This window comes from Vipera ursinii (genome assembly GCF_947247035.1).
Source record: "Vipera ursinii genome assembly, chromosome: 1".
In the NCBI taxonomy this organism is placed as follows: Eukaryota; Metazoa; Chordata; class Lepidosauria; order Squamata; family Viperidae; genus Vipera; species Vipera ursinii.
In genome coordinates, this window is record NC_139512.1 from 88760278 (window position 1) to 89048635 (window position 288358).

The following is a 288358-nucleotide window of genomic DNA, read 5'->3' on the forward strand; positions in this document are numbered from 1 at the left end:
CGGGCTACAAAACAAGCAACAGCCCCATCAATGCCCGTTATGCCGAAACTCACTCCCTCATTCCTAGCGCTCAGCTGCGAGCAGCGGCCATCTTCTCTGGAGGAATCTAATATGTTGGACAATTTCTCCCATAATCCTGTTGGTGCTAAGAGTAATGGGAGATGTAGTCCAATACCTTGTTGGTGAAAGGTTGGCTTGTAGGATCTTTACTATTTATTGTCATTTCTCTGCATAAGCTTGGACATCAGGATCCTGCCTATTAGGTCTCTTCCCCTCTGGATTTAACTTTTATTAGAATCAGGCCAAATCAAGGCTTTTGGCTTTTGCAGGAGGCATTCCTTCCCATAAAAGAGGAATTCCTTCCCATAAAATGATTTTCTTTTTCTGCCTGTAAATAAATTCTGATTCAAATTCAGAAGCAGCTAGGATGGGGAAAATGAATCAATCTTGACCTATGGCTTTGTTTAAATAAAATGTTTCTTATAGTCACCAGATTTGTGGCACTGCCTCTTCCTTCTTCTTTTCTTTGACAAAAGGTGGAAGAGGGTCTTGAGCAGGTACACTAACTTCTTCAGACTCCTGCAAGTGCTGGAGGAGGCTAAGAGACCACAGGAAGCAGAGGGGAAAAACAAAAAAGGCCGCTGCATTGTTTCATTCTTAGAAAGGAGACAGTGATTGGGCCATATTGCTTCACTATGCTAATAAAGCTAAGTGCATATCCTTGAAGCTTTGCCTATAAGTTTCAATTAGTCAAATGTGTTAGGCATATGGTTATAGCCTACCTGGTTGGGTTGGAAATATATAAACCATGATGTTATAACCTTAAGGTGCTAATTGGCCAATGGGTGTGTAAGTTTTTCCAACGGCCATAAGAGGGAACTAGGAACATGGCTTCTCTCTCTCTCTTTGCTCTCATTGTTTTTGCTTTTTGGCTTACTACTGTGTTAAACCTTAGGAACTGTGTACTTGACCTTCAGACTGGTAAGAAATCATTGTATTTTGGGTATTCCCTGGACTGTTGCTGTTGCTTATCTGTTGTTATTCGTGTATGACCTGGACTGTTTATTCGGATTGTGTTTTTGATTTTACACCTAATAGTAAAGTATTTTTCTGTTTATCACAACTCAGTGTATCTGTGTGGTTACTGTGTGACTCTTACTATTCTCAGTATGCTTTTGCCTGTGTAGGTTCCTGATAACTCAAGAAGCACTTTGCTAACAAAATGTCTCTACATAATCAGGTTATTCAGCTTCATGAAGACACATATTTTGGCTCAACAATCCCACAACACTCTCGTTTAGGAAATACGTGCAATCAGAAGTCTGTGTTTAAAGGAAATCACAGGCTTTGTTAATAAAAGCTTTCTTTTCATGTAATTGCTGTGAATTGTACTGTACAAAATACATTTCTGTGTAATTGCAAATGGAAAAGTGTAATTAATATCAGGTGATATTCACTACTTGCTGTGTCACTTTGCAAAGAAAGTGAAGGCCTTTTCATGTTCTGCTTTTATTTATATAATATTAATCAGTAGATTTAGTATGACTTCACAAGTCACTACAGGAGTTGCAATAGGAATTTTCATTGAGGAGGTGGCTGGGAAGGGGCCACATATTTTGAATTTAGCCACATTTTTAATATTTACATGCATTTTTAACAGCTTCAAATTCAACAGAGTGGCCATAAAATGTATTTGAACATTCATTGTCCTGGCTACTTTTAATTTTTATGTACGAGTGATTATGAATATGCCTGCTGAGATCAGCTTCCTATAACCTTTGTCATCAGTTTGAGTTCCTTTATCAGCGTGACATGAATCCAAGACCGTTTCCAAATAAATCATGAGCCTGTAACCTGTTGTTTTTATCTTTATGGAATATTGCTGGGGAGTAGCAACTAAATATTAATGTATCCTAGAAACTAATGTTCCATAGTCAATGAAGCTGAAGCTGGGGAAAGGTTTGTTATTTCAAGAAGACAACGATGCAAACATTACTTCCAAATTAATCATGAAATACAGGAAAGAAAGATAAATGTTTTGAAATGATCTCCATAATCCTCAGACCTGAATATTATTGAAAATTGTGAGGAGAGCTGAAACTTGCCGTGCAAAGACAACGAACCATAAGATTTCTATCAGGAAGAATGGAGAAAAATCCCCATAAGAGGAACACAAAGGCTCTACTCTAATAGCAAATGTTGGCAAGCTGCTCTTCTGCCAATACCTGTGTTACAAAGTACTAACTGGGAGGCTCTGGAATCATATCCATGTTCTTAACATTCCTGTATTGTGTATCCTGTATTCTTTTGAATCTGTGAACAACTGCACATAACTATTAAGTCTGCATTCAAATTTTCAAAAAACTGCCACACTGTAACTTTGCACCATGCAAAGTTTACAGCAGTTTCCACTCGAGCAGCCATTCATTAAAACCTACAATTAGAGGGAAGATACCTAAAATTCTGCCTACAACTATAGATAGAAAAAAATACTAAAAATGTGTACTAGTCTTGATATCTAAAGTTTCTTTCTGGTAGTATGCTTTTGAACAGTACATTTGGGTAATGCAAGCAAGAAGATAATATTCTTGCCATTTGTGTGTGTGTGTGTGTGTTTGTGTGTGTGTGTGTGTAGGTTTTTCATATAGAAATCTGGTTAGCCATTAAGAGAAACAGCATACTAAAAGGCAGGGCTGGTGTAATGGTCTTTCTATAGTAGCTACTACCCATTCAGAGACATCATGTTCAGTGTATAGCCTTGATTCTCAATTTGGCTGATAAGGATGAAAGTTAAAATGAAGACAAGAATAATATTGCCTCTAAGTGCATAAGGGAGAAGCGGAATAAAGCATAATAAATAGATATCAAGAAATGGTGTGGTATCCCTACCCCATCAAGCAAGCCTATGACCCAAAAGAGTTTAACATACAAGAGCATTATATCAAGAGTAGTCAGAAGGCATGTAGATACTCAATTGCATGCAAACATTTTTTTGGAGATAGGGAAAATAGCATGATGCAACCTGCTCTCAAGCTTGATTCAGTATTTTAATAAGGAATTGTTGGAAAGGTGACTGATCTCAGAAAGCAAGATCTGACCCAATTAATCAGATAGGAACTGGCTAGGAAATACTAAGGCTGTAGACTAGAAGGGGTCAACAATGTATCCTGTAAGACTGAAATGTCAAATTATTTTCATACTGTTGCCAGGATCTTTGTATGGATGTCTATGAAATCATGAGGAATTAAGCTTGACTTGAAAGACTTTTTGCTTAATATCAAAGACCTTCCAGTGCATGGTTATTCCAATGAAACAAATATGTCTTTTAATACAAGTTTCCCTCGGCAATGCAATATGTAGATATGAGGAAGAAATCAGAATTATTTCATTGTTTACTGCTCTTGCGCTCATTGGCTGGATATCCACAAGTTCCATAAAAAATTGAAACATTATTTTCTATCTGTAAATAAATTATTAGTGTCAAATTAAAAAGGCATAGTATATCAACAGATAAGTAATTTCACAAACATCAGGGCCAAGTCTATTCAGACTGGTATGTATTTTGCTTCTGTTCTGAGCACCATTGCCCTCTAGTGAACTAAAATCAGAAGCGCAAGTAGCTACCTTCAAAGTTCACTTTGAAATTCACCATTAACTTTGACAGATAGTGATTAGGTTAGTTGCCCTTGCTTTGACATATTTTTTGGCAAACCTGCACTTGTAATGTGCATTTTCTCTAAAATATGCAACATCTGCACTATTCCAATACAACTTTTGAAGAACAAGAAGTGCTGCAAAACTGAAGAACAACAGTGTTCTGATCTGCATTTTTACCCAGGAAATAGAAGTCAGGTTGGTTCTCTTGTAAAGACAGACTGAGCTAAATCACAAGAAATCCTGCCATGATGTTTATTTGGGAATTGTCAGCTGATTATGCATCCTCAGCACAAATACTAATCTCTAAGATGACTGCTTGTTTTCTTTTTTTCTTTTCTTTTCTTTTTTTTTTTTGTACTTTGGGACGGTTTTTGGATTCCATGTTGCCAGGGTGAGTCCCTGCAGTTTTCCTAGTAAGGTTTCAGAAGTGGTTTGCCACTGCCTTCTTCTTTCTAGGACTGAGAGAGTGATTGGCCCCAGGTCACTCAGCTGACTTTAACCCTGAGGTAGGACTAGAACTCACAGTCTCCTGGTTTCTAGCCTAATATTTTAACCATGACACCAAGATGACTGACTGTCCTTATATTCCCTTAAAACCATGCTTTAGCTTCACCAGCATGCACTGAGCAATATGGAGAACCAAAGTGAAAAGGTAAGATGTATTGCCATTTGTGTAGTTTTCTTGTCTTGTTATTTTTTCTTTTCTTTTCTTTTCTTTCTTCTCTTTCTTTCTTTCTTTTCTTTTTGCATACAATCAAGATCACGTGAAGTGTTAATACCACTTTTATAATGCCTTGGTAAGGCCACACTTGGAATACTGCATCCAGTTTTGGTCACCACGATGTAAAAAAGATGTTGAGACTCTAGAAAGAGTACAGAGAAGAGCAATAAAGATGATCAGGGGACTGGAGGCTAAAACATATAAGGAACGGTTGCTGGAATTGGGTATGTCTAGTTTAATGAAGAGAAGGACGAGGGGGGACATAATAGTAGTGTTCTAATATCTCAGGGGCTGCCACAAAGAAAGAGGGAGTCAAGCTATTCTCCAAAGCACCTGAAGGCAGGACAAGAAGCAATGGATGGAAACTAACCAAAGAGAGAAGCAATCTAGAACCAAGGAGAAACTTCCTGACTGTTAAAACAATTAACCAGTGGAACAACCTGCCTCCGGAAGCTGTGAACTCTCCAACACTGGAAGTTTTTAAGAAGAGACTGGACAGCCATTTGTCTGAAATGGTATAGGGTTTCCGGCCTGAGCAGGGGGTTGGACTAGATTACCTCCAAGGTCCCTTACGACTATTATTATTATTATTATTATTATTATTATTATTATTATTATTATTATTATTATTCCCATGGTTTCCTCCTTGAGTCCCAAAATACTGGGCCCAGTGCTTATGCGTGAAAGGGTGGCTGGTGTTATTGTTGTTCTTATTAATGTTACCATAACACTACATTTTACCAGCTCAGGCATCTCATCAGTCGTTAATCTTTATGAAATTCCCATTTTATTTTCCTTTAGGTAGAAATTTCAAAGATACGTGAAAGGATTGCATCATATGGGGGAAATTGCTGGATATACAGTGGAGAAAATATGGAGACAGGAATGCCCATGTTAGGAGTATTACTTTTATTAAAAAATAAAAATGTTGAAGCTTACTTTAAGGATATTTTTATTACTCCTTATTTAGGAAATTTTATGTTAATAGAAAAGTATGAGTTACTTAAGCTGGCCTTGAACTAAGAGCTTGTAATGTGCTTTGCCCCTGTTCACCGCCCTGAGTCCTCTGGGAGAAGGGCGGTATACAAATATAAATAAATAAATAAATAAATAAATAAATAAATAAATAAATAAATAAATAAATAAATAAATAAAGGAGAGAGTGAATGACATAAGTCATTTGACTGCACAGGTCAGACTCCGAAGAAACAGAAGACTGAACAGAGAGAAAAAGTGATGGAAGCCCAAATAGGAATCATACAAGGTATGAGATCTCCAAAGTATGTAAGTATTTTAGAAAAGGAAAGGATATAAAGGTGTAGAATTCCTCTGTTGTTATTTCTATATCTATTGTCTCTAATGGTCTATACCAGGGGTAGGCAACCTTGGCTCTTTTATGACTTGTGGACTTCAACTCCCAGAATTCCTGAGCCAGCTGTGCTGGCTCAGGAATTCTGGAAGTTGAAGTCCATGAGTCATAAAAAAGCCAAGATTGCCTACCCTATACGCTGATAGGTGCAAAGAGAAAAAAAATGTGAATTTTACTAAATTGTACTAAGAATTGATGATATAGGCAGCCATGTAATTCAAATGAATAAATTGGTTAAACCAGTGCAGAAAGTGACCTATTTCAAATACAAACTTTCAAGGCTTTGAAAAAACAGTTTCCATTTCTTTTTCTGGGCTTCCAGACATGTCATGACACTTTAGTGGCACTGGCTTCCTTTTATGGGGTGCAACAACTTCACTGCTGATGATAACTGAATTTTTAGGGTCATGGAAGATTTGGTACCTCCAATATTTAAGTGGTTGTCACAAAGGATCAACTATTCTCCAAAGCACCTGAGGGCAGGACAAGAAGTCATGGACGGAAGATTATCAAAGAGAGATCTAACCTAGAATTAAGGAGAAATTTCCTGTCTATTAACCAGCGGAATGTCTTGCCTCCAGAAGTTGTGGGTGCTCCATCACTGGAGGTGTTTAAAAAGATTGGACAACCATTTGTCTGGAATCATGCAGGGTCTCCTGTTAAAGCAGTGTGTTGGACTAGAAGACCTTCAATGTCCAACTCTGTTGTTCTGGTATAACTTGTCAAAATGACCAGTTTCTGGAAATAGCCACTGGCTTGCTATCAGTTTTTTATACTAATTAATTAGCAGACGAAAGAGAAGCATACTAGCACAATAAGATACAATGCCCCAGGAAAAAGAACAGGCATAGAAAATGTGGCATTTGCGGCTTCCAGTTTGCACGCGTGGCCCTTGCGGATGTGCAGGAAGAGCTCTCTCCCTGCCATCCAATCTTTCTTCCTTGGAGCACCCTGAAAAGGGTTGAAAGTTGCCCTGGAGGGGTGACCACCACAAGGAGGCCCTCCCTGTGATCGCGGAAGGGCAGCAGCCCTCCACTTGAATCCGGAGCAGCTCCTTTGGCCCAAAGAAGAAGAGATCGGCCATTAAGATGGCCAATCATTAAGCCGTTACCTGCCGAAAGCCCACAGCACCATCTAGCACAACGAAGCACTCTGTAGGACCTGGGTGAGACCTTACCTTTCTTATTCTCCTAACTACTTTCCTGTGGGACTTTTCCAAAAATTTCCTCCCCCTATTTTGAAAGACTGGCAACTGCATACTTGGGGAATAAACTTTAAAGCCTTAAAGCCTTAAAAGAAATCAAATGGCTAAGGTAAAAAATTAAGCAACCTTATTTATACCTATTAAAAAGCTTTTATTTTTGTGGGGATCTACCACCCTATTTTCTGCTTAAGCTGTGAATTAAGGGGAGAGAAAAAATGGAGTAATTGAATAAAAGCTTCATATTAATCTGGAAAAAGATTTTACATCTTATTCTATATGCTATTGATGACATCTTGTGGCGAAACTTAGTATAGCAAGTAAACCTTTTTTTATTGTGAGAGCAGACTGAATAACAGAGCTGTCCTTGACATTATCTTCAAAGATAAGAATTGGGAACACCTGGCACTGAAAACAATCTTTAGGAATCCTGGAGGTGGACAATCATTGACTCTTATTAAAACAGCCTCCATGAAAGACTTATCTGTAAACATCAACGAAATGGAGGAATATATTCCACCACTTAACTACAAACTGATATTGGACATAATCTTGGCAATAACTGAGCAAATCAAAGCCAAACTGCAAGATAAATCTGACAGCTTAAAGCTACCAAATCAAACTTTGACCTTAAATGATGAATTGACAATCCAAAAACAAACAGAAGAAATGGAAACCAACATTAAAATAGCAGACTCTAAAGAACAACAAATACAATTTACAAAGAACCTTGAAGCCCAAACCTTGACCTCAACTATAAAACCTACAACTCAAAAAACAATAGTACCCGAAGAAAGCAACATCAAGAGGGAAGGTACTAAAGGCCTTCAAATATAGTACATTGAGGACCCAGCCAATGAAATGATAACCATAACACCAGTTACTACTTCTTACTTAAAACAGATGGAATCAGAAGAAGAAAAAGACCAGACTGAACTAATGACAATTATATTGCACCAAACATCAAAAATTGAGCTATTAAAGCAACACTTCAATGATTACAAAGGGGACACTTTCTTGGCAAAACTGATATTTGGATGGTCTCCCTGGATTCAAACAATGTGTGTAGGAAGAAAGGGAGACACATCTGAGAATCTAAAGGCATCAATATGGAAGCCTGATTGGCACAAAAAGAAGGAGAGAGTTAGACCTAAAAAATTAGACTGGTCTCTTGCTTGGGATTTGTAATTATAGAGCTTAAAAAATTTCTTTTAATGGGCTAGGGGGAATCTTTAAAAAATATAAACTGATTTTAGATTTAGGTTTTAGATTATTAAGGGAAAACAAAATTAAGCTATTACAACATAACTCTGAACTATATTATAGAATCTGGAATGATATAATAAAAGACATTATTTTAATAATTGATGAACTATTAGGATGACATATAGAATATATTTGTTGTAATGATACAGATATAAATTGATTTTATATTTAACTTTTAGGTGTCTAAGGGAAAGGAAAGTTGGCTATTAGAATTGACTTATAGAATTTGGAAGGAGATAACAAAAGATTTTTTTTTAATAATTGGTGAACTATTAAGATGACAAATAGAATTTACTTGTAAAAAATAAGAATGTATTGAAATGAACAATGTAAGTTCTGTAGACATGATAATTACTTTTTAATGGAAATGTGGGTTACCCAAAAATTTAGTTTTCTTTTATATATCATAGGCTATGCTAGAATATTCTATTGCAATTAGAAAATTTGAATACAGGACATGGATATGCATAAGTGAAAATATACTGAAAATTCTTTTAATTTATTATGTTACAATTAGAAATGTATTAATTTGATTAATTTGTTTATGTTAACTAAGGGAATCGGAGAGGAAATGTTTGTTGTCACAACTTGAGTTATTTACAAATAATTTATTTGCTATTGTTTACTTTTGATTACCCAACCACTGTATTGCTTCACCTGAATGTAAAATTAAAAAATTAATAAAACTTGTACAAAAAAGGAGAGAAAATGTGGCATTTGCAATCTTTCCATCTCATGCCTATTTTTAGAACAATAAAAGTTAAGCCCAATCCCTGTAATCTGTTAACTTCTATTTACTCATTGTCAAGAGACTTAAACCTTCCCCAATGTGCAGAATTAAAGGTAATGGTAGCCTTAAGCCCATCTTTAGAAGGTTGAGAGCTGAGCTGAGCTGAGTTTCTAGATGACAAGACCAGCACAGAAGCATAATAGTCCATTAGCACAAGAGACACAAAAGTTAGCGCTTTATAGCTGGTAACATTCAAGAAGCAGAGAGCGGAGAAAGTAAATGAAGCCCAAAGCCATGTTAGCCTCAAAAGAGCTGCATGAGGCACAAAATTTAAGTAAGTCTTAAACTGGCCATTTGTGTCCTATGAAGGAAGCCCTACTTTCAACTCCTTCTCCCTTTCAAATTCAGGACCAAAAGGGCAATGTTGCATATTGTACATAACAACTCCGAAGCAGAGGAAAAGCCATGGACTCTGCACAGCAGTTTGAAAAGCCACAAAGCACTTTGAAGCCATTTGCTTTGATTCATTGCTTCAAAGCAGGTCCTCACTTCAATTTTGCAAGACTGCTTCACCACAGTGATTTTGTGGAAGTTTTCACTGAATGGAAGCAATGCTTTGAAGTTTTGTATGGTCCTTGTTTTCTTTTATCAGTCTATATTTGTATTTTATTTACTGTTATTTGCTTTGATTTTTGAGTTACAACTTTACTTGTAAACAGTATAATGTATTGGTCAGTGATTACTATAAAAGCTACTATTTCTTAAATACATTTAACTTAATGGTTGTTAATGGAGGAATTAGAATCAACACTCTTGATGAAGCCAATGCTTATAACCACATTTATAGACTGTGTGATGGAAAGGAAAGGAATATGGAAGCGTGTATAATTTTCTTCAGCATGGTATTTTCAGATGCAGAACTTATAAAATGCTTATACACTAAAGAATTGTCACATCAAACACCAAAACTAAACCTGATCATTCAATTTCCCCCAAAGACTGGGAAGGATGAAATTATTAAACAACATCTGGCAGAAGCTCACAACATTATACTCGTTTTTAGTTCTTCATTAAAGGGATATACATTTCAAGGAGAATTGCAAAAAAGGCAAAGGCAATCTAGCCATGGGCAAATTAAAAGAGGAAGTTTCAGTATAATTGAATGATCTCTTTGTTGCTGCTGCGGTTACCAGAGCAGCCCAGAGCCATAGGTTCATGGAAACAGTCAAAACTTCAATGTTGGAGGGTTGAGCAGCTGGGGAAAAGTAATGAGAAAGAAAAAAAGGAAGAAGCAGATCAGAGGACAGAAATACAATGCGGAAGGATTTAGATGAAGCCCTTAGAGAAAGGTAGCAGAAGGGGGAAAAAAGAGACAAGGGATCAAGTAGTTGGAAAAGAGAAGAAGCAAAAAGGAATAGGATGGAAGTAGAAAATAGATGGTAAGGCCAGCACTGCATGGAGAAGGTGAAACCCTGTAGGGCAGGGGTCCTCAACCTTGGCAACTTTAAGACTTGTGGACTTCTGTAGGGGAAGGAATTTATGAACCATGCCTAACCATTATTCTCTTATGCAACATTTATTTCCCCTGGAGAATTTAGACATTCTCCCAGAATTGGTTTCATCTGCTTCCCCCTGCTTCCCCCCCCCCTTTTTTTACATATGGCATGCTTTATCTGCATTATCCAGACAAAGGAATATTGCCCTAAGTATTCAGCAACTTTATACAATTTGTTATCAAATGATTACCAGATCACCCACATTTGCTTATGTTTTTCAGATATATTTTTTTAAAGAGGATTGCAGGCTAGAAGCTTGTCATGCTGGTGTCAAATCTGAGTTAAGGTGTCCTAGCACCATGCTTTACACAGTAGCTAGTCCTGAATATGAGTAGATGATCCTCCAGGGAATCTCCCAAGCAGGCTTCCTCCAACCTATATTTAAATCACTCTAACCAAACCTCATCCCAAACCTTCCACCATTTGGGGGTTCAAAAGAACTGCTCCCCCTCCCAACCCAGATCCAGGAAGAAAAATATCTAATTATGAGCAGACAAGAACAGCTTTGCTTTAAACAGCAGCTTTTTAACCAACTGCTTGCAAGTCCTGACTCAGAAATAGGTGTCTCTCACATACAGAGACAGACCAGCCACAAGAGCTTCTTGAAGGAGCTGTGCAGTTCAAAAGCATTGCACACAATCAAATGGTTCAAAACCTCCCATAGCCAGCTTGAAAAATGTGGTCCAACCATTTCTTATTCTTCCCTTTCAAGCTCTCTATTGGTTTATTTGCTTGTTTATTTGTATCCTGCCTTCATCACTTTTACAAATAAGGCACCAAGTATATTCAACGTACCTTCCTCGTCTTATTTTCCCACAACAACAACCCTATGAGGTGAGTTGGGCCGAGAGAGAGTGACTGACCAAGGTCACCCAACTGGCTTTCCTGGACCAGAATTCATGATCTCCTGCTTTCTAGCCTGGTACTTTAACCACTAGGCTAGATAGAAAAGAATATTTGTAGCTCAGGGTTGGACTGTGGAATCAGTGGCGCTCTTTGAGCTTGGTTGTTACCTTGCAGTAATCATGCATTAATCATGCATTATCACTGATGATATTACCTAGTTTGGTAATGAAAGGAAATGTCTATGGAGAGTCTCATTCATCCAGGCCATGATTGTCCCAAAGGTGCTTTTTTAAGAGGCAACTGGACTTTCTTGTTTTTCTTTGAAGACATTTCACTTCTCATCCAAGAACCTTCTTCAGTTCTGACTGGATGGTGGGCAATGGCAGGATTTATACTCCTTGCAGACAGCTGGTCATTTGCATTCTTTTAGAGAGTCATTGAATCTCCTGGAGGCTTATCTGTCTCATCAGGGTCACCTGAGTAGTGCAAATGGGTGTGGAGCCTTCTTGGAACTGTTGAAATGACTGCGTTGTAGACTGGAGATAGATGATGTAATATCCCTCCTCCTGTTGAGAGAGAGGTGTTCAATTTTGACACAGATGGCCTCTTCGATACCTCTTTCAAACCTGAGCCATGTGCAGATCTGTACATTGGGGAAACAAAACAACCACTTCATAAATGCATGGCACAATATAAGAGAACAAACCCATCAGGACAAGAGTCAGCAGTCCATCTGCATTTAAAAGACAAAGGCCACTCTTTCAAAGACAGCAAAGTCCATGTTTTGAACAGAGAGGAACTCTGGTTTGAAAGAGGGTTCAAAGAGGCCATCTATGTCAAAACTGAACAGCCCTCAATACAGGGGAAGGCATCTGACATCATCTATCTCCAGTCTGCAATTCTTTGGATTAAAGTAGAACCTTCCAAACCCTGCATTGTTTAAACTCAATTTCTGTACTAACATACTAATTTTAAAGACTAAGTGCTCTTGTCACTCTTTTCTGTTTTTACAGAATGACCGTGACAATAATTATGTGGTGCAAAGTCTGTGGTAATTTTGGAAGAATGCCATTTTTCTTTGCCCATATGACCCTTTGAAGGTTAACTTCCACAACTTTCTGAAAGAAGCAATTCTCAAAGGAAGGAGAGCTAAGGTACTGTCCCACCAGCTTGTTTTTTCTGTCATAAGTTGATGTTTAGAAAGCATCTTGTGATGGCAAAATGGTGCCATGAAATGCACTTAGATGGTGGGCTTCAAATAATAGACTTTCTACTTGTCACTGACTAGAAGCTACTTCTCTTGACATATTTCAAGGAAAGTGAACAATAAAATAAAATAATCCCTTTGAGAAAGTCTCTAAAAAGAACTAAGTTGTCCATGAGTTCACATGTTGAAAGGCAGCTAACTTTTCTCCTCCTCCTCCTCCTCCTCCTCCTCCTCCTCCTCCTCCTCCTCCTCCTCCTCCTTCTTCATTCCATCTTTTTGTTATATTGAACTTTGTTGTGTGTATCAACCTTGAGAAATCAGGATTCAGGGATCTTCATTTATTCAACATCAGCCATTAAAAACTGAACAAATAATGAGCGAAAAGGGAATAAATATACAAACTTGCAAAGCACAAATTTGGCATCATGTTGTTGTTGTTTTTTACACATAAATAGGCTTTGGCCACCCTAATGAGAAGGAAGGACTCACTGGAGAAGAGCCTAATGCTGGGAAAGGTTGAAGGCAAGAAAAGAAGGGGAACGACAGAGAATGAGGTAGCTGGATGGAGTCACTGAAGCAGTAGGCGTGAGCCTAAATGGACTCCAGAAGATGGTAGAGGACAGGAAGGCCTGGAGGAACGTTGTCCATGGGGTCGTGATGGGTCAGACACAACTTCGCAACTAACAATAACAAGCCTTTGATACTTTAGATGCAGGTTGCGGTTAGCCTCAGGAAAAAAATGACAACTATTCAAAACAGGCTGGAAAATTGGCATATTGTATAATGTTAAATAGGATGAAAATGGGAGTTTTCTAAAAAAAATGCTATTGCTATTTTCACACTTAAGACAGTTGCAGCATCCCCCTGATCAGGGGATCAAAATTCAGGTGCTTGGCAACTGACTCATATTTATGACGGTTGCAGTGCCACGGGTTCACGTGATCAGCTTTTGCAATCTTCTGACAAGCAAAGTCAATGGGGAAGCCAGATTCACTTAGCAACCATGTGACTAACTTAAGAACAGCAGTGATTCACCTAACAATTATGGCAAAAATGTCGTAAAACATGGAAAAACCCACTTGGATATTTACATATATATATATCTGCCTTACACTTGACAATTCTTCTCTTGCTCTACTCTTCAGCAACCAGAATGCTCCAAAGCATTATGTTGATGGAAGGAGACCAAATGCAGAATAGATGTCATACTTCCTTAAAAAGCAGCTCAGTTGAGAACACAGGGCCAAACTCAGAAATACAGAGCAACAATAATCTGATGTCCAAATCTCAAAATTATTTTTTAAAAAGAAAAGAAATAATGTAAATATTGAGCAAGTGCATTTTAAACTGAATTCAGAAAGTTTGGGCTGTATTCTAAAAAGACGAATTTCATAACTTCTTTTATTTCTAGCTTGCAGAATCTTTATCAGCCAAGACAGAATATTTTTTCAACGTGCAACTGAAATCTCTAATTCCCATTCTACATACAAAAACCAGCTGTCACCCAACTCTTTTGGCCTACCCTGCATGACTCTGGATTCCATTTCAGGGACAGTATAGGCCTGTGGGATAGTAGGAGTGATTGAATATTGATGTGTAGACTGCCCTCAATTTCTTTTTGTCATAACTTCTGAACTTCTCTGTTATTTTTGCAACATGTCAGATCTAAAGTGTATAGGTCATCTGCTTGCAAACCATCCAACAAGTACTGCCTTTTGTTGATTGTTTCCAAAGAGAAGAACTCAGCAAAACACTCATATGCCAAGTAGCCAGATTGTACACAATATAAATACAGGCTGTGTGTGCATCCGGACAACTTCTGTCAAGCATATAATGGAGATCCACTAGCTTCCAATGTTTTTTTTTTATTTGTGGACATAGAGAAAAAGAAGGGAAATGAAAAGAATACTGGCATCTTCCATTGTTATGCTCTGCCAATAGTTCCTTGAGTCTTCCATTAATAACCAAGGGCACCTGAGGCAACTTGATAGATTAGTCTGTCTCATATTTCACTTGATAATCCTCTCTCCATGTTAAATTTCAGATGGTATCCTGAGCTAGCAGTTGAAAACCAGCAGCACATTCCTGCACAAAGTAGCCCTAAGTGATATATTTTCTGGGTGGCAGCCACTTGTTTGACATGACACACAAACAAACACACACACACACACACACACGATGTATGCTTTTGGGAAACTCATATAATTTTTTAAATCTGGGTTATTCCAAATCAGACAGAGAACTATAAATTTCATAGGTGTCTCTGTTACTGTGCTCATTATGAATCCTATAAGAATTTGCTTAGTAGAGACATAATTTAATGTATACACAGACATGTCAAACTCGTGATGTCGTGTGATGTTATGCAACATATCGGGATGGTTTTGCCATTGCCAGCAATGGGGTGGGATTTTGGATGATGCATCCGGCCTGGGGGCTGGCAGTTTGACACCCTTGTAATTTACACTGAGTGAGAAACTCACTAAAATTTGTTTAGATTCCCACCATATTAACCAGGCATTGGAAGTCTGCAAATACTACAGTTGCTCTAGAAACAGCTTCAGGGTCTTGGGTCAGACCCACTGTAATAACTTCTGTCTTGTTTACTGGTCAAGGTGATTCATCATCTGGTTTAACCAATCTCTCTCAGTAGCCATTTGCTTTTGACACTGGGACAAGACATTTGCTTAATGATTACCAGAGTTGCTAGAGAATCTATAGCCATTATGCTAATCCTCGGTTCCCATATGATAGTTTACCTTCTATAATGATATAATCACAGTAGGAATAAGCAATTACGTTCTCATGCTTTACATCAGCATTCAACAGTAAATCACTGATCTTCAGATGTTTAAACCTTAACTCACTCTTTGATAAGTTCGGAGGAAGATTCCTACATGTGACTTGAGAATATTTGGTTTTATATATTTATCAAATTTAGCTACCGCCCATCTCACTCTCAGATTAAATTAGAAACTTTAGTAAATCAAGGATGTAGCCAGACTCTACTATAACAATTGATTGCTTAATTCAGGAAAAAAAAACCCATCAGAGATATGTACAATTCTCTCTTCTAGAATTTAAATTCTAAGTTCCTTCCTCCAACCCTCCTGAATTAATAAATATTTGGTGGTCACATCCCTATCACTTTGCTATATCCCATTTTACTTGATCTCATTTACCTTCTGCTTTACCGTAGTTCTCTGAGTGACCTTTAAGAAGCTATTAACTGGAATAAAAGCATATATGTTGTCTGGCAGTGGTAGGCATATTCCCCACTTAGAACATATGAACATAGATTTGAATCTGCTAGTTTCCTATTCTGCTTTAGGGAAATAGTAAAAGAGGTGGGGGAGTATCAGGAATAATGAGAGTGAACATACTATCCTGCCCTGCCACCACTGCTTTATCAACCTCTGCATACTGAAAGGGAACCTCTGCAATGAAACCTCTTTTTCGCTAAACGAAATGATTAGATAGAGATGAGATGGAATTCAGTTGTTATATATTATTATCATGGTACAAAATTAATTTTCATTAAATACCCAAGAGGGGGTGCGTGGAGAGGACATATAATTAAAAGGAAGCTGAATATGATATGCAAGAGGCAAAATGCACAAATCTTTTTCTTTTTCGGTTCGTTTATAAAAGAAAATGAGTAAGTTTTCCCTAAGTAAGATGTTTTCTACAAATGTGGCTGTGGATTTGAATTTTCACCCCTTTTCATATTTTATTAATGATCTGCTTCCCTTTAAAATTCAGGATTTATTGCAGCCATCAGCTTTTCTTGCATTTTGGTTTTCAACATGGACCTCTCAGCACCAGCTCAGAGGATTTGCTGTAATTTTAGAAAGAGTTAAAAGTTAAAATAGCAGTGAGTCTAGATGGACAGGAATGGGCAACCTTCAACATAATCTTTGGGGAAAACAGAATCTCTTCCAACTATGATTATTAATAAGTGTCATTACAACTTCCTGCTCTTTTGTAAAAAATAGTGCAGTTTTTATCCAGAAATAATTTTTACAGTAATCTGTGCTTTTTAAAAAATGGTGCAATTTGGGAAACAAATAAAAAGTTGTACTGTAATTTGGGGGGTGGGGCGCAGGGGGTGGCACAGTCCCACCCAGTTTCCATTGTAACCATTATCCCTTTCAAATAAGTTAAAGACTGCTTCAAGCTGCCAAAATGTTGCCCACTCCTGGTTTAGGGTAAAAAGTTAAAATACTACAAGAATTCAGATTCCCCCCAAAAAAGTAATTTGCATCGTTGTAATCACAATAGTAAGTGCCCTTTGGAGGAGAAACGTGTTATAGTTTTGCTGAAAGCATGAGATACTTTTGTATCACTATTAAGAATTTTCAAGGGATTTTAATTTGGGGAATTAACATATTTATTTGTGAAAGTATCAGGGGGCCGGTATGTTTTTTCTAATTCAAGTCTGATTGTAATAGAGCCAGTTTTCAAGTCTCAGTTATTCCTCTCTTTGACTGTACAGCCTATCTCCTTGCCCCTGAGCAATGCTTGCATGCAGACTTGAGCAAACTTACATTGGTGAGATATTGCCCCTGTGTGACAATCACAAAGAGTCAGAAGCACAAAGACATTCTGTTTTTTGACAAGTGCTGCTTTCAATTTGCCTCGGAAAGATCCACAGTTTTGAAAACTGTTTTAATATGAGTTAAGTAGGGCCATGCAAAATTATTAGTATATTATCCATTACAAGTATCTCACCTTTTCCCAAGGTCTTGCCTCACTTAGAGTAGCTGGATAGAGGAGTACACTATCCTAGGAGAATTACAGGCGATTAAGTAGCTGGCAGACTTTGGCAGACTTCACGAAGTTCAACTCTTTAGCTATAAGAATTGCTTTAATGTAATTCATAGTCATGCATGAATTAAGACAGACTTATTATTTTTTAAAACATGAGAAATCTAAAGGCATCTAAACAGTGTTTATGATTGTTATTTATTCTTTTCAATATCAGGGAATTTTGAGAAAGGAAAGATTAGCTAGAAAATTGATGCTTCAGTGTTTCAGATACTTCAAGTAACATTTTGGAATAGAAATGAACTGTGATGCCCTTGGGACTAAAAAAAAAAAGCAAGCTGAAATTACTTAATGGGTGGAGTGGATCTCTAGTGGATCAGCTTGTGTATACTAGATACCTATAAGAACAGTCTGTATAATTGCAATTATAATACAACTTGTAATGGTATGATATAAAGATATCCCAAATATTCATACAGTATATGACATTTTGTGTACTGGATAGTGAATGTAAGCCAAGTCACAGCTCAGAAACCATCATCTCTGTCTCTCGTGTCTTTCCTGTGGCTTGATAGGACAGTTAGTTTGTTATGTGATACAGAAAAGACTGAATATGTGTTCAGGCATTCTTTCTGTTGGGCATTCACAACCAAGAACTAGAGATATCTGCACGGTGTCCTTAAGTGCTTCTCTCCTGTGCTGATGTCAGCTGGACATCATATGCCATCATAAGACAATTCTATCCAGATTGGGGTCATTTTGGCAGTGACTTTCCCAATGGGCTGTCTGGGTTGCCAGCTTCTGCAGCTCCCACTGGACAACCCCCTTGCTATTGTGCCCTTTCAACTTTTTATAATAAATGCTTTCCTTTCTATCTCTGGGTCTTCCTTGAGTCTTGAATGATTGTGTACAAAATTTTATTTATATGCAAAACTAAAACATCAAAATGCCTACAGGCACAACCAGCTAAAAAAAATATTAAAAACTTATTTGCATTTTTTTCAAATGTGTATCAATATTGTCTGTTGCCCATATTATTATGAGAATTTTTTTAGTAGTTTAATACTTAAATGAGTTACCTGAAATATAGAACATCACCTGGTCAAACCTCCTAATTTTTTTTATCATTATTTCTCTTTCCACAAACTACCCCTCCTCCTCCTCCTCTTCCTCTTCCTATTCTCTCACACACTTTCTCACTCTCTCGTATGGATTATATGGAACACATTTCATATTTACTTCTGTCCTTTAAGTTAGAGGTATTTCACTCCCAAACTGCCCAAATAGTAAGCTATTTGGGAGTTCGGTAAAAAAAAAAAAGATACAGTTCTAACATTTTAGCAGTGCACTTGTGTACTTATTAAAAGGGGGGGGGAAGACCAGTTGAGATAAGGGGAGCGCAGAGACAGAAAAGTAGTTTAAAACAAAAGCAAAAAAATGTTTTTCTGTTAGTTTCAAAGTAGTCTCCTTTTGCATTTTAGGCAAATGACTTGAACATTCAGCGGCTAATTAATAAAATGAAAAAAGTAAGGTTCTACATTTAGGCAAGAAAAATCAAATGCACAGGTAGTAACTGTGAGAGGAATCTTGAAGCCCTAGTGGACAATCACTTAAATATGAGCCAGCAGTGTGCTGCAGCTGCCAAAAAGGCCAACACAGTTCTAGGCTGCAATAACAGAGGGACAGAATCAAGATCATGTGAAGTGTTAATACCACTTTATAATGCTTTGGTAAGGTCATACTTGGAATACCGCATCCAGTTTTGGTCACCACAATGTAAAAAAGAAGTTGAGATTATAGAAAGAGTGCAGAGAAGAGCAAGAAAGATGATTAGGGGGTTGGAGGCTAAATCATATAAAACAATGGTTGCTGGAACTTGGTACATCTAATTTAAGGAAAAGAAGAGCTAGGGGTGACATGATAGCAATGTAGTGCAAATGGGTGAGGAACACAGTCCTTTCAGCAGTTCCAAGAAGGCTCCACACCCATTTGCACCACTCAGATTTTTTTTATTTTTTATTTTTTATTCCATTTATATCCCGCCCTTCTCCGAAGACTCAGGGCGGCTTACAAGCTTAGCAGTAGTCTTCATTCTATGTATATGCCTGCTTATTAGGGCTTTCACACACACACCCCAAGCGGCATTTTTACAAAGTCAGCTTAATTGCCCCCAACAATCTGGGTCCTCATTTTACCTACCTCGGAAGGATGGAAGGCTGAGTCAACCTTGAGCCTGGTGGGACTCGAACCTGCACTCATTGCAGGCAGCTGGTGTTACTTAAGGAGGCATCAGCCCACTGCTCCACCAAGGCTTGATAACCTTGACGACACAGATAAACCTCCAAATGGCCTCAACAACTGTCTAAAAGAATGCAAATTACCAGCTGTCTGCAAGATGTATAAATCCTGCCATTCCCCACCATCCAGTCAGAGCTGAAGAAGCTTCTTGGATGAGAAGCGAAACATCTTCAAAGAAAAACAAGAAAGTCCAGTTGCCTCTTGAAAAAACAGCTTTGGGATAAAGCACATCAGGCAAAATGGACAATAATGCTTGAGTTGGTAGAAACTGGAAAGTACTACTTTTAATGCTAAGCTTGTAAGCCGCCCTGAATGTTCGGAGAAGGGCAGGATATAAATGTAATAAAAATAAAAAATAAAATAAAAAAATAATGGAGAACGGGAAACACAAAGAGAGGTCACATTCTGTTCTCCAGTAGTGGCTGGTGGTCCACACTCATCACAGGACAACCTGGCAGTGTAGATATATCTCTAATATTGAAAAGTGTTTTTTTTTTATTGTTGTTACTGTCTCCAGGTTGGTATCCAATGCCATTCATCCGGCAAAACATCTGAAATGGAGGAAAAAGCAAACATTGAATTATTTCATGAATTGATTTAGATGGCATGTTCTTGGGATCCATTGTACTTTTCTCTCTTTCTGTTTTAATACTTCATCTAATCATTAGATAATTTTAGAATGTTCATTCTTCCAAATAAAATGTCTGGGACTGAAAAGTATATAAGTGTCATGGCTGAGTGCTTATCATTTTACTATAAATCAGGGAACCTGGATCTGATAAAGCAGAAGTCTCCACACAGCAACTATATGAGTCTAATAAATGGTGTAGTTGTTTTAAAAAATCACAAACAGATATTTCACTAATTCTCCTGTGCAAGCTGAAATATATCTTTCAAGCTGCATTCTAACCACTGCTCTATCCTAACAGTCAGACATTTTGTCAAGCTGCCTACTCTCTTTCTCTCTCTCTCTCTCTCACTTATATACTTTTCAGTCCCAGACATTTTATTTGGAAGAATGAACATTCTAAAATTATCTAATGATTAGATGAAGTATTAAAACAGAAAGAGAGAAAAGTACAATGGATCCCAAGAGCATGCCATCTAAATCAATTCATGAAATAATTCAATGTTTGCTTTTTCCTCCATTTCAGATGTTTTGCCAGATGAATGGCATTGGATACCAACCTGGAGACAGTAACAACAATTAAAAAAACACTTTTCAATATTAGAGATATATCTACACTGCCAGGTTGTCCTGTGATGAGTGTGGACCACCAGCCACTACTGGAGAACAGAATGTGACCTCTCTTTGTGTTTCCCATTCTCTCTCTCTCTCTCTCTCTCTCTGTGTGTGTGTGTGTGTGTGTGTGTGTGTAAAAAAATCAGAAGCTAACATTTACAGCAAGGTGGATACTGGGCACAGTGGAAGAGTGACTCAGAGGAGACAATTGGGTTGAATAAAATACATTGATGAAGTTAAGTGCTGTGGTGGCATAGTGGTTAGAATGCAGTATTGCAGACTAATTCTGCTAACTGCCAGCAGTTTGATTTTCCCGACTCAATGTTGACTCAGTCTTCCATCCTGCTGAAGTCAATAAAATGAGGGCCCAGATTGTTGGGGGCCATATGCTGACTCTGTAAACCACCTAGAGAGGGCTGTAAAGCACTATGGGGCAGTTTATAAGTCTACGTGCTATTGCTGTTTCTAATAGTATCACTTCCATAATAGAGATCACTTCATAAGCTTTCAAATAAATGTGGCTACCGAACACTGAATTTGTGCTTCTTGAAGCACCTCTAGACTATGGTGCCAAAAAGTGAAGTGCAACAGAGGTTTTTAAGGGGTCAGTTTAGAAGTGTAAGGCTTCTGTGGGAAAAAAAAGACGCCTCTTAAAACTCTCACACCACCAGCTCCATAAAAAATTTACCATTGGCAATAGGATGGGAAGGTAAATTATGGCCCAGAACTACAGTATAATAATTTGTGTGCCCTGCCCTATTTTAAGATTGTTACAGCAATAAGAAATAAAACATATTCCCAAGGAAATACTTCAAATTCTTACTGGAAAAAGAGAAGACAATAATCTGAACCCCTTTGAGGTATCTTAAGTGTTCTGGACTTGTTACAAATGCTGCCACATAAAACATTAAAATGCTTCCCCTTAAAAGAACTATCTCAGTCTTAATTAAGAATGGCATACCATTTGAGTGGAAGCTTGCTAAGCAAAAAAACTGATGCCTTCTCCTCATTCTTGGCCAGGAATCTTGATCTCATAGCTTGCACCTAATGCATGAACAATGTTCCTTGGCAAATATCCATTGGCACAAATGGCAAAGTGCTTTCATGGAATTCTCTTTGATTCTTGCCTTCAGAACAGAAAAATAGAGATGAAATGACAGCTGGTATTACAATGTCCACATTGTATCTTCTGCAGGAATATCTTTTGTGAGTCACTGCTACCAATCTGTTATGGCAACCTTTTAACAGCTGTTAGGAATTGTGAATTCAGAGGGGATGATACATGCCCCATGGAGAAGGGCAATTCTTATTCACCAACAAGACAGGTTACACTGCTATCGGTGCAGATCAAGGCATCTGTACCATTTTATTTTATAAATTAGAATAAAATGAAATTATACCACTTACCAAGCTGCACTTCTTCTAATTCAAGACAAAGTTAAAATAAAAAATACAAAACTGGAAAAAAAATTCAAGAAGACAAAACAGAAAAAAACACACAAAACAATCAAAGCATTTAAAAAGTGCATAAAAACACATTTGTACACATATTATCCCCTCTAGTTTGATGCTGAATAATATATTACTACTGTTGAAAGAAAAAATCTTCAACAGGGTCCAGTCCAAGCTGGAAATAAACAAAATGGAGACTGCTTTAGAAAGAAGGTTGTAGTTTACTGAAGAGCCTAGAGCCAGACAGAAGCATGGCTCTGGGAAAGCTGACTACATGTTGCTGGGAGTGGTGGGTGTTTATACCTTCTTGAATTTTTGTTTGGAGTTGTTCCTGTGGCATGAACTTTGAACTGAGTCCGAGTGTGCCTTTCTGGTATTCTGATGGTGGTGGGGTAATCCTATTATGTCCCTGGGGCTGTGGGTGATGACTATGTCCTGTGTTGGATTTTTTTGGTGTGAGGGATTGTTGATTCTAGGGATCTTTGTTTTTCTAATCCCATCAGCTCCAATCTTCCTGGTCCCAATCTTTCTGACAAGATTATCACATCTGCATTTCTGCAGACGTGGTTTCTGTTTGGGGGCAGAGAGACTCGTGCGGGGGGTGGTTTCTGCCTTTAAGATCCTTTAGAGAAATAAAATATTTTGCCTTTTAAATATTCCCAAAATATTTCTTTCTCTGGGGGGGGGTTGTCCTCCCACACTACAATATTAGTTCCCACCCTTCGCTCAAGCCCCGTTTCTTACCTTGTAAAAAAGAAAGCAAGACAATGGCATGACAATGACAAATTGGAGAAGGGAAGAAAAGAATGGTTCTTAGAGAATCACCATTTTTGGTCATGGATAGGATTGCCCTGCTTCAGACCAAGTGAATAATCTGAGGGGTTTTATGGACTCACAAGTCCTGCTTGAAAACCAAGTGACAGTTGTGGCCAGGGGAGCCTTTGTGCAATTTAGAATTATGCCCTAGTTACACTTATTCCTAAAACATTGTGCTACCAGTCACCTGTGCCCTAATCACCTCCCATTTGGACGATTGTAATGCACTCTCTATGCCAGACATGTCAAACACAAGGCCCGGGGGCCAGATCCGGCCCGCGAAGTGCTTTCATGCGGCCCGCGAAGCCATCCTGGAAACAGGGAGGGAATGGCCCCCACTGCCTTGGCCCTGGCCCAGAGACCCTCCTTCTGCCAGAGACCCCCAGATCTGTCCCACTCCTGCCCAGGCCCCCATAGGCACCCTTGATGCGAACGATGTAGAGCTGGCCACGCCCACCCAGTAGGCCATATGCACTCTAGCCACGCCCACCCAGTAGGCCACGCCCACACTGGCCATATCCACCCGGCCCCCTGAGGGCAACCGCAATGCTGATGCGGCCCTCAAAGAAATTGAGTTTGACACCCCTGCTCTATGCAGTGGCCCATGTAGCTCTGTGCAGATAGAGGCTTGTGCCTGTCATCTCTTTTGTGGGACCTTCGCTGGTTATTGATTTGCTTCCAGGTGCAATTCAAGGTGCTGATTATCCCTTTCAATGCCCTACATACCCTTCTCTGAGATAAGATTGGGCACTGGATACTTCCTTTCTCACCACTCCGTGTGTATCCCTCTCAAACCTGAGTACTTGGTGGAAGAGGATTACCATCCCAAATAGAAGAAGAGTGCTGATCTTCAGTCAAGGTAATTATTTATATTTTACGTTTACATTTATATTCCAATCTTCCTCTAGGATTTTAACGTCATGTAGATGGAACCTTGCTGTTTTAAGGTACCCTCCTGACCAAATCACATTTCTAGATAGGCAAACTGAGTCTGGACAGACATCCAAATGATAAGACCTGGATGTTGGCATCAAGGCATAGAGACAGTCCCCCAATTCCCTCTTCTCTTGGACAGAAAAAGATTATTTTAAAATTACAAGCAAAAACTGCTGAAACAAATGAGAAACAAGTGGAATTTAGCATCTACCCATAGCCTCAGCATTAACTGTTGTTTTTCAAGGGGAAAGGGAAGTCCAGTTGCATTTTGGAATTCACCTTTGGGAATATAAGTTCAATTGGTTTAAGATTTTGACGTACAAACTTTTTCATAAAAAGTTATTTATTCCTTTTCAAAGGAAAGATCAATAGACATGCATTTATTTCCTTTCTTTTTTTCCCCAAATGGATTCAATAGACACTCATTGTATAGTAGTGATATTTTTACTATATATATCTTTGGAAGAAATAGGAAAAAACAGTCCCCATTGCTTGCAGGAAGATTTAATTCTTGTCACATTTTTTCTTAAGATTCTAAAGAGACATACAAAGCTTATTGCCAAGGTTTAGATAATGATTATATACAGTATAAGAATTAACAACAGTAGAAAACTCTATACCTTTCTAAAAATAAGTACAAATTCAGGTCAATGATTTATCCACTGGAGCCTGAAGAATTTAAAGGCAACAATTAAGAAATCTAAGCAAAAGCTGACAATCCAACTGAAATGTTGTCGGGGATGGCCTCTGCTGCTATTACTTAGTCTCATAAGATAGCTTCATTAGATTGATTTTGCTCTGTTAAAGTGCCTTTTAATTTATATCTCATACACCAGGGAGTCCCAATCTGTTATAATCTGTTTGGTTTGATGGACATATTTGAAATTTCCAGAACATGCTCAAGGTGCTCTTCTGGGGTAGCTTGCCCATTTACAAAAAGGCGGCTACGTGGAATCAGCCATAACATCTAGACCATTCAGCCCACAGTAGTCTCCTTCCTACTTCTGCTTATCTTTATTCTTTTACTAGCTAGATCAGAGAGGGAGAACTATGGCTCCTTTATGACTTGTGGACTTCAATTCCCAGAATTCTCGCTGATTCAGGATTTCTGGGAGTTGAAGTCCACAGATCATAAAAGGACCATAGTTCCACACCCCTGGACTAGATGGTTCCATACAACGCAATGAGTTGGATTTACTATCATTTTTATGTTCTAAAAGTATTTCTGAAAGAAATGGATAGAAACTAATCAAGGAGAGGAACAATCTAAAACTAAGGACAAATTTCCTGACAGTTAGAACAATTAATCAGTGGAACAACCTGCCTCCAGAAATTGTGAATGCTCCAACACTGGAAGTTTTTAAGAAGAGACTGGACAACCATTTGTCTGAAAAGGTATAGGGTTTCCTGCCTGAGCAGGCAGTTGGTCTAGAAGACCTCCAAGGTCCCTTCCAACTATTCTATTCTATTCTATTCTATTCTATTCTATTCTATTCTATTCTATTCTATTCTATTCTATTCTATTCTATTCTATTCTATTCTATTCTATTCTATTCTATTCAAAATGCATAGCGGTATTTTGGGCAATGAAGGTAATGCTAGAGATTATCACTTCCAGTTTCTGAATGTGCCAGAGAAGGGAGGTAGAACAATATGAAACAGGCACTTCACTTTTCAGAGCAGTTTCATGTAAATGCCTTCTTCAAGACTTAAAACCTCTCTACAAATTATACATTCTCTCATTTGGGTTGTTGTTGTTTTTCTGCACGCATGCGAACATTCACTATTCTAGCTACTAATCTCAACATTTCTAAGTGGGTATGTATGTGCCCTGTGACTTGATTCAGATTGTTTTGAGTCATGACTTGACTCAAATTAGTTTAAGAGAAATGTAGGAGATAGTTTACATTACATTTGGCCCAGTGGTGGGATTCAAATATGTGAGCAACCGGTTGTCTATGTGGATGCCACTTCTGGAAGTCCATTCTGGGCCTGGGCATTAAAAAATTAGCTACCGGTTCTGCCCAAGTGCTACAAACTGGCTGAATCCCACCACTGACTTGGCCCAACATAGATGGCCTAGCACGGATGGCCCTATTTTTTTAAAAAAGGAGGCTGGCTAACTAATAATTAATACTTCGAAGCTATTATTACCTGTATCCATTCAGACTACTCCATTTAGATTACTGAAGCCAAACTATGTGAGGATTATTTATATATTATTTATTTATTTTATTTATTTAATTAAATTTCTATACCGCCCTATTCCCGAAGGACTCAGGGCGGTTTACAGGGCAGCATAAAATACAATATAAAAGATAATATAAATTAAAATAAATTAAATTAATTAAGCCCAACAATTAAAACAATGTTTAAAAAGCTAAAACCCCTTCAGTCCAGGCCAGATAGATCGAAAAGCCAGGTTTTCAGGTCCCGGCGAAATGAACGCAGATCGGGGGCAGTCCGGAGTAAATCATTCCAAAGGGCGCCCACAGAGAACGCTCTTCCCCTGGGAATAACCCACCAGCATTCCTTAACCGGCGGTATCCTGAGAAAGCCCTCCCTGTGGGAGCGCATGGGATGAAGGGAGCTTGATGCTGGCAGCAGGTGTTCCCTCAGATAACCCGGACCCAAGCCATTAAGGGCTTTATAGGTCATCACCAGCACCTTGAATATATAAACCTATGGACACGCATGATAGAGATTAATATTATAACTTGATGAACATTTCATGGGAACTTAATAAGACTTTTTCATCAGCTTCAATTGGATTCCTTGCTGAGAAAGATTTATCAGTTTATTTGTTGATGGCCTCTAGCGAGCAGCAAAAAGTTCTATTTAAAAAGGCATTTCATATGCCAGTTTTTTTGTTTGCTGTTTGGAACCTGTAATTTAATTATGTTTTGATCTAGTTTGCATAATTTCTTTAAAAAATGTCCTTCTTGCATTTTATAGACATTGCTTATGTTTTTCCCTACATCACCACCATTAATAGAGACTTTTTTATTATGAAAATAGCATAAGAATGAAAGAAAAAAATATCAGATTTTTTTGGAAATATTTGTAAAACTGGTCTATCACTACCATTGGGACTAGTATAAGCAAAAGTATATTTTATTTTTGATATTAGGAATTGACTCAAACAGATACACGATCCAGTTGCTATCATTTCTATGTAGGTATGCATTTTGGTGACCTTTTAATAAATAAGCAAAGCTTATACCTCTGACCAAATTGATAAAAGTACATTTGACGATACTGAGAAAATGGAACATGACCAGACATAGACTGGCATCAATAACTAGCCTTCCAAGTATTTCACAACTGAAGATTTGCAAGTGGCAAATCTTCAATTTTGAAGTACTTGGAAGGCTAGCTATTGATGACAGTCCATGTCTGGTCATATTCCATTTTCCCAGTATCATCAAACCAATACAATCCTAAAACTAGTGGATGGCTTTTGTTGACTCTGCTAAGAATTGATCCAACAAGTCATAATATTTCTTCCAAGATTTGCCATTTGCAAATCTTGGAATAAGTATTGTGACTTGTTGGATCAAATCTCAGCAGAGTCAATGAAAGCCATTCACTAATTTCAGGATTGTATTACAATTTCCTTTGGAATTGAGAAAATCATTCTATGTCCCAGCCATTGAAGCAGAGCCAAATCATTGCACTCTTGCTTTTTTAACTGTCTGTTCTCAAATTCAGGAAAGAAACTGTAGCCAATACAAAATTCTATGCTGAAAATCATATGTAAAAAGACTTGCTTCTCCTATAGGTAAAGGTAAAGGTTCCCCCGCACATGCGTACTAGTCGTTTCCGACTCTAGGGGCCGGTGCTCATCTCCGTTTCAAAGCCGAAGAGCCAGCGCTTGTCCGAGGACGTCTCCGTGGTCATGTGGCCAGCATGACTAGCACGGAACGCTGTTACCTTCCCACCGCAGTGGTCCCTATTTTTCTACTTGCATTTTTACGTGCTTTCGAACTGCTAGGTGGGCAGAAGCTGGGACGAGTAACAGGCGCTCACTCTGCTACGCGGCACTCGGGATTTGATCCACCAAACTGCCGACCTTCTGATCGACAAGCTCAGTGTCCTAACCCACTGAGCCACCGCGTCTCCTATAATACATTGTAATTAGATAGTGGGGAAAAACAGGCCCAACTGAAAATCGCTGTCCCTCATATGGGTATGTGTACATATATGTGTATATGTGTACTGTATACACATACAAACATGCACATACCCCATTGATAAGAAATAGCATTTGGCTTCTGCCTTGGGATTTTAACCATGAAAGAAAAGAGTTAAAGTATAAAACAATGCTTATAGGAAGATAATATGGCTGGGTTAATGGTGGTCTACAAGTCAGCACATTGTTGAGAGTACTGCTTACTAGCTAGATCTTGAACAATCATAATAAAGAAAAGTCTTTGATCCTCCTTGATGTTCCTATCCTTTTGCCAGAATCCTCCTAAGTGCAGAAAATGGAGTAAAAAAGTGGAGAGTCCTTTTTTTCCCAAGAAATACTACAAGACTCTTGCATACTTGTACACTTACAATTCCACAGATGCTGCTGGGAGAAGGACACTTAAAATGATCCTGCATTGATCACAGAACTGGCTATGAATTATTTAGTTTAAAGACCTGAAATTCAGCCTAGTCTGGATCAATATTTCTTCACTTTCTCTGCCTGCTTTGGGGCTTTTAGAGCCCAGAGTTCGGAAAAGTTCAGATATGAACTTTGGGAACTCTGTATAAACCCCCTCCTCAAAAAAAAAGATTTGTTCCCAAAGAAGAGTCCAAGATGAATTGCTGGTTTCTCTGACTGACAAAGGCATTCCGGTGCCAAAGGAGATCTGTCTCATGGATGAAGAAAGCCTGGTCAGATAGGGATCATGGAGGTCTTGACAGCACACTGACAGCTCCATTAGAGCATGTAATCTGTAGTTGCTAAAGCAGCAACTGCCGTCACAAGAATGTAAGAGCCATGCTGGAGGACCAAAGTATTTTGTTCCTATAGTGACCAGGAAAACAGCAATAACAATAGCACTTAAGAGTTATATACAACTTCACAGTGCTTTACAGCCCTGTCTAAGCAGTTTACAAAGCCAGCATATTGCCCCCAACAATCTGGGTCCTCATTTTACCGACCTCGGAGGGATGGAAGGCTGAGTCAACCTTGAGCTGGTGAGACTCAAAGTGCTGAACTGCTGGCAGCTGGCAGTCAGCAGAAGTAGCTGCAGTACTGCATTCTAACCACTGCGCCACCTCGGCTCGCTGTGGAAAGCCCAAAAAAGAGATATGATGGCAGCAATGCCTTCCCAGTCATATTTCCAAACCACTGTAATTAATAAGCATACATGAAGTAATACATACAATTTTAGTTTTACATAAATATTTGTATCCAACCCTTCTGTTATATTTGGACCATTCAGAGCTATTATGTATCCTTAAATTACTTTTCCCAGTTTAAAACCATTCAGATTACTACCCAGGTCTGCATAAAAATTACACCTGGTTTGACAAAGTAGATGGAAACAATTTTTTGTCACATTCTAGTAATTCTACCACTCACAGGCTTCACTGCAGAGAATGTTGGAAGATCCAGAGCACACTAATGGAATAAACTATTCACATGGCACATAGTTAAACTTTAGGATTTATTAGCATCAAAAGTACAACTTCGACAGCTTTTAAAAGATATTAGATATATTGTTAAAAAAGCCTGATACAAGATCTTTGTTATTTCATAGTGTATCTCTTACATATCCTATATATGGCACCTTAAATTACAGTTTTTTCTTCTCTGCTTTTTCAAAGGATAATAACCAGCTTACGAACTACTTTCAGCACAGAGTCATACTGATTTTGCTATCTGTTCACTAATATGAGAAGGAAATAGACAAGTTAATTCCCCACAAAAAAAGATAGATGCACTCTTTTTACACCAAAGAAGCAGACACACAGCAAAGTTGCTCCCTATCTTCTCTATATGTTATTTATTTATTTTTATATAATACTTTATTAGTTTTCTAATGTTACAATTAATCATTTAAAAAACAATGTGGTGACTGGGTTAATCAATAATTCAATAACATACATAAATCTTTAGTACAAATCTCGAGTTACAACATCAGATATTTCCTCTCTCTTTCCCTTAATATCTACTATCTCATATTAGACTAGTATAGTTCTTACTGTTATCCACTAAGTAAAACCATCTTTGTTACATTTATCAATAATTTTAGCTTATACATATCTTAATTGTGTTTGCATTCAATCCTTATACACAATCAATGTCCTGTTATTACTTTTTCCCCAAGCTTTAATTTTCCATACAATATTTATAATTTACATTTAAAAAATCATTAGCTGTAAAAGAAATGATAACTGTAGAAAGCAAACTATAGCAATGAGATCTGCCAGCAATGTAAGGGATGAAGCTGTACCAGATACTCATCTCTCCTGTTTAATATATGAGGTCACTGGTAGAGGTCATCCGATGGCATGGATGAGGCATCATCAATATGTTGTTGTTGTCAAGGTCTTGTCCCCATGTGTGCAGGTTGTGAGGTCTGGATGTGGAGAAACAAACTCAGATTCCATCCTGGCAAGACTGAGTAGCTGGGCTACCTAATCACAGTGATTTTTCATCTTATCCTGGATGGAGTAGCATTTCCCCATTTGGAACTGGTGTGAATTTTGGTTTTCCGGGACTTGCAGCTCTGATGAAAGAACAAGTGGCAGCTACAACCAAGACAGCCTCATCTTGTACACCAGTTGTGAGGAGGAGCAGAATTAGACTTGGAAGATTCTGTTATTATAGGTAAAGGTAAAGGTTCCCCCGCACATGCATGCTAGTCGTTTCCAACTCTAGGGGCCAGTGCTCATCTCCGTTTCAAAGCCGAAGAGCTTGTCCGAGGACGTCTCCATGGTCATGTGGTCGGCATGACTAGACGCCAAAGGCGCATGGAACACTGTTACCTTCCCACCGGAGTGGTCCCTATTTTTCTACTTGCATTTTTTACGTGCTTTCGAACTGCTAGGTTGGCAGAAGCTGGGACAAGTAACAGGCGTTCACTCTGCTATGCGGCACTCGGGATTCGACCCACCAAACTGCCGACCTTCTGATCAACAAGCTCAGCATCCTAACCCACTGAGCCAACCCGTCCCCATTTCTGTTATTATAGTCTATCTCAATTAATTGTGTTTCTGCTCTGTAGGATGTATTTCCTGATCTGATCTGCCTTAATCTTTCAAATAGGACTGTGCCTCTCCTCCACTGTCTTATATATCCAGGGATTTAGGAGACGGTCAGCCTGAGTCTCTTCTAAATACTGTCTACCTTCTCAGGATTGAAAGGATGCTCCTGTTCTCTTCATTTTTGCAACACTTTTTTTTAAATATTCGCTTTGAGTCTGCCTTCCTGGTTCTCTATACCAGCTGAAGGCACCAGTTATACACAGTTTTCTCTATACTGAGAAAACATTGGAGAAAATGTGCAGCAATAGTTATAGAAAAACATGATTTAAGCCTGCGGAAAAAAGGAAAGTATTAAAAAGAAACTCAAACTGGTTCCATCCTAACTCCCTGGGGTATAAGAGAAAAGAAGGAGAAAATATGCAGCCTAGTTTTTAAGATTCTGTAACCATCAATAAAGCACATTTTCTTGCGGAGTCTGTTGCTATGGAGTCAGGCAGCCTTATGTAAATTTGATAGATTAAATAAATAAATAGATAACCACCATGAACAACAAACTCGGGTCAATGGCATTGATATTATCAGCTTAATTAATGAATATTTTGGATGAATATTTTCGATCAATCTGTGATAAATGAACCAAGATATTATTCTAACTTCCTATAAATATTTCAGGTATATTAGTGCTACTGGGATGACCTGACTAATTATGAAAATATAAATAAAAACAATCTCCCCATCTAGCTACCTACACCAGAGTAAATGGCTGGCTAGAACTCTTATCCTCTTTGTCGTTGTTTCAATGTGTCTTCAACCTGCTCTAGACATAGCAAGATTTGGTTCCAAAAATATTGTCCACACCAGGTTGGGAAACGACCTGGAAACCAACGGGGGACAAATGGTGTTAGATCAGAACCTGATGCATCAGGGTAAATCCAGGATAGTGTTGCACGTGAAACCAAAGTACTGTTTGCTATAATGCAGAACTCATAGAAATCAACGAGAGTTTGAGATGACTTATTTATACATTTGCAGTTTACTGACTACTGATTCTATTTTACAGAAATTTGTAAAACAATGTGGACCAGTAAATATGGAGAGGAGGAGGATTTTAATACCTTCCAGTCTTATTTTTCCTCTAACCTTCAGCTTGGCTCACAAACTGATCCGTTTTTCTTTATAATGTTATTTTATCAGACTGCTGATTTTTTTTTCTCTTCCTAGGCTACCTTCTTCACTCTTGGCTCGTGCTCCTTCCAAAATGTTCATAAGTTGTATTTATTTCATTATTTTTTTCTTATCTTTGTTTCATCTGCCCTGACCTGGCTGGCTTCTCTCTTTCTTTCCAACCTGCTGCAACATAGCTAATTTCTTGATGTTTTCAATCCTGCAGGGAAATATGAAAAGGGAGAACAAGATGACTGAAAGGCTGCTATATTTACAAAGGAATCAATCAATCAATCAGAATAAAGCTGGAAGGGACCTTGGAGGTCTTCTAGTCCAACCCCTGCTCAAGCAGGAGACCCTATACCATTTCAGACAAGTGGCTGTCCAGTCTCTTCCTTAAAAATCTCCAGTGATGGAGCGCCACAACCTGTGACAGCAAGCTATTCCACTAGTTAATGGTCCTCACTGCTAGGAAGTTTCTCCTTAATTCCAGATTGCTCCTCTCCTTGATTACTTTCCATCTGTTGTTTCTTGTCCTGCCTTTTGGAAAAGAAGTTGACCCCATTCCTTTTTATGGCAATCCACATCTTCATTTTCATATTATTATTATTTTCTTCATCACTGTTGCAGAATAGATTTGAGGCTTCACCCCACACACACACACACACCAACCTTCCAAGGTTCCCTTTCTTAATTTGTCCAAACAGAGGGTATTTTGTTTTTAAGAAGTTTTTCAAGAAGTCCAAAAGTCTTTTAAAGAGCCAGCTCCAGGACAGAAGACAGGCTGACAAAAATAAAATAATAATGAGGAACAGCCTAATTATTAGGTGATTGTTCCTCATTATCATTCCTCAAAGATTAAGAACCAAACTAACTAAACCAAGCCAAAATAAGTAATATTCCTTCAGTTTGACTGACCATCAGAAGACCAGACCAATCTGGAAAAAAGAATATCTAATAAGAGTAATTCCAATAACCAATAGCTCTGGTGGACATGTCCCTATTTTCATCAAAATAAGATCTTTATAGGTAAAAATATGTTTACGTTTTCTTGAAAGTGTATCTATGTTAGGAGGCTGATCTATCTCTGAGTTTAGCACATATATTACTGTTGGCAGGCAGAAACTGAATTATAATTTTGTACTGGAGACAAGTAGGGGGAAGTATTTTTGGAGAGTCAGGAAGCATGTCTTAGTTACAGAATTCATTCAGGAATTGTGAAGGGTGAGGGGGAACTTTCTTGTTGGTTAATTCATAGGATTTTACTAATCCACTTCCCTTAGAAGTCCTTCAGGGGAAAACACAAGGGAACATAGAGCTAGTAATGGACAGAAGAGAGAGCAAGAGAACAAAAGAGAACAAGATACTGCAGACAATATCTCCTGATAATCTTCTGGATGCTTGGTCCAGATCCTCAGGGTGTTTACTCAGAAGACTGTATCTCAGGAGAGGAATTGGGCAAACTGTTCCATCACTCCGCAATTGCTTCTTCACTTGAAGGTCACATTACACTGTTACAAAACTAAATTGCCAGGTGCCTATCTCTCTGAAAGTATCTATAGTTTGAAATAAGCAAATAAAAAGCTTCAGAACTTGGCATGTTGAAGAACTTCTTTTTTATATATATATATATATATATAACCAAGAAAGCACCTGGTGATTGATAGGAAAGCAGAAATCAGACTGACAAAACATGGAAGACATGGGTTGAGAAACAAGATAAAAGATGCAAGTTATATTTTATTTATTTTTTTTATTTTAATTCCACTTATATCCCGCCCTTCTCCGAAGACTCAGGGCGGCTTACAAGCTTAGCAGTAGCCTTCATTCTATGTATATGCCTGCTTATTAGGGCTTTCACACACCCCCCAAGCGGCATTATTACAAAGTCAGCTTAATTGCCCCCAACAATCTGGGTCCTCATTTTACCTACCTCAGAAGGATGGAAGGCTGAGTCATAATTTAATCAAAGTAGTTTTGTATAGGCTTTACATTCTGTTTCTTTCCCTGCCCCCTCCAGCCCCATTTCAGATTTAAAACAATGAGGATAAAAGCAGCCTGGTATTGTGACGTATAGTCCAAGTGATTGAAATTCCATTCCATGCTCCTCTTGAGTTTCTCTTGTCAAACTAGGCATAGGCTTTTAAAGGGCAAATCCCCGATCTAGTTCTTAGTATTTTTGCTTCAGTTTTACAGCTGCAAATACAGGTTTTCTTTCACATAAGTGAGAGGTGAATGTTAAAGGCTGCTTTCAGATATGGTGAGAAGTAAACATAGGGAGTTCATTAAGCAGTCAATATTTAACCCTGCAGCAGACAACTTGGGAATGGGAGAAGTTCAGATCAGTTTAAGTAATCCAAAGGAGCTCGAAGTGACAGATGAAAGCCATTTTCTATTTTATCATGTTACTGTTCCCTTTAGCTAATGATCATTTATTAGGGTATTATACCCCACTGCAGTCTGATTACTGTTAGTGGCTTACAAAGTACACAGTGTAATGAGAGCTTAAACATCATGGTACAACAAAAACAAATAGTAATAATAACATCATAAAACCTCCAAGGAAGGTATAAGAACAACGTAAAAGAACAATTAAAACAAACAAGCAAATAAAAGATATGACAAGACTTAAGTTAAAGGAATGCCCTCCTTTTCCACAGTTTGCTAAAGACCAGATGAAAAAAAAATGCAAGTATGATGTCCACAGCAAAGCACAGAAAAGCAGCTGTTTCTAGTTTTGTTCTCTATCAGTCCCCCCATCTCCAAGTATGAAAGGATGCAAGCTATAATATCTATAGGGTTGGGACAGACGGAATCTAGGTAGTAAGCCATGAAGAGATTGATAGGTCAACCTATGCCCCTTAAATTAAATTAAGACACCAATCAGCAACTAGTGCAGAGCCTGCAGAATGAGTGTATAGATCTCAGTGCCAGAAGCTGTTATTTTTTATTTTTTTTAATTTATTTTAATTCCATTTATATCCCGCCCTTCTCCGAAGACTCAGGGCGGCTTACAAGCTTAGCAATAGCCTTCATTCTATGTATATGCCTGCTTATTAGGGCTTTCACACACACACCCCAAGCGGCATTATTACAAAGTCAGCTTAATTGCCCCCAACAATCTGGGTCCTCATTTTACCTACCTTGGAAGGATGGAAGGCTGAGTCAACCTTGAGCCTGGTGGGACTCGAACCTGCACTAATTGCAGGCAGCTGGTGTTACTTAAGGAGGCATTAGCCCACTGCTCCACCAAGGCTCTTAAGTATGTGGGCCATTGCATTGCTCTTGTCTTTAAGGGTATTGCTCTGCTGAAGGAAAAATCTTCATCAGGGTCCAGTCCAAGCTGGAAATAAACAACATGGAGACTGCTTTAGAAAGAAGGATGTAGTTTATTGAAGGGGAGAGCCAGACAGAAAGACGGTTCTGGGAAAACTGGCCACATGGAGCAAAGTGGTGGGCTTTTATACCTTCTGGGGCTCTTGAGGTTGTTTCCTGTTCCTGTTTGAGGCTTTGTACTTCCTGTGTCATGTACTTTGACCTGAGTCTGAGTGTGCCCCTTTCACATTGGTGGGTTAATCCTATTATGTCCTGTCTTAGAATCTGGGTGGGGGTATGTAGCATTTAAGGTTCTTTGTCTTCCTAATTTCTTCAGTTTCTAGCTGGAAGGCTCCAACCTTTCTTAAAGGAATATTGAATTTACATTTCTAAAAGCTGGCCTCTGCCTAGGGGCTGGGGCTGGTTTCTGGAGGCTGGTTTCTGTCTTTTTAAAGATCTTCTCCATTATTCATTTGGGGAAATAAATTCTGCCTTTTTAATATTTCTCAAAATATTTCTTTCTCTGGATTCTTCCCACAGCCCGATAAAGTGCATTGCAGTGGTCCAATCAGGGCATGAGTAATTGTAATTAAGTCTTCCTACACCAGATGATTTTGCTATAGGCACAGCAATGAAAGCTGGGCAAAGGCACCTCAAGCCAAAGCTCCACCTGTTGTTCCAATAGGAGCCATGAATCCAAAAGACAGATGCTTTTTCATAGGTAATGCCTAGCTATTTGAAGATAGCACTGGCCTCTACATAAAATGGGATATACAAACAAAAACTCATCTCATTGTTTGATTAATCATCCTTTAAGTAAAGATAGTTGGAGGAACTGCATTATATTCAGAGCCAGAAACATATTTTATTTATCGGGTGCTCCCATGAGACTCAAACAGTAGTTGATTCATGACGGGAGCTCATGCACTAATGTATAATTGCTACCTTATCATTATATCTGAGGACATAATCACAAACATCTCATTACCTTTAAAAAAGGATTCTATATTTATTCGCACAGTTTGTCATAATTTCTAATGATTGTTTTGCAGTGAACATTTTGCAATCACACACAGTTGAAGGAATCAATAATAGCAATAGCACTTAGATTTATATACCACTTCACAATGCTTTCCAGCCCTTTCTAACCAGTTTACAGAGCTAGAATATTGCCCTCAACAATCTGGGTCCTCGTTTTTACCGACCTCGGAAAAATGGAAGGCTGAGTCAACCTTGAGCCAGTGAGAATTGAACTGCTGAGAGCCGGCAGTCAGCAGAAGTAGCCTGCAGTACTGCATTCTAACCGCTGCGCCACCAGGGCTCAAGTTTACTACTAGTTACAATTTATTTTATTTTATTTACTATTAGAGGAGAGTCTTTCACCCTGTTTCAGCTGAGGCTACATCAAACTCCATTCAGAAATATTGAAAGAAATGGCATAATTTGGAAAATGACACATTTCTTGAATCTTGACATGTATACCCAGATTTAATTATAGACAATTATTCCAGCTTAAAAATAGCTGCTTAATTGATATAGCCAAACTAAAACAAAAATATCATTCACAACATAGAGAGCTCGAGTAACCGCTTATTTCTGAATGAAATACTATATAAGTTAGCTTGTGCCAACAATGTCTTGCATTGGACAAACAGACTAGTCCCTACCCAAAAGGAGTAATCTGATATAAAAAATTAATGAAGAATGTTTCAGCTTCTCAGAATTCTCTCTTGCTAGCATTTTTGAACAAAAGAGCTTCATAGAAAGCGGTTTGATAGAAGAGGGTATTTGTAGCTCAGACATTTCATTACCCAACTAGGTAACACCATCAGTGCTTTGAGAATGGACTCAGTATTAATGAAGTAAGTACTAAGCAGATATTATATTTTATATTTTATTTCTATTTCATTTAATGTATAACTACCCATTTTAACCATGTATATCTAATATATTTTTGTTATTTTGTTTCTTTTTATAATTACTGTATCTTCTTTTTGTGTGTGCATATTAAAGCAAAACTAAAAAAAGTGGATTCCAAGAGAGAGAGAGTAAAATAAGGTGGATGTATACGGACATAATTCAGCTAATATGAGATGAGCCCAAGTCTACAAAAGCTTATGCAGTATAAATTTTATTGTCTCTGTTGCCACAGAATAACATTAAAACTTTAAGAAATATTTCTGAATATAATGTTATGGTTTAAATTCAGTAAACATAACAAATGGACTGAAAGATTTTTTTTCCCCCTAAAAGTTCACTAAATAATCTTACGTTAGCAATTGTCTACCTCATTCTGTTCTGGTGCTGACAATACATTATATAACAGAATAACAGAGTTGGAAGGGACTCGGAGGTCTTCCAGTCCAACCCTCTGCTCAGGCAGGAAACCCTATACCATTTCAGACAAATGGCTGTCCAGTCTTTTATTAAAAACCTCCAGTGTTGGAGCATTCACAGCTTCTGGAGGCAGGTTGTTCCACTGGATAACTGTTCTAACTGTCGGGAAATTTCTCCTTAGTTCTAGGTTGCTTCTCTCTTTGGTTAGTTTCCATCCGTTGCTTCTTGTCCTGCTTTCAGGCGCTTTGGAGAATAGCTTGACTCCTTCTTCTTTGTGGCAGCCCCTGAGATTTTGAAACACTGCTAACATGCTTCCTCTAGTCCTTCTTTTCACTAGATTAGACAAACCCAACCACTCTTTGCATGTTTTAGCCTCCAGGCCCCTACTCTTAATTAATACTCTTAATTGAAACTCTTATTAATGTGATGTAGCATAGTGGTGAGATCTCTTACGTACACATAGCAGAGGGATTTGCTCTCTGCTAATTAGTACACAGTAAGAATGTAGTATGAGAGTACAGTTGCGGGCTGGGGAAAAAAGAATGGTCCTCTTTTTTTATATTTCTCCTTAACTAAAATTGACTTACCTTAATTACACAATTGTCTCCTCCAGTTTAAGTGCTATGTTACATTTAACAAAATGAAATTCAGTGGTGAAAAAAGTAAGGTTCTACATTTAAGCAAGAAAAACCAAATACACAGGTATAGTATAGGTCAGGGGTAGTTGAAGTCCATGAGTCATAAAAGAGCCGAGGTTGCCTACCCCTGGTATAGGTGGTACCTTGCTCAATGGCAGTAACTGTGAGAGGGATCTCGGGGTTGGACTAGAAGACCTCCAAGGTCCCTTCAATTCTATTAGTAGTAGTAGTAGTAGTAGTATATCACATATTTAATGGATACCATAAAGATTATTGAAATGATGCTATAAAGTAATTCATAAAAACAAGGAACCAAGTTAGGGAGGACAGTTTGCCTCAGAGGCCAAGGCTCTTCTTACAAGTGAATCATCAAAACCTTCCCAAAAAAATGGCTTCTGTAATGCTTTCATTACTCCATAATGTTTCATGGATTATTATCTAGTTCAGAGGTCCCCAACCTTTTGGACACCAGGGACCAGTTCTGTGGAGAGAGGTTTTTCTGCGGATTAGAGGGTGCATGATTTTGTGTGCTGCCCACATGCTGTGGATGGGGCTTTGCTTGTTTGTGTGGCCCGGTTGCTGGCATGCCACGGCCCAGTACTGGTCCATGGACCAGGGGTTGGGGACCCCTGATCTAGTTTATCAGATGCAAATATCTAATAAAGTGGATGTACTCAGCACAGTTTCATACACCCTAATAAGCTACTTTAAGGTTTATTGGGTTATAAGACTCTTGACTGATTTTATTTCAACAGATTAAAATCACAACCCCTTTGAAAAATGGAAACAGCAATGACTTGTTATGGCCTTTAGGGGTTTACTCTGAGTTGTTGTTCCATCTGGTCATGTTACTGATGAACTATGATCACAGCATATTATGCACCTTCTGCCAGATGGGAAGCAAGCTGTGGAAATCTATTCTTGATACTGCCTGTGGGGCAGCATGTTGTTCACACCAGCTATATGCGATGTCTATTTCCTCTGAGAAATGGCTAATAAAGGCTAGCTAAGTAGGCGAGGGGTTGTTATGCAGATAAAAGCACAAAAGGATAATGGATTTCCCCAATAGAGAATTTGATGGTAGCAAGCATAGGTTTCTAATGTCTTAACTATGGACAGACAATAATTAACTAAAATCAAAGGAAATGATGGCAACAAGTGGAAATAGCAAAGGGAGAAGGGAAAAAAGGCATTCAGCTGATCAATAGTGTTATACTGATTATTTTCTATCAATGTTTGTTGAAGGGTGACCTTACAAAAGCTGGAGTTAATTTCTTTACAATATCAGTCATGGATAAGGAAACATAAGGAAAAATTCAGAAATTCCATTGTATAAACTAGCCCTACCGCCAAATAATTTTCATTGAATTTAATATTCCAATAATTTTTATTAGTTTATCAAAATATAAAATACAAAGAGAGATTTAAAAAGTAATAGAAAACTAGAAAAAGGGGGAGGGAAAAGAAAAAAAGATAGTGTGAGAAAAGAAAAAGGCACCAATTCTCTTTAGCACAGTAGAAGATAACAATACAGTCACAACTTTTTGCTTTTACACAACAGTATGTACAAACCATTTTTATAACAATAAAGGTAAAGGTAAAGGTTCCCCCGCACATGCGTGCTAGTCGTTTCCGACTCTAGGGGCCGGTGCTCATCTCCGTTTCAAAGCCGAAGAGCCAGCGCTTGTCCGAGGATGTTTCCGTGGTCATGTGGCCAGCATGACTAGACGCCAAAGGTGCACAGAATGCTGTTACCTTCCCACCGTAGTGGTCCCTATTTTTCTACTTGCATTTTTATGTTCTTTCGAACTGCTAGGTTGGCAGAAGCTGGGATGAGTAACAGGTGCTCACTCTGTTATGCGGCACTCGGGATTCGGCCCGCCAAACTGCCGACCTGATCGACAAGCTCAGCGTCCTAACGCACTGAGCCACCGCGTCCCTTTTATAACAATAAATCTACCTAATTAACAAAAACAAAATCAAGTTTTCATTTTCTTTTTCATTGCAAGCACAAAATCTGGAAACAGTTTCAAAATAGAAGCTAGCTTAAATGTATTGTCATCTTTGGATAAAAGGGTCAGTTTGACCATCTCTGCTTCTCATTACTCTCAGGAATAATATATACCTCTATTGACTCATTAATTTTTATTGTCATTGAATTTAATATTACCCATGTATTCATATACCCGTAGATTTGCAGACTCAGTGTCAGGCCCCATATACAATTAATTATATAAATTACATTAAATGTTTTATTTGATTTGATTGCCATTTTCTTTTAAATATTTTTTCTCATTTGTCACCTTTGAACATTCATAAGTACTGTAATATTCTGAAAAAAATATTAATTACTAAAACATTGTGTTTGGTGTATGGGTCTCCACCCCTCCATTTCTCTCTCTCTCTCTCTCTCTCTCTCTCTCTCTCTCTCTCACACACACACACACACAGCCAATTAAATGGATATTATTTGATTAATCCCAATTGATCTCTACAAGTGTCTCATTAAATAAATGTATTCCAGGCCAACAAAGCAGCTGTTATATCCATGCCCCTCCTTTACTGGATTACACTAAACAAATTCTTGCCTAAATTCTGCAGATGACAATAAATACTAGCCATCTCTCAGTGAGGTATCTTTTAAGCAAATTTCATTAGAAATGAAAATCGTATTGATTAGTATAACTATCCAAAGGCAATATTCAAAATTTCATATTTTCAATCCCTAAATCAAAGGGATATTTGGAATGGCCTTTTTTAAAAAATAAATTCTGCAGCTTCATATTAGAGCAAGTGTGTGCATGCACGTATAAGCACATGTATGAATGTGTACATGATACACAGAACCATGCATGTGAACAATGCCTGAGTGAAGGTGTAATTTCCTATTATTCTTAAGACTTTCCTATGATTTTTTTCTTATTTGGAAAGAGTAAAGCAATATGTAGAACCCTATAATTCAGAGTGAAATGACCATTACTAAATGGGAGGTCAAAATACATTCAGCTGTTTCTGCAGCTTTAAAATCACAGCTTTTGTTAACACTGGCTTCCGCATTGCTGAGAACTCAGGCAATCCAGTGACTGATAAATCTAATAGAATAAAACAGCAGACTGCCTTGGCAGATGTCCAATTGATGGCAACCAGTATCAGCATTAATATGATCATATATTGGGGAAGAAAGTAGCATAACAATCTCCCCCTAGAAAGGAAAATTATTTTAAGAACAACCAGCACTAGAGCATTTCTCTCTGTTCTAAGGTAAGGTCTCAAGGTCTCTAACACTTGGCAAGGGGATATGAACATATGCTCTTGTGTTGAGTCTATTGGCAGGGAAGCTATGGATGTCAAACATCAAGATCACAGGTTGCTCCTATAAAATTCTCTGTGCAAGGCAACTCTCCTGTACCAGGAAAAAGTATGATTTTTTTTTCAAAAGAAGGGATGAAATGGTTGGCTCTAATTGATATAAGAATCCATTACATGCCTCTTTAGAATGCAAGATATAGCTTTGTTTGTTTATTTGTTTGTTTAAAATTTTCATCCCTACTTTATAAGTAACTCAAGGCAAGGGATGTACATTATACCCCTTACTCCTCCCATTTTCTGCATAACAGTGGGTGAACTGAGGAGAGAGAGAGAGAGAGAGAGAGAGAGAGAGAGAGAGAGAGAGAGAGAGAGAGAGAGAGAGAGAGAGAGAGAGAGACTGGCTCAAAGTCACCCAAGTGGGTTTTGTGCCTAAAGTAGGTCTACAATTCACAGTCTCCTGGTTTCTAGGCCACCACCTTAACCACTGTTAAACTGGCTCTCATTTAATCATTTATTTGCAGAATACATTGATACAATAACCCATGGCATCTGTAAATCTCAATATAAAATTATTTGTAACTTACCAAGACTAAAAATACTATGTCAGAAACAAATTTAAAAAGTCCTTTTCATTTAGATGATGGACTTCCTCAACAGATGGAGCTTAAAAGGCATATAAGAAAACAGAACCATATATAGACAGGAAAACATTTTACAAAACTAGGAAAAATGTAATGGTAAAAATGCTCTCAAGTTTCTCCTAAAATATTTTGCCTGGGTGTGCAAATCTTTACAGCACTGATTCAAATTAGAGAAACATAATAATGGAGCACCCCTCTGAGGGAGGCAGTTAAGAAATATGAAAATAAATAGATAGAAATTAAATAAGTAAATAAATATTTTATATCAATGCATTGAACTGAATTAAACAGGCCAATAAAAGAGATTCTGTGCTTTCAAAGATGTTTTTCCCAAACCTGAACTGGACTATTGAATTGGCCCATTCAATGTTCCAATTAACTATTTTAATCAAATTGATTGGGCCTTCAATTCAATTCAATCAACCAAATTCCATCTATATCCCTCAAGCTGAAACACATAAAGCTCTTCCCAGCCTTCCCCAAGGAATATCACCATTTTATCCATGCATTTCTTGTCGTGCATCATCCAACAGGAAACATTCACTGCTAAACATCTCTTGCTCAACAATCAAAATCCAAACACCTAACCAAAAGTATTCTTTTTTAAAAATCTCCTTTCCTTCTGAACTCTTTTATGGTATCATAATTTAGTCCAGATAAATTGTTGCTAGCATCAACGGGTCTTCGTATTCCTGCACTATTGTTCTCAGCACGAATCTCCACATCTAAGTCTTTATTTCATTCAGTTTCTCCAGGAATGACATTTAACTATATGGATAGGTAATGCTAAAACAAAAATATGAATGCAATAAAACAAAATAAAGTATAAAAATAGGTAAAGCAAATAAGAAAGAAGATACATTAAATACAACAATATACATATGTGTAACAATGGAGCCAACTCAGTCTTAAGCAACATTGAAACTTATTTTGGAAATATAATTTAGCAACTCAATGAATTCTGATAGCTTGATTCGTAAAAGTAAAATATTCAACTAATAAGTTATCAAGGATCATGACCAAAAACCCATGTACAAATGTTCCTTCAAATTTGTTGGAGATGTTGTTCATTTCCAACACAAAGATGGACCACTAAATTTCTATTCCAAACTTTGTCCATATTTATTTTAATATTTTTTTAAAACATGTTTTTGTAATAATTTTATTATTTTTTTCTGATACAAAAGGTGAACATAAAGTAAAATTAAGGGGGGAATAAAAGAAAAAAAAAGAAAAAAATGCAACCATGAAAAGTATGCAAAGAAGCAATTGCCAATCTAATTTACAGCAGTTATAAGCAATCAAATCCTCACATCTCCCTCTTTAACATTGCATCATATTTTCCTTTTTTAAAAAATATATGTCAATTTGCTGGTTTAGCCACTAACAAATCTTTCAAAACAATAGGACTATTGAGCCAGCCCATACATGTACTCCAAACAAGTTGTTGTGAAATTCTTATCTTTGGCCTATTTCTTCAACTTATCAAGATCAATTTTAAAATTTCTTTCTAGGGAATTAGTTGTTCCTCCCAATTCTATATCCACTTAGGAATCCTCCACTTCTTCATCAATTCATTAATAAAATTGTTGAAGAGTACAGTTTCCAGGACTGAGGTTTACGATTCCATTCAATGCCATCACGTCAACTTACTCAATCCCTATTAAATAAATCTGCTAATCTTAAAATTCAGAAAAGATGTTTTTTATAGCATAAAGAAAGTGCTGCTGGCAAAGGGAAGTTAATCTTTATTTTCTCAGAGTGTTCTATGATCCATTTTTAAATTTAATTTATTAAATGTATATGCTGCTAGATTCCTAGTCATGCTGGGCTATTGTTGTTATATGTTGTTATTGTTATTGTTATTATTAATTCTGTTAGCTAGAGGACTGGAGCAATGCAAAAGCAATCCTATGAGCAGTGATCATATTTGTATGTTGCTCATATGATGTAATATTAAACTGCCATACCACTGACTAATAACCATACAATCAACTAGCAAAGTCACAAATAGGATGCAAATTTGCACTGTATGTTCAATAAGCACTTTTTATAAAAACAAAATTGTCATTTATTATATTGCTGATCGTTTCCTCTGAGTGCCACATTTTGTAGCATCAAAAGAATAGAAAAACCCTTATTTGACTACACTGCCTAACTGAGTCTTCCAGATGCTTTTATTGCCTTCATAATCAATCATTATAATCTGCTATTTTGTGAAGCCTGTGCTTTTAATAATCTCATCTGCCATTTACAGAACCTTCTGTTCATTCATTTCCTCTAACTTGAAACAGGTTAAACAATCTAAATCTCAGCTTCTTGCATATCAAAATTATTTCTGCGTTAACTTTCTCCTGAATGAGTTATTTGAATATTACTAAGAGGGCTATATACCCCATTAAAGAGTGAAAACTTCATTAAACTCAATAGGATTTATTTCTGAATAGACATTTTCTGTTTTTACACATAAGTAAGAGATCATATGGGGATATGACCTCATATAGATCATAATGTTTCATTTATTAGAAATTAATCACATGTATAAAGGTAAAGGTAAAGGTACCCCGCACATGTGTGCTAGTCATTGCCAACTCTAGGGACCGGTGCTCATCTCCGTTTCAAAGCCAAAGAGCCAGCGCTTGTCCGAGGACGTCTCCGTGGTCATGTGGCTGGCATGACTAGATGCCAAAGGCGCACAGAATGCTGTTACCTTCCCACCGTAGTGGTCCCTATTTTTCTACTTGCATTTTTATGTGCTTTCGAACTGCTAGATTGGCAGAAGCTGGGACAAGTAACAGGCACTCACTCTGTTATGCGGCACTCGGGATTCGACCCGCCAAACTGCCGATCTTCTGATTGACAAGCTCAGCGTCCTAACCCACTGAGCCACCGTGTCCCTTTATCACATGTATAACCTCATACAAATGGCTAGCTAGTGTGTACAATGCAACATCTAAAACAAGGACTCACAAACAAGGTAATGGCTAGTTCTAAGATTTTTTTTTAACAAATCAATTCCCATCCCATTTCTGAATAAGTACAATCTGGTTTTGGTGAAACATAATAACTTATATTAATTTCCCCAATCTCACCAATATAAAGACAGCATCAATTATTAAGACATCTAATAGTTCCAGATTGTATTATATGTATCTAAACAAACAGATCAACAAACAACATTCAGTAATTTTAATATCTGTGGGTTTCAATTTCAAGAATTCTGAGTTGAAGTCATATATCTTGGTTACTGAGACTGAGAAACACTGAGATAGATAGATAGATAGATAGATAGATAGATAGATAGATAGATAGATAGATAGATAGATAGATAGATAGATAGGCAGGCAGGCAGGCAGGCAGGCAGGCAGGCAGGCAGAGCTGTAGTGGTGTAGTGGTTAAAATGCAGTATTGCAGGCTACCTCTGCTGACTAGCGGCTGCCAGCAGTTCGGCAGTTCAAGTCTCACCGACTCAAGGTTGACTCAGCCTTCCATCCTTCCGAGGTCAGTAAAATAAGGGCCCAGATTGTTGGAAACAATATGCTGCTGTAAAGTACTGTGAAGTGGTGTATATAAGTCTAAGTGTGATAGATAGATAGATAGATAGATAGATAGATAGATAGATAGATAGATAGATAGATAGATAGATAGATAGATAGATGTTCCTATTTTAAAGATAACAAAAGAAAATTGACAAATTTTTAGCATGCAACATCTCTACCTATTCATCTTATATGTAATTAATTTAAACATTTAAAATTGCATTTATGTTCAGGACAGGAGTTCAGAGTGGGAGTTCCAGGGTTGGAGGCTACAATGGGAAATCAAAAGTACTTCTAGGAAGGAAGGGTTGGCCAATCAGTTTTAACAAACATTTATATGCAGTTAGTGGGAGTTGCAAAATTTGGGGGGGGGGTGTTTCTGGATATTTAAGCTTCACTAATGGAACAATGTAATCTGTCCCACTCTATACTTTCCAATTAAAATGTTCACAGGTGTTTTTTTTTAAGCTGTTGTTAGTAAGAAAACCCTTGTCTTGAATCCTGCTTCCTTTTTTTATAACTAAGGCAAAATTTCACCCGTTTCTTCTATTAAATACGGAATGGAGGGAAAATATTATGCTCCTTAGATAAGACCCATAGAACAAAGACTACAATGTAAGCAGTTTCTGCGTGGCATTTTATGCAGCATGCATAGATTGTTCAGTGTAGTAATTTCCATTTTTCTGGGATCACAGGGAATCAGTGGCCTTGATTAGGTATTTTGTCAAACAGCTTGTGATAAGGTGACTGGCTTGGAAGGGAATTTGACTAGTTCTGCATCTGTGCTTTCTGAGAGAAACAGCTAATCAGCTCAGCAGATAAATTTTTGCAGGCCACCTAGGAAGAAATGTCATGCTGGCATGCAGCATTTGCTTAGATGACTTGGAACATTTCCTAACTTTAATTCACTTTAATCTTTTCTTCTGTTTGATTTGGAAGAGCATTCAACCTAAACCCATGTAATTTCTGACTTTATTACTGCATGGGAAAAAAATGATAAACTTAATCATTGCTTATAAAAGAGTCGAATCTTAAATGTCAGATGACCTTTTATTAACAGTTTGTCAGTGGTTGTTGTGGAAATCCCATCTTCTCTTCTTCTCCCCTTTATGATAAAATTCTACACAGAGTTAGCTCTTGGCACTGTGTTATTTAAATGAGACATTAATATAATGGAAAGTATTTGCTTGTATCAGCAGGACTATGATCATAAACCTTATAGAGTAATCTGTTGCCATTAATAACTCTTCGTGTGCCTCATAGCCAGCAGCACAGACAGAGACCAGAAATCCTCTAGACTATAAGCTTATGGTGAACTACCTGCACAGATGTTTTGCCAAGTGTCAGGGCACTGATCAGGTGCCAGGCAATTGGTTCTTTTGAATCTGGACAAAATAGGCACTCCAGTGAATAAAGGGATTTTAAACTTTATTATCAAGTAAGTGGATTTAAAAGCATAACATAAAAAGCATGCATATCAAGCAAGATGATACCCAGATTTCTTACAAGCTGTCAGGAGCTCCACAGCAGAGATACCCCAAGGACAGCTAATTTCTACAATAGCCAGTGCTCGGTTCCTTGCAGAAGCTCCCAACAAAATACTGGAACTGAGGGGTCCTTGGTGTTCTCTCAGCCTGGTAGTTTCATTTACCCAAACTAGGTAACATCATCAGTGCTAGTCTTCATTATCTAGTTTAGGTAATGAAACATCTGCAAGAAAACAACCAAGCTCAGAGAACACCAAGAACCCTTCATTTCAACCCTTACCTATAAACATCCCCCTTTATTAGAACACGAACTCCAAGGTTTTTATCAAAACATGGCACCATGACTTCACGCTCCTGCTATAGTCAGGATACGATTAAAAAACAAGCAGGTGAGCTCAGAATGCCCTCTAAACTTCTACACTTTCCTTAATATGAAGAAGAAACCAAAGTATGTTATTAAACTCCTTGAAATAACAATGATCTTCTACACTGGCACCACAACAGGTGAACAGCTTTTAAAAGAAGAAGAACTTTGTTTGGAACAGGTAGTTACAACCCCCCCTCTTCAATCTCAAAATATGAGAATTTAGTTTGCATTTTCTGAAGCAACGCAACTGCTTCTTAAAACCTCCATCATATGTTGATTGGGCTTTTTACTCAAAGCTGACATGTAAGGGAAATATCTGATGTTTTTTTTCTTCTTTTTTCTATCATGGGTATGTAATTCATCAAGAATGTCTCCACGGACAATGCAGCATTGATACAGTGATTAAGAAGATGAAAGACATTGTTCTTTTCCCCCCCCTGTTCCTAGCAATAAATTGTCAGGTCCACCATGCTGGTGTCCTGCCATTTTGTTAAAGGTGGGGTGAGGGTGGAGAAAGGTTACTGGCATTCTTCACATGCTTTCGCTTTTGCTGTATCTGCTTGGGAATTAGGGAAGGGGATTGTCTTCAGAGACAAAGCAGACTCCTTCCCAGCTGGTTCCAGCCTGGTTCCAAGGCCGTTGTGCCTTGAGGGTGACCTGTTATCTACCCAGCACCTCAGCACTCTCAAAACAACCTTGCGGCAACACATTGGCTACCAGTGGACTGGTTAGAGGGAGCTGGGTTTGGGGAAACAAAAAAATTGCTTTGTGCTTCACACAGGACTTTCAGATTCTGTCTGACTTTTCTGCATCCATTTTCTCTCAGTAAAAGTTCTTTTGATTAACCTCAATGGAGTCAAGAGTTTTGTTTTCTGGGGGACCAGCTGGGACAGGTCCTTACAGAATTATTATGGAGAGGGAAATACAAAATATATTATTACATTACATTACATTAATACAGTATGTCAACTTGTATCTTACCTCCATTATTGGGGAACTCTAGCTAGCTTACACCATAAGGTTAAAACATCAGATAAATAAAACAAAATCAGAGGAGTGCATGATGCATATTAAGGAGGAAAACAACACAAATTCCCCCCTAAACTATTTTCACCATACCACAGGACCTAACAAAAGAACTACTCTTTTATGACTTTGTGAAAGCTCAGCAGAGTTGAAACCATACAACTCTCAAGGGGCACACTGTTCACAAGCAGCTATCAAGAAAGCACATCTAAATCACCTAGGATGACAGTGTTTTACAGCTGCAACCAGGAGTTTATTAATTCTTTCATATCTTATGGGTCAGACCAAAATAACAGTCTATCTGAAAAGTAACCAGGAGGTGACCCATGAGGGCTTTTATAGGTAGCAACCAACACCTCCAGAAGTCCCTCAGTAGCCAATGTAGCACACAGTGCAATGGTATTACATATATGAGATGCAATGCAACCATAACTATTGTATAGCTACATATTGGACCAATTGTACATTCTGAGTGGTCTTCAAGTGTCAATCAATCATCTAAACAGGAGTTAATTTACTAGAGTACAAAAGGGCGCCTTGACTCAGAAAACATATAAAATTGGCATGCAAGATAGATGGTGAATCAAGACTCTGCTGGCTGTGACTGCCTTCTGCTTCTTGAGCAGTAGCCAAAAATAAAAAAAAATCCAATGACTCTGGATAACTCCCAACAATCAAACAAATTACAATACAATCAATAAAAGATAAGGTGTAGTAGCACAAGGATTCTCCCTTGCCAAAATAACAACAGAACGGAACATCAGAATCTGGGAGAGGGATCTTTTTCCAGAGGGCAGGTGTGGCAACAATGATGTAATATAATGTGTTGTATAACAAGCCACTCTCAAAGGAAACCAAAAAGTAGTATAGCAAAGCATAATCATGATACATCCATTCTTGGAGAAGCCACATGAGCTGACTATTGGTTCCTAAGTTTGGTTACTTATCTTTAAAATCTTTTTGTTATTGTTAGCTGAAAAGCTGACCCATCATGACTCCATGGACAATGTTCCTCCAGGCCTTCCTGTCCTCTACCATCTTCTGGAGTCCATTTAGGCTCACGCCTACTGCTTCAGTGACTCCATCCAGCCACCTCATTCTCTGTCGTCCCCTTCTTCTCTTGCCCTCAATCTTTCCCAGCATTAGGCTCTTCTCCAGTGAGTCCTTCCTTCCCATTAGGTGGCCAAAGTATTTGAGTTTCAACTTCAGGATCTGGCCTTGTAAAGAGCAGTCAGGGTTGATCTCCTCTAGGACTGACTGATTTGATCGCCTTGCAGTCCAAGTTTAAAATGTTAAAATGGCTGGAAAGCAAATAGTCCTGTCCAGAAGCCTTTTTCCTTGGACCTGCCAATCTGTGATTTTGGTTGTCATTATATTTTCTTTTATAATGCAGTTTTTATGATGTTTAACTGTTTTTAGAACTGAATTGTACCATATTTGTATATTTGCTTTGATTCCTATAATATTAAACGGTTAAACAACAAATATTGTTCTGACTGTGCAAGTTTGGCTACAGAGTTCTTCAGTATTTAGCATTGTAGTATACCAATAAAGCTAAAACAACATATTTTTTTAAAAAAATTGTCCATCCCTGAAATAAGGATTAAACACTTTAAATTCTAAATGTAGATATTTTTAGAAAGAGTTCAGGAACCGTCTGCTACTATACACTGGGAGAACCTGCAAAACACTCCCCACTATGACTTAAATTCTATCAGGAAAGGATAGAAACAAGAGCAGGTGAAGCAGGAGTAATAGTTTATGCAGGCACTTAAATATAAACCACATTTATATGGCCATGCAATTATTATCAAAGATATGATTCACAATCTATTATTGAATAAAATTTATGATTCATGTTATAGCAGAAAAAGTAATGAGAACGGATAGGAGTGAAAAAGATTTATTTATTTATTTATTGTATCAGCTGAACTGTTTTAAAGATTCACACAATGCACTCCACAATTTGTCTATGCTGGGATGCTGAATTTAGCCCATTAAGTGTTTTCCGGTGGGACCGGTCTGTCAGGGCAACCTGGTCTACCCCATATATGGGACGGAGCATACTGCTTCCGCTTTCGCCTTTCAGCCCCAATCTAGGAGCCTTCACAGGCAGCCGCTTCTGCGACAGACTATTTGTGTGTTAAATTTAAATTTACCGACAAAGAATTAAAGGGAGACCAGTATAGCTATTTCAATTTAGCCGGTTCATTTACCAAGCATTCAAAATAATCTGTGAGTGCCCCCTGCTGGCCTTGCTATAATATTTTCCCAAACAGCGTGTTATCTAAGGAAGTAGTCAGACTTTGCTTTTAAAACTTGTCGATTGTAAGAAATATTAAACACTATCAATTTTTTTAGTTTGTTGTAGTAAAATATATGATTACATTGGAATAAACATGATTGCATAATTGATGCCAGCACATGGGTCGCACAACGTTAGCACTGAGTGAACATGATTTTTCACTTAGCATTTTCAGTTCATGTGTCTGAACTTGAAAACCCAAAATGGCACAGAATCAAATTACCAGAACTTTGAGCCTTATAATTTTATTGAGTGTTGAGCTCTATGATAGATCCCCCTCCCAATAACTGACAGAAAGGCTGTTTCAGCAGCAGTGCTTCCAATATTCTCCCCTGTTAATATAAATCCACCCCAGCTACGTAAGTAGCAGGGTGCTACTTTTGTGATAATTTATTATTGAATTTAGGCCTTTCCTGGTTATTCTAATACCCAAAGTGCCTGACAACCATTTTTTTTAAAAAAAAATTACAAAATATAAAAAGTAGCATTAACACAACTGAAAAGAAATACTTTAAGTCATTAGAATAATTAACAGTCAAAAGCCCTGGAAAAGAAAAGGGATTTTTCCATCTCTCTAAATAGTTGAAAAATGCAGGTCTATGGATTTTCTTAGGGAGAAGGGAGATGCACAGTTGGAAGGCCTTTCCCACATATCCAATAACCAGTTTCTGGCACCAAATATGTTCTTTAGAGGGCCTTCTCCATTTAACTGAAGTAACTGACCAGGTTCGTAGTGGCAGAGATTATCCCATGATCATCAGTCCCAAAGATATATAGATGACTTTAACTGTGCCAGGTAGGTACCCATTAGTTAGTATTGACATTTTAGTATAGGCTTCATATGATCCCCATACTTTGGCTTAGCTGCAGGTGGTTCTGAAGCTAAATAGATTTGAGCACGGCTAGCCATAGGATGGCAACTATCAAGAATCCCATAGTTTTGGCTAGTATGGGAAGATCATTAGATGTTTGATAGAGAATTTTTAATGCTGTTTGTGGTGATCATCCTTTACATTATTTTATTTATTAAACTAATGTATATTGCTGCCCATCTTCCAAAAGGATCTCTGGGCGGCAAAGAAAATAAAAACATAGGACCATTTTTCACACTTAGGACTGTAGCAGCATCCCCTTGGTCACATGACCAAAATTCAGGTGCTTGGCAACTGGTTTATATTTATGATGGTTGGAGTGTACCAGGGTCATGTGATCAACTTTTGTGACCCTCTGACAAGCAAAATCAAAGGGGGAAGCCAGATTCACTTAACAACCATGTTACTATCTGAACACCTGCAATGATTCACTTAACAACTGTGACAAGCAAGGTTGTAAACTGGGACAAAATGTCTCTCTTAACATCCTGAGACAAATGTCTGACTTAGGAACCTAAATGTTGGGCTCAATGGTTGTAAATTGAGGACTACTTGTAAAAATATTCCGTATATATTGTACTTGCCCTGGTCCTTTATTTTCCTAGGGCAGGGGTCGGCAACCTGAAAAAGGAAAAGAGCCACTGGGAACCGGTTCCATCACACACACAAAAAAGTGGGAGCCGCGTGCGTGTGTCCATGCACGCGCATGCGCAAAAAACGCTTTGTGCATGCGCAAAACTTTTTTCTTGCGCATGCGCGGACGCACGCAGTTGCCATTTTTTTAATGTATGATGGAACCGGTTTCGCGACGGTGACGGCCCGTTTGCAGAGCTGCCGCCTTCGGCAGCCTGCAAACGTGCCGGTAGCTTTCCCAGAGCAGTGCTGCTGCCCGTTTGCGTGGAGGTGCGCGTGCACCTCTCCAAAGGTTTGGAGAGGTGCGCGCGCACCTCCGCCCATTCGGAGAGGTGCGCGCGCACCTCCGCTCATTCGGAGAGGTGCACGCGCACCTCTCGGAACGGGCAGCGGCGCTGCTTGTTGGGAAAGCTGCCGCGGTCCGTTTGCAGAACTGCCACCTTCGGCAGCCTGCAAAGGTATCGTGGCAGCTTTCCCAGAGCGGCGCTGCTGCCTGTTCGCGCGGAGGTGCGCGCGCACCTCTCCAAACGGGCGGTGCCACTCTCCATTTGGAGAGGTGCGTGCGCACCACTGCCCGTTCAAAGAGGTGCACACGCACCGGGCGGCTGGGAGCTGCAGGAGACAGCTCAAAGAGCCGCATGCGGCTCCGGAGCCACGGGTTGCCGACCCGTGTCCTAGGGTGATGAAAGGACATCAGCCATAAAATAGATTATGAATACAATGCATCTCAGAATCTGAAGGTGGTCTAAAAGATTTCCATCATATTTTCTTCTAAAGAAATCAGCTATCAGTACTATGATATCTTAATAAAATTCAAAACTTTGGATTTTGGTTATTTTCACCTAGAAAAACAAAAGCACAAAAAAAGAATTAGTGTATAATGTTTTGGTATTCTACATGCATGTATTAGCTAAGATCTATGTGACAGAAAAACAGGCAATTTGAATAGGAATAACCAAAAAAAGTATATAAAAGCAGATAATTTATTCTAGACCTATCTTTTGCGGACACATATACACATCAGCATAGTGATTCTTCCTAATGCTATTATGGATCAGAATAACTTGTATGAATTATTGAGCTGTGGCTGTTTATGTAAATCTATTCTGTCAATTCATATGGGTTGGAACAAGGGCAGCGGAATAGTACTGCTTCATCTTTAATACAGTGCCGCATTACAGGATGATGATGATTATATCTTCTCAAAAAGCCAAGACTGATAAAAAGGTAAAGGGTATGTATTACAAACTGTTGCTGTAGGCATATTTAATAGACTAGCATAAACCAGTCTTTTTTTATATCCCCAAAGCTATCCAGCATTGTATATTTTATCCCCAAAGCTATCCAGCAGTAGCCAGAAAAATCAAAGATTTTATTATAGGGAAAAATTAGCATGTTTCCTCCTCCTCCTCCTCCTCCTCCTCCTCCTCATCATCATCATCATCACCATCATCATCATCATCTTGGCTATTTTATTTATTACCCTTTACTAAAACTGAACCATTATTCAAATGTAAAATAGCTTGGTCTCATATCTCGGCACTAAAATAACAATAGGAAGGTTTCCAGACATTTACAAATAATGTTAATTTGATTTTTAGACTTCATTCTTGGATTTCTTGTTTCTATTGGATTTCTCAATACCTTATAGAACATAGAAACCTTTCATGATAGAAGGATACTGCAATGCAAAGGGAGATATCTGATGATGATAATCTGTGTCTCTGTTCTAAAAGCCCAACAATAAAAAATATGATAATTATTATAAATGAAAATAGTCCTGGCTAGCTGGCTTGTAGATTACTGGGAGAAAATTGCTGGTTCTTATAGGTGAGTGATAAAGCAGAGGAGAGTCTCCCTGGAGTTTTCTTAGGTGCGAGGAGATTGCAGGTGTTATGTACTGGGCTTATGGTGATACACCACGTGCATTGCTGGAGCAGCCAACGGCTCTCCAGCAACCCAGACTGGCTGTCTCCGGTCCTGCAATTGGCTAGCCCCAGGCGGCAAGAGTGGGTTCAAACCCACTGGCTGCCGCCTAGGGGCTAGACTATATATTGTGGCTGGCTGCAGCCCAGGTTTCAGTACAGTTCCAGCAAGAATAAAGTATGAGTTATCCTGTACTCAGCCTCGTGTCGTCATTCCTGCACCCAAGAACCCACGACTTAACAGCAGGAGCCAGCACCAATGGAATAATTCCATGCTATGTGTCCACCCCTAAGAGACCAAGCAAAGAAAGAAAGTAAAGAAACTATATATGTAATATTATAAAAGTAGCACTCCATATAATAGGCTATACCAGAAGACTGTCCGGAGATCAACAAAGACTGGGTAGAAATAACACTTGGAAAGAACATATGCTAGAGATTGTCTAAATGACTAGAGTCACGAGACAAAAAAGCACAAAATTATATTTTGGGATGTATACTATAAGCATACAGTAGTGTGTGTGTGCGCGCGGGCGTGCGCACATGCGCATGCATGCATGTATGTATGATTCTCATGCAGGATTGGCTTCAACTCTTTCCCTTCCTAATCTAAATTTCTCACAATCTCAAAATCTGAGATATACTCTGTACATTCATGCAATCTAAGAAAAAAAATTGTAAACCACACTTGATGTTAGTGTAGACTTAACCATCTTTTCTAGCCCAAAATATTATCACATACTGTTTCATTGTGGTACAGAAAAACAACAAAATAAAACCAAAAATTCTGATATAAAACAATGATTTTATTTGCTAGGAACGAAGTTGTTTCTTCAAAATTAAAGGGGTATCACATTGTTGGTTTCTGTGCTAATATAAAAGAGCCAGTTTGGCATAGTGGATAAGGTGTTAGAGTAGAAACGATAAGACTGTGAGTTGTAGACCTCCCTTAGGCATGCAAGCTAGTTGGATAATTTGTGACAATCATTCTCTCTCAGACCAACCCACCTCATAGGAGTTGTTGCTTGGGGACAAATATGAAGAGGGAACATTACGTATCCTGCATTGTGTTCTACAAAATATAGACAGCATATAAATCTTTTAAAGAATAATATGTGCAGTTGCTGATACCAGACATGTTTTGCTTAATAATTTGCCAAGCTGCCTATAAATGGAATATATTGCCCATTGTTCATTTCCAATTTATTTTTAGTGCATGTTCTCATTTTTTTAAAAAAAAAACCTAGCTTGGCCATTTCCTTTTATAACTACCTTTTGCTTTTGTCAAATTTGTATGCTTAGCATACCTTCCTTCCAGAAAAGTGAAATTCTATGGGTTTCTATAAATGTCAGAACACAGGTTGAGTAAATTGAGTTCTTACATTGAAAATGATTGTCCTTGAAGGATATGGCTCAGGTGTCTACTGCAAGCTCAGTGAATGGTGACAAATTGAAGGAAGACATCTTTCACAGCAGATTAGATTCATTAACCTGCAACACCCTTTCAGACTCTTCCTTCCCTCATCACTTCTAAAACTTCATATCATTCAGACATCACTAAGGTGATATACATTCATACCAATTTTGTAACCCCAGAGCCCTCTGTCATGAAAGCCACATTGTTTTGGTCACTCATATTCAGTCAGTAGGAAAATCTCTTATGTCTTTTATTTTCTCACTAGGAACTGAACAACCGTTGCTCACCTATTATTACTATTAATATATTTTAATTCTGAATGCTACTTTTCAGTCAAAAGGGTTTGTAGAAGACAGTTACTATGAAAGTGAACTACTGTTATCTTAATCATGGAAAAATACACAATTCTTCGTAGGATAGACAATTTCAGTTCATTTTAAATTTTCCACTTTAGAGGAAAATCCTCAAGTGTTGATATATTGAAATATCTGAAGGGCAACAAGCAGGGTTGGCTTATTTGGTTTACCTCAGTTTGGCCTAAGGTCTTCTTTTGGAGATGTATTGCCATTTATACTGAACCTAGATTTCTTGACAGCATTTAATACTAGTCTTCTAAGACTGGCTGGCCAACGTGCTCACTGGACTGCTGTGCTAGAGATTGATTTAAGAGACAGGTCAAAAAGCAAGCCAATATTAAAGCCAAAGACAGGAACATAACAAACTAGGAAATGAAACAAAAAATATGGGAAGTCAAGCAGTAAATCAATGTTCCCCAGTCTAAATGTGAAAGTTGTATTTGTGCATCCCTTCATCCTAGACAGTTCTAGCAAACTAATCTCTTATAGCTGACTCTAATGTTAACAGACTTCAAGTGAGGTACAGTAAAGTCAGAAACAAAAGTATAAAACCCAAGCAAATTAAAACTAATATCATTAATGGACAGTATCCATTTAATTAAGACTGCATTAAAAGGAATCAATTTAGTCATGGAAAATAGTGGAAGCACTCTATAAAATGATCATGTCATTAAAAGCAGAATAAATGAAGAAAATAAAGCAAATGTAACATCAGGAACTAATGAAAGCATAATCCATGGGGAAAAGTAGATTAATCCAGAATGCGGGATGAGGGGAATATGTTAAATTCAAATTCTTGTTAGTCCCATTCATGATATAAGCATATTTAACTTTATAAATATTTCAGCAGCAAGTAAAATTTCCTAAGTATCATTTTTTTGGTGGCTCAACCTTCTTAGACAGTTTTTGGATTGCAAAGAAAAACTAGAAAACAATTTTTAAAAAGTTCTAAAGAGGAAACAATTTGGGAAGAGTTTGGTCTAGTGGTTAAGGCACCAGGCTAGAAACCAGGAGACAGTGAGTTCTAGTCTCACCTAAGCTATGAAAGCCAGCCCAACTCACCTCACCGTGTTGTTGTTAAGGGAAAATAGGAGAAAAGTGTGTTGGATAAGCTCGCTGCCTTGAATTATTTGTAAAAATAATAAAGGCAGGAAATAAATAAACGAATAAATTTTCTAAGTATCTAAGGAAAGTCCAAGTGTAGAATAGAGTGATGCAAATGATGTTTGCATACCTGTTACAAGGAAATTAACAAGGAGCATTCAGCATCTGAACACTTATAGTAAAAACAGCATGCTTTATGAAATTATTGTGGTCAGGACATCTGAAGCTCTTATTACATACAGGTAATCCTCAACATATGACAACATTTAAGGGGCAGAATTTCCATTGCTAAGCAGGACACTTGTTAGAGTTACAGGCAATAATGCAACCTTTTCTTGCCATGGATATCGAGCAAATCACTGCAATTTGTTAAGTGACTCGTGCAGTTGTTAAACAAATCTCCTTTTGACTTTGCTGCCCTGGGAAAGTTGCCAGTGGTAATCATGTGACCCTGGGATGCTGCAACCATTGTAAATATGTTCCACAAATCCTTCCCTGGAACTATTTCCACCTAAGCATGGATCATACATTCTGGCTCTTTGCAGAGCTTATTCTTATCAAGGATAAAGATTAGAACACTCAGATTTTAGCAGTGTTGCTGAAATTCAAACTATTAGATCATACATAATTTAGGTAAGTAATAATAGCAATGCATCTCTCAGAACTCAACTTTAATCAGCCAGAGCAAAAGATCAATATTCTTTAGAAAATTCTGAATTGCCCTAAGAAAAAGTTATTTTAAGTATAGGAAGTTTATACAGTATGAGGGGAGATTTTTAGGAATAGTAGAATAGAGCTGGAAGGGACCTTGGAGGTCTTCTAGTCCAGGGCTTTTCAACCTGTGGTACACGTACCACTAGTGGTACTTTGCCACATGGCAGGTGGTACGTGATTGCTAGTCAAGTGTAGCAGGAGAGGGGAATGAGCCTAAGCGAGCGAAGACTGAGGGAGAGGGAGAGGGAGAGGCAGCTGTAGCTAAAGGACTGTCTGGGCTCGGCAGAAGCCCCAGGAGCCAACTGGGCTCCAGCTGATTGGCTCCAGCTGACTGGCGCTTCCAGAAGCAGCTCGGACCTGGAGGTGAACTGAAGAAAAAGGGGGGAAGAGAGGAGAGGCTATAAAAGAACATGGTTTGGGTGGGGAAAGGGGGAAAAAGGACAACAGGAAAGGTTTAATCCCTTTAAACAGATGTAATTAGTTTTACCTCCTTTAATTGAGTCTGTCTGTGGCTTTTAGAAAGTTTTCTTTGAAGGTAAACTGGCATAATTTAAATCTAAAGCTTTCCGGAGCCTTTCTGTTGGGGATTACAACATTGTGACAGGTGACAGGCATGAGGCAGCTTAAAGAGAAAAAAAAACAGAGTTTGTGTTTCTTTATCTTCTTGCTTTGCACTTGATTACTGTGTCTTTAAGGGTACAGGGAAGGGATTGGGGGTGCATTCTTACTACACCGTGGAAGAGCTGAGAAGGGCCAACCAGCTAGCTCAGGAGTCTACAAATTTAGAAACTTTAAGACCTGTGGACTTCAACTCCCAGAATTCCTCAACCAGCCATGAGGGCTGAGGAATTCTGGGAGTTGAAATCCACAAGTCTTAAAAGTGCCAAGTTTGAAGACCCCTGAACTAGCTGGTAGCGGTGCATATTAATAAACATGGATAAATTCATCATATATTTGTCAGTGCAAAGGGAAAGTGATTCAGCAAAGGAACAGCCACCAAAGAAATTAAAACTGGTACTTTTTTCCTACAGTTTGTAATAGTTTATTAGATTATAGAATAAAATACAAAACCAAATAGTAGGACACAGTGGGGAGGAAAAAAGGGGGGGGAAAGTGAGGGGGAGAAGGGAAAAAGAACAGACTTCCTCTGTTGCAGTAGAAGGAAGCATTAACGTTGAACCTCAACTATTTACTTTTCCATAATATTATAAACTAGCCATTTCTATAACAACAAATGAATCTAATCAGTAAAACCCAAAAATCCCCCCTTTTTTAGTCATCAGGTTTTTGACACTTCGCTAAGCACTGGTGGTACTCAAATATTGTCATGTCCTAAAAGTGGTACAATCTGTGAAAAGGTTGAAAAGCCCTGTTCTAGTCCAGCCCACTGCTCAAGCAGGAGAACCTATACCATTTCAAACAAGTTACTTTCTAGTCTCTTCTTTAAAAAGTGATGGAGCGCCCACAATTACTGAAGGCAAGTTGTTCCACTGGTTAATTGTCCTCACTGTTAGGAAGTTTCTCCTTAATTCCAGGTTGCTTCTCTCTCTGGTCAGTTTCCAACCATTGTTTCTTGTCCTGCCCTCTGATGCTTTGGTGAATAGTTTGATGCCCTCTTCTCTGTGGCAGCCCTTCATATCCTGGACTACTGCTACCATGTCCCCCCCCCCCCCTGTTTCTTCTTTCCTTTAGACTAGCCAAAACCAAGTCCTGCAGTCGTTCTTCATATGTTTTAATTTCTTTGATCATTTTAGTTGCTTTTCTCTGAACTTTTTCCAACGTCTCAACATCTTTTTTGTAATACAGTGACCAAAATTGGTTGCAGTATTCCAGATGTGGTCTTACTAGGGTTTAATAAAGCAGTACTAATACTTTGCATGATCTTGAATCTTTGTCTGTGTTCATAAAACCCAGGATTGTATTAGCTTTTTGGCGGCTGTTGCACACTGCTGGTTCATAGTTAATTGATCATCCACTAGGAGTCCAAGGTCTCTCTCACAGTTACTGTTCTTGAGCCAGGTCTTGCCTAATCTGTACTTATACCTTTGATTTTTCCAGTACTACTACTACTACTACTACTACTACTACTACTAATAATAATAATAATAATAATAGCAGCAGCAGCAACCACAGAAATAACAACAATAACAATAGAATTGGAAGGGACCTTGGAGGTCTTCTAGTCCAACCTCCTACTCAGGCAGGAAACCCTATACCATTTCAGACAGATGATCATCCAGTCTCTTCTTAAAAACTTCCAGTGTTGGAGAATTCACAACTTCTGGAGGCAGGTTGTTCCACTGGTTAATTGTTCTAACTGTCAGGAAATTTCTCCTTAGTTCTAGGTTGCTTCTTGCCTTGATTAGTTTCTATCCATTGATTCTTGTCCTGCCTTCAGGTGCTTTGGAGAATAGCTTGACTCCCCTGAGATATTGGAACACTGCTATCATGTCACCTGCAGTCCTTCTCTTCATTGAACTAGACATACCTAATTCCAGCAGCCATTCTTATATGTTTTAGCCTCTGTACTCTTTCTAGAGTCTCAACATCTATTTTACATCGTGGTGGCCAAAACTGGATGCAGTATTTCAAGTGTGGCCTTACCAAGGCATTATAAAATGGTATTAACACTTCACATGATCTTGATTCTATCCCTCTGTTAATGTAGCCTAGCACTGAGTTGGCTTTTTAGGCAGCTGCAGCACACTACTGGCTCATATTTAAATGATTGTCTACTAGGACTCCAAGATCCCTCTCACAGTTGCTACTATTGAGCAAGATACCACCTATACTATAGCTGTGCATTTGGTTTTTCTTGCCTAAATGTAGAACCATACTTTTTTCACCATTGAATTTTATTTTGTTAGTTAGCACCCAATGCTCAAGTTTATCAAGATCCTCCTATATCTTAAGCTTGTCTTCTGGAGTGTTGGCTATTCCTGCCAGCTTGGTGTCATCTGCAAATCTGATGAGTTCCCTATCTATCCCCTCATCTAAATCATTGATGAAGATGTTGAAGAGCACTCGGCCTAGAACAGAGCCCTGGGGCACCCCACTACACCCCACCGCATGTAGATGTGGTTCTATTGAGGACCACATGCTCAGTATGGCCAGTCAGCCAGCTGCGAATCCATCTGGTGGTGATGCTGTCTAACTCACATTTTTCTGTCTTATCAAGTAGTAGGTTGTAATAAAAGCACAAGGAAAAGTGTTGTTTGCAGAAAAAATGTGTAATTTCTTGCTGCTCTGGATGCAATAAATCATTCTTTCAATAAACCTGAATACAGGTGCTACTCCTTGATTTGAAAAAGGTGTATGATACCTATATAAATGAGTAAAAGATTTCTTCAATACAGCTGCCCAATTGAAAAGGCACAGGCTGCTGAAGATAGGTTTATGAACACACAAGTTTGATTTGATATATAGGAAGAAGTGGTCTTCTCACCTGGTTGTTCATCAAATATATTTCAAGGCTATCTATCTCTTACATTGCCCGAAGCATTATCCTACATACTAAAAAGAAATGATAGTTCCCAATTTGCTTGTTGCCTATTCAGTAATCTCAACCTGAGTTATCATGGCAAGAAAGTGTAACATAATTCAAGCCATGTACAATAAATTTGCTACAACATTTATTTTTTATCATATGTCAAAGAAATTAGGTATCTAATCTCATCCATAGAAATAAAACATATCCCTATAAATCTCTATGGAAAAACCGGTTGTAATCTCAACCGGTTACGAAAGAGAAGACAACATTGTTTTGCTAATATCACCATAAATATATTGATCACTGTACAGCTCCCAGCATTTTCTAGAGTAACACCAAGAAATCACTAAGAAAGAGCCTTGAGCTTCAAGATTTGATTTGTTGTAACAGACATGTCAAACTCGCGATGTCACGTGACATCGCGCAACATATCGGAACTTTTCCCCCATTGCTGGCAATGGGATGGTTTCGTAGTGATGCGTCCGGCCTGCAGGCCGGCAGTTTGACACCCCAGTAACAAGACTGAGTGAATTATTGCTGCTAGGCCCATCAGGGAACCTATGGCGAGCATTGCTTATCATTCTTATCATACCTGCTAGCCTTTTGCATGTTCCCTTATGAGGTTTGGTAGAAGATGCTGCAAATTCACCGCTGAAAAATCATTATTTTCTCTTTTATAAAGTCACTATCCCTTAAAAGATAAGTTTTTAAAATGAATACCGTAGGCCTTATCTTTTCAGTTTGCCCTTTATTTTATTTAATCTCTTGTATCAGAAGCTGTAGAAGATGACTGAAGGCCTATGGAGCTCAGAACACCAATTCCCAGATGAGTAAAAAGGAAGGAAGGAAGAACAAATGAATGAAAGAAAGAAGGGAGGGAGGAAGGAAGGAAGGAAGGAAGGAAGGGGAAAAGGAAAAGAAAAGGAAAAGGAAAAAAAGGAATGCCGCCGAACAAACAATCTGTTCTCTTTGGATCTACTGTACCTAATCCTCTTTTAAACCATTGTAAATTGGTGGCTGGTAGTACCACATCATCATGTACCAAATTTCTTCCATATGAATTTGATATTCTAAAAATTCTGAATTCAGTAATTTAATTAGCAAACATAGAATAGCAAACTATTGATTTAAATATTTAACATGTATAACTAGCAAGATTGTGATGGAATGACTCTACTTGTTCACTACGAACTGACGCCAATTTGATGGCACATAATCAATCAATCAATATGACTGAAACAAATATTTAATTGTGATACTTGAATCCCATATTTTATTTCAATCTATTCTGAACCTTAATAAAAAGTGAACAAGAAAAACTCAATTATTTCAGTTGCAGAATATTCATTTAATGAATATCCATCCTAACCACTTGGTTTCCTCTCTTAAATGAAAGAAACTGGAAGATATATGTCGTCGTAGCTTTTGCTTTTATGGCATCTGTTATTTATTTATCAAATTTATACACTGCCTGTCTCACTAAGTGATTCTGAGTGATTTACAAGTAAAAAACTATTTTAAAAATTTACAAAAAAATTAGACAGTGTTGTTGTCACCTCAAGCCACCCGCAGTCTCTGGGTTTCATCCCATACTTGAATCTGCCAGCTGACAAATCTCCACACTCCTATAGAAGAGGAGAGGGAGGGGAAATCGCATTTCAGAGAGCAAAACTCTCCTTAGAGCAGGGGCCATACTAGAGAAGGCCCTATTCCTAGACCAACCAGTTGAAATTCTTTACTGAACAGCATCCATAACATGTTCTTCCTCTCTGCCTGTATGAGATGAATTGAAGTAATGGGGACAAGAAGGTTTCTTGGGTAGTCTGGACCCATGCCATGAAGAACTTTAAAATTCATAACCAACATGTTAAATAGGACCCAGAAGCAAACCATCACTGGGTGCAGGTCACACACAGAGATGTTACATACACAGCTCTAAAGGGGTCTGGGGCTGCCTGTCCCACTGCTTTCTGTACCAACTGCAACTTTCAGATACTTTTCACAGTAGTCCAATATAGAGTGTATTGCAGTATTCCTTACGGGAGATGATCAGGGCATGAGTGACTGAGAGAAGGGCTCCTCAAGTCAGGAAAGGGCACAAGTGGCACACAACATGAAACTGAGCAAAAGCCCTCCTATCTAAGGCTGTCACCTGCTCCTCAGTTGGAAGCTGGGAGTCTAGGAGGACTGGACTGTAGTATTGTTTTTAAAAGCAAGAACTAAAACAGTAAAAAAGAGTCACCTTGTAGCAAGTTGGGAGGCTAATAAATTTAATGAAAAATAATAAATATCAAATGTCCAGTTAGTTAGTTTTGAGATTCTCCAAATGCTCTGATCTGACTTTTATTTCAAGATTTTGCCAATATCTAAATTGTAACTGTGTTGAATAATAGATTTCGACTGCAATCAAATATAAAATACAGAATTCAACAGAATAATTAAACTCAACAGAAATTCCATTGAAGTAAATGATTACAAGCAGCCCTCAGGCTTCTCTTTTAAAAATCACTTTATCTTGTTGAAACAAGCGTTAATAAAACTGACTTTTGCTTCTCTATATGGTCTAGCACAGGGGTGTCAAACTCAATTTCATTGAGGGCCGCATCAGCATTGTGGTTGCCCTCAGGGGGCTGGGTGGGTATGGCCAGGGTGGGCGTGGCCTACTGGGTGGGCGTGGCTAGAGTGCGTATGACCTACTGGGTGATTATGGCCAGCTATACATCATTCGCATCAAGGGTGCCTATGGGGCCCTGGGCAGGAGTGGGACAGATCTGAGGGTCTCTGGCAGAAGGAGGGTCTCTGGGCCAGAGCCAAGGCAGTGGGGGCTGTTCCCTCACTGTTTCCAGGATGGCTTCATGTGCCACATGAAAACACTTCGCGGGCCAGATCCGGCCCCCAGGCCTTGTGTTTGACATGTCTGGTCTAGCTCATTATAAAATCAATAGATTCTGCTTTGTAATTGTAGATATGCATACCATTTAAAGTATCATTTTCAATGAAGGACTGTCTATAGTCAACATAGAAGTTGCCAGAATCCTACTCTGGAATCTTTTGGTAGGTTGGGAGAGGGGGAGAATTAGTACCTTTGGCTAGCCAAAGATAAGTCAGTTGACACCCTAAAAAGAACAAATATTACAGGGAGATGAATACAACTTTCTGAGTATAGCTGTTGTGACTCAGGGCCAGCCTGTGGGTCCGACAGCCGGCTCCGATGTATCGGAGGACTCAGATGTGGGGGAGGAGGGAAACGAACCGGCTGATGATGATTTGGAGGCTTTGCAGAGTCCTCAGCCGGGGACCTCTTCTCAGCTGCGTGAGCCCGAGAGTGCGGAGGAAGATGACCCACAGCTGGCCCTGTTCAAGGACGCCCGATGCAGGAGGCAGTCGAGCAGGAACAAACAAAGAAAGGCTGTGAGACTCCTCGGGAGGAGGCACAGGGAGACCACGCCCTGAGCTCTCTATAAAAGGAGTGTTTGTGGAGGGGCTGGTTGCTGAAAGCAACTTTTTCGCTTGAGAAGACAAGCTCTAGTGTTTTTGTTAACTGTGTAATTAAATCTTGGCAGTAGCCTTTTAGCCTTGGACGCTCTCCAGACTCTTCTTTTTGAATAGGGGGTGCGAGAAGAGGGCTGGTTCAGAACAATAGCAGAATCTAGATAAAAGCTAGGAAACTAAATCCCACATCTATATGTACACTAGCTTAGTCTTCCCACACAAACACATTTTTTTTCTTTAAGGCAATTGCTATTTAATTGCAATCCTTTATTTGAAAATGAGAATCCTGTCCCATATAGCTGTGCACTATGAGTTACAAAGATTGGGAAATATGTGTCTTAATAATGAATTCTGTAATATCTGATCTATCCATATACTATAGGGTTAGGGTTACGTCACGATGAACTCGGAGAGTAAAATGGACATTGCCAAAAAACTGGGAGTTCTTGAGTATGGTTAGGAGGGCACTGACTTTTCTAGCCTGCCCTATCTATGTTTCCTGGTAAAATACATGGGAAAATCCCATTGGAAGAAAATTCAACTTAGGGTTAGGGTTAGGTCACCATGAACTCAGAGAGCAAAATGGATATCACCAACAAATTCAGAATACTAGGTTATGGTTAGGAGGGAACTTACTTTTCTAGGCTGCCGTATCTATGTTTCCTGGTATTATATATGGGAAAATCCCATTGGAGGAAAATTCCACTTAGGATTAGTTTAGCTCACCAACTCATAGAGCAAAATGGACATCACCAACAAATTTGGAGTGCTTCGGTATGGTTAGGAGGGCACTGTCCTATGCTGTCCTATCTATGTTTCCTGGTAGGCTACATGGGAAAATCGCATTGGCAGAAAATTCCACAGGGCAGTGATGGCAAAACTTTTAGAGATCGAGTGCCTAAACTGCAAACCAAAACCCACTTATGTATCGTTGGGTGCCGGGTGCGCAAGGCCCATTGGGTGGGTATGGCTTCAGTGGTAACAGCAGACTGGGTGGGACTAAAAAGTTCAATCTATCAATTCCAACTTTGCGAGATCTTTTTTTCCCCCGCGAGAAGTTGAAATTGATTGATTGAACCTTCTTCTCTTTTTTTGCACATGACGGTGGAGGCCTAAAGCGAAAAGGTTTTATAAAACCTAACTGAAGGCCTAAGACTTAAGTGATGGCACACATGCCCACAGAGAGGGCCCTGCGTGCCACCTGTGCATAGGTTTGCCACCACGGCTATATACTGTATACTAAACCAGAATAATGAACAATAACAAAATATCATTGCACTCTAGCCAGAAGAGGGCACTGTGCATTTTAAAGCAAAGTCTACTCTTAGAAAATATTTAATGTTGAAATGTTTTCAATAAAAATTATTACAGACCCTTGTTTTATCTGATGTTAGTGCAGTATTTTTCATGCATTTCATCCATTTATCCTTCCATTTCTAGCATAGAATTGCAGTTGTATGCTGCAAAACACAAGACAAAAGCTTTAAGAGGAACACCCAGTAAAAAATGTAGCATTTTTGTATTTGTTATTCTAGTTACTAAAACAGCTACTTAGTTACTTTGTTGAGTAACAAATTCTGTTATCAATTGTATCTTGGCTCCATGTAACTATGCTTCTGTAGTACAATATAATTTGCTTGAATCAGTTAAAAAGCAGTCACTGAACATAATATTAGTTATCATGTTACATAGAATATATATATATATATATATATATATATATATATATATATATATATATATATATATATATATATATATATATATATATATATATATATACATAGTGTATTTCATTGGTCCTGAGGCTCAGGCTTAGTGAAACTATTTAGTCAGAGTGATGCCAGGAAATTCTTTTTGAATGCATAGATTTTTAAAATGAACAACAAAATAGTAATATTATAAATAATAAATTACTCACTGGCTAAGTGAACATATGGAAAACTAAGAATACTAAAGTGGTTGATTGCCAAAAGCAGAGGAACAAAAGGAAAGGAAGTGTTATAAATGTCTCACTGTTATGTTATATTGATGGTATGTATGCATGACAACTCTTTCCTGGAGTTTATGAAAGCATAGTGGAATATGCTTGACTTTACTTTGTTTGGAAGAACAAACTTCTTGTATACATTCTTTGCAAAACTCAAAACTTTTCTTTAAGCTAATACAGACATGTCAAACACAAGGCCCGGGGGCCAGATCCGGCCCGCGAAGTGGTTTCATGCGGCCCGCGAAGCCATCCTGGAAACAGTGAGGGAACGGCCCCCACTGCCTTGGCCCTGGCCCAGAGACCCTCCTTCCGCCAGAGACCCTCAGATCTGTCCCACTCCTGCCCAGGCCCCCATAGGCACCCTTGATGCGAACGATGTAGAGCTGGCCAAGCCCACCCAGTAGGCCATAAGCACTCTAGCCACGCCCACCCAGTAGGCCACGCCCACCCTGGCCATACCCACCCGGCCCCCTGAGGACAACCGCAATGCTGATGCGGCCCTCAATGAAATTGAGTTTGACACCCCTGAGCTAATACATCTTTTTCTTTAACTTTCTCTTAACATAGATACTTTCAAATATGCTTTCAACAGTATTTTACAAACTTTAGGAATTGTTTAAGCATTATATATAAAAATACATTTTCAAACTTTAAGATTAAGACTTTTTTTCAATTACAAATATCAGACTGATAAAAATCCATCTTAATTCTAATTGACTAAATATAAGTCACTCCTTCCAGCTTGTCTTCATGGAATAAAATCTTTTTCCTCTCTGGAATGTTTGTCAAGTAGTTTTAAACTCCTGTTTTTTTCCAAGGATTTCTCAACCTTGTTAATGTCCATGAGGAAAAAGTCTTTAAAAGTTGCAGATTTTCTTGGAGCTCTACTTTCAATTGTGTTGGGTGGTTTATATTTAAACCATCATAATAAAAATTGGTTTATATTCCAAAATTACAATTGACTCCTCTGCATTGACAGCTACCTGTGAAATTGCCTCAGTGGTTTGGTAATTTTCTGCACATATTTACATCTCTGAAGTAGTTTGAGGTTGTTGTTTTTTAAAAAACATCCTTGGAGTCTAGCTGATCTATGCACTGGTGGATTTTATTTAAAAAAATTTCAAATACATCTCTAATAATTTGTTCCTTCATCTTCTTTACTCCCACTTTAGTCAAAGAGTAGTAGCTCACTTAACTCACTTAAGAGTTGGTGGCCAATCAGGCATAATAAAAATTGGAAACTTTCCAATTTTTATGATCCCTGATTGGAAGAACAAACTTCTAATCTGCTTTGCATAATATATATTATGATTTATTATAAAAAAGATATTTCTGGTAGAACAGGTTAATGTAATTGGGACTCAGAGTGCACTTTTAGTTTTACTCCAAGCTCCATGTAATAAAGACGAACAACCCATGATATAATGACATCACTAGATTAAATGAGTTTGAGAGAATTTGGGTCATTTCGAAAAGCAAAATGCACACATTTAAGACAGATAGATAAAAAGAAAAGAAAAAAAGGTAAGCGGATCAAAATCAGATTTTGCCACTGTCAGCACTGTGATTTAGAAGTGTTCTAGGGCAGGGCTTTTCAACCTTTTCACCCATTGTACCACTTTTAGGATATGGCAACATCCGAGTACCACCAGTCGCATAGCAAGGTGTCAAAAACGTAATGACCAAAAAAAGAGGAAAAAAGTGATAAAGCACAGGTAGCCCTCGATTTACAACAGTTCACTTAGTGACTGTTCGAAGTTACAATGGCACTGAAAAAAGTGCCCCCCAAGCCACAGCCGACCAAGACACCTGCCTGCTCGCCCGGTGGCACTCTTCCTCCTGTCCGAGGTTTTCATTGTTGTGAGCATTTCTGTTGAGGATTTGCAGTGGGGTGGAGTGGGGTTGGGTTGTTTGGTTTCTATTTCCCCCCCCCCCCATCTGCTGGGTGGTGCAGCAGGTTTTGGTCACTTCACATGACCCTGGGACACTGTAACCATCATAAATATGAATCATTTGCCAAACATCTGAATGTAAATCATAAGACCCTGGAGATGCTGCAACATTCCAGGTGATCGGCACTTCTTCTGGGCTCAGCAGAAGCGCCGGGATGAGCACCGAGCTCCAGCTGGAGCCTGGCACTGAACCTGGTGCTTCCGCTTAGCCGACAGCCCTGCAGCTCCAGCCATCTCTCGCACAGGCTTGTGTAGTGCTGCCACAAGTTCAGCTCATTCCCCTCCCCCGCTACTTTTCTAGGATGGCCGCATACCACCTGCCAGGTGCCAATGTACCACAGGTGGTACCCATACCATTGGTTGAAAAACCCTGTTCTAGGGTTATAAAAATGGGGAGTTGCATTTCCTCACTGAGAGGAAAGCCACAACAGCAAATTAAAAAATTATAATTAAAAACATTGTCCCATTTTCCTCTGCTGCACATAATTATACTATGCATTTTTAATTCAATTATATTTTTATTGGGTGCCTTTTAAAACTAGTTGTGTTCTCTTAACGTTTAATTATATATTTTTTAAAAAAAATATTCATTAGTTATATCTATTATGTTAATTGCATTGAGACTTCTATTGTATTTTATTACTCCTATCAAAGTCATTTATTGCTGATGGGCGTTGATTTTTCCTAACTAGCAGGACATGGGATTGGAACAAACATCTTACAGAACACTTTTTGGAGTGGTGACTTCAAGTCAGTGTTAACTCCTGGAGACTGCTTGAACATGTCCCTGCAGTCGTTTGCCATTACCTCCATCCTTGGGCTGAGAGAATGACTAGCAGAAGATGACCCAGCTGCCTTGGTCTTTCAGGCAGGTTTAGAACTCACAGTCTCTTGGTTTCTAGCCTGGTACTTTAGCCAAAGTACACCAAACTGTCTCTCTAATGCTTAACTCTCAATAGCAATGTATTATTTAAAAAGGGCCTGTTTCTCCAGTTCTAGTGTTTTTTCTGGCATCTCTGCAGTCCATTTTGTTCAAGCTTTTTTCTTATCCTCAAATTTGTTTTGTGGTGTTAAAGTATAAGTTGTCTTTTCCAAATCTAGTATTTCTTGTAAAAAATTTCCGCTTGGGTTAAATCATATTTCTCTGTTTTGTTAGGTTCCATCTTTAAGTCTCTATCCTCAAATTTGTATTCAGTTGTCTTTTTTATCTATTCCTTCTCTGTTGTTTCTTGGGATTTTTGAGACCTTTTGATGAGGAGTTTGACCATTGTCAAAGCAGTGTAATCTATTTTAAAACTCTAGACATTTTCTTAAAACCAACATGTAAAAATAGCTCTCTCTCTCTCTCTCTCTCTCTCTCTCTCTCTCTCTCTCTCTCTCGTTGTCCTTTTGACAACCAAATATTGTTGATTTTTAGCTTGCCTATCTCAAGCAATGTTTGATTGCTCTTGAGATCTATGAATCTGAAAGTGATGGATGATCAAAAGATAACTTCTTCGTTCTAAATCAGTAAGGGGTGGGTTGTATGCAAAATGAAGCTAATGAAAAAACCCCCACCAAAGTTTATTCTATTTTAGGACAACTTTTAATCAATTTCTGCTTGTTCATGTTCTAGTTCCTGTGTTCCAAATATGCTATGGAAAAAAAAAACATTTGAAGAAAGAGAAGTAGTGAAAGGTAAAGTAGAGATTATTCAGGTTCATAGTCCATCAAGCCACTTCAAAATCTTCATCACCATCCATCCCTCACTGTGCATATAATTTGGCTGGACATGTGAAAAGACATTTGCAATATTCACATCAAATATGACCTAATTGGCGGTGGCAAAAGGACATAGTGTAAGAAATTGCATGCATACTAAACAAATTGATTACTTTAGCACACTGAATAGTTCTAATACAGGGGTCATGAACCTGTGGGCTGTGACCCACTATCGGGCTGTGGCCTACTGGCCACCAGGCTGCAGAACAGCCTGGCAAGTGCATGTACACATGTGCATGCATTCACCCCCCTCATGCTAGTGCCACCACTATGCAAACGGGCACATGGCAAAAATGGGGCGCCGTGCAGTGAAAAGCACCCACGTGGCAAAAGCAGGGCAGTGCTAGCAAGTGTTGCACAGGTGCTAGCACTGCTCCATTTGCATCACATGTGCTCGCGGCCCTGTTTGTGTGCACACGCATGCATTCACGTAAAATGCTCCCCCCTCCCTCTGGTCCACCAACCGAAAAAGGTTGGAGAGCTCTGTTCTAATAGATCATTTTACATTTACAGCTGTGTAGATAAATGGGGGCAGAAATCCAACCTGAACCACTTACAATCTGATAATATAACTGACCTACACCATTATATAATTATACAAAGCAATCTTAAAAGTTTAGATAAATTATATGCAGAGTAACTGTGAAGGTTGCTTCCAGAATTTACCGGGTAAAACCATGAATGGGTAATCTATAATTAGTAGGCCAGCAAGCCAATGCATCTCCTGGCATTCTTGGCCCATATTTTTGGGGGGAGGGGGGGAGGAGGGTCCTGTCATTTTGCTGTGTGGACAAAAGGATTCAATACATTTAAGGCATGAATAGATTTTTTTTAAAAAAAATGGCTTATAAAATAAAATTTAGAGAATTGTAATTTAGAGAATTATTTGCCAGTAAGAAACAGAAAGATAAGAGATTTTGGTGGGGGGGGGGAACATAGCAAATTATTTTTATGCATATGAACTTCTATTGTTAAAGTTCCTGATGTGAGAAAATCATTGTTTTTGTTGTTGTTAGCTGCGAAGTTGTGTCCGACTCATCGCGATCCTATGGACAACGTTCCTCCAGGCCTTCCTGTCCTCTACCATCTTCTGGAGTCCATTTAAGCTCATGCCTACTGCTTCAGTGACTCCATCCAGCCACCTCATTCTCTGTCGTCCCCTTCTTCTATTGCCCTCAATCTTTCCCAGCATTAGCCTCTTCTCCAGTGAGTCCTTCCTTCTCATTAGGTGGCCAAAGTATTTGAGTTTTAGCTTCAGGATCTGGCCTTCTAAAGAGCAGTCACGGTTGATCTCCTCTAGGACTGACCGGTTTGATTGCCTTGCAGTCCAAGGGACTCGCAGGAGTCTTCTCCAGCACCATAGTTCAAAGGCCTCAATTCTTTGGTGCCCAGCATTTTTATGGTCCAGCTTTCACTGCCATACATTGCAACTGGGAAGACCATAGCCTTGACTATACGCACTTTTGTTGGCAGGGTGATGTCTCTGCTTTTTAGTGTGCTGTCTAGATTTGCCATTGCTTTCCTCCCAAGGAGCAAGCGTCTTTTAATTTCTTGGCTACAGTCCCCATCTGCAGTGATCTTGGAGCCCAGGAAAATAAAATCTGTCACTACCTCCATTTCTTCCCCATCTATTTGCCAGGAATTGAGAGGGCCAGATGCCATGATCTTGGTTTTCTTAATGTTAAGTTTCAAGCCAAGTTTTGCACTCTCCTTCTTCACCCGCAACAAGAGGCTCTTTAGTTCTTCTTCACTTTCTGCTATTAGAGTGGTATCATCTGCATATCTTAGGTTGTTGATATTTCTTCTGGCAATCTTAATTCCAACTTTTGATTCCTCTAACCCTGCCTTTCTCATGAAGTGCTCTGCATATAAGTTAAATAGGCAGGGCAACAGTATACAGCCTTGCCGGACTCCTTTCCCAATTTTGAACCAATCAGTGGTTCCATGTCCTGTTCTCACTGTTGCTTCTTGGCCCACATATAGGTTTCTCAAGAGACAAATAAGATGGTCTGGTACACCCATCTCTTTAAGAACTTGCCACAGTTTGTTATGATCCACACAATCAAAGGCTTTAGCATAGTCAATGAAGCAGAAGTAGATGTTTTTCTGGAACTCCCTAGCTTTCTCCATGATCCAACGTATGTTGGCAATTTGATCTCTAGTTCCTCTGCCTCTTCGAAATCCTGCCTGTACTTCTGGTAGTTCTCGGTTCACATACTGCTGGAGTCTAGCTTGTAGGATTTTAAGCATAACTTTACTAGCATGAGAAATGAGTGCAATGGTGCGGTACTTTGAACATTCTTTGGCACTGTCTTTCTTTGGAATTGGAATGTAAACTGATCTTTTCCAATCCTGTGGCCACTGTTGAGTTTTCCAAATTTGCTGGCAAATTGAGTGTAGCACTTTTACTGCATCGTCTTTTAAGATTTTGAATAGCTCAGCTGGAATACTGTCACCTCCACTAGCTTGGTTGTTGCTCAGCTTTTCTAAGGCCCACTTCACTTCACATTATTTATTTATTTATTTATTTAATTTATATACCGCCCTTCTCTCAAGAGACTCAGGGCGGTTAACAGGGCAATACGTAAAAGACAGATACAAAAGTTAAAATTATTAAAACATGATTAAACAATGCCCATAGTACAAATTTAAAATTAAAGTCATAATAACAAACCCACCCCATCCCATCAGGCCAGGCCCGCTTCCTTAAAGAGATGGGTTTTAAGGTCGCGCCGGAAGGAGCGGAGGTCGGGCGCCATCCGGAGCTCTACCGGAAGATGGTTCCATAAGTCCGGTGCACCCACAGAGAACGCTCTCCCCCTGGGGGCCACCAGTCGGCATTCTTTGACCGGCGGCACCCTGAGGAGGCCCTCTCTGTGGGAGCGTACTGGGCGGAGGGAAGTTGACGCCGGCTGCAGGTGCTCCCCAAGGTATTCTGGACCCATGCCATGGAGGGCTTTGTAGGTCATTACCAACACCTTGAACCTCACCCGGAAGACAACTGGCATCCAATGCAGCTCGCGGAGCAAAGGTGTAACACGGGAGTATCGGGAGACCCCCGACACAACTCTCGCGGCTGCATTCTGTGCCAGCTGGAGCCTCCGAGTGGTCTTCAAGGGTAGCCCCATGTAGAGAGCGTTGCAGTAATCAAGACGAGAGGTCACGAGCGCATGAGTGACCGTGCGCAAGGCATCCCGGTCTAGATAGGGCCGCAACTGGCGCACCAGGCGAACCTGGGCGAACGCCCCCCTAGTTACAGCTACAATATGGTCTTCTAAAGAGAGCTGTGAATCTAGGAGGACTCCCAAGTTGCGAGCCCTATCTACAGGAGGTAATGACTCACCCCCCATAATGAGGGGTGGGATATCCTGAATATCCCGGGATGCCGGTACGCACAGCCACTCCGTCTTGTCGGGGTTGAGACGAAGCCTGTTCCTCCCCATCCAGACCCGGACCGCCTCCAGGCACCGGGACATCACGTCGAGGGCATCACTGGGGTGGTTTGGGGTCGAAATGAAAAGTTGGGTATCATCAGCATACTGATGATACCCAACTCCAAAACCACGAATGATCTCACCCAGCGGTTTCATGTAGATGTTGAACAGAAGGGGCGAGAGGACCGACCCCTGAGGGACTCCACAAGCGAGAGGCCTCACGGTCGACCTCTGCCCCCCCGTCAACACCGACTGCGAACGTCCCAGGAGATAGGAGGAGAACCACTGAAGAACTGTACCTCCCACTCCCAATCCCCTGAGACGCCGCAGCAAGATACCATGGTCGATGGTATCGAAAGCCGCTGAGAGGTCTAATAGGACTAGAACAGAGGAGTATCCTCTGTCCCGAGCCCTCCAGAGATCATTCACCAGCGCGACCAATGCCGTCTCCGTGCTGTACCCAGGCCTGAAGCCCGATTGGTACGGGTCTAGATAATCCGCTTCATCCAGGACCAGAGGGAGCTGATGCGCCACCACACTCTCAACAACCTTCGCAAGGAAGCAAAGGTTGGAGACCGGACGAAAGTTATTCAAAACAGCCGGATCCAAGGTAGGCTTCTTGAGGAGAGGTCTCACCACCGCCTCCTTCAAGGCGGCGGGAAAACTGCCCTCACTCAAAGAAGCAGCTATAACCGCCTGGAACCAGCTTCGTGTCCCCTCCCGGGCTGCATAAACCAGCCAGGAAGGGCACGGGTCCAATAAACATGTGGTGGAGCTCAGCCTCCCCATGATCCTGTCCACTTCCTCCGGAGTCACAGGATCGAACTCCTCCCAGATGACATCGACAAGATCACTCGTGTCCTGATCGTCCGATACTGCCCAGTCGGAGTCCAAACCGGTCCGAATCCGAGCGATTTTGTCTGACAGATGTTGACTAAATTCCTCGGCACGCCCCTGCAAGGGATCCTCACTGACCTCCTGGTTGAGGAGGGAGCGGGTCACCCTAAACAGGGCGGCCGGGCGATTATCTGCGGACGCGATGAGGGCAGCGAAATAGTTAGATCTCGCTACCCTCATCGCAGCGAGATAAGACCTAATATGGGTTCTTAGTCGCAATCGGTCGGATTCAGATCGGGTGGACCTCCAGACGCTCTCTAGGCCCCGTCTCCGACGCTTCATCTCCCGGAGCTCTGCAGAAAACCATGGAGCCCATTGGGATCTGCGCCGGGTCAGGGGCCGCAAGGGTACAACTCGGTCAAGTGCCTCCGTGGCCGTCCTTTCCCAGGCCTCCACTAAGGCATCCGCCGAGCTGTGAGCTGGGGAGGCAGGTGGGGCCCCCAGCGCTGCCTGAAACCTCTCAGGGTCCATTAAGCGCCTGGGGCGGAACCATCTAAACCATCTAGTCAGACATTCTAGGATGTCTGACTCGAGGTCAGTGACCACCTCATTGTGATTATCAGGGACATTAAGCTCATTCTTGTATAGTTCTTCTGTGTAATTTTGCCACCTCTTCTTAATCTCTTCTGCCTGTTAGGTCCCTGCCATTTTGGTCCTTTATCATGCCCATTTTTGCTTGAAATGTTCTCCCTGAATCCCTCGGGAGAAGGGCGGTATAAAAATTTAATAAAACCTAAACCTAAACCTAAACCTAAATCTCTCCAATTTTCTTGAAAAGATCTCTGGTCCTCCCTATTCTATTGTTTTCTTCTATGTCTTTGCACTGTTCATTTAAGAAGGCATTCTTATCTCTTCTAGCTATTCTCTGGAATTCTGCATTCAATTGGGCGTATCTTTCTTTTTCTCCCTTGCATATGAACTTCTATTGTTAAAGTTCCTGATGTGAGAAAATCATTGTTACTCTGTTACAAATTAACTGAAATATATCAAGACATAAATCCATCTTTAGCTTTATAGAATGGTAAAATATAAAAGATATATACATGGAAATATCAGGATTATAAGTGAATTGCAGTTGAGGTATGTGGGGAGAAAATTTATAAAGGGCCACTGCAAAATAATTGGATGTCAAAGTGTATATAAATATAGAAGTTCATCTCCAAGCAACCTATGACTGTTGCATGAATCACCCAGGCCACAGATGAGCAGACTTCAGTTTTGCAGAATCTAATATCTGCTAAGCTTGTAAGCCGCCCTGAGTCTTCGGAGAAGGGCGGGATATAAATGGAATTAAAATAAATAAAAAATAAATAAATATCTTTTGTTATTGTTGTTGTTAGCAGAAGATAGGTGCGCTGACCAGATTCACTACATTTAAAATCTTTATTAAAAATCATAAGTCTACTGGGTATAATACATTGAATACATCACATTATTTTACTAATGCTGTGCAATTAAATTGAGGAAATTGTTTCAGCTATCCAATATGGAGTTCACAAAACTTCCATTAAAAACAATGCATGTTGACTTCATTTCAACTGTATCATTTAGGGCAAATTGAGAGTTGTATTGTAAAAAGATTATATACCAGAAACGTCTGAGGATTTAGTAATTACCCATTAGTCACAGATTTACAAACAGCTGTAGAAAACTTTAAATTTAGAAGGAATCTATACCAGAGACAGAGGAGCTATATATTGCACCATATTCCTCTTATGAGCTTCCAAGATACAGCTGGTAAGCTGTTGCTGGCCACATAATGATAGCCTAGAGAAGAATCTTGATTTGATCCAAGGACACTTACCACATTCTTACATATTTTTAAAATAACCTGTGACCAGAGTTCATGAACACTGGGGGCTAGATATACTTTTAAGAGATTTGATCCAACCACTCCACATATTCTTCTATGAAATACAGTCACAATATAGGATTTATTTTCCTTTTGAAGATCATCAAAATAACTAGATCTTTATCTTTCCACTTTGTTTGTACTTGTGATATGTTTTGACAATTCAAATTATGAACTCTTTTGGAACTGCAGGTTAAGTAAATGTTACACACTTCTCTTAAAACAATCAGAAAGTTAGTGTTATCTGTTTGGCTTGTAAAACATCTATAAAGTCCCATACTGTTTTATCACTTCATTTAATAATTAACATTTTATAATACCAGCCTTATTTCATCATGCTGTGCACTGAAGTTGTCAAACAATGTTCTTTACCTATTTCTTGTCCTTTTTCTCCTTTGTTTCATATAATTAAAATAATATTGATCTAGGAAATATAAATAGGGCCAATTTGAACATATACCTATTTGCTTGTTGAAGATCCACCATTCTGAATTTCATGTTATATATTTCAGAGGTAGACATAAAAACCATTTGCTATTAAATATAGTTGCACAGTAGCAGAAGGTTTATATTGTTATTTGTAACATTTTATGCTGTTAGAACAATTGTCAGCTCCTCAAGGTCACAAGCCAGGAAACAGAGTCCTCAAGAATAGTGGATTATTATTAATATAGGCCAGTGGTGGGATTCAAATATGTGAACAACCGGTTCTCTGTGTGGATGCCGCTTCTGGAAGTCCGCTCTGGGCCTTGAAAGCCTGAGTTTTCCCCCTTCCTTTTTATAACTAAGAACTTTAAGGCAATGCCAATGTAAGTTTCTTACTAATGTTTTCTTCCTGTCCTCTATATTACTGTGCCTTAGTTATTCAGATGTCACATTTGTAGCAATCAATATGAAATATTTTACACCTGCATATTCTTGTTTCTAATGGGATAAAAATACTAACTTCTTTCATCCCAGATATATTGCATACATAATAGGGGGGGATCAAAATATGTTTAATTAGAAATTTGGAAGAAGGCAGAAAAGCTATGGGCACCTTTCTTTCTATTCCTTGGCCAAACCCTCATTTCAACTTTGAAGAGGGAAAAGCAATTAATCCAATGATACCTACTAAACTAAGTATTATATGGCTAATAACTTTTATCTTAAATCGAGTTTACTACATTCATGACTCATAACAAGGCCAGAGTTAATAGAATAGCATTCCAGCTTGCCAGGACACTCATACAAATTGCAATGTCGGTATTTTAGAATAAGGAAATCACACCAGTATTATAGAGTGCAAGATTTGTGGACTCACATATATCAAAAAGATTCAGGTTATCTTACAAGGATTTAGCACAAAAAATGTTTTTAGCCTATTGCAAACTGTAATTGAAGAGCTGTCTTATGTAATCTACTTCTAGTATGCCATAGTGGAGTACTAGACTACTTCTAGTAGTCACACTTTCTCCTGTGAGATGCGCTAATCAAGAAAAATGGTGACTAGCTCAAGGTGTGTATGTATGTATGTATGTATGTATATATGTATGTATATATATATATATATATATATATATATATATATATATATATATATATATATATATATATATATATATATGACAAATGCTTGTTAACTCTTAGATTACCTTGCTAGGCCCCAAACATGGGACAAATCTTTATCTCCTACGTCAGCCTATCCTGAAGGCCATCGACAGGCATTAGTCACACCGGTGACAGCTCATATTTGTGTAAATTTTTAAATTGCTAACAAAGAATTAAGGGAGACTAATATGCATTTCAAACTTATTAGTTTTCAACAGTCAGCCATACCCTTCTGAGATTCGAACCTGGGCTGATTGCACATTAGGCAGTTGTTTTTACCTCTGAGCCACAGGATCTCTCTCGCTTTGTTAGCTTGAGAAGCAAGGGGAGATATGTGTCAAATGCTTGTTAACTATTTAGATTACCTTGCTAGGCCCCAAACATGGGACAAATCTTTATCTCCTGTGTCAGCCTATCCTGAAGGCCATCGACAGGCAGTAGTCACACCGGTGACAGCTCATATTTGTGTTTTTTTAAAAAAATTAAATTCATACACGTATATGTATATATATATGCATACATGCCTATATATACACACATACATGCATATATATACATATATATATATATATATATATATATATATATATATATATATATATATATATATATATATATATATATATATATATATACACACACACATACATACATATATATATATACACACACCATCTTTTAAGTCCTTTGAGAAATCAGAGCCTTTTAAGTCGACTTTGCGGAATATCAAGAATGAACTCATCAACATAAAATTTCGAAAGAGCCACGTGACAAAAAAACAAAACTCTCCACTTTGAGAAGCAGAAAGAATTCAAAGGAAGGAAGAACTGGAAAACCAGCCACTGCTCAACTCTTTCGATTACTTCCCTTTGCCAATGCAAATGTGGGGATGAACCGGCTTAAGAGAGAGAGAGATCCACCCGCAAAGCAGCATCAGCACCCACTCAACGGGAAGAGGGTGGAGGCGAGACAGATACAGAAAGCGGGGTGGGGGTGGCGAGAGGGGGGGGAGGGAGAGAGAGAGAGCGCGTGAAGTACGCGCCAAGCCGCGGCGCCTCTTTCTTCTCGCCTTCCCCTCTTTCGCACCGTGACGCACGCTCTCGGGTAACTCGAGACCGCACATTGGCAGGGCGCGGGCGCGCGCGCGTAGACCCTGACTCACCCAATCCTTCTCGGTCGACTTCTCCGTTCTCTCTCCCCCCCCTCCCTTCCTCCCTCCCTCCCTCCCTCCCGCCTCCCCGGCCCTCAGTCTGTAGGTCCACCCCTTTCTAAGAACTCTGAGCCATCCTCCCCCGCCCACGCTCGGCATCTCCTTCCACAGTCCCTTGAGTTGGTATGACAGAAACTAATTATGCCGCTTTCCCGGGAAGGCAGATAAGCGGGAGGCGGAGGACTTGACAAGGGAGAGGAGAGGGGGTGGCGCGCGCTCGCGCCTGGCCAAGCCAAGCCAAGCCTCGCCTGGCCCGTCCCGCCCCTCCATTTCTTTCCAGTCTGGCTCTGCCCGCTGGATCCCCGGGCTGGTTTGCGAAACCTTTCCCGCCAGCCGCTTCCCAGCAGCCATGAACCTCGCGGGGAAGAAAAACGAGGAGACTCTCATCGAGATGGGGCAGAGCAACGAGGGTGAGTAGGCCAAGAGGAGGGCGGGAGGTTTCGTTGTTCCTTAGTTTGCAAGAGGATTGCTTCCGAAGAAACTCCGGTCCTTTTCATCTCGCCGAGGCGGCTGTTCGGCCAGATCTCGCCGTTTCTATTGTTTTTTTTTCTGCCTATTCCGATCCGGAAGGTTTCGGGGCCTTCTGGTTTCGGATGTAACGGTGCTTAAAACCAACCGGCCGGATCCGACTTGGGTAGGGCTGATGGCGTAGCCCAGTCCCGGCCTTGATCGTCGAGTTCGATTAGTAGCCTTGCATGTCTGGTGTTTGCTTAAAATAATAATAATAAAAAAAAATGCTTTGCTTTAGACGTGCTTTTTTCCAGCTCTCCCCTCTGGTGGGGGAAAAGATCGGTGAACTTGTGGTTCTGGACACAATACGAAGCAAAAAAGCATGGACTCCCAGGCGGACGTAACAGGAGGGCGGCGCCCTCCTAAAAACGTTGGCCTTTGCAAAGGGCGATGTCATTTCCCCCCCCCAAAAAAAAACCTCTTCAGATGATCACTCCTACATTGTTCCACAAGAATGCACACTTAAGACACGTGCAAACAGCGTTGGAGTACAGGCAGCGTTGCATACCTGCCTTCTGTTTAGTAGAAATGACGGGTAGTGGTGGAGGTCTAGAGAGAATACTATGGTGATTTTAGAGTAGTAACAAAACAGAGGGATAAGCATATTTAAGCACAGTTCTCCAAGAAAGAGAAAAATAATTGCCCCTGAAAAAATAGCTTTGTGGGGTTTTTTAATTGTTTCTGAGACCCAAAGATATGATAAAGTCCTAGGTGGACTTTATTTGGGCCTGGGGCTAGTTCAGTTCGTTTTGAAACATGTTATGAGAGAGATGCTACTGTGAGGAAGAAATAATAATAATATGATGAACTGAATTCTTAGTACAGTGGTTCCCAACCTTTTCTATACCCTGCACCCCTAGAACGCTTCTGATATATTCTCGCACCCGTTACAAAATTAATACCTGGTTATGCATATACACTATAATTTTGAAACTTCTAAATCCAAGTTTTTGCACCCCCCTGGAATATCGTCTCGCACCCCCAGGGGGTGTGAGCAACCCCCCCAATTGGGAACCCTGTCTTAAGAGAATTGGTGGAAGCAAGCTTTTTTCTCTCTTCCCAGGATTACTTAAAGTGCCATTTCACCTGATGGCAGGAGAAGTTACTTTAGACCTTCAACTTAATAGCCTATGTTCCTGTTCTTCCTTAGATGCTAACATTTTATTTTTGTTGTGCTCTTTCTGCTCATTTTCTCCTACTTGTCATCCATGATGTTCTCATTTGAGAAAGATAAAGCAGGATGAAGTGATTTATCATGGTACTTCTTTTCCTAGAAAATGTTAATGGGGATATGCAGATTATTGAACTTTTTGAAAGTGTCCAAGAAGCACACTTGATTGTTTCAATCTTAAATCCAAGAACTACAGTTGGACTGTTTAGTGATATCTTCTCATAATTGATTCCACATACTGTAGTATCTTTTTGCACTGAACAGTTAGATTGTACATTTTTATAGGCATTGAAGTGGATATTAATACAGATTGTATTTTCAGGTACTACAGAAGTTTTATTTATTTATTTATAAAATGTATTTGCTATCCATCTCGGAGGGTGGGAGATGGGTTTGAATTTTAATTAGTCAACCACCTCCAGTATGAAGCTCCCCCATTGGGTCCCCAAACCATCCTCCAGAGAGCCAGGTGTCTAAGGCTCTTTCAGAACATCAGGAGGGTGGAAGCCAATCTTAGTTCAGGGGTTGAGATGTTCCAGAGGACAAAAGCCAGGGCAGAAAAGGCTCTTCTCTTGGAGCCTGTGAGCCAAAATTCCTTAGCTGATGGGATCCGCAGTATGCCCCCTCTGCCAGCATAGGTGGGATGGGCTAGTCCTATCAGGTGAGAATGGTTCCTCAGAAAGTCTGGAGCCATGCCATGCAGGGCTTTAAAGGTGATAACCAGCACCTGGAATTGCACCTGGAAGCAAACTAGTGCAGTTCCTAAAGCAGTGGTGGAACATGGGCCACTCTAGGGACCCTAAGAACTGCCCTCACCGCTGAACTCTTTGTGAGTCTAGTTTCTCAATGCTTTTCAAGGGTATAGAGCATATTGCAATATTCCAAACATGAGATAATTAGGGCTTGAGTGAGTGCAGGGACTTCTGATCCAGGAAAGGACACATACAAAATGAAGTTGTGCAAAGGCTCTCCTAGCCATGACTGCCACTTGCTCTTCGAGTTGTGGACTGGATCTGGGGAGTGCCACCCCATCCAAAACTAAAGATGTTTTAAATCCTGGATCTTGAAGCTCGATGCGCTTAAAGCTATTCAATCTTGCCAGGGTTCAGCTGAATCCTGTTGTCCCACATCCAGGTCCCCACAGCCACCAGGCACCACGAGAGGGCAGCCACAGCATCATTTGGGTCACCAAGGTGAAGATACCTCAACCCTTGGTGACAGATCTCAGTGGTTTCATGTATATTAAAGAAGAGTGGAGAGAGTATTGAGCCCTGCAACACATCACAAAATAGAAGGCAAGGACTACATCTGTCACTGCCTTTTAACACTAACTGGGACCGGCCTTTGAGAAAGAAGCTGAGTTGGCATAATAAGTCTCTGCTGTTATAGGAGAAGAAAGAGGATGGAGTAGTATAAAAACAGAGCAAATTACCTAACTCTAGTAGAGTGGAAAATCAAAAAGTAACACAGTACATATGATGTAAACAGAACATATCGGAAATAGCTAGCTTGGATTAGTGACTTCAGCAACCCTTTCCTAGATGGCTGTGCTATATAAAAACCTTAACCCGTTTGCACCTATAGCAGCTCAGCAGATGCTTGACTGTATGTAAGTTCTAAAGCTGAGCATTTGGATTGGAAGCAAACAATATTGGAGCTGTAGGTTTAAGTGCAATGTCAAACTACTTTCATTCTGTTGCCAAGAAAACTATATGGACATGACCATGAAGTTAGATGTAAAGTTAAACTAGGTTCTTAGTCCATCCTCAGTGCATTGAACGGTTAGGTCTACCACTTTTGGTGCAACCTACCTCACAGAGATGTGGTAGGGAAAAAGTTGGAGAAGGAAGTGCTACACATTACTACCTTGAGTTCCTAAAGGGAAGGCAGGATATAAATTGAATAAATAAAGTATAAAATAGTCTCCAGGTTTGGAGTTTGACTCAAATGAGTCTTTACCTCCAGCATATTATTTTAATCACTTGGATTTCAGTGGTTCCTTAATGCTCTTTTTGAGGTAAAAATGGTTTAAAATTTAAACTCAGTGCACAATTTATTTCTAATGTCATTGTCAAACTTCATGTTTTATATTTAAGATGAAATATCAAAGTAAATTGCAATAACACTGTAGTTGCAAACCAGTGGGCTTTATGCAAAATCGTTGTAGTTTGAATACTGCTACATGGTGTGTAGATACTATTTTAAGGTATTAGGTTTATTTGTCAAGATAATCAGTACCACTTCAACTTTTGTTTGCATAAGAAGTTACCGGTAAGTGCCATCAAATTTGTGTTGGCTCTTAGTGAGTATATAGGTGAATTTTCTCCCTGACGCTTTCCTTATACTTTAGGTCCGGGGTCTTCAAACTTGGCCCTTTTATGACTTGCAGACTTCAACTCCCAGAATTCCTCAGCCAGGCACGCTGGCTGAGGAATTCTAGGAGTTGAAGTCCACAAGTCATAAAAGGGCCAAGTTTGAAGAGCCCTGCTTTAGGTCTTCCCGTGGTCCACCCATTGCTGCTATAAGCAAGCCCATCCACTTTGCATCTAGGCTTTCTATTCTTTTTTTTCCCTTTTGCCTTTGCCAGCATTATGGACTTCTCAAGAGAGAGAGAACTTCTCATGCGACGAGTATGACAATCTAAGCCTGTTCACTTGTGCCTTGAATTGTTTTGTTTCATAATTCATTTGTTTATTTCTGGGCTGTCCATGATAAATTCTGGCATCTTCTCCAACACCAGAGTTGAAAAGCATTAATAGTGTTTCTCAAATGAAGGCAACTAAGCTTCCTTTCCTGCTTCTTCAAAGTTCAACTTCCACTTCAAACGTCAACAGTTCATTTCATGCTGTTATCGTACCAAAATTGAAAATGTATTCATGTGTTTTGGATTAGTGTAATTTGATCTTTGGATCCAGAACCATGCTATTCTATTGCGTTAAATTAGTCATATTCCACTGAATTTAGGTATCACCAACCTGTTCTCAAATTATCTACTATATTATAATAATATGAGTGTAATACCGGTTATTCCTATTAATGTATTTTTCATGTATTAACTACCCTACTCTTCATAATAATTAGGACCAGAATTGCTAAGCAGTTGTAAAGCATGATATAGCAAGTTCATGCAGCTTAGCAATGAAAATTCTGGCACTTACAATGCAAGATCATTAAGTATGATGTCATATGGTCACCAAATTATGTTGGTGCTGAATGAGTGGTACTTATTCCTAGCTGGCATTTATGATATTTCAGTTTTCTGGGGTCATGTGATCATTTGCGAATTTCTGTCAGCTTTCTCAATGATTTTGCTTTTAGGAAGCCAGCAAAAAAGATGACAACTTTTGATCACATGATGCCAGAACTATGAGCATGTAAATACAATCTGAGTATAAGTACCATTCATTAAGCATCTTCTTAATTTGAATGGTCACTGACTGAGTGGATGTTAAGCGAGGACCATCTGGGCACAGAAAATACTGCAACAATTGTGGAATTTGCTGCTTCAGTATCTGTTTGCAACTCACTTCACACCAATAATTGCCTGATCCAGCTATTTTACTGCACATGTATTTGGTGAAATGGTATAGGGTTTCCTGCCTGAGCAGAGGGTTAGACGAGAAGACCTCTAAGGTCCCTTCCAACTCTGCTGTTCTGTTCTGTTCTATTCTAGGTATAGTTATTTGGGTATGTGGGGAAAAAATAACTGACGTTAGGAAAATTATATGGAAATTTGAAATGCAATTAGTTTGTTGATGACACCTCTCTGAGAAGCTTGGGAAATTCCCATACCACTACATAGTATTACTGATGACCTATAATAAGTGAAGGTTATTAAGTGAATAAGTGGTTAATAAGTGAAGATATCATCTATGCTAGGTAGCTGTGCATCTCTTAGTCAAAAAATATGGCTTTCACTCATGCTAGAAGAGATTGGACTCCTTTAGAACAGGGGTGTCAAACTCAATTTCATTGAGGGCCTCATCAGCATTGCGGTTGCCCTCAGGGGGCCGGGTGGGTATGGCCAGGGTGGGTGTGGCCTACTGGGTGGGCGTGGCTAGAGTGCGTATGGCCTACTGGGTGAGCATGGCCAGCTATACATCATTCACATCAAGGGTGCCTATGGGGGCCTGGGCAGGAGTGGGACAGATCTGAGGGTCTCTGGCAGAAGGAGGGTCTCTGGGCCAGAGCCAAGGCAGTGGGGGCTGTTCCCTCACTGTTTCCAGGATGGCTTCGTGGGCCACATGAAACCACTTCGCGGGCTGGATCTGGCCCCCGGGCCTTGTGTTTGACATGTCTGCTTTAGAATGAAAGGCACATTTTGGGGAGATTTCTTCTGATCCTGACTTGTACTGGATATCTAAGTTAATTGCAACTCAGCACATTGACTTTTTAGCTGTATATTATTTATAAACAGGATATCACAGTTCATCCTGGATCAGCCTGCTCACTATTAGGTTCATCTGTGGGGATTTTTTTGTCACTTCCTAAATCACATTTTTTTTGGACAAGAGAAAGAATCTTCTCTGCAGCTTTGTTTGGATATTGGAACTTTCTACTTAGGGATGTTTGCCTAGTTTGGCCTCCCACTTCAGTATTAAAACAGTCCTGTTTAATTCTTTGTTTTTTTTAAAGCCAACTTTGTTGATTTTCTCCCACAATTATTTGCAATCTTCACCTGTCTCATATTTCCTAACTTTTTATTTTATTCTTTCTTTAAGGTTTTGTAAATATATAGCTATTCTAATTCATATTACTGTTTTTGGTTTTTTTACTTCATCTTAGCTTTCTAAGTTGTCCTGGACTACATGATGAAAAGTATGATATAAAGAGTTTAAAGGCAAAATTATACTGTGCATTGCTTCTGTTAGGCATCTACAATAAGCTGTTTGCCTATGCAGTGAACAAGATAATTCTGGTACTAATATTTCCTTTTTCTATCTTTGAGTTTCACCCTTTTATTCTGATTGAGCCATATTCGACAGCCTACAAAATGTGGTGTATAGTTTGAAAAATACAATGGTGCTGAAAAAAAGTTATGCCTCTCTGTTCTTCAGAGACTATGTATATACTGTAATGGAAAAAAAAATGAAGTGATAAAGGAAACTTGTTGCTCATAAGCAGTGCACCCCAACACAAAGTAAAGATGATAAGTCATCAGGTTCTGGGTGCCAAAAAAATCCAAAGCCGTTCAACTCCATCCAGATCCCTCCAGCCTCCAGGCATGTGGACAGCATGGCAAGAACCCACCCAACTAGGGGCTAGAGATATATAGCTGGATAACTTCAACATACTGAGGATACTTTAACCAGTATTATCAGATGACCTCACTCAGCAGTTTCATGTAGATCACTGTAAGTGCCTGGGGCTTGACCTCTCCACACCCACCAAAGCCAACTGACCACAGAAAAAGGACAACCACAGTAAAATCTCACTCCAAGTCCCCAAAGTCAGTCCAGAAGGATACCATGGTCATTGGTCACTGAGAGATCCAGGAATATGAGGATGGGTACACCATCTCCATCCCAAGAGTTCCACTGTGGCCATTCTGACTCAATGCTAAATCCTAGCCTGAACCAGCCTGAAAAGAGTCCAGATAACCTACTTCACCCAGGGTCTTCTGAAGCTACATGCTAACCATCACTTAACCTTCTGCAGAAATGGAAGGTTGGAGATGGGACAAAAGTCGTTTAATGTAGCTGAGTCCTAGGGCGGACTTTTGAGAAGTTGTTAGTTTCCTTAGATGTGATGTACAGCATAAGTTGAAAGTAAAAATATGTTACTATCATTGCACTGGAAAATACGTTTTCTGCGCTAATTATAGGATGATTTGAGAAACATTTCACTTTCTGAAAACATTGTCTAAATTATTTATAGCATCTCTAAGTCATTTTCCTGAAGCAGACTGTAATGGAATTATTTTTCTATGACTAAGGGAAAGGTTAATATTTACAAAGTACATAGCTGAGGATATTCCAAAAGCTTTTACTGAGCATATTCTGTAAGAGAATAAAAATCATTACATTTAATTTTGCATTGCATTTTCATACTGTTCTTCCTTTATGAAAATTATAGTGGGAATTTTCTTGACATTTTCCCATCAACAGTAAAGAGGTCATGTTTTGTCTTCAAGTTCTTTATTCAAAGATGAAGCATACTATATTTGAACTAATTTGTTTTCCCCTAGAAACGTTGGCCTTCTATGTTTATAATTTTTATTTATATCTTGAAGATGTATTAAGCTATTCTGATGATGTTAGATCCAGGTAATATCAAACAAAACTTTTCCTTCTATCATGCCACTAATTACCAAGGGCATCCATTGCAAGTCAAGATTTTGTTAAAAAGCAAAGCAATTTTTATGACTTAAACTCTGACCCTTATTTGTCAAAGCATGCCAGTACAAAAAGGGATAGAGTTCACAGCACAACACATGTTTTATGATTTGTCTTTCTTTGACTCATCGCTACCCCCACACATATACACAGCATTTGTATATGCAAATACATGCAACTACAGTCGCCCAGTCACATAACTGCATACAGATATACATTCCCTTGGCTTGGGAGCAGTAGAATGTCTAACGTTTCTCTAAATGTTGTCTGAAAACTGGAAATTATGATATTTTCTGATAATCTCTCCAATCCAGTCCCCAGCTGTAATCCTTTTAAAGTGTCCATTTTTAATGACAATTTCAACAAACATGCTACTGAAGATAAATTTAAAAAAAATAATAAAGCTTTTGGGAAGCTATTCCGATAAGCATTCAAAAGTTCTATTTTTTTTTGTTTATTGGTTAAAAACACAGGCTCTTTCCTATCTTATTAATGACTGCCTGTCTCCAAAAGAAACTTTGGAATGGTGTTACATTTGCTTTGCATATCTCTTTAAGTTTAGGAAAAGTGACTCAGTGTAGATCTCTATAAAGCCAGGAAGCAGCCACTCACCTCATCTCTTCTGCCCTTTGACTGAAAAATGAAGCTGTGGTTACTCACCTTAAGTCATATTCCAGGTCAGATACCATTGAAGGACCAAGATAAACTAACTTAAAGAACAGTGATAGAGCTTTTGCTTTTGAGAGTAGTCTCTTAAAGGGCTAATAAAAGTATTGTAGGCAATTGTGTTATAGCACCACACAAATCTTCCTCTAAACGATTTCGTTCATCTCCATACAAAGATGGAATTTTTTCTTGCCTCAGGTGAGCAAAAGGATAGAAATTTTGAAATTTAGGAAGTGTTGGAATGAAGTAAGATACCAGTGCATATCAGCAATAAATAATTTTACACAAGATTATGGCTGCATTTGCATATGTTGTCATAATTAATTTAATCATGGTTTATTTAGCTCAGTTTGGGGGTGGGGTTTCATGATACACTGTTCCATACACTAATATACTCTAAATTCTATGCATAGAATTCTATACCTAGAAATAAAATATAAACTCTAGAACCCAAATTTTGGGTGTGGCATGTTCTCTATATAAGATTAGAGCCTAACAATTAAAATTAAGTTCATCACTTTTATTTTAAAAGTTAGTTCTCTACATTGAGGCATATCCCACATTTTCATTTTATAATTGTTATTAAATACTGTTTAAAAGGATAACAACTAATACAAGCTAATATAAAGTTAGAGAAATAAAAAATTGAAGAGAAAGCTAAAATTGCAAAGAAAAAGTAAAAGAAATAGAAAAGAATGAAAAAAAAATACAAGGAGGTAACTTCTGATCTTTACAGCAGTTATAAGTGCAATTTTAAGTTTACCTCTTAGTCTATGGTAACAACATAACTCCTCTTTCTATAATCTTATCTTGTCTAATCATCAAAACCATAGAACATTCATTTTTTCCTGTTTCATGGGAAATGCAATTAGTGCAGGTTCGAGTCCCACCAGGCTCAAGGTTGACTCAGCCTTCCATCCTTCCGAGGTAGGTAAAATGAAGACCCAGATTGTTGGGGGCAATTAAGCTGACTTTGTAAAAATGCCGCTTGCCCCCCCCCGAAAGCCCTAATAAGCAGGCATATACATAGAATGAAGGCTATTGCTAAGCACATTGATTTGTGCTTTATATTGTAAGCCGCCCTGAGTCTTCGGAGAAGGGCGGGATATAAATGGGATTAAAAAAAAAAAGGGGGGGGGGTTCAGTCAGCATACATAAACCACTTCCATAGGATTATCAGAAAATCATGAGACTAGTGATGCCAATCATTTTGCACATACTGATGAAACTAGTATGTTAGACTTGTTTAAAGATGGCAATTGTTACAAGTGTTAACAGTGTTACCTGTGTTGCCAGATAACATGTAATTTATTTCTTCCACGCTCTTCCAGTAAAGATGAGATAAATGAGGTATTTAGGTTTTGTGTATTTCAGAAATTTTTCAGAAGTGCTTCGCAAGAACCTTAGGCTTCTTTTCTAGGTTTCTGTAGAGTTTGAAAATGAGGTTTTAAGGAGTCTTCTCATTAGTTAATGTGATTTTTAAATCTATAGCATTCTTAATTTCGTGAATAGATGACAGATCTTGCATTTGTGCCTGGTTCAAAATGGATTTTTTTCAAAACTCATGTTTTGAAGCAGGAACAGCTCTAATGACTATTCTCAGGGTAGTACTTAACCAAATGTATTTTTGGTTTGTTGAACATCTCTTACGGAATAATTAACCTACCCCTTGGGACGATGCCTACATTATGTTTACGTGTTTATCATGTACCCAGCTCACAGTAGCAGTCTCTGTGTATGCATATTAAAAATATGAAATAAATACATTATTATTATTTTAACCAAGTGACTGAAGTAATAAAATGGTGTACAATACATGCTTGTCAGTAATTTGATTAGAAATTGTTCATTTCCCCTTATTTACTCCATGGTATTACATGGAGGGAATGGAATGGAATAATATCCTATCACTATAGTTACAGAAAGATTAATAAGTTATAAAGTTGTTCTTTCACATGCTTTCTGAACATAAAATATATCGACATTGAAATGTTGAATGTTATTTGTATGGAATTTGTTACAGGGAATGGAATGTGGAACTTCAAGGGCTTAAGGTTGTGGGGTTTTTTGGTTTAATTTTGTAGCATGCATTATCAGCCTTGGTGGAGCAGTGGGCTAATGCCTCCTTAAGTAACACCAGCTGCCTGCAATTAGTGCAGGTTCGCATCCCACCAGGCTCAAGGTTGACTCAGCCTTCCATCCTTCCGAGGTAGGTAAAATGAGGACCCAGATTGTTGGGGGCAATTAAGCTGACTTTGTAATAATGCCGCTTGGGGTGTGTGTGAAAGCCCTAATAAGCAGGCATATACATAGAATGAAGGCTATTGCTAAGCTTGTAAGCCGCCCTGAGTCTTCGGAGAAGGGTGGGATATAAATGGAATTAAAATAAATAAAAAAATAAATAAATATCAAGCAGATAATTGCTATTCAATCTCTTGCTCATATTAATGAGCAGAAACTTCTGAAACAGGCACTCAGGAAAGTGTGAGATGGAATAAGGCAATTTTGTATTCAGCAGATTGAGTTATTCTGTTGCTCCAATGGTTCCAATTTCATTTTCATTTCTTGATGATATGCTAGATCCATCAACTCCTGACTCCTGTGACAGCTAGACACTAGTAATCTCTTTCTTATTGTAATATTTTCTTAGAATGTCATGGTTCATGCTGGATATTTCCTAATTTTCTCATGAGTATCCACTGCAGGATATATTGGCTATTTGGCAGTGCTAGATTACACTGTACCTGGCCTTGATGTGTAAAAAACTGCATGGTTAACCCAACTTGGAATTGTTGTATGAACTGGTCTAAACAGAGATATAATGAACATACATACATGTATACATCCTGATACTGGCACGGTGCTTTTTATAATTTGGCATTAAGTTGTGATACTTTTTTTTCTCAGCAGAACTTTTTTTTAATATCAGGAACATTTCAGAAGTATCAAGAATATGGCAACATGTTAGCACTGCCTGTGTCAGCAACTGCCCATAAATGTAACATTGGTCTTTAATTTTTTTTCTTAGTTTGATTTTTAAAATTATACAGTGATGTCTGGTTTTTTATTCAAAGATGTTTTCTAAATTACAACTTAGGAGATCCAAGAAGCTATAGTTAGCAAATGTTGAGCAAGTCTGACAACTGTATACAGAAAATGGATACTTTTTTCCCCAAAAAGCCCATCAAAGCTATGATAACGCTGACGGCCACTTCTAAATGATAAAAGTGATTTCACAATTATTTCAAGGACAGAGAGATTATATTTCTAAGTTTAAAACTAATCTCAGAAATAAAATATGTTGGATTCAAACACCTACAATCCTGGAAGATTATACTGGCTAAGAATAGTAGAAATTGTAAGCAAATACATCTGAAACACTTCATTTTAGGGAAGTTGCTTGCTTGATTCCCCCCCCCCCTGAGATTATCTAGAATAAAATTTGAAAGCTAGTTTTATTTGTTTTAAAGTATCTTGAGTACATTAGATCTCCCCCCCCCAAAAAAAAATAAGGAAATACAATGGTGATTTCCACATTAATGTTATTTGTTGGTTATAAAAGAAGGCAGTTTGGGCGGGAGAGGGAAAGAAGAAAAGACTCCACAGAAAGAGGCAGAAGAGAAAAGACTTTTCTCACAGAGCAAGAGATGGGGGGGAAAGGATTTTGGAGGAACGTGTGCGTGAGAATGGGAAGAATTTGGAAGATGTGTGTGTGTGAATGGGGAGGATATTAGAGGAATGTGTGTGTGAATGGGGAGGATATTGGAGGAACGTTTGTGTGAGAATCCCAAGCACCGGTGAGCGCGCTTTACAGGACGAAGCAAGTGGACCTATGCGGGCAGGCCCATCAGCATCAGGAAGGCTCCGAAGGAAGTAGCCGGGGGGGGGGAGAAGCAAGAGGCTTTCCAGCAGGTGCCGCCAAGCCTGCAAACGCGGCACTGCCCCTCTGCTTTCCAACACTGAAATTCCACAGTAAAGTTGGGCAGCCTTTGAGCGGCACTGACAAGTTGCAAATCTGCTGTAGTCTCAGGTGCTGCCCCCTTCCGTGGCTGGGCGAGGCTGGAGAGCTTGGCCTTTAATTGGGGATGGCAGTGGGTGGGAGCCCCAGGGGGGTACCGCTTTGCAGGACAAAGCGGACAGAGGTACTACTTGTAAGTCCCACACCAGCTGTGGCGAGGAGCTGCAACTGCGTCTGTGCCCAGGGGGCGAGGAAAAGGAACCGGAGAGGCGCAGAGGCTGGGCTGCCTTCTGACCCTCTGGATTCAGGTTTTTCCTTTGATTGGGGGCGTATACCCTGACCCTCGCCGAAATGCAAATCCCTCTCTAAGCAGGGATTGGGAGACTGAAGGCCTCTGTCTTTGTGGCCATGCAGTTCTAAAATCAAAGGGGTTGCTGCTGGGGAGGAGAATCAAAATAGGGCAAAACAAGCATAGTCCACCATGGTTTATTGTTTGGAAAGTTTCCCTCGGGTTTTCCTATCCCTTCCTGGGCTATTAAAATCACACTGGCAAGGTCTGTACTGAAACGTGGCTGCAAAACTGGATTTTAGCTTAGTCCCTTGTGCAATCCCAGGCCACATTCTGGAGGTAAGAGGATGTAGTAAGAGGAGAGAGCTGCAAAATTGATTCGTTATTTGTTCGTTAGCAGCAATAACTACGTTCTTTGATGACTTTGCTAACAACCTGCAGGCTGTGAACTGAACTTTCCCCCTTGGGGAAAGAATTCAGAAGTGCTAGATTATTTTTTTCTGTTAATTAGAGTATACCTTATTGGTTTTTTAAGGAGCTTATGAGAAAAAGATGTGTCTGAAAATTAAAGGATGTATGGATTGAGTTGTGAGACAGGGAAGGGGAGTACATGGACTTGTGCACTTCCAGTTGCTGACAGGTGTGCCACTAATATTCTGTTTGGACACCTGCATGGTCTCAAGGCCGAAAGATTATCTTCATTCTTCATAGAATTTAGCTAATGTGGATTAACTAAATTTTTCTGGGTTCTGATTTTAGGGTGAGTATCCTGAGCTACGGAGGGCTTTGATCTTCTTCTTAAATACATAATAATAAAATAATGAGAACTAAAGGTTCAAAAGGAAGGCAGATTAGAAAGAACGAGACCTTTTGGGGTCTTCAGTTCCCTTCCTGGTTAGAGTTCCTTAATAAAGTTTGCTCTTCCTTCCTAACGTGAGTAAAGGTGGCTTTCCCAGAAAATATGTGAAGAGCTGTAATTAGTGATTTAACGATGTTTTCTTTTTGGCTGTGTTTTAATTTATATATAATGTATGTTTAATCAAGGAGGGCTTGGACAGGTAGAAGCAGCCAATATGGAGGCTGTACCTCTCCTTCCAGATCTCTTGTCTCCCCTGCAGATCTCTGGAGGGAAGGCTGCCCCAACAAGCCAGCATCCTTACCACGCACGATTGGAAATGGGAATTCCCTTTCAAGAAGGACCAGCTTTCCTTGTGCAGGACCCGGGAGCACTGCTTCCCTGCCACCTCCTCTTGCTCTCCAGAGATCTGTCAAGACAGAAGTTGGACTCAGAGGAAACTGCTTCCTGCAAACGTCCTCCACCTCCTGCTTTGCTGGGAGGGGGCACCCGACAGGGAAACACCAACAGTGTCTGGGATTGGGAAAAGAACATCTCTTTAGCATGCTACACACACACAAACAAACATTTCAAGCTTGGAGGCTTGTATCCACATCTGAGGTAGCAAATTGCCAATCATGCCTGGGCTTGGGAAGAAGGCCTTCTCCTTCCTCTTTGGATAAAAGTCCCCAAACCTGGAATGCAGAGAGAGAGAGAGAGAGAGAGAACATGTGTGTGCGTGTGCCTGGCTGCCAGCAGTTTGGGGAGGTGAGTTTGTGGGGCACCGAGTTGTCCCCACATCGAGTTACCCAACATGACTTGTTCCGTTCCGAGCCAGCTGTCTTGAGTCAGCTGTGTCCAGTGAGTGGCATTGAGCAGGCCACGCCCACCTGCTAGGTGACTGGTGGTACTCGAATATTGCCATATCCTGAAAGTGGTACAATCTCTGAAAAGGTTGAAAAGCCCTGTTTTAAGAGTCTTTTAAAAAGCTAATAGGGAATGCATTCCAAAAAATGAGTTTAGCAGCAGAGAAGCCCAATTCCAAATCCCTGCTTTGTAACTTGTACTTTACTGTAGGCTAGTCTCCTCAGATCAATTCAGTAAAGGTGAAGATTCATCATAAAGAAAGAAGCACGTTCTGTCAAATATAATGGTGGAAGCCAAAATTTTTCAAGCTTGACAACTTTCAGATAGGTAGACTGCAATTCTGAGAATTCTGGCTTGGCAGTTCGGGGAATTGAAGTCCACACATCTGAAAGTTTCCAAACCACTGGTCTCTCCAGAGAAAGCACAAAGAAAGGCCCCAATAGAATCTATAAAAGTGGTCCAGGCTAAAATTATCCTCACGTATCTTTTGACGGACATCTTCCTCAAAGGGATTCATATGGCCCATCACATGAGTTGATAAAATATGTTACTGGATTTGCCTCAGTTGGAGAACAACACTGAGATTTGAGTTCAGAAGCAGCCTCAACGACATCGATCCTGATAAAATGGATTTCCATTCAAAATAAGTCAATTTTTGATGTCTCTGAAATTAAAAACTTTTCATGATAAATGATTAGCTAGGACCGAAGTTTGGATTCACAGATCACAAACAATTATGGCTGTTTTTACTCATGCATTTTAAAGAAGCTGTATAAATGGCTTAACATCAAACGGTGGTATAACTGTTTAACACAAACTATGTTTCACAAAATGTAATGGATTAACAAATTGCAGTAAACCAGTATTTAGGAGGACGTGTCACCACAGCTCCACTGAGCCCAGGCAGGACAGTTGAGAGATTTATTGTGAATAAGGGAACTGAGAACCAAATAAGCAATAGGAATAGAGATTTAAGCAGAGGAAAATCAAACCAAAAGTTGAGCAATACCACAGAGTTACAACCCATCTAAGCCACATCTATAAGCTACTATTTCTGCTAAAACAGTACAATTTGAAAAGCCTATTGTGACTTTAGTCTGACTGCAGTTCCTAGAGGAAGGAAACCAAAATGTTTCTTTTTTTAATCCTTGTGTGATTTAACAAAGTTTCTAAAGAGCAGTAAACCATACTTTGTTGTAGAAATAATACACACAATTATATTGCAGACTTACCTTGGCTTTTATTGAATTTCCTCTTTACTTGTATCGGTAATTTAAACACCTGCCATTTGGTTGTCAAAATCTCTTACAACTTTTCAGGGACAGGATTCTGAGTGCACTACAACCATTATCATCTTCTACCGTCCCTTTTGTTATTTTGGGAGGCCCTAAAGACCTGGTTGTATTATCAGATCTGACGTTCCCAAGCAACTGGAAATTTGCTCAGATGGCTCCATTATTGAGGTGTCCATTTGTATCTTCTGTTCATGTAGGGCTTTGTATAATTGTTTTTTATACTACTTATTTCTTAATGTAAAAAAAAAGAAAAAATGGATTTTTTTTAAAAAAAGCTTAAAATCCACTTTTTTGTGACTATTTTTTATGAACCAGTCACAGAGGTAGGCAATATCACCATCTGGAACTTGGCCTCTCAACCATCTGGGGAACATCAGGAGACTGTCCGGTGATGTGCTTACATCATAGGAAAGACAGGTGTTCGTGTATGAAGGAGGCTTTAGAATTTTATGGTGGGAATAGAAATAGGAAGCAAATTATTTATATACTTGCCCTTTTTATCCTTTAATTTTGTCCTGAAATTATGGCATTAACATTTGGAAGTAAAACCTGGCACAGTTTGAATATAAATTTAGGTGTGAAAATTTAAAAAAATTGTTAGTTCAACAGTATGAAATGAACTACAATAACTAGAGTTCGACATAGTAACTTGCATTTCTCAATTCTGTTAAAATTAATTGTCGTTTGACTCTGGCTGACAGAGCAAACTGAGATTAGACTAAAATGAAAATAAATTCTATTCAACTCTTTCATGAAGCCACAATGGTGGCAAAGGGAAGAACTCACTGCAGAAGTTAAGTATCTCAGAGTTTTCAGAGTTACATAGTTTTATACCTAACCAGCTCCTTTTTTGATACATTTCAAGATACAGGAATGGTTCAAGGACAACATATTGTCCATATCTAATAAAGCAATAATAATTACTGAGACAAGTTGGTTTGAATTAATTTTGTAATGTATACAGTATATTACAATCCTAGTTCTTTTTGTTTATGCTTTGATTCAGTTTTAATACCTGACAACTTCTGGGATTAGTCTCTGTGGTCTTCCTGTTACTGTTTTTAGAAGTGGTTTGTCATTGCCCACTTCCTTTAGCAAAGAGAAAGGAACAGACCCATGGTTACCCAGGATTTATCCTAAGGCAGAACTAGATTTCAGTTTGCTGGTTTTTAGCTGGTGCCAAAACCACAACAGCTCTCAGTTGTAGGTTAGAGTTCATTGTTTGGTTTGTTAAGAACTACTCCTGCAACATGTTAAATATAATGAATACTGTAAATATAAATCCATTGATATTTGTTTGAGTAAGTGAAAATGTGTTAGCATGTACCTTTTATGTTAGCCACATATCTTTGCAGATTCTTAAAATACTTGTTACTTAGGTAATATGAGTTCTGGCTGTGTCAGCAACCCTGCAATGTTGTGATAATGATCAGGCAGCCCATTGGCAATCCATTCACACTTGCAACCGGTTGCCAAGCACCTCACAATTTCATGATTGCCATTTTCAACTTTCCCTGTGCCTTCCCCAGAAAGTCAGTGGGGAAGCCGCTGAGGAAGGTGGCTTCCTCTCCTGCTTTCCCTCCCTCAGCCATGCCGCAGCCTCATACATTCTATCCTCCCTGGACTGCACAATATCCTCGTGCATCCTTACCAACCCACACCACGCATCTTTCACACCATCACACATCCATCTTACTCTGCACCAATGGTGTTCTCCTTCATCCCCTCTCTCCATGCCACACCCTTGCACACTCTCCCTACCATGAACTGCACCTCTTCCCTGGCCCATTTCACAGCTTCACACACCTGATATGTGCCATACTTACCCTTTTACACCTTCACCTCCCTGCACCATACCATTGTGCATTTCCCTCCTGTGTGTTGCATCTCTCATGCACTCCCTCACACACCCCCTGATCCACACAGTACCTCTTGCACACCCTCATGTACCCTCCTTAACCTGAACCTAGACCCCTCCCTCAGGTACCCTCCCTGACCTGCGCTGCACCTCTTGCACACATCCTGACCCTCACTGCACCCTTTCCAACTTGTGTGGCATCTCTTACACACCCCCTCACATTCTCCCCAATCCTCCCTTGCACTCTTATGCCTCTTCCCTGACTCACACTGCATGTTTCATGCATTCTGCCTCATAGCCCCTCCCTCCCTCACCTAGCAATATCCACTTGCTTACCTATGGGCCTGAGACATACAACTTTGTACCAGCTTCCCCACTGACTTTGGTTGTGTGAAGGTGCCAGAAAGTTGCCTCACCTAACAGCTGTGGGATTCAGTTAACAATGGCAACTAGGATTGTAGGGACTTAGTCTGGAAAGTCTGGTCCCAATTTCCATTGTAAGTCAAAGACTATCTGTATACACAAGTTAGTATATGCAGTATTAAGCTAACTGAACTGTATTGATTGCTCTGGAACAACAAGCTACAGCCAGTCCTCATTTAACAAACGTAATAAGAACTGGAATTTCTGTCACTAAGCAATTTGGTTATGAAGCAGTGCAGTGGAGGTTCTGGCATTTCTGGTTGCCATCATTAAGCGAATCCCATGTCGTTGTTTAGTGAGAACATCACATGGTCACCATTTGTGACGACCTGCTGCCTTCCCATTGACTTTTTTGGTAGGAAAAGAAGGTTGCAAATGGCAATCACATGATGACAGGATGTTGAAGTGTCATAGTTGTGAGCCAGCATACAACTGCCCAGATCACATTTACATGACCACGATCTGAAAACATACTTGTTCGAGCAAGCCGGCCTGGCCTGAGGGGGGATTGGTGGGGTTTTTTATTATTTTTATTGGGGTTTTTTACTATGTATCTATTGTATTTTAATCGGGCATGCATTTAATTATCTTTTAGCTTTTGTAAATTTCTGTGTTTTATTCTTGCCCTGTACACCGCCCTGAGTCCTCCGGGAGAAGGGCGGTATAGAAATATTAATAAATTAAATTAAAAATTAATTAAATTAAATTAAATATGCTGCCACCAATGTAAGTATGAGGACCAGTCATAAGTAGCAGTCATTCAGTGCCATCATGAGTTCATTCACTGATTGGGTGGTTTTGTACATTGATCTGGCTTAGTATGTAATAATATAGTGGGTTAAGAATTTCATTCTTCCTTTTGTTATATGTTGACATTTGTATGCTGCTGCTTCTGGGTTATTCTGGGCTCATAGGATATAGTTGCTAAAATCTGGGACTAATCAGAAATGAAAGCCGATTCTTCCAGTGATATTTTTATAATTGATCATGTCTACATGATACCTATTTCAGTCCTAAAGGTGAACTTGTTATTGGTTGTTTCAGAGAATGACTTCTTAGTATCTGGTTGCAGAATATTTTACCAGGGACATTAACCTACCATTTTTGTTCCAGTCATTAATAATAATTCTAATTTATTAAACTTGTATGCAGCTCGACTTAAAATAAGTAAAAGATGGTAAGTGTGTAGACTTTTTCATAGGCATTTGAAATTTGTAAAGTTTAAATTCAATCCATTTTACTGTTGCATTATTTGAATAATGTTGCAAAACTGGATGTTGTTTGCTTGTTTAGTATTTTAATACATTTAAGATCAAGGGTCTTTGTGTGTTATATGTCTTATATAAGCAAATGAAACCAATATTTAAAATAGGAAACATGAGAAGTAAACATACTTTTTTATATTGTTCAGGAGAAGAAAGTAATGGACCTTTGATTGAAACTATATCAAATACAGAATCAGAATTTCCTGGCAATTCTGAGGTAAGCTTTAACTGTGGATATAAATGGTTTTATAAAATGAGATTGGATATTATTGATGGAAATTACTTGAGATAACTATAAATATTGCCAAACCTTACCCTTCCAAACCATATTTGTATGTTTTTTTTATATTTATTTTAAAAATACTATTTAAACATATATTTATGATAATAAGATTGTCAATTCTTGTTGGTTGTGGCCCTGCAGAATTTTATATTTGTTGACTTTCAAGCAAAATGTAATTAGCAGTTTGCAATCTAGTGGTAGCCACACTGATAAGCAGCCATTCATAATATTCTGCTTTTCAAAAAAAGATTTCAGTTCTTTCAATTCCAAGCCAATATCTCTGGAGGAGACCATATTGAGCAGAACTGTTTAGAAATATATTTTATTATTATTATTATTACTCCCCACAGTTTGTCAGAATGAAATTGTACATGCATATCTGATTGAAAATAATATCAAGTTAATTGTCAGTATCAGTACTAAGTGTCCATAGTTCAATAAAGAATCTAAATTTTATCCCAGAATGAGTTTTAAAGTACTAAGTTGTACTTTAGAAACATCATTTATGAGAGTAGATGACCTGTAATGCTGTTCAGCTGTTTCATTGCTAACCATTTGCAATATTTTATTTATTTTCTACATTTGATTGCTAATGATTTTTTCTTTCCAATTTGGGAATGTGTGTGTCTCATGTTCATTTTCCCATTCTTTCCATTAATTTGAGTTAATTTATTTTCCTTTTAAGTTTAAGTCAATCATATAAGTGTGCACTAAACACAACATTTTAACTAGTTAATTAATACACATTCCATCAATTCTCATATATTTATGTTACTTTTAGGGCATCCTTAGATTAGTTCCATGGGGAATTTAAAAACAGCACTAACACCTTGGCCAAACTATGCCAACTTTCACTTACCTGAGTAGAAAATGACAGTGGGTGCATTTTCATTACTTATCTCCATCAGATATATTAAAAACAGACTGGCAACCTCACCTCCCATTAAGTATAATAGGAAATATTTTTTCTTTTTTCTGCTTCAGGCTGTTTTGGAATGGGATCATTTAGCCTGGACTTGGTATCTCTTTTAAGGGGAATGGAGAGACCAGTTCTTGTGTGTTCAATTCCTGTTCATACCTGTCTATAAACTTCCCATTTCAGACAATTCCACTTAATAATAATAATAATAATAATAAAGTTGGAAGGGACTTGTAAGAGCTAGTGAGATAATAATAGTAATAGCCTTCTCCCCATCCAAATATCATTAGAAACAGCTTCAACTCTTCTCCCGCCACAGGAAGCAACCTCTTTATCTTTCACCAACTTTTAAAAATAGGACTGCTTTTTAAATCAACCTAAATCTATTTGAATTTCCAACTATAGAAATGTAACTATGTATTTCCTAACTTGCTTTAAATAGAGTCTGAAAAGAAAATTGACTTGATCTTGAAGACAAAGAGAAAAATAGTAGCTAATATTATCTTCTGCAAACAGCATAGTTCTGTCGTGCGCCTTGATCTGATTCTCTTTACAAGTTAAATTTCATATTTTGATGCAGAATTTACATATGGAAGTGGGGATAACTTTTAAAGAGGCCTGACTTTCTCTAACATTAACCGCTATTTTAGCCAGATAATCTCTTTCCCGTAGTATACATTCATCAACATGCCCTGAGATTAAAATTTACTGTTTCATTTTGCAACAAACTTAATAGAAATTTCTTTGATTTTCACATTTGGTTATGCATGCTCTCTACATTCAGGGCTATGGGAAATGATATGAATAGAAGGATTTATCAACTAGAATATAATGTAAAACAAATCAAAATATTAAAAAATTACATTTATATAAATGTGGATAAAAAATGGAAGGGGAAAAACTTTAAACACCTTAGATTCTACATGTATTTTTATATAAATAATTAATCTAACTCATCTTGTATATCTCATTTGTACCCTTAATTCACAACTTTTCAGACTTGGAAGTCACAGTGCGATTTGGTAAAGTTTTGAACTATCAAAGATAAATACTTTTGTTAATATTTTAACTATTGATTTTTTGAACGTCTCACCAGACTTCATACTTACTGTCTTGAAATTTCCTAAGAGAACATAGATACCAGGCAAGATTTGAATTAATTTTTAAATATTCTACATACTAAGAACAACAGGGGAAAAAAAACTATGCTGCAGTTTCAATCAGATTAATCTACAGAAGTTAGCAAAGGGAAACAAAATCAGTGCTCATAGTAAGATGAGGGAAAAAGGAGTGAAATAAAAATAGACATGGGAGGGAAGGAAAGGATCAAGATAGAAAAAAAAGAAAGGATTCAAATCAGTGAAGATTGTGCTAGCACAGGGGTCAGCAACCTGAAACAGTGAAAGAGAAACTCGGAACCGGTTCCCTCACAAAAGGAAAAACTGGGAGCCGCAAAAACTGTATGCGCATGCACGTACATGCGCGCATGTGCAGAACAGGGTTTGACTGGAGTGGAGCCAAGGCGAGATATGCACCTACCCTGCATATTTGAATTGATTGGTTGAACTTTTTTAGTCCCACTTTTTTTTTTTTTGGACTGCACATGGCAGAGGACTGGGAGCCGCAGGGCTCCGGAGCCACGGGTTGCAGACCTGTGTGCTAGGTGGAAATTGGTGTTCGCAGAAAGAGAAGATGGCAAAAATAGGGAGCGGGCTTGACATGCTTTAATTTGGGATAGACAGTGGAGGAGGGATTGGAAGCAGATGAGGAAATGTAAATGGCTTTATTTTAAGGTGGATAAGTGAAGCGTCAGGGTAAGGCAGTGGGAATTGGACAGCAAGATTGGATAGCTTTTGGCTATAAAGGCCGGGATACACATTTATAATAGAGTTAAAAGATCAGAAATTTCTAGCTCTTTAATTCTAGTTTATGGACAGCAGGTTATATTGCCTGCAAGATAAATTATGGAAATATCATTAGAAGAATGCATTTTATTCATAATACTTATGACAATCTAAATGATGTTGCTCAAATTGGTTCTGATAGATTACTAAATATGTATACTTTGCTTTTTACAACAAATTCTCTGCTTTTATTTTAAGGAAATTTGTGAAAGTACAGAAATGTTCATTTATTTAAGGGTTTTTCAAACTAATCACGAACTAATAACATAGGTCTAGTTTAATTTTTTGCTAAAGAACACTAAAAGAAAATGCATGTTTAATAAAAATTTTAGCCATTCCCTAATACATATTCATGAAGTTAATATATCTTTCGGTTCTCCTATTTATATTTAAAACGAATACCTCAAGCATTTGTTTCCTTTCTTTTCTTAATGTGTCAACATCACATGTCAATGTAATTCACTTTGTTATGTTTAAGTGCTATAGCAGCACTGGCATTAAATTATGTAAATAACTTCATTGTATTAAATTCAACATCTTGAAACCTGCATTAGGTTTCTGTTTTATAGGGTAATATGGATTGTGTTTCAAAGGCTGCTAGACCTGAACATTGAATATCTAAATGAAACAAATTTGTGTAAGAATATTTCAAGAGCTCAAAAATGCCATGTCAATGCTTTTTATCGAATCCAAAATATATTATTGAGTCATTCTTTATACAGCAAGCTTTTAAAATTATAATCCTAAATGTTTGACAAAGTAGAGAAAATCCATGTCAAACATAAGTTATTATTACTAGATTCCTATCTAGTCTAACTACTTAAAAGATGACAAATGGCTTAAGTGATCCATAGTTGTTTTAAGAATTAAGCTGGGAATTGTTCATCACAGCTTTGAACCATAAACAATAAACAATAAAAAATGCCACAAAGTTTTATGGTTGCTGCATTTTTATAAGCATCCTGCCGCTTTTGCATCACACTAACAGCATTATATTTTTCCATGATGCCACTGGCAGGGCCTAAGTACCACTGAGACCACAATGCTCATCTCTGACCTTCAAGGGGTAAGCAGCTACAGGGGGAGTGGTTATATATTCCTGCATGGATGGTATTGCGTTCTCCCGTTTGCCAAAATGCAGCGAAAGAAAAGAGAAAGAGAGGGAAAAAAAAAGATTTTTCCAGTTTTCCTAGGATCTTTCAGAGAATGAAATTTATGTTTCAAAAGTCAGGTGTTTTTTGAACACCTGATTTCTTCAGTGTGGCTGGAGAAGATTTGATTTGCAATTACAAAAATTCCCAGTTATATGAGAAGACATAGTTCCGACGTGAATGAAAGGTTAGAGGTTAAGTAAACCAGTTTTGTAGGGTTCTACATTTCTGAAATAATAGTTTCACAAGGGGTGATTGCTTAAATGCTACTGATTGCCTCGCCAAAACTTATAATCCTCTAATATTTTCCACTGGAAGATTTTTTTTTTAAAAAAAATAAAAATCACTAAATGTATACTTGTATACAAAAAATAAACATCTTTGAAAAGTCTACCTAAATCCTGAAAACTGGAAAGGTTTTTTATTTTTCTTTTCTTTTTTTTCTTTTTACTGTTTGGTTTTGCTTTGGAATGAGTTTACATTAAGGGTCTGGGGTCTTTTTTAACAGATCTTTGGCTTGTTTATTAACACCACATTTATTTCTACAGCAGTGAAAAATTGCATGCACTCTCTTAAGTAAACTACTTTGTACATCACTTCCCTGTAAGTTTCAGTGAAGGATCAAGTTTATATTTTGGGGCAGGGGGATTCTGAGTGGAATAGTTTTAAAGCTGAAGTCCAAGCAAGTATAATATGGCTTACTCTTAGAAAGTAAACAATTTATAATGAGTAAAAGCAGGATAAAACTGTGTTTTCATTATCTCAGTGCATTCAGAAATAGACCTAAAAATGTACGTTTTTTTCCTTTACAAGTAATTTAAATGTAATTAATTCTGATATAATACTCCTCACATTGGGTAATGTCTTAGTAATATATGTTTTCTATTACTAATATGCTTTTCTTTTGCCACGGGTCTTTTGGTGCATTGATATAACTCATAGTTTTGATGTGGGAGCAGAGTTTTTCTATTACTACCTTAAAATACTGTATGGTGAAAACTATAATAATATTGAAAGAAAATGAAAGTAAATCCTAAAAAGCGATTTAATCCACGTTTGTGTTCTCTTTATGAATCTATATTTGAAAGGCTGGTGAAAACCTTTTATTAATAAAAAAACATGTTGATTTTTTTAAGGTTTGTATAACTTTTATGTAGCAAAATAATTATGCAGTGCTTTTTTTGAAAGTGTAATAGGAACATTTATATTCTTCTGGTCTATATTGTAATATCTTGAAAAATGTTGAGAGACAAAACGCCCCATTGTGTGTGTGTGTGTGTGTGATATAAAAGGATATTAATGTGTGATGTGTGTTGACAATTTTTCTTTAATGTAAGATCCTAATTTAGGAAGACATATTTTATTATGATAGTGGGAAGTCTCTTGTATTGCAGAAATAATATAATGGCATTTTATCTTCTAGGAGAGGCACAAAGGACAGTACAATATTAAAATGTTCATTTTTGAGTTTTCACTGGACATTGACCATCCTCCACCTTTTGCTTAAGAATGACCTACTTAAAGAGAGAAGCTAAAATCCTCAAGATGCTCCCTGTCACCCTCTGCAATTGTATTAAATGCTGGATTTTCATAATTCTGATCATAACTATATACTGATTTCATAGCAATGCAATAATGTGCATGTTTGCTCAGAATAAAATTCCTTGGGGTACAGTAGAACCTATTTTTAGATAAGAATATATGAGACTACAGCTGAAAAAAAATTGATGAACCTACCACCCTTCTAGCAATATACTCACAACATACACGTGGAGAAACAAATATTATTTGCTCTTTTTTCTGCTATTTTATTTCCTTTGAAAAACATATAAATGAATCATATCTCCTCACATCAGAGATTTGGCAGCATGTGGCTCCTTCATTCTCTCTACCTTCATTTCTCTAGACTTCTACATTCAGACCCTGCCACATTTTTCAGAGTTTTCTCATTCCAGGGTGTAAAAAAAAAACAGCTATGGAAGTTATTGAGAGATAAATGGCGATTTATCCAAGATCAGATTCCCCCTCCTAAATCAGATTTTTTTTTCTCTATTGCATCAGAAGTTAAAGCCACTTTACACTAAATATTGATAAATGTAGCAAGGTAATACAGTACTATAGCTTATTTCAGATTTATGGATAAAAGAAAGGTCAAGTATTTAATAATATCACATTTTGATGAAAACTAAGGTCAGGAATAAAATAAGGCTTATAGCTGTCCCTAACCCTGTAATACAAAGGATACAATATGTGACTTGTCTTGCATTATTGCATAACTCTAAAAACATGGAAACTACCTCTGAAGAATATAACTTCTCCATGTTGGTAACAAGAATATTATTGTATAGCTCTAAATGAATATTGTTCTTTGTTGTATAGATTAATTACAAACTATTTAATCTGGATAGGATCAGAAAACGAGTCTTTTACATTTGTTAAGAATCCTACTTTTTATATAACGTCTTTCTTTAACTTTATATAAAGGTATAATAAGTAATTCAGGAAGTCTATAAGTACAGATGTGGGTCCTCAAAAGTCATTGTCCATTCTTCTGGCAGAACATCATTCATTCTTGTTGTAACAGCACTAGTTGAATCCAAGCTGGTAACTTTTATCCATGAATAATAAATATGAAAGGGTTATGGAAACAATGACTACATCTCCTAAGGAGGCTGTGGATGGCTATTCTGAATACTACAACGTCCTTTATTTCCTACAGATTTATTGAAGCACTCCAAAATAGCAGGACTGCAAATTCTGCCAGTTTCATTTCTAGCATATTTGGAGGACAGCAGCTTATAGAAGGCTTTCTTGAAGACCTAATATAGGCATTTCTTGGCCCTTTGTTTCCTTCAGATTGTAAAGTTATTCAATAATCTGGAAGAATTACTTCAATCCCCTGATCATACAAAGTTGTAGAGTTAGGGTTTTTTTTTAAAGAGAGTTTGCTCATATGTTAACACCCTGTTGGTTATTCCAGAAGTCTGGAAGGAGATTCAATCTGTTCCTGAAGCGACGTCTCAGGGTAAACCATTGACAAAGTTGTATCACTAACACCTGAATGGCTGCAATGATAACAAGCTTCATTATGTGATGTCTCTCTTTAATAGGGAACAAGATGAAGTAATGAATTTTAGCCTGTACCTTAAGCAGATAAATATAAAACACACACACTTGGAGAGAAATCAATATCTGTCAAAAGATATGGTCCTAGAGCTGTCTATATAGCTCCTGTTTTATTGAAAGATATGAAACAGCCTTATGTGATAACTTTTTAATTGCTAAATATATTTTGACAATTGAAAAAATGTTGCATTGGGATAATCCTTGACATAAAATGCCATTTAGTAAAGTCTAGCACTTTAAAAATGGGTATAAATCACTTAGGTACCAAATATGAGGTTGTAAATCCAATTCCTCTGTAGCCTATACTCAGCCTTATAGTGGAGCTATTTTATACATAGGGTAAGTACCTTATATTTACTCAAACATGATCAAAGGGTAGGAGGGCTGCAAGAACCCTTAAAGATTATTTTATCTTACCCCCAGCCTACTGGAAAAAACAACTAACATGATGCTTTTAGATAAACCATGCCATTAGTAGCCATACAGATGCCCTTAAGAATGAAATCAGCACACCATTTATATTAGCATCCAAAGAAGTACTATAGAATTGTGGAGAATCAGACAATAATGAGTCATTTATTCCAAAGGGTTGAACGATGTGATGGAATGTGCACTTGGAAGAGTGAGAATAGGGGAATCTCAGCATTCGCACCATAGCTTCCCAGTCTGTGGAGATTCTCAGTTGTCCAGGTCATAGTTACCTGAAAGATGCTTTTTCACGAGGCAACTGGACTTGACTTGTTTTTCTCTGAAGACATTTCACTTCTCATCCAAGAAGCTTCCTCAGCTCTGACTGGATGGTAGGGAATGGAAAGATTTATACTCCTGCAGACAGCTGTTCATTTGCATTCTTTTAACGAGTCATTAATGCTACCTGGAGCCTTCTTGGAACTATTAAAAGGACTGCGTTGTAGACTGGAGATAGATGTCGTGTCACTCCCCTCTGTTGAGAGAGGGCTGTTCAATTTTGACATAGATCCCATAGACCTGGAATCTATAGATGGCCTCTTTGACCCCTCTTTCAAACCAGTGGGATCTATGTCAAAACTGAACAGCCCTCTCTCAACAGAGGGGGAGGAATATGACATCATCTATCTCTAATCTACAACACAGTCCTTTCAATAGTTTCAAGAAGGCTCCACACCCATTTGCACTACTCAGGTGACCCTGAAGATACAGATAAGCCTCCAAGCAGCAACAACGACTTGCTAGAAGAATGCAAATGAACAGCTGTCTGCAGGAGTATAATCTTTCCATTCCCCACTATCCAGTCAGAGTTGAAGAAGCTTCTCAGATGAGAAGGGAAACGTCTTCAAAGAAAAACAAGTCAAGTCTAGTTGCCTCGTGAAAAAGCATCTTTGGGATTAACTATGATCTGGACAACTGAGAATCTCCATAGAAGAAGAAGCTATGGTGCGAATGCCAATTCCCCTATTCCCACTGTACATTCCATCACATCCTTCAACCCTTTGGAAAAAATGACTCATTGTCTGAACCGTTTGGATTCTCCAGATTTAATTCTCAAAGAATTCAAAATGGAAACCTCCAAAGTTTGCTATCTTTATTCCTCAGCGGGACTGAGAGAGAGTGATTAACCCAGCCAGTTTCATGCGCAAGGTAGGACTAGAACTCACACAACTTTTGGTGTCTAGCCAGGATTTTGACACTACATTGAATATACTCAACAAAAAGTCTCGAACTGAATCTTTCCTTCTCCCTGTTTATACTTCCTGAACCTGTCTCAGCTCCTCAATGAAGGGTATTCATTTGCTCCCAGATGACATTCATGACTTTTTCCCCCCTCCCCTTTTCTTTTCTAAATGCCATCCCCAGAAACAGTATACAGGTAGTCCTCAACCTATGACCACAATTGAGCCCAAACCTTCTGTGGTTAAGTGAGACATTTGTTAAGTGAGTTTTGCCCCCATTTTACAACCTTTCTTGCCCCAGTTGTGAATCACTGCAGTTGATAAGTTAGTAACCCGGCTGTTAAGTGAATCTTGACTTTGCTTGTTAGAAGGTTGCAAGAGTTGCTGACCCTGGGATGCAGCAACGGTCATAAATATGAACTGCTTGCCATGCATCTGAATTTTGATCACATGATCATGGGGATTTTTTTTCCCCTTAAAGTTTTCTTAGGATTTTGTTTCGTTTCTTGGTTTGGTTTTATTTTACTTTGTTTTACTTTACTTTACTTTATTATTATTATTTTAGAAAGTCCCAGAAATCTCCTTTTGAAGTTCAGAAATAGCAAGTAAATTACAAAGGGGGGTTTACCCAAATTTATTACAGTGTGATTGCTACTAATCACCTTTTGACAATAAGAAATATATTTAAAGACAAACAAACAATAATATTCTCAGACCCGTGCAACTGTAAATACTTTTTATTCCCGTAAAATCTGGAGTCAGGTAGATTTCATTTCTGCACATCTTGTTTTCCTAAACTATAATCTTATAGCATTTACTCTTTATTCTCAGAGCTCTTTATTCTCTGTGCTTTCTGCTTTCACATGTTGTCACTGTGTCATCTATACAGTAAAATGTACAAAATTGCGCTGGGCTGAAATACTTTGGCAACATAAAAGAGCATTTCAAAGTAGCAACTCTTGTGTCCTCGTTCAAATGTATGTTGACTAGCTTCTTTATGGTGAATGTGTGAGTCATAGTGTAGGCTTCAGATGTTACTGTTTAATAAATATCTTTATAACAGGGTGACTTCATTGTGGCAAACGTCTCTGCATTTGTGCTTGCTTATTTATGAAGAAAGTCAGTCGTGTCAGTGTTTGGCTGTGCAAATATAAGAAAAATATTTTTTGTAACTGTGTTGCAAATCTCTGTCTGAAAATAAATGTTATTTAAACCTTATTTGACCGTAGTCTTTTCCTAGAACTGAAAGCTTGAAAAAACTTAAGATACATAAGGATATTTAATATATGTACAATGGAGGCTGATATAGTGATGCCTTCTGTTCTCTCTAGATTGATAAGAGCCATCAAAGCAAGGATTCTGTTTTCTTCAGAGATGGTAAACGGAGAATAGACTTTGTGCTTACTTATGTGGATGATCCAAAAATTGATGGAGAAAAAAAATTGGTAAGCAGCTTTTATTACTTCTAAATTTAGGACATAATTTTGCTTTTTTATACGCCAACAGCCTGGTATAAAGTCTATGTCATGGCACAATTCTAATGGGTGCTCTTTACAATGAAAACAATTCTCTTTCATCTCTACAAACCAGGATCAGTTGTTTTTTTCTATAGTTGTTGTTGATGTAATGTTAAAATATATTATGTTTGATAATACTAGTTGTGCTGCATGCAAGATAAGAAAGCTAGATTCTTTTTTTTTCCCTGCCAAAGTTTGCTTCGCCGCTTGCAGGCTTGAGCGCTCTCTTATAGACTATGCAAGGCAATGCCCTTCATCTAGACAAGATGCTTCATGTTACAGTACTTCAACCTGACGTACTGCATTTTGTGACACTTTGGGCCCTCTAAGATTTCCTGTGGCTGGAAGATGCTTCTGCAGTTTCTGATAGCTTTCTCTTACCTGGTATCCTCCAAATATGTTGGCCTTCAAAGCCCATAGTTTCCCTGGCTAAGCATTATTGAAGTCCAGAACACTGGGCAACATCAGGATAGGGGAAAAAGTAATTACTGGTCGTCCGGGGGGGGGGGAATTCCCTGGGTGTGTATGAATACAGTTTGTATGGTTGGAAAAATCATTCAAATACCAGACATATAAGTCATAGTTACTTCATGCCCTCAGGAGCTTTTCAGATTTCTGACCAACTGTGTGCTCATAATATAGAAAGTCAAATACATCTATTTGATTTCAGTTTGACCTAACAGAACTATTTTTTTCATTTTAAGACAAGGTAAAAAAAATATCCATAGTATCCCCCCCAATTAGTTTTCTTGTTCTTATGTTTCCTATGGGAATAGTGACATTTTATACATTAGTTAGCATGGAGTAGTACATTTATTTTATTTATTTATTTTAATCCCATTTATATCCCGCCCTTCTCCGAAGACTCAGGGCGGCTTACAATTTAAGCACAAATCAATGTGCTTAGCAATAGCCTTCATTCTATGTATATACCTGCTTATTAGGGCTTTCACCCACCCCCAAGCGGCATTATTACAAAGTCAGCTTAATTGCCCCTAACAATCTGGGTCCTCATTTTACCTACCTCAGAAGGATGGAAGGCTGAGTCAACCTTGAGCCTGGTGGGATGCGAACCTGCACTAATTGCAGGCAGCTGGTGTTACTTAAGGAGGCATTAGCCCACTGCTTCACCAAGGCTCCTTAATTTAATTATATCTCAGGGGTTGCCACATAGAAGAGAGAAGCAACCTAGAACTAAGGAGAAATTTCCTGGCAGAACAATTAACCAGTGGAATAACCTGCCTCCAGAAGTTGTGAATGCTCCAACACTGGACATTTTTAAGAAGAGACTGGACAGCCATTTGTCTGAAATGGTATAGAGTTTTCTGCCTGAGCAGGGGGTTGGACTAGAAGATCTCCAAGTGTTATTGTATTATAGAGTTCAGGGGCCACTAGCTTGTAACAGCAGCCAGAGCAACCTGATGTGTTTATGCACTGCATATAGAGATCAGAATCATGAGTGATGGCAAGGCAGTTTCTCATCTATAAAAATGGTAACTGGGGATCAACAGTTTGGCAGGGGTCCTGTCTGTGCTGTGGTTCTAATTCATCCCCAATTCCAATTTAACACATGTACGATGTGTTAAATAGATGACAATTTATAATAAAATGTAAATTAGCCCTAGACAATTGGGAATAGAACTTTTCTTTCCAGGACAGATGTTGTTAGATTGCAAAGTCAGGAAGACCTTGCATAGACATTAGGCATATGCAAAATGGTTCCAATGTGTTTCAGGTGCAGCTATCTTTTGCACTTGAAACAAAGAATTTTCTGCCTTACAAAGCACTGAGATGGGATCAGTTCTCAGTCCATATGCTACCCATATATAGAAAATCATTGTGGGACTAAGACATTTCTAAACTGAAATAGTATAGTTACACTAAATCAATAATGAAAAGGTACCGTACGCTTCTGTTTTTAGACCTATTTTGATGGAACAATTCAGTTGAATCCCCTTGAAGCTGAATAACTCCATAATAGCATCAAACAAAATTAGTGGCCACCTACTGCTGTTATAGAGCCTTGGTGGAGCTAAGTAACACCAGCTGCCTGCAATTAGTGCAGGTTCGCATCCCACCAGGCTCAAGGTTGACTCAGCCTTCCATCCTTCTGAGGTAGGTAAAATGAGGACCCAGTTTGTTGGGGGCAATAAGCTGACTTTGTAAAAATGCCGCTGGGGGGGGGCAAAAGCCCTAATAAGCAGGCATATACATAGAATGAAGGCTACTGCTAAGCACATTGATTTGTGCTTTATATTGTAAGCCGCCCTGAGTCTTCGGAGAAGGGCGGGATATAAATGGGATTAAAAAAAATAGTTATATCTCACCTTAAATGCATATGTGGATTCAGAGGTCCTTCAAAAATTGTACCGTTGGAAACCCCCCATTTAAATACATTGCCAATGGAAAATAAACTTTATAACTCTGAAGGGATCTATTTGTTGAAAGATTACAAAACTTACTAGTTTTTGAAGCTAATTTTTTCCTCCCATGTTTTTCTCCTTTGGAGAAAAAATGGCTAAGCATACTGTATCGAAGTAAAAGGATCCCTTCATTTAGCATATTAAAGTAAAACGGTGTAGAGTATAGCTTTGAAATCCAGTCCTTTTAAGAATGCCCATGTCAAATTACACAAATAGGCTTTTTCTAACTTTAAAACAGTTTGCACAGAGAACCAAGCAGATATGTAAAAAAATGGCCAGCAAGTTCTTCAGATATCAAATCTTGGGCAAATTGCTAAAGTACATTAGCTTGTTTTTCTTAATCCAACTTGGTTCAGATATGCTTTTGGATAAATGCTTAAGCTCCTGGGCTTTGTTCCCCAAATTTTGTTACTCACGTGTTAAAACACAACATTTTTCCAGAAGGTTTTCAAAACTATTTAACTGCTCCAATAGCATAATATGAATGTAAAATAAACTTCTAAAATATGCCTCCAGCATATATTTGCCCAATAATGCTTCTATTCTTAGTCTACGGAACATTGCCAAGTCTTGTGCTGCCAAAATATAGTACAGTACAGAACAAAAATATGTTGGAAAAGATTTTACAGAAAATAAATACATTACATAAATGTTTTCTCACCAATTATGTAGTTGATTAGATAAATTATAAAGCTTATGAAACATTCTTTCCCTCTTTTTTGGGATTCTGAAAAGCCCTTAAGATTTGGCTATGGTGGAACCAGAGAGATATTTAAATGATTCCACTCATGAATCACAAACATGGATATTTGATCTAGGATGAATTATTTTTAACTTTAATTTTTAACGAAACTGCAGTTTCCTCATGAACAGTAGGCCAGCATTTCTCAGTCTCCAGTAGTAGTTCTGGCAGTATGGACCTGAACACGCAGAATTCTCATCAATGGTCATGCTAGCTATGGAATTCTGGCAGTTGAAATTCAAACTCCTAGATATTCACAAGGTTGGGAAATCCTGACTGAGGAAAAGACCAGAAATTATTGAATAAGTTGTTTTTGTTTAATTATATCATCCTGTCTTTATATACAGTTTGAATGAAGATAAGGAAAAAGGAAAAAAAAACTTTACATTGGGTATATTTATTTTTCCACATGATTATATGTGCAAGATGCTTCCATATTGTAGGTTTATAGGGTACATCAGTTATGAAACTAAACAAGATGCTATCTCTCTTGAAACAGAAGCATAACTATAGCAAGAGATAACTTGCTATACCATTTCAGACAAATGGCTGTCCAGTGTCTTCTTAAAAACATCCAGTGTTGGAGCATTCACAGCTTCTGGAGGCAGATTGTTCCATTAATTAATTGTTCTAACTGTCAGGAAGTTTCTCCTTAGTTCTAGGTTGCTTCTCTCCTTGATTAGTTTCCATCCATTGCTTCTTGTCCTGCCTTCAGGTGCTCTGGAGAATAGCCTGACTCCCTCTTCTTTGGGACAACCTCTGAGATACTGGAACACTGCTATCACGTCACCCCTCGTCCTTCTCTTCATTAATCTACTAGACATACCCAATTCCAGCAACTGTTCCTTATATGTTTTAGCCTCCAGTCCCCTAATCATCTTTGTTGCTCTTCTCTGCACTCTTTCTAGAAACACAACTGCACTCTTCAGTTGTGTTTCCCCAAACATTGTTTATTTTATCTTTTCCCCCTCCAGTGTCTAGATTATGACCTCCATAACTTATCAGGCTGTAAAAAGGGCAGTGGGAATTTTGCAATGTTAGTCTTGCAAGTTTCTGTTAATAGAGCCTTAGAATAAAGTAGAATTAGATAATCTGGTCATGTTTCTTATCTGGTCTACCTGGAAAGGTTGACTGCTAAGCTTGTAAGCTGCCCTGAGTCTTCGGAGAAGGGCGGGATATAAATGGAATTAAAATAAATAAATCAATATTCTTTTTTTATAGCCTCATAAGTTAGGGAGGTTCCTTTATCTGTCTGTAATGCAGCTGAGGGCTTTGCCCTCTCTTATCTGACCATTCCCTAGGCACCATCTCCTTCTTCCACTCTATCTCCCAAGGTCATTTCCACATATCATTATTGAAATAAATGACAATTAAAACTTTGATTTTACAGAGTTATGAACAGACTAAAGATCCAGATAAATTTGAAATATTTTTTGGAATTAATTATAAGAAACCTTCCTATTGAAAATGTTTTGTTTTGAATTAAAAACAAGGTGCACCTTTAAAAATTGGGCGTTAGAAGATACTAGAAGGAACTAAATATTACAGTTAAAGGAGAAGAATATTCAAAGTCAACTTACTAATACAGAATGAAGCAAAATGTTTTAACTTTGGATATTTTTGAACAAGGGACTCAGAAGTTAATTTGAAGAATATCTACCTGTGTGGATAAAAATTGTTTAAAAATGTTATGGAAGAGGAACAAGTATGGCATGACTGAGACTGATTTCAAAGTGGATTTAAAAATGGTAGGTTACAAGAATCACATAGAAAAAGAAATTATACTAGACATACAATAGAAACCAGCTGATAGCTTAGTAATTAAACGGGTATACAAATAGCTAACTAAGAGAGTGACCTGGATAATTTTCCTATATTCGATTGGCAAAAGAGGATTGTTAGGAAGGGACAAAAAAAATTGTTAGAAGTAAAAGGAAGAATATAATATTGGTTTATGTCATCAAGGTTAAAATAGATGTGTTGTTAACTGTTGTAACTCTTAATGGACTTTTGCTGACATCAGGATTGAAATGACAATTTTTATGGATTTGTTTATAGATAAAAGATATGACATGGGAGAAATATATATTGTCTTGCATTTTAAGAGAAGATGATAAGTAACTGAAATTATTTGTACTTGTGATGGTTTCTTTTCATTTTACTCTATAAAAGTTTATTTTGTGTTTTTTCTGTTTTTTACTTTCTATTTCTTCTTTTTCTTTTTTTTTAGTTTGTGTTAGTTTTTATTGCTGAAAATCTGTAATAAATTTGTTTAAAATGTGAAACCAAAATGTGAAAGGAGTATATTTTTAATTCTATATAATTTATATACAAAAATGCTGGACTAGAAATGAAAGTTGGAATTAAAATTGTATTTCAGGTCTGCCAGTGATATCTTTATAAATATCGATCTTACTTTGCTGGCTGGAAGCGAGGAAGACTTAAAGAATGTCACAGTTGAAAGTTGAGAGTGACAAAGCCAATCATTATTTTTTTTAAAAGAACTCTATCTGACAAGTGAAAATACCAATCTGGTAAAAATAGGTGAAGAAGTATTTTCTGGGCTCCAAGCCCCACAGGAATAGTAACCATTAAATAATCTGCTTCTTTAGAGAAAGACTGACAAATCTGCACAAACTATTAAAGTAAAGAGACTTTAAATTGCCATTGAAGGCAAATATTGTCAATGCCATCGTCTTCTCAGCCATAACATATGGCTGTGAAAGCTGACCACAGAAAGGCTGAAGAAAGAAAATGATTGGATTCTGGTGCTAAATAGTATTTTGGATAGCAAGTGCAAATAATTCAACACTGAAATAAAAACAGCATATATGAAGGATGAGTAAATAAAATATTTTGGACGCATAATGTGGAAGCAAGACTTTTTGGAGAAGATGCTTGGAATGGTTGGAAAAATCAAAATCAGTTGAAAAAAGGACTGACAACCCCCCACCCCACCCCCCTAACCCTAAGATGGTTAGATAGTTTCACTGATTTCACAGGCAGGAGTTTACAAGAATTCAAAAAAGCCATTATTGACAGCCCTGATTTATTCCATCCCAAATAGAAGCTATTAAACACAAAAAAATCCCACTCACAAATTATCTATTGTTATATATACATCCAAACTAGACTGTGTTGTTTCTCTGGCTCATATGTGTATTATTATTGTTATTGTTATTATTATTATTGTCATGTTTATACAGTGTATATTGGAGGTGGTTATCCTTTGAGAATTGTATGCAGTAGAATCTCATTTTAATGTATTAATGTATATTTAAAGTGACAAAGTTGTTATTCTATTCTGCTAAATGAAGTAATAGCTATGGTATCTGCAGTCTAGACAATGCCATTGTATAGGGAAATAGAATAATTTTAATTTGTCAATAGAAATTTATTTCCTTTTATTAATGCATGCTCAAATCCACGCGACCTGTCGCCTGTTTCCATACTCCCCTTAATGACGATCCCAAGCTTTGGGATTCCGAGAGGTGGCTGGGCTTAGATAGGGGCCTCGAGTTAAGACATGCGAAGAGGCCCCTGATAAAATTTTTAGCCAGTTATTTTAAGAAGTTAGGGAGGGGGAGGGAGGGGGGGGTAGGGAGGGAATCTTTAACCGGCACTCAGTCTGGTCCTGTTAGAGGTCCTGACGGGACGGGGTCTGGGGAGGTGGCTGCTGGTTCTGAGAATGTGGGGGTGGGGCTTCAAATCCCCACGGCGATAGGGAATGGCAGCAGGTGTTTGCGCGGAGGGCCATATCAACATCTGGGATCACGCCCCCGCTATCTCCGAGCGGTGGCGCGCTCCGACCCTCCGGTTAGCACCCTCTTACCCGGGGATGAGGGTGATCAGGCCCCTGAGCTCAGGTTGGTCTATTTTAACGCTAGATCCGTAGTTAACAAAGCTCCCCTCATCCGTGATCTGATCGAAGAGGAATGTGCGGATCTAGCGTGCATCACGGAAACTTGGTTGGGTTCGGAGGGAGGGGTGCCTCTCACCGAGTTATGCCCGCCAGGTTTCCGGGTGCTGCACCAGCCACGGGCTCAGGGCAGGGGTGGTGGGGTGGCAGTGGTTATTCGGGAGACCTTGTGTCCCCGGGAGGCCACCATTGTCCAGATGGCCGGGAGTGAATCCCTTCTCTTGAGATGTGGTCCTCGGGTTCAGTTGGGCTTGTTGCTCACATACCTGGTGCCCAGCTGTGTGGCAACAGCCCTGCCTGGGCTGCTCGACACCCTCTCGGGGTTGGCGGTGGAGTTCCCCAGGCTTATAGTCCTGGGTGACTTCAACCTGCCATCACTGGGGGGGTCGTCGGAGTTAGCTCGGGAGTTCATGGCTTCCATGACAGCCATGGGCCTGACCCAGGTTATTGAGGGCCCTACTCACGAGGGGGATCATACTCTCGACCTGGTGTTCCTGTCTGGACAGTGGTTGGATGATCTGGGAGGGGGTTCTCCATCTATCACCCCTCTGTCATGGTCAGATCATTACCTCCTGAGGCTGGTTTTCCGTCATGCCATCCCCCGCCGCTGGGCGGCGGAACCGACCAGGTGGTTCCGCCCCAGGCGCCTAATGGACCCGGACCGGTTCCAGAGGGCGCTTGGGCCGATACCTATCACCCTTACCCACAGCCCAGTTGATGCTCTGGTGGAGGCCTGGGAAACGGCTGCCACCAGGGCACTCGACTGCGTTGTACCCATGCGACCTCTGATTCGGCGCAGATCCCGTTGGGCCCCATGGTTCTCTGTGGAGCTCCGGGAGATGAAGCGTCGGAGACGAGGTCTAGAGAGCGGTTGGAGATCCAGCCGATCCGAATCCGACCGATTGCAGTTAAGAACCTTTATAAGGTCTTATCTTGCGGCGATAAGGACGGCGAAGTCTAACTACTTTGCCGCCCTTCTCGCATCCGCAGATAATCGCCCAGCCGCCCTGTTTAGGGTGACTCGCTCCCTCCTTAACCAGGAGGTGAGAGAGGATCCCTTGCAGGGACGAGCCGAGGAGTTTAGTCATCATCTGGCGGACAAAATCGCTCGGATCCGGACCGGCCTGGACTCTGACTGGGCAGAGTCTGATGTGGAGGAATCAGGCGGTCTTGAGCATGTTATCTGGACTGAGTTCGACCCTGTTTCCCCTGATGATGTGGACAGGATCATGGGGAGACTGAGCTCCACCACCTGTTTGTTGGATCCGTGCCCCTCCTGGCTAGCTTATGCGGCTCGGGAGGGAACACGAGGCTGGTTCCATGCAGTAATAACTGCTTCTTTGAAGGAGGGTGTATTCCCTGCCGCCCTGAAGGAGGCGGTGGTGAGACCCCTCCTCAAGAAGCCTGCTTTGGACCCGGCTGTTTTAAACAACTATCGTCCAGTCTCCAACCTTCGCTTTCTGGCGAAGGTTGTTGAGAGTGTGGTGGCGCATCAGCTTCCTCTGTTCCTGGAGGAAACTGATTATCTGGACCCGTACCAATTGGGCTTCAGGCCCGGACACAGCACGGAGACGGCATTGGTCGCACTGGTGAATGATCCCTGGAGGGCTAGGGACAGGGGCTGCTCCTCTGTCCTGGTCCTATTAGATCTCTCAGCGGCTTTTGATACCATCGACCATGGTATCCTGCTGCGACGTCTCAGGGGGTTGGGAGTGGGAGGCACCGTTTTACGGTGGTTCTCCTCCTACCTCCGGGGCCGCTCGCAGTCGGTGTTGACAGGAGTGCAGAGATCCGCCCCGAGGTCTCTCGTTTGTGGAGTTCCTCAGGGGTCGGTTCTCTCGCCTCTCCTGTTCAACATCTACATGAAGCCGCTGGGTGAGATCATTCGTGGTTTTGGGGTGGGGTATCACCAGTACGCTGATGATACCCAACTTTTTCTTTCCACCCCGAACCAACCCAGTGATGCCCTCTCCGTGATGTCCCGGTGCCTGGAGGTGGTTCAGGTCTGGATGGGGAGAAACAGGCTTCGTCTCAATCCCGCCAAGACTGATTGGCTGTGCATATTGGCGTCTCGGGTTAACCATGTTATTCCACCTCTAACGATGGGGGGTGAGGTGTTGCCCCCCGTTGATAGGGCTCGCAACTTGGGCGTCCTCCTGGATTCACGGCTCAATTTTGAAGATCATATAGGAGCCGTGACCAGGGGGGCTTTTGCACAGGTTCGCCTGGTGCGCCAGTTGCGTCCCTATTTGGACCGAGACGCCCTACGCACAGTCACTCATGCGCTTGTGACCTCCCGTTTGGACTACTGTAACGCTCTCTACATGGGGCTGCCCTTGAAGACCACTCGGAGGCTTCAACTGGTGCAGAATGCGGCCGCGCGAGTTGTAATGGGGGTTTCCCGATACTCCCATGTAACACCTCTACTCCGCGAGCTGCATTGGCTTCCGGTTGCCCTCCGGGTGAAATTCAAGGTGCTGGTTATCACCTATAAAGCCCTACATGGCCTGGGTCCGGGTTATTTGAGGGAACACCTGCTGCCGGCATCAAACGCCCTTCGCCCAGTGCGCTCCCACAGGGAGGGTCTGCTCAGGGTTCCGCCGGTGAGAGATTGCCGGCGGGTGACACCCAGGGATAAGGCCTTCTCGGTGGGAGCGCCTGCCCTCTGGAACCAGCTGCCGGTGGAGCTGAGGACTGCCCCCGACCTCCGATCATTCCGCCGGGGCCTGAAGACCTGGCTCTTCGAGCTCTCGGGCCCAGACTGAGGAGGAATTTTTAATTTGGGGTTCTTTTTTAACTGACTACAGGGTTAATTTAATTTTTTTTAATTTGGTTCTTAATTTTTGTATTTTGGATTTTTAATTCCCTGTAAACCGCCCTGAGTCCTCAGGGAATAGGGCGGTATATAAATATAATTAAATAAATAAAAATAAATAAATAAATAATCAAGGAGTGGAAAATTTTTGAGGCTTAGCCAAACAAAATCAGTGTATAAGAAACCTTGAAATTAAAATGATGTTATCTTTATATTTCTTTTTGTGATAAGCAACGAATAGACCTCTTTGATGGTAAATCAATTGATTAAATTTTCACTAGAACTTTAACCGCTGCACTTGAAAACCTGTTTACTTTAATGGTGTTTAAAAATCATAGTTAAATATTATCTTGAGGATGGGCATACCTATAAAAGATGATATCTTTAATTTGCAGATAAGCACCAATAAATAGTTATTCCATATCACACTACTACGCCTACACCTTGTCTTTGGACTAGGCATGAGCAGGTACCTTGTTCTTTCTCCATGGAATATCAGTGCAACTGAACTTTGCTTTGTTCTTAGCACCGTAGGAGGTAGAAAGAACTAAATATTCCAGTTGCCACTGTTGGTTTGTAAGCAGTGTGTGATTACATCTATTTAAACAGGTTTTAACTACTTCCTTTAGAACTGTCTCTGCTTATTGGGTAGTGGCTGTAAGCTCCTTAAAAGATCCCAGGAACGTCCTCTCCTACAGTGAAAAGTTTATCACTGCCTGAGCCCACCTGCTAGACACCATCCTGGAGGCTTTTACCAACCAGGAGGGATGTGGATCTAATTTGCAGATGGTTGCACTGACTTCTTCCCTAGAGTGTTGGATTCACTGTTTCTTTTGCTTTTATTCATTTGCAGGTATACAGGTGCTTATATATTTGTTCCAAGCATGCACTATTTCTGTCTCAAAGCAATAAACACATAAAAAATGTAAAGAAGGATTATGTCAAAAAAGAACAGAACACGATTCTATTGTGTTCTCTCAAGTGCAGAACAAGTGAAGGTACTCTTCCCTCAATCCCAGTCCAAGGGTTAACAAACAGATTACTCTTGAGACTGTGATATCAAATACATCTTTATAGTCATCTATCCAGAATGATTGGACATTTGGGAATGATTGGGGATGACAATAACTCACAGATGGGGTGGTACTACCCCAGACAGACTGGTCCACAGACTGGTCCACAACATAGGGGTGAACTCATGCCTCCTTCTTGAAGAGCAGAGGTGCTCATGCTAGGAGAGCCTTTATACAACTTAAGGTTGTGTACCATTTGTGGCTTCTCCTGGATCAGGAGTCCCTGCACTCAGTCATTGAAGCTCTGGCATCTCATGCTTGGATTACTGCAAGGCGCTGTACATGGGGCTACCCTGGAAGAGCATTCGGAAGCTTCAACTGCTGCAGAGTGGCAGCAAGGGCAGTCTTACGTGTGGCCCATGTTACACCACTGTCCCAGAGCTGCACTGATTACTGGTTTGCTTCTGGGTGCAATTCCAGGTGTTGGTTATTACCTATAAAGCCGTGTATGGCATATGGGTCCAGGTTACTTGAAGAGCTATCTCACAGTTCATGGCTTCCATGATGGCCATGGACCTGTCCCACCCGTGTCAGCAGGTGAGGTAAGCTGCAGATCCCATCAGTCATGGAGTTCCAGCTGTGGAAGTCCAGGAGAAGAGATTTCTCTGCCATGGCCCCGGCCCTTTGGAACATTTTGTCCCCTGAGATGAGATTGGCTCCTGCTCTCCTGACCTTCCATAAGAGCTTGTTTACCTGGCTTTAGCCAGTTGACTTGGAGCCCCAGTGGGGGAATTTCATACTGGAGATGGTCTATGGCATGAGTCTTCAAACTTGGCCCTTTTATGACTTGTGGACTTCAACTCCCAGATTTCCTCAGCCAGAGTGCCTGACTGAGGAATTCTGGAAGTTGAAGTCCACAAGTCATAAATGGGCCAAGTTTGAAGACCCCTGGTTTATGGTTTCGCCTCTTCCCCCCCTTATTTTTATTTTATTTATTTTAATTCCATTTATATCCCGCCCTTCTCCGAAGACTCAGGGCGGCTTACAAGCTTAGCAGTAGCCTTCATTCTATGTACGGTATATGCCTGCTTATTAGGGCTTTCACACACACCCTAAGCGGCATTATTACAAAGTCAGCTTAATTGCCCCCAACAATCTGGGTCCTCATTTTACCTACCTCGGAAGGATGGAAGGCTGAGTCAACCTTGAGCCTGGTGGGATGCGAACCTGCACTAATTGCAGGCAGCTGGTGTTACTTAAGGAGGCATTATCCCACTGCTCCACCAAGGCTCTTATATTCTCCTTCCTCCCCATCTTTAGTTATAACTTGTAATTTATTGTACTTTTAATGTGACTTTATATATTCATATATTTATGGTTTCCTTTTAATGTTGTAAGTCTCCCCAAGTTGCCTTATGGTGATATGGGTGGCAAACAAATTTAATAAAAAAAATAAATTAAAAAGAAGAAAGAGAAATGAGTGAACTTGGTGATAATAAAAAAAAGATTGAACACAAATAAGCTTTATGTTGCTAGTGAATGGTTGATTGTATCTAAAATGTATATTATTGGGGCATAATGTTTGCATCTAATTCCCCAGATTTCTTTTACAAAGCTTTAAGCATATATGGAGTGAAAAAAGGGGGGGAGTATAACATCTAGACTTAATAGACTTTTAAACCAGAAATTCATTATGATATACACAGAATAGCTTCCCAAACAGATTTGCAGGGAAATGGTACATTTAGAATTGGGAAATTGTTATGCATCTCTTCAGACTTGGTTTAATGTCAAGGTTCTGACAGACAGAGACAAATAAAGCAGAGACATCTAGAGAAACCGTCCTCAAACTGGTATCCATCATAGTTGCTGGAATAAAATTCTCCATCATTATCAGTTTTCTTGGGCATGTTGGATGGGTAGGGATGAAGAGTTATAATTTAGCATGTCTGCAGAGACTTCCTTGGGAGAATGAAGAGAAGACAAATTACAATATATTTAGAACTGTTTGCTTTGGTTTGAAAATGTATACAGAATGTCAGAATATCACCTTTCTTACAAATTATTATGGAGAAAGCAGTCCACATGAGGGAAGGTCCAGTGAACAGCACTTTAAGGCATACGGTCAAAGCAGATTGAAAATGATTTGAAAAATCTGACTCGGTTTAAACCATAGAACCAGTTGGTTAAGTCACCAGGCTAGAAACCAGGAGACTGTGACCATCAGCACAAAGCCAGCTGTGTCGCTTTCTCTCAGCCCTAGGAAGCCACTTCCAAAAATCTTGACCCAAAACCCTGCGTGCATGTCCAGGAAATTGTCAAAACTGATCTAAAGGCATACATGCATGCACACAAAAAAATGTAAACAATGTAGACCCGGCAGCCTTTAGTTGGAAAACATAATGTACCATTGTAAGAAATATCTGTAGTCCAATAGCACCCACACCAATGTACTGGCTCCAAGGTCAGCCACACCTAGACACTCATTAAGGGAACAAAGAAGAAAGAAAAATGTTGTCCCTGATGCAAATCCATTCATAAGAATTCCCATTTCTTCATTCCTGTTGCAGTAATTTATTGCCAGCAAAATTAAAATGTCAGCAATGTGTTTTAATATTTTACTTGTTTTTATACTCATCATTCACAAAGATGATGCAAAAGAACTATGTTTAGAAGTTGATGTATATTAAAAACTCGTGTCGGTTGAATAAAATGTAAGCATCTGCTTTTCTTTTTTTTTCAGGATCGAAGGCGAATGTTTGAAAACAATCTAGTAAAGAAAGGTCTGGAACTAGAAACTGAAGATAAGAAGGTAGGAATTACAGTAGATTGTTACTGATTAAAATCAGTGTGATTAAAAGTATTGGGGCAATGAAAATCTCTAGAAACAGCTGACAGTGGGTTCTTTGCTTCCTGAACACCATGTTTAATTTGTTTATACTAACATCATTGTAGATAAAAGATGGTAATCAGAAAATAATACAAGTTCCTCCCTGAAGCAACTGTAGTACATAAGAGTACTTTCAACAATTGATTTGTGTCTTTTACAAATGCATTACTGTTCTGTCCTTTTGTTGTGGTTGTTGTTGTTGTTAATGGGAGATTGCTTCATTTTATATCATACTTTTATGTCTATCCCAGGTAACAGATAATTCCATGCAGGTTGCAACTGATTGTAGGTATTGTTTTCCTGGATGAAATTCTGTCCATTTACCATCAAGTGTATTGCTAATATCTCAAAGAAATAGGAATAACTAAAAACATAACCAGCAACTGCATGGACAAAAAAGATTTGAACATAAAGAGAAGAAGTGGAATGTTGAACATTACTACGTTTCAAAAACTGGCATTTTTAAAAATGTTTTCTGGCTTTTGTTTTGAAGGATGGAAAGCTGATAATTGAGAATAATCTTAACACGTTGATTGCTTTTTCTCCCTCCCCCCACCTCCGTATTAGCTATTAACTAATTTGCTCTTATTTAATGTTCTCAATTCTTAATATCTTATTTTTGGTGAGCTGCTCATAATCACTGAAAGTGAGTGGGCGGCTGTATAAATTCTCTAAATAAATAAATAAAATATGTAACATACCATGTATCAGTAATTTTTCCCCCAAATAACTGGCTCTGAATTTATGTTCAGATTGTGGATGCAATCAAAAGAAAATAATTTCAAGTCTTATACATATGAAAAGTATATTTCCTAGGGTCAATACTCGTCAGGATAGCCGAAAATTAGTCTTTGTTATTTTCCCCCATTTTCCATAATTCTAATGAAATTAGTGATAATTAATTTAAATCTTAGTCATTTAAGTGTAGCTATTTTTTTCTGCCTTGGATTCTAAAACAGATACTACTAAAGTACAATGAAGTAAATGGCAAACCTAGAGATGACTCTTACAAATGTTTTAGAAGCCGCTTTTACCCCATTAGGATTGAGATGTCCTTGTTTCCTATATGTGTATTTTATGGGCATACACTTAAAAGCCACAGGAGGACATCAGCACTAATTGTCTGAACATTTTTATTTTCAATCCCAGAATGTTTTAGATCATCCTCCCTACCCCCACCCCCACCCCCACAAAATATATAGATTTCAGACTGGCTGTTCCAGGGATTGTTCATTTTGGACTCTTTCTGAAATGCTGCAAACCTCATCCAAGTATGGATGAATCGCCCTAGAAGAATAGCAAGAACAGTGCATGCTGGGGGAAAAATAGAGCTGGAAATATTCAGAGGACTTTGTCCTTCCCGATTTATACATAGGGATAAAAAGGGTAGATGTCCAATTTCTTTATCTTTTGCCCCCCCCTCTGGGGTCTGGATTATGATCTCCATAACTCTGTAGCCATCACCATACCTTTGGAGGGCAAATTGCTTAGTTTACAAATAAGCCTTTATCATTTCATTTGCAGGAATCTGAAAATGGCAAAACGTATTTTGTGAAGATTCACGCCCCGTGGGAAATTCTGATCACTTACGCTGAAGTGCTAAACATCAAAATGCCCATCAAGGAGAATGATATTCCCTGTATGGTAGAGAACCCATTGGACTGCATATTCTGGCCATTTAGGCTACCTGAGATTGTGATGCACCCTGAACCGGACTACTTTACAGCACCATTTAGCAAAGAAAGACAGGAATTGTACCTCATTGATGATGAGAATACGTTTTTCTCACCATCTGTCAGAAACAGAATTGTGAGTACTTCATTTACCAGTTCAGTGATCGTGCAATACTACAAGCCAGTTTGTGGCTTAGATGGGTACATGCGCTAGCACAACATGCCTGCTGTCAAAATGTCCTAAATGCTGTAGTGTTGTTGACTTGTGGTAGGCTGGTTGGTTGGTTGGTTGGTTGCTTGGTTGGTTTTGTCATACAGAATCATTTGTGAAAAAGCTTCCTGAGCATAAAACAGCATATGCTTTCTTTTCCTTGCCAGAAGGGGCCTTTCCTTTGTATTTAAGTGACATGACTCACCCTGAATTACAGTACAAGGATGACTCAGCAATTGCCGAAGGCCCAAATATGGCAGAAATCAGCAGGGTCAAGCAAAGGCTTCTCAGCCAAATTCCTGGCTTACTGTGTTGCCAAAACACTGCCATAGCTTCTAGACTTGCTGATGTAGACAGAGCATTGTGGTTTTTTTTCAAAGATGGTGTTCTTTGCCAATATTATTGGTTCATTTCATGGAGGTGTTTCCTGTCTTTCCCCATTATTGGAATGGAAATGAAAGTGGCTTGGGCCTTCAGAAGTGTGTGGTTTCTCCAACCATCTTTAAAGGAGGAAGCATCGTCAAACAAACCAGCTCTTTGATACTTTTCAGAGTTGTAACAGGCACACACCTTCACGTGGTCAAATGAATACAGGTAGTCCTCAACTTACAATAGTTCATTTAGTGACCATTCAAAGTTACAAAGGCACTGAAAAAAGATTATTTTTCACACGACCAGTAGAGCTTTCCCATGGTCCCATGATCAAAATTCATATGCTTGGCAACTAACACATATTTTGCGACCTTCTGACCTTCTTTCAACGGGGAAGAAAGGTTCAATTAACAGCCACTTTACTAACTTAACAACTGCAGCAGTTCATTTAACAAACATGGCAAGAAAGGTCATAAACTGGGGCAAAATTCACTTAATAAATGTCTCGCTTAACAACATAAATTTTGGGCTTAATTGTAGTTGTAAGTCGAGAACTACCTGTATATCCCTAGTAGGAGAGTCATACTGTTTTTTCTACTTCTTCAGAAAGATATTGAAAAACATAAGGCAGTGGGGCTGCTGTTCAGTTGTTTAGGTACCTACCTGGAAGACTTAAACAGCAAAAGCCATAACATTCCTGCAAGCCAACATTTATCCTAGGGAAAACTTGTTTCCTCTGTAAACTGTAAGAAGAAAAGGCCTTAAAGTTTAATGACAATAATTACTGTGGTATCATTAACCAATCAAAATTAACATGTCAAATTTCACCAGAATATGAAGAAAAGTTTTATTTATTTATTTATTTATTTATATTTAAATTTATATACCGCCCTATTCCTGTAGGACTCAGGGCGGTTTACAGGGAAAATTAAAAGTTAAAATACATCATATACAATTAAAAACGATTAAAACTAAGATTAAATTAATCCCTGAACTTAATTAAAACCCCATTAATTAAAAATTTAAACCCCTCAGTCTGGGCCAGACAACTAAAAAAACCAAGTTTTCAAGTCCCTACGAAATGAGCAAAGGTCGGGGGTGGTCCTAAGCTCCATGGGAACCTGGTTCCAAAGGGCCGGCGCGCCCACAGAGAACGCCCTTCCCCTGGGGATAACCCGCCGGCATTCCTTAACCGGCGGTACCCTAAGAAGGCCCTCCCTGTGGGAGCGCACAGGACGATGGGAAGTTGATGCCAGCAGCAGGTGTTCCCTTAGATAATCCGGACCCAAGCCATTTAGAGCTTTATAGGTCATTACCAGCACCTTGAATCTCACCCGGAGGGCAACCGGAAGCCAATGCAGCTCACGGAGAAGAGGTATTACATGGGAGTATCAGGAAACTCCCATAACAACTCGCGCAGCTGCATTCTGCACCAGCTGAAGCCTATATATTCTATATATTCTCATAGTTTACATAATATGGCAATAATTTTAAATTTAAAATTTTTAAAGTTCTTTCCCCCTCTCTTCTAGGTTTTTTATATTTTAACAAGGTGCCCATATGGAACAGAAGAAGGGAAGAGGAAGTTTGGAATCAAAAGACTTCTTAATAATGGCACCTACTCTTCTGCTTACCCTCTTCATGATGTAGGCATTTTAGTCATTCATTCATTTGCCTATTTTCTGAAGGAAACCTGTCTTTCTCTGTAAATTGTATTTGGATACATTTGTCTTCGCCTTCTAATAGGCCAATGTTTTTTGTAATTGTGAATATTATTATGGAATTGCTTATATTAAATATGTGTGAATGCATATATGTATGCTAAAATACCTCAGAAAAAGTGAAATCCGGAGGAGAGAAAGTACAATATCCATTTATAATTGTAGAATGAAGTAATAAGAGCATTAGGGTTTAGAGATTAGTGTTTTATTGCCCTCTGCTGGCAAGCAATGCTTACTGCAAGGATTTGTATTTTGTGTTTATGTGTGTGTATGTGTGTGTGTGTGTGTGTGTGTGTGTATTCACATATAATTAGCTTGGAGAACAATCTTATTAATTCTGATATTCTCACAGAAAAGTTGAAAAGAAATTATTACCTACATTGATTATCCAGGATCACTTAACTCTATATTTAAGATGAAGAAAGTCTCTAAATTTCATATTAAATAACAAATACATAAACATTTCTCGTACTATATGAGTAGCTGAATGTTGCTTCTCTCCACAACTTTATATTTACATAGATGTATATCACTTTCTCTATTGTATGATCTTTTCTTATTTATTTTTATTCGCATTTGTCTGTTTCTTTCTGAATCACATGGTCTGCGTTGAGCTGCCATATAGATCTATAAATAAATAAATACATTCTATTTCTGTATGTGGAGATGTCTCTCTGTTAAAGATAGAACCACCCATAGATTTATTTTGTATATTACAATAGTATTGTTGGAGAAAATATGTTGCTATTTGCTGATTTGTTTCTTCTTTATTTTTTTCATGCTGATTTCAGTGTCAGTACTGGAAGAAGTCAAATGATCCAAAGTGTGAAAATGAAAGATATACCTTACATAGGGAATGGGCCCGGTTTCCTAGGTTTTACAAGGAACAGCCCTTGGATCTTATCAGGTAAATGATTTCTCTGATATATTAATGGCCGTTGGGCCTTTCAGAAATATAGCAATATCACTTAGACTTATATACCGCTTCACAACGCTTTATAGCAATCTCTGAGCAGTTTACAGAGTCAGCATTTTGTCCCCAACAATCTGGGGGAAAATCTCACTTTACTGACCTTGGAAAGATGGAAGGCTGAGTCAACCTTGAGTCAATCAGGATCGAACTTCTGCCTGTGGTAGAGTCAGCCTGCAATACTACATTTTAACTACTGTGCCTCCAGGCTCTAATACATGCTATATTGCATGCCTGTATTTCTTTTTATAAACAATATCTTTAAATGTGGAATATAATGTAAAAAATCAAGCAGTATATGCTTGGAAAATAATTTGGAAGACATGCTTTTGACCATATATGAGCACAGCATGTTTCTGTCCATCTCTTTCTGAGCTTCCATACAAGTCTGAAAAAAACACCCCTGCAGTTGCTTTAAGAGTAAAGAGCAGTATGGCTGGAGAATTCTGGGAGTTGAAGTCTACGTATCTTAAATCTGCCAAAGTTGAGGAACAAATGTAGAGTTAACACCTTAAAGCAATTCCATATTTTTTCACGCTCACATAGAAATCTTTTAAAAAATGGCTATTTTAGTAGATATCGAAGAGTTACTGTGTTGCCATTTTTTCAAAACATTTTGAACCATGCGCAGTCCTAATATAAAAGACCAAGAAAATGCAGAGTAAAATAGTTAGAACTCATTTGAAAATAAGTCAAGATATTTTAGAGAGAGAGAGATCCAATATTAGAATATTCAGGGTTGAATAAGCTGAGGATAATTTTACAGTAAGTTCCTTTGAGATATGTCTTAGAATATTATATCCACATTTTGCCCTTTATTGTTATTTTAAGCTTTGCCTTTGTTTTTCTTGGATTATTTTCTTGCAGGAAATATTACGGAGAGAAGATTGGAATCTATTTTGCCTGGCTGGGTTTTTATACTGAGATGCTGTTCTTTGCAGCTGTTGTTGGCTTCATTTGTTTTCTGTATGGTTTGTTCACAATGAATGAAAATATGAGCAGGTAAATATAGTTGACAAAGCAACATTAGTTAAGTTACGTTGATCGGTTAATGATGAAGTTTTATTTCTTACTTTCTTTTTTAAAGATGTCTGATTTTAGATAAGGATTCTGGCCTAACCTGATGAGCTGATTTGCATATATTTTGACATAAATTTAATATCCAGTGGCAGAAACTGTAACCTATGCCATAAAAATGGCTCAGATATAGTTTCTTACCATGTATTGAAAGACAGAGGTTAATTCTGATTGTATACAAGCACTATTATCCCTTAAATATGTTTTATTAAATACACCCCATCTTTATCTATCCTCTTTAGCACTGAAATATGTAGTCCCAATATTGGTGGTGAAATTATCATGTGTCCATTATGCGATCGAAAATGCGATTACTGGAGATTGAATTCTACTTGTGAGTCTTCACAGGTTTGTAACACTTACAGCATTTGTATTTTCAAAAATACACACTGTTTCATGTATACTCAATGGACAATGCCTGTTTTTCAATTCTAGTATTCCCATTTGTTTGACAATGTGGCAACCCTCTTTTTTGCAATATTTATGGGCATCTGGGGTAAGTATACTTGTTTTATTGTTAATGTTTTCAGAATTAATTTTAAGGAGTTGAGAGTTATTTATTCAGAGATGATTTTATGTTTTGATTTGTACACTTCTCACATTTAAATGGTGTTAGAGAAATTCCACAAAATAAATAGATATGTAAATATTCTGTGCTCGATCAGACTCCATTCCATTTATAGAAAAGCTGTTCAGGATACAAAGCTTTGTTGTACTACTGTGACAAATTTTAAACATTATTGGTCTGAAAAAAAACTGGAAAATTGAATTAAACCACTGCTGTCAGTTGACTGATAGGGACAGAGTTTCAGGCATGGTATTCTTCCCTTTATGCTGAACATCTATAACATCACAGTCTTTCCCTAAATATGTTTATTAACTGAAATTCAGTGAATTAGATGAGTAACATTTTAGTTGTGTTTTAATGCAACTGGTTAATTCTGACCAGCTGAGGTCCTATTGATATAATAATATCAACATTTATAATAAAAAATAATAATTTCTATAAGATAATTAACAACCTTTTTTGTAAATAAATGTTTGTATAAGTAGTTACTACTTCTGGCTTGCCTCCAGAAATTGTGGGTGTTCCATCACTGGAGGTTTTAAGAATAGATTGGACAGCCATTTGTCCAGAATAGTGTAGGGTCTCCTGCTTGAGCAGGGGGTTGGACTAGATGACCTCCAAGGTCCCTTCCAAGTCTGTTATTCTGTTACTATGTTACTAAAATAGTAGATACTATCTCAGATTAGGGTTTTATGCTATCCCAAAATATGTTTAGCTAATTCTGTGTTGCCTAACCCCCTTTGATTGTAGTTACACTTTTCTTGGAATTTTGGAAGCGAAGACAAGCTCGACTTGAATATGAGTGGGATTTAGTTGATTTTGAGGAAGAACAGCAGCAACTCCAACTTAGACCAGAGTATGAAGCAAAATGTACACAAAAGAGGAAGAATCCAGTAACTCAGGTAATTTTGTTATGCTTACTTAGAAGATAAAAAACATTTGCAGGTTCTGGAATTAATAAGTTTTAGGTAGCTTTTTTGGAGAACCCTTATGTGAATATGCTCTCAAGACCTACTATGCAACCATGTTTTCCTGAAAGTAAGGCCTACACCAACAATAAGCCCTAGCTTGATTTTTTGGGGTGGGCCTAATATATCCCAAAAATAAGCCCTAGTTTTGGGTTGAGGCACACACCTAAAAATCAAGCTAGGGCGGGGGTGGGGCTGCACACCCACTTATCTTGCTGCCAGGCATCTCCTTGCCAGCCCACTTCTGAGACCTCTTCTGCAGCTAGGCCTTCATTTTTCAGTCACAGGGCTTTCCGGAAGGCCTGTGCAGCCGAGAACTGAGCTATGGATTCAATCCATAGCTCGGTTCTGTAAGGCCTCAACAGCTGAGCACCAAGCTATGGATTGAATCCATAGCTCGGTATCGGCTGCTTAGGCCTTCTGGAAAGGCCTGACTGCAAAATGCAGCTGCAGAACTTTGGCCCCAGAAGAAGTGGACTGGCTGCCTCTTTTGAAGGCAAAAGAAAAAAAAAAAGCCCCGGTCTTATTTTTGAGGAAACACCGTAGTTCAGTTTAATATGCCAGCTAGGAATACACATTTGTTCCAGGTTTTACAATTATATAGTTGTTAAAATGCAAGTTCATTTTAAACATCAGCACTTAGTTTATTGTCTGAGACTCTGATAACGGGGTACCTGGATTTATCAGGCTTTTCCCATATAGCATTTTCCTAGGAACATGCATTAACATGTTTATCTAATTTACTGTGATCTTGAAATTGGTTCAGCTATTCAGAAAGAATTATGCAGATTTAGTTTTCATTTTCATGCTACTTTGCTGCTATAAAGTAAAGCCTTAATTTGGGGAGATATAATATTAGGAATAAAGTTTCTAGTTAATATTTCCCCTGACTTGCTAGCTTTCTAAATCTAAAGAAATTCTGCTATAGGGGTATCATTGGCACCAACTAATTTGGGATATTTGTAGCGCTGCTTTTTCCACTTTTGTGTGATAGTTATTATTGATGCAGTCCAAAAGCATGGTATATTTTTGCCAGCTAAGAAACTGAATATTCATTTTCAGTCTCTGTGGATCATGGTTAAGTGGATGCAGCTGGCTTGTGGGGCTCAATTCTGGCTGAAATAAATGCATTATTACTTTAGCTATCTAGGTCTGTTTCTCAGTTCTTTTATTTCTCTGAAGACATCCAATAAGAAAATAACTCATTATTTCATTTGAGGCTTCCTCCACAATTAGGAAGTCCTCTTTACGTCTATTCTGAACCTACTTTCTTACAATGTTAATCCATTGTTCTGGTTCTGCTCTCGAGGGAAATATAGAACTCCACTTGCTTTCTGTGAAACAGTGTTTTTTAAACTGCTTTTCATAGGTCTTATTTTTCAAGATGCTTGCCATCTTGGAAGCCCTGTCTTGAACTTTATTCAGCTCATCAACATGCTTGTGTCATGTCCAGGATTAGACCCAATATTGCAACCAGGGCAGAGAATAGTGTAACAATAACAATAACCTCTTCAAAATAGTGTCCACCCCAAGGTAGCATTTGCCATGTTTAATAGTTACATAACATTGCTTGCTCACGTTTAACTTGGTGTGAGCAAGAATATAGATCCTTTTCACAAATATTCCTGCCCAGTTAGGTTGCCCCCACCCACTCAAAATCCTATTCTTTCATATATATATTTCTACTCAGTCAGGAAATAAAAACAATCTTGGTAAATTTGGAGTTCTGTGGCTGCATCCTGATCCATTATTTATAAAATTCCCTTCTCACCCCTATGGATGATATGCGTCCTCCTCAATCTGAGGTCCTCTACTAGAGGCCTGGGAGTTTGAGAGTTCTGCACAGTATTTTAGCTGCTCTAACATTGCACTTTTCTGAACAGAGAAGCATATACATCCTAGGATCTATTGCAAGGGTCACAGTCCCAGTAGTTGCTCTACTACCACTGGGATCACTTTGGTCTTTACTTTCCACATCTTAATTCTTCCTTCAGACCTGGTACTTCTCTAGCTTCTCCTACTCTTTCTTCCTGAGGTTGCTGTCACTTAGCACTGCTAAATCTATCCCACATCTATCTTCTGGTCCTTGTCTATATCATAATATTTACTTGATTGGGCAATACATGCTTGCCTCTAAGGCAGTCCCACAGAATCTTAGCCCATCTCTGTTTCTGTCTCTCTCTCTCTCTCTCCCTCTCTCTCTCTCTCTCTCTCTCTCTCTCTCTCTCTCTTTTTCTCTCTCTCTCCCTCTCTTTTTTCATAGAATTGTCATTGTCTCTGAAAGCCCAAGTGGCTGAAGGGACACCTAGCACTGTATCTGCCTGGTAAGGCAGTTAAGATATTTTGACAGTATGTATTTACAGTCTGCTAATTAAAACTGGTTATAATTTGCCAATGATGAAGACCTGTTTGGGAAATGAAAGATATATGCCTCTGTTAATTTGTGTATAAGAACACATTGGATCTATGTGAGCAAACATGATAACTGCGTACAGAATTGACTTTTTCATCCACTCTTTGGAATCCTTCCCTTCCAGAAATAAAACTTGTGAAGGATTGTGTACAGTGCACAGGCGAGAGGTTTGTGCATTTCTTTGCAAACCAAGCCATGATTATTTTAACCAGTCCAAAATCCCGTTAAAATCAATTGATTTTCATTCTTTAACTATTCCTTTTTTGACTGATGTTTTAGGAGATAGAACTGTTTAAGAGGAAGAGCATTCATGACTATGGAAAACTGAGTTTGTTGTACTGTGGAGTATTGTTTTGGGTAAGAGAGGGCTGCACAACTGCTGCAGCTTAGAGTGGCAAAACTAATAAAACAAGCCATTTCTTCAAGTGGGGCAAAAAAAAGCATCAGAATATGGAGTGATGAATGGGAGTATCTACTGAACAATTTGCTGAACAATTAATATTGACAATTGAAAAGAAATCTGCTCTCAACTTTCAAGTAGCAATGTTTTGTTCATAAAGTCATAATTAAATAAATAAATGGATAAATGGATAACTTGGTAAATGAGCAACATCTCATTCAGTGTTCCACTCCTGCTTTTTCCCCAAAAGAGGAAATGTGCCATTTTACGCATTTGTTAGGGAGGGGTTACATGATTTGCTTTCTCATAATGTTTGAGGTTGCTTTCTGCAGTGATCTACGTACAACTGTGACTGCGGGTGGTGAAAAGTGCTGTGCTTGCTTGACTGTTTCAGGAGCTGGAGCCTTATTTACCTCTAACTAGCCAGGCTATACGGTTCTGCATCTCAGGAACTACAGTGTTGTTCTGGGTGAGCTCTTTTAGATTCATCACTCTAACATGACACTGATCACTTTTTAAGCTTGAATTTTTAACATGCAAGAATCACCCTCTTTGCTTCTGGATTACTTTCACTCATGCTTGTTGCTTCCAGTATCTTTAACTAATATTTTCCAGTTTTATTTTCCTGCTATCATGCAAAGTACACAATGAATACATAATATATGGCTTAAGTTATCTCCTCCCCATCCAGTTTTAAATATTGTGTAATTATTGATGACACTTCCTTCAAATTTACCTTTGCTACTTACGTTACTACTACAGCTACATAATATTATTAGGATTATGTGATAGAATTGCACTGGCATGCTTTATATGAATGTGCATGGCATGTTTAAAATTAATTAAAAAATAAATATTACAGATACATATGTCCTTAGCACAAAGATGAAGAACTGCATGCTTAATTCTTCTCTGAATAGAAAGGAGAAAATAACAGAAATATTTTTTTTACTTAAAACTAAAAGAAAAAACAAGTGATCTGCTTCCATTGTGGAGGCGGACATATGCACTGGAAAAATATTCTTGATAGAACTTTCTAAAATTTTATTCACAATGTGCAGTTTGCATGAAACATTAATTTCTCTGGTTTCAAATCCTAAGTAGTCTAATTTATGTGGTTATCTCAGATCTCTTTAATCATAGCAAGCATGATAGCTGTGATAGTTTACCGCCTTGCAGTCTATGCTGCTTTTGCCAGCATCATGGAGAACACAGAAACCCTGCAACCCATTCGAGGTTTGTTGACACCACAACTGGCAACGTCAGTCACTGCATCATTCCTCAATTTTGTCATCATTATGATACTGAATTTCCTATATGAGAGGATAGCCATCTGGATCACAGATATGGGTAGGTATGTTGCATGATGGCTAAGCTTACACCCTCTACAATTTTTTTGCCCCTCTGCTACATAGGCTGAAATCATCAGCACATGAAAATAGAACTTGCAGAAACTTTTCTGTCAGCCTAAAATACTTTGGGGTTCTTGCTTTATGTCAGGTATCCCCAGCCTTGGGCCCTATTAGCCTTGCTTTCAGAGAATGATGGAATTTATAATCCAACTTATCTGGAGAATGGCAGCAGTTTGAAGAAGGCTACTTTATCCCTTATGGCTTCTTTGCTCTTAGATGATCTTACTTGCATTCCAGCTGTGTGATTGCTAATTCTTAGCTTGTACCTTCCTAAGAGCTGTGGGGTTAACAGTGTTAATAATAATTTTATCTGACTGCAAATGGAGCTCTCAGGAGGTTACTTGGGCAAAATTGCTTCTGTTATCTCATGATTACAATATCTTTCTCTTGACAAAAGGCAAGGAAGTTCTTCATGAAATGTCTCTCAAATATTATTTTGCTTGAATAAATGAGAGCTTTGTTTATATTTATATTCTGTATAAAAGAAACAGGATACAAGTATTTACTTCCACAAATTGATTCTATGCTAGTTAAATCACCTAGGAATGACATCAATTTTGTTACCTTGTTCTGTACATATTACACTCTGTGGGCAAAAGATAATTTATTTTATTTATTAAGCAAATTTATATGACCACCCAACTCATACATGGTGACCCTAAGTAGATTCATAGCTCTACAAATGCTCTCTTAGAGAAACAAACTTTGTAATATTGAAGCCTATTGTCATATTCCGGAGGCTTCATAAACATTAATGCTCTACATGATATAAAGAGAATTAAATCCTTGTTTATTTTATCTTGCAGAAATACCAAGAACCCACTATGAATATGAAAACAGACTTACTATGAAGATGTTCCTCTTTCAGTTTGTCAACTACTACTCTTCATGCTTCTATGTAGCTTTTTTCAAAGGGAAGTTTGTAGGATACCCTGGTTCTTATACATACATGTTCAATCGCTGGAGAAATGAAGAGGTATGTAATAACTTTTAAAATGAATTTTTAGGAAAAATTGCCCATCATTCTAAATACCTTGGTTTGAAGTATAGAAAACTAAACATAATGGGAAAAATATTTTTTAAAGAGAGAAAGTTCACAGATATAAATCTGATATTTACTAAAAATTAAAAAGATAACCTATTGAGCATATTTCTAAAGTTATATCTTGAGGATGGAAGGCTAATAGACCTTATGTTATTTTTTTTCTATAAATTCAACATGATGTAGAAATTCTAAAGGCAACATCTGCAAGGCTGACAAAACATTTTGGGAACAAGTTTCTTTCCTGAATTAGAAATCTGCATTAATGAGGACAAGAATAGGAGCTCAGAAGATTTGCATGGGGAAGAAAACTAAAAGATAAAATAGGCAGAGTACAGTGGAGGCAGAGAGGGAAAATTGTGTGTACATACAACCAAATAGACAAACAAATATAACACATCTTTGTGTATGGGTTATTGGTGTAGCATGCATACCCCTTGACCTGGCTCTATCGTATTTATATGTCCTCATCTTTTAAAAAAATAACTGCCAAACAATTTTTTTATGACTGCATACAAATAACTAGTGGTGAGGTTAAGGCACATTATGAATGCAGTAGCAAATAGCATCTCCTTGACATGAGTTGTGAAATCTCTCTACTGATAAGTCTTTTTTATTAATTGATTGATTTGATTTGTATAGCCCTCCCATCTGAACAAATGACTCTGGGCAGTTCACAATCCAGAAACATATTACAGTTAAAATCTTTTAAACATTTCAAAAAGAATAAAAACAGTAAAAACATTGAAAACAAAAAAAAACCACATTGAAACATCTAATTCGAATACATTCAAAGCAAGGCATCTGGCCTTGCCTTAACAATATAGCCAGAAGGTTGTGTCTTTGACACATGTATTGTCTCAGGCTCAGGAGCATAGCCAGGTCTTTAAAGCTTTATGGAAGGCTAACATCTAACATTTGATAGCTAAGCCAGGAGAGATATTTTTCTTCATGTCGTTGAGAGAAGAAAGCAAGCTGCCCACATCTATTGGTTTTGAAATAACTCCTGTGTTAGGCATGTCCCCATCACTATTGAGGCATACCAAACTGCATTTTGTTCTATTTCTTTACCAGTGTGATCCTGCAGGATGCTTGATAGAACTGACCACCCAGCTCACCATTGTCATGGCTGGCAAACAGATCTGGGGTAATATTCAAGAAGCCATAGTCCCGTGAGTAATATCTTAATACTGAGTTATTTGTGTACTTAAAAAGACAGTCAGAGCTAATTGAATATTTGGTGAATTCTGCCATCTCCTTCAGCTTAAGTTTAATGAATCCATATCAACGCAATCTTCACAGGTATCTTGACACTACTATAGTACCTCAGGTTTTCAGATGACAACCCTGGTATATCTTAAGGACAACTGACACAGCGTCTCTGCTGTTCAGTTCCACTTAGACGTAATCATGGGATTTAGAGTGTAACTCTCTCTAACCCAACATGAGAAATTCATGGTAATTTTTATAGCAGATATTTCGGAAAATACTTTACAATTGAAAATACATGTGGTGTCAATTCATTGAATTATATCATTTTGCTTTTTTTTAAGCTACTATAATAGTGATTACTGGTTCTCTCTCCCCCCCCCCCGTCCATTGTTTAGCTGGATCTGTAATTGGTGGGGTCGTCGGAAGGCGAAACACAACCCAGAGAATTTATACAGTCGATGGGAGCAGGACCATGATTTGCAGAGCTTTGGTGCATTGGGTCTCTTCTACGAATACCTAGAAATGGGTAAGCAGAAAAGACCATGACAATTAGCATTGTGTAGTGGATAAGGATGACCTGCGAGCTCACTTCTCTTGGCTGAAATGTGGCATGCATTCAGAGCATTTCACACATGCCCACACCTTTGGCAGCTTTGACTTGTTCTTTGGGTAAAGAGGGGATAAATCTGTTCTTTATTGAGTATTTCTTGTTTATCTATGCAATTAAGTATTTAAATTTAGGTGCCGCCCAACTCAAAAATATCTGCAAAGTGGCCCTGTATATAGACAAGACGTACAGCTGATCTTTGTTTAGCAGCTGCCTCCTTTAATTTATAGCTAGGAAAGGGATGAAAAGCTAAATTGTGCGCCATCCTTACATTTACCACCTTTGGAAGTCTGTGAAGCAAAGGAGAGGTGAAGTAAGATTGTAAGAGCACTTACGGTTTTAACTTAGTGACCACTTTGCTGAATAACCAAGTTGTCAGTCCTAACTGTGGTCTTTAAATGAGGACTACCTCATTTGTACACGTGTTTCACTTTGAGAGCGGGCGACTAAATTTCATTTTTGATGTGTGCCATTGTGCCCACAGTAAAAAAAAGACAATAAAGATGATCTTATCTTATTTTATCTAAATGGTTGTGGGATTCGATTCCATGGACCTTTGGGGGTTCTAGCAGTGCTGCTCCTTTTTTTCCCCAGAAAATGTTCAGAGTTTTTGCACTGCTGTGGTACTGGGACAGCAGTTTCATACTGACTCCTAGGGCAGGGGTCTCCAGCCCCTGATTCGGGGACCGGTACCGGGCCGCAGCATGCCAGCAACTGGTCCACACAAACAAGCAAAGCCCCATCTGTGGGATGCAGGCAGCACACAAAACCAGGCACCCTCTGGTCTGTGGAAAAACCTCTCTCCATGGAACCGGTCCCTGGTGCCCAAAAGGTTGGGACCTCCAGTCTAGGGAGTGGGGGAATTATTCCTAGCAATCCTGATTTCCAAATGGAGAAGAAAAAAATTGTCACACTCATCTTCATGTTTTAAACAGTCTGATATTCTAAAGGAAATTACAGGTAGTCCTCGACTTACAACAGTTCATTTAGTGAACATTCAAAGTTACAACGGCATTGAAAAAAGTGACTTACAGCTGTTTTTCACACTTACAACAGTTACAGTATCCCCAGGGTCACGTGATTAAAATTAGAGTGCTTGGCAACTGACTCATATTTATAACGGACGTAATGTCCCGGGATCGTGTGATCATCTTTTGTGACCTGACAAGCAATGGGGAAACCATATTCGCTTAACAACTGTGTTGTCAACTTAACGACTGCAGTGATTCACTTAACAATTGTAGCACAAAAGATGGTAAAATGAGGCAAAATTTGCTTAACAAATATTTCACTTATTTGGGCTCAATTATGATCATAAGTCAAGGACTACCTGTAATACAAAGAGCACTAGTTTTCAAAAAAATTAAGTATTTTAAGGGAAAATGATGTATGTATGTATGTATATGTGTGTGTGTGTGCGCACACACACACACACACACACACACACACATTAAGAAGTAACATTGGAGAAACACTAATTTGTTGTGTGCTACCCAGAGTTCGAAAGCACGTAAAAATGCAAGTAGAAAAATAGGGACCACTACGGTGGGAAGGTAACAGCGGTCCGTGCACCTTTGGTGTCTAGTCATGCCGGCCACATGACCACGGAGATGTCCTCGGACAAGCGCTGGCTCTTTGGCTATGAAACGGAGATGAGCACCGGCCCCTAGAGTTGGAAACGACTAGCACGCATGTGCGGGGGAACCTTTACCTTTACCTTTACCCAGAGTCACTTCTTGTAGGATAGGCGGCAATATAAGTTTGAGACAAGATAAAGTGAAAAACAGGAAGACAGATCCGAGGCTCATAAAGCCAACTGGAAGATGCCTACATCTACTCGCCCACAAAGGGATGAATGCTAAGCAGCTACACTTACACTCTGCAGACTATGAAGTTCTAGGAAGAAAGCTGAAGAAGTTAGGGGATGACCCTGGAAAGGGAATTAATATTCCAAATGAATGTCTGGTTACCTGAATGTTGTTCATGAAAGAGATTTGGTTTCTGTATGGTCTGTACAACATGGATGGTGAACTGCTGGTACATTAACATAGGTTAATAAAATAATAACATCCAATAAAAAATTGTGCACCGCAAGAGTGAGTGGGAGAATAACTAAACTAGGTCTTATTTAAATTACTCAGTGAACAATCGGGACACTGACTCATTCATTTCATGGCTCTTTCATTAAAGCTGCCACTGTGAAAATAAGTAGTCTTGAGTTTGAATTCTAATTACAGGGAGGCAAATACAATTTAATAGGTATAAATCACAGGTCGGCAACCTGCGGCTCCGGAGCCGCATGCGGCTCTTTGAGCCGTCTCTTGCGGCTCCCAGCCGCCCGGTGCGCGCGCACCTCTTCCAACGGGCAGTGGTGCGCGCGCACCTCTCCAAATGGAGAGTGGCACCGCCCGTTTGGAGAGGTGCACGCGCACCTCCCCGAATGGGCGGAGGTGCGCGCGCACCTCCCCAAACCTTTGGAGAGGTGCGCGCGTACCTCTGCGTGAATGGGCAGCGGTGCCGCTCTTTCAGGAAGCCCGCCGCGGCCCGTCTGTGAAGCTGCCGAAAGCGGCAGCTTAGCAGACGGGCCACGGCAGCTTCCGCAAAGAGCGGCGCCCCTGCCCATTCCGAGAGGTGCGCGCGCACCTCTCCGAACGACCGGAGGTGCGCGCGTACCTCCGCGCGAATGGGCAGCGGTGCCACTCTTTCAGGAAGCCCGCCGCGGCCCGTCTGTGAAGCTGCCGAAAGCGGCAGCTTAGCAGAAGGGCCGCGGCAGCTTCCGCAAAGAGCGGCGCCCCTGCCCATTCCGAGAGGTGCGCGCGCACCTCTCCGAACGACCGGAGGTGCGCACGTACCTCCGCGCGAATGGGCAGCGGTGCCGCTCTTTCAGGAAGCCCGCCGCGGCCCGTCTGTGAAGCTGCCGAAAGCGGCAGCTTAGCAGACGGGCCGCGGCAGCTTCTGCAAAGAGCGGCGCCCCTGCCCATTCGCGCGGAGGTACGTGCGCACCTCCGGTCGTTCGGAGAGGTGCGCGCGCACCTCTCGGAATGGGCAGGGGCGCCGCTCTTTGCGGAAGCTGCCGCGGCCCGTCTGCTAAGCTGCCGCTTTCGGCAGCTTCACAGACGGGCCGCGGCGGGCTTCCTGAAAGAGCGGCACCGCTGCCCATTCGCGCGGAGGTACGCGCGCACCTCCGGTCGTTCGGAGAGGTGCGCGCGCACCTCTTGGAATGGGCAGGGGCGCCGCTCTTTGCGGAAGCTGCCACGGCCCGTCTGCAAAGCTGCCGAAAGCGGCAGCTTTGCAGACGGGCCGTCGCCATCAGGCAACCGGGAACCGGTTCCATCTCATTTTTTAAAAAATGGCAGCCGCGTGCGTCCGCGCATGCGCAAAAAACCTTTTTGCGCATGCGCGTGCATGGACACACGCACGCGGCTCCCTCTTTTTTTAATTTGTGATGGAACCGGTTCCCAGTGGCTCTTTTTCTTTTTTAGGTTGCCGACCCCTGGTATAAATGAAATTTGCTGAGGTGATTCTCATGCTTTGAAATACAGCAGTTCAATGATGCAATTTGTTCAAAAGGAAGATGAGTGTTAAAAAAGAAAGAGAACTTACATTGTATTTTTGCCTGAACAAGTGTTTAAAAATGTTGATCTGGCTATTGTATTGTGCCTTATTTAAGCTATTTAGATGTTGAAAGCAGAAAGCAAAGCATCTGAAATGTTTTCAAACCAGTCCATTAAAGATGTAATTTTTTTTAAGAAAGAGAATCTTTCATAATAAAGAAAAATGTCCTTGATAATGGCATTTTATTTCTATATTGCCAGGATTGGCCACACAGAGGCACTCAGAGTTAAGAAAACAGAGGTCTATATATTTTTAGTGAGGATGCAGCAAGAGCAATTAATAACATAAACTCAGGGCAGCTTCAACATTTCTGTTTGTTTATGCAGCAGAGTGAATGGTTTCTCAAAGTACAAAATACCCTTCCTTAATCTTTGCCCTCCAAATGTGTGGACATCAACAAGAAGAGCTAAGCAGTAGAAATGTTGGCTAAGGAATGAGGTCTAGACATCTGGATGGTACAGGAAACTGGAAACAATGAAAAGAGCAAGGATTTGAAAATTCTGCCCTAAAGAATTTTACAATGTACAGTTTAAAATAATAAACCTAATAAAACGTGAATATGCATATATGACTGGAGAAACAGAACATGTTCCTCCTCATGTAATGGGTTTTGGTTTAGTCAGTGGTAAGCAGATGTTCTGGGTAATTATGCTAATGATGTTGCTTTTCATCAAAATGTTACATTTTTCGTAGAACAAATGTTAAACTACGTTGAAATCAAATATCTGTCTGAAGTCACTTTATATGGAGAGTTGGATGGCATATAAATAGAACATAGAACCCCCAAATTCTGAAGACAAGCTATTCCATTTGTTGACTACTGTAACCGTTAGGAATTTTCTCTTTAGTTCTAGGTTGCTTCTCTTTCTGGTTAGTTTCCAGCCATTGTTTCTTGCCTTGTCTTTTGATGTTTTGGAAAATAGTTTGACACCCCACCCCCATCTTTATAGGAGCCCCTCGAGTACCAGAACACTGCTATCATATCTCCCCTAGTCCTTTTCATTAGACTAGACATACCCAATTCCTGTATTCGTTCTTTATCTGTTTTAGCCTCCAGCCCCTAATCATTCTTATTGCTAATTTAATTTAATCTAATCTAATTGATTAAATAAATAAATACAAATTTCAATCTATAGTACATAAGTTTTAAGTTCCACTCAGTATACATTTCATTCATAAATAACTATTGCTAACTTAACATCATCTATTTTAGTGCGATTACATATTTTCTGGAGCTTTAAAAAGTATTTCAACATTAAATAGGATACTTGGAAGGTGGAATACTTTTTTGAGGTCAGAACAGTGGGTCCTACTTCAAGATCAAAATATTTTTGCACATCTCATAATTGCTTTTCGTATAGGATTATAAACCTGTTGATTATTCATGAATGTTTCTAATGGTATTAAGTATATGATTCTCAAATATAACTTTTCATAGGTTTCATTCAATTGTTCATCTGCTGTTTTCTATCCATATAGTTATTCAGTTCGGATTTATTACTCTGTTTGTGGCCTCTTTTCCTTTGGCACCCCTGCTTGCTCTGATGAACAACATCTTGGAGATTAGAGTTGATTCTTGGAAACTTACAACCCAGTTTCGGAGGCCTGTGGCAGCCAAAGCTCATAGCATAGGAATTTGGCAAGAAATCTTAAATGGGATGGCTATCTTATCCGTTGTCACAAACGTAAGTAAACAAAGACAAACAATAGCCAAAACTATTAATAAGAGCACTTGGGACAATTAGATCTTAAAAAGTGTCCTTATTAATTTCTTATTTTAATAATTTCTTGTTCTAATTCTAAAAAGTGATTAACCCTGAGATAAGCAATCTGTGGTTTTTCTGATGCTGCTGGTCCAGTACTTCCCTGAGAAAAGGCGAACTAGGAGTTGATATCTGACATTCCCAAGGCTTCAGTTCTTTGACTAATAAGCATATTCCATCAAAATCAGGTTTCCTTACAGAAACAAATCTACATCACAAGGTTTACACCTAGATACATTTAACTTCAACAACACTTTTTTTATTCACGAATAAATCATACCTTATTTTTTTGCTTCCGTTAAAAAAGAAGGTCTAAGCTCTTGCTTCTGTTTTTAATGACTCAGAAATATTATCACAGTTTGATACAGCTTGTATCCACTTTTATGTTCAGTTAGATGCTCAGGGAAATAACAGAAGTAAAATACCAAGACACAAAGTTAAAATTAATACTAACACTGTTAGCAAACAAGAGTTAAGTTATCTCTCCAACCACTGTGAAAATCACTTGAGGACAGAGCTCATCAATCTCCTACTTGAATGTCCTTGAAGCTGGAAACGATCTTTTGTGTTTTCTTAGGCTTTTAAAATTAAATTGGATTTATTTCATGCTTGTGAAGTTATTGGTTTTCTTTTGCACCTGGTGTGATTATTTTAGGTCACTAATGCCAAGTATGAGTACATGTGGACAAAATCTGTTAAATCTTTAATGTCACTAGTTTTGGCCACTTTGAGAGATTAACATAGACAAGACATGCAGTATATCTAAATGTAAACCAATTTATCTTTTGTCACCCAGTAGTTAATCAGCATGCATAGAACATACAAAGATATATCTAAATTAACATAAATAACCAATTGTTTCTTGCAGGCGTTTATTGTAGCCTTCACATCTGATATGATTCCTCGATTGGTATACTATTATGCCTATTTTGTGGATCCTGACTTACCCATGTCTGGATACATTAATAATAGCCTTTCAGTATTCCAAATTTCAGATTTTCCTGAAAAAAACAGACCTGAACAGAACCCAGGCAAATTTACCAGTTGCAGGTTAGTTGTAATTCATCCATTTTATGCTTCATGCTGATATAGTCATAATAATTATACATTTTTTAATATCAGTTGTGATTTTATTATCTTTATACATGTATTCTTTTAACATCTTTATGAGCTATCTAGCCATCAGTTGTGTGACAGTGGAGATGATTGCAGACAAGATGCATTTATAGTAATTAATATAAAAAGTATCAATTATAGAAATAGGGAGATGTAGTTATTTGAATCTTTAATTCATTTGTAATGCTAAGACACAGCTTGCTCCACTTAATTATCTGAATTCATCTCAGATAAAAGACTTTGTTTGCAAACCACAGAGTTTGAACTTAGTTTAGAAACCATGATTTATGTTAACCAACCTTGAACTCAAGAACTGGTTTATTTTTGGCTTGAATTTGTAACTCATTTGTGTCTTTGTCAGCCAGATAAGAAATATAGCTGAAAAGGTTACATCTCCTCAAGCTAAACTCTAGAATTTGTTGTTCTTCTTCCTCCAGAAGTCAAAACAACATATTTGCTGTCATAAAGTACAACAAAATACGTAGAGTTTGTATGTCCCCAATTAAGAAAATTAATGTATTTTGAAAACACTGTACTTTTAAAAATTACACCATATTTTCAAAATTTCTCACAAAGGAATAACAACCCCTTCCTCAAATCTAAAAATTGCCTAGTGCAGGTCTGTTCTACAGGCACCCCCCCCATTCATTAGTAAATAAAAAGCACACACCCATCAATTACGAAAAGCGTACCAATCAATTTAATATTGCTCTCTCCCGCTTCTCTTTCTCTGCCAAACAAGTTTGCTGAACTGCCATATTGATTCTAGCTTACACCATTAACTAGAGTCAAATGAAATCTTCATCTTTTTGTAGTAAAGTACAGAAAATTTAAGGAATTGAATTATGCATTCCTATTCCCCATTCATTTTGATATGGACTAGTGCTTTTTCATGGGAACACCCTGATTGTCCTTTGTATCATTTCAAGCTGTTGTAAGAAGAAATGCACATAGATCAGCATGGATGGGTGTTGCACAGCGCATTTTTCCAGAACCTAAGTAAAGATTAGTTAGATGTGTACTGTTTTTAAGCACAGATATTCCCCTGTGGCCTGAGTTTTCTTTCTCTCCAGCATTCTTGTGCAACAGATGCCTCATTATGTGTGGTAGAATAGCTTTTCAGTAGTTATATGATTTTCCATGGTTTTTCCCATGGATTGTAGTGTAACATGAAAGGGTTGCCATATTTGTGGTATAGCTTTCTACTGACCACCTTCTCTATTTCTTTGCTGGTCATACGTTTGTCCTGTGCGATACATTTGATTGACTTTTAGCAATTTTTCCTTTTCTTTTCAGTTTGTACTGTACAACCTATTACTTACTATTCATCTTGTATTCTATTGTTCATTTATGTTTCATACTATGTTATCCAAGCTTCACCTTATGATCACTTTTAATGAGTGTATTTTTTTTCCTGGTAAATATATTCTCACATTTGGCTTTTGCTATGCCTGAACAAATGAGAAACATTTGTCAGATTTTGTACTGAAGAAAAAAAAATATTAAAATCAGGAATCATAAGCCCTCATAACTGACAGCTTTATATGAACATAAATGCTACAGCAGTTGTAAACTTCCGTGTTTCAAGGTAGCCCCTCACCTTTAGATGTTTATATTCAACAGGTACAGGGATTATCGATATCCACCAGACCATGAGAAGCAGTACATGCACACAATGCAATTCTGGCATATCCTGGCTGCAAAAATGGCTTTTATAATTATTATGGAGGTAAAATGTTTATTATAATTATTATTAGGTTTTTCTGCTCCTTTTCTAAAATTAATATGCTAGAGCATCAATTTGGAGTTAAAGTGAAAGGTGTGTGTGTGTGTGTGTGTATGCATGTATATATGGGGTTATATATGAAAGTAATTAGAGCTCTTGCTGATACACATTTTTTAAAAAATGTTATGAAAGTAGCATTTAAAAATGGCAACAAATATGATTGTTGAATACATTTTTCTTTTATTCAAACAACATAGAAATTCTGTTTGGCCTTTGTGCTGATGGGATTTGCATATATCACGTCTGAAAATGAATGCATTTGAAAACAGGATATATTAATATAAAAAAATCAGTAGGTTTTCAGGCCTAAAGAAGACTATCCTGCTTAATTTTTATTGTACAAATAGAAGTTGAATGGCCTTAGACACTTTTCTAAGTAGTAGAATACTTGGTAAGAAAAGCTCTAATTAATTCTAAATAAATCTTTTTTTTTTCTTAAGGGAAACTAGATAGGGAAAGAAATTACTTTTTTTGTTTTGCTCCTCTTAACAATTTTGGATGTTTATATAATAAGTGAATTAAATCCTGGTGCAACTTGATCCTTAATTATGAAGTAATTAGTTACTTAAAACTGCCCAGAGTTATGAATGGCTGACTATAAAATATGGAAATTATAAGTCAATAAATTACAAAAATAAAGTCTCATTTTTATTTCTTGTTTATTAGTACTTACTTCTCATTAATTATTCCTAAATTATATACTATTATTTTCTAAGCACCTACAAAAGCTAGGTCTGTAATGGATTTTGCAGCCTTCCAACTTCAAAAACTTTCTGGCTGGTTTACAATATTTTAAATACTTAATTTAAGAAATAAGACATCCTGGACAAAAGATCTTAAATAAAATAATAATAATAAAAACTCAATAGGGCCTCACAAAACCTCTAATCCCAAGCTTGAGAACAGAGATTTTAAAGACACTTTCAGAATACTTGCAAAGTGGGATCCATACATATATTGGGGGTGGGATTTGGGTTTTCTTTCCAGAGTGCTGGGGCTGTAATAGAGAGAGCATATTTTTCTGGTCCCACAAGATGATAATGTTTAATGGATAGAGGCTAGTGTGCACTCAAGCTGCCCAAATATACTAGACAGAAGGAAATAATTGGAGTTAGGTGGTCCTTCAAATAACACGACATTATTCCATGAAGGACTTTAAGAATTGCAGCCAGAAGATGACTGGTAACTACTGCAACTTGTGCAGCAGCAATGATGCATGAAGCAAACAAGAACCTGCATGTGTATATGTATTAATAGTAGGAAAGTAGGTAAATCAATAAATTAGTTTAATGTTTAAAGGTACTAGACTAATGTCCATGGAGATTCTCAGTCATCCAGGTCATGGTTGTCCCAAAGTTGCTTTTTCAAGAGGCAACTGGACTTTCTTGCTTTTCTTTCAAAAGGTTTCATTTCTCATCCAAGAATCTTCTTCAGCTCTGATTGGATGGTGGGGAATGGAAGGGTTTATACTCCTTGCAGAAAGCTGGTCATTTGCATTGCTTTTAGAGAGTCATTGAGGCCACTTGGGGGTCATTTGAGTAGTGCAAATGGGTGTGGAGCCTTCTTGGAACTGCTGAAAGGACTGTGTGCCACACCCATTTGCACTACTTAGGTGAGCCTGAGGGCAGAGATAAACTCCAACCCTCAACGACTCTTAACAGAATGCAAATAACCAGCTATCTGCAAAGAATATAAATCTTTCCATTCCCAGTTAGAACTGAAGAAACTTCTTGGATGAGAAGTGAAACATCTTCAAAAAAAACCCAGGAAAGTCCAGTTGCCTCTTGAAAAAGCATCTCTGGTACTTCACTAATAATGGGAAGCTAGAATATTAGTCCTGACTTAAGCATGGAAGTCAGCCAGATGACTCTGGGCCAGTCATTATATTTCAGCCTTAGGAAGCAGCATGGCAAACAATTTCCAAAAAATGTTGTATGCGCACACACACGTGCGCACACGTGTGCAAACACATGTATATACACACATGCATACCACAAAATATTTCAGGTGCTCAATAAATAATAGTGTATTTGAAATGAGACTTGTGACAAAAAGTAGCATTTGGAATAGGTTTGCACAAAGCGCTAACTATCTAACCATGAAATTTCTGGGCTTTCATGGTGTTTTTCATTGGCATCCTTAGCGGAGGAAGTAAAAAAAAAGGACAAAGGAAACAAATATGCATGATTATGTTTGAATGGAAACACATAAAGGCAGAATTTGCATGATGACATCACTGTGCGTCATTTTGGCATCCACAGTTCTATGCCTCCTTTCTTCCGGCTTCTTTCAGCAGCCAGCCTAAGTGTTAAAAGTCACCGAACATGTGAACTCTTTTATTAGAGTCTCCCTCTGAAACATAGGCACATTTATAACACAGTAACCATGCATGCAGATGTAGATGCATTGTCCTGCAAGCTCAGTTCTCCTCAGTCTTCTTGCTTTTACACATGACCATTTAATTACATAAAGATTGGTATTTAGACAACTGCATTTGCTCTTAGCATGTGCAACATGGCAGTTATCACTTTATTTTTGCATTGAACGTGGACCTCCAAAGCTTGTATCTTCTGTTTTTCTGAGTCAAGAACTCAGTGAGGAGTGCTTTTAAATGAGAGAGGCCATTTAAGTTTTACTGAGTCAAGGTAAATTGTTATGGCAGTAGGAACTTTCTTTTATTGGTTACTATACCACTTATCCAACCAATTCATTGGTACATTAAAATTGGTACACAAAAGTTGGCAATGGCAAAAGCAAGATAATATTTGTTTAATGTTTCAGAGGTGTTAAACTTCACTTATCCAAACACATACTGCAAACATTTAAAACAATGAAGGAGAAGTGATGTCATGTTTCCGTAGCCTCTTTTTTTATGCCTTCTTCTCTTTTGCGTTCTCTTCCAGCACGTTGTCTTCATTGTAAAATTCTTTGTGGCCTGGATGATTCCAGATGTCCCATCTGAGGTGAAGGCCAAAATAAAACGTGAGAAATACTTAACACAGAAAATCTTACACGAGTATGAACTCAATAAATTGAAACAGAAGTTGATTGAAGGTAGGACCTGTGCCAGCATGGAAAAAGAAGTCATAGCTAGTGAAGGAATAGTGGAGTTATCAGAAGCCATGTAACGTGAAGAGTGACTCTTTGCCTGGAATTCCAGCCTGTGAAAGTTTGTTGTCCAGAATCTCCAGTGAGCTCTATCCACAGTATGCCTTGAAAGCTGTCTGGTATTTTTAACCAATCTTATATCCTAAAAATATTTAGGAAAGAGACAATATGGTTTGACTGTTGGGCAGTCAACAGACCTTTATTCCCCCTTTTGTTTGGGTTCCTTTAACTTTGAAGGCTTCAGCTTATGGCACTGCATTCTCTTTTCTACTCCCTTGTCTTTGTAAGATTCTGCTTTCTTGTAAATACTATTATCTTAAGTGCTTTTGTAATGAATAGTTCCCAGATTTCTGTGACGTAAGCAGGAGTTCAAAGTCCTAAACTGCCAAGAGTAAAAAGGGCTTGCCCCTGGTTAGGTTTGGGGAGTTGCCAAGAAAGATACAAATGTCTCCCAACCCAGATTTTTATGAATGCGGGTATAAATCAAATGATAAGGCCAAGAGTCTGACGTGAGGTCTTCCACTTATTGCACGGCCAACCCATGGTGCTAGAGATGGAAAGGAAATTGTATTATTTTATCATTGTCTTGGGATTTAAAAGAACACCACAGATTATGGCGGCCTTTCTCATTTTACTATGCCTGTTCCTAAATTTAAAGTCATACTCAGCCTATTAATAATGGTTAGCTTTGGTGCAATTGAGAGGATTTAGCAAAGCAAGTACATATCTATTAGAGAAGCTTTTTTGGAAAGTTTCTTTCAAGAGGTAAATTAAACATGTTAGAAAATCAGATGCCTTGCTCAGTATTAAAGAAGTACTATTCTGTAATTCTTTGCTTGCCCATAGGAGCTATTGTGTTCTTTTTAAGCTTTGGTCTCCATAAGGTATTCAAGCATTTAATACTTGGAAAATCTTACACATATCACGAATACATTTCTGTTGCACAGATATGCACCTTTAAATGCCTTTTCGGGGTGGACAGTCTATTTGCATGCTTTTAAAGGCTTAAATAATTGAATTATCGATTATTTTTCAATAGGGTAGAGTTAGAATTTGATTACCTTCTAAATCAAAACTCAAAACCAACATTAATAGGAAATTAGGTTGGAAATTATTTGATAAAAACCCAAACCACTGAACCGATATGAATTTTTGTCCACTAATAGGCTATTTTAACATACTTAAATATTAAAATAGTATATTTTCAAATACCTAAAGAAGGGCTGTCAACAAAGCCATTTTATGTGACTCTGCCTTAAAAGTTGATCTGTTTCTTTGTAAAGAGTATGTATTCTTAGTAATTAAGGAATAAAATATTATGCACATTGTTATAGTCAGAGTCCCAATGCTAAGAAATCGTGATTGTTTAAGTATTGTCAAAGAACGTATCCTTAAAAGGGATATGTTAAAACAATTTTGCAGATTTATTGTCTTATTTATCAGTTTTGTATGTCTTTTGAATGTGAAACTAATTATAAGCCTTTTACATTTTGTTTTCTTGTTTTGTTATATAATTTTTAAAAATTGCAACTATTTTTGAAAATTCACTACATTTTATAGCCAAATTTATTTTACCATTGCTTAGTGCCTTGTGTATATTCACTTAAGAAAGAAAGAATGGATGTGAAAATGTTAGTTCTGTTAATCATATAGCATAATGTGATATACAATTCAGTTCACAGGTATCATGAGGTTAGCAGCTGTTCTACTCAGTCATGTCTATCAGTAACTTATCCACACGGGAGCAAGTTTTGCAAACTTCCAGTTGAGTTAATTTTTTATAATCTAATTGAATTGTAATCAAGGAATACAAACGTTACTGGATTTGTCAGTCAAAATGAAGCATGTTCTTCATGCTTATTTAATGATGATGAAGTATTTGTAGTAATCAACTGTTAAATATTGAAATGCCAGTCAGCATGTGACTTTTCTGATAATAAAAAGGTAAAATTATACACTCCAAATACTATGGAAAAAATTTAATTAATGAAAATGTTCTTTTTGATTGATGGAAACAGCATTATTCCCAGATTTATTGCTTACAGTGCTGCCTAAACTGTACAAAATCCAAAAATGACCCTGTACAATGATACTGTCTCTCATCTAATTTTATTTGCTCAGGTTTTTCTGAATTGAAGCATTTTATAGGTTTTGAATAATATTAACAAAGCCTCAGAGCAAAGTAGTATTTGGATTTCAAAACATATTTCAAAATTGGTATCAATTATATTGCAGAATCTTCCATCTTTTTTCATATGTAAATATAGAAAATCTTTGGACTATGCTATAACTTGTGTTTAGAGTACTGATTAGGATGATCAGCTGCCTAATTCTTACAAAGATTGGATTTCAGTAATCATCATCATCTCATCCAGTATCTTATTTATGCATAGGTCATAGAATCAATGCATAATTTATGGTGTTGGATATATGTTTGGGAAAATAGTATGACAATAATTATTGTCTTTTGAATTGTACTGAGAACTAACCTTTCTATCTTTCACAGATATTGAATCATTTTTATCATCCTTGTTTATCTTTTGTTTCTATTTATGATTAGTTTAATGTGCTAAAGAAAACCATTTTAATGCAAAAATGTATGCATGGCTAAGATAAAGATATGTAATGTGAATTTCAGTTTGCCAAAGATGCATTGCAATCTACCAAATGTCTATATACAGTATGTAGCCATCAGCCACTTTATAACTTCATAACATCACTGGTTCTTTCTTTGTTCTTATAAATGGAAAATATGCAATATTTATATCAATGTCATATGTAAGTCCTTCTCACAATACTTTGTAACGGAATGGAGCAAACAGCCAACACTATCCTGGTTTAATGAATTATCATTAAAAGCTCTCTTCATTTTTCAGGTGTGAAACATTTATAGGGTTTGTTTGACTTTTAATGTGCCGTTCTAAATATTTTGTATTACACTGAGTTTTTTTAAGGAATGAGATGCAAAGAGGAATGAAATAGTATGTGATTGTGTCATATCCCGCCGTATAATGTTATTTCACAAGTTCAGATGATTTTCACAAAATCAGATGCTTATTGTTTCTCTGCCCTCTGTCCAGGATCACTGAAAACAGTGGAATGGGTAAACAATGTTTAAAATAAATTTATTCTTAAAGTGTTTATTTCATGGCTTGCTGTTGCTGTTGTGAGTTATAAGTGTGTCCCAAAGCCAGAGCAGTATCTGTATATATTTTTGAACAATTCTTTTCCTTGGCTCATTTGAAAAAAAAAAGTAATTGGTTTTTAATTCGTACATAAGTGCTATCACTTTATTCCTTGATCTATATGTTTTTATCTATGAGTCCCATTATGTTCACTGACAATCACTTTCTGGTGTGTGTTGAATTGCAACTAGAGGCATCCGTTGCAGAAGTCTTGATTACAGAAGTTGGCTATATGCTGATTCGTTGATTGGCATGAATTTTCCTAACAAGCTGTTTTCAAGAAAACAATGGGAAGGAGGAGGAACACGTCTTAAAAGAGTGAAAGAGAGTAAGGTGCCAATTTTAGGGCTACCAGACCTAAGTTCAAAAATCCGGTTGATTAGATTCTCTTAGTACCAGAATTCAACTTGTTTGTATTTTTCTGCTGCCTTCTAGTGGTCATCCAGATTTATGTAGCCTTAAACTTGCAAACATGGTACACTTCTGTCAGTGTCCTTTTGCCAGTTAAATACGTTTTGTCATCTACTTGCACAATTTTAGGATGGATTGCTGTAGACAAATTTCTTACCTCCCATCTTTTGTTTGGTTGTTTTAATGCATACTGTCCCATGGCCCATACAACTTACTATCCAAACACCATCTTATGATAGGTTGAAAATATGTGTATTTTGTTCTGCAAAGTTAACTTTAAAGTACTGCTTTGCTGTCATCTAATGGTCACTAAGTTTTTTTGTTGCTCAGATAATCCATCTTAATACTAATTGCATTCCTATCCAAACATTGCAAACCACATTGAGCTCATGTACTACATGCCAAAATTAAGCAGAATACTTATGAATATCCTTTGGTGCATGTTGGACCTAATCTTGACCCACTCATAAATAATACACATAAATATTTTATAAATTAATGGATCTCTATTAAAACAATGGCTGTAATAATAGCTATTGTTCAGTGAGAAAAATGTTACATTATTATATGTGAGTAAAATTAAGGAAAAATCCAAATAAAGATACTACCAAGTATTTCATTTTAATGTGGAATGTCTCTTTCCTTGGATAAATAGTATACAGGATATGATGTATAGACCCCAAACATATTTGCTTTTTAGCTGAGGAGATCTGTGTCCTTTCTTTCATATAAAACTTCTAATACATCGGTGGTATTATAAGGTCTGCAATACAGTCAGTGGGATTCTTTTTTCTTTGTTGCTAACAATGGGATTCAAAATGCATATAATTCAGTAAGTTTTTTGGGGGGAGGGAGGACATTATCAATGGCAAATAAGTTCAGCTTATTCTGTGATACTGACTGAGAAATTAAATCTACAGTTCTTCACCAATATAGTTCTGGAGCACCTTTAGGAAGGTTTTTAGGACTCTACCCAGAGTTGAATATTGTGCAGTCATCTTCTAAAAAGGTAGCATTTTGCTTAAACTAATCTTTGAAAAAAATCTCCTTATGATAATCCTTCTAGGTAATGAAAAACTAGAGATAAGCTATGTTCAGGTCATGTTCAGAGGAGGTAAAACATCAAAATGGCAGCTGCAACTGTGTTATACACGTGATTGCAGCTATCACCCAGGCTTTGATAGGCAATCCTGTTTACAATTCAGTAATCCTTTCCCCTATTCCTAGTTGACAAGGTATTTCTGCCCATCCTTGCAAAAGCAATGAGCCTTTATGATGGCTGGAATTCAAGGAAAAAATATCTAAAATATCTAGACTAGCGATATCACCAGACTATTGGTCTGATAACTGTTGGTCAGGGCAGTAAGTACTCAAGACAATACTAATCTACACTTGCATTACTCTGAATGCTGTTCTCCTGGTTCTTTCATTACAGAACAGAAAAATCAATCCATGCCCAAGAGAATAATGAAGGAAAATAGCTAAAACAGGATTTCCTTTGTTTCCCTGCAATTACAGAGGGGGAAAAATAGTCACTGTGCTTTCATTAGTTTATCTGACTGATAACACTTTTCTCTTTATAGTATTTCTAATTCAAAGTATAATTTTAACATAATTAGAAGGGCAGTTGCTGGGTATAGTTAAGGAATACCTTAGGAAACACCAAGCACTGCTAGACCATATGTGGATGAAAGTTGTGCAAATCCCTCAAAAGAACTTATAAAACAGAAAAGAGCACGAACAAAGCATCTCTTGAAAGATTAGCCCAATGCTAATCTGTTTTAGTAAAGGAACAATAATTGTTTATGTCCAGATAACTACATGGAGAATGATACTGGATTTCTGTGAATACTGACTTAACATAGTAAGACATATTAAGATTCCATGGCTCTAAAAATATCAGAAAAGATCTCAGCAAAATGCATGAGGGATTTTATAGTACTGCACAGTAATGTATGTTAATGAAATTCACCAAAGAAATTTGCAAGACATGTAGGTGAAGTTGATACTCTTTAGGAGTTAATGAATTAGTATTAGGAAAATTAACCTAATGACCCCCCAATTAGGGGAAACATTTAGCTATAGTGTGGTTAATGAGAACTACTAGTCTAGCACACAGCAAAGCAGTAAAATTTTACATAGTGAAAAAGTGTATTATGTTCATATTGTCGAAGAAGCTATTTCTGGATTGTGTTTTGTTTTGCTTTTTGTTTTTAATCTACTTATCACAGTAATAGAATTCGAACAATATGAGTTTTAAGGTTGCATTATTTCTTGCTTCTGTTTCTATTCTAAATCCCAAATTCTGGATCTGTGATAATGGAAGAAGCAACACCCCAGAATTACAATCCTATTTATTTCTTATCCATTCCCTCATAAGTTGTTCTTGATCCTCAGATCCACCCACTGATTCTATCAAATCTACTTTTGCTGTCTAGCTTCTCATCCTGCTTCATCTGCAGTGAACGATAGCAATGATGGAAGTCTTTGTTGTAACAGAAGTGTTCAAAAGAGAAGGAAGAGACATTACTAACCAAAGTGAGGTGGGGGTTTTCTGCAGTGTTTATCGTGGACTTGTCTTTTTCAGGTGACGTAGCTTTTTTAACTGCAAGTAGCTCTGAGTAAGCTAAGCGACTTCCCTCCACCTCTGCACATAGCCACTGGGTGTTTAGAAATTCTCTGTGTTATGTATCTGCAGTACATAGTTGCAGTAGACAACTGCTGCATAAAACGTGAATCTCTTCTCCACATATGGATGTCATTTCAGTTTGTGGGAAGAAGACAAATGGAAGTCTGACAAAGGAAGCCTGAAAGAATCCTCGCAGATACTAATCTTGGTGTCCTAAGTAAAAAATAAGAGCAATGTTATTTTTTTTTCCAGAGATGCATAAATATTGTGCTGGATTTCTTTTATTGTTAAATAATCTCAATACGTACATTATGTGCAGTTCAGAAATGACACGTGTTTGCTTATCTTACAATACAATCCTGGGTTGTATAAACAGAGGCATAGAATCAAGATCACGCGAAGTATTATTACCACTTTATAAAACCCTAGTAAGACCACACCTGGAATACTGCAGCCAATTGGTCACCTTATCACAAAAAAGATGTTGAGAGTTTGGGAAAAATTCAGAGAAAAGCAACTAAGATGATCAAAAGCCTGGAGACTAAAACATGAAGAACGACTACGGGACTTAGGTTTGGCTAGTCCGGGGGTAGGCAACCTTGGCTCTTTTATGACTCATGGACTTCAACTCCCAGAATTCCTGAGCCAGCTGGCTCAGGAATTCTGGGAGTTGAAGTCCACGAGTCATAAAAGAGCCAAGGTTGCCTACCCTTGGGCTAGTCTAAAGAAAAGAAGAAATAGAGGAGACATGATAGCAGTGTTCCAGTATCTGAGGGGCTGCTACAAAGCTAAGGGGGCCAGGTTGTTTACCAAAGCACCAGATAGAAGGATGAGAAACAATGGTTGGAAACTGGTCAAAGAGAGAAGCAACCTGGAATTAAGGAGAAACTTCCTGACAGGAAAATCAACCAGTGGAACAGCTTACCCCCAGAAATTGTGGGCACTCCATTACTGGAGATTTTTAAGAAGAGACTAGACATTCACCTGTCTGAGATGGTATACGTTCTGCTTAAGCAGTATATGTTCTGCTTGAGGGCTGGACTAGAAGACCTCCAAGATCCCTTCCACCTTCTGTTCAGTTCTATTCTACCCTGATTCACAGATTCCAATGTAAGAAGTTGGTTCACAGAATTTTATGGCTTGCTTTCTGCTTTTGATCCTGCTTTTGATTTGACATTACCAAGTACTTGGGTGGTGTGGCCAGATCTGGATTACTTGAGGAAATGGTGGGGGGAGAAGAGTGCTTGTCAGGGTATTGGTTGGGGATGGACTGGACATTTGCACTAGGGCCTGAGAGGAGCGAGTGGATTGTAAGAGCAGAGCAGGGGTTAACTGAGAGGTAGGAACATCACAAAGATGATGGATAGCAGAAGGTATGGCAGAAACCTGGGATAGGCCACACTTGGGGATACTTCTACTCTGCTGTTCGAAAGCAGCCTGCTGCCTGGCCCCTTCTACCCTTGATGCCTGGTTACTGGGTCTTTAGTGGAACTGGGCATTGCTGCTGCTGAAAGCTAGGTTGATAATGTAATAATGCCTTCATTCATGAATAAGGATGCTGATTTCACATGGTTAATAACTGGTGTGGCCAGGAGGAGTGTGTATTTCTCTGGAAATTATTTCTGACCAGTATCAGATTTTGTATCGCCCAAAAGTCCAGCGAAAGGAGGGGGCGGAGGAGGGGGCTGTGGATATCCTTGAGTCTTTGAAAATTCTTGGGAGACTGTGCTCTGCAGATAACCAGATGTGAGATCTTCTGGTTGATGTTGGGCCCTAGGGTACAGTTGGGTTTTGTGCTAGGTGCCATCAGTGTCATCCTGGGGGGCGGGGCTATGCTAGCATATATATTTTACTTTTCAATTATGCTCAATTCTCAGGCTGCTTGGACAAGTTCCTGCAGTTTTCTCAGCAAGGTTTTTGAGAAGTGGCTTGCAATTGCCTCCTCCTAGAGCAGAGAGAGAGGCACTGGCTCAAGGTCACCTGGTTGGCTTTCTACCTAAGACAGGACTAGAACTGGTGGTCCTCCTGTTTCTAGTTTGATGCCTTAACTGCTACAAAAAACTACATGCTACTTGTTAGCATATACTCCTGTGGCTTTACATTGCATAAGTCAACATCACAGAGTAACGTGACATTTTCTTTCGGTAAGAAACGTAGATGCTGCACCAGCAGAACTGATTGGATGCCAACGCAGATGCAGAGGCTGAACTGTGTACTTGCTTCTTTAGTGAGAATGTTTCTCTGTTCAGAACAGGGAGATCTTTCATTTCTCTGACTTATTTCTCACATTAAACATCTCTGTCTTGTCAGGATTCAGTTCATTCTCCATCATCCAATCGGCAGGCAAGACCTTCCAAGAAAGCATTATTGAAAACGATAGAGAAAAATTATTTTGTTGACACTTACTGCAATTCTAACTCATCTGATGATCTTTGCGAGACATAAGCATTGAAGGAGATTGTATGAAAGCTTTAAGGAGGAAGTCTATGCAAGTGACACTAGCTGGAATCTACTGAGAGATGGTGGAGGTGGGGAGGAAAGCAATGTCTCTTCTCAAATCTATTAAATGATGCAGAATAGTATGGTCAATGTTACTGAAAGCTGCCGACAGTACAAAAAGAACCAGTAGAAGTAAATTGGGAGATATTGCAGGGAGGGCTGGAGGGGAATTGAAGGAAGAATAGACATCAAAAGAAAAGCTGGAGGAGATGGGCAGGAGACAAGAAACCTGGGAAGAAGTATTTCAAATCATTCAAAGAGACTGAATCACCAATACAATTCCTTTTAGAGTTTCCAAATGTGTATGTATGTATGTATGTATGTATGTATGTATGTATGTATGTATACATACATACATACATACATACATATGTTCTGACCTTTATCTTAGCTATTCCTAGCACTCCAGTCTTCTGGACAGAGAGCTCTGAAGTTGTTTCTGGGATCTGCTGGAGCCACTTTCCCAAGGAGCCACTGTCCTGACCACTCTTACCTCCACTGGGATCACTTTGGTCTTTACTTTCTGCATCCTCTCTAGTTCTTCCTTCAGGCCCTGGTAGTTTTTCAGCTTTTTGTACTCCTTCCTGATGTTGCTGTCGCTTGGCACCATTGCATATATCACTGGTCCTTGTCTTCTGTCACAATGGTTGATTGGCCAGCCTGCCTGACTATCTGAATCTGAAGTCCCACGAGATCAAAGCCCTCTTATTCTCCATGATCTGTGGAATCTCCCATCTGGACTTGGGAAAGTCTACAGGGGTAGGCAACGTTGGCTCTTTTATGACTCATGGACTTCAACTCCCAGAAATGCTGACTCAGGAATGCTGGGAGTTGAAGTCCATGAGTCATAAAAGAGCCAACGTTGCCTACCCCTGGTCTAGCCCATGCATTGTGCGGATGTTAGCTAAAGATTTCCTGTGCACAATGTGTGCTAGTTTGCTGTACCATTCAGTGTATGTTGTTCCTGCCTGCATCTTACACCGTGCCACTAGGTGTTGGATTGTCTTTGAGAGCTCTTTGCACAATTTGCATTCAGGTCCTCTCTAATGTGGTAGACCCCTGCTTCTCTGGATCTGGTGCTTGGTGCCTGTTCTTGTGCTGCTATGATCAGTGCCTCAGTGCTATCTTTTAGTCCAGCTCTTTCCAGCAATTGGTAGAATTTCCCAGTGTCAGCCACTTCACCTCTTTGACAATGGTACATCCCATGCAGGCATTGTCTTGCCATGGAACTCCCCTTGCTTGATCTTACTTCCATGTCTGCTGCTACCTCAGGCATTTTCTCAGCAGCTTATCTTCGGGCGCCATCTTATTGAGGTACTTCCAGATGCTCTTGAGTTTCATCCAGACAGTGGCTTTCACAAATATACAACAATCATATACATACAAACAAACATATACCTACCTACCAACCTAAAGGTAAAGGTTCCCCCGCACACGCATGCTAGTCGTTTCCGACTCTAGGGGCCGGTGCTCATCTCTGTTTCAAAGCCGAAGAGCCAGCGCTTGTCCGAGGACGTCTCCGTGGTCATGTGGCCGGCATGGCTAGACGCCAAAGGCACACGGAACGCTGTTACCTTTCCACCGGAGTGGTCCCTATTTTTCTACTTGCATTTTTACATGCTTTCGAACTGCTAGGTTGGCAGAAGCTGGGACAAGTAACAGGCGCTCACTCTGCTACGCAGCACTCGGGATTCGACCCGCCAAACTGCTGACCTTCTGATCGACAAGCTCAGCGTCCTAACCCACTGAGCCACCATGTCCCTCTTGGTTAATAGGCATTAAAAAGGATGTGCAACCTAGAAATTTTTTACAGTTTGAGGGAAAAGGTCTCAGGTGACCTGCTCATACATTTCTGTGGAATACATTGCACAAACTGTGCTGCCACCACATGGCTGTTTTGGGGAAATTACTATGTGGGCAGCCAGACCCCCTCCTACCCTATGATGTATTTCCTCTTCCCTCCCCTTTTCTGGGATGGACTTCCTCCTTCTTGCTCCCTGGAGGCTGTCTTCCTCCATAACTGGGAGACACACATGTGCTCCTTCATAACTGGCAGACACACGTGCAGACGCTGTGCGTAATTACCGTCTTCTGACTTTGGAATATTGTCCATACATCATCTGTTTACACCTTGTCTGCTGTAATCTCATCTGCATGCAAATAAAAGTATTCCTGGATGATCAAGGTATTTCATGAGTTCTGCTATCTGGAAAGACCAGCACAGGGGTCTTAACAAAGGGATCAATCACAATACAGCAGTTTGATCCAGAATAGTCAGAAGACGTAATTTGAGTTCCTTCTGTCTGCAATACATATATGTGCATGTTATCTGCAAGCAAGCTTAGTGAAAAGACAGTTTGAACTCCTTGCCTGCCTGCAATAAAAAAGGAGATGATTAATTTGCCATTCTCCAGCTGATTCTGCAAGAGACAGAGCCATGCTTCTAAGATTTGATTTTCTGTGAATTGTCTCTTCCTGTCTTCCTGAGGAGACCAGCCAAAAGGCCTGTTAAAATCTTACTGTCTCTTTGCCAGTGAATTTTTACTCAGCATCTTACAGTAATTTGGAGAGACTTTGAAATGCAAATAAATTTCTGCTCAAATCTACCTTGAATGCTACAATGTTCCTAATTGCAAAGAGAGACTGTTTGTTTGTAATCTTTTAAGTTCTGTGAAATCAAATGCAGGATCAAAATTTCCCTGTCTGTCTTCTCCAAAACTGCCTTTTCCCCAATTTGACTGGAAAGATCACAGATAATCCTGTGTTGCAAATCCAATTTGTGTTCAGAGCTGAATTTTACTATAAAGGGGAGAAAAAGTGTCAGTTTGCTAAACTCCCTTTGTTTAACACTACCACTGAGGGCAGCAATAAAGGGCCATAAAAAAATTAATTGCCTTGGCAACCAAGCCCTTGGTTTACTGCTCAGTGAAAGAGGGCCCTACCCTTGGAATGCAAAGTAAACAGCAAACTTGGATTTATGTTAAAGCAGGCAACATGTGAAGCTTGTATAGACAGAGCAAGGAATTGATTCACATTTATGACAAGCCATGAAATCATTATATGAAAAAAGTAATTTAGCTAACAATCCTAAAATATATGTTTTGAATCTCCAGAAAAGAGATTATTCAGCAAGCCTACAGTTAAGTTACCAAGCAACTAAAGGCCTAAAGCAAGGCAATCCTACCCAGTCCCACTAGCTCTAAACAAAGAAACAAGGAGCAAATTAAACTTTGTTAATGGCACAGTTTACAGCCTACGGTTGACACTCTTAATACAGACAAGCAGTTCCTTAAGAGTTCCAGACTGGCTTACAACTTGTGGTCCTAAGAAGAAACAATTTGGCTGACCTTATGTCCAAGTGAAGGTTAGGGACAATAACAGGCTTGTATTTGCTCATGCAGAACAGCACACTCCCCAGTGGCTGATCTGCAAATAACAGGCTTGCTTCCAAACAGTGACCTCTAGTGGTCAAGGGGTGAACTTTGTTGAAGTACCCACTTACGCAAGCAGCATCCCGGTGGTTGCTCAGCAAATAAAAGCCTTGTCCCCAGGCACATGTAGAGTGCCCCCTAGTGGTCAAAGGGTGAACTTCCCTGAAGTCTCTAACCATGCAGAAGGCACCCCTTAGTGGTCAAAGGGTAAACTTCCCTGAAGTCTCTAACCACGCAGAAGGCATCCCCTGGTGGTCAAAGAGCGAAGTTCACCGAATTAGTTAAAAATACCTAGGAAGTTTTCTGTACCTATCCTAGCCATGGCAGAGTGTCCCATTGATTCAGAAGAGCTGGTTCGACCAGACAACCCTGATTTGTACAAAGATCCTGCTGTAAAACCCAAGTGTACAATAAAACCAACCCAGAAACTCAGAGAAGATTATGAGGCAACTAGAGATGAATTTTCCAGTAATCTGTCAGAACTATGGAACAGAACTGAATACTGTATGTCAGTTTTGCTGAGCCTTAAGGATAATCCTGTTGAATTAAAAGGCTCTATAGGTCGTCTATCTGCAGCATATGAAAGTTACCAGCAGGTGTCTGCAAAATACACAGGCTTTTTGAATGACTCTAATGTAGATGGTAACAGTGTTCCATGCGCCTTTGGCGTCTAGTCATGCTGGCCACATGACCACAGAGACGTCCTCGGACAAGCGCTGGCTCTTCGGCTTTGAAACGGAGATGAGCACCGGCCCCTAGAGTCAGAAACGACTAGCACACATGTGCAGGGGAACCTTTACCTTTTTTTAATGTAGATGATTCCTCAGCAGAACTGACCAACATTGATGAACTAAACTAGCAAAGAGATCTCCTAGTGCAAGATGCAAAGAATAATGCAGAAATCCGTATTGCTGAACTGCAGGAGACCAGATCACATAGATTCACATCAACTAAAGTCACAGTACGTTCTGCTAGATCCTCTTGCTCCAGGGCTTCAACCATACATGACAAGCTAGTAGAGGCCCGTGCGATTGCAGAAGAAAAGAACATGCTTCTTTCCTTTGCCAGAAGGGAAGCTGAAATAGAAGCTCAGAGCAAAGCCCGCCAAGCAGAGGAGAAGGCCCGCCAAGCAGAGATGGAAGCTCAGAGCAAGGCCCACCAAGCAGAGATGGAAGCTAAGAGCAAGGCCCGCCAAGCAGAAGAGGAGGCTCATCAAGCAGAGGTGGTAACCCTAATGAAAATTCTGCAAATAGAAAAGGAACGAGCAGCTGCCCGAGCAAAGCTGAAGGTCTATGAACAGGTGATGCAGGAAGGCACTGATCCAAATTGTTCCATTTCAATAGAAGTGGAAGATCCGATGGAACGCACCAGTCAATACATGCTAAGGCATAATGTTTGCAATGATGCAGAGCCATCTTCTGCACTTCCTACGAACAACGCTGTCCTGACTCACCACACAGAGACCCCAGAACTGCAAAAGTCTGCACCTCCTCCACAATACAACGCAGGTGCGTCAACTGTGCTTCCTATGAACAGCACAAAAGCCCCATGCCTGCAAAGGCCTACCCCTCCTCCATGCCACAACGCAGGTGCGTCAACTGTGCTTCCTATGAACAGCACAAAGATCCCAAGCCTGCAAAGGCCTACACCCCTTCCATGCCACAACGCTTCAAAGTGCATCACCTCTTACCAATGACAACGTAACTTCCAGCAATAATCAACAGTTGAATCGACAGCCAGCACAAGCTTTAGGGACTACACCACAGCTGAATGCTCTTGCAACATCATTCTATCCTAGTACACCTCACCCTTATTCACCAGAGAACCTTCACACCCAAGGGGCCCCACAAGTTTCTTTGCCATCAAGGAGTGAAGGGTCAGATCGTTCTGACCATGCCAATTACATGATTCGCCGAGAGCTTCTCAACTCTAGACTCTCAAAGTTTAATGACCGTCCAGAGACCTACAGATCCTGGAAAGCAACCTTCAAAGCTGCTATTGCTGATCTCAACTTCAACACCAGAGAGGAACTTGATCTACTCATAAAGTGGCTGGGCCCAGGACCCGCAGATCGTGTTCAAGGACTGAGAATAGTACATGTTGACTCCCCAGACACAGGTCTTACTGCTACATGGGCAAAACTTGAACAAACCTACGGAAGCCCAGAAGCATTAGAGAATGCCTTATTCGAAAGACTACAAAACTTTCCGAAGATAGGCGACAAAGACAATTACAAGCTTCAAAAACTAAGTGATCTCCTCATGGAAATAGAATTGGCAAAAACAGACCCACGTCTAACTGGTCTGACCTACCTGGATTCCTCCCACGGTGTCAATCCAGTGGTGTCCAAACTGCCATACGGCCTGCAGGTGGACTGGACACGGCACGGCTCAGACTACAAACTATGCCATAATGTTTCCTTCCCCCCCCCCATTCTCATATTTTTGCAGGTTCATCAGCCACCACGCCTGGATGAGAAATGACCCCAGCTTCAACTACCCTGAATCCAATGTGTCTGCTCCATCATCATCATCAAGGTTCATCGGCAGACACACCTGGACAAGACATGATCCCAGCTTCAAATACCCTCAATCCAGTGTGCCTGCTTCATTATCATCGCCAAGGTATGTTAACACCGCAGCTCAACACAGAGACTCATGTGCTGTGTCTACAAGAAAAATGGATATCTCACCTCCTGTGTCATCTCTTCAATGGAGTGATTCAGGTGGTGGGGATGAAGATCCTAAACGTCAGTGTCCTATTCACAAAAAACCTCACCCTCTTAGAGCAATGACTATACAAGAGTGGAAAGAGGTTCTCCAAAAACTTGGAATATGCTACAGGTGCTGTGCCTCATACGACCATTTTGCTAAAAATTGTAAAGCCTTTGTCAAGTACACAGAATGCGATAGTGACAAGCACAATACAGCTATGCATCCTGTTCCACTTCTAGGCAATCCACAGCAACCACCTGTATCCAACCCTGCTTCAAATTATGGCGGGGAGCAACAAACTCACGCTCCAGTCACAAAGGTCTCATCTTCACCCCAATCTTCAAGTCAGAGACCTTGTTCTGTTCAAGAACCAACAAGTTCAAAGAATTGAGTGGCCCATGGGACTCATTGAAAAGGTCATTCTTAGCACTGATGGGAAGGTACGTAAAGTGGAGGTAAAGGTCGCAAAGCAAGGCACCATAAAAACCTTCATCAGACCCATCACCGAACTAGTCCTGCTTTTGCCTCTTGAAGACTGAACTTGTTGCCTTTCCTGGTTGGATCCTGACTCCAAGAAGAAAAGTTATTTGAACTTTAATCTAGATTATTTGCAGCCTGTAATGGCAGTTCCTATTATTGCAATATGTATGCATGTTTATTTCTTATATCTCTCAGGTTTTTATGTCTTATATATCTCAGGTTATCTCTTATATATCTCAGGTGTTTATGACAACAAGCAAACTACAAATAACTACCGTTATATGGTTTTATATGGTGGTATTATGAAATACCAGACGGGGAGTGTGCTGCCACCATGTGGCTGTTTTGGGGAAATTACTATGTGGGCAGCCAGACCCCCTCCTACCCTATGATGTATTTCCTCTTCCCTCCCCTTTTCTGGGATGGACTTCCTCCTCCTTGCTCCCTGGAGGCTCCCTTCCTCCATAACTGGGAGACACACATGTGCTCCTTCATAACTGGCAGACACACGTGCAGACACTGTGAGTAATTACCGTCTTCTGACCTTAATAGTGATAACACGTGCTTATATAGACTAGCACAGGGGTCTTAACAAAGGGATCAATCACAATACAGCAGTTTGATCCAGAATACAAACTATTAAATAAATAATATAATGGAGCATAAAATAAGAATTGATGCTGAAGCCATTTTAGCTATCCAAAGTGAGAAAGTCAGGTACTGCTAATTTACTAGTGTATGGGTCAAACAAACCTAATCAATTAAATTTAAAAGTTTTGATGGAGAAAATGTTAGTGACTATTCAAGTTTCTTCCCCCCCCCCATATTAGACTGTTTTAACCTACAGTAGCTGCTTATTTAGTAAGAAGAATGAAAAATACATTTAATCCTGGATAAAGATTTGAAGACTCCAAAATGTCTCAAGGGAAGCCTGACAGCACACTTCATAGGTGATAAATGCTCCTGGTTAATTGTCTTAGCTAAAGATTTCTGAATATACAACAATCACAAAAGGATAGACACTAGCCTATAATCTATAATTGCCCACAATTGAGAGATCCAATAAAGATATCTTTAAACAAGGAGATATTTGTGTCCTCTCCCCAAGAGATGGTAATTGAGGTATTTATAATAATCTCCTAGCCAGAGGTTACAAGTAAGGTAAAAACCCACAAGACTATATGTACTGTATGTATGTAAATGTCTGTGTAAGATGCTTCAAGCAAATTGTCTGCATCCTGGGTGTCACAAATTGAAATTTATCCAATCTAACCATACAAGCCTCTTGAGGGTTCTATAATACTTGCAAAGTTGGAAAGAAAGCAGACAACCAACAGCAAGTTGAATGGATACAAGTATAGCAATGATAAATGCCTGACTGGAAGACCTGAATAACCAGATTGGGAACAAATCATCTTGAGAAGAACTTTCTATGTAGCTTCTAAGAGTAGATACCAACCTAATGACAGGTGATCATCAGTATCAATCAACTATACAAGCAAGGTCATTAGACACTCACATAACTGACTATGAATTGATTGTGTCTCCCAAATGATGATCTAGTTTATCCACAAACCTATTTAAAGCAAGCAAGCCTCTAAGAATTATCTAATAGAAGAAAAGAGGGAGAACCAGCTCCAGTTGGAAATTTTCAAGAAGAGACTGGACAATCACCTGTCTGGAATGGTATAGGTTCTCCTGCTTGAGCACGGGGCTGGACTAGAAGGCCTCCAAGGTCTATTCCATTCCATTCCATTCCATTCCATTATTCTATTCTATTCTATTCTATTCTATTCTATTCTATTCTATTCTATTCTATTCTATTCTATTCTATTCTATTCTATTCTATTCTATTCTATTCTATTCTATTCTATTCTATTCTATTCTATTCTATTCTCCAACCCCCAAAAGCCGGAGTGATAATGACTGTATACATGTAATACATGCAGGAAAGAAACTGGCTTTTTGGGTCATTTTGAGGGTGCGGAAGTTCCAGATATTGTCACAACCTACAGCATTTGGCCTTGAAACATCCTTTACACCAGGCATGTCAAACCTGCGACATCACATGACGTCGCATGTCATATTGCAACTTTCCCCCCATTGCCGGCAATGGGGTGGGTGTGGTTTTGGTGTGACACTTCCAGCCCGTGGGCTGGCAGTTTGACATGCCTGCTTTACGCTATATCTAGCGAGTCTTTCTCTACCTCTACTCTAGGCAACAAAAGTGTTGTTACCATGGAGCTAAGTGATGAGGAGGAATATTTGGTCACTGGAATATAATTGCTGACAGCTGAGGTGAAGACAATGGTTTATTACTTATGGACATAATGCGATCAAAAAGTGCAAATGGCAATCCTAATTAACAAATGAGCATAAAGTAGCTATATTGCTATGCCATGTCTTATGGAATCTGAACAAATTGATCTGTTGATTGACGATATCAGGCAAAAGATCAGTTGCTTTCCTTCAAACACCTGGATTCTTAATATGAAGACATTTCAAGAAAGAGAAAAAAATAATTCTTTTGTTTCTTCTTTCTCTACTTTTCCCTCCTATGAAGCCCCTTGTCAAAATCTGGATAATTATCAATCCATGATTCATATTTGATTTGTGCTTTGTCTTAATCTCTCACACAGACTTCAAAAATTCCCTGTTATAGATTGAACAAGTTAATAGTAATTTGATCAGCGATTGGGCCACTTGAATAAGCAATTAGTGCTTCAGCTCTTCTTGCCATTCAATTTGCTATGTCCTATCTAGAAGCTTGCAAATCTCTGGCACCCTGGTATTTTGCACTATTATTCAAAACCTTGCTGCATTCATTACTGATGACCTAAAAAAATCAAGAACACTCTTCTAACTACATTTAACAATGCAATGTTTAAACACTGTCCTTGGGAAGAGCAGAGGAAACAGTACCAATTAGGTTTATGCAAGAAAGCAGCATACATAATCACTGAATTTCAAACTCTATCCAAACCTCTTAAAACATCATTTTTGTTCCTTTATATGGTGACTCATTTTTGTTTCTTTGGCTATATGAAATCTTTTCTCTAGAAATATGTGCTTTAGCACTGACCCACTTTAGCACTGACTCACCATGAAATCTCCATTAGGAGAAGAGCCTAATGCTGGGAACGATTGAGGGCAATAGAAGAAGGGGACGACAGAGAATGAGGTGGCTGGATGGAGTCACTGAAGCAGTAGGCATGAGCTTAAATGGACTCCAGAAGATGGTAGAGGACAGGAAGGCCTGTAGGAACGTTGTCCATGGGATCGTGATGGGTCGGACACGACTTCGCAGCTTACAACAACAACACCATGAAATAAAAGTTGGAGATGTGGAAAAGGCATATTTTCCAAAGTATATGGAGGATATGGATTTTAAATTTTCAAGTTTGATCTAATAAGATAAAGCAGAAGCAGAAAATGTTTTTTGGTAGCTGGTAATTATCTTTTTTTATCTTAATCTTTTTTTAAAAAATGAAATCCAACACTCATTGTTGTTTTAATTGTAAATCCATTGTTGTTTGGGCATGGTTGTATAAACAGAGGCATAGAATCAAAATCCCACAAAGTATTAATACCGCTTTATAAAACCTTAGTAAGACCACACCTGGAATACTGCAGCCAGTTTTGGTTACCACTTTACAAAAAAGGTGTGACTTCAGAAAAAGTGCAGAAAAGAACAACTAAGATGATTAAAGGCCTAGAGCAAGCATGTCAAACACAAGGCCCAGGGGCCGGATGCGGCCCGCAAAGTGGTTTCATGTGGCCCGCAAAGCCATCCTGGAAACAGTGAGGGAACGGCCCCCACTGCCTTGGCCCTGGCCCAGAGACCCTCCTTCTGCCAGACACCCTCAGATCTGTCCCACTCCTGCCCGGGCCCCTATAGGCACCCTTGATGCGAACGATGTAGAGCTGGCCACGCCCACCCAGTAGGCCATACGCACTCTAGCCATGCCCACCCAGTAGGCCACACCCACCCTGGCCAGACCCACCCAGCCCCCTGAGGGCAACTGCAATGCTGATGCGGCCCTCAATGAAATTGAGTTTGACACCCCTGGCCTAGAGACTAAAACATATGAAAAACCATTGCAGGATTTGTGTATGGCTAACCTAGAGAAAAGAAGTGACATGATAGCAGGGTGACATGATAGCAGTATTACAGCATTTGAGGGGCTGCCAAAAAGAAGAGGGGGGGTTAACTTAATTTTCAAAGCACCAGAAGGCAAGACAAGAAACAATGGATGGAAACTAATCAAGGAGAGAAGCAACCTGGAAATTTCCCAACAATTAAGAGAACAATTAGCCAGTGGAATGGCTTGCCTTCAGAAGTTGCAGGTTCACTGGAGGCTTATAAGAAGAGACTGGATAGCCACTTGTCTGAAATGGTATAGGGTCTCCTGCTTGAGAGGGGCATGGGCATGGGCATGGGCATGGGGGATGTGGTGGTGGTGGTGGAGGACGACGAGGAGGAGGACTAAAAAACCTCCAAGGTCCCTCCCAGTTCTATTTGAATTGAATTGGTTAAAGGACTTCATTGAGATCTAAGATCTTCACTGAAAATGAACCTAAAAACCTGGCTCTTTGAGCTATCTGGTCTGGACTGAGGGGTTTAATGTTTTTAAATTGTGATTTTATTTTTTTGTGGCTAGACTTAATTTAATTTTATTTTAATTTTATATTGTATTGTTTTTAAATTTTGCCTTGTAAACCGCCCTGAGTCCTTTGGGAGTAGGTGGTATATAAACCAAATAAATAAATAAATAATAAATAAAATTACCATGTTGGAATCTAGGAAAATCTGTTGTATCTTCTGTGAAACACAACCAAAAACTTCACTGTTGGGTGGAGGCAGCTGTCTTAAATATTTCACTTTATTATTAAGGTTTTTTCTTAGTGCTCCACTCATAAGAATTATTCAGTAAATCCCATTTACATTTTTAACATCTCAAAATTCTTCAGTCTCTGCATTCTAGTTGAATGTGTAAACCAGACTCATGAGCAGGCTATAAAAATACATTAGTCCTGCAGCATGAGCACTATTTAGCATAATCTTTATTTTTATTTTTTTAGTGGTGAAGGGACAAAGAATTCTTTGTATTTTATTTTTATTATTAAATTTATATACCGCCCTTTCCCGAAGGACTCAGGGCGGTTTACAGGGCATTTAAAACAACCAAATACAAAAGTTAAAAACAAATTAAAAAAGATTAAATCATCCCTAGAATTAAAAACCCCAGTTAAAAATTCTCAGCCTGGGCCGGAGAGCTCAAAGAGCCAGGTTTTCAGGTCCCGGCGAAATGTGCGGATGTGTATGGATGATAAGCTGCATTTCTGAATAGAAGTGGCATGGCTTCTTGAAAAGGCTAATGAAAAGGAAACTTCCAACTTCTTCCACAACTCAGCATCACACAGAGAAATTACTGGATTACAAGTCTTGGTGATCAGATCATTAAAACAAAATCCTAAAGAAGGGAATGAGGTGTATCGTTGGCTGCATTAATCAAAGTATTTGTCCTTGTGAAGACTTGCCTTTCCAGAAATTGAGCCTGGCATTGCATTTTCTATGCAATCGACTACTTATCTGATATTCCTATTCTTTACCATGAAACCTGTCATAGAATAAATGAGGCTTTTTGAATTATTATGTATATATAAATAAACAAAAACTACCCCATACACTAGAGACTATGAAGAGAAGTGTATGAAGAGAAGGACAAGGGGGGGAACATGATAGCAGTGTTCCAATATCTCAGGGGCTGCCACAAAGAAGAGGGAGTCAAGCTATTCTCCAAAGCACCTGAAAGCAGGACAAGAAGCAACAGATGGAAACTAGTCAAGGAGAGAAGCAACCTAGAACTAAGGAGAAACTTCCTGACAGTTAGAAGAATTAATCATTGGAACAACCTGCCTCCAAAAACTGTGAATGCCCCAATACTGGAAGTTTTTAAGAAGAGACCGGACAGCCATTTGTCTGAAATGGTATAGGGTTTCCTGCCTGAGCAGGGGGTTGGACTAGATAACCTCCAAGGTCCCTTCCAACTTTATTACTGTTGTTATTGTTATTGTTATTACTACTACTGCTACTGCTACTACTACTACTACTACTACTACTACTTTAAAAATGGACTTTTGCTAGAAATACAGGGACAGGGCTATTTGGAACAATGAGTCAGCAAAAATAGTAGCTTACATAATTAACATAAGGGAAAATTCCTTCTCAAACTGTCCTATTCAGAAATAGGAACAACCACTTTCAATGGATGTTATTCTCTGGAATCTCTCTCTCACACACTCTCCTTCTCCTTTCTTCTCTTCTTTCCATCTCATCTTAGTTGCTTCCAAAATTTATTCTTAAACTGAAAAGAGTCCATGGATTAAGCAAAATCTAGAATCACGATGTCTGAGAACTCATTAGATATTCTTATCATGAATGGGGATTTTGCATCATTGCTTCTGCAGTCAGAATCAGAGTGTTGTTGACACAAGGGCAGGCACACTAGCAGTACAAGCAACCCTAGTCCTCTAGAAACAAATGATTTTTATTATTACATTATGAATGACTAGAATCAAAGATGTGCAGATGATGTCTCTCAGTGATATCTGTTATCTTCTCCTCTTCCTCTCTCAATGAATAAGGAGCATCTGTTTGTTTATAGTAACTTGTAAAACAACATCCTAAACGTTTGTTATAAATAAATAATAAAAGAGGGTTTAGAGAGAATATTCCAGGATATAAAATATATAGGAGGACTGTATGAATAGTTAATCAACTAAATTAATTCAATTTTAGAAATCAAGGTGCCTCAAATGGGCTTCTTACAGAAAGTGTTCAAAGTCCAGTGCCCATAACTCCCAAGGAAATGAAATTTGGGGAATTGTAGTTACTTCAGTGCTACTGATTCTGTTGAGCTGCTGCTGCTCCTTCATATGATCTTCATTTTCAACTGTCTGATCGTCAGTCCCACGATCCTTTGCTCCTCCCTCACCCAGCAACAAGGAATTTACTCAACATGTGACTCTTAGAGAAGCAACAACTTTAAGTGTACAAAGAAAAGTCTTGATATTTTTATTGCCCTTTTCTGTCACATAAACATGCACACATATCTGTACTCCATCTTTGTTCAGGAATTCAAGACATATACATACTAGTCCAGCTTCCAATATTTCTTCATAACCCTGTGAGGTACTTTGAGTTGAAAGTCACCAAGTGAGCAGCTGTGGCTATAGATGAAATTGGATCTCTTTGATATCAATCAAATACAACAGCCACTGTAATTTAGTCCTTGCCCAGCCCATTTCATTTTTCACATGAGGGAGCACTTGGATGACTGCTGTTGAAATAAGATTGGCTAGACCAGGGGTAGGCAACCTTGGCTCTTTTATGACTTGTGGACTTCAACTCCCAGAATTCCTGAGCCAGCATGGCTCAGCTTGGAAACCTCTCCTTTTCCCCTCAGCACAGCTGGCTCAGGAATTCTGGGAGTTGAAGTCCATGAGTCATAAAAGAGCCAAGGTTGCCTACCTCTAGGCTAGACAGAGGATGCCAGCAGTCAACATTTGAGTTCTCTTTCTCCCTAGAGAGAGAGGGGCCCTTTGGGAACATGGCAGAATGGAGGTGCACTTTTTCTTGTGGTCCATGGTTCCCTTGTTTCCCTTCCCACAACAAAGTGGCAGGCAGTTCTGCAGGCCAGCCAAGGAGAAGGAGGACGAAGAGGTAATGGTGCAAGCCTATAATATGTGGAAAGAGGAAGAATGAGAAGCATCTGGGAGTCCTGCTGACAAAATAGGGCTGGCTGGGGCTGCCAGCAGTGCACAGATGATAAACATTAGTGTATTCGGAGATTTGTTTTGTTTACAGGTTTGAGAAAAGGGCCCCAAATTCAGGCACGTAAGGACAAATTAAGTAAGGGAGATGGAAATACAAATTAAGGAAATATCGAAAGCAGCAAACATCTGATAATAACTCAGATTAAACAAATCACTTGCTTGGAAACTATAATATGTAAAACTTTAAAGCTTTTCCCACTGTTTTTAATTAAACAGTTCCCATTTCAATGTAATTGTCTATGCCATTTTAGAAAGACGGGGCAAAATTGTCAGAATCAATGGCATCATTGTAAATTAATGAGAGAGAATGTTGCCAAACATCATTGTCCTTCCACCAGAGGGCATCTTTAGTAAAATATTTCTGTCACAGAAAAAAGAAATACCAATTGTATTTTCAAACTGATAGGCCTAATCCCAATGTTATAATATCACTGTTATAAGAAAACATTAGAGAAAACCATTGTTGCATGAATAAGAAATAAGGTTGAGCCTTCAGGAGTATAACCATCACGTTGGGTGGATTTTTATTCTACCTATATTTGAATTCAACAAATGAAGAGGAGTGTCAACTTATATTTGAATAAAAGAAAACAAATTTGAAGATAAGAGTGGAAGATGCTTTATTTAAACCTGCATGCTATTCAAGCTGATCAGCTATGAGATAAAAGAAATAGGTTTCACATTTCATAATTTTTAGATTGTGTTTGCCAGGCAAACTGCATTAATAAAATGTAAGCTTTTATTTTCTATCTGACACACCACCATTCTCTTTAAAGCTTCCCCAGATTATATTCCTCTCCTAACCCTCTGGAATAGATCTGGCTGTCAACTCTGTATCTCCAGCAATAAGCAGATATCATTTAACATCTTTTTGTATAATATAAGGTCTATATTGTGACATTTTCCTGTTATACAAAGAAATTATATGCAGCCCTATTTGTGAAGCTTTAGTTGATTTGCTGATTTGTTTGCCTAGATGTCCAGCTTCATAACCTAAAAGGGCATATTCTCTTGGCAAGAAGTGCTCTGTCACTTTTGTTTTACTGCAGCAAAAGCTATGGGAATGCTAGATGGTGTTTGCACTGCGCAACTGGGTCAGTCTATGCGTCAAAAAAAATGGAGTCAGACGTGGAAATCCTAAAATTAATTGTCAGTATACCCCTATTTTCTTTGCAAAGTGTGTTGCTCTTGGAAAACCTGGAGAGGGCGAATCTTGACTGGCTCCTTTTGGTTTCCATGGCACCCACTCTTCATTGACTTCACTGTAATGAGTCCGCCCAATTCCCCTAGAACGTTGATGGTGGAGGAAAGCTTCCAATTGCTCTCTCCGTGGTGCTGAAAACAATCTAGAGGACACTGTACTGACACGGTGCTGTTGATGGTGCTGAAACCTCTGGGGGGCAGGGGGGAACATTGAAGAGGAGGTGCAGTGGAGAGTCACCCATTTGTGCTAGGTGCGATCCTCCCACATTTACTTTAATTTACTCTTTCCAGCCCTGGATGAAGTAGCTGATGTATTGGCACACAAATAATGAAATGCTAGTGCTGCCTCTGTACCAGAGTATGTAGCACAGTTATCAGGGATTCACCCAAACTGGTGTGAGCACTGGTAAGGATTCTATGCATATGGGATTTATTGTCTTTGACGACTCTCTACCTCTATATACACAACCACAGCAAAATAATCCACACCAGATCAGGATTATATTTACATTAGACTTTCAATCAAGTCTCCTTCGAAATACCAATGATTTTGCTTGTCATTTTGCTAATGGATTTTTCATCTCTAAGAGGACTTTTTAGTTCAGTCTCACAACTTCTGTTCTTTTAAGAAACCCATGGGCTTCAGGTAGACACTCAATCATCTCTTTTTTTCTGGCTGTTTCTTTCTGCCTCACCCACAGATCTACATCTACAGTGTCTCTCTCCTCTCTCACAGATACACTTTCTCTTACACACATTCACACATACACACACACAGAGGAAGATTTTGACTCGCCCTTTTATCTGGATGAACAACATTATTTTATGGAAAAAAGTTTGAAATGGAACCAATATGATCCATCTTCAAGGCTTGTAAAGCATCCTTGTTAACCTGGTGAAAGACACTTGAAATCTTTACAGGAATGGAGTCGGTAAAACAAAGGATTCTGAATCCTGGGAAGGAGAAACTGAAAAATCTTGCTGGGAAATCACTTGGTAAGATCTATAGGTAAGAAAAATATATATATATATATATATTTGTGTTTTCTGAATCAATGAGAATAACATGATGCTTCCATAGTGAGATTCTTATTTACACTTCATATGATAGAGGATAATTATTGTATTCATGATCTATAGCTAAAGCTATGTGTTTACTTTCATTGTGCTGCTTGGATATTGTTAACAAGGACTCTAAATTCAGAAGAAGGAAGGAAGGAAGGAAGGAAGGAAGGAAGGAAGGAAGGAAGGAAGGAAGGAAGGAAGGAAGAGGGAGGGAGGAAGGGAGGAAGGATGTTTTGGATATTAGATTTAAATATGTAACACCTTCTTCTAAACAAACTTGTTTGTAAGAGGACAAATTTGGTTTCAGTAAGAGATGTGTCCTTAGAACCCCAATTTTAAAAAATCAGGTAATTCAATTCTGAGATGTCTGATTGTTATTCAGACAAATGTATATGGGGGAGGGGTAATGTATGTTTTGAAACGGAAAATACCTTTGTTTGAAAAAGAACACAACTAAGCACTAATAGGAAATCCTTTCCCCCATCTTTTCTTTTCCACCTCCCCCAAAAAGGATGAATAAATAAGAGCTTTGATCTGCACTGCTGAGTCCCCCATGAATGATCTTTTTATATGAGAAAAAATGTGGAGATAATTGATAAATGAATGCTTTTTCTGTAGTTAATTTAAACACCCTCAAAAGAGAGACTAGAAAAAAATCACTTCAAACATCTGTTTATTCTTTTTTTGAGAAATTATATATATATATGAAATAATGATGCATAGATGTAAATCTATCTGCAGGCGAGGCCAATCCTTTGTAGCACAATTAATGATATCTATGATTATTAAACAAATGAATGTAATTTCAACATAACTTCCTATAGCTATGAAATATAGTTATGTGTGAATCTACCTTACTATGATCTTAAATTTTTACAGAGCAAAATATCTTTAAAAAAAACTTCTCTATGGTCAAAATGGCGGGGTAGACCTGCAGGGAAAGGTCAGCTGTAGTATTTAATCAACAAAGCTTCCATTGCGGCAATTCTAACCCTTGTTACAACACTGAAAGTATTCCTATTGTCTATCCAGAGTTTCAATGGTATAAATATCTAGGAGGCATGTTACAAATTCTGTGTGGGAGTTGAATCTACTATTGGTCCAAGAAGAAGGAAGGATTACACCACATAGGTCACAAATCATTTAAGTTGCTTTAAATAACAAACGAAGAATAAGATTTATTAATATTATTATTATTCAATTGTAATATTCTGCTGTCATCTTTAACATGTATGAACTGTATATTTACACATTTTTTAAATGACACACCCACAGAAACATGACAGTTTTTTTGAAATTTATATACTACCTTTCTGATTATCCAGCAATCAATCATATGAAACTATGCTGAGATATTTAATTTCATATTTGGAATAGAAACTAATGGTTCTTGGAAAAGGAGGTTCTTTCTTCCCTTAATTCTAATAATCTTTTTTAAAACAGATTTTTTTTTCCTCCCACAAAACTCAACTGGGAAAGGTTTTATTTGCCATGAGGAAGGCAGGGGAAGACAATTCAGAAACTGAATATTGCCCGACGTTTGTGCTTACCAGGATAAGTTAGAATGGTTTATTTGATTATTGTGTTCTGCTACTGTAATCCAGAGCAGAACACTTCGTGAAATTTGATGTTTATCATATATTCAGGATGGGGAGAGTTTTGTGCTAACTATTGGACTGTGAATCTTAGCTGAGAGAAAAGCTGTAAAGAAAAACTCACAACTTCTGCTCTGTCCACGGTAACTCCATCTTCAGTATCCTAACTCTCCCAGGAATTGTTGTTACTCTCATATTCTGAATTATTAAAATACACTGATGTCAGCCATAGGAGGTCAGTTGCACAAAACAAAAGAAGGGTCGGGAGAAATGCTTCCATCTAATATCCATGTTTTTTCCTCTTCTTGAAAGGGTATTGTTTGCCTTTGATGGAAAGATAACAAAAATTTAAAAGGCACGTGACTCAAAGAGGTGTCGTCTGTATGTTTGGGTCTTTGCCATGCACACAGTGTAGTAAATTTTGTGTGTCAAAGACAGAGAAATTTAAAAGCATCAATTTATTTTTATTTTAGCTGTAATATGGAGGGAAGACAAAAATCAAACCTGCTTAAAGGTGCAATCCTATCAATACACCCTCACCTGGAGGAAATCTCATTCAACTCAAATTGCCTTGGTGGCAAGTAGACTCATAATGGGACGAAGCTTTTCTTATTAATACATAGGATAGCTTTCTATCTTATTCTAAGGGCAGACAGACTAATTTGCAGGAAATGCCTGGATGCAAGGTTTTCTCCAATGGAAAAGTGGCAGACAGCCATTTTGAGCTCTGAAAGACTACCACACACCTGCCAATTGTGTAGATTAGCTTCCTCACTAGTAAGATTCCCCACTGGGAATACCTAGACTTGCATGCTTCCCCTTCATGTTTGCCATGCTATTTATAGAATGATTAAAGCTAGAAGACCAAGTCCCTGTGGAGCTTGCCAACAAAGAGCACCTCCGTAGCTGTGGAAGGAGTTGCGTCTTAGCACCTCCCCTAAAAATTTGACAGGTGTGAAATAGTAAATTAAAATTATTTTTTTAAAAGGCCATTTGACTGGTTTTCTCTGAAGCATATACAGTAGGGTCTGATTCTGGACTTCTTAATCTGATGGGAAAACTATCCAGTTAGCCTGTCTTTTGAGGAGGGGGAAAGTGGCTGTCCTGCTCCTCTAAGACTCTTAATTTCTCCCTTGGAAATACTACCAATTATTTGGGAAATCTTAGCCAGGGTTAATATTTTCATCTCATCCACTCCCATGCCCTTCAAGAAGTAGGACAAAAAAACACCTGGATTTATTTTAATCCCACCTCATACATTTCTGGGATGTAAGGACTGATTGTTCATACATCAAGTAGGAAAATACTCTTTGTACATGTTTGGGAGCTCTTTTTATTTATTTTTTTAACCTACCAATAGTTATCAGGAATATTTTGTTTTGCATCAAGCTCTAAGTCCAAATCACATCACATCACTCTTTCCGGGGCAACATATCCACACTCACGATTCAAAGCCGATTCAAAGTATTACAAGCCCTCCCTCCACCCCCAAGCAAGCAGGTAGATCCCTTGACTGAGCTCTCTTCTTTGATTTGACAGAACCCTAGAGAAAAAGCAGAGGCCCGAGGACAATATCGAGTTGACGGAAGATGGCAAACCCTTGGACGTGCCCGGGAAGAAAGCACCTTTGTGCGACTGCACCTGCTTCGGGTTACCTCGGCGATATATCATCGCCATCATGAGCGGACTGGGTTTCTGCATTTCCTTTGGAATCCGCTGTAACCTTGGAGTAGCCATCGTGGACATGGTCAACAACAGCACCATCCACCGAGAGGGGAAAATCATCAAAGAGGTGAGCGAGTTCCAGGAAGATTCCTCCTCCTCCTCCTCCTCCTCCTCCTCCTCCTCCTCCTCCTCCTCCTCCTCCTCCTCCTCCTCCTCCTCCTCCTCCTCGCACAGATAGCCAGGGCATGATTCCCGAATGCCTTTCCCGACATCCAGGTTGGGAAGCCAAGGCTGTACATATCGCCCTTTAGGTTGCGGTTTGAATTATTCCCATGTGGGAGGAAAAGAGGCGGGTCTTTAGAACAAAATGCAAAGCATTACAAAGTAGAGGTCAAACGAGGCTGCTTTCGGAGTTCCCTCTTCACCTTTCTTGCTTTTTTACTTCCACCCCCTTTTTCCCCCTCTGCCTTTTCCCATAGCAGTGAGTGAGTTTTCCTCACATTGGTTGTCTTTTGTTGTTGTTCCTGTTAATGACAGCCTGGTCTCTGGTCCGAATTCAATAAACACATCCCACTTTTCATCACCTCACCCTTCTTTCTCCTCTCAAGAAGCTCCCTATGTAGGAGTCCTCCCCTATTCCCCTGTTATTTTCGAAAAGCCTCCCAGGAGACTGTTTGGGTTTCAGCCCAGATCACCCCAATCTTACGTAGCTGTTGAGACACCCGTCTTCGCTCACTGACCCTCAACTAAACCTCCAAATTCTACTGCAGAAGACCAAAATAAAATGCTTTGAAGAAGTGAAAACACTTTCGAACTCATCTAGGCTTCTGTTGACCTCGTGGCAACAGTGCAAAAGCGTTCCACCCTTTCTCTTCTTCAAGGATAGCGATCCATTTTCCCAACCTTGCACCCTACTGAAAAAAGACTACCTGGAATAGCACGTGGTTAGCGAGAGGAGGGGGGAGAGATCAGGAAATCCCAGGACTATAGGCTAGATCAGAGTTTCCCAACCTTGGCAATGTTAAGACAACTGGACTTCAACTCCCAGAATTCCCCAGCCAGCCATGCTGGCTGGGGAATTCTGGGAGATGAAGTCCAGCCGTCTAAACATTGCCAAGGTTGGAAAACCCTGGGCTAGATTACCAAAGGCAACCGAACCATCTGGAAGAAGGAAATAACAAACCGCGACTCTGCTGTTGCCATTCAAACTGCATGGCCGGGTCCATGAAGCCATCAGGAGTCCAAAGCGATCCAAAGGAGACCATCAGTCTGCCCCTAAAAGGAGACTTCAACTTCTTCCCCCATTCACGGGTGTTGATTGAAGTTCCAGGGATCAAAATGGTACTTCTACCCGGGTTTATTATAATTCGCAGGACTGCAGCGCCAGTGGATTGAAAGATAGACCGGACCCTTGCAAACGGGGCGGCCCCGCTAGCAAACCCCTCACCCCGCGCTTACTTGAATTAGAGGCGCCCCGGGTGCTAAACTTGACACGGGTATGTCTTAGGGACAGCCCCTCCCCCCTTCAAAATCGACCTGGGACAAGGATGTAGATATTATCTCGGCCCATCTACTCTTTTAGATCGATAATAAATGATTACGAAAACTCATTCCCCTTAAAAAACGAAACATCGAAAAAGCCTGGAAAATGCTGGGAAACGATGGAGTTCTCGAGATACATACATACATACGTACATACATACATAGGAAAAGCGAACTCGGGAGAAAGGAACCTTTATTAAGATATGGGGAAATCCAGATAACCTACAGCAAGAGGTCCCTAAACTCGGAGCTTTGGGGTGGTAGAAGAAGCCCAGGGGTTGGCACGCACAATGTCAAGGTAAAACCTTGATGCAAGCGAACATTTTCTCCAGAGAGAAAATGCAGGCATAATGTTGAGTAATAGCCGAGATTCACAAATTAGATCTCCCCATCCATCACGAATAGAACCGAGTCAATAAACGACGAAGGCAAGTCTCCGTCATTTGGTTTTGGCTCAGACCAAGCGATTTGGCTCAGACCAAGCAATTGCTCAGCTGGTGTAATCGTGCGCAATCTTCCTTTCAGCCGGAGGATCACAACCACTTTGGTATTTTTGTCTGTCTATAGGTCAGCCTAGTCAGGACTGGATGTGTCATAAAGACCCCTCATTTCCCCCACCCCCGGGCTGGTTACCAAATAAATAAATCAACAGACAGGAATCAATTATAATTCCAATTGCAATCACTGGACTCTTAATATCCTATCCTACTGGCTCTACTTCTGGTGCAAGCCGACCATTAATAAAAAGAGGCAAACGACTTGGGATATTTCTTGAATGTAGCTAAATAAGCTTCCATGTGGTTACGACAGAAATCCACGGATACTGTAATCCCGCGGATTCTCCCCCCCCCCCCCGCGCGCGCTCTCCTCAACCTCTCTTTAGAAATGCTTTGATTTAGCCCGGATTTTTATTTTATTTTTTAACCGCCAACCCTCTCTCTCTCTCTTCCCTCTCTCTCCTTTATCGCTTTGGAAGAAAGCGAAGTTCAACTGGGACCCAGAAACGGTCGGCATGATCCATGGCTCCTTTTTCTGGGGGTATATAGTCACGCAGATCCCCGGGGGCTATATTTCATCCAGGCTGGCAGCTAACAGGTAAGCACAGCAGCCAACATCTATCTCCTCTCCAGGTGCGGTGTGGAAGTCAAGGTAGTCTTGTTCGCACTACACTGTGTGGTTTTTTTGGTGTCTCTGTGTGTGGGGGGGCTGGTGCGCTACCCCATGGGGGCGCACATTTGGGCTTCTTCGCCGGTTCTGCTTTGCGCATGGGGGGCGGGGCAAAATGCCTGCCTTACATCACAGTATTCCTTGCGTGAAGAGAGAAGCAGACAAGCTGGGTCCCCCATTTCTTCTGAAGGCCCTTCGCTTCTCCCTTGCTGTTCTCTGCCAAGAGAAGTCTGGAAGCCGGTACAAAACGAGGACAGGACTTCTGTCATAATAATAATAATAATAATAATAATAATAATAATAATAATAATAATAATAATAATAATAATAATAATAATAATAATAATAATAATAATAATAATAAAAAATGGTATTTAAACTGCTCAGGCCAGTTGGCCGCTGTTTGAAATTCCCTCTTCTGTTCAAACAATTCAACGCGCAGGAGTCCCGATCTCTGGTCTTTAACGTCGGGTGACTTAAAGTACCATTTTATTTCAATGGGATTGCTCCCCACGTAAACCAAATACTGTACCTTTGCACTCCTAAACCCGTTAGTTTGGACATTGGCTCTGCTTCAAGTCACTGGGGCTGCCTTTCGTTTTATTCTCGAAAGGTCATCATTACGGGGTTCTCACACTTTAATCCTGTGGTTCTGTGTGCCACGTCCTCTAACCTAATCCATTCCACAGGAATAATTTATATTGTTGGGAGAGATTTTTTTTTCCGAGTGAAGGCGGGGCTTAAAATACCGCGGTATCGACCGTCTCTGGAGGCCAGCCCAGAATGCGTTCGCTTGGTTTTAGTTAACAAAGCCTTATTTTCGAACGATTATGATTGCCGCCTTCTTATACGTTGCAGCTATTACTACTATTCGACTAGAGAGGTATATAATCCCAATATAAAATCCATTTCTATCTTTTTTTTTCCTTCCGTTTGCTTCTAAACGGCATATTATCGCTGCTTTTCCAGCTATTATCGAATAGGGTTTATGTATAACACTTGTTTGTTGGCCCGCGTCACCTGTCGTCTCTCTTCCTGGATTTGCTCTTGACCATAATTGCTCAGAGAGAGAAGGGGCGGCGGTGTGTGTGTGTGCGTGTGTGTGTGTTTCTACTTTTTTTTATCACAGGTTGCCCTAGCCTAGTAGGTCTTTCTGACTATATCACTGACGCTGGCTGAGTATTTTATTCTTAGTTATCTCCGCTTTCAAAACAACAAGAACAAAAGAGACTCTCTCCCTCCCCCCCCCCCGATTAAAAAGCAGCTACCCTATTATATTGACGGCCAAGCGAATGGAGTGCTTGAGCCGCCTTCTGTACGAACCGGGAGGAAAGAGAAAGTGACTTCCGAGGGCTTTTGCAGAAAGAAAGGAAAGTGTGCAGATGGCGCGGGGGTCTTAAGGCTTCGTTTCTATGGTGCCTGGCAAGAGGTTTCAGGCACCCAGGGAGCGAATCTACCTGTTAATTAGATCCGGCGAGGATTCCGGGCGCAAAACGTGCTTGGCCGCTGCTCATTAAAGAGGGAAACCAGAGGTCCTAGCGCCGCTCTTTCCCCAGCCTCAGTGGCTCTTGAGGAGGACAAGAGGGAGGCTCTAAAACAGGGGTCTTCAAACTTGGCCCTTTTGTGACTTGTGGACTTCAACTCCCAGAATTCCTCAGCCAGCCATGCTGGCTGAGGAATTCTGGGAGTTGAAGTCCACAAGTCACAAAAGGGCCAAGTTTGAAGACCCCTGCTCTAAAAGGCTCTGCCAGGCGCCTTGGGGCACCGGGCTTTTCCTAAAGGAAAAAAAAAAGTCTGCCCAGAAGCTTCATCAACAAGGAGACCACTCCCACTACAAAGCGAAACCCGCAATTGTCACCCACAATTTCCCTGAGACCCACGCCGAAGCTACGCCTGCTTGTATTTTACCACCTTCGTGTGTACGCGGGCTAAGATAACACGTTCGGATGGAGGTTTCATCCGTGGTGCTTATCTGAATCACAGGCTTAAACTCGCGATGAATTAATTCATCGTTCAGGATCTTGCACTAGCCACACACAATTGGGCAGGTGAGAAAACCGTAACCAAGCAAGCTAGAGGCAAGCGTGTTGGGAGAACGCAGCCCAAGTTGGCGCAATTTTTTTAATTGGAAAAGAGGAAAACGCGACCTATCGATCTGGCATGGCGAAGGATGCGGTGTAACTAGGCAGAAATGGATGCATTGCGACGTGCAGTAATAACCCAAAGGTTGTTCCCCCCCCCCAAAAAGGCAACTGGACTTTCTTGGTGTTTTCTTTGTAAACGTTTAACTTCTCATCCTAGAAGCTTCTCCAGTTCTTGGCTGAGAAGCGAAACAGTTTTCAAAGAAATCAACGAGGAGGTCCAGTTGCCTTTTGGGGACAACCGTGACCTGGATGACTGAGAATCTCCACAGCCATGCAGCGATAACGTTTCCGGAGCAAATCGTCTGTAGTTTGTATCCGAAGTCGGATGTAAGTGTGAATCTCCAAGTAACGACGAGGAAATAAATTTTTCGATTTTTCAGTGCTGACTTCCGAGGTTACATTTGTTCTTGCAAGCTATTCAGAAATTACAGGGTAACTTGTTTTGCTGCTGCGTGATCCAATGGTCTCAGACAGACGAATTTAAACCTTGTAATTTCTTACGGCGGAGAGACGTATTATCTAAACCTCATTGAACTCTTCCTAAGCGCGGGAGTGGCGGCGCTTATAGGTTCGAGCCCCTTGTTTTGGGAAGAAAACAGCACGGTGGCCGGCCGAGCTCCTATACCAGGGGTCGGCAACCTCGGCTCTTTTATGACTCGTGGACTTCAACTCCCAGAATTCCTGAGCCAGCTATGCTGGCTCAGGAATTCTGGGAGTTGAAGTCCACGAGTCATAAAAGAGCCGAGGTTGCCGACCCCTGTCCTATACCTATACGGAAAATCTTGATCGGAAGATAGAAGAATTTGCCTCTCAATTTCCCCTACGACACCCACCATCCAGCAGTCGGTGCCTTCCATGTAAAGAAAAAATACCGTATTCAAAAGACGAGCGTCTGTCTGGTGAAATGTTTAATGGAGATTCTCAAGCCATCCAGGTCCTGGTTGTCCCATGTTCAAGAGGCTAGTGGACTTTCTGCTTTGTCTTTGAAGGCTTTTCGCTTCTCATCCAAGAAGCTTCTTCAGCTCTGTCCGGTTAACTCGCCTATAGTTTAATTGGGTTCCCAGATCTGAGCTATGTTTCCCCGTAGCCTACTTTCCCGTAGCCCTATTGGGGCTTTTGGATATTCGCAGTGCAGAAACAATAGCGTCGCCTGACGCCGAAGGCTAAAGCGTTCTCGGTTTCGCCTTCGAGATGAGCCCCCCCCCCCCATCCACCCCCACCGGGGCGTCTGTTTGCCAAGGAGAAAGCTTCATTTGTCGTCCTCACTCGGGGGCAAGTTGGGGGGGGGGGGGAAAGAAACGCTTTCCCTATTGGTGCTTTCTCCGGTTGGATGGCTCCCTTCGCTCCTATGAGGAGGAACTGACAACTTAAAAGAGGCGAAGCAGCCCTGAGTGGTTGCACGCCATGAGTGATGGAGCGCTTGCTGGCTGCCTTTTGGTGGCGCAGTATGGACGTGGCGAGACGAGGCGAGGCGAGGGAAGGGAAGGGGCTGCCGGCAGCCCTAACTAAGACGCCAGGGTTGCTGAGTATTGTACCATATCGATCCTCCTCCTCCTCCTCCTCCTCCTCCTCCTCCTCCTCCTCCTCCTCCTCCTCCTCCTCCTCCTCCTCCTCCTCGCAGCAGTATATGTAATTGTTGCTAGGGAGGGCTTTTAATCGACCGCGTTCTTGCCTGGTTCAGGAAACTTAAAGCGGGGTGGTGGTGGAGGGGGGGCTCCCGGGAGGCCTGGTTTTCTATGTGCGTTTCTTCTCTTTCGCCTAAATCTTCAACGGCGGACGGAATAGCAGCAGGAATAACCGCGCGTACGCCGCCTGGGTAGGCAGCTATAAAGCAGAGATCGCAAGGTGGGACCACTTTTCACACTTAACCAGTGGCGTAGCGTGGGTTGTCAGCACCCGGGGCAAGGCAAGTAATTTGCGCCCCCTAACTCGTGGATTTTAGCACTTGAGTCTCTTCCACTAGATTAGTTAAAGAAACCCTTACCCCCTAAGCACATGTATTGTTTGTTATGAAAATACTGATGTAATTAAAGTAGAATGCATCTAATGCGCCCCCCCAGATGTTGCGCCCGGTGCGGCTGGCCCCCCCTGCACCCCCCATGCTACGCCACTGCACTTAACCGACTGTTGCAGCATCCCCTTGGTCACGTGATCAGATTTTGGATGCTTGGCAACTGGTTCCTACTTGTCAGGGTTGCAGCGTCCTGGGGTCATGTGATCCCCCTTTTGCGGACCGTCTGACCAGTAAAGTCAGTGGGGAAACCAGATTCCACTTAACAACTAGCTTAACAGCCGTAATGATTCACTTAACAACTGTAGCAAGACAGGTTGTAAAATGGGGCACAATTCATCTAACAAGTGTCTCGCTTAACAAATGTTTCATTTGGCAACATATATTTTGGGAGGGGTCAATTGTGGTCGTACGTTGAGGACTATATAGCAAAAATAGGGGAGTCACTGAGGCATAAAACGTCTGGGTTTTGTTTTTTTTCTGAGGACCACTTTAGGTAGATGTACAATGAACAAAGAATTGTACTGACATTTTTGCCGCCTGTGTGCAATGTCAAATACCAGAGGCCTACCCTGGGCAAGGCAGATAGAAGCTGAAGTAGAGAAACGATATACTTGGGAAGGTTGCAGACAAAGCCAGACTGTGATCGGCTGTTTTCTTCCCTATGGCTGATTTTGAAAGAGCTGGTTTGCATTGCTAGAAAAAACTCATGGAGAGGGTTTTTAATTCAACTCTAATTGCTGCCTTTTTGGATAATGCCATGTTATTTACCCAACACAATAGGGTAAGGTACATTCCGGAACCTGTCTGAGGACTTCTCTCTTACTAGCCCATTCAGTCTCGGGTTAATAGGAAAATAATGATAATTATGTGTTTGAGGCAACAAAATCCTAGCAGGGTCCTTAAAAGGCACCTACAGCCTGACACTGTTGGCCAACGCTGCTCTTTCACCGACTCGGGGAGAATCAGAGCAGTTTTGTATCTTATGTATGTTTTTTAATCCCTGCATCCAAGTGAAAAGTATACAGAATTTGGATTCCCCCCCCCCCCTCACTGAACAGGAAAAGAAGGATAACCCTTTTACTTGTAAGGAATGCAAAATATTTAAATCCGGTGTCACTGAAGATCTCAGGCTTAGCACCATAATTCATAGATTTCACAACTTACCTTTTTTAAAACAATGTAGTTGATAGAAATTCAGTAAAATGGATGATATCCCAAAAAAGGTAATAGCTAGATTTAAAAAGAAAATACTATATAACAGGTGTGACTGAATTAAAAATAAAATAGAAATCTATTATAGAAAGCTGAAAGTTAGATAAGCAAGTTTCTCTTACAATAATAAATGCTTTATCACAATGGGCATCCTCAATTAAAACCTGATTAGAAATGCAAACATTTAATCTATGATGCATAAATACATCAGTTATTTCATTTGAAATCACTTATACCATTAATGAGCTGTTGTCATGCACACAGTAGTGCCCCTGTGACTCAGTTTTAGTGAAAAGGGTTATATGGTGATTGTGATGGGAATTAAATGTTATTCATATATGAGTTATACATAGACTAATATTTATGCTAGAACTACAATTGCAGAATATGTATTATGGTAAATGTAAATGCTCAGTTTAATTACTGACACTTATAGTAAACTTTAATTTTTAATAATAAATCCATTCTTATCCTCCCTAAAATATATTGATAGAAATAGGTCATGACAATATAAAAATCTTGTATTTTTACATTAATTTTGTGCACGCAAAGACATGCTGTTGGTGTGCTCACACACATTTCTGTGGATTTCTGTTCAGACGGCTGACAAGCGAATAAAGATATGAAAGCTATAAAACAAATCACTGCATAGTAATGTGACCCTTAGTTTTGATTACACGTAGATTTTAAAATTTGTTCATCTGAGAATAATGTTGACAGAAACCGCAGAGCTTCAAACTGGATGTACTGTATATTCTTCCATGTTTTGCATTCAGATGCAGAGGAAATACAATACTTGCTTAAATATTATTACCAAAACAGATTGTGACCATAATGTGGGACACCCACATCCGCAAATTCATCTTTGCTACCTTAGTTTCACTGCAGCCAGCATGCTCAACCCATGTTTGTTAGTAGGATTCACTGGGTTAAGGTTTTTCTTTTGTCTTCACTGTGAATTGTGTTGGGGTGGTGGTGAACGAAGGGAGGCTCAGCCAATCTCATTGTACACATGTTGTACTTTGACAATAAAGGTTGATTTGATTTGATCCAACAAGTGTTCATTGTTTCTTGTTTTTGTTTTTAAAAAGGGGTAATAAAAACAAAATTCTTACAAAGGAAGACAGTAAACAATACGACACCTCACACATACCCCACCCTCAATTCAGGATCAGCATCTGGACTGGGCTTTTACACTTCTTCACAATAATATATACTTATGGATGGGCAGTGCAATAAATATATTAGCCAAAGACTCTGTGATATTGGGTGACATTAAAAATATAATAGCTACTTCCAAATTAAGGCGATGGTCATTGCATAGAAAATGTAGTTCAGTGTAAGTAACTGAAAAGTGAAGCATTCTCAAGTGTTAAAAAAGCTACAGCAAATACAGCAAATATGTATCATATATGGGATGTGAACCAAGAGTCACCGATCAGGGAAGGGATCTTGTATCAACAGAAAGGATGAAGTTGGTAGGTCAGTTGGCCCAACCAGTAAACCCTACGAGGGTTAGATTTATCTCCAAATATCTCCAAGACAGATAATCAGATATTTCAAATTTCAAGCTGAAATTTGCAGCAAAGATAATGTTCCCACCTCTCCTCATATATGAGTAAGGTAGACATAAAGGAATGTGTGTGAGTGATGCTGCTTTCCACACCACAATGTACATTTTTAATTTGTTTGGCTTAGTTCCAAGGTCAAGGGTGGGAAGTGCAAAACCAGGCTTCCTTGCATGGGTGGGCTGTCTGAAAGAATGAGTAAGTGATGATTGACCTGGGCATCCTAATGTGGATAGCTTTAAAAGAGACAAGTCAATGGAGGATAAGGCTACTAGAAAATACATATTACACCCAGCATTTGAAGCAAGATGCCTCTCAAGTCAGTTATTGGAACATCTAAGCAGGAAAACAGAATGTCCTGTCCTGCTTGTAGTCAGCATAGCTGACTCAGGAATTCTGAGAGTTGAAGTCCATGAGTCATAAAAGAGCCGAGGTTGCCTACCCCTGGTCTAGTGCATATTTCTCAGCGATACATCTCTAGTAATATTGTGTCTGGCTAATATTTGCAACTGAATATGAAATATGCAACATCATATCAGATGTTTTCTAGTTCCTGTATGATGATATTATGGGGAGTTTGTGCATCCAGACACACAGCTTATACAAATCATATTACTTTTCTATCCTATCATGGTTGAATTATAGTTTGTACATTTTCGTATTTTATCATTATGCTCCAAATCCTAGATCCAGAAATGAAATGACCATAACATGCTCTTTCTGAGAGGAATTTTAACTGAGATAAGGGTCTTCCCACATGGCATCTAAAAAGGCTTTCCTTTGTCTCCACACTCGTCTAGACACATTTATTACAAGGTGCAAAAATGCATATAATTGGAGGAGCATATTTATGATTTCTGTAAACATGCATTAAAAGGCAGATGAGAGATTTTTCATTGTGCAGATGCAAGAATATAATTCAGTTCAGTTGCTGTTTTCTGAGCAGGTAAATTCTTGATAAGCAGGAGATCAACCTTCCATTGATGAAATACTCACCACCCCTGATATTTCATTTCTGTAGTTTTTCTTGGCAGTTATTCGACTCCTAAAAACCATAGGTTCTTTGCCTTCAAACATACATTTTCTGGGAATATTGTAAAGTTCCTTCCTTTTCAGTCACTTCCTATATAAAATAAATTTTGATGGACTTTCTAGCTCTTCTGTGTCATAAAAGAAGACAAAATAGGAAGTATTTTAGTATGTAAGATACATTTGTCCATGTGTTGTGGATAAATGGAGTAGCAACAAGGACATGGTGGAAATCCACTAAATTTTTCTTGCAAAGTCCCCAGGCATCCCACATTTTAATATATGTTTTAGATACAGCATAATATAAATATAAATATATATATATAATATAAAATACTTTTAAAGAAAATAAGTACTTTTTTGCTCCTTGCTATTACAATTGCATATGAATGAATTTACCAGAATGTACAGTTTACGGAAAGAAAGGCTGCATTCCAGGTGAAAATTCTAATAATAAAAAGTATTTTGTATTATATGTTATCCTAAGAGCCTTGCCAGGTCATACCTTGAAGTCCCCCTCCTAACATATATGTTATTTGGCACTGTGGACATTGCATGTATCCAATATTATGATTAGTTCCAGCCTCACCACTGTGTTGGACTAGATCAGCCTTATTCAATTTCCAGCTATATGGCAAAATTCGTAACATAGACAATTAAAGGAATTTTGAAAGTTGAGATCTGGATGGTGCCCAGACAGCTGGGCTAGGTGATTTTCAAGGCCATCCCAGTTCTATTATTTTGAATTATCTCCCAGTAATGCACTTACACTATGGAATGTAGGCTCAATTGCCTTGATTCCTGTATTTATTCCCATAAACAGGCAAATCTCAGATCCAACATGGAGAAATTAATGTCTGCTATGGCTGAAATAATGTATCTATATTTTTACCCTGTGATAAGATGGGCAGCCAATAAATTTAATAAATAAGCAAACAACAAAATATTGCACATTGCCCAGAGTGTTTCCCTCTTTCTCAGGGAAATGGGCAGTTAATAAATAGGGATAGATAGATAGATAGATAGATAGATAGATAGATAGATAGATAGATAGATAGATAGATAGATAGATGGACGGACAGATAGATAGATAGATAGATAGATAGATAGATAGATAGATAGATAGATAGATAGATTTTTTTATGCCAAGGGTGGTTGGTCAAGTTGGAAAAGGCTGCTATAAGGGTTCTGAAACTAGATTGTGACTCCTGTATTCACAAGCAAATTTAAGAGACAATAGGGTTTGCATGTGGAAACCAGGATCCCTTCCAGAACACACTTCCATTCCACCTAGATAAGTGTTTGTCCAGGCAGACCAATAACATAATCTGATAGGGTAATCCTTGATCCATTTATCTCACCCCACATCTCCAATACTAATTGCATCCTCACTTGTCTCAATGCCTCTTTTGAACCCTTTCCTCCAAGAATCATGGATGTAGGACTAGAGGGATAAACTTCTGTAACCATGTACAATTTTGCCACTTGCTTGAAGTGTTTGGTTGCACATGGTATATGATAGTACAGAATGGAAAGAGTCAATAAGGAACCTGTCTCAGTGGAAAAAGCACCTCTTGTATCTTGGAAACTTTCTATGGTATCCGATTAGGGAGAAAGGCAGGTTGTTCTTTCAAAGGGAGAGTTGGACATAGCTCTTTGGACAAATAATAAAGATGAAATTTTCAAAAGAGGTGAAGTTTGGATGCAATGGCAAACTTATTGTCACTCTCCTTAAGCCTAGTGTTTTTATTGGGGACAGGTTAAAGTAGAGGTTAAGGCCAACATCCATTTGGGTCATCAGAATTGATGGGATAAAAAAGCTGGACTTTTTTCTTCTTCTTTCAGAGTTTAAGAGAAATGACAATATTCACTTCATATCTTAGAACTCCTGAATCCCCTTCTCAAAACCTTTTCCTCTACTTGGCTTCTGCATAATAACTACCGTATATACAGTATACCCATCGCCATTCCTGACTGTACAAATTGGAATGCCAACCCACCCAGTCAATATTTATTGCAAGTAATAAATAAAGTCAAGATGGGGAGGAATATTCAAAGGGTTGCAGACTTAATGACTTTATAAAGCAATCATAAACCTCCACTGCACCTTTTAAAATGAAATTAGGGCCAGATTATTGTTGGTAGATGAAATTAAAAAGTGAATTTTGAGTGGCTAAATTTTCTTCTTGCAGATATGATTCCAACTATTAGTAGCCAGGTTGCTACTTTCATTTGTCATCACTTACACTCAGTTTGTATGTTCTTATCAAAATTCTTGTTTTGACCTTTTTATATCTAGCACTCTAATTATTTTTTTCTTCCCTTCCCTTCCCTTTCCCTCCCTCCCTTCCCATTTCATTGTATTGTATGCTATGCCCCTTTGCTATGAACTGTGTTACAACAATAAATTCATTTAGTTGATTAGGATATTGGTTTGGGGGTTCCAAGATAATGTTTTCCAGAATATGTTCAGTTTCCACTGAAGCACATGGTTGAGATTTCAGTGATAGCTTGCTCATCTAACACTCAACCCAGATGGTTTGCATATCCAAAGCTTCATTGCTATCAGAACTTACTTCCAATAGCTAACTTGTCCAAATAAGGCAGAAAACCACAAATAGGTTTTGATAGTGATCCTGGTTTGTATGCCAAAATCATTAGACTTGGAAAACTCTGTCAGAACAAACTCCTACTCTGCTTGGATAAGCAAATAGGAGAATCTGGAGCATGGACTTACAGGGTAATAGCTGTATTTACCCACACTAGGTAAAGGTTTCTAGGGGCTGGTGTTCATCTCCTTTTCTTAGCCAAAGGGGTCAGCATTGTCTGAAGACATTTCCATGGTCATGTGACCAGCATGACTATATGCCAAGGTGCATGGAAGAGTACACCCATGCTACAAGCATGAACATTCAAGCCAGGTGCTAGATGTGGAAATTCTGATCCAAGATGAAAGTTGAACAAGAAGTGAGAATAGTCTCAAAAGTCAAACTCAAATTTTAGAAATTGTGTAAAACTATACCTCTTTTAAGAGGGACATGGTGGCTCAGTGGGTTAGGACGCTGAGCTTGTCGATCAGAAGGTTGGCAGTTTGGCGGGTCAAATCCCGAGTGCCGCGTAACAGAGTGAACGCCTGTTACTCGTCCCAGCTTCTGCCAACCTAGCAGTTCGAAAGCACCTAAAAATGCAAGAGTTAGCTCTCGATGGATCAGCTTTTTTTATTAGAGAGAATTGGGATCCTCTCTATGGAGGGAGGATATAGGTTGTGATTTTCACTGATTTTTCTGTAGGGTCTTTGGTGCCCTCTGAGCTGTGTTGTTTTCTTGCAGACGTTTCATTACCAAATGAATTATTTAGATCAGCACAAACAACTTGAAGCAACCCTGGGAACCCAGGGAAAGGAAACAGATCATCTATATAATATATTCCCATAAAATGGATACCCATTTTATACAACTTCATCAAAAAATACTTGATCACTCAGCCCACTACAATGCAACCTCCCAAACTGTGATGTAATGCTACATACATCAAAAACATCTCAGATACCACCAACAGACTATTACAACCACATGGCATCACTATAACACCCAAACTAACTAAAGCCCCCCAAAACATCCTAAGTAAATCAAAATATCCAGCAGCCCAGAAGGAAAAATAGGAGTAATCTACAATAGAGGTCCCCAACCTTTTGGACGCAGAGGGACTGGCTCCGTGGAGAGAGGTTTTTCCACGGACTGGAGGTTGCGTGGTTTTGTGTGCTGCCTGCATCTCACAGATGGGGCTTTGCTTGTTTATGCAGCCCAGTTGCTGGTATGCTGCGGCCCGGTACTGGTCCACGGACTGGGGGTTGGGGACCCCTGATCTGCAACATACAAGGACTGAAACAGGCACTATATTGGACAAACATGCAAAAGGCTAGCAGAGTGCATCCATGAACACCAACTAGCAGTCACAGGATACTGATGAAAACTCTTACTTTCATAACACATAGACAGACTTAGCTGTAGTTTCAGCTGGAAAACTGTGATCAACCTATACCAAAGCACTAAAGGATTTCTGGAACTCTGCCATGTAGACAAATCAGCCATCAACAGGTACATAGAGGTAAACAACATCTGCATATCATTCTAAAGGGACAGTCAAAAAGCCAAAAAGGAAATAAAAAGACCAAACATCTCCTCAGCCGAAATCAATACCCAGATGATCAGAAATTAACACCAAGATTAACACTAGACCAACAATCATGAAATAAATAATACCTCAGTATAGGAACTACTAACTCAGACAAACAAGCTAAACAACAGCCTAATCAAGGAACCACCAAGAACACTGGTACCAACACTGACACGGTTGCATGGATGGTGTCATCTAGCTTAGTAATAAAAGTTCTGCAAGAAAATAACCAAATCAGAGAGTACCAAATACTCCACAGTTCAACCCTGAGGTACAAATATTTTCATCTATCAGTAATGATTTCTCCCTTTTGTAGCCTTCAGTCCCCAATACAATTGTATCCACTCTGCTGAAGTATCTCCAGCAGAGATATTTACAGAAGGAAAGGGGTCTTTCTTTGTCTCAGGCTATTTTTCTTGCCTCATTAGTGACTGAGAGTCTTCATAGCATAATCCAGCCGATACTGAGGTGAAGTAAACTCTGTTTTCAATACAATTGAAGACTGTATTGAGATTACATTTTGGGATGATAATAATAAGATGATTCTAGGAAATGACATAAATTGCTAGTGGGCAAATGACATCAAGCTGATGCCTGCAACACAAAATATAAGCCATGGTGGGCAGGATATAAATAAGTTTGAGTACAATCACCATTCTTCAATGGATTAAGGCAGAGGAAACGAAACAAAAACATATTCTATTTCTTCTTTCCCCTCCCTGTAGATCACTGTTGTTTCTGTGAGTTAGGGAAATATCTAGAAAATGAAAGAGGGTCTGGTTGACTACATGAAGAAGAAATTGGTGAAAATCATCTCCCTCTTTCTCATATGAGAGCTTAGTCACTTACATCCATCATTTTCTGCTATTTGTGAAAAGGCTATTCCAGCTCCTTAAAGCATTGTGAACTAGTCAATATTCTGCCATTTTAAAATCAAGCTATACCATTCTTCTAATTCCTTTTCTTTCTAATTCTAGAACAGTCTAATTCTATAACAGATTCTGTATTATTTTGTGTATTTTATAGCAAGCTATAGATTTGAGTTTTCACTTTGACACATACTACCAATTGCTGGGATACCCTGATGATAGAACATTCTTTTTATCTTCCTGCTGTGTGAGAATCACTCTCTATCTTATCACCCCATTGTTCTTTTTAATTTTCACAACAGTGGATGTATAGTCAGCTGACATTGGCAATGACCAGTGAATTGTTGCAACATATGTGTGTAAATTGCATTAACTTCTTCAAAGTGCATCTATCCAGTTCTGTTCAGTAGTGACAAATAGTCCTTGCCATTGTATTTCTCTCTGGGGCTTTTGACAAAGCAGGAGCCTTGACAACATCCGCCTCATTGCCAGGTAACTAAAGAACTCCCTTGCTGTAGTGAAAACCCCAGAGTGAAAAAGCTTTGCCTCATGAAAATTGCAGTCTTGAAGAGAACTATGGTGAGAGTTGTCTATAATTATATTTTGAGGCTACCAAAAGAAGGGCATACTGAGTTAATTACTTTATGACACATTTCTAGAAACGTATACATTTTAGAGACCTCATATTGTCTGATATCAAGTACTATTGTTACATTAACATCTCGTTAAAATAAGGATGGCTTGTTAGAACATATTCACATCTATGCAGAAGAACTCCTTTTTCTTCACCAAGGATTGCATTTGTCTGCAAGAAATGAAAGCTTTTCCCCTGAAGCTAAGCATTGTTTAAAATAGATTTTTAAAAAATATTACTATGCTGTATTGAAGTATATCCTTCGTCTAGTAGATAACCTCAGCAAGGTCACTGTTCATCAAGGCTTTACTTACTCTATTCCATATCCTGGAGAAGCATTTAGTTTGACTTTTATTTTTCCCATGTCAATGACTGACAAGCAGCGTTTGGAAATTATCAGTGCGTTTAACTTTTCACAAGATTGTATTTTCTAGTCATAGTCTAATTGACATAAAAATCATCACCAATGTTGTTGATTTACAGTTTCCATGCACAGAAATCGTAGCATGGAATATCTGTATATTTGGAAGCATGTTTGTAGAAGGTGATTTTTCTCTGATTCATCCATTCTATGACAATGTCCCGTATCGTAACATTATTTTTTTAGGGAAAGGACCTTCTGAGAAATATGCTTTGGGGGGGGGGATGAAAAATATTTTTTGCTACTTATTTTTTTAATCCTTTCAGGTGTTACCATTATACTGCCAATCCCTGATATCCTCTGAAGGCTTAAAATAAAACCGATTCAAAACTTAAACCTGAGGTATCAAAAATAATATAAAACAGCAATAGAAATAATTTTTTAAAAGGTAGAAGGCCATTTAAAAATGTGTCACAGAATCATCGGGTTGGACAGTATTATGGAGATCTTCTAGTTCAATCAAATGCACTGTACAGAAATCCTCAGATGATCCCAGACAAATGGCTGCCCAACATTTGCTGGAACAGTTCCAGTGACTGATCTTCCATGAACCCTGGAGACAGGCTCTTCCACTGCTTAATAGTTCTCACAGTCTGGAAATTCCCCATTTCAAGTTTGAATTTACTTGTGTAAAGGTTAAAAAAATGAAGTGTGGTTTTAGCAGCCTTAGAAACCTAGTAAAGGGATTACACTTCCCAACTCAACTAGCAAAGGATTTCAAAAGAATGGAAAGTAGACACAACCTTTCCTTCTCAGATTATCTCAGTGAGCAGGATGGAGAGCAAGGAAGGTAATAGGCTCTAAAAATAAGAAGGCATTTCTATTTTACCTGGAAAGATGTCAGCCGATACAACCAGCTGCGATGTTAAGTTCTTTATTAAATACATTTCCAAATTTGGCACAAGGTCAGTTCCATATACAGGCTCTTTGTAGTGGTTTCCAATGAATGCATTATGGTTTTAAGGCTGGTTTCTTCCAAGAAGGGGTAATGTTGACCAATCAATGAAAGCTGGGAAAGCTGAAGATTTGGATATGTACCTGCTCCTTCATGACCATGATCTCATCCACAACTAACAGATGTATCTTTATGTGACCTTCACAATAAGCAACTCAATTTTATCTGAACTTAGTTTCAATGTATCATCTCTTAATAAGTTGTTATTATACTTCGCCAACTGCAAGTCTGTTTCCAGGGAAGGTATATGATTACCTGAAGATGTTATAGACCCATGGTTTGGATATAATACGATAATACTGTTTGGCTCTTCTGATGATATTTCCCAGAAGTTTCATGCAGATAGTGAAAAGCTCTGAAGACAGAGTGGAGCCATATGCTAGTTCCCATTTTGAAGTGTTACTTATTGCATTGCATTGCATTACTGTGGGAGTCTTCAATAGGTTATCATTCCTACAGAATTAGGAAAAGGAACTAAATATGCGTTCCTAGTTCTTGCTCATAGTTTGTGAGTGATGCCATTTCAGGTTTGCATTTTGGAGACACTATTGGATTCACAAGCTAAAACCTTACACACAGAGATCTCTGCAAGTATACCATGTAAGGGTCTACTCTATGTCTCTTTGCACTTTGTTCAATGTGTTCAAAGAATATGCTTATAATATAAAGAAAGGTCATTGAGCTCAAACTTATCAATTTGTATAGTATAACAAACATCGAGATTACCTTAATCTTTCTTTGCCATATCTCTGTTGAGATTTATAATTAAAGAGATCTCAACATCTAGAGCCTATTAAATCTCTCTCCAGTGGTGTGCAGTCGAACTATACATGCATTGAAAACAAATAAAGATCCTCATTTATGAAAGCTATCTGGTTGACACTGGGCCTCTTTTAGCCAAATGTGTCTCACAGGGTTGTTGTGCAGAAAAAAAATGGGAGAAGAGAGGACTATTTAAGCCACTTTGAGCTCTTGAATGAAAGATGGAATGTAGCGCTTAACAAAACTCAGGAAAATAATTTTCCTTCATTTTTAAAAGGCAGCAAAAACTTCTGCAATCTTGAACTACAAAACGTAAAAATAATGTTGCTGAGAAGGGAATACAGTATCAGAAGTCCCTGCTTAGAGCTGGAAAAACTTAAAACAGATATAAAAGTCTATTGTAGAACTTCTTATATCCTATTAGTTTGGAATCAGAATTTTGTCTTTTATTTAGCTTGGGTGATATTTGAGAACTTTAGATTTTCTTAGCTTTTGATGTGTTTGAAATCTAAACTGTATTGTAAGACATCGGATGTCAGTTGCAACAGATCATTTACACCCAGTCAAACATTAAATGCCATTCCATGTCAAAATGACATACTATGGAATGAGAAATATGTTTGATAATCATTCAATCCCAGTTTTTGAAAGCATCCTAAAATTAGTAATGGTAGCTATTAAGTACAGATATGAAATATTTAGCAAAGATTTAAATATTTGCAGATTGTCTAGGGAATATTCACTATCAAAATGTAAAGAAATGGATAATTTGGCTCTACTTTGATGGCAAATAATAGTACAATTTACAGGTTCAGTTACATATACAGTAGGTAAAGGATAAGGGGGGGAGACTCCATAAAATAAACAGCTCATAAATATATTTAAAAATAGGATTTTAAGATGATCTGCCTCCTAAAAAAGATTACATACTCCTATCACCTAAGTATCCTTTGAGTTTAAATGTAAAGTATTTGAAGGGGGAAAAGAAACTCTTACTGCCAGGTAAAATACTTATCCTTTTGTATTATCAGCACAGCTACAGAATATGTAATTGTGTTTTATGAACAACACTATGAATGATTGGCCATGAATCATTCATATTGTTGCAATGGAATGGAAAATTTAATATTGGTTCCCAATAATGTTGCTTGCACATAAAGCATATCTTTAAAAACATCTCAAATCTTTGTGCTGTGGTTATATATGATTCTAATTTCTCTATAATTTAGTTTTACAAATTAAGTTTTTTCTTGTGTGGATCTCAGAGGTAGGATTTCCGATGTAAATGAGATATTGCTGAAGCTAGCTTGAAGGAAAAGACTTCTCAAACTGAATTTGATTACTGGTGTAGGTCAGGGGTAGGCAACCTTGGCTCTTTTATGACTCGTGGACTTCAACTCCCAGAATTCCTGAATTCTGAGAGTTGAAGTCCACGAGTCATAAAAGAGCCAAGGTTCTATACCCCTGGTATTGGTGGACACATCCATGTAGCTTTTATGAAAATGATGTGGATGTCTTGTTTCCTTCTTGTGGGATACCTATAGCTTATAGTCCCTAGTAATTTCTTAACTGGGTATCAACCAGGTGATCTGTTTAACTTTTTTGAGATCAACTAAGGTTAGCTAAGGACTTTCTCCTGCAGTGACTTACTGTCAACATTCAAGGTCAGCCAGGTCAGGAATCAGACACAATAAGAACTATTAGATAAATGAGGGCAAATATAAGTGTCCCAGAATAATATTACAAGATCCAATTTGGGTCGGTCACCGGGACCAGAGATTTAATCTTCCAACTTTTCAGACTCATGCTGGAGACCATCCTCAGGGAACTTCTCTCTACCGGAATCACAGTAAAATAATTATACTATTAGAGCTATTAGAACTCTGTTGTCATAAAAGAACCTTGAAAATCTGAGGGCATTTTTCCTTCCCTCCTTCAGATACCAAAGAGAGTTAAGTAGGGCAACTTTAATTCCCTCCCCCTTCACACTGCCTTTTTCCCCCAGTCTAAGCTCATCTTTTGCTGACGTTCTCTGCATAACTTCTCCAAGGTCATTTACCAGCTTGGTTTTCAGTTATTTTAATATAACAATTTGGAAATAAACCTCTGTTTGGTTATCAATGACAGACACTTGCAGATACAGAACTTTTATTATACACATTAGAAAACTACAAAATTACATTACTTTTTGACATAATTACCAAGTACTTGTCATAACGTCTTACCAGGTTTGAAATTCCTTAGTAGTAGTCACTCAGTGTCAAAACTGGGCTATGGGTGTGTGTGTGATCAAAAACATCTCAATGGAACTGCTTCAAAAGTTCTTGGGTGCATCTAGCAGTGTGCGGGTGAGCATTATCATGAACCTACACCACACTGGAAATGGTGAGAGAGAAATGTCCCACCAAATGTGAAGATGCCAAAGGAGTACTGCTAGTGAAGTTCATGGAGCATGGTTCAACTATCAATTCATAAGTCTACTGTGAAATGTTATGAAAACTCAGATGAGCCATCCATAACAAGCGTCATGGCATGCTGGCTTCCGGTGTGGTGTTCGCTCACGATAATGCTCGCCTGCACACCGCTAGACGCACCCAAGAACTTTTGAAGCACTTCCGTTGGGATGTTTTTAATCACCCCTTATATCCCAGATTTGGCGCTGAGTGACTACTATGAAGGATTTTCAAACCTTATAAGATATTATGATGTGCCCCAATTTGAATGGCGATTATGTTGAAAAGTAATGTAATGTTGTAGTTTTCTAATGTCTATAATAAAAGTTCTGTATCTGCGAGTGCCTCTCGTTGATAACCAAATGGTGGTTTATTTCTGAATTGCTGTCATATATTAAGCTAATGGAACAAGACAAGCTGGGATTTGATGTGTCAGTGATGGGCCAGTTTACATGAACTGCCTATGTACATACATGTAGTCAATAAGGCAAGAAATAAATGACATACAGATTAGGACGTCTCTTAGAATTCTTACAGATATCCTTTATGCCTCCAGACATTGATATTCTGAAGAAACTCCATGGCTACAATTGCAATAACAAAGCCTTCTACATAGGTGAGTTTTTCCTCATTAGGGGTGGAAGACCATTATGCAAAACAAAAAGCTTGCATCTTTTCCATCTGTTAGTCACCTCCCCAACAAAAGAAGTAGAGATGCTGAATAGACAATGCTGAGAGATCCACACAAGTTCTTTTCTTGTTCTTAGAATCAGAAATAACTCTCTAACATCTGTTTGATTCCCAGAAAATTTTCCATAGTTGAAGGTATAGAGTAAATGGATAGTCTGGAGAAAGGACATTGTTAGCTCATAAACCTGAAATGTAGCTAGTCACATGAATGATTGTCTGATTCATTGCTTAACTCATTGCTGCTTAAAAATCATGACCTCTTTTAAAATAAAGAGTAATACACTTGTAACTGAACTAATGGAAGATTCAGAAAAACTCGACAGCAACTCTGTATTGAGTTTGATCACATTCCCTCTTCAGTGGGTGACTCTCCAAATAGACCGGTAATTAAAGAATGCAGACTCTAGAAAGAAAAAGCTACGGTAACCAGAAACATCTCTTTCACTTTCTCAGACATTCCTAATGAGCACCCAGCTGCATGAACTATTTGTTGCAGCTGCAATCTTCAATATTCCAGATGTTTCTCATGACTTTCCATAGGCAACCAAGTAGCCATTCAAAGTCATAATGAAAAGATGATTCTCATCTTATTATATTTATTATAATAAATATAATAAATCAATCTTCCAGGCATGTGCAGATCACAGCTGAGATCTACAGAATCAGCCGTGCCCCATTACTTTGTTCCCATATGGTTCCAATAGGTGCCATATTGTTAATAAAAAAAGTTAGTAAAGAAGTACTCCATTCTTGATAGTTGCGAAACTTTTAAAGGCAGAAGTGTATATTAAAAAAGGTAAATGATTATATTTTTCTGTGATGTTGAGTATTCTGTAACAGTAGCTCTTTAATAAATCCTGATGTCTCTTTAAACTGTGCCTTTTTTCTTATAAGGGTTAGCATATGAAAAAATATGAATATTTTTTTACTGCCATAGCTTTTTCCATGATTGAGTGCACACACAATAACTGTTAGTAGGGCTAAGATTTTTCATTTAATCAAATAATAGGGAGAAGAGAACAAGTCCTGCAATATTACCATATTAGTTCAGACATGTGTTCTGTAGTCAATTACTCTGATACCAATTCACCAAGGTTTTTTTTCAAGCTCTCTTGGTGAATTTACTCATTCAACATTCATATACGGTAATATTTTTTCCAAAAATATAGAATCTATTGATTTGCGTAAAATATATAAGAATAATCCTTCCTGTATTATATGTGTATAGTTCAGTTATGCAGTTTATGTGTTAACATTCTTGATTCATAAAGGTTTAACATTATCAGCGGAACATGAGGTAAATCGTTGACAGCGGAACACGAGGGAGTTTTGACAGCTGTCAAAACTCCTGGACTGGCGCATGCGCACAAGTTGACAGCTCGCGGCTGTCAAAACAACACAAGCCGCCGCACGAGGAGCAGAACTGTCAAACGAGCCGCAGAGCTGATTGGAAGAGAAGTAAAGCGGGAAGAAGGGCGGCTCGTGATTGGACCGTACGACCGGCGCCAGACTATAAATAGCCAAGTGCTCCTGTACCTTTTCGCTCTGTCTTAATAAATCAGTTGAATGTTACCAGCTGTCTTGAGTGGTCTGTTCCAGCCACTTCACTGGCGACGAAGGTGGGATCCGCTTCCAGAGCTGAAGTCACGGCTAGGGGAATCCTCGGCCGATAGAGCGAGTCACTGGGAGTTTTAACTCCCCAGCGAAGCGGACCACCGAGCCCTGACAGCATGGCAAATTTCGGACGAGTGAGGGAGTTTGACACTCACCACCCCGAGCGATGGGAGTCGCATCTGGGGCAGGTAGAGGGATTCCTCCTCGTCAGCAAAATAACAGATGACAGAGCCAAGGCAGCCGCACTACTGTACATCAGCGGTCCGCCCGTCTACGATGCTGCTGTCGGACTATTCAGCCCGGTGCCGATCACTGAAGTCCCATACTCAGAACTCGTTGACCGGCTCAGCAAGCACTACATGCCGGCCCGTTCAGAACTGTACTGGCGGGTACAGTTCGCCCAACGAAGGCAGCGGCCGGATGAACCAGCAAATGATTTCATCGCGGGAGTCCGGCACGCTGCGCGAAGCTGCAACTTCCCAGACTTAGAGGACCGGATTCGGGACCAGGTGGTCATCGGGCTGAGGGACGAACGTCTCAAGAAGAAAATCACGTCAAAGCCGGAGATGACCCTCGCCCAGGTCTCCCGTGAGATTTTGGCGTATGAAGATAACCACAAGAAGCCCTCCAACCGAACGGCAATGGAACCCCAAAGCAGCGTCCATCAGGACGAAGCGTGTCTCAGCGACGAAGAGTCCATCGATCTAACAGACACCGATGCATTACAACGCCGAATGGAGAGAAGGCAAGGTAGACGGAGCGACAACAACGACCGCCCCAGTCCAAGAAATTTCACCTCAGCCCAAAGGGAACAACGAAACGCCTGTGCCAGCTGCGGCGGAAACCATGCCCGGGCAAATTGCCGTTTCCGGAGCGCTAAATGTCATAATTGTGGCAAGACCGGCCACATTAAACCCGTCTGCCGAGGCCGTCCCCGCGACAACCTGCATGAAGTAGAGGCTGCTTCCCCAGGTACGATAACCCACCGAGCCAGTAAGGGAAAGCCCTCAGAGGGGTTAGTGAAGACAGTGGAGGGAGTACACAGCTTAAGCCCTAAGGTAAAAATTAAAACTAAATTACAGGGAGTCTATTGCGACATGGAGGTGGATTCAGGTTCTGCTGTAACCTTAATTTCGTCTAGAACGTATAGAGAAATTTGTGAGCGCAGTAAAAAAACAATACCGTTAAAAAACCCTCAAGTTCAATTAGCTGACTACCAGAAGACACCAATTCAACTCAAGGGGAGGGCTAAGCTCTGGGTAGAATACAAGAAGTTCAAGGGACCACTAGAAGTATTAGTCACCCAGGGGGATCGCACTAATCTGATAGGGTTAAACTGGTTTAGCCCTTTAGGAATTGCCCTCACAGGCGTCAACGCCATTCAGACATCAAACCTTGAGACTGTCTGCAGGAAGTTTGCAGACGTCTTTGATGGTTCCTTAGGCAAATACACAGGACCTCCCATCGCCCTTAACTTAAACCCCGCCATACAGCCTATTAAAATCAGGGCCAGGCGGGTCCCCTTCGCCCTCAAACAAAAAATTGAGGACGAACTGGAACGCCTTGTCAAACTTGGAGTTTTAGAACCTACTGACGGAGGCAGTTGGGAAACCCCCATAGTAACACCACTAAAACCAAATGGCCAAATTAGAATATGCGCAGATTATAAGGGGACACTCAACTTAGCACTTAATGCCCACTCTTACCCCATTCCAGCAGTTAGGGACGTCCTGGCTTCTATTCGCTCAGGCGCCATTTTTGCGAAATTAGATCTCACGCAGGCGTATTTGCAGTTGCCGGTGACAGATGACACCGCGGCAGCCCAGACAATCGTCACTCACCGCGGAGCATTTAAAGTGACAAGACTACAATTTGGCATTTCGGCCGCCCCAGGCATTTTCCAAAGTATTATGGAAAAAACATTAAAGGGAATCCCCGGGGTCTCCCCTTACTTCGACGATGTACTTATCGCCGGAGAAACAGAAGCCATCCTAGCCGACAGACTGTCAGCTGTGCTAGAGCGATTCCGAACGGCCGGATTTAAACTAAAAAGAGAGAAGTGCTCTATAGGAGTTCCCTCTACGGAATTCCTCGGCTATAAGATTGACGCCCAGGGCATTCACCCGACAAACGACAAACTAAAAGCCATCCAAGCAGCCCCCAGCCCCAAAAACAAACAGGAACTTCAGGCGTTTTTGGGATTATTAAATTTTTACCACGCCTTCCTCCCCCACAAGGCTACTATTGCAGAGCCACTTCATAGGCTATTAGACAAGGGCAACCCCTGGACCTGGACAAGAGTGCATGAAAACAGTTTTCAGTCACTCAAGAACATCATTTGTAAAAGTTCCACTATCACGCTATTCCAGGAGGACACCCCCGTCTGCATCGCTTGCGATGCATCTCCATACGGGATTGGGGCAGTCTTGAGCCACCTGGACCAGGACGACACCCAAAGACCCATTGCATTTTACTCTCGGACTCTGACTAAAACAGAAAGGAACTACGCTCAAATTGACAGAGAGGCCCTGGCCATCGTTGCCGGAGTTAAAAAATTTCACGACTATCTGTATGGCAGACAGTTCACTATCTTCACAGACCACAAACCCCTATTAGGCATATTTACCTGGGACAAAACGACCCCGCAAATATTGTCCCCTAGAATCCTACGCTGGTCAACCTTTCTATCAGCTTACTCCTACAAACTAGTATACAAACCAGGCAAGGAACTAGGGCATGCAGATTGCCTAAGCAGACTCCCTATACGTTGCCACGACCCAGACCCAGCCCCTGCGAGCAACATTATGGCCATCGAGGAATTACCAGAATTCCCCCTCACAGCAAAAATCATTGCTGATAACACCGCGAAGGATTCAACTCTCAGCAGGGTTCTGCAATGGGTCACAACTGGATGGCCACACAAAAGCCCAGCAGAAACATTTCGCCCCTTTTTCACCAGACAAGCAGAACTAACCTCCCATTTAGGCTGTCTTCTATGGGGAAATAGAGTAGTGATACCTCACACAAATATACAACAAACATTACAAACATTACACGAAGGGCACCCTGGAATGGTAAAAATGAAGTTACTTGCAAGAAGCTATGTATGGTGGCCAGGAATTGATAAAGACATAGAACAACATGTAGGGGGATGTTATACTTGCCAACTAACAAGAAGCGAACCACCCCATGCTCCAATCCATAAGTGGGAAACAACAAAAAACCCATGGTCCCGTATCCACCTAGATTTTGCGGGACCAATACGAGGGCAGAATTTCTTAATAATTGTAGATAGCTTTTCTAAATGGCTCGAGGTGATACCCCTAAATAAAATAACAACATACTCCACTATACAAGCACTTAGAAAAGTTTTTGCAACACATGGCCTCCCAGACGTCATAGTTTCGGATAACGGCCCACAATTCACCTCTCGTGAATTTCAGATGTTCGCTTCGAGGAACTGTATTAGACTGGTGACGTCAGCACCCTTCCACCCGTCGACTAATGGCATGGCAGAAATAATGGTGAGGTCAACAAAAGAAGCACTTAATAAATTCATAAAAGGGAACTGGCACCGACGCCTTAGCCAATTCCTCCTAGCCCAACACACGACACCCGGCACCACCACTGGCAAATCACCAGCCGAACTTCGATGGGGCAGGAGGCTAATAACAAGATTGGACAGACTGCACCCAGATAGAACTCCTAATGAACCACAACCTCCTACATCCGTGCCACAAACCTTTCTGCCAGGCCAAGCTATCTGGGCTAGAAATTACACCAACAACCAAAAATGGATCCAAGGCGTCATAATAAAGCAAACCGGACCTGTCTCATACTTAATCCACTCTGACACACACGGCCAACTACGACGACACCTAGATCAAATAAGAATCCGCAAACCACAAAACACACCCCCACCATCACAACAACCCCTTTTAACCCCCTTTATACCTAGCGTTCCGCCATCCGAAGAAGCACAGCCACAACCGCAGGAGGAAGGAGTTCTCGAAGACGAGGCCCCCCCACGACGGTCCAGCCGATCGAGGAAACCACCAACTTACTTGCAAGACTATGAATGGGCAGGGAGCGACAAACAAACACACGGGGGCGGAAACCATCCAGGGGAGGGGTAAGGGGTGTATTATATGTGTATAGTTCAGTTATGCAGTTTATGTGTTAACATTCTTGATTCATAAAGGTTTAACATTATCAGCGGAACATGAGGTAAATCGTTGACAGCGGAACACGAGGGAGTTTTGACAGCTGTCAAAACTCCTGGACTGGCGCATGCGCACAAGTTGACAGCTCGCGGCTGTCAAAACAACACAAGCCGCCGCACGAGGAGCAGAACTGTCAAACGAGCCGCAGAGCTGATTGGAAGAGAAGTAAAGCGGGAAGAAGGGCGGCTCGTGATTGGACCGTACGACCGGCGCCAGACTATAAATAGCCAAGTGCTCCTGTACCTTTTCGCTCTGTCTTAATAAATCAGTTGAATGTTACCAGCTGTCTTGAGTGGTCTGTTCCAGCCACTTCACTTCCATCCTTCCTTCCTCCCTTCCTCCTGTATTTAAAGCATTTATTATGGGAAAATTAATCAAATTCTAATCTGGAATTAGTTTAGTTTTTATAAGAATAAACACAGCATACAGTACTAATGAGAAGAATAGGGCACAACAGCAAAAAGCATACCAATAGAAGAAATGGAGACTCATATGTTTAAATCAGGGTTCCCCAAAATAGTTAATACCCATTCCCAAGAATCAGTAGGACTGACCAAGGCTTCATAGTTTTGTAGTATTACTAGCTAAAGTAATATTTGTTAAATTATGTTCATTTGATAAATTGTTGGGGGTTGATGAATAGTCTGAAACTTCATGAATGGGTTGATGAATAAAAGAGCTTGGGGTTTAAATAAGGATTGATTTGGACTTGGAAAGTCATATAATGATTGCACAGGCAAGTCTTGGACCATCAAGAGTTGGTTGGTTGTAGGCACTATATGCTATTGCTAGATTGTTAGGACATGATTGTGTAGGTGGTCAGATTCCACCTATTCTATTAAAGGACAAATGAGAAAACACAAAGATGCCCACACAGACATACATAAAAGATGGGTAAGAGGATGAAAGTGTGAGCATTTCCATTATAGAGAAAGAAGGGCTCCCCAAATAATAATGGAGGTTCAGATTCAAGCCTGTATCCTAGATGATTCTTCTAGTGAATAGTTATGCATGACCTTGAATCAGAAAGGGAAACATGGCTTGAGCATCAGTATAATTTCAACAAATGCAATTTAGTGGTATTTAAAATGACAATACATCACAAAAGAAACACTCTTTGTGTATTTTCCTTTGTGAGGAAAGATCTAATTCTTTGCAGAAACTGTGCAATTTAGGAAGAGGTGTATTTCCAATCTCTCCAGTCATGTTACTTATACAGGGCTGTTACTCAAGCATTGCACTGGGTCTGCCAAGGAAAGTGATGTAGACAAACAGATAAGGAATTAATGTACCAGAAAAAATCTTACACTGGGAGTGTAGAAATTACATTATGTGAATAGGGGGATGTAGGTAAAGGTAAAGGTATGACTTGCGTGCTAGTCATTTCCGACTCTAGGGGCCGGTGCTCATCTCCGTTTCAAAGCCAAAGAGCCAGCGCTTGTCCGAGGACGTTTCCGTGGTCATGTGGCCGGCATGCCTAGACACCAAAGGCGCACGGAACGCTGTTACCTTCCCACCGTAGTGGTCCCTATTTTTCTACTTGCATTTTTACGTGCTTTCGAACTGCTAGGCTGGCAGAAGCTGGGACGAGTAACAGGCGCTCACTCTGCTACGCGGCACTCGGGATTCGACCTGCCAAACTGCCGACCTTCAGATCGACAAGCTCAGCGTCCTAACCCACTGAGCCACCGCATCCCTTTTGGGGGGATGTGGCTCTATGTAAATCAAAGGAAATTAATTGAGAGATTTGGTTTTCCTTCTGAACAAGTGTCAGTGGCTCTCTCATCTGTCTGGCAGAGTTCAAGAAAAGAATGATATGGTACAAATGTGGATAAAGTTACAACTTGTATTAAACTGTCAGCTTGGGTTGGCAGCATGAATTAGCTTAAGCAAGAATGTGGGCAAGCACTGATAAAGCTTCAGGTACCTGTTTATTCTGTTTTTGTTTCTTAAAGCAGCAATGTCTTCAGCTATTGTTTCTGGATGATTTTTGGAAGAAACGGACAAAAATGGCTTATAAAATAGGGCCGTTACCCTTTCCTAGTAAGAATATACAAAAACCAAAACCATTGTTAGATATTTTATGAATGGATTTAAGGAATATAGATAAACAAGCTTTGGCTTGTAAATGTTGGTTAAAAGTAATTAAGGAAGAGGTTGTTCTACTTTGGGTTTATTTTTTTTTTAAAGTTTGACATTTGTCATTTATAGTAGCTTGGATATTTCATTTTCTGTTGGATTAATCTTTCATTGTACTATTATTGATATCCAAATTTTCCTTGTGATGTGTTTGCCAACACTTAAGTACACTGATTACTCCTTCCTTTACTCTGGGATCAATGTAGGTTTCTGACTAAGAATACATTCCTAAAACAATATACTGAGAAATATAATGTTTTCAGTGAAAGTCTCTGCTTAACAGTTTCTAATACTTCTGGTATCTTCTAGGATCAAGGTGGAGTTTATCATACCATTGAACCAGATTCTCAAAAATTACGTCAAGTGGGAAACTGCTCTTACATAGAGAATACTTTAAAAGAAGTTGTGCTGCTTCAGCTGCTCACTGTCTTCTTAAATTCCCCTTGCCACCAAAATTATAACTAATCCAACATTTGGATCTGTGACTAGGTGGAATAAAGGAGCTATAGTACCATGTAGGATTTACGCACTGTGTATGTGTTTTTAAGTGTTGGAACATCTTTTTTAAAAAATCAAATGCTGACATCTTTCAACCTTATCACAAGTTACCATACATCGGTTAAACTGCTCGATTTAAAATAAAAGTGAATGTAGGTATGCACTGCTACTTCTATACAGTTTTGAGTAACAGAAGTAGTTAAAGTCAAGATTCAAATTGAAAGAATCAGATTTTTCTGGACCAATTTTGATCAGGGGTTCCCCAGAGTTCTAGTACTGAGATTGCCTTGGTGGATGGGCTAAACTGGAAGCTAGTTATAGGCAATGTGGCCCTGCTAGTTCTTTTGAAACTTTCTGTGCCTCTCAGTATCCTTGGCATAGTATCCTTCTAGATCATCTGATGGGAGTAGGCTTTGAGGACACTGTTTTGAAGTAACTATGGTCCTTGCAATCAGGAGGTACCCAATACACAGTGCAAAGGGGACTATAGTTCAACATCCAGGTCAGTGACCCATGATAGCCTTGGGGAGCAGTTTCACAGTATTCCTGAAAACTCAGATCTCATTAGATTTGCAAAAGCTAAAGGTTTCGGCAAGGAATGCCAGTGTGCAAGCTGAGCCTTACAGCAGGCTATACTTACTAATACTTATTCAGATATTTGCTTACATTGTACCTTGATTATTGCAATGTGATTTATGTGGGGCTGTTAAAAAGTCCTAAATGGCCTAGAGCCTGATCATCTTCAGGCTTGCCTTTCCAGCTGTGAATCTTTCTGGTTACTCAGGAGAACAAAGGGAGGACCATCTGAGGATTTATGTGCTACAAGAGTTTAAGCTCTCTGATTTGTGAGAAACAGCCTTCTCCTAGTTGGCTCCCAGGCTGTGGGATGCTGTCTCTGGGGAACTGTACTTGTGTGATGGAATGTGCATCTGCAAGAGCAATGGGGGAGACTTTGGCCACACAGATTTTTCTCAGAAAGAGGTCCAGATTAAGAGACTGCACAGCCCAGAGCTGGATGGAGTGTGTGTGTGTGGGGGGGGAAAGGGGCAGAAGAAGTTTAGGTTAACCACATCTAGAATCTCTCAGGTAGGTTAGAAAGTTATACCTTTAGTTTAGCAAGATTCTGTCCATTAAGTGTAAGCTAATAAAGCATTGAACTCCATTGGACCTCACTGTCTCATCTCTGAGCTTGGCCTGACCCCTTGTTTCCTATTCTTCCAATAGCAAGTTAGTAAAGACATTCTTGCCACAAAGCTTTGAACTGTTAATGATTGTAGTGCTTAGTTTTGTACTGAGAATTAAATTCTATTGATGCTGACTTAGTATAAAGGACAGAGGGAACAGCTTTGAAGGAAAGGCCTGTGAAGAGGCAAGTATGAAGGTGATGGTCAGATGAGCTGAGCTGAGCTCAGACCAAGAAAGTAGGGTAAATATTTCAGTAAAGCCCACCCCTATTTCACATGTTGGGGGTGGGGGTTAGGGAAGGACATATTCAGTCTTGCAAGATTCTGTTGCTATAGCTTTGCAGTGAAAATAGCTCTGACCCACATAACATTGGTTTCCTGGTCTGATCCACTTTGAAAGGCTGACAATCATTTATATCTTATAAGCAAACCAATTTATGCACATAAATTTGCAGTGTTCAGGTAGGAAGCAGTTCTGAATTGTCTGTCAATGGGAGGCTGGAAGAAGCAAAGGGGCTAGTCATCACCTGATTTGGACCCCAGTGTTTATTTTCTTCTTTGTGGCTGTGCAATTTTCATGTTGTTTCTGGAGCAGGACCCCTGGCATTTTCTGGATCATTCAACACCCCCCCCCTCAAAAGCAATGATACTATATTTAGGAATTCAGAGATGATGGTGTTGGCTTTGTGGAGTCACAATGGGAATTGTAGCCACATCCCCAGGCGACAATATGTAATAGTTTTTATATGCTAACTCCAAGTCACAAAGAGTGAGACCATTTCTAAATGAAAGAACTCTTGATCCAACACATTTTGTTTTCTTTCCCAAATGTTCTGTTACTTTCTTCTATATAAATGTTGCCTAAGAAAAATCTATTTTTTCCTATATTTTAGCTTTCTCCAGAAAGTCCTGTTCTAATTTGCTTCAGTATTGACACCATTGCTTCTCTATGTTGTTTTGTATTCTTTTTTATGGGTGACTATTGTTACTAAGGTACACTATTGATGATGATGATGATGATGATGTGATTGTTACTAGTATTGTAAATTGCCATGTGCCGAATTGTTGGGGCCATTTAGTATAGAAACAAATTAAGTAAGTAATACACAAAGATTGTGTTATTCAAGTCATAGCTGTAGTTAGCCTCTGCGCTGGCTTGCCACCCTTTGCATTATGAACACGCATACACATTTGGACTCTTTGTTATTCTCTGGCTGTAAATAGAGTGATGCGTGCCTTGTTCTGAGTGACATTATATGTTCTTCTTGTTGTCCCTGTGTATTGACTGGTGCTTTCTTTCTGTGGGTAATGGCAAGGTATCATGGAAGGGCAAGGACAGACTGATGGATGGAGATGCATTGCTGAAGCTAGGATTGCAAAATTAACCTTTATATCTGCCACTGTTTCTATGGCATTGATTCTGTGCTGCTGTGCTAGCATAACAATCCAGCAATATTAGCCTCTAGCTGAGATAGCTCCTACCAGAACATTGGATCGCATAACGTTTTTAAGGTTAAACTTTTGGTGACATAGAAAATTTGTCAAAAATAAATAGAATTAAAGTTCTTAGATTCAGTTCTGCTTCAGAATTACCTGGAGGGTTTTGAAATTAGGCTAGAGAGATTAGACTGAGACTCACATTGCTTTCTTCTGCCCTATACAGAAATCACCCACGCCCTCTTTCCCTGGCATTCGATCCATGGAGACAGAAACATCAATGCTATTTGGCTTGGCTGTAATTGTAAATTAGAACAGACCCAATGGCAAAGTGATTAGAAAAACCTGTCCAAAGCTGCCTTGGATCCAATAGATCAGTTTACATTTGAGATGCCTGTATCATGGAAATTAGCTTGTGAAGGCCCTGCTTGGCAGGTGTTGGCAGACTTGGCTTGGAAGGTGACTTCAAAATATGCTCCTTGTTTTCCACAGCCCTTGGCTAGTGCTGTAGAAGTGAGGCCCAAAGGATGTCCCAGTGTCCAGCAGTGCCTCAGCTTCCTGGCAGAGGGGGCTGAACTCTCACTTGCCATATGGCTTGGGGGGGGAGGCTTCAATTTTCTGTCATGGGTGATGAAGTCATTTTCACAGCTTAATGATGCACTAAGGGATTAGGGGGAGGGGGATTTGTTTGACAAAAGCAGGCCTCAGATGTGTTGCAAAAATTAATAATGTATTCAAGCCTTTATTAGATTAAAAGCAGGAGCCAGGGAATCAGTTTATCCGTATTAATCCTTTGAAAAATGGCTTAAAAGAAGCTTTAATCAGAGGAACGGGCACCCAGATGCCTCCACCCCTCCCTGGTGGCATGTAGAAAGTGGTTTTCTTCTTCATAAAAATGTGTAATGCAGGGGGGGGTAGGGAGGGAGCAAGATCTTTGTTATTTATCTGCAAGGATTTAATTCTGAGTTTTTGCCATAGCCCAATATAGAGATAGATATAGAGATAGATGATAGATAGATAGATAGATAGATAGATAGATAGATAGATAGATAGATAGATAGATAATAGATAGATAGATAGATAGATACATAGATAGATACATAGATAGATACATAGATAGATAGATAGATGTAGAATACCTGCTTTAAATTAGATAAATAGATAGATGACAGATGATAGATACTGTAGGTAGGTAGGTAGGTAGGTAGGTAGGTAGATAGATAGATAGATAGATAGATAGATAGATAGATAGATAGATAGATAGATAGATAGATAGATAGAGATGGTAGATTAGATAGAAAGAGAGACAGACAAACAATAGATTTTACACATATAAAATTGGGTGGGGAAAATCTATGTATATATAAAATTTGATGGGGTCAGTCCCAAAACATCCATGCCTAATACCTCTTGGCTGCTATTTCCCTTTAATGCATTTAGAAAAATGATGGGTAGTTGTAAGCAGGTTCTAAAATTATTAAGTCAGCATAGGAATCTCAGTTACCAAGTCAAATACTGTAAGAATTTTATTATAGTGGGTTATATCCTGCAGTAAATATTACTGTTCTAAGAGAAGAGGATATATGTACTTCAGGACTGAACTATGGAGTCCTTGCTGATCTCTGAGCTTGTTTTTTTGACTACATATTTTTCATAATCCAACTAGATATAATATCAGCAGTGTGAATGAGTATGAGGTTTTCTCCCTGATTATAAATAATAGCTTGCCCTGCCAATTTTGGTTTCTCTGTGTGGGGTGTTTTCCTCATTGGTAGTTTCATAATCACACTCATGGCACCAGTGGCGTAGCGTGGGTTGTCAGCACCCGGGGCAAGGCAAGTAATCTGCGCCCCCTAACCCGTGGATTTTAGCACTCGAGTCTCTTCCACTAGATTAGTTAAAGAAACCCTTACCCCCTAAGCACATGTATTGTTTGTTATGAAAATACTGATGTAATTAAAGTAAAATGCATCTAATGCGCCCTCCCAGATGTTGCGCCCGGTGCGGCCGCCCCCCCCTGCACCCCCCATGCTACGCCACTGCATGGCACTGATGATGTCACCTAATTGGACAATGAAACGTCTGCAAGCAAACAACCAAGCTCAGAAAGCAGCAAGGATGTCACAAATACTACTTTGATGTAATGTTGATACACCCTCTCATGGCAGTGTCTATTCAGTCTTAGAATCATGGCTGCTTCTTTCCTAGATTTTGTGACCCCTGATACAGTAGCTGTTCTTCACTATTACAGCATCCTCTGAAACTTTATTATGAACTTGTAGCCCATCCAAATAAAGGTAAATGAATTCTGGTATAAATGGGAGGTCTGACCTCAGTGAAGGAAGGGTGTACAGCTTTAAGGAATGTAAATAGGAGCAGTAATAATAAGAAGGTCCAATAAATAAATATTTCTAAAATTTCCATCTGTCAATTACAAAAGGCCACCCTGCTTAGATGCGTATTTATCCTCTGCTAATACATTATGGGGACGCGGTGGCTCAGTGGGTTAGGACGCTGAACTTGTCGATCGGAAGGTCGGCAGTTTGGCGGGTCGAATCCCGAGTGCCGCGTAGCAGAGTGAGCGACTGTTACTCGTCCCAGCTTCTGCCCACCTAGCAGTTCGAAAGCACGTAAAAATGCAAGTAGAAAAATAGGGACCACTACGGTGGGAAGGTAACAGCGTTCCGTGCGCCTTTGGCGTCTAGTCATGCCGGCCACATGACCACGGAGACGTCCTCGGACAAGCGCTGGCTCTTCGGCTATGAAACGGAGATGAGCACCGGCCCCTAGAGTCGGAAACGACTAGCACGCATGTGCGGGGGAACCTTTACCTTTACCTTTAATACATTATGATATCCTAGATTCTTGGGAAGAGTACAGTGCTTATAAAAGCCAACATCAGCTAAAGAATTGACTGTGATTCCACATTTTTGTGAATAATAATGCAGAAGGCATTATTCTATAATACAAAAATAGCAATTTTAGTCTTTTGTTGTTGTTTATTCTCCTAACATTCTTGCCAGATAGATCACAATTGTTTCCAGTTTGATGGAACTATGAATAAAAAAAATTGGAACTTGCTGATCACACAACTCCATTCCATGATGGTTCTCTGGACAAGGGAGATCTGGCATGCCAGAATAAGGAAACAAAATGGAATTAAGAATGCAAGCCTCCTTTCAATTCATAAAACCTTTCAAAGCTATTGCTCCCAAGTAAGTTTTCTCTTCAAAAAGACTTAGTAGGTATGTCTGGCACCTGAAGAAGGATGAGTTGACATAACCAAGAGATAAGGACACTATAAGTAAGCACGGTTTAGACCAGGGGTAGGCAACCTAGGCTCTTTTATGATTCATGGATTTCAACTCCAAGAATTCCTGAGCCAGCATGGCTAGCTCAGGAATTCTGGGAGTTGAAGTCCACAAGTCATAAAAGAGACAAGGTTGCTACCCCTGGTTTAGACTTTATCTAATTTCTTACTTCCACCTGCCTTCTGCATTTTGTTAGCACTTTTGAGGTTTTAAGAGTCAGTTTGGTGTAGTGGTAAGGCAGCAGGCTAGAAACCAGGAGATAATGAGTTCTAATCCTGCCTTAGGCACAAAGCCAACTTGGCTCAGTCATCCCTCTCAGCCCTAGCAAGGAGGCAATGGCAAATCACTTCTGAATTCATGCCAACAACACTGCAAGGATGTCTCCAGGCAGCCATCAAGAATCAACAGTGACTCAAAGGTTGCCCCTCCCGCTATAAGGTTTCAGTTTCTCTCTGTACAGGTAATCCTCATCTTACAACAGTTCACTTAGTGAGCATTCAAAGTTACAACTGCGCTGAAAAACTTTTCATACTTATGACCAATGTGGCATCCCCATGGTCATGTGATCAAAATTCAGACATTTGGCAACTGACTCATATTAATGACGGTGGCAGTGTCCTGGGTCATGTGATCACCTTTTACGACCTTCAGACTAGCAAAGTCAGTGCGGAAGCCAGATTCATTTAACAACCATATTACTAACTTAACAACTGCAGTAATTCACTTAACGACTGTGGCAAGAAAGGTCATTAAATGGGTCGAAACTCACTTAACAAATGTCTGACTTAGCCACAGAAAATTTTTGTAGTTGTAAATTGTGAGCGAGATTCAAACAGCTTGATACAATAGTCAGATATGGGAGGTTCCATTCTATACCATATGATGGAGGTATCTGCATTTACAGAGCGATAGAGGACTTGGCTCACATACTATTTGATTGTTGTTTGTATAAGAGAGTGAGAGACAGGTACCTTGGTTCATATATTAAATGAATGACCCATTGAGAACCCCATATTAAAACAACATATATGTAGCTGGAATTTGAAAACAACACTTAACACGACACAGTACTTGAATAAAATGGTTCGGATAAGATCGGTATATTGGGACTGATTGGGGTAGATTGTATGGGTGATACTGAAATATAATTTGATCTTATTTTACTTGTCTATATATTAACTTATTGTATTTTATTCCAATTTCATTTTAAATTGTTTTTATAAGATTTTATTAATATTACATGTTGGAACTCTGTATTTTGATATGGCCTATGGGCTAATCAATAAACTAAACTAGCTAACCTGTGGTTGTAAATTGAGGACAGTCACTTGACTGAAATGGTATTGGGTCTCCTGCTTGAGCAGGGGGTTGGACTAGAAGACCTTGAAGGTCCCTTCCAGTTCTATTCTGATTGATTGTTTAACTACCTGTATTCAATGTATTCAATGAATATTATTACCATTATATTATTCTGGTTATTCTTTCATAATAGGAAAAATACATTTGCTGTTGGAATTTGGAAATTCCACTTAATAGTTAAATTAAAAATGTTACTTGCTTAGGAAAAGTAAATCCTTTAGTTAGCTAAGATAAGTAAACCTAAAGTAGAATTTAGTTGAACAATTGCTCCATCTGCTGACCAATAATTTATGCAAGGCTCTTTAAATGTTCCTAAGATGTTGAATTTTTCTGATGCTTTCTAAATGCTACAGACGTTATTTTTTGTATTCTCTTACGTCATTTTGGGAAAAATAAAAATGGTTGCAGAGAGACTTGTAAGTGGCTAGAGTGCAAAGGTTATAATTTGGAGTGAATTCCCCCCCCTGTGCAAAAATATTTGTAGCAAGAAAATTCTTTGTGTTTGTTGAACACAAAACAAAACAAAAAGCCTAAGAAAGTCAATGAAAATAGAGAAAATCAAATGCAAATTTAAAATAATTATTAAAACATTTTTAAAACTTCCCTCCCCCCCCCTTCTTGGAGTTGATATAAATTTCATGTTGCCCATTTTCAGCACAGTGGTGTGGAGGTTTTGGAGTTAATTAGACATTTCTTGGAGACAAATTTAAGGCACTGTTGTTTTTTTTATCATTTTATGGCTTTATTTTTTAATATTATAGTTTTATAGCTGTGGGGTTTTACTGCTGTTCTGATATATATATATATCAGAAGTTTTGGATTTTGATCTTGAATAAAAGGAAAAGTGGGGGTCCAAAATCAGTTTGATCAATCTGTAGTTTCTGTAGTAAATCCCTGAGTTGGAATCTGAACTAAAGCTTGTGGTTTGAGCTTAGGTGAAAAACCTGTGAAATGGAGAAGTGAAAGAAAATGAAATGAAATATGTTATTTTTTTTAAAAAAACCAAACCAAAAGAATGAATCAGTCCAGTAAAAGCAAGAAACAAGCAAACGTGAATGTGTTTTTTTTCTCTAGTAACTGGAGCAGGTAAAATAAAAATGGATATTTTAAGTATCCTTGACTATATTTTGATGTCTCTTTATGGTCATACAATTGTTTATTAAAATAAGTGGTGTGTTTGCATATCTGCACGCCTGTGTATGTAACATTCAACCGTATTGCGATGTTGATAATTTTATATGCAAAGACAGTTTCTTAGACTCTTAAGAACATGGGATGAATGTATTAAAAATAGAATACTTGGAAACCAGCCCCTTGTATATTTTGGGTAGAGTTTATTGTCCAGGAAATATGATCTACATATTAAAGTGAACATTGTATTCAGGCCAGACTAGGGGAAAAGAAATTGCAGGAAACAAGAAGGAATTGCTAAGCATAGGTATATGCAATCTGTCTTTTTCCCTTTCCCTTTTTCTTTCTTTAAAGACAGAAAGAGAGAGAGAGAGAGATTGTTTATATAGAAAGAGGCTTGCTGGGATGTATTAATAATAGAGTAAAATGGAGTTCCATTTGAGTGGGGCATTCTCCATGGACCAAGTGACCTTTTCCCGGTACAGCTGCCTTGAATTATTTGTCTGTCTTTTTCAAACAATATCAATTCTATTTTCAGACCACACCAGACATCATATGGAGTGATGTGTTCTTATTTCCTGCCTTAATCTTAATCATTTAAAACATGCCCCCATTTCAGTCTGAAAGCGGCACTTTCTGTTTTGGTGGCATGCATCCTCCGATTAGTGTTTCAAGTGAAAGTAAAACATCTTCCTAATTTTATTCGTTTATTACAGCAGCTGAGCAAAATACTGTAGGTGAATCTTTCAAGGTTATATAGGAACTTTTTTAGTTTCTCCACTAGAAAACTGATTTGAAATAAATGGCTTCCTCTTTCCAAATCAACATGTTCACGGGGTCCCTTTAAGGCACATTTTTGGGGCTATTTTCCCCCCCTAATCACAGCTTGAAAGGCATTTTCACATTCAGATTTTCATTGCCTAATAAGATCAGGTAATGAGATTCACATATGAAGCCAGCATTAGAGATCAAGTTCCAATAAACAAAACCTTTATGTCAGATGGCATAAATACAATATATCATATTTTGATATGTTCAGTTATAAAATCTCAAGTGAACAATGATATGATGAATGATTAAATACATGCTCCCCAAATATTATTATGAAATCATCCTCCTTTTTATAACTGATGGCTTTAAAATACTTCAGGATATTTGACCAAGGTAATGATTAGTAGATATTTTTCTCTATAGACAGTCTAATATATCTGCAGAGGTTGATGTCTAAAAGGAATGCTTTGAAGGTCTTTTAGTCTCTGTGAAGATATATTTGGTGTGTATAATTTTTGGAAAGAGTTATAAATTAGAGGAAAATAAAAATTCCTGGTTCATAGAGTGTGATTTGTTTGTAGGGGTCCAGAAGGCTTAGCTTTGCCTGGACAGGAAATTCAACTTAATATAGTGGAGCTTTTGTAGTAGTTTATATGAATATATTGTAAATCTATAACATATTATAAAAGTATTGTAAGTAATCTATGTATCCTCACTAAAAGGAAACTAAACTTGAACATTGGGTGCTATCTAACAAAATGAAATTCAGTGGTGAAAAAAGTAAGGTTCTACATTTAGGCAAGAAAAAACAAATGTACAGGTATAGTATAGGGCAGGGGTAGGCAATCTTGGCTCTTTTATGACTCATGGACTTCCAGAATTCCTGAGCTATCCATGCTGAACCATGCTGGCTCGGGAATTCTGGGAGTTGAAGTCCATGAGTCATAAAAGAGCCAAGGTTGCCTACCCGAGGTATAGGGGTTACCTTGCTCAATAGTAGCAACTGTGAGAGGGATCTCGGAGTCCTAGTGGACAATCACTTTAATATGAGCCAGCAGTGTGCTGCAGCTGCCAAAAAAGCCAACACAGTGCCAGGCTGCATTAACAGAGGGATAAAATCAAGATCACACAAAGTGTTAATACCACTTTTATAATGCCTTGGTAAGGCCACACTTGAAATACTGCATCCAGTTTTGGTCACCACGATGTAAGAAAGATGTTGAGACTCTAGAAAGAGTACAGAAGAGAGCAACAAAGATGATTAGGGGACTGAAGGCTAAAATATATAAGGAACAGTTGCTGGAATTGGGCATGTCTAGTTTAATAAAGAGAAGGACGAGGGAGGACATGATAGCAGTGTTCCAATATCTCAGGGGCTGCCACAAAGAAGAGGGAGTCAAGCTATTCTCCAAAGTGCCTGATGGCAGGACAAGAAGCAACAGATGGAAATTAATCAAGGAGAGAAGCAACCTAGAACTAAGGAGAAATTTTTATGACAGCTAGAAGAATTAATCAGTGGAACAACCTGCCTCCAGAAGCTGTGAATGCTCCAATACTGGAAGTTTTTAAGAAGAGACTGGACAGCCATTTGTCTGAAATGGTATAGGATTTCCTGCCTGAGCAGGGGGTTGGACTAGATGACCTCCAAGATCCCTTCCAACTTTATTATTATTATTATTATTATTATTATTATTATTATTATTATTATTATTATTATTATTATTATTATCTCAACATTAGTACTATAGTTGATCTTACCACTCAAAGTGTTATTACAACTGGGTTTTTTAAATAGTGAAGATTCTTGTTTCATGTAAAGATGGATTTGGGGTGACCAGAAAATATTAAATATTTAATGCCAAATTATTCTCTATTTATTTAAGAAATAATTATTTGGGCATTTATTTTTTTCTTCAATTTATATTCTAGCTTTTCTCTTGGAGTGCAAGAGAACACACTTCCCATTTTATTCACAAATACATTGTGAAGTAAATTGGCCTGAGGATCTCACCCAGTTTCCAGATATAAGTGTGGAATTTGAACCTGGATCAGTCCCAGCATCTATGTCTTATAGAGAACACAGATATAGATCAATTATTAGACCTATACACAATGTAAACATGATTACTAGCATTCAGGCATAGTTCCCAATAATTCCATTAATTTCTTTCAGGGTCTTTGGTGCAGCGATACTACTGACATCTACCCTCAACATGCTAATACCATCTGCTGCTCGGGTGCATTTTGGATGTGTCATCTTTGTCAGAATCTTGCAAGGCCTGGTTGAGGTACGGAACTGAAGTGCAAACTCTTCTAGGACAGCTTGAATCAGCAGTCAGGTTCCCTTTATTATGATCCTCAATGTAACACTTTGTTCCAACATCTTGCCTACTAAAGGAAGGGTAAGCAGGTTATCAATGGCAGTAAAAGAATGAATGAAGCCAATTCCTATCACCACTTCAGAGGAAAAGGAAGCCCGGTTGCCTTGGGCAACCAATGCTGGACTGCCTCCAGTTCACCACTCTCTTTATGTGTTGTCTTCTCTCTGCCTTTCCTAATCAGCTTAGCATCTTCAAGTGAAGGGGCCATTTCAAATTAAGAGTCAAAATTTTGCCTTTTTTAGCCAGCTTGGCATTTTCAACTAACTTGAAGGGACTGTTTCAAATTAAGTGTCCAAAATAGTGGTGATTTGGAGAGTCTGATGCCTCTCTATGCATGTTGCTTTTGTGAGGTGTGATGAGCTATCTGAACAAGCACAAGCCAATTTATTTTGGCCACAGCTCCACTTGCTGTAGGCTGTAGTCTCGCTCACATTGGAAAGTAACCCCAAATATGCTTTTCCAAAGTGAAAATATCCCATAAGCTATAGAAAGGCATAAACGGTCAGGTATTTGATGCATAAATGGGGTGATGCAAATACAGAATCTCTTTTAAGACTTTTTGTTTGTTCAAAATCTGGAGGCAGGAGAAACTGGAAAAGTGATACAAGAAAACACAGCAAAAAGCAACAAAAAGCAACTGGGAACTGGCAGTTAAGATGCCAATGTGATATTCAGATTATATGACTTTTAAGATCCATTCCTACTCTACAATTCTGTGATCATATCGGACAGGGGTCCCCAACTTATGGTCTGTGTCCCACTGCTGGACTGAGGCTGACTGGCCACCAGGCCACAGGACAGGCTGGCCAGTGTGTGCACTCACCCCCCACTCATGCTAGAGCCTGCAGTCCCATTTGCACATGTGCATGGGGCTAGCAGCGGAGGCTAGCACCTGTGCAAATGAGACAGCTAGCACCATGCGGGTTGTGCGGTCCATTTACACATGTGTGAGGCACTAGCAGAGGTCGGTGGCTAGTGCCTGCACACCTGCACAAATGGGACCGCTAGCACCATGCGGGTTGCAAGGCCCATTCACACCTGTGTATGTGGCTAGTGGTGGCAGTGGCGGCTAGCACCTGTGCACATGCGCAAATGGGGGTTGTTAGTGTCGTGCAGGTGCACACGGCCCTGTTCATGCATGGCCCTGTTCACGCATGTGCATGTGCACAAATTTCACAACTGCTCCCTTTCCCTCCGGGCTACCAGCATGAAAAGGCTGGTGACCTCTGATATAGGATGAGGCAGCCATATCTGGACTGCAAAAATATGTATGACCACTAGTTTTTTTTTCTGTAGCACTTTGCTACCATGTCTAGTGGACATCTGGACAAGTGTTTCTGATCACTTGTCCTCTCTGCAAAAAAAGATGCAGCAGTCCTCTGCGTTGGAAGCAGAGTCATCAGAGACCCTGTTGGTTCCCCCAGCTACCATGGCTGATTGCTCTCTTCTTGTTTTTGCTGTCCTCTTCCTTCTTGCCAGTGAAGAAATGAAAAAAGAAGAGATGTATCTTGCACATCACCATGTACTCATAATCTAATTTTGTACGTTGTTTTTGATTTAATGTCTTTATCCGCGTGAAGATAAAAACAGTGATCAAAGTTAAAAATGTTATTATAACAGATGCCAAGGGAATGCATAAAATTAATGAATCAGAAGAGGGGGAAAACCCCAAAAGAACATTGACTCAAGTTCCAGAAAATCACTGAAAAAGGATTACTACATTTCAAGGGTATCATACGTTACACATAATCAACATTTCCCACTCTAGTGTATGATCTACCTACAAATACTCTCCGATTTTATGCCTTATCATTTCTGCACCCACCCTCTGGGCCTTGCAACAGGGCTTGAAGTCCTAACCCAATCTGCCAACTAGCCTAGGACCTCAGTGGGTGTGTGTGTGGTATTTTGGGGGTGGTTAATAGATTAGACATCTTGGTCAATTGAATGTTAATGAATTTTAAATTTATGATCTTTATTATGTTAATGTTTTATAGGGTATATTTATTGAATAATTGTAAGCCACTTAGAGTCACCTTGGCAAGATGGGTGGCATAAGTAGTTAAACAAACAAACAAACAAACAAACAAACAAATAAATAAATATACTTTTGCCCCTTTTGTTTTAACCGTTTACTTGTATGTCAGTTGTAGCATCTGTAAACCAAGTAACCTTCTTCACAGGGTGTAACTTATCCAGCTTGCCATGGAATATGGAGCAAGTGGGCTCCTCCTTTAGAGAGAAGTAGACTAGCAACTACATCTTTCTGTGGTAAGTGACATCTTCATTATTTCACTTGTTTTGTATTCTCCTTTTTCTAGCATACACTGAAATAAACTTTCTGCAGCTCACCATCAATAGTCACAAATACTGATTGGGGTGAGTTTTGCAAAATCAAATTTGGGTCGATCACCAGGACCAGAGATTTATGCTTCCAAGCTTTCGGATTCATGCTGGAGCCCATCTTCAGGGAATTTCTCTCTTGGAATATGTGCTTTGGGCTGTTCTGTGAGTTGTGTTTATGTGGTGCCTTCCTATTGGTTGATTGGTGTGTTGATGGCTGGCAATTGGCTGTCATTTCCTTGGGCTGTGAAACCCTCAGCTTCTAAATATTTGATAGGCTGGTGGTAATTTAGCACTGACAGGGAACTGAATTAACAAGAGTGCTGAAGTACCACCAGCGTATCAAACACTTAGGAGCTGAGGGCTTAGCAGATGAAGGAAACGACAGCTAATTGCCAGCTATCAACACACAAACCTGCCAATAGGAAGGCATCACATAAACACGACTCACAGAACAGCCCAAAGCATGTATTCGAGAAATTCCCTGAAGATGGGCTCCAGAATCTTGGAAGATGCTTGGAATCGTAAATCTCTGGTCCCAGTGACTAGCCCAAATTCGATTTCACATCATTATCCTGGGACACGTATATTTGCCTTCATTCAGGAGTAAGTTTTGTTTACACAGAGAACAAATAGGCTTATGAATAGGCTCATTCTATTTGTGTGAACAAAAGTTAAGGACTTGAGAACTGATTCTTCAATGTTAGACATCTTATTCTGGTGAGGACATTTGGATTTATCAGTCTAAATCAATAATTGTGGAAGAATAATATGTTTCCCCAGGTTTTTTTGTGTATTAATTTACATGTCTGGAAATAACATAGTTAAGCCATTGTAGCTGTGAAATTAAATTAAAGGATCTAAGCATAGCATATAGACCACAATATTAATACATTGAAGATGGTGTGGTATGTAGTTAAGATGCTGAAAGATGCAAGTTATATTCTTCCTTTAGTCACAGAAACAAATGAGTGCTTTGAGGCCATCACTCTCAGCCCTAGATTGGAAAATGGAAAAAATATTTATCTATCAGTTTACACTGGGAAACCATGGTAGTTTATGGTTCATAAGCTTCAATGAAGAGACCTTCACTCAGCAATGGATTGATTCAGGTCGATAACAAAAATAATAATTAATATACTACTTTAGCTTCCCAGCTTGATAAATAAAGAGAAGTGCATCCAAAAGAATCTCTTAAGCAGTGCTTTTTTGTGAAAGAAAAAGGTGCCGGAACTCACATATGTCATACAACCCGCCTTGCCTAACCTACAAGGTTCCATCCAAAAAAGGTGCCGGAACTCCATTCTGAGCGTTCTATGAGAAAAAAAGCCCTGCTTAAGTATTCATGGCTACTGTTTATTGGGTACATTTTTTTCTGGATTTATAGGATAGTTGTATGAACTAATCATCTGATAACATTAACCAATAAGATTGTAGGATTATTTGTAGGAAACAGATTAGGAAAGACCTAAATAATTCATATGGTCATTTTAACCAGAAGATATTATTAAACAGTTTTCTTAGAAACTAGAAAGATGTCTTTCAAAGGCACCCAATAGGAGTCACAATGAGCTTCCCATCACATAATTCATGGCTTTACATAATGATATCATAAGATATGAAATGCCGCTGCCAGCTGCTGATACCCAAGATGCCAATGGGAATTAAATTTCAGATTTGATGCCATTTCAATAGATGTTTATAATTTACTTGTGTTTGTTTTTTTTAAAATTATCATTCTCTAGGATCCTATGCAGGTGCAGTCGTTGCAATGCCATTGGCTGGGATTTTAGTGCAATACACAGGATGGTCTTCTGTGTTCTATGTGTATGGTATGATCTTCTCTTCTCATCTTGCTTTAGAAAAAAAAGGAGGGAAAGTTAGCAACCATAAATATAACCCAAAAGTCTGAGAGGAAGGATGAAGCACTCATTTAGGATCATATCCAACAATGTCACTTTACCCATTAATGTTCTGAAATTCAGGAAAACAAGGAATGGTGATTTTTGGTAACCCCTCGCTTATGAGTCCATCATCCCCGATTCTGTTCTGATTTTTTTCTGGAACAAATTGACAGCTCCCAAACCCAGTTTTAGGATCCCAGATTATGAGTCAGAATATGGCTGTGTTCTAATGCTATGTATAAATACATTAGAAACAAGAGGAGAAAAACTCTGGGGGAATTTAGACAGAAAGAACATTCACAAAGGACAAATTAGATTGCTTAGAAATACAATTCCCCAAACAGTGGAATTGTTCAGACTGTCAAATTTGGCCTAAATGAGGACAGTGACTAAGTCATGTTACACTTAATTCAGTGTAAAGCAGGGCAAGTTGAATTTCCATCCATGAATCTGATCTTTGGTTAGAATAATTTTTATGGAAATGAAGTTAATTATTGTAAAAGGCAGAGAGGATTCTCAGCAAGAAACTGGAGAGGAGCAGAAAGGACCTTTCTGTAGAGTCCTTTTTCTGTTTTCTCTCAAGTGAGTTTTTAACTGAAAAATTAACTGATAGCAATTGTATTTAGGGAAGAAAAAAAATCAATAGGTGGAATGTTTCTTGTGTGTACAGTAATTATTTACAAATTTGAGATAAATCCAGATGAAGAATCATCTTTAGAAGGCATAAAATGTTAAACAATAATTTGAACATTCCATCCCAAATGTCTCAAATTTCATCCAAGCATTGTTTCCTAAGTTCTCTTGAGAGTCCAGTAATTTTCCAAGTGTTTTCAGAGATGTTAGGATTTTCCAAAGTTTTGACCATTTTTAAAACAACATTGTTTATAGGAGAAGAGGGGCAATTATATTAAACATGTGAATTTTAAGAATGAAACTAGAGATGAAATAATTCTCCACTGTACAACTAATTCCATCCGTATGTGGATGGTATGCCGAGAAACAGATTTATATTACCCACTGTTTTCCTTTTCTCCCATGGTTTAGCTCTGGTTCTCATTCTTCCGTTTCTCCTCTGTAAGATTCAAGAGGGAGGCCAAATAGATAAGGCCTGAAAGACAGTGTTCACCCCATTGTCCTTTATTTTATGCAGTCTCCTTCATTTTGTGCAAGGAATCTATCGAATTGGATAGGAATTTTATTCAGCTTTTTTAAGGTGGTATTTTTTCAGCTGGACTGCTGTGGCTGTAGCCTGTACCCATTAGATTTCATGGAATCTTCTGAAAAGGCCTAAATATTCAATTTATGTTGGGAAGTCATGGTGAAGAAATGAATATATGACCCATTTGTTTAACTTAACAGAAGAGGATTCCTATGATCAGGAAGAAGTTACATCCCTGCTTTTATAGGGTTATACCAGATTTTCCAACTGTACCCCATAAATTATTCTAGCAGGATAGTAGAATCACCTGGGATTGCATACTTCCTTACTCCCTTGGGGATTAAATAATCTGAAATAGTTAAAATATGTTCATAAACTGAGAGATATTATTTGGAGAGGGTCTGTTTAGATAAAAAAAAGCAAAGTAACATTTCAAACAGGGGATTTTCTAAAACCAGTGTTTACTTCTTGAGTAGGAGGTTTCCATTTCAATTCCATTTCAACTTATCCTCCTATTATGTCCAACAGGAAGTTTTGGCATTGTCTGGTATATGTTTTGGCTTTTGGTGTCATATGAGAGTCCTGCAACACACCCTACAATTTCAGATGAGGAGCGCAGATACATAGAAGAAAGCATTGGAGAGAGTGCTAACCTTCTAGGAGCAATGGAAGTAAGGATTTTACTGTTTATTATATGTTTATGTTTATTATATTTGTATACCGCCCTTCTCCTGAAGGACTCAGGGCAGTGAACAGGGCACATATAAAAATACAGAATACAAAAATTAAAAAGAGAATTAAATACGAGTCCGAACTAAAAACAGTAGAAAAATGTAAAAATCCCCAATAAAAACCCCAGCACATCCCCCATCAGGTCAGGCCGGCTTGTTCAAATAGGTAGGTCTTCAAACTGCGTCGGAAGGAGTAAAGGTCAGGTGCCATCCGGAGCTCAACCGGCAGCTGATTCCATAAAGCCGGGGCGCCCACAGAGAAGGCCCTCCCCTGGGGCCCACCAGCCGACATTCTCTGACCGGTGGCACCCTGAGGAGGCCCTCTCTGTGGGAGCACACAGGGCGGAGGGAAGTTGACGCCGGCAGCAGGTGATGTGTGTGTTTCTCTACTGACCTCAAGAAAAACAATAAGCTGCCAGCTAAGTCAGGGACTGTACTAAAAATGAAGACGGTTTCATCTGAGCTATGTAGCACTTAATCTTGTTAAATGTGTGTGTGTGTGTGTGTGTTTGTGTGTTTTAATTCAATAGCTATATTAAATCATCTTTCGAATTCTCACTCCAGTCTTCACCTCAGGGTAAAGATCATGCAACACCAAGAATAAGGTTAAAAGTTAAATAATAACATAGACAAGTTAAGGATTCTGCTACGCATATCAAATCAAAGGCCAGCAAAATAAGTCAACAGAATATGTATTCTATTTCTCCCCTCATTTTCTTTTTTGCTTTTTTTCACCTTGTGTTTCCCTTTACATATTTCATAAATAAGTATATTATAATATCAATAACATGAAAAGTCTTATGTGGTGTGTACATTCGTATGTGATTCTGCTGATGAATAATGATGACAAGATATAGAGTAAAACCACAAAATCCAGTTTTAAAAAATGTGGGAGGTAATTGGAACATAGTTTTTTTTAAAGATTTTATTTTTATTTATTTAATTAGAATTTTATACCACCCTTCTCCCGAAGGACTCAGGGCGGTGTACAGGGCAATAAATATAAAAACGAAGTACAAAAGTTAAAAAACAATTAAATATTATGCCTGAATATAAACAGTAATTAAAAACCATATTAAAACCCCAACCCTTAACTCATCAAACCAGGTCGGACTGTTCAAATAAATAAGTTTTTAGATCCTGCCGGAAGGAACGAAGGTCAGGGGCCATCCGGAGCTTGACTGGCAAGCGGTTCCACAGGTCTGGCGCGCCCACAGAGAACGCCCTCCCCCTAGGGGCCACCAATCGACATTCTTTGATCGGAGGCACCCTGAGGAGGCCCTCTCTGTGGGAGCGCACTGGACGGAGGGAAGTTGATGCCGGCCGCAGGTGTTGCCGTAGGTAATCTGGACCCATGCCATGTAGGGCTTTGTAAGTCATTAAAAACACCTTGAATCTCACCCGGAGGGCAACCGGCAACCAATGCAGCTTGCGGAGCAAAGGTGTAACATGGGAGTATTGGGAGACTCCCAATACAACTCGCGTGGCTGCATTCTGCACCAGTTGGAGCCTCCGAATGGTCTTCAAGGGCAGCCCCATGTAGAGAGCATTACAGTAGTCCAGATGAGAGGTCACGAGCGCATGAGTGACTGTACGCAAGGCATCCCGGTCCAGATAGGGCCGCAACTGGCGCACCAGGCGAACCTGGGCAAAGGCCCCCCTAGTCACAGCTCCAATATGTTCTTCTAAAGAGAGCTGTGAGATGTATCATATTGTTTGTAGTTTATAGTGCTGTAATCCCTGGTCTCTCGAAATTTACAGTTTCTGTTTGTTTTTCACACATGCAAGCGAGAAAGCACAAATACGGAAGTGTGCACACTAAGAGCAGCTTCAAACTCTTTAATATGTCTAAGAAATAACCAGCTGCTGTCTTCATTTACAGAAATTCAAGACTCCATGGAGAAAATTTTTTACTTCTATGCCAGTCTATGCAATCATCGTTGCAAACTTCTGTAGAAGCTGGACTTTTTATCTGCTCCTTATTAGTCAACCTGCATACTTTGAAGAGGTGTTTGGATTTGAAATAAGTAAGGTAATTTCTTATTACTTGAAATTTGAATTGGCATATTGTAAAGGTTCTTGGATCTCAACATAAAATGTATGGACCGTCCTTAATATTCACTAGGCTTCCTATCCCACCATTTTAAAAAAAAAGATTAAACAAGATAAATAAGCAAGAAGCTAGCTTTCGTGAAGCAAAGCATCATCCTTAAGCATCATCTGTATTTTCAACAGTGTTTCTGATTCCCATGGAAGCCAGAGAAAATCTTAAAAAGTAAAAAGTGGGTAACCATTGTGTAGTGATCTGTGTGTATGTGTGTTTTGCTTCCCCCTCCCAGCAGAATGGCAGTGCCCCAAAAATGAGTTGAGCGGCTTGACACAGTCCCTAAGGTATTATCTAGAAAAGCCAGTTCCTTTCTTGCCATGGTTGTTAAATGAATCACTGCAGTTGTTAAGTTAGTAACACGGTTGATAAATGAATCTGTCTTCCTCTTTGACGTTCCTTGTAAGAAGGTTACAAAAGTTGATCTCATGATCCCGAGACATTGCAACCATCATAAATATGAGTCAGTTGCCAAGTGTCTGAATTTTGATCACATGACTGTGGGGATGCTGCAATGATCATACGTGTGAAAAACTATCTCATTTTTCAGGGCCATTGTAACTTTAAACAGTCGTTAAATGAACTGTTATGAGTTTGTTTATCTGCTAATCCCCCCCATCAATCCATTTATTCTATTAGAACTTCTTTATTAAAATTTCTGATTTTAGGTGGGAATGCTGTCTGCACTGCCACATTTAGTGATGACCATTATTGTGCCTATTGGGGGACAAATTGCAGACTTTCTAAGAAGCAAGCAAATTCTTTCAACCACTACTGTCAGGAAGATAATGAACTGCGGAGGTAAGTTTACTTGTTATTAAAAGGCTTGTTGGAACATCCTACAAATATTGCACTGGATAAAATATCAAATTAACAACAGGTTCACATAAACTGATGGAGCACAAAATTGCTTTGCTTGTAACTGTTACACAATAGAAGTACCAGCATAACCAAAACAGCCAAACACTGAACATGAATTTGGGTAAACTCTGGGAGACAGTGGAGGATGGGGGTGGTGGTCCGTGGTGTTGCAAAGAGTTTGACATGAATTAGCGACTCAATAACAACAGCAGTTTCAAAAATCCTTGATTGTACTTGGACCATGATAGTCAGTCACCACTGATGTTCATCAATATCCTAGAGAAAGAGCTAGGGTTATAGTAAGATAAATAAAGTTCCAGTTAATCTACACCTGTATTGAATTCATGGATACAGAATCATAGAATTAGAAGATATGATAAAGGTAATTTAATCCAACTCAGCTCAGTGAAGTACGCAGTAAGGTGTCTGCCAGATGGCTGTTCACCAATTGAACAGAAAAGAATATATGTAGCTCAGGGTTGAACTATAGGAATCTTTGGTGTTCTCTGAGCATGGCTAATTGCTTGCAGATATTTCATCACCCAGCTAGATAACAGCATCAGTGTGAATAAGTGTGGGGTTTACTGCCTATTTATATACGATAGCTTGCCCTGGCAGTTTTGATCAGGATGTAGGGGTTTTATAATTCGTGGGCTGCTGTGCATTTTATTTTCTCTGTTTTAAGTTCATTTTAGTGGTTGTATATATTGTATATATACTTTTCCTGGCAACAATATGGAAGCAGCTTCTTACTGTCTTCTTCCAACACCTTTTGACTTTCCAATCCATTCTACAACTCCATTGTTTACTGAAGTCTCTCCTCTATGTGCTAACCAAATTTATTCTGCTTAGCTTTCTGAAACAAGCTAAGACTGGCTAGTTGTTCTACCTAGCTGTACTAAATGCTCTGAAAGAACAATAAGCACTATAAAGTTTTTTTAATATAATTATTATTATTTTCTCCAAGGGTTTGGAATGGAAGCAACCCTTCTCTTGGTAGTTGGATATTCTCATACCAGAGGTGTGGCCATTTCTTTCCTTGTTCTTGCTGTGGGGTTCAGTGGATTTGCTATATCTGGTAAGTTAATTTCTTTATCTTTATATTCCATTATAATAAACAAGATAAGATGGGAAATAAATACAGAGCTTAGCTTCTGGAATTCTTTTACTAAGGTAAAGGTAAAGGTTCCCCCGCACATGCGTGCTAGTCATTTCCGACTCTAGGGGCCTGTGCTCATCTCCGTTTCAAAGCCAAAGAGCCAGTGCTTGTCCGAGGACGTCTCCGTGGTCATGTGGCCAGCATGACTAGACGCCAAAGGCGCACTGTAGTGGTCCCTATTTTTCTACTTGCATTTTTCTGTGCTTTTGAACTGCTAGGTTGGTAGAAGCTGGGACGAGTAACAGGCGCTCACTCTGTTATGCGGCACTCGGGATTCGACCCGCCAAACTGCCGACCTTCTGATCGACAAGTTCAATGTCCTAATCCACTGAGCCACCGCGTCCCTATTTAATAGCAATGGGCATGGGAAATATTTGCATTTTCTTCTGCATATTGTAACTGGATGTGGTAATATGTTGTAACTGGATGTGGGTATGCATCACTGTGTCTCTTACTGCCTATGTCTACCAGAAAGCATGTGCTGGGCTGCACATACTTCATTCTGGTGCATGTGGCTGACAGCGAGGAATAAAGTGGGCTTTAAATAGGGCAGTCACAAAATTCTCGTGCCACAGTCTCTCTGCAGTCTCTGGACTATCTGTCAGACAAATTTTTCTCTGGCCCACTTCTTCCATCATATGAATCTTTGACCAACGTCTTCCACCATATGAAACCATTAGTTCAACCACAGAGGGTAATTGTGCTGACACATTCTGAATCCCTTTACATATTACTTTCCAGAATTGAAAAAAAAAAGGAAAGAGCAAATTAGGGAAAACTCATGGAACACTCTGGATACTAACCATAGAAGTTATCTGTATTTCTTTATTTCATTTCTTTATGGATAATATATTGTGTCGTATGTATTTCTGTTTTACCCTCATGTTGCATCTGGATATATTTTGTATCAGGAAGTGTAGAGTGAGCTCTATATACACAACCCTGGATCTTATGGAGGAATGGCTTTAGAATGCAGCAGTCACCATTTCTAACCACTATCTGATTACTTCTCCCATTCACATGTATTTGAGATGTTTTCTGCAGTGCCTGCCAGATCCATCCCTATCTTTCTTTGGCGAGCTGCTCCCACTAGGCCAGGGGTAGGCAACCTCAGCTCTTTTATGACTCATGGACTTCAACTCCCAGAATTCCTGAGCCAGCTTGGCTGGCTCAGGAATTCTGGGAGTTGAAGTCCATGAGTCATAAAAGATTCGAGGTTGCCTACCTCTGCACTAGGCCATCTTTGTTCCTTCCATTTTCGCAAAGTTCTCTTACTGGTGGATAGACAGATCCTGAGCTCATGCATATAATTTATTTCCAACATTTCACTGAGTTGGAAAGAATATAAATGGATCGAACTGAATTGAATGTCATCTTAAGGTTTACCATGAATGTTTTTTCTAAACATAATAGGTAAAACAAGCATTTAGTGGCATATTCTTTTTCTATGGCTCTGTTAACAAGCATTATTTTATATTACAGGATTCAATGTCAATCATTTAGATATTGCTCCGAGATATGCCAGTATCTTAATGGGGATTTCAAATGGAGTTGGAACATTGTCTGGGATGGTGTGCCCAATAATTGTTGGAGCAATGACAAAAAACAAAGTAAGTTTTGCTACATTACAGTTTCCAAAAGTAGTTTTGGTTATTATTAATCTTGAAAAAAACAGTATTCATGCTCCAATCTGATCAAACTCATTATCACATGTCACAAGTATAAGTGGTGTAAGTTCACATGTTATATTTCACAATAAAAGTGAATTCTGACTAGCTTCTTCACCTTATGATATTAATGAAAATCCATGGTGAATAAGATGAGAAATAAGGATAACATTCCTTGGGTATTTTTTTTAAAAAATATTGTCCTTATTTTCTCTTAAGATCTTTCAAGTTTTTCAAGCTAGTTCTCCCTGTTACCCCTTACTCCTTAAAAGTGCATTTTCTTCTTCCTTTGAACAATAGTTAGATACAGTTCCCTAAAAATCATTATAAGCCCAAAGAATCCCCAACAGCTATTTTGATAGTGTGACCTGATCCTCCCATGCTATTTTGATGGCCCCATCTTTTTTGTCATAGACACGCGAAGAATGGCAATACGTCTTTCTTATTGCTGCTTTGGTCCATTATGGGGGAGTCATATTCTACGGAATATTTGCTTCAGGAGAAAAGCAACCATGGGCAGACCCTGAACAGACAAGTGACGAAAAATGTGGCTTCATTCACGAAGATGAACTTGATGAAGAAACAGGGGACATTACTCAGAATTATGTAAATTATGGTACCACTAAATCTTACGGTGCTACAACCCAGATTAACGGTGGCTGGCCAGATGGCTGGGAGAAGAGAGAAGAATTTGTACAAGAAGAAGCACAAGACTCATATAGTTACAAGGAAGGAGAAGATTATTCATAACAGGCCTATGTTGGGTATATTTTGTAGTGTTTGTGATTTATTCATTGTGATTGTTTACGCACGCGTGCACCACACACATGGACACCAATGTGACATAAACATGTAAACACATATCAGACAAGAAGGTCTTACTATAAAAACCAAGAAATACTACCATTCAAGTGCAATATGTATGAGTTTGTGACATTTCATCACTTCCATCTGGGTGTCTCCATGCTATAAAGTTTTAAGGGTTATCTGGTCAAAACTACACAGAAAACTAGGTCTTTGCAGTATAAATGAGTGAGAAACTCAAAACTAAGGAAAAGCACAACTACCATCCAAGTTGGGACATCAAATGTTCAGTTTAAAAAGCCGAATCTTCTTGATCATTTAAAAATGCACTTGCATATCGTATTGAAAGAGAACAAAACATTGTTGTGTGTAGGTTTACTTGGTACAATGTAAGAAATGTATGGTTGGTCAAAATCAAGTATTTCTTATCGAGTAAGACTTTCATTTTAGCTCCAGTTCAAGTCCTTTAAAGAGAGTTAAATTGAGACTTTACAGAGCAGTCTAAAATATAATGTTTATTGTGATTATATACCATCAGGCTATTTTATTTTTGTTAATTGGTTGCTTTCATTGAACATTTAGGCACAAATTTTTCATTTCTGTTATTTGCAGGCCAATACAGCAGTTGTTTTTGTCAGGTTCTTCCTGATAGCTATCAATCAGTAAATATATATATAAATAGATATTTATTTAGTCTGACCTTCCACACAGAATAAATAAGCAAGATGAAAGAGTATTTCTTACAGTTATTGTTTGTATAAATTATTAGCCATAATAAATCTTACGTTCACCCAGACAAATCCAAAGAAAAATATACTGCAGACACATAGCCCTAGAAGAAACAAGTATTTCTTTGAAAGCCTTTTAAAGTAAATGCAAGAAAAAGAAAATAATTATTTGTTTAATTCTGGATAGTTTTTCATGTTTTCAGAGGTTGTGCCACAATTCTATAAATAAAGTCATAGTTTATTGCAGATGCTGTATAATGACAGAAAATAGTGCTATTTTAAAGATTTCTGAATTTTAAAATAAATTCTATTTGTCTTGCAAACCAATAGAACTATAATGGACCCACAAAGTAGGAACAGCCATTTCCACAGTGAGCCCAAAGTGGCAAACCATGGGGGCTGGGCTGAAGAAGAGGTTAATTTTTACAGTGCTCAAGTGCAATTCTAATTTCTCCAAATCCAATGGGAGGTTGGGTGCTGGCTTCATTGGGGTATGGATTGCAGTTTTGTGTCTTGTCCAGAAACCCGAGACCATGGAAGATCTCTAGGAGGCCCACCAAGCTTTTGCATGTGCAGGCTTGCATTTGCTACAGTTGAGGAGCAAGTCAGAATATGTGCATCTGTTATGTGTGTGTGGACCTGCCATTCCCATTGAAGTGACTAGGGAAGCCCAAGAAAATCAGCTCTGTGAATGTGGAGCTCCGAATCAAGGCCTTGTATTTCTTAGAACGTTCTTCAATAAGAATTGTAATGTTAGTGTACCAAGCAATAAGTGCCATGTACTATTAAGTGCATGATCTTTTAATCTTTGTTACTGTCACTACTGAGCTTGTAGTGGATCCTTGAGACAGTTTGGGTTAATACATTTTACAAAAGCAAAACAGACAGGACTAATCAACAATGAAAAGTTCATTCTGCTATTAGACCACTTAATGCTCTAAAACAAAAAATATCCATTTCCCAGCTCCAATGAAATGATTAGTGTTGTATGTTAAAAAGCCATTTCGGGTTTGTGGATCTGCTCCTTGTTTTGTGTTAGTATTTTAAGGCCCTGCTACTGCAATATACAACTCAAGGATCTTCTCCACCTCCTCTTTTCTCCTTCTTCCCATCCCTCCCCTCCTTCTCTTCTTGTACTAAACTTACCCCTACTTTTATCTGGAGAGAGAAAAAAAAAGTCAATTATATATTTTGCTTTGTGCCTCAAAGTGATGTAAAATGTGGCCATAGCTTTTGCTGTGAAAAGATGTGGACTGTGTCACTTTTGTTGCTGCTAAAAAAAGTGTTAATAAATGCTCTATTTATCCTTTTATATATAAAGACAAAAATATTTGGGTGTTTTCTTTCAACATGTTTTTCTGTGTCTTGGTTCTTAACTATTTTGCAAAACTGAATTGCCACACATAACTCCCCAGGACTATAACACCCCAGGGCCATTTCTTTCCAGTTCTATTTTTAGGAAGGAAAACAGACACTTGTGTCTCTCAAGTGGTTGTATACAGTAACAAACTATTCATTGTATGCTGAGTTATGGTGGAATATCTAGGCATTCAGCTCTGCCAAATGAAACATCCCAACATTTCTCCCATCACTGGTTCTTAAGTCAGTTCATCACATTGTAACCTACCAGCGCTTCCTTAACAATTCCAAACTGGTTGATGGCAGAATCAGATATATTGGCCTTGTTTGCTGATTAGCCACCCTAATCCAAAATAGATTCTTCCTGTTATCCACTTATGTAGAAAAGCTCTAAAATCAGTGTTTCTCAAACTTGGCAAACTTGAAGATGTGTGGCTGGGGAATTCTGGGAGTCGAAGTCCACACACCTTAAAAGTTACCAACTTTGAGAAACATTGCTCTTAATCAGGGATCTTCAAACTTAGCCCTTTTATGACTTGTGGACTTCAACTCCCAGAATTCCTCAGCCAGTGTGACTGGCTGATGAATTCTGGGAGTTGAAGTCCACAAGTCATAAAAGGGCCAAGATCCCTGCTCTAAATGATGCATAACCCAGAGTGAGTGAGATTATGCCCCAGGCAAGTCTAAAGTTATCTAGGAATAAACTAATTTTTCCGGGTAAGCTAACTCCCTTGTGTGAATTACATACTGGAAAGTTGGTGGCTTCTGATTTGGCAGAGACAATCTTATTGTAGTCTCCTTGGTAAGGCTTACCATTTACCCCATGATGACCCAGAAGAAGGGAAAGAAGCAGAAGGCTGTGTGGTGGATAGATTGGCCAGGCTGATCAAATCTACCTATGGAGGTGCTGAAGTTAATTGTGCTATTATGGATTTCTGTAATTATTTTCACCTCTAGAGTTAAAAACTTTTAAAAGGCCAAATACAGGGAAACAAAAGCTTCCCACTTTATTTTGTGATGTCTGGGAGAATTAAAAATGCCTGTCACAGGATAGATCCAGCCATCTCGGGTTATGAGCTGCTAGACTTCAAAACTAGTCTGTTGACAGTAGAAGTGGAAAGATTGAATATATCACACCAGGTCTATATTATTCTTATTTTTGTTCAAATTAGATCAAAAGGTAGGTCTTATATAATTGGCTAATTTTCAAGTATTTTATATACTGTGTATATCTGTGTGTGTGTGTGTGTGTGCGTATGTGCGTGTGTGTGTGTGTGTGTGTTTGTTACCAGAATTCAGAGTTCTGCCTATTTGTTCATAGTTTTGAAATATTAGTGCTACTTAAAAAGAATTTCATTCAATGAATTATCTGGCAATATTTTTTCACATGGCACTGTTCATCTTCAGTGCAAATTCATATCTTTCGCTTACAAATGTACCTTCAGCATGGATTTTGCCATTTCAAAAATAAATAAATAAATAAATAAATAAATAAATAAATAAATAAATAAATATCCACCCTTCTGGCTCGTGAATTGTGAAAATACAATAAATGTCAATGGGTAAACTAAAAAAAAAGAACCTCTATTCAGCTGAATAACACTGACAGAAGAGTATCTATACATCAAAATGAAATTCTCTTTGCGATCTAAAGAGTGAAAACAAATACTGGAAGCAAGAGAAATGCCATAGAGGAAAGCTTCTATATTTGAAAGATCAACTCCTGGCCCTGTCAGAGAGAGATAAAAAAGTGTTTCTTTTTTTCTTTTTAGGGAGAGTGAGGGGGTGTTAGCTCTGAAGCAATTTGAAAATCAAGCACACATTCCAGTCCAAGTACCAAATCAACACCCTAATAGCAGCTTCATTACATTTTATATCAGGATATAACAAAATGTTAAAAGTCCATAACAAAATTGCATCACTGTATGTTTCATTAGAAGCTACAGTAAATAGCTAATCCACTCCAAAATATTTCAGACTAAAAATATAATCTGATTAGAATGGAATTTTAATGTCATTTGTAGATAGATAATTGGAGTTTCATTTTCCTTCTCAGCCACTATTGATCTGATAATTTAAAAAACAACAACACTGGCATAAACATTTCCTAGGTAATCTTGCAGTATTAGTATGGAAGGAATTTTCAGCTTAATCACAGTATCTTAGTTTCTCCTTGTTCCACTGTCACCTAATTAGAATTGTCTATTTATGCATATGTGTTCTGTGTGGTTATTTAAGTAAATCTGCAGGGATCAAATGTCTTAAGCAGGGGTGTCAAACTCAATTTCATTGAGGGCTGCATCAGCATTGCGGTTGCCCTCAGGGGGCCGGGTGGGTATGGCCAGGGTGGGTGTGGCCTACTGGGTGGGCGTGTCTAGAGTGCATATGGCCTACTGGGTGGGCGTGGCCAGCTCTACATCGTTCGCATCAAGGGTGCCTATGGGGGCCTGGGGAGGAGTGGGACAGATCTGAGGGTCTCTGGCAGAAGGAGGGTCTCTGGGCCAGGGCCAAGGCAGTGGGGGCCGTTCCCTCACTTTCCAGGATGGCTTCGCGGGCTGCATGAAACCACTTTGCGGGCCGGATCCGGCCCCCGGGCCTTGTGTTTGACATGTCTGGTCTTAAGCTTCTGGAAGCAGAACACCAAGGTTCATGGCGCCATCACCCAAGGCTGTTTTTATTGCACTAAAACCTCATGCAGACTGTTATGCTGTAAATTCAGAAATGTGTGGAAGTTAAAAACTTAGTTCTGCCCTTTATCATTTTATTATTAATTAATAAAATATTGAAAATATTAAAGCTATTTTCAGGGGAAATATTATTTAAAGCAAAGTAAAGGTAAAGGGGTAAAGGAATCCTTGTGGATTTTTACTCCGCTTGTTGTTGCCGACTATAGGGGGCATTATGAAGTGTGGTTAAAAATTAAAATGTATAAAGAACTGTTTCTTTTCAATCAATTTGTGAAACAATACAACCTTTTCCTCCCTTTCACAAATAACTTTTTCAATTATCTTTTCTGGTTGTTGTTTTTTAAAGATGTAGCCAAAGAAATGGGTTAAAAACCTGTAAATTTAAGCAATAAATTCATCCACATAAATGTTTAAAATAGCTTTCTCCTCCTAGTTAGATTTATGCGTCTTCCACTTCATTTCATTATGCTGGTTTTTGAACATTGCATGAATAGCTGTTTCTTCAAATAATGTTGAAGGGAAAGTAGGCAAAACTGTTGTATATATCAGATGTTTAAAAAAGAAACCAAGGGCAGAACAGAATAAAAAAGGAAATATGCTTAATACTATAGATGCTGAAAGACAGGTTCCCCCCCCCCAAAAAAAAGGAATCTGATGTTTTCAAACAGGTAAATGTTATTAAAAGGCATAAGGTTTCCTGTATGTACTACAATGGACCAATGCAATAAACCCCTTATTCTATACAGGTAGTCCTTGATTTATGACCACAGTGGAGCCCAAAATGGTCATTGCTGAGCAAGACAACTGTTAGATGAGTTGTGCCTCATTTTATGACCTTTTTTGCCACAGTTGTTAACTGAATCACTGTAGTTGTTAAGTGACTCATGCGGTTGTTAAGCAAATTTGGCTTCCCCCGTTGCTTGTTGGAGCCAGGTGGGAAATTTACAAATGGTGTTCACAAGACCCTGGGACAGTTATAAATATGTGCCAGTTGTCAAGCACCTGAGTTTTAATCATGTGACCATGGGTTGCTGCAACAGTCATAAGTGTGAAAATTGGTCATAAGTAACTTCAAACAGTCGCTAAAGGAATGGTGGTAAGTCAAGGACTATCTGCACTAAAAAGAGGTAGCATTTTTTTTAATTTTGAGAGGATGCCACAAGAGGGACAGCTGGCACAATTGTGTTGTCACCAAAACATATAGGGCCACCAATTTCAGATCCACCCCCACTCCCCAACTGGATGAATGGGGATGGATGGTTGCAGAACTCAGTTGGCTCAGGGTAACAGAGATGGAGTGTTGTTTGTTACCACTTTCTAGCTTTACTCTGGAATGCTGGTAAAATGGAGAACCTAAGCCTTGATTTTAGCTGAAATCCTATTAGGTAGCTGAAGGATCTGTAGATAAGGCTGGAAATGATGCCTACATGATACCCAGGACTTCTTCTGTGCGTAAGTTTAGGATGATATTATGCTGATGGCATAGTATAGTTGAAGGAAGCTTCTTACTTGGAAGATTTTAAAATTCCATTCTTTTGGCTGACTCTGACTCTGCTGAATATTAGTTGGCAATGCTTTTCTGCCACCAGCAGCCCTGGGACCATATGTCATTTGTAGAGCAATGTAGCCAATCTCCCGGGAGAGATGTGGTGAAGTCATTCTGTCATATGCAACCATTAATTTAGCAGGGATTGCCTGCAAAGTGCGAGAAGATGCAGATGGATGAATTATTGATTTACACTTGGGACACTGATTGCAATACATTCGCAGCTCATCTTTAAAACAACAACCACAACCCTGTGTCTTTTTCCCCCTTAAAAAAAAAGGGAAAAAAAGTAACAGCCACTCCCAGGCAATAACATTAGCACAGAACATAGACCAAGGATCTGTTGTTTCTGCTGTCCCCAGGCCACACAATCTACAGGGCAGGATTTGTGATGATCATTTCACGGAAAATATTTTATCAAAAGCAATCTCATTCATATTTTCTTTAATCTGGCAAGTTTTGGGGCTTTGTAAAAAACAGCTTAGCTTACATAACAATGCATTTGTAAATGAGTTTACAAGATCTCTAATTTGTCTCTGTCTCCATTTCCTGATGCGGAAACCATAGACCAGCCAGTGAAAAAGTAAAAGGAGGGGAAGAAATGGAAATAATCTTTCCAGAAAAAGCCATCATATGCAGCAGAAGTTGAAACTCTATCTGCATTCTTGTAATAATGGAGATGAGACATCTTGTGGTGATGCATAGCATAAAGCTTACAACTCTTATAATTCAATAGGCTGACTGTAATTAGAGTTCATCCACTCACACACACACACACACACACAAACACACACACACACACACACACCCTAGAGCTGTTGATGTGACGGTCCCTGGAGTAGAGAAATATAGCTAGAGTAGAGAAATATAGCTGCAATACTCAGCGAGATGCTGAAATCTCTGCTATTGTTAGTTACTCCTAAAGAAAGCTCGACTGTGCCTTTTTGCTCATCTTGTTGCTTGAGAAACAATTAGTTTCAAAGAGCAACCTTTAAAATTCATTCAGCAAGACAGCTCACTACCAATGCCTCTGCTTCAGATATTCTTTCATTATACTCTATCATTTTATCACATTCTACCAGAATTAGCATTTAAATCAATCAATATGCAGTCAGTATACTATGTCTCTCTACAATGGTGTGATACGTATAATTTTTAAAAATGCTGTGCATTTTAAGCTTTCTTGAGAATAGAAATACCAATTAAATTATATTAATCTCTGATTAATATAATTTAATTACAATCTTATAATGTAAATCTTTGGTTTACATGTAGTACTGAAGCCTTCAGAGACCAGCCTAACCTCTTGATAATAATCACTGTTACAATGCATCCCCAAAACAATTAGCCACAAATACAAATAGGCACACACCCAGTGGTGGGATTCAACCGGTTCACACCACTTCGGCACAACCGGTAGCTAATTTTTTGTTGCCCAGGCCCAGAATGGATTTCCAGAAGTGGCATCCACACAGAGAACCAGTTTTTCACATAACTGAATCCCACCAGTGCACACACACCACCATTTTAGGAGGAACAGGGAGAAAACATGGAATATTATGAGCCTGGTAAGACATGTTCACATTAAGTGCTTCAGTCTTACACACTGAGAAGATAGACTTTGATTAGACAAAAGCCTGAACTTGTTTTGTGAAGATCTGATAAAATCACAAAAGAATTTTATATTCACACTCTTAATTGGTATGCATAGGCATGTAGGCAATGAATGTATATAAATCCTCTGCTGGAAAATATGAGCAAAACTTTTCTCCTGCAAAATAGATACATTTTTAAGGATAGTTTTTAGGCAACAGTTGATATATTAGACTATTTCAAAAGGATTATTACTTTGCAGATTCTCCTCTTTCTATTGTACCCTGTTCATCTACACTTTACTGGTTCTCAATTTCTTCTTCCTGTTCTCAGATGTTTCATGGCAACACATAGATGTGATCAACATACAGCCCTTCCAACACAATTACTATTATATAGTATACAGGAAAGGACAAATAAGTACACAGAATTCTTTATTCTCAGTTCAGGCCTTAACTCAGTATTTGAAATGTTCATACTGTATATTTAACTATTTTGAATGTACCAAATATGCACATGTTTGCATATTTGTTTCCATTTCCAGTTCATTGAATTGTACCATGCAAGAAAGAGTAATGTTACAGAATAAATTCTTATATGATATCAAATGCATAGTTGGGGCAAACCCTTATTGACAGAATTAGTCCATTAATAAAATTCATACAGACATGACTGATGTTCCAATAATTTGATATTGTCACTAATAAGAGAAGTGTGGAATCATATAGTTGGAAGGGACTTTATAACAATTATCTTGGCCAACTCCCTGCTCAGTGCAAAAGATCACCCAGCCTTTGTTTTTTGCTTTTTTTTTACAAAAAAATCCATTGAAGGACAATTTGTGACTTCAGAGGGTTTTTTTAAAAAAAGGTAAAGGAGTCTGCAGATTTTATTCTGCTAATCGTTGCAGATTATAGAGGACAGTGCTCCACTCCGTTTCAAGGTCATTTAGTTAGCACTGTCTGAAGACATTTCTGCAGTCATATGGTCAGCATGACATCACAGAGCACTGTTACCTTCCCACTGAAGTGATACCTATTTTTCTACTTGCATTTGCATGCTTTCAAACTGCTAGGTTGGCAGGAGCTGGAGCAAGGACTGGAGCTCAGCCCATCGTGTCATGCTTGGGTCTCGAACCTGGGCTGCCAGCTTTCCAGCCAACAAGCCCAGCATCTTAATCACTGAACCACTGCACCATCTGACTTCAGATGCCCACCTGTTTTATTAGATGACAACTTATACCAACAAGAAATTACTCATTATACTTAGACTGAATTTCCTGCCTTATGATTTTAAACCATCCATTCTGATCCAGACTACTAGATCAATACAGAATACGTTTTCTCACTCGTCTAGACCAGAGGTCCCCAACCTTTTGGGCACCAGGGATCAGTTCTGTGGAGAGAGGTTTTTCTGTGGACTGGAGGGTGCGTGGTTTTGTGGGGCTTTGCTTGTTTGTGTGGCCTGGTTGCTGGCATGCCGCAGCCTGCTACTGGTCCGCAGACCGGGGGTTGGAGATCCCTGTTCTAGACAATACCTGCCCTTCAAATATTTGAAGACTATTTTTATATAGTTTTATTAGTATTCATAGAGTATATCTATGAAAATGAAACAGCCTTATGGCTTTGTCTTAATACAGGTCTTCACTGTCAGTATTCTTAGTCTGATTCAGGTAGGTTTATTATCTACCTATTATCCACCATTCTGACCATCTGACCATCCACTCACTCACTCACTCATCCATCCATCCATCCATCCATCCATCCATTTATACATACATACATACATACATACATACATACATACATACATGCATACATACATACATATCTTGGATTATGAGGGCAGGAACCTTTTTCTTGAGCCAGGTCATTCCAGCTCCTTGTTAGCATCAGGTTGCAGACTAAACCTTGGTCTGTTGCCCAAGAAACACAGTCAGCCTTCATCTCTTCATTCATTCTGCTCATGCCCTACTAAGCCTTAAAGGCTCCATCAGCTATACAATATTTTGAAGAATTTATCTCTCTTTCTATACTGAATAAACATTGAAGATGTTTATGTATAAAAGTGGCTTAATTATAAATGTGTGCACCCATGTGTGTAAGCAGCAGTATTAACAGCAGTATTTTACTTGTTTTGTAATACAAAGAAACAATCAAGTTCATGGTATGATACAAATTAATAACAATGGAATAATCAATTTAAATCATTTTCTTATCCCAATGCTACCATAATTTAAATTGGTACTGAATACTGTCATTGAAAAGAAAACTTCATAAAAGTCCTGCAAAAAAGAGGCATTTTGTGGGGGCTTTTTTAAACATCAGGAAATCAGACTCCAGGTGTTATTTGAGGAAGAGTCCATTCTAAAGATTAAGAGAGAGATAAGATATTTATCTTCCTGTCTGGGATATAAATAATTAACTATATTTTTCACGATTATGTGACAGTGTCAGCCTGGGCAAATCCTAGCATGATCAGGTCAGCCTAGTTATTAAGGAACTCATTTGGCCTAGGGCTAAAGTAAAATTATTGCTTTTTCCTCAAGGCGCCATCTCAACTATTCAAGAAGGCAGACACCAGCACGTCTCCCTTTGCAATAATATATAATGCCTAGAAGGATGCTGTTTCATGTTGAATTGAATTTTCTCCCTCAAAGTTCTCCTTTTCAGTTTGTGAAGATGAATAACTTCTGAACTCTTCATCCAATATTGTTGACTGGGCACTGTGACCTGCTTGCATTCTTGAATTCAGTATTCGGCAATTTCATATGGACAATACTTAGCAGTGGGCATTCAGTGTTATTTTGCAGCATAGCTAGCAGACTAACGAGCATTTTCTATCTGGCTTGTGAAAGAAAACATTACGCAATGAATTTTTACTCTGGTGCACACAGCTAATTATAACATGCATGTAAGCAATGCTAATTAGGAAGAGCAAATGTATTCGTGATTTCTTATGGTCCCTTAAGACACATATGAAAACAATGGTTGGAAAAGTTTGGATTATAGAGATTAAGCAGCAATCTTTTGTTCTTTCGTTTTGCTTTTTTTTGGGGGGGGGCCTTTTTGTACGGTTCTTTGCTTTTGACTGTTTTTAACAACTTGTATGCCAGAAGGTTAGGTGACATATTATATTTATTCATTACATTTATACAGCCACCCATAAGACCTTGTAATTCTGGATGGTGTACATAATAAAATGAGCCAAATCCACTAAAATCATTAAAAAATACAACCAGAATAAATTTTGTAAAAATAAACAATATGATGAGAAAAAGATATAAAGAGCGCATTCCAATTACAGGTGGTCCTCGACTTATGACAGCTCATTTTGTGACTGTATTTATTTATTATTTGTTATTTATTATTTATTTATTGTTTTATCATAGAGAATAAAATACCAAATAATAAACAAAGAAACAAACAAAATGAAATAAAAGAAAAGCATGCATTCCACCCTGTTGTTGTTAGCTGCGAAGTCGTGTCCGACCCATCGCGACCCTATGGACAACATTCCTCCAGGCCTTCCTGTCCTCTACCATCTTCTGGAGTCCATTTAAGCTCACGCCTACTGCTTCAGTGACTCCATCCAGCCACCTCATTCTCTGTCGTCCCCTTCTTCTATTGCCCTCGATCTTCCCCAGCATTAGGCTCTTCTCCAGGGAGTCCTTCCTTCTCATTAGGTGGCCAAAGTACTTGAGTTTTAGCTTCAGGATCTGGCCTTCTAAAGAGCAGTCAGGATTGATCTCCTCTAGGACTGACCGGTTTGATCGCCTTGCAGTCCAATGGACTCGCAGGAGTCTTCTCCAGCACCACAGTTCAAAGGCCTCAATTCTTTGGCGCTCAGCCTTTCTTATGGTCCAACTTTCACTACCATACATTGCAACTGGAAAGACCATAGCCTTGACTATACGCACTTTTGTTGACAGGGTGATGTCTCTGCTTTTTAGTGTGCTGTCTAGATTTGCCATGGCTTTCCTCCCCAGGAGCAAGCGTCTTTTAATTTCTTGGCTACAGTCCCCATCTGCAGTGATCTTGGAGCCCAGGAAAATAAAATCTGTCACTACCTCCATTTCTTCCCCATCTATTTGCCAGGAATTGAGAGGGCCAGATGCCATGATCTTGGTTTTCTTAATGTTAAGTTTCAACCCAAGTTTTGCACTCTCCTTCTTCACCTGCAACAAGAGGCTCTTTAGTTCTTCTTCACTTTCTGCCATTAGAGTGGTATCATCTGCGTATCTTAGGTTGTTGATATTTCTTCCGGCAATCTTAATTCCAACTTTTGATTCATCTAGCCCTGCCTTTCTCATGATGTGCTCTGCATATAAGTTAAATAGGCAGGGCGACAGTATACAGCCTTGCCGGACTCCTTTCCCAATTTTGAACCAATCAGTGGTTCCGTGTCCAGTTCTCACTGTTGCTTCTTGACCCGCATATAGGTTTCTCAAGAGACCAATAAGATGGTCTGGTACTCCCATCTCTTTAAGAACTTGCCACAGTTTGTTATGATCCACACAATCAAAGGCTTTAGCATAGTCAATGAAGCAGAAGTAGATGTTTTTCTGGAACTCCCTAGCTTTCTCCATGATCCAGCGTATGTTGGCAATTTGATCTCTAGTTCCTCTGCCTCTTCGAAATCCTGCCTGCACTTCTGGTAGTTCTCGATCCACATACTGCTGAAGTCTAGCTTGTAGGATTTTAAGCATGACTTTACTAGCATTCCACCCTATCAACAACAAAAAAGGAAAAAAAGGAGGAAAAAGTGGTCAATTAATGGCTGGGTATTGAAAGAAAAGAGAAAGCAGTAAATTCTCTTCCTCTTTTACAAATATATACGGGGTATACACATACATACGTACATACATACACACACACACACACACGTTCACGTGCACACACACAGACTCATATACGAAGAAAAAGCAGTCAACAGGTTAAGCTAAACATTACATTTCACTAATCTTCAAATCCCATCTGTTATTATATTTAGCACATAGAACGTCCACAAACGGTTTCTAGTCTCTTATAAAGCTGTCCAGTCCATTATCTCTAATCAAAGTAGTTAATTTCACCATCTCTGCTAGTTCAGTCAATTTCAGAATCCATTCTTCAACAGTTGGCATCTCTTTCTTTCTAGTGTTTGGCAAGTGACCATTCGTATTTATGATCCAAAGTTCCAGCTGTCTCCCCTCCCTGCAATCATGTGACCGCATTTTGAGCATTCACATCTATGGCACACATATTGGGCACTCGCATTTATGATCCACATTTATGGCCTTTGAAAAGTCCCACTGTCACGTCACTTGTGATTTATAAGACTTTTGCTGAACACCAGCGTTTACCTCCAGGTTTCATAGCATACTTTCTAGTTCCCAACCCTGTAGCAAATGCTTAACAACCACCCCAAAAAGGGCAGCAAAATTGGGTCAAACATTTGATGTCCTGCTTTATGACCAGCATGACTTATGACCAGGGCTTTTTTTCTCATAGAACGCTCAGAACAGAGTTCCGGCATCTTTTTTAGATGGAACCTTGTAGGGTAGGCAAGGTGGGTTGTATGACATGTGTGAGTTCCGGCACCTTTTTCTTTTACAAAAAAAGCAATGCTTATGACCATAACAGGCAGTTCATTATGGTTATAAGCAGTGGTGGGATTCAAATAGGTGAACAAATGGTTCTCTATGTAGATGCCACTTCCGGAACTCTATTCTGGGCCTGGGCAACAACAACAAAAAAAGTTGAATCCCACCACTCATTGTAAGTCGAGGACTATCTGTAATCATGATATACTGTAAGCATATAGCAGGCTCCACTCTATAGCAGGATCCCCAGATCAGCTGGCAAAACCATGTTTTAAGGTACTGCAAGGAATGCATGTAAATAATTTAATTGGAATAAGATTTTTTTTATGTGATAACCAATGTTTTGATAAACTAGGAAAGGTCATTTGAAGAGAGTGCTTGGAATTCATTACTCAATGTGTTAGGATCACCCAACTTTGGAATATTTTTACCTTGTAACACAACTAATAGCATTTGGATACCTTCTGATAATTCACTAGCTTTATGTGCATTTTCTATGCATTAGAACAGGGGTGTCAAACTGCCAGCCCGTGGGCCAGACGTGTCACCAGGAAACCACACCCACCCCATTGCCGTCAATAGTGAAAAAGCTCCGCTATGTTGCACGACGTCACATGATGTCACGAGTTTGACATGTCTGCATTAGAAGAAACACAATGATTTTTCATTTCTCCCTCAACTGTTAACAACTGCTGTGGTGATCACATTTTGCATATCCAACATCAACGATAATTTGAGAAACAGCGAAACATTATAGCAAGCTATGTCTGTGTTCTCAATGCAATATGTTTCCTATGCAAGACTGTATCAATTTGAGTGATAAAATCATTTTTTAAAAGGAGGTTCACCACATTCTTTAACCTTCTCCATTATATTGAATTATTTAAGAAAAGGACAAGTGGCCCTTCAAATGCTACTGAACTTTAAATTATCTGAGCTATAACTGGTAGTTCAGTGATGAATAAAACCAATGAACTACAGTGACCAGATAGTTTGGTTAAAGATGTGATCAAGGTTCAAATCTCCACTTAGCTATAAAGAGGATGACTTTGAATAGTTCCCATCTTTCAACCCAGCCAACCTCACCGTATAGTATGAAGATAATATTAAGGGTCAGGCCTCTATACCAGGGCCTTTCAACCTTTTCACAGGTTGTACCACTTTTAGGATATGGCAGTATTTGAGTACCACTTTTAGGATATGGCAGTATTCGAGTACCACCAGTTTCCTAGCAAGGTGTCAAAAACGTGATGATCAGGAAAAAAAAGGGGGGAAAATGATAAAGTACAGGAACAACAGTTCACTTAGTGACAGTTTGGAGTTACAGCAGCACTGAAAAAGTGACTTATGAATATTTTTCACACTTATGACCATTGTAGCATCCCCAGGGTCATGTGATTTACGTTCGGACACTTGGCAACTGATTCATATTTATGACGGTCACAGTGTCCCAGGGTCATGTGATCTCCTTTTGCAACTTTTTGACAAGCAAAGTCAATGGGGAAGCCAGATTCACTTAATAACCATGTTACTAATTTAACAACTGCAATGATTCACTTAACAAAATGTGGCAAGTAAAGTCGTAAAATGGAGCAAAACTCTTAACAAATTTCTCACCCTCCTCCTTTTATATCCTCTCTTCTCTCCCCCTTCCTTATTATATGTGGGCAATTCAGAAATAAACCTCCATTTGAGCATGTGCGAGAAATAGGTAGGGATAGTGACGCCCATCCTATGGCGCCATGTGCAGTAGTTTAGTAGGCAGTGAGTAGTTGAAGAAGGTTGTATTGCAGTTGACTCGTCTGCTAGATCAATTGGAAATGAACCCTGCCATAGAAAATTCCACCAAATGTGAAATGTGTGCAGTAATACGAATTCTGTGTGTGAAAAAACTTTCAGCAGTTGCAATTCATCATGAACAGTGTAATGTTTACGGATCAAACGTGATGAGTGAAGGTGTCCATATGGCATCGCATGTTTAAAGATGGACTAACTGACGTGCACAATGAGACAAGAAGTGGCCACCCATCTGTAGTCAGCGATGAACTCGTGCAGGAAATTGACAACAAGGTTGATGAAGCCTGTCAGTTCACAATATCTTCACTTTCTTTACACTTTCCCCAAATTTCTTAGATTGTTTTGTATGAAGTAGTGACAGAAAATTTGGGATACCACAAGTTCTGTGCTCGTGGGGTACCGAAACTCCTTTCTGAGGTTTCTGCTTTGGACTTTCTCATGCGCTATGCCAAGGAAGGAGAACAATTTCTTAACAGAACTGTGACCATACATGAACCCCCAAAGCAAACAGCAATCAATCATGTGGTGTCATACACACTCACCAAAGGAACCCCCAAAAGCTTGGCAAACATTGTCTGCCAGAAAGGTTTTGGCTACAGTATTCTGGGATGCTAGTGAAGTTCATGGAGTGTGGTTCGACCACCAATTCAAAAGTCTACTGTGAAATGTTATGAAACTCAGATGAGCCATCCATTACAAGCATCTGGGCATGCTGACTTCCAGTGTGGCATTGGTTCACAATAATGGTCACCCGGATACTGGTAGATGCACCCAAGAACTTTGAAGCAGTTCCATTGGGATGTTTTTGATCACCCCCCTCCATAGCCCAGATTTGGCACTGAGCAACTACCACTCCTTCAGGCACATGAAACAGTGGCTGACGTCACACCAGTTTGACAATGACAATGTGTTTCATGGTTCTGTTACAGGGTGGCTTCATTCCCAGGTGGGAGATGTTTTTGCAGAAGGAATTTCAAACCTTATAAGATGTTACAAGTGCCTTTGCAATCCACAAAATAATATTATTGGACAACTTTCAGGTTACAATCTTATGCAGCATTTTTTTTATTTCTGATGGTAGAGTAGAGTAGAGTAGAGTAGAGTAGAGTAGAGTAGAATAACAGAATTGGAAGGGACATTGCAGGTCATCTAGTCTAACCCCCCACCCAGGCAGGAGACCCTAAAAATTTTCTTGAAAGCTTCCAGTGATGAAACTCCCACACCTTCTGAAAGCAAGCTGTTCCATTGGTTGATTGTTCTTATTGTCAGAAAATTTCTCCTTATTTCTCTTGAACAGTTTCCATCCATTATTCCTTGTCTGGCCTTCAGGTGCTTGGGAAAATAGGTTGACCTGCTCCTCTCTGTGACCGCCCCTCAAATACTGGAACACTGCTATCATGTTAAACAAATACACTAGAGACTTTGATAAGTAAATAAAGAAAATCTTGAAATGCATTTTGGATATGGGTGTAAGCAGAATTGTAGTGGCATATCTTTGTTTCTTTTTCATTGATTTCTAGACTCATTCAAGATATGATATTAATTTTGCTCTACATTTAAATCATGCTCTTCATAGATCAGTTAGTTGCCTCAAATTGTCTATTGGAGTTTTTTTCTGTCTGTGCTGTTGTCTGAATTGCTTTAAGTGACAACTGAGAAAACCTCTTCCTCGGAGACATTATAATTTATAGAATACTTTCTCCAGGTTCATTTCTTTGATTTCCAAATAGGTTTTGTCTATATTGTCAACTGATATTCTGTTGTGTTTGCATTGCATCTGTTTTTTCATTATGTTATCGTTTTTTTTAATTATAACCAGTTGTATGGGAGTCTGGCATAAATTATTTTTAAAGCTGTGTAATAAACATTGCTCTTATTTAACTTACAAGCATTCGTACCTAATTGTCTATGTAGTTAGATAGCATATAAAAACCAGAGACCTCTATTTATTTTTGCAAATTCCTGTTTTAACAGGAATGTTGATCATGTGAACAGTTTTCACATCACAAATACCTTGCAATCTAATGCAACTATCCTAAATTTGCTTTTTCTTGTCTATGTCTGAGTGCAACTCTTATTATCTTTAACTAGCTACTACATTGGTTCTTGAGTGAGAAGACAGACTAAGGAATCTGGAATTACTGATCATGTTTTCGTGATCAAATAAAGCAAGGTACCGGTATATTTTTCTGACCATACAGCTGTTTATGATTTGTAGAATTATTATGGAAAGATTTATTCTCTGTAGGCAGGATTAGTCATGAGGACCAATGAGTATGAATAGCTTCTGACAGGGGTTCTTGAAAGAATGGTATTATCTTGTTGCCTGGTGAGAATCACTTCTGTTTGGTTATTGGCGATTCAGATTTGAAAATAACATGATTCAACCTGTGTTTGCTATTTGAAAGCAAATCGGATTGATTCCAGCCACTTCAATGGAGCAAAAAAAGAGAGTAATTTATAGGCTATACTGGGAAAAACACCAATACAGTAGTGCTGCATTCTTTGGCAGTAAGGGATGAAAATATCAGAGATGATAAATACTTTAAAGAGGATTAACTACCGCACATTTCTTCTGAATATCTCTGAAAGAGTTTTGAAATATTTTCCCTGACTTTTGTAAAAGAATAATAAGAATGAAGAAAGCAGTGCATATCGGGGTTCAAAGTCTCCAGTGCGGAAAGTACATTTCAGAAAGTGGTTCAATTACTTTAAAAGATTTTTTTTAAGTTCAAAAATGGTTTTAAAAACAAATTCTTACCTTTCCAGGCAGTTTTCTAAGGTGTCAGGCACCACATGAAATTAAAGAGTGGCCAATGACATTGCTGTCTCCAATTTCTTGAAGGCCCAGAAGTGGCAGAGTTAGATTTTCTGGCTAGGACTCAGTAATTAATTAATGGCAAGCTTGTCTTTATCTGAAATGTGGCTTGCCGGCAATATTCTATTAAAATAATAGTCTATCATATAGATGTAACCCAAATATTGTACAATGTGGTATTTCTTACATGTAACAACAACAACAAAACTAAAGGAAAGGTTCAGAGATACAAATGACTTGGATCAATTTAATACCATTGTTAAAAATGTGTGAGATACCCTACAGAATTAGTCCAAAGGATATGTTCCCATGGTTTTGTTTTACTCTTTCATATAATTTATGCAGAACTCTTTTTGTAGTGCAAATCTCATGTATTTACATGAAATAATGTGGATTGTCATGTGATTACTATTTCCAGTCCTCAGTCAAGGGCAGTGGGTTTACCTCCAGCTGCAGCAGCTATGAAAGCCTCAGAGGAGGCAGTCAAATCAGGTGATATATTTCCTACGAAGATGAGACTAATGCAAGCCATGGTATTCCCTATGACACTCTATGGAAGTGAAAGTTGGACTTTAGAAAAAATAGGTTAGGAAGAGGATTGACTCCTTTGAACTTTGGTGTTGGAGGGGACTCCTGACATTGCCCTAGACAGCCATGAAAACAATCTCATAAATTATTAAACAAATCAACAAATCTCACTCAAGGCACAAATGGCCACGGCGAAATTATTCCAACTTCAGACACATCATGTGAAGACCCAGCTGTAATGCATTGGGGTTTTTGCTTGTATTGATTCACGTGTCTGTTTAAATGCTGCATTAACGGTTGCTCAATGGTGTATGTGTAACGGCTACTGACTAAGCCAGACTTGTTGTCTCCAGGGCTATCATTGGTAGATTTGGGGTGGGAATGGCTTCCTTCAAATCTATTGGCCGCCGCCTAGTGGCCAACCGTATAAATAGCTGCGCAGCAGCCACTGTTTCAGTTGTGCTCAGTTTAACTTCAATAAAGCATGTTCTTATTTTTATTTATTTATTTATTTTATTTCCATTTATATCCCGCCCTTCTCCGAAGACTCAGGGCGGCTTACAAGCTTAGCAGTAGCCTTCATTCTATGTATATGCCTGCTTGTTAGGGCTTTCATACACCCCCCAAGCGGCATTATTACAAAGTCAGCTTATTGCCCCCAACAATCTGGGTCCTCATTTTACCTACCTCGGAAGGATGGAAGGCTGAGTCAACCTTGTTCTTGTTTGAAACCTTCCGTCTTGCTCAATGCCTACAAAGAACCGGTTACACAACACCAGCTCTTTGGAAAAAGTTCTAATGCTGGGAAAGGTGGATAGAGAATGACTATCAGCAAGGTGAATGAACTCATTTCAGTCATGATGAGTGCACTATTGGGAAATTTGAATGAACCGGTTAGGAATAGATCATCGTGGAGAAAATCTATGTGGCCACCAGGATTCAAAAATGATTTGATGGCACACACTCCATCATAAGAGAAATTCACAGCAGTGCAACATGGCTTTCTGCAAAGATCGATTCAGCTGAGAATGTCCTCTTTTCACCCAGACACTGCTAGCATCTTAGCCCTCCAGCTTGTTTTCAGTTTTTCATATAATTCTTGCTTTCTCTGCTCTCTGCCAAGTCTCCCTAGACTCGAGTCTGTCCAGAATTGAATTGCCTGCCAGTTTTTACACCAGCAGATGGGCTTTAAATAATTTATACCTTAATTACAGTTCATCAATCGTATTTTATTTTTAAAAGAAGGTGGGGGTGGGGGTATTGGTAACCTCTCTTCCATTTAGGTATCTACACAAGGATGTAATGGGATTTACATGCAGCAATGCTTTATCAGGATATTTCTGTCTAAGTGTATGTTAAAGCAAATAAAAAATGCACTAATAGATGTGGGATGTATTCAGCTGAATTTGTCACCCTGCAGAAAAGACATCATTAGGCAATGTATTTTTTCCCCTTAAAGAGATATTAGCTAAGAATATCAGATATCCTCTTGAGCCTAAATGTAAGGAAGAAGGAAAGGAAAAGGCTCCTAATCCAGCTGGATGAATAAATATCACAAAACATTTCAAAGGTATGTTATTCTTTTCTTTGATGAAGGACATCTCTCTCTTATAAAAACAATTATAACAGTTAGTTACCATGTGTATGGGCTACAAATGCTTTTACTGCAAGCAAATAAAGTTATTTGAACACAAAACATTTTGTTTTGCTGAGAGTGATCCTATTGATTAATTTGTTCAATAATCTTGCTCAGTTTATAGTTTATATTCCTTGCTTGCAGACTTCATGACTGAGCTTAATTGTTGTGTTCAATCAATCTTTACCAACTTAGCTTCAAGCTGTCAAGCAGAGATAGACAATATCAAACAGCTTTGTCTTAAATCCATGGTTCCAAATTAAATCTATTACAGTACTACTGCTTTGTTCTTATTTCCAAGCCTTCTTCACATCCAGGTACTTCCATTTCCTAATTTTCAGGTTTAAGGTATGAAAGGTGGTTACGATTACTGTATGTTTTTCACAGGCTCCACAGGGAGCTAAGAATGAAATCCATTGTTCTAGCTCAAGTTACTGTAAATTTGGTGGAAGGATGGAACAGGAAAGAAGGAAGGAAGGAAGGAAGGAAGGAAGGAAGGAAGGAAGGAAGGAAGGGAGGGAGGGAGGAAGGGAGGAAGGAAGGAAGGAAGGAAGGAAGGAAGGAAGGAAAATAGTAATTAAAATTTATTTCGGTTTTGAACCAGCATCAGATTGTTGGGGGAAATTAAGCTGACTTTGTAATAATGCCGCTTGGGGTGTGTGTGTGAAAGCCCTAATAAGCAGGCATATACATAGAATGAAGGCTACTGCTAAGCTTGTAAGCTGCCCTGAGTCTTTGGAGAAGGGCGGGATATAAATGAAATTAAAATAAAAATAAATAAAAAATCATTTGATTTTTGAGTCAAAAGCAAATACATAAAGGGAAGTCTAAAAGATAATTAACTGAAGAGCCAGTTTTGGTGTAGTGGTTAAGGTGCTAGCTTAGATTCTAGTCCCACGTTAGACATGAAAGCCAGTGGATGACTTTGGGCCAGCCAGTCTCTCTCAGCCCAACCCACCTCACAGATTTGTTGTTTTGGGGGAAATAGGAAAAAGTAGGAGTATTGTGTATGTATGTATGCATTATTTATAAAGTAATAAAGGTAGGATAAAACACAAAGAATTGTAAGCACTGTCCAATCTGGGTCGGTCACCGTGATGAGAGGTTTAGTCTTCTGTGCTTTTGGACTCATGCTGGCGCCCATCCTCAGGGAACTTCTCTCTAGCAGAGCATGCCAACATTATCCTGGGACACCTATATTCTCCTTCAGTTGTAAGCACTGGTTTAGTTGAAGGAGTAACTCTTCCTCTAGACAATAAACTATTGAGATTAGCTTGTAACCAACTAAGCTGTTCTAGCCCCGGCATGGCCAGCCCATGGCCAATAGGCCACATGTATCCCTGAGCAGCTATTATTGTAGTCCCGTGAGATTTTTTAAAAAAATAAATAAATAAAGGAAGCTTGTTATTTGTACATTAACTATATTATATATTTTATATATGACGCAAGACAATTCCTCTTCATTCAGCGTAGCCCAGGCTAACTAAAAAATTGGACATACCTGCTCTAGCCCATATAGACAGTGACATTCATGACAAAAAAAGTATAGTGTAAGAGAAAGTGTACTATGTAAGCTAAGTAGAAAACATGTCCCAAAGTCACTTTGATTAGCAGAGAGTGACATTATCCATTTCTGTGCTCCAGAAACAGTGACCTGTCTGTTCTCTGATAGTGCAATTGAGCAATAAAAATAAACCTTAAGTGAAGGTGGTTGAAGTTCCTTATTATTACAACAAACTCTCCTTTTCATATCTCTCTATAGAAAGGTAGATAACTGATGGAAAAATGCAGGAACTATTACCTAGGCCCGTGGTGGCGAACCTACGGCACATGTGCCACAGGTGGCACACGCACCATCATCCCAGTCCTAGGCCTTCAGCTGGGTTTTATAAAACCTTTTTGCTTTAGGTATCCACCGCTGTGTGCAAAAAAAAAGGTTCAATCAATCAATCAATTTCAACTTCTCGCGGGGAAAAAAAGATCTCGCAAAGTTAGAATTGATTGATTGAACTCTTTAGTCCCACCCAGTCTGTCGTTACCACTGCAGCCATGCCCACCCAATTGGCCATGCTCACCCAATGGGCCATGCCTACCAGGCACCCAACGATACATAAGTGGGTTTTGGGTTGTAGTTTGGGCACTCGGTCTCTAAAAGGTTCGCCATACTGATCTAGGCAAAAAGGAATGACATAATCTTAGATTTCCTGAGGAGTAGATTTCCTGGTTTGGTCAACCTGCTCCAACTGACATTCCCTGATTTTTTGTCATCATTCTCAAGATCAAAATAGCACACGTAAGATTAACAATTTGCTAGATCTGTGGTCAAATGCTGCCTTCACCCATTATGATTCTATGCAAGAATCTGGTGCTCCATTTTTTTATATCCTGCTTGATATAAAAAATAACAATTCCCCTAGTGTGACCTTGCCTGTTCTTTCTATGAAGTCTGCATCCAGAAATGACTTTATCCCAATTTATTTCTGTTGTGCCAGCATTCTGTTTTCCTATTCATCTTCTGATGTTTTGTCCACCACTAAACCACTTCCAATATGTGCCCTTAAAATGTATTCTGAGATATGTGTGCCATTCTGAATAAGATACTGTCCTCTCAAGTCAAAACTTTGACACCTTTTTGATGTTATACATCAGGAGCCTGGTTTCATTTCAGTTCCATTTGCTCTCCGCTATGACATGTCTTGGTTCATTTATTTCAACCATTCAGAATATTTACCATTCTCTTGCCTTACCCCAGTGCACCATATGTATGATTTATGATATTTTATTTTAATGATCCATAAACGTGTTTCAGTTAATGACAGGTTGACAAAGCAGCTTTCAATGTTATTTAAAATAGGGGTCTCGAAAAGGATAAAAACCATTAAAGTAAAAAAAGCAAACAATAATATGGCATCATATGTTACATCTGAAAATAATAAGAGCTGGATATCCCCCAAAGTCCAGGTAAAACAAAAGATTTTAGCCAATGCTTTAAAAAGTAGAATCTTAGCTTGATGAATAACCATGGGATAATATTTCACAATTTGAGCAGCACCATAGAAAAGACCCTGCCTGTGGCAGCCATCCATCTCACCAACAAAGATATAGGCCAGGGGTAGGCAACCTTGGTGGCTCTTTTATGACTCATGGACTTCAACTCCCAGAATTCCTGAGTCAGCATAGCTGACTCAGGAATTCTGGGAGTTGAAGTCCATGAGTCATAAAAGAGCCGAGGTTGCCTACCCGTGGTATAGGCTATCTACACTGATACACTTGTTGCTTTGAGCAGAACTGTAGATCAACTGCTTTCATGGTAAGATAAGTTGCATTTGATAAATTGTTTGTGTCTTCATTCTATGATTCAATTTGCATTCAGTTTGCATTCCATCACTTTTTTGGGTACATTATGATATGACCAAGAAATTTGATCTGCTGCAAACAATGCATAATTTTAGAAGGGAAATGGGGCAAGCTATTTAATCATGAACATATTATCTGTTTGTCTGTCTGTTTGTCCGTCTGTCTGTCCGTCCGTCCGTCCATCCATCCATTTACCCACCCATCTGTCCATCCATCCACTGTCCTTCTTTCCTTCCTCCCTCCCTCCTTCTCTCCCTCCCTTCCTTCATTTCTTCCTTCCTTCCTTCTATCCAAGAGAGTTATAATGATATAGGCCTATAATTATTATTTATATCTCACATTTGAAGATGTAAATGTTACTAAGGCAGCATTTGTAAAATAGTTACAAGACTCAGAACAAAAACTATATTGGGCAACAATTGCTGTTTGTAATTGTATGTTAGCAATATTCATACTGTAGTTTCTTAACTTTTGATATTTAGTATGAACAAACTAATAACTGGTAGCATTAATCTGATTAGATGGCAAACAAAAATCATGTTGATGGCCAGTATATATTGGTTTCCTTGGCTATATTGAATGTATCTAATCTCAATAATGTTGAGTTCTTAATCTTAATAATTTTATTACAATAAAATGATTTCTAGAAGAGCAGAATAACTCTTGGATGGCACTTTCATTTTTGTTATGCCCTGCTAGGTAACATGGACAATAAAGGAATAAAAGAACTACTTTTGCTAGGTGTAATAGGAGCTAGCTAATGCTTCATTTCCTATGTAAAATGGTTGAGCGACTGTGATTGATGGACATCAGATAAAATGCCAAACCAAGTGAAAATGGACTTTCTGTCAGGCCATGAAGCATTCCTAGGTGACTGCTCCCTGGGAAATGTATTTCTTACTAAAAGTGTTGTGTTATATAGTTCACAAAAAGGTAAATATTTAGGCATTCTCATGGAAAATTGTTTGAATTCTAGAGAAGGCAGAACAAGTGTGTTTTATATATATATAAGCATTTATATGTTTGTGTGTGTGTGTGCATGCATATATATATATATATATATATATATATATATATATATATATATATATATATATATATATATATATATATATATATATATATATATATATATATATATATATATATATATATATATATATATAATGAATGCTGGTTCCATGTTAGTGTGTATATTTATATACATGCATATATAAAACAAAGCTTTATTGACAACTCTTTTATCCCTGGCCCCCATTCCCCTTAGGCCATGCTTTTTGCATTAACCATGTTAATGCAAAATGTTATTACAGTGAAAAATGGTAATGACTACTTGGAGACTTTCTTCCAAGCAAAATAGTAAACCCTACAAATGAGCAGCTGTATAAATGTTTTAAAAAAGCAGTGCCCCATTGCCAGGCTAGCACCAATAGGAATTACAGCAAATGAAATAAAATCTGTATATGAAATGGCTGGGTTAAATAGTTAAAGGGCGCCTTTGTTTCAGAACAGAATATTGGTGTATAGCATAGGACTGCCTTTTTGCTCTGATATTTTTACTTTTTTATGTATTTATATTTACAGCTGGCAAATTCTGCAAGCAAGACCTTACTTATTTTAAATTCAAAGCACTGCCTGCGCTTCCCTTGTGACTAATTCCACATTTGATCAGATTCCTCCCTCTTGCCCTCTGCTGAGTTCTCATGAATCCTTAATTTCATTGTAGGCCTGTGATGCCAAAACCAGTTTTCATTAGAACATCCACCCATAAATCCTGAGAGATTCCCCATTGCAAAATATCAAGCTATGCTTCCAAAATCAACTGAAAGCAGTTGAAGAAGGTAGAATTCTGTAACATTAAATGCTAAGCTCTTGAGCTTTGTAAATGACCAAGAAGAAAAAGATTTAAAAAAATTAAAATGGTTTTTAACACAACAATAAGTTTTCCATTATTCCAGTTATGTTATTTTCTAGATTTATAGTCTACCTCCTCTGAAGTTCCATAGAGACATTTAAGTTCTGCTGTTCCCTTTTTCTTATGACCTGTCGATCTAAAATGCAGTATTAAGTATTTGACACTGAACATCATTTTGAATTGGATTGGACTGAGATGGGTGAGTACAGAAATTGAATAAACAAACAATTTTTGTATTTCATCAATTTACAGAAAGCAATATAACATACTGTAGATTTCTTCAGTGTAGCATCCAATAAACTACCTTCTTCCACTGCCCGCAATTGTCCTTGGAAGCATAGCTTGATATTTTACAATCATTTGCTGATTATGGAACAAATGTCTGTTCCAATTATTGGAGAATTAAATTATTCTATGGAAGGCATACTTGCCTAATAACCAGCATATTGCATTTTTTGTACAGGAATAAAGAGTTTGAGTCCCAACTGAGCAAAATAAGAACCATGCTGGCACGGTGGTTATAATGCAGTATGGCGGGCTAACTCTGCCAACAGCCAGGAGTTCAATCATGACCGGTTCAAGGTTGACTTAGCCTTCCATTCTCCAAAGGTCAGTAAAATCAGGATCCAGATTGTTGGAGGCAATTATATAAATCTAAGTGTTATTGCTATAGGAACCTTTTTCCTACTCATTGCTTTCTGTTCATCCAAAACTTTTTAAAATGGATGCAAGCTAGCCTTAGACTTGTATGCTATCTGACAGGAATAGAAATACTCATCCTGGCCTTCCCAAACATAACAATTTTCAGCTTGGTTAGGGAAACTATCTTGAAGTGCTTTATATAGGATTATTGACACACAGTAAGGCCTTTCTCTTCTCTCTCTATAAAAAAAAATTTGATTGGCTCAGACCAATCATCTCGCTAATTTATACCGCAATAATTTCAAGATTGTTGGAAATTTAACATTTTACCATAGAGTGTGAGTAGTCCCTACAGTTCAATGTGCCTATTTAGAGTTCCTTTCTACTCATGTTCTCCCATACAGGTAGTCCTCAAGTTACAACCACAACTGAGCCCAAAATTTAAGCTGCTAAATGAAACATTTGTTATGGGAGTTTTGCCCCATTTTATGACCTTTCTTGCCACAGTTGGTAAATGAATCACATAGTGGTTAAGTTAATAACACAGTTGTTAAGTGAATCTGGCTTCCCCATTGACTTGCTTGTCAGAAGGTCGCAAAAGGGGAAGCGCATGACCCCAGGAATCACAGCCCTCATAAATGTGAGTCAGTTGCCAAGCGTCTGAATTTTGACCATGTGAACAGGCAGATGCTACACTGGTCTTAAGTGTGAAAAACGGTCACTCTTTTCAGTTCCATTATAACTTTGAACAGTCACTAAATGAGCTGTTGTTAATTTGAGGACTACCTGTATCCTACTCCAATTCCGCTTCAAATCTACTACATTTCAAATTAAATAGAAAAGAAGGGGATGTTGCAAAGCAGTTTTCCCCAACATAGACACCCTACAGATGTCTGGATTTTAAATTCCACCTATTTTATCACTTACACAGTCATGGTGGAGAATGCTGGGGAGTGAAATCCAGGCATCTGAAAAGTTTTCAGGTTAAGGACAGTTGCTTATATATATATAATTGCATATGGCAATTCACAGAAAACTTTTTTGTCAGTTAACAAAATAATTTGAGGTGTGATTGTGATAAATATGTTTGTAATTTCTGTTTATCACACACACAAAAAACATAAGAGAGCCCCAATTAATTGCAGCAGTTATTTATGGAAAAACTGGATTTAAAGTGTGATATAAACCCAAGCATATGATGACTGTCAGATTCTGCAGTGATCATTTCTGGACCAAAGCAATAATCTGGGCCCAATTAAAAATGCTGATTTTAATTGAATTAGATCTATGAGATCAATATATTAGATTTGTTTCCTATCATTGTAGAATTCTACATTGTCAGATGGCAGCATCTATTTCTATTTGTAGTTGTTTTTTTTGCTCAAATTCTTGTGCTTATTCATTCCACCCACTCCTCTTGGATTAATAAGCAAAATATGTCTCTCATACATTCTAATAAGTTGATTAAAGGTTCCTGTTGGGGCTAGGCCAGCAGTCACTTTAAAATTTTATTACAGCTGCTGAATGTAAGCTGCTTATTGGATCTGTAGGGCAGCCAATCTTGAACTGCATTGTCTGGCCAGATGGGTGCCAGGATATTTGCCATACATAAATAATTCAGGATAAATGAGGCTTCTCTTCTCCTTGGAAAGTGAGTGACAGATCCAGTGCTTAGAGCATTGCAATGGCAGGTAGTCAAATAGCTGGAGATGGATAGGCCTCGTTCATGTGATTCACGTGTGCAAAAAACACATGCTCATTTCTTAATCAGCCTTGATTCGGCTTTCATACACCAGCCCTGGGTCAGGAAGGGTGAGTGATTCCAATCAATATCCAGTTGTTAGAGTAACAGCCATGTCCGTTCTGGATGGCTGAGTGGGTGAAAACATGTTTGTTCTACTTAATGTGACACAGTCCTGTCAAATTAACAACTAGGATGGCAGGAGCCAGCTTGCTTAATAGGTTGAAGTCAATTCCACCAAGAATTTATTATCAGCACTCAACCAATAGTTCTAAAGAAAAATACCCTTTACAAAGGTTTATTTGTCGATAATAACAGGCAGAGCATTTTGCACTAGACTGGGATTTCTCCATTTTAAACTTACCTCCGTGCACTCTAACATCAGAATAAACTTTGGATAGAGAAGGGCAGCTTTTTAATTAACTTCCCATTGGGCTGAGTGACTGCAAGCTCTCTTCTACACAGTAGTGAGAAAGCAGAAAGAACATGAATGCATACACACAAATCGAAAACAAAAGCAAAAATCCCCTCTCACACCTTATCTTTTGGTTCATATATTCCGCCAATACATTACAACAAAGGAATACTTTTTCTTCTATGGAATCTTTTCAGAGTTCTTAGCTCTGTAACAGCAGAGCCACCACTTGAATAATGACATTGTTGTCACTTAAATAGACCATCTGTGCTCTCTGACAAAAGTTCAAAGTGAGCGTTTATTCAAATACCCAACAGCAAGTATGAGAAGAGAGTTGCAGAAAACATAAAATGATAGCTGAAAACATACTTCCTGAAGAATAGCACATTCTTTTAGGTCAATAAATCCCAGCTAACCAAAAAAGATCAAAAAGGAAAACATCTGCATATTACTCTTAAGATCATTAGACAGGCCTCAGCTGTATAAGACATACAGTGCATTCAGAAAGTATTCAGACCCTGCCCCCCTTTATTTTGTCAGTTTTATTGTCCTACAGCTTGATTCTACTGTTGTTGGAAAATCATATTTTCTCATTAATCTACACTCGGTACCCATAATGACAAAGTGAAAAGAGAAGTTTAGAAAAGTCTTTAGAAAATATCACATTGGCATAAGTATTCAGATCCCAAATACTTGAAATTTATCTAGCTACCTCCCAGACTGTGATTTCAACAAAATGGCTATGTCCTCATCTCCCAGAGCTTTAAACCTTCCAGAGACTGTTGTCTCACAGACTCCTTACAAGGAGCAACTGTCCGGAGCACTTGTGGGCAATCTCAAGTCCTTTCCTTCTCCAAAGAAGAAATATGAAGTCTATCTGCCATTACTTCATTCTGTCCTGGTTGTTAACTCCACTTTTAACCTCAACCATCTTCAGTTTGCCAGGGACCGATTCTATGGAAGGCAGTTTTTCCGCAGATGGGGGAGGGATAGTTTTGCACACTGCCTGGATCCCACATGTGTGTGGATGGGGATTTGCTTGCTTGCGCAGCTCAGTTCGTGGTACACCACAGACTGGTGCTGGTCCATGGACCAATAATTACAAATTCCTTTTGAAATTATTTGATTCCTAAAGTAACATTCCAGTTACCTTATCAAATCTGCAGCTTAGCTGATCATTCCTCTAGCTTACAGCAACCCTTTTGGAGCTCTTAAAACATTGTTGGCTTTTTTATGTCTCAATATTTTAATCTTATCCACAAACCTAGCCAGCTCATTGCTTACCTCCAATACCCAATAAATTATGAATGAATTATAAAGCATTATTCCTAATACATATTCTTGAAGAACTCCACATTATTTCCTACTATTGAGAGATATATCCTTTTATTCCTACTGTTTGCTTTCTTATTTTAATCAGTTAGCAATTCACAAAGGGACAGAACTTCTTATTTCATAAAAAGGTAAAGGTAAAGGTTCCCCTGTACATGCGTGTTAGTCATTTCCAACTCTAGGGGGCAGTGCTTATCTCCGTTTCAAAGCCGAAGAGCCAGCACTTGTCCAAGGACGTCTCCGTGGTCATGACTAGATGCCAAAGGCGCACGGAACGCTGTTACCTTCCCACCGTAGTGGTCCCTATTTTTCTACTTGCATTTTTTACGTGATTTCAAACTGCTAGGTTGGCAGAAGCTGGGACAAGTAACAGGTGCTCACTCTGTTATGTGGCACTTGGGATTCGACCCGCCAAACTGCCGACCATTTGATCGACAAGCTCAGCGTCCTAACCCACTGAGCCATAAATCTACTCAAAAATCTCTACAGATGAATTTTATCAACAATTCCCTGAAGATGTAAGAGTCTAATATAAGAGACAGTGTCAACAGCCTCTTTCATCTACATGCCTTTTAACACTCTCAAACTATTTGTGAGTTGGGATTTACCTTTGTGTAATCCATGTCAATAGTCTTTCAATAATTTTCTGTATTTCGAATTATGATTTTTATATTATTATGTTTCTATCTATTTGCCTAAAAAGACATTAAGCTCAGTGGCCTATATTTTCCTTTTATTTTAGGTCCCATTTTAAAGAATGGTTGTTCTTTGCTGTAGCTAGATTCCAATCCTTTCTTACAGAATGAAATGAGGGACAAGTTTCATTTTTTTTTCCCTCAGGAGACTTTAGGCAACATACAGATACAAATACAAAACAACAAAAGCAGTTAAAAACATACAACTCCACAAGCAGTGTGGGCTAAAATAATAAAATCATAATAAATCAAACCAAGTTGAAAAGAATGCAGTCAAAAACAAAATCTAGTGAATTTTCTTTTTTAAAAATTTCTTTATTTATGGTTAAGTAAAACATACATTCACACACAGACACACATACAAAACAGAACTTAAAGACATATTTAAAGGATCTTTAAAAAGTTTTAAAAAACAAAACAAATATTTTTTTTAAAAAATGAAAAGGGCATTCTCTCTCTCTATTTTTCTCCCCACATTGCTCCACCTGTCACTAATTGCTATTTGAAAAGTTTTATATTTCATATTCAATGTTATTGCTCCTTTCAGCTTGAAATATTTTAATTTTTGTTATTATTATTAAGGCAGATAATTTTTTTCTACAAAAACTATAAGTCTCTTAGCTTGCTTTGCTGTGTGACATGTTGTATACAAGCAAATTTGTTTGACTTCTACTGTGAATGCATAAAAGCAGTATTTCCATTGATGTTGATCCTTTAATTTTAGTTCTCCAATACTGTTTGACAGCAAGATTTCTCTTTTTCTAGCGTTGTGCCAGATTGATTCTTGCCACTGTCACAATATGTCTTACTAAATTATGATGCCTTTAATTTGTGTTTTCTAGGTTCATACCTTATAAAAAGATTTGTGGTTTCAATTCAGATCAGACACAAAACTTCATTTGTTTTTCCTACAAAATCTGTTTTATTATATAAAATTAAACTCATATTCCTTACTTTTAATCTTACTGCTAATTATATGCTTCTTGCTATTTTCATCAAGCAGAAACTGTGAGTCCAGGAAGACCCCCAAACTGGGGGCATATTTTTATACAAGTCTCTTATTAGACACATTTAATCTACCAATTATTATTTTGCTACATTTGCCACATACACACTATTTTAGCTGCATTATATTGTTTTATAAGATTCATGCAAGTTCCATTCTGCAAGTTCCGTTCTAGAAAGTGCTAAAATGTTCTGATCAGAGAGCAAAATTTACTGCTGGAATAACTACCTCCTTATACATAAGTCCACTTTGCCAGTGAATAAATAAAAGGCACTGAATAGAATTTCCACAGTTATCTAAAAGGACCCAAATTTCTTAAGCATCCTGCAAATAATATTCTTCCAATGTTTAAAGGGTTGCCACAGGGAAGACAGAGTTGATTGATTCTCCATAGAACTTGAAAGTAGGACAGGAAGCAGCATGTGGAAGCTCATGAGAGGGGGGCCCAATCTGGAAATAAGGAGGAATTTTTTGACAATAAGAACTATTAGCAGTGGAACAACTTGCCTCCCAGCAATATCTCACGGTAGATATAATATGTCTGTGGAAATTCTCAGTCATCCACGTTATGGTTGTCCCAAAGATGCTTTTTCAGGAGGCAACTGGAGATGTTTTGTTTCTGATCCAAGAAGCTTCTTCAGTTCTTCAATGAGAACTGAAGAAGCTTCTTGGATGAGAAGTGAAACATTTTCAAGGAAAACAGTCGAGTTGCCTTTTGAAAAAGCACATTTGGGACATCTATACAATATTAAAACTCTGTGACCTTTAACTGGGTGAAACAATGCATTATGGGTTTAGAATGAAGGCAACAATTTTTGAGTCAAGGTATCTCAAATGGGCTAAATTACAGAATGTGTCCAATATCTGGGACCCATGACTCTTGTGGGATTGAAACTGGGCAAATTTGTGTCACTTCAGTGCTACCATGCCACTCTACAGAGACTGAGTAGACCAGTCACAGTCTAGCCCTCTGGAAGCCAAATAGACCAGTCCACTAGCAGATGTCAGAAGGTGGTCAGCCATTGTCAAGCTGGCAGGAAGTTGGAAGTTATTCTGTTTCTTTCTTTAGGTAAGAAAATAAATCTGAAACTATGACCCAATGGGTCATGGGTTGTCTAATATATTGTAAAATTAGGAAATATTCCTTCTCAGATATTTTGCTTCATAGTAGAAATTCAGTTATGGTTTATATCTAACAATCATGCTGGCTGGAAGGAATGGGAGTTGTCCATCTAACTGAGAAATCACCAGGCTGGGGAAACTCTTATCTTCATACTGTTGAGTTTTTGTCACATGTGGCGGGGCGGGTGTGTGTGTGACACAGTATGATTGTAGCAAGTGGATGGTGCTAAGATGTGGCCTAAGTGCCGCATGACAGAGTGAGCGCCTGTTACTCATCCCAGCTTCTGCCAACCTAGCAGTTCGAAAGCACGTAAAAATGCAAGTAGAAAAATAGGGACCACTACGGTGGGAAAGTAACAGCGTTCCATGGGCCTTTGGCATCTAGTCATGCCGGCCACATGACCACGGAGACGTCCTCGGACAAGCGCTGGCTCTTCGGCTTTGAAATGGAGATGAGCACCAGCCCCTAGAGTCAGAAACGACTAGCACGCATGTGCGGGGGAACCTTTACCTTTACCTTTTTATGGCTATATTGAATACAGATAAACACTGTTATATGAAAACATTCTGAACTTCTTTTCCTTTCTCCTCTCTGTTTGTTATATAAGACATTGCTTAGCTGGAATGAAAAGAAAAGTACTATAGACCATAATTGATGACCTTGATTGAAAGATGCAAGAACTGTTACCTAGGCAAAGGAGACTTACACCTCCCTGATTCAGGAAGGTTGGGTGAGAGATATAGCACAATTATATTTGCAAGATTCTATTCTTACAGCTAATCTAAAAAAAAAGTAGCATGATTTCCTGATCTGGTTTACTTACTGTGTCTAACAATTACACCTCTGACCAAATGACTGGTGTTTTTAGAGGAATGGTATTAAGGAATCCTTACAAGTTGTAAAAGTTTCCATCAGATTCCATCACCCTGATTCCATCACCCTGTTTTTCTTCCAAAATAGTTTGCTGTTTTCTCATTAGTGGTGCTAAAAATTGCTCTTCCCTTGAACAGTAAGATAACTCAAGGTTTCTTATAAAAGATGGTATTTGAAATCCAAGCAGATCCTTCAATGATTTAATTTTCAAAAGAACATCTAGAAATTGTTAAGCAGAGGTGATAACAAGAGCTTTTTCGGAACATCATGAGTTTTATTTCTAAAACTATGGAAGAGTTTGAGGGTTCTTTGGGAAGTTTTGATTTCTTTTAGATAAAAGCAACAACACTGGTCCATTGGGAGTGATTGGAGAGGAGAACACAATTAATATCTAGCTCCAGCTTTATGTCACCAAAGCTCTCATATATGTTCTTGTTAAAATTTAGTTCTACTGAGGCTTCAGCCAGCTCACAAATTATCTCACATTGCTTTGGCAAATATGACTCCAACAAAATATCTTTTCACTGTCAGCAGTAACAGAAAATTATGACTAAGAATTCTATTTTTGCCATAAAGATACTGTACATTTTATTGGTGATATTTCTTGCACTGAGTTCCTACAATTCCATTTTTATTTAGTCTGATGTTACCTTTCTTCCAACCTGCAGTAATTAAATGAATTTTCTTTCTAACACATCAGGCTGGTTATTGGTGAAATTGAACGGATGTATAGTATAATGAAACTATATTTGAGAAATGAAGGTCTTAGAGACAAAATTGGGAATAGAGGATGGAGACAGCACCATGGACAGCTCTCAGGGGAACTCAATTTGAAATTCATGACCTGGCTCTTAAAAAAACATTGCATTTCAACTGATTGTTACCTCCAGTTTTAGTGAAAGACGTTTCTTCAAATAAAAGGGTCATGATGCTTCAGCAGTATTGATGCTGATAGACTGATATCTAGTTTGGCAGGATTTTGGAATGGAAGCTCGTGAGTCACAGGATAGCAAAATAATTTCCCCAAACTGGAGAAAACCAGCAGATGGACCTCTTTTTTGTGCTTCTGAAATTATGGGAAAAACTGGATGGTTATGAAGGTAATATTCTTATGCCTATAATCCTTTCCTACACATTGATGGCTGTATTTAGTATTGCTGTAGAGAAGCAATACAGCGCTGAGATTCTTTTTCAGAGCTGGAATAGTGATACCATCTCCTTCTGAGGTGGCAATTTTTTAAAGACTTGAAGATGCTTTCTTTGACTTTTATGGGCCACAAGAGATGTGGTAATCCACAATTTTGACATGTATTTTGAAGAGTTGGGATGGAATAGGTATCTAATGGCTCAGGCAAGTTAAATGGGATAATAACAAAGTTTCAAGTTGTACTCCAAGTTGTACAAGTTGTTTCCAGCATAGTAGCACAGAAGAAGTCAGAGAATAAGGGAGTAATGTAGACTGGATATTTCTTTTTCTCACTAAAGAAAGTCATTATTGAAAGTGTTTGGCAGGAATACAGTGAAAAGGGGACCAGGAAACACTATTATGAAATTCAATTTTATAAACTGTATGCCATGCTTAGAAGGCAGAATTAATAGTTAACCAATATTGGTTTTATAAAATGTGGTTTGGTACTTAGAGCTAAAATTATTGATTGCAAGATACTTGATGGTTGTGACTAATGAAGAGCAAAACTTCCAGAGTTTAGATCAGATTGGTGCAGATGAAGTTGAATCATTTCTTAGAAATGAAGGAAAATTTTCAAATCATCAGCTCACACAAGGAACTTGTTTCTAATTCTGCTGATGGCCTCCTTATTACAACATTTACTGTATAAAGCCTTCTCTCTCTCTCTCTCTCTCTCTCACACACACACACACACACACACACACACAGAGAGAGAGAGAGAGAGAGAGAGAGAGAGAGAGAGAGAGAGAGAGAGAGAGAGAGAGAGAGAGAGAGAGAGAGAGACTTCTATGGAAAGCAGCCCTGTGGATTTATCTTGATAGAAGAATTTGGCATGAAAAGAGTTGAAGGGGAAGAATATTTCTCAGCAGTTTCCCATTTCCCACATCCCGTTCAAAGAAGATGTTATGCCAGCTTGCAAGAATAATGAATCACACAGTCAACCTCATCAACACTTATATATATAAGTGGCAGCTCATATTTGTGTAAATTTTTTCGTTTGGTCTCTGTTTATTCTTTGTTAGCAAACCAAAAAATGTACACACACACACACACATACATGTATAAATAGTTAAATAGTTAACATTTGACATATATATATAAATACAAAAACAAATCTTCATTTCTGTTTGTGCATAGTAAAATGAAATGAAAAAACAAATCCCCATTCCCCCCACTTTTCTTACTATGTGAAATTATTAACTGTATCTTTTTGCAAATTGCTTTTTTTATGAAATCCACAATTAAAAAGAACAAAGAAAAGTGAAGACTCCATCATAACAGACTAATTACTTATCTCAGTATTTGTTATGATTATTTTTACCTAGCCTTTCTGCATAACAATTCTCCTAAAATAGTCTACAAACACTAGAGACAATTGTCAATATAAATGCAATACATATGGTTAAAAAAAGATCTCCAGGAACCCTCCCATAGAGCATTTGGCTGCACTCAACAGAGGACTTCAGTTAAGCTGTTCAGTAATGGCTGCCACTGTCCTTCTTCCTTTTCTTGGGGACTCCCTCTCATGGAGGACTTAGTAGCAAGACTTTATGGAAAGGAAGGCTTCTATGATTATTTAAATTCATTTTCCTCTTTCTTCATAAATTTAAAGAGCTGGCCAACCAGATGTTGAAAATTTGCCCTAGCAGTTTCCATAGCTTGGAATGGCCATACATATCAACAGAGTAGGTAAAAAATGATGGTTCATCTATAGGTTTAGGGTTAACCCTTAACTCTTGACATTCTGCTGTTTTCTCTGAATAATTTATTCTTCTTGCCTAGACTATTGAAACCTGAATATTGTCTTTATCTATACTGTATGTCCTCATACAAACATCAGTAACTTCAATAGAAGTCTCATACACACACACACACACACACACACACACACACACACACTGTATAAAATAAGGTCTCTTTTTGCTGGCATTCCAGATGTGGAATGTTCTCTTTAGATAATGTTATAGTTTATGACTGTGTGCTTTGAAAAAAAATAACATCTCCCTCCATTTGTTATGGGTTCCTGTGATTTTTGAGGCTGTGAAGGAGAACCTAATTTGTAGTTCAGGAGGCAAGAGATTACCCAGTCCCTGTAAATGGTAAGCCAAACCCAGGAAGGTAGCTGTTAATTCAAATAGCAAGGAATCAGAGCCTGACCTTAGAAGAGTGCCAAACTTTGAATCACATCACCAGCATTAGAAGGCTGAGGAACAGAGACATGCAGGACCCCCTGAGAATAGAGGGCTAGCTTGTCTCATTAGGGAAAGCCAGAAACTCTGGGTCTAAGAATGTACTCAAAACTCCCATCCTTGCTGAAACAACTCTTCTGACTGCTGTTTATGAGATGCTTTGTCCTTGTTCTTGAAGAGGTACAGTAGCTTAATATCTCCAGAGATGGTCTGCTCCCATGGTTCAAATCCTAGCGTTGTATGGTGGGTTGAGCTCCCATCACTCACTTCAGCTTCTGCCCACCTAGCAGTATGAAATGTGAGTAGATAAATCGGTACCACTTTGGTAGGGAGATGAGCTGCCACTTCATGTGGCGGTTAGAATCCTGCCAGCACTGAAACTTCCCCATTTTGATGCCCATTTGCATGGCAGCTTTGGTGGATGGAAAGGGTCTTGGATGACACTGCAAGAAGAGCTGCTCATCTTCCTTCCTTCCTTCCTTCCTTCCTTCCTTCCTTCCTTCCTTCCTTCCTTCCTTCCTTCCTTCCTTCCTTCCTTCCTACCATGGGAAGTGCTCCAGTATGTATCTGACAGAGCTGATAAACAGGTAGCCAAATTACTATTTTGCATTAGCTTTGTAGTCTCCTGGATAATGTAACAATGCCATGGGCCAAATGAAATGAAATAAAATCCCTTATTCTGTGAATGAAACTTTGACTTAACTTTGAGGCTGGATTTTGTAGGTTTCTTTGGCTCTAAATTCACTGCCTATTGTTGGATGACCCAGTGTCCTGCCTGCATTGTCTTCAAACAGCCTTGTATCACTGACATATATCATATAGCAGGAAAGTTGACTTTTGTACTTTTAGGCCTTTGTTGCTCTTTATCAAATAGCCTGGCCTCATTTTTGCCTCAAAAGGCTTATAACAGGCCAATAAAACTCACAGATTTGTAAAACCCTTGCTTTCTTTATCTCAGAAATAGAGTTTATAAGGGACACTATTAAGGTTAGAAAAGGTAATTGTTTCAACCTTCCATGAAGGGATTAAAAAGAGCCACTGAATGGCAACTATCACTCTGAAAAACTCAGAAATAGGTGTATTAGTTTTCATGTACTTACAACATGAAAAGTTTCATAAGAGTTACAACATGAATTCATTCCTTACTAGCTGCCAACCTAATTTGTTATGTACTGCAGTAAATCACTTCAGAAATATTTTTATTCAATGTAAGGATATTTAAAATAGCTCTCACTACTAATGGTTGCCTTCTCTCTGGGAATTTAATTCTGATGCAACTTTTTCTTTTTGAACTGCTTTAAACACAATTGTCAAATATTTATAAAATTTCTTTCTGGAGTAGCTCCACCCAATAAACAGGTAGGCGCCTTGTATAATTAGCCAATGGGTAGTTGTGATTATGTTACCTGTTTAACAAATATCAGAGCAACATTCTCTTGATATCTATGAGTTGTTTGCTTTTTAAATATATTCTTCTTATACCAATCCCTCTTTGAGCTGAAGTTCAAATCATTTTAAGAGGTATTTGGAATTTGGAACAATCAAGCCTGCAACAAAATGTAATTTTATTATGCAGAGTGGGTCATCTGGATACATAAATAAAGGAAACCCGATTGTCAAGAAATTTTTCCTCATGAAGTTTGATATAGTGGCTTAAATCATCATAATAATTGCTATTAAATAATCATGTTATATTTACTATAGTTTACTATATTTAAAAACTGAAATTCAGGCTGTAGGTATGCTTCACAGAGAACAGACTAATGTCAACTTTCCTAACCTAGAATTCCAAATCTTTAAAGAAATATCCCTTAGATTACAGCACTGACATACAGTAGTTATTAAACGTCTTCTTTTAAATGTTTATATGGCATTTAAGTGACATTTATCTCAGATATCAATTGTTCCTCAGACAGCTTCTTTGTAGTCTTTTGTGACCTCCGTCTTAGAGAGTACTTATTGTTTCCAAGTCTCCTGGCATTTGAGACTCCTGCTATAGATGTTCTTACAGTGGAGGAGGTAGTGATTCTCCCTGTATAATTAAATCCATACTCAAGGTCAGAGTTCTCTTATTAAGCCATTAAAAGAAAAAAAATGCTGGCTGTCTATGGCCCCAGGCACTATATTGCAATTTTCAAAATGAAATTATTTGACAGGGAAAAGAACAGTTGCACTACATGATAATTGCTTCATTTCTTCTTCATTTTCCATAAGTTGTTGTGTTTGTTGTGTGCTAATTATTATTTTATTTAAACATTCAAACTTTTGAAGTATGGTACAAATGGTAATAAATTTACGAGAGAAATTAACAGATGTCTCTTTGACTATTGTTTGAGAAGCTAGATACCTGAGTGTACAATAGTGCACTAGCTGGCTTTAGGTAAGCAATATAAATTATAGTATAATTGTACACAATATATAATGAAATAGCCTTAAATATTCATGCCAGAGGAATTTAAAATGCTTATGAAGAACCAGCTTACGACTATATTTATCCTTGGGAAAACTACTCTGCACTTTATTTCTCTATCAACAAAATGGCGACACTTCAGCTCCTCAAACAGCACAGGTAGTCCTCAAAATGCAATCATTTGTTTAGCAACTTCTTCAAAATTACAAGGGCACTGAAAAAATGATTTACAGCTGGTTGTCGCACTTACAACTGTTGAAGTTTTCTCACTGTCACACAATCAAAATTGAGGCAGTTGGCAACTGGCATTATTTACAATGGTTGCAGTGTCCTGGAATCACATGACTGTCATTTGCAATCTTCTCAGCCAGTTTCCAAAATGCAGTCAATGGGGAAAGCTGGATTAGCATAACAACTGTATAATTTATTTAACAACTGCAGTTTAAAAAAATGGTTAAAAGGTTGTAAAATAGGGATGAAATTCACTTATCAACCATCTTGCTTAACCACAGAAACTTTGATCCCAATTGTGGCTGTAAGTTGAGGATTTACTTGTATAGGAATATGGAGAAGCACAAATTTGTGATAATTTTCCAGGCAGAATCTGACAGGGAAGTTACATTTCTACTACTGGAAAAATTAAGGCTGTAAGATTTAGTTTCTTATTTTTTGCTATTGTGGAAAAAGAGTAGTTGTCCAGATTTGTTACTCCTAGTTTAAAGCAGAGATGGACAGCTAGTCTAATTTAATGTGACTTTCAGCCCAATTACAAAAAAGTATTTACAACCAGATGAGTCTATCCTGTTGCAAAAAGAAGAGGGAAGGAATATTAAGTATTAGAAAGGAAGGGAAAGGAAGCCAAAAGGGGGAAAAAAGCATAATAACCACCCAGATTCACTGGGAGCGTGGCAACATATGGATGTAATAAATTATGGTTTGTTGCACAGTCAGTCAGATGTTTAGACTGGATTTGCCATTTTTAATCAACCTATTGTGTCCTTCCCAAGGACCTGGGATAGGCAGATGTTATTTCCTGGTGTTACAGGTATCGTTGCAAGATGTAGGCTGTTCCAAATAAAGCTGCCTTTTGAAATGGATTGATGGTAATTTTGACAATGCCGATGGTGTCCAAGTGGTGCACCAGTTGTTCTGGGAAGGCACCTATTGCTATTGGCACTATCTTTAATTTCTTTTGCCACTGTTGTTCTGCTTCTATTTGCAGGTCTTTGTATTTCTTTGTATCTTCTCCAGTTCTTTCTCTTCTACTCCACATCAACTATCCAGACCTTTTTGTTTATTATTGTTTTGTAAAAAAAGACAATGGTTTGGCTTCCTATTGGCTCTGCTTCCGCCTATCAATTGCTTAAGATCTGTTCACTAATAACCAGTGACATGACCATCTCTGGTTTAAATTACAGTGTGGCATGTGTAAAGAAGCCATTGTTCAATCCATGGGTTTTAATTTTTGTTTATAAAGAAGCCAAGGTCAAAACATGGATCTTGATTTTGTTTTGCATGGATAAAGTTTAAGCATAGTTAAGACTAACTAGAGTCCAGAACAGAAGAAAATAGAACACAACATGCAATTAGCTGAAACTGAAATGAATGCTTCCTTTCTGCTTCCTGAAGCTATAATAATGGGAAAAGATAAAAAAAATGGAGTGCAGGAGTTCAAGGTCTGCTCATGTAGCACTGAACTACAATTAGGTATTGTGGCTAACAACAGTTTTAATTGGGCTATATTGTGAGAGATGAACTGGTCACGAAGCACAGAATAATTTATGGGAACAATGAAGGAAGGATTGAAAATTTACATTTGTGTATGGTAGTCAAATTACTTATTGTGCCTGTGTTTCAGCAAATTACTGCCTTGTCCTCTCCTCTCCCTTCCCCTCCTCTTCTCTTCTCTTCCCCTCTTCCTCTCTCTTTTCTTTTTTTATTTTCTATATGACTCTTTTTTCTTGAAAAGTATTATCCCATTAAAGCTCAGGTGCTTAGAGTGTTTTGCTAAAGTTTCAAGACTGAAATGTGATCAAGAGTCTGGTGGATTCACAGAATTGCTAGGAAACATGGTAACATTTCTTTTTTCCCTCTCTCTCCCCCTTTTTGGTGCCTTCAAATAAATCTTGGCTCCTGGTGACCACCTGGAAAAGTCCCTACAGTTTTCTTGCAAAGATTTCAGAAGTAGTTTGCCACTGTCTCATTCTCCCTAGGGTTGAGACAGAGGGGGAACAGAAGCCCAAAGTCCAAGGTCACCCAGCTGGTTTTGTGCCTAAGGCAGGATTAAAACTCCCAATCTCCTGTTTCTGGCCTTGTGCCTTAAGCTCTAGATCAAACTGGTTCTCAGGTAGCACATTGCATTTCACAGTTTTTAATGCATTGAATCATTTTTAGTTCTAACTAAGATGAGTAGTCTTGAAATATAAAGAGGGGACCTGGGAAAGCCACATAGCAATGCTGTACCTCATCATCACGTTTCTTAACTTTTTCTTTTTTCTGCATAGAAGGTAGGAAATATAGACCTTTTCTATCCACCATTGCTATCCCGTCCTTGGATTAAAATTCTTAGGACTGAATGCTGTAAATGTATTGGCAGTGTTTATTTATTTATTGTATCTATTTATTTATATAATTAATTTATAGATATAATTTTGTATCTATAATTTATGCTCTCTGCTGCATCCACTCAATCTTATTCATGAAATATGAAGACAAAAAAATGAGAAGGAAAAGAACTAAAGACCTATTTTCCATTCCCCATCTCTAGCAGGTATACTTTGAATAGAAGAAGAGATCTTGAACTAAATAGTTTGACCTGAGACTTAATTCAATTTGATAAGGGTACAACAAAATCCTTATGCTATGTTGCAGCGCACAGAACCCTATACCTGTAGTTCATGATTTTTTTTTAAAAAAATACAGATACCCTCCAACAGAAGAATGTGTTTGACTTTGTCTGAAAGTCTTAACATTCTGAAAGTGCTTGCAATTTTTCAAAGGGTGCTTGTGTTCACTTTCCAATCGCATTATACAAATTACCAGAAAGAACAAGCAACTCAAGAGTGTGTTCAGAATAAAAACCCGCACTTAGCACTGACAAAAGCTAAGGTGGACATTCTGCTCAGCATAGACGCTATGCTGGAGTCAGTATGCATACTCAATTGTCCTTAGTGCCATGTTGATGTTGTTGATGATGATTTTAAATTTCAAGGGTTGTTTTTTTTTTGCTGCAGTCACAACTGAAGAAAGAATTGAGTGTTGCAGTCCTGATGAAAACTGCCCCTCTTGATACCTTAAGGTTTTTTTTTTAAATCTACTGTTATGTTTTGAATTAAAGGTAGAATTAAACACATGCGTATTTAACAGGCTAGCAATTAGATACTTATTTGCTGGTAGAAAATTCTCAGCTAATGTTAAGAATGGTAGTTCTTAAGACTGGCAACATATTTTTTTTGCAGAGACCATCTGATTTCATGGCTTCACTGATATTGTTGGGCTCTTCCAATAATCTCATTCCTATTTCATATAACAAGATACACCCTTGACTTGATCTTTTGCTCAGGAAAGATAAGGAGCTGCCTATGGATCAAGATAAAGATTTAGATTATAGGAAATCCTAGTTCTGCAATGGAAGGGCACTTTTTAGAAAGCAGTGCACAAACCAGAATGAAATCTGAAGGTTTTTCTAACTGCTTTGAGGAAATTTCCTATCACTTCTCTGAGGAGTTGTGTCAAAGTGATGTTCTACAATAAATACAGCACTGTTTTTAAAACAAAAGGAAGAAAAATCGGGGCTGATCAAAATTCAGCTGACTTCCTCTGAGAGGACAATTCAGAGCACCACCCATAATTTTTCAAATCTAACATAGGAAAAGTATTAATCTGTGGTGGTATTAATTAATTTTAACAATTCTATGTCTGCATAGTATAGCATTTAGGGTGCATGATGGGATGAGAGATGCTGAAGTGTGATCTATAAGTTAAAAGTCTTTAAAAGTGTCTGTAAGTTGTTACAAAATGTAATTTATTTATTTGAGATTTTTAAATCTCTCACCTTTATTAATGTTATAAATAATGCGGCCGCGAGAGTTGTCTTGGGAGTTTCCCGGTACTCCCATGTTACACCTTTGCTCCGTGAGCTGCATTGGTTACCAGTTGTCTTCCGGGTGAGATTCAAGGTTTTGGTTATGGTCTTTAAGTCCTTACATGGCATGGGTCTGGAGTACCTCGGGGACCACCTGCTGCCGGTGTCAACTTCCCTCCGCCCTGTGCGTTCCCACAGAGAGGGCCTCCTCAGGGTGCCTCCGGTCAGAGAATGTCGGCTGGTGGCCCCCAGGGGGAGGGCCTTCTCTGTGGGCGCTCCGGCTCTATGGAACCAACTGCCGGTTGAGCTCCGGATGGCACCGGACCTTCGCTCCTTCCAGCGCGGTCTGAAGACCCATTTATTTGAACAAGCTGGCATGGCCTGATGGGGGACATTAGGGTTTTTAATGGGTTTTTATATTGTTACTGTTTTTTATTGGGCAATTGTTTAATTCTCTTTTAATTTTTGTATTTTCTATTTATATATGCCCTGTTCACTGCCCTGAGTCCTTCGGGAGAAGGGCGGTATACAAATTTAATTAAATAAATAAATAAATAAATAAATAAATAAATAAATAAATAAATAAACAAACATAGCAAGCATACCTAATAATCCTTCTTTGTCCTATTTCCCCTAACAAGCAGCCTGTGAAGTGAGTTGGGCTGAGAGAGGGTGATTGGTCCAAAGTCACTCAGCTGGCTTTTATATCTAAGGTAAGACTAGAATCCACTCTCTTGGTTTCTAGACTGGTTCCTTAACTATCAGACCAAACTGATTCTTTGGCAGTGTCAATAGCTTCTGTTATGAGAAATAGTTACAGCAAACTTCAGACAGATAAGGAAGAAAGGATAATAAAGAATAATTATATCCCTTCCCAAATGCAAAAGAGTTGGCTGAATGGAGTTGAAGGCTGGGAGAAAAGATTAACTCATAGAACTTCTCTATAAAAGAAATCAGCTAAGCTAAGATAGTTCATGAAACATTGCTGTGTGAATGCCAAAATGAAAGATTAGGAAACAAGTATGTGCTTAAAGTGGCCCATGGTGGTTTGATCACAAACTTTACCTGGATTTGAGAAGGACCAGCCAATTCTTAAATCTAATACTTTCACCATCTACAGAATTTGTGCATAACTTATTTTTCCTCCTTTTTTTGGTGCAGTTGCTATAGAGCTAAATACAGCAAATCAACAATTTGAAGTTGAAGCTTCATGGAGATTCTTGAAATGGGAGACAGCAGGTAGCAATAGCAATAGCACTTAGACTTATATACTTCTTCATAGTGCTTTACAGCCCTCTCTAAGCAGTTTACAGAGTCAGGAAGGATGGAAGGCTGAGTCAACCTTGAGTCAGTGAGAATCAAACTGCCGAACTGCTGGCAGCCAACAGTCAGCAGAAGTAGCCTGCAGTACTAAATTCTAACCACTGTGCCACCAGGGCTCTGAGATTGAGATTGAACTGTTTATATGCATTGGATGAATACAAATCCCACCCAAAGTGCAGTGAGATTGTTTACAACAAGCACAGTCCTAACAGAACACCAAACATTTCCCAGCATTCCAACCCCTACCCAAGAGAATCCATTTTTCACCCCATGTAATAGGACCAGGGCAAGGCGGGTTGTATGACATGTGTGAGTTCCGGCACCTTTTTCTTTTACAAAAAAAGCACTGAATAGGACCCAGGTTACTTTGCATTATCTGTTTAGTCTTCCCCTTCATGTCTGCTTTTGTGCAGCTCATCTCCTCAACAGCATCAAGTTAGAGCTCCTACCCTTAACAGCGTTGAGTTGCTCAGCTTCTAGATGCTTGCAAATTACATGTTCTTTTTTTAAAGGCCATTATAGTGATGGATATTTATAATAAGTAGAGAAATGACCCACCTGGACCTGTACTTTTCTAAATTGTGAGCATTTTCCTCCTTGGAGTTGCTTTTACAGTTTTTTATTATTATTTATTAAAGTTGCTTTTGAATATGCTGAAGAGCTATTACCAATTAGGGCTCTAAATGTACAAAGTGATGCAACTTCAATATTTTTAAGTGATTAAAAATATTGTTTTAAAGAACCAGCTTGTTGCAATGATTAAGGCATTGCTCTAGGCCTGGGAAAGACCATCCTCAGCCTTGGGAACTCACTGGGAGACTTTCTCTCACCCCAAGCTACCTCATAAAATTGCTGTTGTGGGGGAGAAAATGAAGATTTACATAGATGGAGTTCTTGGAAGAAATCTAGACTATATATCTAAGAAATAAGTATTTATTTTTATTTTACTAAAGAAAGATTTTGCCACATATGAAATCCTCTCTCATATGTATTCTCACACAGCACATTTTTACAATCCCTAGGTAGAACATACTGGAGAAATGGCTTCAACATAAGTCAGATTCAATCTATTCCTGCTCACCTTTTTTTAAAAAAAAAATAAACAATAACAACAACAACCTATGACTGTATTTAAAATAATAAAGAAATGGTGTAAGCCTAGCCTCAAGCTGAATAGCCTTGTCATATTTCATCCCTTCGTTTAAATTCCATTCTAACCAAAGCACAGAACTGTTTACCTTTGTCTGATGGTTAATTCCCTAAATTTATGTGGAATCATGTACAGATGCTCTGGAAACTGGCCTGGAAAAGCATGGCATTTTAATTGATCCCAGACCCTCTTCCTTCATGGGCCCCTCTGTACAGTCTGCCATTGGTTCCAAATTTTTTTCAGCTTGGTTGCTTAGCCGCTGGCAAACAGCCAATCAAGGTGCAGAAATGCTGGGAAGGGAAGTAACCTATCGTGTAAAAAAAAAGGTTTTGCAAACACCAGCAAATCAGAGCACAGTATGAAATCTTGTTAAAGGAGGGTATGATAGATCGCTTGAATGTTCACATGCGATTTAAGCTGTGTGCCATGGTTTTGAGTGGGAAATTATAAACTATTTGGCATACATGAAAGGAAACAATTTACAGGCTCCACCGGATTCTGAAAATAACATTTATCTCATTTGTAATGAAGCAATGACTTATCAGTTATCAACATTTACCACATCAAAATATTAGTCTGGAGAACTGGAGAGTTTGCTTGTCTCCCAATATGGGAAATAGGAGTTCATTAGGTACAGATTCTGCTTCTTCTGTTTCACTAATAAATTCTCAGCAATGTGACATATTCTGTAAACTTAATTTTCGCATTCATTACTGTGAGTCTGTATAGAATGTGCTTGTGTAAAAGCCAAGGAAGCCCTTAGCTGTTATTTATGTTGTGGGAGAATGTCCACTTTAGTAAGGAAGCCAAGCAGTTGGAGATAGTTGAAACAATAATCATGGGGCTCCTCACAAAAGGAATACAGAAGAGCCTTGAACCAAGTAAAGTTACAGAATAATATACATACTTACATACATACATACATACATACATAAGTATATATGTATGCAGGACTTGTTTTCCTCATAGAATGCTCAGAACGGCATTCCGGCACCTTTTATTTTGCAAAAAAAAAAAAAAAGCTCCCTCTGATAGCCTATTGCAGGGTTAAGCAGTCTTGGCCCTTTTTATGACTCGTGGACTTCAACTCCCAGAAATCCTGAGCCAGCCATGCTGAGGGGAAAGGGAGAGGTTTCCAAGCTGAGGCATGCTGGCTCAGGAATTCTGGGAGTTGAAGTCCTTGAGTCATAAAAGAGCCTGCACTAGAGGAGGACATTAAAATAATTTACAGGGTTACTTCTTTAGGAACTATACCTTTATAATCTGAAACAGCTAATTAAAAAAGCCAACAGGAAAGAACCTCACATTTGTCATCTGCTCCTGTCTTTTGGAAGGTAAAATTAGATAACAAAATAATCTATTTCCTATGTTAACATCTCTGCAATGAAATCAATAAAGGTAACAGGAAAGAAATGAGAAACATTTTTCTCAATGTAATATGTCTAATTTAGCTGATGCTAGAAAAAAATAGTATCTTTTGTACATACACTTGAAAACTATTTTGAATCTAACCATCTATTACAACTAAACCACTTTAAATTAAACAATTCTTAAGAATGAAATATTCTTAATTTGGACTTTACTTTTACTGTTTGGACTGTTGTGTGTTTTGAAAAATAGATTATTTAGAATCTAGTTATGTTACACTTCAGTCTTTAAATAATTAACCTAGTATATACATAACAATATGTGATGTTTTCCATGGTGAGGTTAACATCAATAACAACATTTATTAAAAAGGCTAAAATAATTTCTGGTGGTATTATCTGTACATTAAATTTTTGTTTAGTCACAATCTTTCACTTTTCACATTCTGGAAAAGCAGTGGTCATGTATCCTAGCAAAAGATTTTACATATGTGCATAAGCGTAGTCAGTAGCATATGCCTTTTAAAAAATATCAAACATGCAAAGAAACAAAAATAAGTCCAAAATATCTGTATTATATCTAGAAATGCCAACTTTGCAACCAATATTTCCCATCCATAACTATGGCACCCTAAGGATACCTGCATACATGCAAATGTTTCTCTGGGATCAGTAACGCAGCAGGGATTGCTTTTTCCTTCCAGTAACAGATTGCTGGGAAATACCAAACATGGCCTTAAGAATTCCAATGTTTGTTACAAATTTTTCTGGATGTGGTTGGAAAGAGGCCTAGAAATGCCAGCACAAATACATCACACTTGCTGAATGTGCACATGCAACTAATTACAATCTTCAATTATATGTGATATATCCAGGGTTTTTTTCCCCCATAGAATGCTCAGAATGGCATTCTGGCACCTTTTTCTGCACAAAAAAAAAAAGCTGAAGGAAACTGTTCCAGAGAGCCAAATTCTCCTCAGGCAGCCAGGTTGCAGAGCAGCAGAATGCATTGCAGTGACAGCCCTTCAGATGGCTCAAATCGAAGGAAATGCGATCCATACAGGCTAATTTAAAAGTGGGAGGGTAAGAAGGGCTGAGTGTGAACAGGTTGCTTAGCAACCTGTTTAACAGTCTCTGTAACTTTCAGCTCCTGGTGCCTTGCCTTTTTTAAGCTTGGAAGTTGAAAAAAAGGCTAAAAAGAAGGCAATAGAGAGCTATCTAGGAAAATGTATAGATATAGCCAGCAGACGTTTAGGGTACCTTTATTTTTCATACACTGTTCAAATTTTGTTTTAATGCCATGGTAATACACAATCAAATGTAGCCAGTCTTCTTTTATGGCTGTTCGTTAAATACAATATAACGAAGTTGGTAATTAGTGCACACATATACCTAAAACCAGTTTATTGCATTTGGCAATTGTACTAAAAAAAATCTCATTGTCAACCAATATAATTCATTTAATTTGAAATCAAGTGAAAAATTGATTAAAATTATTTTATTAATATAAATTATTGGCAATTCTTTTATAAGAAGTTGCCTCAAACAAAATGAGCTTGACATGCCTGCTCTAGATAGTTGAATGCTCCAAAATAAATTCTAGGCCAGGCCTGTACATACAGCCTACCAATCACCCTTAGACAGAGCACAAACTTTTTTTTTAAAAAAAGTAATAAAATCACCACCACTGCCCTGAAAGTCATGTTGCCTAGTGCCTCCATGGCTTACCATGACCACAAACTCCAACACTGTAGATGCTCCTCTATCACCAAATCATTGATTAGCCCACCAGTCTTCCTTTGTAGACCACAAAGATTTTTAATTTATCAGTGTGGGCCTTTCCCTTCTACAAGTTGCACAGATCTCTTCTAGATTTTCTTCTTGCCTTTCCGAGTTAACTCCTTGGTCTGTCACTGAGCAAGAATTGACTTTGTAGGGAAGCATATTATCATTTGATGTATATTTAACATATGTTCTACCTTTATTTACCGATTATATAATATTTGTATGTGATCCATATGGCGAGGTTTGGGGCAACTTACAATATTTTTAAAATCATAAGGTTAAAACATAAAAGCAGGGCTTTTTATCTCATAGAACGCTCAGAATGGTGTTCCGGCACCCTTTTTTGCAGAAAAAAAAGCTTTTGCACAAGCTATGCTACTCCCTCTATTGGCTTTCAAAAGCCTATTGGCTTTCGAAAGCCAATAGGAATTACTGCTGAGCAAATTACTGGCCGGCAAACATTGCACAGGCAAGTTGTCTGCAGCGAAGGCGAGTTGGCAGGAAGTTTGCATCCCTCCCTGCTGCCCAACTACACCATCTGAACTAGGTAAGTAAGAGAGGACAAGAAGTGGGAGGTGGGTTCTGCAGAGTCCATGTGCACTCCATGTGCTCACCCGTGTCAGCCAGGCTGGTGGCCTACCTGGTGCTGGACCTGTGCCACCATTGCCTCGCCCTGCGTGCCTAAGTGGCCGCCCTGCATTGCCTGGCCCGCACCACCTCCGCTGCCCACCCCACGCAGCCCTGCCATATAGAGCGGGCTCTGCTGTTCCCACAGCACCAGCTGGACTGGCTCCACACCCTGCCACCAACACCCCTTGCACCCATGACCGCAGCAGCGCTGCCCCCCACCCCCCTGCCTCCTGCACTGGCCAAGATGAGAGTTCCGGCACCTTTTTTTAAGAAAAAAAACACTGTATGTATGTATGTATGTAAGTCTCTCTCTCTCTCTCTCTCTCTCTCTCTCTCTCTCTCTCTCTCTCTCTGTTTGTGTGTGTATGTGTGTGCGTAACCCTTATTCCACTTTCACAATATAAAAATGAGTTGCCTTCCTCTATAGGCATCAGATAGAAGCTATGATGATATGATTGCCCATCATAAAGTGGGCAAATGATGCAATTTGTATCAGATAAACCACAGCATACACAACACCATTTCCATGATTTACATAATGCCTTTAGTGCATGAATCCAATCAGGTATCTGTCTCCCCCCAATGCTTACCCATGCCCTAGTTTTAATGCACGTAAGAAAACACTAATATTCAAAAATGCATACACATTTGTAAGTGGGTATGCCATTTTTTTAATATATAAAACACCAGCATTTGACATTGAACAGTTAAAGTTATTCAGGTAATCTTTGACTGATAACCCTAAATGGGACCACAAATTCTGTTGCTAAGTGAGGTAGGTAATTGTTAATTGTTAAGTGAACTGCACCCAATTCTTTAACCTTTTTGCTATAGTGATTAAGTGAATCACCATGGCTGTTGAGTAAATCACCATGGCTGTTAAGAAGTGAATCTGGCTTCTCCCATTGACTTTGCTTGTGAAAAGCCCTGTAGGAAAGTTGAAAACATCACATGTCCCCAGGACACTATAACCATCATAAATACATTTAGGAAGCACCCAACTTTTGATCATGTGGCTATGGAAATGCTGAGTGGTTGTAAGCTTGAAGACGAGTTATAAGTTCCTTTTTTTAGTGCCATTGTAACTGTGAACAGTCACTAAATGAATGGTTGCAAGTTGAGGACTACCTGTATTATGATCCTATCCACATTTCCAATTCACTGGTTTCATGCCCTAAAGGAGAAAGCTCAGGGATGAAATTTCTTTTTCTTTCTTTCTTTCTTTCTTTCTTTCTTTCTTTCTTTCTTTCTTTCTTTCTTTCTTTCTTTCTTTCTTTCTCTTTCTTTTACAAGTTTTAACAAATGGAAACAATCAGATAAATAAACTCAGAGCCAGCAACCTCCAAACTTCTGAGCTGCTGGATTAGTCCCAATGTCTCCTTGGTGTATTAAAAATACTTCTCATCTACATCCATGCTCTGCTAAAACTGTAAAACCTCTTAAAATGTTGCTTATTAGGCCATAATTCTTTTTATTCCCATGTATAACTACGTTACCATCCCCATTTTTGGGAAGATTTTTTTTTACTATTATTATCTCAGGTTAGCAGGATCCCAAACCTGATGCAACAGGCTAGCCATAATATACTGTTTTATAAATGGATTGCAGTTGTGCTCTAAAATACTCAGAAGCAGAAATTTGATCCTAAATGGTGTTCATGTGTTCTAAAGTTCAGCTTTTGAAATGAAGAGAATGGAATTTCCATATTCAAGGTCATTGGTTTTTTGTCAGCATGAAAGGTTGGATGGAACCAGCCAGCATGTAGCATCTTAAAGTATTATTTGGCTTACATCAGATTACTTCTCTCTTTTCCAGATATTTCCATTTCTGATTCACAACTCCCATAGAAAGGAGGAAGAATAAAGGTGTCTGTATGTGCATGTTTAAGCCATGTTGAGGAAAGTGAGATCTTTATTTGCTTGAATAACACCTAAAACTTTGGTCCTTCAAAATTCCATGGTATACTTTTATGAGTATATTCCGGTAACTGATATATGCAGTTGAAGAACAAAAGGTTTTCATTGCATTGAAAAGGATGAGCATTGCATTGAAAGAAAGTTGATTTTGTGTTTTGTCATTCTATTTCAAAATCATTTGTTTTGATCTGATGGGTGCTGGGACCTAAAAGTACACATCCCATATGCATCAACTCTGAATATCCCTACAAATTTTAGGAATTGGCACACATTCCAATGACTTTCTGCTTTTGGATAGGCAACAAAACATCTCAAGCCAACAAGATTATAGAATAACAGAGTTGGAAGGAAACTTGGAGGTCATCTAGTCCAACCTGCTGCTCAAGCAGGAGACCTTATTCCATCCCAGACAAATGACTGTTCAGTCTCTTCTTGAAGGCCTCCAATGATGGAGCACCCACAACTTCTGAATGGTGGTTGTAGTTTCATCAAGTCCAAGGCACTGGTAACATGGATGGTCATAGTGGGTGCTGTGACCCATGGACATTGCCAAAAATGAGTACCTTGGCTTGTGAGGAGCTCAATGGCCACCACCATCAGGATAATGGTACTTTCTGAAGAACGCACCTCTAGAAGAAGCTACAAGAGTAAGGATCATTTTTAGTCTTTGCTGCATCTGGAAAAGGGACAATTCACCCATGATAAATTCTTGCTGGATTTTCAATGAGAATCACTGGTCTTCAAAAACCTTTGGGGAAAACTACTGGCCTTCAAAGAACCTCTTTGCTATTCTATTATCCTCATCTTTGGCAATAAAATGCATTCTTTGGAATTCTCATCTACTGATGTTCGACCACAAGAAAGAGTCTGATGGGAGGTCCTGCATGAATGCCATGCTTCATTTGCCATGACTCAACTTCCAAACAATTTTACCTGGATGACTGAGAATCTTCTTTGACATATCACCTCTGAATGCGTTTTTAAATGATACAGACCAATTAGTAAGATAGACAGTCCAATAGAGGTGGTTTATCTCCTATCAGCATTTAGATCAGTTCTAAAGTGCATAGCATCCATGTCTGGATCAAGTTTATGGGTGAAAAATAAAAGACATGTAGGCTCCTACTAGCTCAGTTGCTTTCTTGAGAACAAGGTGTGGAAAGAATAAAGAAATTACTCTAAACTGGGTTACCATCTCTTAAATCTAAAGCTTTTAATAAACTGAGCTACAATTTTTAAATTATTTAAATTGCAAAGTAACATATCTTTACTTGGCACCATCTATCAATGAGATTAGGCTCTCTATTTAAGATTTCTACTGTAAACCTTCATTTGAAAAACATGCATCACTTTGCAAAACACAAAGCACTACTTTTCACCCAAGGCTACTGAACCTGGCTCCTTAGAAGGAATTCTCCTGCAAGAAGAAACATATTTTATTTGTCTTGCTTTTAATCACGGACTTATCTTAAATAGTTCCTAAATGATTGGGTTAATTCTGAATTTAAAACAACAACTCCTAAAACGGGTTCCAATAAAAAAAACAACAGTGGAAGGCCTGCAATGATGGGTCATCAAATTTGTTATGATTAATATATGGACTTTATTAGATCTGAACTAGTATAACTGAAGCCCCCTATTTAGAGAGAATGAAGGGAGGGAGGGACGGAGGAAGAGAGAGAGGCAGAGAGAGAAGGAGAGAAGAGCAAACTCACAGAAATTGCATTTTTGAAAAACCTGTGGGGCTTTGTTTCTCATATTCTCATTTCCATTTGCATTAGAAAATTGTATCAGTTTTCTCATATTCTCCTGTTTTATGCCAGTAATCCAGGAGGGTTATCCACTTATTGCATTTCTTTTTTCTTTGTCTTCCTTAAGCAATTTTTTTCTTTCCTCTATGTCACTGTGATATTGCACAGAAGCGAAATAATTGGAATAACCTGACCTTTTTCTTTGTGATGTGTGCATGTGTTAAAGGGGGGGGGGATAGATGTAGAAGGAGGGTGCTTTTGCACACTGACAAAACACCCCATGCATTGATTTCAGCAGCCATTTGCTTTATAAAATCCTCCAAGGAGCTGGACCATATGTTCATCCTATATTCATCCTGCCTGTTTAATTTAACCCATCAGAGTCCCATAATTGCTTTGAGAAAGTAATTCATACATATTCTTGGCTGGCACACTAAATTCTATAAAACAACTAAGACATTCTTAGGTCTGAGAGACAGAAATGTTAGCTTATTGTTACATGTTTAAAGTCCACATTGCTCAAGATCCTGAAACACCACCATACCTCCCTCCCTCCCCCAATTACTCTGATTTGATTTCAGAGTAATTTGATTTCAGAATTACCAAAGTAGGCAAACAGAGTAGCTTTCTACTGCTGGCTTTGGGTGATGGGAACTGTAGTCAGAAAACATTTGAAGTGCCTCAATCTTCTTTCCACAGTCCATTTGTTTCTCTAGGAGTTTAGGTTTCTCACAAAGTTCTCCTAAACGAGTCAATTTTCTTCATTCAGTAGATTAATTTGAAGCTGGTCCGTATTAGTAAATCTCAACTTCTGTTTGGTTATGGAAAGTGAGTTAATAAGATTGCAAAGTAAGCCTATGGACAGAACATATTTCTCTGCCCCCCCCCACCTCCCGTAAAAATGGAGGTAGACTTGAACAGACATGGCCCGTTTCAAGAACACATAAATGTGTTCCCCTTCAAGGATAGCACCACTGGGCATCTATAAAGATCAGATCAGAAGTTCTGCAGAAATTCTAATGCTGAGTTCCAGGATCACTCGGTCAATCTCCCAGCCTACTGTCATTGATTATTTACCTGACTCTCCAATCATGGGCAAAGACAGGAGCAAAAGGAGAGAGAAAAGGGAGACTGTTCTAAATGTGGAATACAAACCGAAGCAGATGTAAATGGTTTTTATTGGCAAAATGTTCAACAAATCAGTCACAGTATGCTGCAAAGGTTTTCTTCCACATTTGGGATTCAGATGTTGTTACTTCTTTCATCAGTTAGAGCACTTGTTCTGCTTAAGCCATGCCACTGCAATGACAGCAAAGTGTAGGCTATGAAATTAGCTGTAAGCAATTTGAGTTTAGTCAAATACCTCCAATGTCTCTCTCCACCAATCTTCTTACCATTTCCCCAGGAACTACATTCAGCTTGGAAGCTTGGATTTTGGCCAACTGGAGAATGTTTAGAAATAGCTAAGCCAACTGCCCAAGTTATTTTTCCATTTGCAAAAATCAACCAAGGTTTGACAAGACAGCCCAAAAGGCATTGAAAAACTCCCTAGAGTTGTTTCAGTGGAGTTATTTCAAATACCCTTCAACTACCAGATCTCCATCTGCTAAAGCAAAGGTAATCCAGAGTATATCCTGAAATGTGAGTGAGGTCATGTATCAACTAACACACGGGACCTGGAAAGCGTGAAAATCTGAGCCTTAACTAGCAGAGGTGAGACCTAAAGCCTGAGTATTGAATCTCCCAGACCAATCAGACTGAGAGATACCATCAGCACCCTTAGGGCTACTTCTGCTAAGTCAGGCTGGGACTGCATTACATAATTGGCTGGACAGTACAGGAACAGAATTCTAATTTGTTTCTAATTGCTCCCCAAAGAATACAGTAACCATTTAGAACAATGCACAGGGTAATTTGATAGGTGGTAGAATTATATTAAACTATGGCAGTCACCAATTTTGCTTGTAGCTGCCCATAACTACCTGCAGATGGGGATAAGCAAGATTAAGATGCTCCTCCCCTCCCCTTCCAACAAGAATTTCTCAAGAGTTGCCTTCAGGCTTTAGGTTTTGATATAAACAACTGTGAACAGCCCTACTCCTCCAAAAGCCA

At 39.0% G+C, this 288358-nt stretch overlaps 2 protein-coding genes across 5 annotated transcripts; both read left to right on the top strand.

Moving 5' to 3' along the window:
* Window positions 1–80237: 80237 nt before the first annotated feature.
* On the top strand, window positions 80238–153086 carry ANO5 (anoctamin 5). Of its 4 annotated transcripts, XM_083350708.1 has the most exons (22): window positions 80238–80498; window positions 99707–99777; window positions 106798–106842; window positions 109924–110037; window positions 123765–123833; window positions 125436–125720; window positions 127700–127813; window positions 128680–128795; window positions 129726–129860; window positions 130178–130283; window positions 130371–130431; window positions 131254–131405; window positions 134164–134241; window positions 134679–134753; window positions 135412–135634; window positions 136503–136672; window positions 137813–137910; window positions 138346–138476; window positions 143652–143857; window positions 144804–144985; window positions 146675–146780; window positions 149741–153086. In XM_083350708.1, exons 1-22 carry the CDS (start codon window positions 80438–80440, stop codon window positions 149963–149965), a joined length of 2823 nt encoding a protein of 940 aa, XP_083206834.1. In that variant the 5' UTR covers window positions 80238–80437; the 3' UTR covers window positions 149966–153086. The 4 variants fall into 4 exon arrangements, with proteins under 4 accessions (XP_083206834.1, XP_083206836.1, XP_083206837.1 ...); XM_083350710.1 differs by lacking the exon at window positions 134679–134753; XM_083350711.1 differs by lacking the exon at window positions 134164–134241.
* Window positions 153087–175259: 22173 nt separating this feature from the next.
* On the top strand, window positions 175260–233023 carry SLC17A6 (solute carrier family 17 member 6; the record flags this gene model as incomplete). Its single annotated transcript, XM_083355345.1, has 12 exons — window positions 175260–175345; window positions 178536–178788; window positions 181180–181298; window positions 220138–220252; window positions 222529–222616; window positions 224434–224520; window positions 226280–226422; window positions 228365–228514; window positions 229255–229387; window positions 230415–230525; window positions 232089–232216; window positions 232688–233023. The coding sequence occupies 12 exons, from the start codon at window positions 175260–175262 to the stop codon at window positions 233021–233023; spliced, it is 1749 nt and encodes a 582-aa protein (XP_083211471.1).
* Between the last annotated feature and the right edge of the window lie 55335 nt (window positions 233024–288358).

Bases quoted from the DNA above. Each gene is read 5' to 3' on its own strand.
- ANO5 (XM_083350708.1), top strand. From the start codon at position 80,438: ATGAACCTCGCGGGGAAGAAAAACGAGGAGACTCTCATCGAGATGGGG. The intron at 129,861-130,177 runs GTAAATATAGTT...TATCCTCTTTAG, and splicing joins ATGAATGAAAATATGAGCAG to CACTGAAATATGTAGTCCCA. The intron at 130,432-131,253 runs GTAAGTATACTT...CTTTGATTGTAG, and splicing joins AATATTTATGGGCATCTGGG to TTACACTTTTCTTGGAATTT.